At 44.4% G+C, this 285,869-nt stretch overlaps 6 protein-coding genes across 10 annotated transcripts; 3 read left to right on the top strand and 3 right to left on the bottom strand.

Annotated features, from left to right (window-relative positions):
- Positions 1 to 2,759: 2,759 nt before the first annotated feature.
- Positions 2,760 to 16,157, top strand: CCNI (cyclin I; the record flags this gene model as incomplete). 5 transcript variants are annotated; one of them, XM_079534607.1, is made up of 6 exons in its annotated part: positions 2,760 to 2,873; positions 10,620 to 10,754; positions 13,633 to 13,707; positions 13,880 to 14,020; positions 14,867 to 15,097; positions 15,699 to 16,157. In XM_079534607.1, the coding sequence occupies 6 exons, from the start codon at positions 2,760 to 2,762 to the stop codon at positions 16,155 to 16,157; spliced, it is 1,155 nt and encodes a 384-aa protein (XP_079390733.1). The 5 variants fall into 5 exon arrangements, with proteins under 5 accessions (XP_079390733.1, XP_079390735.1, XP_079390734.1 ...); XM_079534609.1 differs by having other exon boundaries at positions 13,880 to 13,897; XM_079534608.1 differs by lacking the exon at positions 10,620 to 10,754.
- A 12,951-nt stretch (positions 16,158 to 29,108) lies between these two features.
- SEPTIN11 (septin 11) lies at positions 29,109 to 71,262 on the bottom strand (the record flags this gene model as incomplete). Its single annotated transcript, XM_079534606.1, has 9 exons — positions 29,109 to 29,300; positions 29,852 to 29,984; positions 35,514 to 35,682; positions 37,538 to 37,634; positions 39,334 to 39,495; positions 41,594 to 41,780; positions 46,545 to 46,740; positions 50,001 to 50,115; positions 71,236 to 71,262. 9 exons carry the CDS (start codon positions 71,260 to 71,262, stop codon positions 29,109 to 29,111), a joined length of 1,278 nt encoding a protein of 425 aa, XP_079390732.1.
- Positions 71,263 to 75,354: 4,092 nt separating this feature from the next.
- Positions 75,355 to 77,196, top strand: SOWAHB (sosondowah ankyrin repeat domain family member B; the record flags this gene model as incomplete). The annotated part of the gene is made up of 1 exon (XM_079534096.1): positions 75,355 to 77,196. The coding sequence occupies one exon, from the start codon at positions 75,355 to 75,357 to the stop codon at positions 77,194 to 77,196; it is 1,842 nt and encodes a 613-aa protein (XP_079390222.1).
- Positions 77,197 to 90,662: 13,466 nt separating this feature from the next.
- LOC306945371 (16 kDa beta-galactoside-binding lectin) lies at positions 90,663 to 92,987 on the top strand (the record flags this gene model as incomplete). Its single annotated transcript, XM_079534097.1, has 4 exons — positions 90,663 to 90,671; positions 92,019 to 92,098; positions 92,204 to 92,375; positions 92,844 to 92,987. 4 exons carry the CDS (start codon positions 90,663 to 90,665, stop codon positions 92,985 to 92,987), a joined length of 405 nt encoding a protein of 134 aa, XP_079390223.1.
- A 9,970-nt stretch (positions 92,988 to 102,957) lies between these two features.
- SHROOM3 (shroom family member 3) lies at positions 102,958 to 237,849 on the bottom strand (the record flags this gene model as incomplete). Its single annotated transcript, XM_079534865.1, has 11 exons — positions 237,694 to 237,849; positions 196,556 to 196,710; positions 130,950 to 131,078; positions 123,196 to 123,327; positions 118,082 to 121,280; positions 115,460 to 115,536; positions 110,538 to 111,437; positions 108,979 to 109,494; positions 108,087 to 108,237; positions 103,944 to 104,216; positions 102,958 to 103,317 (listed from the first exon to the last, which is right to left on the bottom strand). Exons 4-11 carry the CDS (start codon positions 123,252 to 123,254, stop codon positions 102,958 to 102,960), a joined length of 5,535 nt encoding a protein of 1,844 aa, XP_079390991.1. The 5' UTR covers positions 123,255 to 123,327; positions 130,950 to 131,078; positions 196,556 to 196,710; positions 237,694 to 237,849.
- Positions 237,850 to 268,914: 31,065 nt separating this feature from the next.
- On the bottom strand, positions 268,915 to 270,241 carry STBD1 (starch binding domain 1; the record flags this gene model as incomplete). The annotated part of the gene is made up of 2 exons (XM_079534575.1): positions 268,915 to 269,895; positions 269,992 to 270,241. The coding sequence occupies 2 exons, from the start codon at positions 270,239 to 270,241 to the stop codon at positions 269,075 to 269,077; spliced, it is 1,071 nt and encodes a 356-aa protein (XP_079390701.1). The 3' UTR covers positions 268,915 to 269,074.
- Positions 270,242 to 285,869: the final 15,628 nt, after the last annotated feature.

The raw sequence follows: 285,869 nt of genomic DNA on the forward strand, positions 1-285,869 counted from the left end.
ACTGCTTTTGGAGCCTGTGCCCTGTGGCACTCAGCGGTGTCAGACTTCTCAAGGGAAACAGGAAGCGCTCTTCAAGTCAGCTATAAACCTGGATCAAAAAGGGATGTTTTTATGAGAAGGGTTACATTTTATGGGCTCAGCCAGAGTGTTTTTAGTGAATACCAAAAGTTTTGACTTGAATTTCAGAGCAAGATTCGGCCTGGAGCATGTGGCAGTGCTTACAGGAGACGTCCAAACAAAGCTGGTGCATTTACTTGGTTTAGTTCTGCTTTGCTAATTCTCCAGCTGTTCTTTGAGCAATATGAGTGCAGATGGTTGACCTTCCACTAAAGACGAAGCAACTAACAGCAGCTTGAACAGTGGTTTAAGACTCCTAAAGTGGCCCTCCCCCCCAAAAAAAACCCCACCCTAGAGCTCAAATTTCATTTTCAGTCAGGAAAACAGAGGCAGAAAGCAAGGATGAGTTACTTCATGGTGACCTAACTGGGCTCTGCCACAGTCATTCCAATGGGAATGCCCAGCGCTGTGTTTTGGAACCTGTTCCTCTCTGAGCAGTGCTCGTAGTGTTTCATGAAGTGCTGCATACACACAGAGCGTGCTGTCATGTCTTTAAATGTGCTGTGCATTTATCTGATGAAGAGCAATGTAAATTCAGATGCAAACAAGCTGCAGCCCTCCGGCTGCTTGGCAGCTTGCCTGCTCTGCTCTTGGTGCTGGAAAAGTCTGCACGCCATTTTTGCTCCAAGGAAAACTTTCAAGCGCGTCATTCTCCTTTTTTTTCTTTATAAAGGTTACTGAGCCTCAGCCCTTGCTCATTTTTCTCCCTGGTTCAGTAAGGAAAGGTTATTCTCCCTTCTCCCACCGCGGTCACTGGTCGATGGAAATGTTGCGTGCTCAGAGCCCTTGGGAACAGCACTGAGCTCCCAGCTGTGGCTGATGCAGAGCAGGGATGGGATCAGGGCGGCAGAAATGCTGTCTGGAAAGGCCTCTGGAGCCAACCTTGTGGCCCAGGCTCTGGGAAAAATGATGGGAGCAGGAGCAAGATGAGGCCCAGAGGGCTGTGAAACCCATTTTTGGTGTGATTGCGGTGGAAACGGTTATGTCAACAGCAAAAAGCCTCTGAGGATGCTGACTTTGGCCTGAAGTTTTTCATGTGTTTTCTCCAGTGATTTGAAGAGTGGTTAATTATTCTCTCTTTCCTACAAAACCAAGCAGAGCATCACTGTTTCATTCTGGGAGGTACAGCTGTTTTTCCATGAGCAGGCGGTGCAGAGCCAACCATTGCCCTGCTCTGGGGACATTTCTGGAGCTCACAGTGATAATTAACTAGGAATTCAGGGCTGATTAGAAGTGATTTCGAGACACATTGCAGAGCATTTCCAGCCTGCATAGGAATCCTGGTCCAAGGCATTCCCTCCAGCCAGAAAAATCTGTGTGTAGCCCTGCTCTGCTCACCTTGGGGTCGTTTCACTCGCTCAGGGCTATGCTGAGCTAGGACAGCCACGCTGATGTTCTCAAGGAAGCGTTTGTTTTATAGAAATTCAGTCCAGAGGGCTTTCTGTTCAGGATTGAAAGGCTGGAAGTTTATTTGCCACTTAAAGTCAGGGCAGCTCCAGGTGGGATGCTTCATGCGTGCTGCAGGTTCCGGGGGAATCATGCCCTCTAGAAACTTCTGTAAATTAATACAGAAAAATGTTCTGCAGTTTCCTTTAAAGCTGCGATAGCGCTTTGAATGTCCTTTTGTTCAGAGCTGTTGTTATTTACAGTAAATTATCTCTCATTGTTTTCACTGTGATCTTTGTTTATTTTCTCTTTTCAGCATGTTGCCTTGTTTCCTGTAAATACAGGAAATAACGTTGTATCAACAAGCTAGTCTTTATAAAATAGCTTGCTTAGGAGTTGGCCAATATCCACCTGTTTCAGATTTCATAGCAGCTCTCAGAAGGAATAGAAGGCTTCAATAACTTTCCCATGGATTTACCCTTCAGGGCAGAATTGTTTCACCAAGCAATTTAATACTGTTGAGAAATGAGCAGACAGAATAATGGTCGGAAGCATTAGCACAATTTGAGAAACCTTTTCAATCAGATCATCTTCTGTTTTTAAAACTATGCTGTGAAATCTATCTCTATTGTCTTAAAAAATATATATATATTATGTTTTACGTTTTAATTTCAAACGTAGAGGTACTGTCACATTCTTACTGTGGATAGAGGCTATACCATGGCCAGGAGAGTCCCTTATTATTTGTTTTGTGTACAGCAAGATGTTCTGCTTTAGTTTGTACGCTTTTTATGATTGCTTTTGGAATCGGGTGTTCCTGAACACTTAGGCCTTGCTGAAATATCCTCTGCCACCTACCCAGCATGCAGAGATTTTCACTGGGTTTGCCACTTTTTCCTCTGTCACTATGCATTTCCTATTTGATACTAGAGATGTGCTATCTGTTTTTTGGATCTTAAAACATTTTCAGAGAGGTTAGACCCAAGTGGAACCTTCCTGAACTTTCTAGTACATTTGTACAAGACTCTGCAGCCCACATAGTTGTTTCAGACCTGTGGATGGTTTTGGTCCAGCTCTGTGTGAGTTAGAGCTGGTTCTTTGGGTTCCCTTGGGAAGGTGTGCCGAGTGCCTGATAGATCTGTCATGGATGGCAGATGAGCCTCTTCCATTTCCTGCAACTTCAGTCACCTCTGTGCTTTCTTTGCCTTCGCAGGTAGCTGTATCCAGCTGGGTGGCAGGCAGATCCAAGGGTCACCATGAAGTTTACGGGACCCGTGGAGAGCCAGAGGTTGTCTCTCCTTCTGGAGATGGCAATCTCTAGGGAAGCTCAAATGTGGAAAGCCCATGTGCCGAAAATTCAGCCCAATCAGGTAACGTCCCTTTTTCACATCTTTCATCTTCCTAAAGGTGTGAGAGTATCCTCTGGTATATTTCTGTGTGAATAACTCAACCTGTTGGATGAGGGGTTGTCTTCTGCTTGAGACCCGGGAAATTAGCCTCTGAAATAAGTGGGTGCTGTTGTATTTGAGGAACAGACCCAGAAGCACGGTGCACAACACAATGTGCAACATTTGGAGCTCTGCTGCTGCTTGTGAAGCACGTACGTGTATTGGTTTAATTACACTCACTTCATAAACTGCTTGGATTAACAAACATACGTTTCTGCTCAAATTCTGTGGTCCTTAAGAGGAGCAAGCCGCTCACTACTTTATCCAGCCTGAGCTGTGTTTGTGCTCCTTCAGAGTCAGCACCTGTTTGGCACCTGCACTCAGAAACTCCATGATGTTTTGTTTAAAACAAACTGTGAAGTGAGAGGATGGCTGATTAGAAGTGTGAGTTAATTTCAGAGTTTTCTGGTACCTTGCTGTTGGAATGGATCAAAATAATCACCGAGACAGGCTCAGAGCCAGCCTTGCTCATATTGATTGATATAAAATGTTCACACAGGTTTGTCGGTCAGCTTGTCAAAGCTGATCTCTGACAAACAAGAAACTACTGCTGTTCTGAAGGAGCAAATGTGTTTTTAAAGGGCTCAGTATTATTTTTGTTAGTCCACACGTAATTTTCCAGACACAAGACCTGGTTGTCAGAGGTGCAGAGCTGCACTTTCTTCAGGCCATGCACAATTTAAGACCCTGGTTTATGATAAAAACCAAAATAGGCTGCTATTCCATGCTGGCAGTATTCCTGGGTTAGCAGTTATATTACAGGGAGATAAGATTATAGTACAACAAGATAGTTAGGGATGCAGAGTGCAGCCAAACCAGATTCTCATGCAGAGATTTCACAGGGAAATCTTTCTGCCTTGATGGAGTTGGTACTGGTGGCCCAGAGAGCACAGCTGCAGCAAGGGGCTGCATGATTGCCCACTGAAGATAGGTTCCAACCATGGCGTGCTTCGGTTGTCATTGAGGAGGGGGGAGTAACGTTGGTGCTGTGACATGGCTGTCCTGCTGCTGCAGCTATAGTATTACCAGGCCAAGGTTAGCAGCAGCTCACTGTGTGCTGTGAAGGGGAATGTGGCTGCTGCCTCTGCCTGGTATGGAGCTGTCAAGGTGGCTCTGCTGCCTGCTGTGGGATCAAGTGTGGAGGCAGCCTGACCTTTGTTATAACCTTTGTGCTCAGAAGACTCTCAGTTCTGACCTGAATGAATACCAGGCTTGTCCTTCTCGTGTGCAATTATGTCATGATGATGAAGGATCCCTCCCCTGCACTTGGACAGTATTTGTGAGATCCCTGCCCTGGACTGTTTCCTGGCTCCTGTGTCTGTCTCCCTAGGGCTTCCACTCCTGCAGTTTCACAGGACTTCCAGCTCCAAAGCTGTCTTCTTTGCAGCCTCTTTCTGTGCATTTTCCTTTGCGTCTGTTCAGGTGTTGAGTTAATCAGCTAGAATGCCACAGTATTAAATGTCTTTTAGCAGTAAATAATCATTACATTGGAATGAAATTCCTGTGTGCATATGTGTAAAATGTACAAAGGTCATTTTAAAAAGAGAACATAAACACAGCTGTCTGCTCTGGGGAGATCCTGGCTTGCCACACCAGTGGTTGAGAGCCTTGTCTGTGTAGTCACATAAAAAAATATTTCTTTCTGTTCCTCCAGCTCAGGACACAACTTTCCAAACTGTCACGTGTTCCTTCACTTCTGCAGTATGCATTTTGGCAATGCTGCCAAAAGTCCCAGAAGTTCAACATGAATTACCTTGTTTTCTGTAATATCTGAAAGGTCCCGTTCCCTAACATCTATTTCTCTTCTTCTGAAAACAGCTGCAGTAGCCTAAAACAAGTGAGGTATGAAACCAGTCAGGAAATCTGCGTCCCTCTGCGTATCAGATTTGGCAGCCTGCAGCACGTGTATCTTTCCGTTCCCTGCTGCTAAGGTTGGCTGACTCCAGACTTTTAATGAAGTCATCTGGTTTGCAAATGAGAAAGTATGAGTGCATGTAGGAAAAGCGGTGATGAGATTGGAGGTACACTGTTGCTAGTTTTCAGGAGTGAACTTTTTGTTTTGGCCATTCAGAAGACACTTTTGGTGCTAGTGTTTAAAAAGAAAAAATCGGTTTCTAAATATGTGTCAGCATTGAGATCTGTGAAAGAAGAAACTCAGAGAAAAACAGGAGGACACTTAGTTACACTTTTCTGGTACAGGATGCAGAATCCATTGTGGACTTCTGTTAATGTATGTGATTTTTTTTTTTTCTTTTAATTCCTGTCTGAAAGCTCTCATTCCCTGCTGCTATGTACATTTCTTTTAGCTTTCCTTCTTTTAGCTTTCCTCCTTTATATGTACATCACTGACCCTGGGTGTTTGCAGTGCATTAATGCCAAGTGTTTCAGGGGTTTTTCAGCCTCAGAAAGCATCTGGGCTGGGTCCGGAGCACTCTTAGTGCCTCTGAACATGTTTGGTCTTTTTTCCCTTATTTTTTTCTTTTGGTTACATGCAGATGGCATTCGGAAGTTTTCACGTGACTTGAGCAGTGAAGCAGTAAAGATTGGCCAAAGGTTGATTTTTGCATGTTACGAAGTAACTTTGCAGCAGAGAGGTCTGTAAGCCAAGGTTTTATTTTTATGCAGAAATACAGAGTTACTTCTATCATCCCTCTGTTGCTGCTTGTTCTGTTTCTTTCTTTCTGTCTCCTGATGTTCTCTGTACACCATGAGGAATCAGCAGACCTTGGTTTATTCCCAGTTTTTCCACCTCCTCACCGCATGACTTTGGGCAGGGCTTTTAACCTTCTGGTGCCTGTTTACCCTTTGGGGAATCACGGACTGACCGGTTTTGTGAAACAGCATGAGATGAATGCGCTCAGCTCTGCTGGGAGGCTGGGCACTAGTCTCTCCCCTTGGTGCTCAGGCAGTGCTGTGCACTGAGGGAGGCTGCACTGCTCGAGCTCCTTGCTGCCCTGCTGGGCCATAGGCAAACCCCACTGATCGCCCCTTCTGGAGACCCTCAAGAGAACCCTGCTCATTCCCAGCCGGTGCAAGCTGGAAGTGACCCGTATGCCTTGCCTGGAGGTCACTGATGTCAGATAAGCCCTCCTGAGACCTAAATAAGGACAGATTTGGTGGCGGTGTTTACCATTACCCTTCTCAGGAGCCTCTCAGTCCTGATAAAGGTCACCTTCCTGCTCCCAGATGAACCTACAGTAGAAACAGGCAGAACCAAATAGGGGAAAGAGCAAAACATCTCTGTCTGGAACAGCAGATAATAATAAAAAAAAAAGTTATCAGGTGAGGTGTTTTTCCTAGGTGAGGCAGCAATAAAATTGAGTCATGTTTGTGTTTTAAGAGAACGTATTTTTAGACTGCATTTTGCAGAAGTCCCACGGTATTCTGACAAGTGATTTGTGCTGTGCTAGCAGTGGAGCCCAAGTCACAAGCTCCTATCTTATAGCAACTAAGTATGCAGCAGGCCCTGCAGTCAGGGTAGTAGCAGGGAGATTTGGGTGTTGGTAAATGAGAAGCTTGTTTTGCACTGCTGAGGGCAGTGCTTCTCCCCATCAGCAGAGCCTCACCAGCACCATGCTGGTAGTGCTTGAGAAATGAGGCCGTGGGCAATGCTCTGGCAACAGACGAGTAAGGTACTATCTCTCACTAACACGGGCTCAGAGGTCTGTTGGTGTGTATCAGGTGCTGTATGCTCTCCCTTGAGCAGAGCTGCTGACCTCAGGGTTGCTCTTCGGATTGGTGGGATGAGAGCCATGGTGAGTGTGGTGCTGCCATTTTGATGTGCAGCAGTCGCCTACGTGCTGGTGTGCTGACAAGGCCTTGTCTCGTGGTGTTACATAAAGCACTTGCCTGGAATCTTCACAGAAGCGTGCTGGTCATTGGCAGAATTTAAAGGGGTGTTCATCAGGAGGGTAAGCAATCAAGCAAACCACTGCAGGAAACATTTCAATGTGATGTAGCCCTCCTTTACCTTAGGAACAGAAACTGAAAACCTATTTGTTTCCCCATTTGTGTCCAAAATGTGATCTGCTCTGTAGTTTCCGCAGGGTGGCTCGGTCCTGTTCGTGCTGACACAAACTGCTGCACTCAGAAAAGGTGGGAATTACCCTTACATCTATTACTTGGGAAAGAAAACAGAGGTTTGTCATAGATTTGAGGGAGCATCTGCCAGAGCTGTTAGGGATTGGTGTGTGCAGCATGCTGTCCTTTGCTCCTGCCAAACTTCTGATGACGGAGGTGCCAAGCAGGAGGGAGCCAGATGGAAGAAGGGAGCACTGTTAAAGAGTGCTGGTTAATCTTGGGTTTGGATTAATTTTCTCTAATTAAAATCTGTGCACTAGGCTGTTGTACGCTTCCACCCTGGAGTTAAGTTCTGCAATGGCAGACTTGAGGGGACAAAACAAGATGGCTACAGGTAGACAGCAGCAGAGGACAGCGTCTGTGGGAAAGCACCTCTAGAACTACGAGGGACTTTTGCTTCCTGGCCCAGTGGGACTTTTTTTTTATTTTCAGCTACAGCAGTGTCTTGGTTTTGCTTTGAATTTTGTATAACTCAAGGGACAGTGGCCAGACTGCTTAATTAATTTTACAAAGCTGTGTTTCTCACTTGTGATGCTAGGACAGCGCACGTACACCTCCAAGGGAGAGGGATAAAGACTGACTGTCACCCATTCCTTACAGTGGGCCCTAAGGAACTTCCCTGGTGCTGCTGGGAGGAAGCCGAGACTCGCCCATCCTTAGCAGGGGCTGTGTCCAGTTGCTTTCTTTATGTTGTGGCCTCTCTGCATAGAGCTAATGCCCTGGTCTGAGGTTTGACCTCTTGGCCCTGCGCTGCCTGCGAAGGGTGTGCATCCTTTCTGGCTGCTTATTGGAGGACTGGAGGCTGGGCAACAGCGCAGAAAGATGATCTGAGCCCTCCCACCCCATCTCAGGCAGATGCTGTTTTTAGGAGGAGGCCTGACCTTTTGCTTCGGCAGGCACGAGGAGAGCAGAGCTGAGCCGGGGCCAGCACAGTCCTGTCTCCCCAGCCAGGAGCGTAAGAGATGCCATTTTCACTCCCACCTCTGTAGCAGATGTTGTATAACATACACATAGATCTGTATAGATATTGTATAGTTTATTGTTGTATAGCAGATAGGGGAAACAGAGGCCTCTATCAGTGGAATACTGGTGGTGCATCTCTTCCCTCAGTGAAGAAGGGCCAAGCCCACTCTTGTTGGCTTTGCCAGTAAAGCTGCTGGCCGGAGCGGTGATTCAAGAGTCATACAGAGGGTTTTACAATCATGTTTATTTTGTTTGATGGGATTGGTTTGGGTTTTGGTTCGGCTTTCAGCTGATAGGCACACAGAGTTTACCTTCTGGGCTCAGCTAGATACTGCATTTCCAAAATAATCCTTTAAGCTGCTAGAAACCTTTGAAGTCTGCAATATTGTCCAAACCTGGCTATGACTGTAAGCCCTTTGTATGGCTTTGTTTACTTCCATTTAAAAATAGGTCCAGTAAATAAAGCAGCATGGATGTTCATCTCACCCACCACTCCTCCCTCTCCTGATAGTGTTTGGGGTTCAGCTGTGCAGCCTTGGCTTTGCTACATGTTAAATACTGTCTATAAGGACAGCTAGTATTTAACATACTTTTTTGCTTATTTTTCTCCCCAGGTAGGTTCTAGGTCCCTATCTCACTGTCCAAAAGAGGATGATGTTAGCAGACATTTAATAAATTCTCTACTGCTGCATGGTGCATTTCTTATATTCCCTGTATGCATACAGGGAATATAAGCATTTCTGGAGTGAGTGAAAGGCAGCAGGGGTTCTGCCCCACTGGGGCTCAGATTTCCCCTTCAGGCTGCAGTAATCGTCTTTAAAATAGTTATTTTTTGGAACAGAAGCAACTACTCTTCTCCCTTGAAAAGAGGTGGGTGCTGTTTTTAACAAGTCCCAGTACAGTCAGGTGGTACCCAGTGGTCCCAACTGAGATCAGAGGCCTGTTTGAATCAGAGGCTCAGTCCTGCTGATGCCATTGCTTTGCCAGCGCTTCGGAAGTGAAAACAGGGCAGGACTTTGTCCTCTGGGGCACCTGATATGGTACTGAAGGCATGCTATGCAAGCAGAGGTGATATGTCTTTAATCTTAGACCAGCTGGTACGGCTGGGAGGAACAGCTTTTGATTACACAACTCTGTGTCTTTAGCTTAGATCACTGTACAGTAGCACTGTTGTTATGTTATTTATTCTAAGGATGACCGCCTGTGGGTGGGACCCATGTCAGTGACCCACAGGATCCAGCCCCCACTTTTGAGCCTGCTGCCTTCCCCTCCTTCCCTGCCCCAAGCAGCGTGCAGGAGGCTCAGCACAGTCAGGAATCAAAGCACAGCATGAGGCTGTGCTGTAAATAATGTTTCTGCAAGGTGTGAAGCTGGTGTCGTGTCGGGAGGCCCTGGCAGAATTGTAGCTCTGCCTATAGCGCTCTGCTTGTACGGGTTTTCTGGGCTCCGAGGGTGCAGCGTCAGAAGGGCTGCGACAAAGCTCATGGCTGTCTGTGCCAGGCAGCATGTGGTCGGGAGCACAGCGATGGATGGAGCCTGCAGTTCCTATTTTGCCTCAGTGCTGGGTGTTTTTGCCTTGTAAAATCACGCCGTGTTCTGCCCCCCGTGATAGTGCTGGAGGCCAGCTACAGCCCAGCCCAGCAGTGATTGCTGTTTGTGCAAGCCCTTACCTTTTTCTTCCTATGGCAGCCTGGCACCCAGGCTTGCATTTAGGTTCATTCTTTTAAGCCATCTCAACAGTAGCCAAACTGCTGCGGAGCGTGAGGACCTTTTCATTGCAAAAGGAATTTGTTAGCCTTCACTTCTCACTTCTGGATACGTCCTCACCAGTCATCTCAAATTGTGCCCCCCAATTGAAGGGAAAACAAATGTTTGCTTGGTTGAACTGAAGGGCTTTGCTGAAGCTGGAAATATTTCAGGGTACAAGTCAGAGAGATTCTGTATCAATGACTTGTCTGTGTCAGCATTGGAATTCAGCTGTTGTTCAAGAAAATCCATGGTAGTGACTTAGGCAAACAGAAAATGAACTAACCTTTTTTTAGTTTAAATTGTACCTGCTTTGCCCCAGTTCACAGTTAACCGACTGCTGAGCTCTTCTGTGAACTCTGTTTAGAATTTTCTATGTTTAACGGTTAGTGAGTTAAAAATATGTCCACAGCTTGAAGGAAAATAAACCCTTCCTGTCCAAAACACCAATTCATTTCCCTCCCATCCTCTGTCTATCAGGAGCTGTGCACCCGCCTGGCTCCCATAGCACATCTGCTTTTGCTCATCCTGGGCTTTTCTGTGTATCTGAGCAATTCTAAGGAGGCTGAAAAGAAATATTTATCTTATGAACCAGAGGACATCCTCAGTACTCGAGAAACTACAAGGTATCCTTCCTTTTTCCCCTGTAGTAACAGTTCTGAGTGCTGGTTGAGGTTGCTGTGAGGAAGGTCGTTAGGGCAGATTTCTTGCAGTGGACTAACTGGGAGAACAAAGCGCTGATTCAGGCTGCCCCTGAGCATCACCTTTCCAAAAGCCTTTTGTTTCTCTGCTGAGTGATTCCTGCAGAAATACAAGTGTTTGGTCTTCTCTGACTTGCTCAGCCTGTGTTTAAGAATAGTTTGTTTTTCTCTCCAACAGGATGTAGCCATTTCTCCAAAGCAGAGGGATGAGGTCATTCAGTGGCTGGCCAAGCTCAAATACCAGTTCCACCTTTATCCAGAAACACTCGCCCTGGCCATCAGCCTTTTGGACAGGTTTTTAGCTGTGGTAAAGGTAAATATTTGCAAATACATAAACTGAAATAGATTTCTAATACCCACTCAGCAGTTTCTGTGTACAGTCCTGGTGGTGTGACCATATGGAAATGCGTGCTTCCCCTCTGCTCTCACACTTTTTTTTCCCTCTCACACCCTCATTGGACGTTGCCTGCACTGCCATAGGTGCTTGATGTTGTGTTATAGAACTGGCAGCACACAGTGAGGCACTTCTGGAGGCTGATTAACAAGAACACACAGTTCTTGGGGAAATGACCCAGCACTTTTATCTGCCAACACTATTTTCCTTCTCCTCTCTCCTCTGTTCTGCCCTTTCCTTCACGTCATGCAGATCATTAGTTTAAAGATTTGTTAACGTAAGAGAACACACACACCCTTCCTCTTCAACTACGTGCTCACTTCTAACTCTGTTTGAATGTTGAATTTGTCCTACTGCAGCACCTGCCTCCTAACTACAGCTAGCTAGTGCTGATTCAGAAGCAGTGTGAGGAAAGGTTTTGCCTTGGATTAAAAAAAAAGTCTCCACCTTAGACTAATTGACTCATTAAGCTAAAGGAAATGCCCACTAGCCCACAGCTAGAAATATGGGCCTAATGCCCTCGTGTACAGAAAGTCGGGGAAAGTTGCCGCTCACAACTCTTAATTTCTCTGGTGTCTGAACTGCATTTAGTTCACTGGTATCACATCAGACTGCTGTGACCACCTGCTAGCAGAAAACTGGTTGGAGGGAGCTTCCAAATGCTTGAGGGCAGGTTTGGGCCTGGCATGTGTGCTAGTGCAGGGAACTGAAAGCAGTGGGTGAAGGTGCAGGCAGATGTGAGCGCTTTTTGGGGGAGACGTTGCTCAGTACGAACATGCTCTGTAGCCAGCCTGACTGACAGACCTGGAGACTGGTGTCAAGTCGTGTGAGGAGGGATAAAGAAGAGGTGAGGTAACCAGGAGAGGGTGCCAGCCCTGGGAGTGACAGACTGCCCAGCCCCACTGCACAGAACAGAGAGCATGTAGACCTACCTGTTTGGTTTAAGACTGGTATGTCACAGAAGCTGTTCTGTGGAAAAGGTGGGGAAAAAAAACAAACAGCATTTAGGGACCTGCATCTAGGGGCTGTTGCCTTTCTGTCTGTCAGCCAGTCACACTGTCTGCTCTGGGGAGAGACAGGAAGCGCTGCACTTGGGTGGTGTTTCGCAGCTGCTCAAGTGACACCATCCAGTAACCTATTGTAGATACTATTAAATACTGATGATGGTCAAGTTACAATTCATGGAAGTTTTTGAGATCTTAAATTGGCTGACTTACTGAAATACGGAGGTGAAGAAAAGCATTTTAAATCCCTCAACAGCTAATGCCCGTGAGTACAGCTTTTCTTCCAGTAATTTGCAGCAGCCAAAGAGTCTGCTAAGAGAGTATGAGAATATGAGTAAATGAGTTCACTGCATGCTTCAGGCAGTGAGCAGGACTGCACAAAGTTGTTTGTCAGCTCATTCTATGTTCCTTCTGGGTGACCATTATTCAGACAGCTCAGGAGGCAGGTAGAAGCTCCTGTAGGAGACCAGGAGGGGAAATGAGTTTAAGGTACCACCTCCAAGTGTGGAGTCCCTGCAAGTATTTAAGCTAAAGTTAAATGGTAGTGGAAAGCCAGTGCTCCAGGCTTAGCAACATCCCTTTAAGTAGCTGTGGCTGAATGTTTCATTTTGGAAACAATCCTGTGTCTTTCTCTCGTTGCTTCCTGGAAACAGCCTGCTGGATTTCTTGACAGCATATTACATGAGTGTAACGTGCAGGATCTAGCATTTAAACTACCCCATAGCTCCATTCCATCTGCAAAAAATTTACCTGTTAAGAGTGGATCATGCAGCAGTTTAGGTTAGAAGTAGGTTATTGTATTCAGTGCAGGATTCTCACTTACCTTTCCTTTCAGCATCTCCTGATGTGGACAGAAGAGTATCAGGTACCAGCGGGCTGCTGGAGGTGGGGTAATGGCTGCAGCTGCCTGCTCACTCAGCTGCAGCAAAGTTTAGAAACAGTGCCTTGGCATTTCCTAGTCCCTTGCCACTAAGGAGCAGGGTAGCTTGTATGGGGGTGACAGAAGTGAAGTTCTTTGTCAGAATCAAATGGACAAAGGTCACTGCAGAACAAAAGCTCCAGCAGATGCATCACATTCTGAGCATTTGCTTACTCTGGTCCATCGCAGAGACTATATGAATATGTTACGTCCCGTGCGTGTGGCTGTTCTGCTTTTTATTCTGAATCAGGGCCTATAAAAAAAGCTTTTTTATGTATTAAAAATCACTTTTTCCCCTTCAAATCCAACATTACCTTGCCTACGACAACTCACCGTAAAAGCCTGGCTCTCTCTTAATAACCCTGGGGTCACAGTTTTGAGAACTGCGTAAGAGATAGAGTAGTGATGGTTTGTTTTTGTTTTGTTTTGTTTTGTTTTTAACAGATGCTTTAACAAAGACAGCATTTTAAAATACTTTATGATGTTTTTCTTCTTTTTATGTCTGACACCCAGCAGCAGTGCTGAAGGAGGTGGAATACAGTGGACTTATGCCAGATGATAATTTCTCCTTCTGGTTTTCTCCTTCCCATTTCTACCCCAGTTCCCAAAAATGAGCTTGTTTCACTCCACTGCTGCACATCAGTGGGTGCCAGTTACGGTCACGAGGCTGGCAGATTCCTGTCCTGTCTGAAGTCACGGAGCACATATCTGTGCTCGGCCCAGCTCACCAGTGCTGTGCTGTGATTAGAAGTCAGCCCACTGCTCTGCAACACGTTGCACAGGCAGCAGACCCTGGGGCTTAGGATGTTCATCCAGAAAAGACTGCGTGGTTCCTGCGTCACATTCACAGAAGGACTTCTGTTCTGTATTGTAGGCCCGTCCAAAATACTTGAACTGTATTGCAATCAGCTGCTTCTTCCTTGCTGCAAAGACCATTGAGGAAGACGAGGTAACCTTTTTGTTGTTGTTCTACCTTAGCATTGTCTGAATACGTGCTTTTCAAATCCTGCCTTTGCTTGCATGTGGCAGCTGACACTTGCCAGGACAGGAATGGAGCAGTTTTTATGATTTTTATAATAATAATTGGTTTTCTCTTTTCTTCTTTGTGTTGGCTTTTCTAGAGGATTCCAGTACTGAAGGTGTTGGCTCGGGATAGCTTTTGTGGTTGTTCTCCAGCTGAAATTCGCAGAATGGAGAAGATCATCCTGGATAAACTGAACTGGGATCTTCACATGGCGACGCCACTGGATTTCCTTCACATTGTAAATGAGGGGCTATTTACAACTCTCCGGTGTCTGTTGGTAAAAGTATTGTATCAATAGCTAACCTAGGCAAAAAGAACCTGGAGAGTAGTGCAAACCTCAGGGTGTGGTTGTAATTCCTCAGTGTAAGTAGTTTTTGAAATAAAAGTAATTATTAACAAAAAAAAAGGCCTTGCCAGAAAATTTTAGAGGAGATTTGTGCCACTTGATGGGCACTTTTTGAAATGCAAGCCTGCTGTCTGCAAATGGGGCCCTGTTTTGAGACATGGCAAGCCATGCATTATGGTTCACTGCTCCTGAAAACTTTGCCCTTGAATCTTAACTGCTAGGTTTTTTTCTCACAGCTAAATACCAGGCAGTTAGAAAACGTGAATGAAGCAAGGAGAACGAGCTGATGCTGGGCAGTGGTGCTTGGTGCAAGCTTGGTGCTTGCTGCAGAAAGACAGGGCCAGAGAACAAAATTCTTAGATGAAAGATAAAGGGAATGAAAGTGTCCTGAGTTTCCCTTTATTGAAGTTCATCCTCTCAGTTTGCTTATGGAAGAGTTTTTGTTCGGGACACCTGAACTCCCAAACCTGTGTTGTTGAGAGGAGAAGGGAGCCTTCTGCCAAGCCCCAGGCAGGGCGTGTGTGTGAGTGCAGGCGCTGCCAGAAAGGCTGCACAAAGCAGTCGGCGGGTTCAGCTCACCTGTGTTTTTCCATGATGCGAAAATTGTCTTGAGGGTTGATCTGGAGGATCCTGTGCATCAGAAACGTCAGTTGCTGTTCTTGAAGTCTGTCCTAACCTCAAGAACAGAGCTGCCTGTTGCCGATACCGCCAGCCTCACGTGCTTGTTTCCCCCCTCAGTTCCACGCAGTCGCGGTGTCCAACAGGCCTCAGCTCCTGTCCATCCTACCCAAGCTGAGCCCCTCTCAGCACGTGGCGGCGCTCACCAAGCAGCTGCTGCACTGCATGGCCTGTTACCAGCTGCTGCAGTTCAAGGGCTCCATGCTGGCGCTGGCTATCGTCAGCCTGGAGCTGGAGAAGCTGCTCCCCGACTGGCTGGCTCTCATCATCGAGCTGCTCCAGAAGGCACAGGTGAGGGGGTGCCGGCACCATGCTCTGCAGCAGGGCAGGAGTGGGCACACAGCCTAGCTGTGGCTTTCAGATTCATCGCTTGCTGATCTGTGCCTGCAGTCATGCTTCTCTGAGGATGGCTGAGCTTCAGGCTGTGGGGAGTTTGTGGGTCAGCTTTGCAAAGCGTTAGTCTTGACTGCCTCCAGTCGGTGACAGAGGGAGTAGCCTTGTGCCACTCTGCACTGGGAGGAACACGGTGAGGAGCAAATCCTGGTTAGCTGCTCTGCCATTCATGTTAGGCATGCTGTGTGGTCTTACCTGTACTGGAAAGACAAACAAGTCAAGCTGCTGGAAAACATGCAGCAAGGCCTCTTAAAATCTAACGGGTTTTCCTCCCCCGACTATTCGCAGGGGGCCGAAGAAGAAGCAGGGTCCCACATCTTGTGTTTTGGCTTTGTGTTTCTTCTTTATCCCTTCCTCCTGAATTCAGCATGCCATTGGCAAGCACGGCGTAGGGGTGGCCAGTACACTCAGAGCCGTAGCCCCGCCCTGCCAGGCTGCTTGTCCTCTCCATGATAGTGATCCTGCAGTGCTGATGTTTTTGCTTGTCTCTTCATTCCAGATGGACAGCGCGCAGCTGATCCACTGCCGGGAGCTCGCGGCACATCACCTTTCCACTCTGCAGTCTTCTCTGCTGCCCAATCCTGTATATGTCTACAGTCCCCTCCAGCACACCCTGGTGACCTGTAACAGAGGAGCGTTCAAATGCCAGCCCTCCTCTGTCCCAGGGCCAGGTTTCTCCAAGGACAACGGCAGGCCAGAAGTGCCGGTCACAGCTACAGCCGCGCTCTACCAGCGTCTGCCAGCTCCCAGCGGTTGCAAGCAAGCCTCTGCCAAGCGCAAAGTGGAAGAGATGGAAGTGGATGACTTCTACGACGGCATCAAGCGTCTCTACAATGAAGACACTGCTCCAGAGGTAGTGGCTCTTGAGAACATGGGCTCTGTTTGCGGCGCTGACGTCTCGAGGCAGGAGGGCAACGTTTCCCCTTGTCCGCCTTTACAGCCAGTGTCTGTCATGTAGCTGTGAGCACACACCACCTGCTGCGCCGCAGCTGCACGTGTGGAAAGCCACGCAGAACCTGGCGTGGGGGGAGAAGGGACCATACCTTGTCAGGCTGAACTGAAGGGAGCCAACAGAAATAATATCCCAGCCCTTTTTTGAATTTTTTTTTTCTTGTGCGGCTAATTCTAGTTCCACTATTTAAGCACTTAAAACACAAAAAAGTATAAAAATCTAAAAAAAGACCTGAAAAACCAAACAAAAAAAGTAGCGAAAATTTGTTTCTTTCTAGTGTTGTCAGCTCCACTGTTTTTCTGCTCCTGTGTATTGTAACCCATCCTCCATGTCCAAGAGCTCTCATCAGTTGTGTGGTTGTTTCAGGTTTCCCAGCCAATTAACACCTCCAGTCTGATTTCCATCTGCTCTTTGCTCTTTCTGCTTGCTCCTCTTTTAATTCTCAGCGAGTCTTGTGCATGACGTTCTGTACATTCATGACAGGTTTCTTTTTTCTTTCTAAAGAAAAAGGCCTTTTTGTTTTGTTAGCACTTTGGTGTTTCAATGTGATAATGTTTAAAAACTGGATTTAAATAAGAGGTTAGTCAGGAAAAACACACAGCAATGCTTGCAAAGTGCTCCGCACCGATGTAGCCACAGGAGTGTGAACGTACTGTAGAACACGGGGGCATCCAGCCACGGTGCTCTGTAGCTTAAAGTCCAAACTGTGCTGTCAAACACAAAAAGCAGTTAATGGATTTCCTATCGCTTGAACAAAAGCGGTATTTTTTCTTGCTTGCACCAGGAAACGTTGCACTCAGTGTGGATGTTCACCAGCACTTGACTCTAAACATCAAGTGCAAACCTTAATTTCTGCTGAATCTGTTTTTTTTTTCTGTGTGTCTATAAGCTTAGCATGTGACCAGCACTGCTTGGTGGAGTGCTGGGCAGCCTGAGGTTTGACAGGTTTGTAATTACCAGTCACAAAAAAAAAAAAAAAAACAAAAAAACCAAAAAAACAAAACAAAACAAACAAAAAAAAAAACCTAAAAACCAAACCAAAACAAAAAAAAAAACCCCAAAACCCCCTAAGAGCCCCTAACCTAACCCCAAGTTTTGTGTTCATGTAACTTCTAACCAAGAGTAAAACCTTTAAAAGCTTGTCTCTTTTAAATGTTACACCTCTGTTTCTCAGAATGACCCGTCCCAATTGTAAGCTCTCTCCACAGCCCTGAGGAAGGTATTGTATTTGGAGCCATTGTACTGATGAAAGCCTTCTGGTAGCAATAAAGAAAGTTGTCCTGGATTCCGAGTCCTGTTTCACGCTTCTTACCTGGGTTTGGGATCCATTTCACATGGAGGCCGTGAGGAAGCTGCTCTGTGCCACACCTGGGAGGCCAAGAACTGGGCAACCAGGGTGCCGTGGAAGGGTACCACCCGCTGGTGTTAAAGTTCATTACTTCAATCTCACTTCAGTGCACGCATCTTTCTCCCTTAAATTACGCAGTGTGACAGCCCAGAGCAAAACCAGACCCAAATTCCAGCAGTAGATTCATCACGAGTGCCAGGTAACCTGCAGGCTGCCCACCAGCAAAGCGCATTGTGTGTTTGAGCAAAGCGCTCCTGCCCATCCTGACAGAGCCGAGAGCCCTGGCTGTGGCTGTGGTGCAGCCAGAGGCAAGTGAAGGCTCTTGTGACTCCCAGCTCTGCAGACCTGCATGGTACAAACCTGGAGGGGGTGTTGTAGGACTGCAGCTTAGTTTAGTTTGCTTCCAACTGCATCAGGCACATCAAAGGGGAAGAGAAGATGAGGACAAAGGTGTCCTCTAGCAGCAATAACTCTAAGCCTCAACTTACACTGGCTTCCTCTATCTTCACATGCTTCTCTCCTTGTGGTTAAAAAAGAAGTCTTCCCCCACCCTATTTGGCAGCAGCAGTAGAATGCTCACGAGGCCCGAACCAATTTGCAGACCCACAAGGCAAGGAACGGATATGGCACAAGGAAAGAAAAGGAAAAGGGAAAAGGGAAAAGGAAAGGGAAGGGTGTTGGCTGTGCCAGCTGGCAGGGAATGGGCTGGAACAGAAGGCAGGGAAGCTCAGCATAAGGTAACACTGACTGCTGGAGCAGTTCTTTGCTTCTCCAGCAAGTGCTGTAGCCATGGCTGTGAGCCTCTGCACGGAGGCAGTTTCCATTCTTGGCATCTCTCCTCCTGGAAGGTGAGGGAATGAGAGCGGTGCCTGCCCTGTGTCACAGACATAGCACTTCCTGAACCCCAATTGTATTAACATATTTCAGAGGAAGACACCCTGCTCTGCTGGTGCTGAGCACAAAGCCACACCGATGGTCTTTCACTTGGATACAGACAGCCACTGATACAGCATGCAGTTTGGACAGATGATACCTGCCCTGGTCTGGCAGACCTACCTATGCAGTCCTGCTGGTGGGCTGGTAGAGCGCTGCCTGGCTGGCCTGCAGGCCCATGGCACTTCTGAAAATAAAACTCACACTCTGTGATTGCAAATGTATCCCTTGAACTTTTTTTACGCCAGAAATGTCTTGGTACAGACAGGAGCCTGACCAGCACTGCTAAGGAGAACCAACACAGCTACCAGAAGGATTAACTTTACAAAGCACCCATGACCCAAATGCATGTACCCAGCTCTGAAGGGACATGAGACGTAATTCCCTGATTCTGGTGAGCCCTGCTATGGTTCCCTCACAGTCTTCAGTCCATCACAGTATGTATACTGCCTAGCGTGCTTAGTACAAGGTCTGCCTGCTCCAGCAGGGCTCCAGAGCAGCTGAGGCAGAGAATATGGCTCAAGGGAATAGCCAGCAAGAAGGAAAAACTGTTGCAAACCACAGGCTGCCTGATCTCCCTCAACACCACTGGGATAAAAGCATTGCACTTCCCAGAACACAGAATCATAAAATCATGAAGGCTGGAAAAGACCCTTAAGAACATCCAGCCCATCCTCACCATGCCCACTGGCCACATCCCTCAGTGACACATCTCTGTGGTCCCTGAACACCTCCAGGGACGGTGACTGCACCCCCTCCCTGGGCAGCCCTTACCACTGCATCACCACTCTGAGAAGAAATGTTTCCTAATATCCAACCTAAAACACTCATGTCAGCACCCTAAGTGTACAACCACCACATCCCTGTGTCAGCAGAGCACTGCCAATTGTTCCAAGCACGATCTGTAGCATGTAAAGGAGAGCTGGCATTATTGCTGTGCAGCCACTACATGCAACACCTCATTCTCCCTTTGTGCCACAAAGTGTCTGCTCGGAAGACCTGAGAATGTCAGGCGCCTGCTGACTTTTGTGGGTGAGGCTGCTTTCCAGCTCCGCTGGGGACATTTGGTGACACCAATCGACAAATGAGCGCAGGGCTGTCCAGCAACACATTTCACCCTGCCATCCCCTCCCTGGGCTGACACCTACACCTCTACCTGTAACACCTGGGCGTGAGGGAGGAAGCAAAGCAAAGCCCGAAAGCTCCCAGCTCAGCTCCTGCCCCATGTCCACACACAAGGGACACAAACAGTATCCACCGGGTTAGGGATGGCAGTGGCTTTAATTTGTCCAATCCCTTAAGATTCCTTACAGCTCTGTTCTCTGTTAACACACTTCTTTTTTTAACCTCCTGCTGATACTATCTACATCCTTAAGCCTGGGCAACACCTGGAAGTTCATAGTTGCTCCCCAGGAAAATCAGTCACAATGATTAGAGCAGATTCCCTCCTCCTTCCCTGAGCACCCCCCTGCCTCTGGTCCTGTTGATTTGGTTACCAGCAGGTAGGAACTACCACCAGCCCCATTCAGTGGGCTTACACCGTAACTCAAACTCAAAGAAAAATTTAGGCTGGAAGGGACCTCTAGAGGACGTGTGCTGCAACCTCCAGCTCACCGCAAAGCCAATGCTCACTCTCATCTCAGCTTTTCCTTCTCCAAATAGCAGTCTCACAGAGCAGGCTGCCACTCCATCCCATTTAGCACTGCAGTGCCATTTGCTACCTCCACTGTGTCCTTCTGGAGACACGAGGGCCAGAGCTGCATGCAGGACTCAAGGCATCAGCACAGCACAACTCCAGGAACTGCAAAATAAAGGCACAGGTGAGCTGACACATGGCAGGGCTCAGAAAGACAACTCTGTGAGGCAGAGGACTGTGCAGAGGACTCTGTGAAGCAACGGACTCTATTTCAAGAGAAGGGCTGCAGCACTGCTCTGGGGTCTCACAGGCCAGACTGCTACCACCGGAGAAACCCTCACCACAAATTTAAAATAAGAGTTCCTACTGCATACACACAAGGCCAATATTTAATAATCTTTCAGATGGTAACTATGAAGTTACTGGGTTGTTTCCAGGATAAACAGTTTGTAGGGTTTTTTAGCCACTTGAGAAAAACAGGCACCCGTGTGGAAGGAGCTTCAGCCCCCATCGCTGAGCAGTGCTGGAAAACATTGTGCTTCTGGGAAACAGCCTTCAGCTAACCCCTGGCAGCTCGTGCTCCACACACTGATGGGAAGAGGCAAAACATTCAGCAGTACCCATCCACAGCAGAGTAAAGGGGGTTAATTCTTTGACTGAGGTGTGCAGATGAGAAGAAATCATCAGTATTTAGTTAAAGTGCATGACTCCATACAGGAAACACTGGAAGGGGCTCAGGCTGCCTCCTTCCACCCGCAGCAGAGCAGCTAGAGGTCACTGCACACCAGGCTTAGAGGCTTCTTTCTAACCTATGAACAACTCTTTGGCACTTTTTGAGCCTTTAGCTGAAGTAAACAAGTAACCCATGTTTATGGTTGGAAAAAAATAAATAAATCATTACTAACTAGGCTTCATAAGCACAAAACGAAGCCATTAATCCAAGCACAAGTCAGTGCGGCTCAATCGAGAAGCTCCCTACTTTGCTTGTACAGCCAGAAAATAACAAAGCCTTGAGTGTCCAGAACAGATCCATCAGTGCAGCAGTACACAACAGCAGCCACCTCTGCTTCTCACAGCTCCATATCAAAACCAAGGAGGCACGTGGGTCTGTGGGCACATTTTCATCACATCAGAGGAGCGTGGGACACACTTGTGATGAGGCTGTGGTGTCCCAGCTCCAGATCCAGAGGCAGCAAGGAGCCCTGTGGCTACACACACGCCACCAGCCAGTCCGCCAGTCTCTTCATTGCCAGCAGCACGGTATGGCAAAAGGGAAAAAAGAGGGGAGAGGGGAAGAGATTGCAGTGCAATATTGCATATCACGGCCAAGCTCTCCCCTCGTGTCGTTACCTCTGTCACATTTGGCAGCCTCGGTTGTGCAGACGGCCAGCACAGACACACAGCACCACGCGCCCTCAAGATGCACAGGAGGGAAACAAAAGGGAGGAGAGGAGGGTGGACGAGATGGAGGAATGAGATGGTTTCTCCCGGCGGGGGCCCACGGGCTCCTCCGGTGCCCGCTGTCTGCTGGGAGAGCACGGGGCTGTGGCAAATGGCGTTTACAGAAAGAAGAAGCTACAGAGAGAAAGAGAGAAAGAAACAGAAGTTCAGAATCGAAATGAAACACAAAAGGTGAGAGACAAAAGAAACGGAGGGACGGCATTTTAAAGTGTGAAGGAAGGGAGCATGCCGGGGAGCTGTCATCCAAACCAACGGCACCGCAGCGGCAGCAGAGGCCTGAGCACACACAGCGCTCAGGACGGCCACAGGCAGAGACTGACCGACACCAACACAAGTGTATGGAGACAGTGTGACAGCACGGCGCAGCCCGCCGGGCACCTGCACTGCCTCAGCCCCGGCACACCGCTACAGCAGCGGCAAAGCCAGCTCACAAAGGCAACTCCAAGACCAAAGCGTTTGGGTAAAAATATATTTCCTCTCCCCACTTCGAGTGCCGGCACTGCTTGTGCGCGCAGCCTAAAGCACATACAGGAAAGAACTGAGCTTATGCTACCAGGTTATTATTCAATTTGTAATTAAAAAAAAATACTTTAACATCAAATAAAGTGACAATATCTAACAGATGCGTACATATACTTTGCATTAACACTGTATGTAGGTTACACAATTATTTAGTAACAAACACGGGTTATTTTCAAATAGCAAGGTAATAAAGTTCTACATCTATAGTTTAAGGCAATCAGAATATTAAAAATGTATACAAATACAATATTTCTACCGCTGTTCACAGCTTTATTTTCCGTTAATTAAAAAACCCTTCATATCTGTATTGTCCCATGCTAACAAGAGTGATGTGGATCTGGCATGCAGCAAATGCAGCCAGGGCCCTTGCAGAGAGACAAGTGTGCATTGCTGACATCTCAGAGGGCGAGTGGTAGCTGGCTTCAGATGGACACGCCTGGTATGGCACGCACAAAAAGACATTTCCATCCACACTCGGATGCCTTAAGAGAAGCAGGATAAGAACCACCCACAGAAACACTGCTCACGTTAGGTAAGGGCATGCTTAGAGACAGACACCGAGATACAAATCTCCTTGATGGGATTTCAAGCTGTCAAAAGCACACACACACAGTGCAACGTGTACTGTGGTTTTTGGGCCACAGAGAAGTGTGGGGTGTGTTCCCTAGAAGGTAACCCCTGCCCTGCCAGGCACACGCATGCCCACCTCTGCAGAGCCATCACAACCCTCTCGGTGGCCTGCCTTGTGTTCCCTTCTCACCTCTGGGGTTCATTCCCTGCACAGGGAACACCACCATCCCAGAAATATACATGCCCCTACGCTTTCCTGCTCATCCATACTATTCCTGTGTTTATATCAGTGTCAGGGACGTGCAGCGTTAGCAGCTACTGATCATCATTGCTTCACCACACTGACATTCGCAATGCCTCATGAGCAACACAACCATGCCGCTGTCCCCACTGTCACCAGTAGACCCACAGAGCCATGCAGGGTAACTTCAGACATTCAATAGCAGCTGGATGTTATGTTCCCTATGGCTTTTTTTTTTCCTTCAAAATCTTAGCAAAAGCGAATTATTACAGAAAGTTTTTAATGGTTTTCAACAACGCCACTTGTAAGTAAGTGGACTTAAAGAAGCCCCCAGAAAAACACAACAGGTTTGCCCATATCAGCGGTGAACGGAAAGGTGAATCTCTTACTACTGTACTTACATGCAAGGTGAAAGCATATCCAGCTAGACTGAAAGCATCCCTTACTCCATGCAGAACCAGGGACTACTGTGAAAAAAGGCGTAAGTAAAGAAAAGAAAGAAGGGCAGCAATAACCAGCTAAACATGGCCTGGGGGACTGAGGAGAAAAAGACTTTAACATCTTTGGCAGAGAAAACAAAACAATACCTTTCACTTTAGCAAGTTTATGGTTTAAGCCCAGTTTCCCCAGAACAGCCTGCTTCTCACTGGAGGAAGAAACCCAGTCAAAAAGACATTGATGCATTTGGCCACAGCTTTCTATTAAAAAAAAACAACAAAAACCGCTAGACTCAGCTGACTTCTCCTGCCAACATCCCTTGGAAAGGCTGTCAAATGAAGCAGGACAAATAAATGGTAAAATTAAGTTTTCAACTTGGCACAAAGCGCTGGTAATTAAAGAGAGGGCATGCACAGAGACAGCTGAAGCAAAGCACACTGCCACAAGCATTCAGGCTTGAGACAAGAGCATGTGATGTGACTAAATAGCTCGTGCCAGCAAACAGATTTCCCCCTTGATAACTCAAGATTTTAAACTTGAGTTTGCCAGAAGCCAGAAAAATCATAGTTTTGCTTTTCAAAATAGCTCCCTAAGAATCGCATTTAACCTGATGGAAGCACATCCTGGTTGATAAGACCAGGAGGTGTGATCAAAAGAAAAGACGATGACTTTTATTGCAGCTTACTAATCTACAACTTTTGCTGCATGTTCACAAGGCTGCATTTGTATTTCCTCTTCCCAAAGCCATGTTTAAGTGGTAAGGGTTAAAAAAAAATAGATTAAAAAACAAACAAACAAATAAATAAAGTCAACTCCCAAACACATTTTGTCAGCCAACTCTCCAAAAAGTGTGATTCTGTCTTGTTTCAGAAAAAGGTGACAATTCTGACTTTTTTTGAACATTTAGAGAGGCAAGAAATACCATCCCAGAAGCAAGCAATGAACTGCAGTGTGTGAGACTCAGGTGGAGGGAATTATTTTAGGAGTGCTTTAAAGAAAGAAAGAGGAGACTACCTAGCTAGGAGCAAAGGAAATGTTGGCAGTACATCAGCAGAAGAGAAAGAAATCCAGCAGTCAAAGTGTAAGCATGGCTCGCCACTTCTTGGGTAGGAAGGGAAAGATTCTGTCCAAAAAGCAATGGCATAGAAAATAGACATTAAGCAGACTGATTTCACACCATGATGGCCACAGAGTGAGGCCTGGTTATGCTAGAGGTGTCTTGTTTGTATGTCACATCTCCCTGCTCGGCCGCTCTCCACCCCTGCAAGGATCTCGAGTCACTTGCAGGTAGTGACAAACCTCTGGCCCCTCCTCAAAAATGAATCTATCTGGAGAAAGCCCTTCTCTCAGGCTGACAGCTGTTGTGCAAAGCTCCCCGGGCTTGGAGGCATTAACTTTCTGATGTTTTTCAGGCAATGGGGCAGTCATCCATCAACGTTCAGGGATTGGCACATTTTCTGCTCTGGAGCGTGCAGCTCCAGAGATGGGGACCCTAATTCCCACCTTTCACATTAACCACCGTTTGGTTGGCAGAACAGCATTCTCTCAGCATGGAAACCTGGATCCTGCAACTACGGGATCTGCATTTATATGTACGCAGGAACACTCCCAAAGGCAGCAGGGGGATGTTGAAGGTACCCTCTTTTTTAGGCCTTCTGCCTGGGCATTTATTCCTTAGGGGCTGCTACGTCTTGCTAATAGTCTAAGAACCCAGCGCTCTTTGAAGTTGGGTTTTAATGGCAAGCAATGCATGGAAAGCATGAAAAGAGGTCCCTTTTCCAGGTACCTGCAACACCACTCAGCTCCCACCACTACATTCAGCAAGGAGCTACTGAGCTGACCTGAAAGGGTGGCTGTAAAAATATGCCAGCACATGACAGCAAACCCAGCCCAACTAATATTATCCAGTCAGACAACAGAAACAGCAGCTAATTAAAACAAACAAACAAAAAATCATGCAAATGTAATAGCATGCAAGGTCAGTTAAACTTTTGTTATCTACACACAGATACCCCCCTCCCCTTATCCCACCCCAACAGCAGGGCTTATTTTGCTCTAACACATTAGCTACTGAAGGGATACAGGTAGAATTAAACTCCAGCCCTGACTCAGTTCAGACCTGAGCCAAGAGTGATTTACCATTGCTGGTATGGACCAGAAAAACACGTGGTATCATTTGCTTCCCTCCCTTCCTCCCCCCTCAGTTTCCTGCTGCACAAAGTCCTGCACGCAACCCTTCTTCCTTCTTGTTCCCACTACGTTATTAGATGAGTTAATAGTTATTCAGGTTAAAAATGAGAAAGAAAAAAAAAAAGAAAAAACAGATGGCAGAAACATTACTGCAAAAGCAGATGAATGCAGGAACATCCTTGGCTTGACAGGCTTTATGTGAAGCTTGCACTGCAAGTTAAAAAAAAACAAAAACAAAAACAAAAACACAAAAACAAAAACAAAAAGTTAGCAATAACAGAATCCAAAATGAAAAAAAAAAAAAAAAAAAATCAAAACCACCAAAATCAAGAAAAGCTGGGGGAGCTGACACTGGGACACCAGCAACCCACTGTGGTGGGTGGGCATGCAGATGGATTATGGAATTAAAAAGAAATTAAATCTCAAGACTGAGCTCTACTCTAGCCTATGTGACAAGCACGAGTGAAAAACAAATCCAACAGGGAAGAACTACTGAACATTCAACCACCAAAGTTATCCAGGGTTACAGGTGTATGTATGCTGGTGCCTTTAAACTATGCATTTTCAGGAGATGTGTGGTGGCAGGACGTGACTGGAGATGTTCAGTTTGGGTTACTTGAACACGGGCACTCTTGTAGAAAGCTGTGCCAGCCTTTTCTGAAATGCAGATGTCTCAGAGCTGAGCACCCCGAGGTCCCCCAAAATTGGTTTTCAAGCCCAATTCAGATCCTTTAGACATCATTAAATCCTTTTAACAGAGTGCTGGGCCAGGCCATGACGTGTACACTATACTTAAGGGATTGCTCTGGGAATAAGCATGGACCATAACACCTAGAGAGTCAACACTGGACTGGAAATTATTATAGTGAAATGAAGCTGGAACTTAAGTTTTCCATCTGGATTTCAGAAGTATCTTGGCAGAAACAGAGCCCAAACAGATGGTCCTGGCTCCTAGGCAAGTTAAGGATGAGCAAGTAACCCAACGACACTGAGGCCTGCACATGGTGATCTACCAAACAGGAAGAACCAAAAGTCCATTTGCTGCTCTTGTTTTCAAAAGGTTTTGCCAAACCCATTGGCAGGAACCAGCTCCAGATTGTGTGGGTTTGAAGCACAATCCCATCCCAAAATTATGGCAGCATGCTCAATCTCAGATTTAAGAAAGTCTTGGAGTGTGCTACACTGTCTCAAGGGGTTGAGGCACATAGATGTGCTGTCCAGTGCAGCTGTGTCATCAGGACAGAACTGCAATAATTTAAGGTGAAAAAATCATAAATCTACAGGATTCTAAGAAGTGGAGTAGAAAAAAATCAGGTAGAAGACAGCTTGTTCCTGCAGAGATAGCCAAGGGGGCCAAGATGTCTACCTCATGGACTTGTGCCAGCAGCAGCCTTGGTGCTGAGCCTTCCCTTCAGCTTGTACAGCACAGTGGAAAGTCTCCGCTGTCCAAGCTGAAGAAAACAGACCCCACCTTGGGAAAGAAGTATTCCTGTGAATTCCTGGCTGGGAGGCTACAGGTATTGTGCATGGCACAGGTTTCCTCTGGCAGCCACACAAGCACCACCACAGCCCATGCCAGCACAGAAGGTTGAGAGCCTTACCTATACAACCCATGGCTTTTCATTGGAGTGCCAAGAGAAATTTAAAGCCTTTAGAAAAACCAGGATGCGCTACAAGGAAACACATCAGCATTTCCCTTTAGAGCCTACGTTAGTAATTCAGACATACAGAACTGCCGAAGCAGCTACTGCACCTTGTGTTTCAGCCTGCCCTGTTTGCAGGCATTCTCACGGAGTGGGATGTCAGCTGCCAGACATTTCTCGCTTCTACACTTCGGCATAGCACCAATCAGTCTGCAATGATTCCTTTAGCCAAGCAGAGCATGCAGCACACAGTTGCCCTCTGTATGTCAGTGGGTGCCAAAGGCCAAGTTCTCAGTTTGCGTAAAGCAGCACAGCTCCATAGGAGCTACAACAATTTATATCAGAAGAGGAACTAGCCCCAGATCCTCCCCACTTTCCTGTGGAAAGCCAGGGGCAGGAGTGATGGATGACAGCCACTGACCCAGCTGTAGAGATGGGATGTACAGTAAGCATCTGCATGATTTCCCAAAATATAAAAATACACCAGTATATATGCAATACCACAGACCCTCACAGCCCACGCTATAAGGCAGCTCAGAGCTGGCTGAAGTTAGCAAAGGAGACAGAAGAGTCTGTACCACATTCCTATAAGCATTTCAGTTCTTTTAACAGGGACAACTTAGTGTTAATAGAGTAGCTTACTCTGCCAGAGTCAACTTAAGAAATGCACTGCGTTGCATGGAACTGTCATTTTTGTGTGTGGATTGAAAGAAGCATTTCCCAGAGAGACTGGCTATTTTACCACCTTTGCAGCTTTCCTGATTGCAGTTATCAACTAATGTCATTATTGCAGATGACCCAGAAAGGACTCACATGAGCATCTTCTTACTGGGTACTGGAAAAAATGGATGGAAGTAACAACAGGAGGCTTCAATGTAGCCATTGTTACAGTAATCTGTTTCACTACACTACACAAATAAGCTGTGCACAGTCAGCTTCACCTCTGCAATGTCTGCCTGGCTTCACCATACACACAATATCTAAGTGGACCTTTCTGTTCTTGAAAGGATGGTGAAGTAGCCAGTAGCAAGTCATAACTACGAGTTTCTTGCACTACCAGCAAGCTAAACATAGCCAGCTCTAAGTGCAGGCTGCAAGAAGGAGATTAAACCTATTTGGATCAAACAAGAGGTTTTCAGAAGAGCTCTGCAAAGACTTAACCCTGAGCCCAGATCAATGGCAATGTTCTTCCAGTTTCAGTGGAAGCAGAGTTAGGTCCAAACTGAACACATCTTAAAAAACTGCTTCCCAAGTGACTGTCCACAGATATACTTGGTTACTACTGAAGTAGCAGAAATCTCAGAGCACTGGAGGGTAGAGAATCATATTCCTAGCATACAAATATAAAATAGTAGAAAACAGTGCTATTGTGTTTATTAAAACGTACGAGCGTTTTGCAGCTTATTATGTCAACTCAATACAAGTACAAATGCCATTTACCTGCAGTTATGGTACCATAGCAATTGCTAAGAAAAACTTGACTCTAAAGCAAGCTTCCAAATATTCGCTTTTGGCACTAAGATTTCCACATAAAAATAACATGGTGGTTTTGGTTTCTGATCTTACTTCTACTTACAACTATAACCTTAAAGAATGGGAACTGGGGACTACTGCTGGGTGAGAGGAAGAATGGGTAGAGACCCCTTTTTAATTTTGGCTCAGACAGATGAATCTGCACCCAGAACATCCCAGAGCTGTTCCAGCAGATGCTGGGCAGATCACAGGTCTCCACCATTTGATTGCTCTCCCATTCTGGTCAGATTTTGGCAAGATTTGAAGATATTCCTCCAGAGAAAAATTAAGATCGTATCCCTGGCCCACCCTTTAGAAAAAATATTTTATTTGACCACTCTGATAAAAGCCCAGTTTCCAGTCTGGTAGTGGGAAAAAGCAAATACAGACATGCAGCAAGAAATTAAAAAAACAACCCCCCCAAATTGTAATAAGCCCTACAAAGGATGTGGATCACATCCGCTTACTTTTTCTTGTCCTTGTCTTTCTTGGTTTGTTGAGAACCTGCCTGCTGAGCCTGTGACTGTAATAGCTGAGCTGCCGCCTTTTTCTTTTGAAAGTTGTTCAGCTCTTCCTCAAGCTCCTTCTTTTTATCTTCTACTTTTTTCTTCTCCTCTTGGTGAGTCCTCTTTAGATGATCAAACTTTTCATGAAGCTGCCAGGACAGAAACAATAAATTGGAAGAGAAAAGGAGAATGTTTAACTCAAGTTACAGGAAATGATGCCTAAAGTGGTTCCATCAGCACTGGGATCTCCCTGCGCTGATAACAAGTCACTGATCTGTCCTCCAAGCACATCAGCCCTTGTGAGAAAAGCTCTACAATTAACACAAGCACAGACAGCGAGACTTAAGTTTTTGCAGGAACTCCACAAGTACATTTCCAAACCTCATGTTCTGCTCCTCGCCGTTTTGTACCTACCAGACTCTCTCTTTGCTTGTGCAAAGCAAGAAAACACAGCCAGTCAAGGTGATAACCTTTTCTGGGGCTTTCTCTGCTCCTCCCTGAGGCAGATGTGTGATCGATGATGTGATGGGGTCACACCACAAGCCCGCGGCAGGGCTGAGTCCACATCTGTTCCCTGAAACTCTTTATGACGGGCAAGGTGCTTTTTAGGCTTGATGTTAGAATCAAGGTGCCTGAGTTCTTAGGAAAAAGCCCACTCAAACATCCTCACACAACATCCTTTGAGTTACAATATACTCACATCTTTCTCAGCTTCTTTCAATTCTGCTTCCTTTTCCTTCACTCTCATGACGAACATCTGCCTCATTTCATCCTCCTTCTTCTGGAGTTCACCCAGGAATTCATTCCTCTTTGCTTCATAAGTCTCTTGGAGACTGCGAAAACACAGAAAAAAAAACCAAAAAACACAACAACAACCCAGTCAGAACTGCATTTCATACAGAGTCATGAGTTTCATCATACTTTCACAAAACGTCACCAGAGGTCTCTGACTCGCAAGAATGAGTGAATGCCTCCACCAAAACTAGTCCTAGCTTCCTAGATGGCAGCATTGGTCAGGGGGTCAAACTAGCAAGCAAAAATGAGCACACTTCAGGATCCTGCAAGTCGCTTAACAGTCAGGATGTCCTTCAAAATAAGCAGTCACTGTGGAATCACCTACAGAATTCCCTGATGCTCACACGTCTTGATACATGCTTGATTCACGTGTCCTCACTTCTCACACTCTTTGTCCTGAATCTCATTGGAAGCGTAAGGTTTGTGGAGCAGAGGCAGGCCTACCACAGAGCAAAACCTGGCTTTATGTAGCTCATTAAGCAGGACACTGACACAAAGCAAAATTAATTTTCACTACTTTTTACTAATGGATTCAGACCAGGAGCTTTATTTAGATAAAGCCACGTTGGGGACCTCTCTATCTCCTCTAACTGTAAAGGAAGAACAAAGCTTTTGCAAATGAGAGGCATCGTTCCTACTGAATTACCACACCACTGGATTCTTTCATACCTTTATTCCTCCTCCACTTCCTTGTATTTCTTTATTTCCCCAGCACTGAGGTACCACAGCAAGTACTGGGACACCAAATATATTGTCCATGCACCTCTGAGATTTTCAGAGCCTTGTAGGAGCTCTAGATGCCAAATTCCTTTTCATTTTATTCCTTAAATGGGTTTGGATATTTCTGCCACCACTACAGTGTGGGAATGATAACTATTTCCCCAAGAAGCTTTTCTGAAATTCTCTTTTTTAAGTGAAAACTCCATTGCAATCAGAGACATTCGTTGCATGCATGAACCTAAAGAACACACTAACCACTGGGCCAGTGGGATGTCTTCATCCCATTAATGCCTAGGTTTTGTCTTTCCTAGCTTATGGCTGTAATTTTGTTATTTTTTTCTATGAATTGGGGAACAAAACTAGACACAAAGACAGAAGCCTTGGGCTTAGCACTGTTAACCAATGGGTGCTTTGATTCAGTCCTAAAAAAAAACAAACTTAGGAGAGACTGCCCAGAGCTTTCTTGCACAGCACTAGCCACCCTGGAGCGATCGCTCAATCCCAGCTGACCACAACAGCTTCTCACATCTTGAATGAAAACCACTTACTGTAATACCACAAAAATCTTCTCATGTGAGAGCAGCGCAGGAGGCACCTTTGGATTCTTGGCTGAATTAAGAGTCACTCCATTTGCAGCAGATAGAGATCTGGACATCTGAATTGAAGCCTCCCTGAAATTCATTCTTGGACTTAACCCTCTGACTGTCAACAATAAAACTTCAATTCATAAACCCTTCTGAAGGATCTAGCACAGAAAAACAGTAAAGATTGGTCTTTACTGTTCAGTGTGCAAAAATGGGATCAGCAATTAGTGACATGCTATCCCAGGGAGCAGCAGAGCCTTATGGACTGAACTGGAAAGCTCTCCACCCTACTAATTGTAATATCCTGCACTGCCAACAACTTTTTGCAAAGCTCATTTCCAAAAATCCAATGCCAGGTGATGTGCAAGCAGGGAAAAGCTTGCAAGGAGCCCAGGCTCAGTGCTCATCCCAGCTTTCTTCTTAAATACTTGCCATTAATCTCAGGCTAGAAAACCAAAATCCACATTGAAGCTACTTTGACTTCCAGAGAAGCCAAGTTCACAGGGAAACTGGCCCAACAACTCCAGCCTGCATTTGAGAAAACTCCCATAGTCCCAAGAGAATAACAGTTCAAATCAACTGGGAATCCTACAGCTTCTCACAGACAAAGATGACAAGGGAATTTGCTTTTTAAGTGCACAAACACATGTTCCAAGAGTATCTGGATTTCCCAACAAACACACCCCACACTAAAGGATGACCTTCTAAATGCTTTGCCAGCTTCCTTTTTGCAGCCACTCACTCATTGCCATCAGTTGGCTGGGTAACTGCCCAGATCCCCCTGAGGCTTATGAGGGGCTCTCCAGTGCAAACTGGCTGAAGAGCTGTTGTTCCCGCAGTTCCCAGCACCCAGGCACAGGGCAAAGGCATGCTTTTGATCACCAGTCTCAAGAAGAACAGAGAGAACCAAAGATGCTGTTTTCTTCATTTCAAATATACACTGGCCTCAGTCAAACAGCTTGAGTTCACGAGTTTTGTTTGTTTATTGGAAAGGGGGAGGAAGCCGCCAGAGTGAACTGCTCTGAACTAGCACGTACCAGATGGAGAAATTCTGTACATTTTCATTTCCTTGCTACTTACAGCTTGGTCAAAAGAGGCCTCATGTACAGGAAGTAATGGAAATTCCTTAGATTCCTGGAAGAGACGGGCTGAGCCCATTTTAAGCTATTACTCTCCAGAAAGGAAATCCAATAAAGCTTCACACTTGGGCTTCGTAACAGAACTGGGCTTGACTGATCTCAGTACAATTTCTCCACGACAGAGGAAACTCAGCTGCATAATCTCAGCAAGCCACAAATCAAAACCCTAACCAAAGCAAACTCAGTGCTGTGGCACTGAGTCACACTCTGCCACTTTCCAGTAACAGCATGGACCCAGCTTTTCCCCAGTGAACATCAGAGACAAATCACGTCTGTCTGTGGTGATCTGCATGGCTACCATCTCAGATACTGGCATGTCACCTCCTGATATGCATGTGCATTACAGAGACAAACTGATATCAATGCAAAGATGCATGTGTAATCCTAACTGCTCTCCCTTGGGGCAGAGGAGCGTGGGATGCTGCTAAGGCAGCGGGTGCAATTATTGGGAAAAAGGTGGGGAGGCACAGGAAACAGAGGAAGAAAATAAACATTTGCTCCCAAATTCCCACACAGCTGTCATCCCTGGATAATGACTAGGGTTTCCAACCAACAAAGCTGTCAGCGATGGTATAAACTGTATCTAACAATAAAACAAACCTAAAGCATCAGACCGTGGTACTGTCTTCACACAGCACCTTGGACTAGCTCCAGAGGGTCAACAAGAACATTTATCCCAGGATCTCTCCTTCAGTAATCAGTTCATATCTCAATGCACGAATCACATTCATCTCAGAAAGGATATAGCCAAAACGCAGCTACTGTACCTGGCCCTGACTCTTGGCCGAGTGAGCTGGCAGCTAGAAAGTTGTGTCTGCATTAGAGGAGGAAAGGGGCCATTAAAGTATCACCTGACCATCTCAAAACTTGCCCTTCTCCCAGGGAAAAAAGCATCAGGAGGAAATTTCCAAGCAACTAACAAGTGTTCGGTTCAAGAGACTCACCCAGCTCTCTGGGAAGCTGGAAGGATGTGTTGATGTGGTCTACCTAGACTTCAGCAAAGCCTTTGACACTGTCTCCCACAGCATTCTCCTGCAGAAGCTGGCAGCCCGAGGCTTGGATGGGTACACTCTTGGCTGGGTGAGGAGCTGGCTGGAGGGCCGGGCACAGAGAGTGGTGGTGAATGGAGTCAAATCCAGCTGGCGACCGGTCGCGAGTGGTGTTCCCCAGGGGTCGGTGCTGGGGCCTGTCCTCTTCAATATCTTTATTGATGACCTCGATGAGGGCATCGAGTGCACCCTCAGTAAATTCGCAGATGACACCAAATTGGCTGGAAGCGTGGATCTGCCTGGGGGTAGCAAGGCCCTACAGAGGGACCTAGACAGGCTGGAGAGCTGGGCTGAAGCCAATGGGATGAGTTTCAACAAGGCCAAATGCCGGGTCCTGCACTTCGGCTACAACAACCCCAGCGACGCTACAGGCTTGGGGCGGTGTGGCTGGAGGACTGCGTAGAGGAAACGGACCTGGGGGTATTGATTGATGCTCAGCTGAACATGAGCCGACAGTGTGCCCAGGTGGCCAAGAAGGCCAATGGCATCCTGGCTTGCATCAAAAACAGTGTTGCAAGCAGGAGCAGAGAGGTGATTGTTCCCCTATATTCAGCTCTGGTGAGGCCGCACCTCGAGTACTGTGTCCAGTTTTGGGCCCCTCACTGCAAGAAAGATATTGAGGCCCTGGAACGTGTTCAAAGGAGGGCAACAAAGCTGGTGAGGGGTCTGGAACACAGGCCATATGAGGAGAGGCTGAAGGAGCTGGGAATGTTCAGCCTGGAGAAGAGGAGGCTCAGGGGAGACCTCATTGCTCTCTATAACTTCCTGAAGGGAGGTTGTAGTGAGCTGGGGGTCGGCCTCTTCTCTCGTGTCATTAGTGATAGGACCAGAGGGAATGGCTTCAAGCTGCGGCAGGGGAGATTCAGGCTGGACGTTAGGAAGTATTACTTTTCAGAAAGGGTGGTCAGGCACTGGAATGGACTGCCCAGGGAGGTGGTGGAGTCACCGAGCCTGGGGGTGTTCAAGGAAAGGCTGGATGTTGTGTTGAGGGACATGGTTTAGTGGGAGCTATTGGGAATAGGTGAACGGTTGGACTGGATGATCTTTTAGGTCTTTTCCAACCTTGGTGATTCTATGATTCTATGATTCTATGATGCTGCCAGCAGGAAGATGAACGTAAGCATTACTGAAGACTGGACAGTACACAGGGTTTTAGGAAAGCAACAGCAAAACTGAGAAAGATCAGCTTTGCAATCTCCAAAAGAGCTTTTTCTAGCTTGAAAATGACAACTCACAAAGAATGTTAACTGATGTTAACTGTTCCTAGCCAGGTATGCCTACAAGCCCTGATTGCTGACCACCTCCAACTCTCTTACTGTGTCTTACAAAAACATGCCCACTTCCACATTGCTGAGAACACAATGAAATCAGGAAACAGAAACAATCCCCTTGGCAGGCTTTGCATCACAGCAGCCTCTCTGCCCTGCAGAGCAGCAGACAGTTTCAAACATCAGCTTATGAAGATCAGTGAGAAGCTGATTCCCACTTCTAAGAGGAGTGTTTAGAAATCATTTTTTTTCTAAACTTCTCAATACTGGCTGACCAACAGCAGGTAGGAGGTAGACTGAAAGGTCTTGCAAGTGATAGCCAGCAGCTTACATTTGATGCAGCTAAGCAAAGGGAGCTCAAAGAGTGCAAAGAAAGCTGGTACAACTTAAGCAACAGTGCAGATAGATCTGTGGGCATATACTCCTTCCTCTTAAATTCCTAGGATGCAACTTGATCTGAAATGAGTCATATCCTACTCTCAAAACGCATTGCCTTCAAGCATCCTGGTGACATCTTGTAGGCTCTAGAAGGCACGTATAGCCCTCCTATGTGGTTGCAGACATTTTCAAAATATTAAGGCAAGAACTGGCTTTGTCAACCATCCAACCTTTTCCTGTGTTTCTCCAGCACAAATCCTAGGCCATGAGAGCAGTACTGCACTGTGCGAAGTTCTACTCCCCAGTCGCACTTCAGATCTCAGCTGCTCCTCCTGACCATGGCTACTCCTCCCTGGTCAATGCAAACACTTGGAACCCCAAGACCTCCCAGCTCTCTGGCTGTACAAGACCCGATTTACACCTGCCTACCTGAAAGGTTTGCTGTCTGGATCTGTGTCCTTGAATCCCATTTCTTCTAGCTTGCAGCGCCTGTACAGCTCGTAGTGTCGGGTGTGTGTCTGCTCCCTCAAGTCCTCCATGTTCACTCGGATCAGCATCTCCCGCAGCTTCACAAAGTCACAGTGATTTTCATTTTCAACTGCAAAGACAGGCCATCCACAGGGAGAACATTAAATCCAGCAGCCAGGTTTCCTTGGAATCATAGAATTATTAAGGTTGGAAGAGACCTCTAAATTCATCTCATCCAACTGTTGAACATCCCCACCATGACGACTGAATCATGGCCCTCAGTACCACATCTCCGCATCTCTTCAGTACCTCCAGGGACAGTGCCTCCTCCCAGGGCAACCTGTACCAATGCATTACCCTCCTTCTGAGAAGAAATCCTTCCTAATATTCAACCCAAACATCCCCTGGTGCAACTTATAGCCACTACCTTTCATCTTTGTCCCTTCTCTGGTTCCACGTGCATTTCTTCACTAGCAAGGTGGTGATATGATCCCTTTGCACATGGGATTGTGCTCTCCACTCAAGCCCACTCTAACTGCAAGTCACCAACAGGGTCATGGCAGGCAGTCAGAAAGTCTCAACTTGTGGCTTTGGGAAAAGCAAGAATATGAGAATATCCCTCCAGAGATGCTTTTTCCATGGCAGCTGACCTTACAGAGGAGCCCTACACCTCTGGTTTTGGGGTTGAGAGCGTGGCAGCTCACAAGTACAGTAGAATGTGTGCTCTCATTACCATTTCTATGCTCAACAGGGTCTGGCATGCCCCACTCAGCTCCTGGCAAAGCAAGCAGCTCAGCCTCCAATGGAACTGCGACCAGAGAACTGCATGCTTCAGAGCAGAAAATAGTTTGAGTATTCTGAAAAACAAGGGATGGAAGTTCTCTTTTTAGGATCCAACAGCAAACAGCAAGCAGTTCTGCTGCTAGCTCTGCAGCATGCCCTTGGGGACCCAGCAGAGAACTCCAGCTGCTCCCCTTCAGAGATCAGAGCAGCTGTCTCACTGGAAAGGGGCAATTTAGGGCCAGATCTTCAAAGTCCCTCTGGTACCCAGATAAATCTCTTAGATTATCTGCTCTTAGTTCCTGGGAACAGCAAAAACCCAGCAGGATACATGTCAAGTAGAAGACTTACCAAACAGAGCTTCTTTCCTAACTGTCAGCTATTCCCAGAATTACCCTCTGGCGCACACAGCCATAGACAATAAATCCAAGGCTGCCTCAGCTTGTGTTACTGAAGAAAAAACGGGATGAGTTTTGCAGAATTGTTCTGTGGATGCTCCCCTGCAGCTCACTGGGCCGTTCTCCAGTTGGATATGCAGCTAAAACCACCAACAGACCAGCATGGTCTCAAGCCTCTAATTCCCAGCACCAGTTGGGAAAGCGAGGGCCAGCTCTATCTTAGGGAGCTTTGGGACAGTCTGGGCTTCAAACATCCTGAGCTAAACTCTGCTCTCAGTTGACTTTATGAGGGATTTCATACTTAAGCTGTGCATCCATGTGTTAGAATACCAGGGCAAGACACACCAAGCAGTCAGTATTGGATTGGTTCTGCTCCTGCTTGAAGGAAGCTGGTAGGGCACAGCACCTGCTCCCCTCCCTGGAACCCCTCCTCTCCCCTGCTATATGTATTTATTCTGACTTGCATACAAAGTCCTAACCATTCAGTTGCTCAGATCTTCCCCATCGCTCATGCTTCATTACTGGCAGAAAAGCACACAGAAGAGAGGACAATTTATGTCTTCATTTCAGAAGTCAGTTATTTAACATTTCCTAGTAGGGTTACCACCCTGTTCTTCCCTAAAGCAAGAGGCCAGGCTGAATCCCATCTATCTCCAGGTCACAAAGCCCTGTTTTTAAGGAGAAGCCTTAGAGTGGCAATCTCACTTTTCCCAAGACAGATTTTGATTACGGGCACTCAGAGATCAATGCACCTTTCCTTAGAATGAGACAAGATGACAAGGACTTATCTGTGCTTCTGGTACATACCCTGGACAACACCCCAGGGGTACTGCCTGGCTTTTGCCATCTTGTTGCCAATCTTCACTTCTTCAGTGCTACCAACTACAGCAAAAGGAAGGTGGACCTATGGAGGAAAGGGACAATAAGGTTAGGGATTTCCTTTGATGCACTGACCGGGATTGCTGGTTACTGTGGCAGCTGTGCTGGATTTAAGTTACTTAAGTCTCTCTGCGATTCAGCCAGTGTTTTAGAAAGAGCTACAGGACAGTCTGGATTAGAAACATGCTCAGACCTCAAGTCCCAAACTCTGAATTCCTAAAAATACAAGAAGTGCACATATTTTACATGTAATTACAATACACAACCATGTTCAGCACAGAAGAAGACAAACTTGAGTTGAATTTGAACTCTAAGAAAAAATAGTAAGAAAGAGAAAAAGGAAATAACATACATCCTCCCAAGCAAGGTAGGCTAAAAATTCAGCAAGGTTCTGTCGCTTGAAATAATTATTAATGCTTCCTCTTTGAAAGGACAAGACCGTGAGCAAGGGGAAGAGCCAGTGTGACCCAGCCCAGGGCTGACACGACTGAGTCACCAAGCACTGCTGCATCCCAGTCTCTCTGCGGGTGTGGCAGCACTTTGGGATCTGCTCCCAGAAGCACAGCTTGCCTCTCCCTCCAGCTCAGCCCGCAGCGCTCTCCTATCCAAAGCGGCTGGGCGTGAGCTCCAGGCGTGGTGCCTCAGCGGCCAGGTTGTGGTCATGGGCTGGGCAGGAAAGGGAAAAGCCAAGCTCCAGAGGATGTGGTTAACTGGCAAAGGAGTTTCCCTGCAGAAGAAAATAGCACACACACAATGCCTGGGCAGAAGCACGTCCCTTCTCTGTGCCAGCATCTTCCTGCTGCAAGCACAACGCTGGTGGGGAAAAAGGGGAGACAACGCAGAGATTTGGAGAGGGTCTGATATGCAGCTGCATGTGGAAATTGCTGTCTACAGGCAGCCGTGCAGGAAACTCCCACAAGTCTTTAAGTTACAAGGAAATGGCTTAATTATGACACCTCTACTCCCTCTGAAATGCTGATAGCAACTCAATCTTCTGTTCACTCACAGTCTTGCTCACATTAGATGCACTTACTTTGGAATCAGCACATCCCTTTGTGTGTTACTTGCCTTGCTAAAGACACCTAATGGCCTTATGAGCCCTGCAGTGAAGGCATGGCACTGCCAGAAACCTGGGACTCGCATTCTTCCCCTTGCACTTCAATCAGAACCATGGCAAACTGTCATTTCTCAGTGTAAAACCCACTAAATGCTCACTTTACCTCAGTCTTGTCTGCCCTCAGTTCCCATGCTACTGCTGCAGAAAAGGAAAGGAAATGAAAGCCAGAGCCCATGCCACTGATGGCTGCTGGCCCTGCCAAGAGTAGGAGCATCAATGGCAGCCCCACTCTCACTAGAAAACAAAACAAAGGCAGAAGTGATTCACCCCACCGAGCACCAAATGGTCACTCAGGACAGGAAACCCAAACCTCAGCCCTCTGCTTGACTGCTCCAGGCCTTGCCTCCCATCCTCTTCCTTCCCTGAGATAGGAACACTGTGAGAAGGGGAGGATGTGAAAAATGCTCAGAGGAGAATTGCTTGGCAGACAAAGAAATGCGTCAGGTTAAGCAGCCTACGTATCTCCAGTGCCAAAAGCCTTTTGGCCAGCCTGGTTTCTGTGCTCAGACCACAGTTCAAAAGCCAAAAGAAAGATAGTATAATATGCCCAGCCCTTGAGGATTGCCCCACAGAAAGCAGTGGGAGCAGAACTCAAAGAAAGACATACGCTCATTGTGGCATTGATCTCGGCGACTGTCTCTTCATCCGTTGGGAACTGGTAGATTTGGACACCGTTGCTGACCAGCTCACTCATGATTTTACTCTTGAACTTGTGCAACTCATTTTTTGCAATGGTGTCAGCCTTGGCAATGATGGGGATGATGTTCACCTGCAAGATAAGGACAGCACTGCACATGTTGCACCATGAGGAGAGTACAGGGCAGCGTGCGCATCCTGCAGCAATAGCCCCAGCACTGCCACCAGCTGACACCAACCCAACAGAAGACTTCCCCATGGCTGCTGCCATAGTCAGGATAGGCAGGCAGCAGCAATTATGACCTTAAAAAGAAGTCAAATGCAATTTGGCAACATGCTATTTCCTGTCTCTGTCATATTCCCCTCTTCATCCAAATTGGCTGCACAGGAAATGCTGTCATAGACTATTACAAGCTGTTCCAAAAAAAAAAAGGAAATTACCATATAGGCACTTCTCTGAGCCACAGCAGGCTGGGTGGCTGTGACAAACTCAGACAACAGCCTCCCACAGGAGCTTACTTAGGTGCTGCTATCGGGGACATGAGGGCACACCACAGGACTGCTGTCCCACCACAGCAGGATGGGAGCTAGCAGTAACAGAGGTCTGCTCCTCCACCCACATGCACACACTCTACTACACCACTGCACTACAAAGCGAGGATTGGTTTTGTCCCTTTACAGCTCTTGGACAATCAAAGATAACAGCATGATGTAGTTAACAGAAATTAAAGATAAGGGACTGACTTTCTTCCCCACCCAGTGTGCAACACTGGTAGTAAACAGCAAATGGCAGCATGTGAAAGCCCCAGAGAGATGGCAGAGTCTAGATGTAGCTGAACTGATCCACAAAAAGCAAGCTTCACACAAGTGTCTGCTGTGCTGAGAGAAGCTAGAGGCATGCAAGAAGAAGGAAAGAGGTGTTATTTCATTTCCACTCCTCCCAGACAGACCATTTTTCTGTCTTTGATCTTGCAGAACTTGCTTTTTCTTGCTCTCCTCCGACAATATTGCTGGCACAGAAGATGATAATATTGACCTATATGAAGGGATTTTATCTACAGTACTTGAAAATCCTCTTATATTACATCAGTTAATTCTGTTCAGAGGATGTCCTGGAGTTATTAAATCCTCCTTTTGCCAAAAGAATGGCAATGAATGGCAGCTAGCTTATTTTGGGTTAATCACCATAACCCTATTTTAAGCCAAATAGAGCAGGGATGTTTCTCCATCACTGTAATAAACCCCAATCAATGGGTCACTCTAGGAAATAAAGAAGCATCGTCATCATTTATCTTTTGCAGAATCAGAATCCACAGGATCAGGGTGGACAGATTTAAACTGCTTAATCATGATGTATAGAAACAGAGAAATCTCAATTGAATGTACATTTGTACATTGGTTATTTTCCCTGAAAGAAGAGACATCAAAACTTCTTACTGATTAGTAGTGAGGAACCATGCTTAAAACCAAGTTCGGTTCCTGTTTTTGCGACTTAAGGAGGGTAACTGAAAAAATGCATGTGGAATAACATTTATTCAGACTCTTGGTGTTTATCAGATCATGGTTAGAGTAACATTACATTGCCTTGAAGTACAAATCACTTTTGTGTCTAGCTGGATGTGCTCAGAGCATGCAGACACAGAATTCTGATTTGTATTTCTTTATAACGTGACCTTACGTGTTTGGATGTACTTCTCTCCCTCTAACATATACTTATATGAGGTTTTATACCAAAACTAGTCACTGGATAAAGTAAACTAGAGACGGCAAAAAAACTCAGTGCAGAACTAGTTGAGTTCAGCTTCAACCTCTCATTTTTGTTTATGGGTTGGAAGAAGAAAAAACACTTTTTTTCCCCCAGCAGCCAAGTAATCTTTCAGTTGTGAACAAACCTGTCACTGAACCTGGCAGTGTTAAACCACAGCTCTCCTGTTAATTTTACAGCGTAGCTGTGGAGCAAAGCAGTCTAGTTTCTTAACTGGGAATGGGACTGGAAAAGAATGAGAGTCTACGCTTCTATTAAATCTGTGCAAGGTATGAACCAGTAAATTATGACCCATCCCAGCAGCCAGCCTGAGGTAACAAAATTTTCACACCACATCTCTGCCATTCCCTGCTGCTAAATACAGACAGTATTTTTCTGTGCAGGTTTAGCTAGGTCTTTGGCAACGTCATAAAGCCCACAAAAACCAGCAGAGCTGTGCGGTGGGCATAACATGGGCAGCAAGTACCTTACTGTCGAGCTTCTTCATGGTGACCAAGTCTAGGGATTTCAGTGAGTGTCCAGTTGGTGCAATGAAATACAGGCAGGCATGAATTCTGGTGTCATGGTAATTGAACAGGGATCGTTTGATCTTCAGCTCTTCTTGCAAGTAGGCTTCAAACTGTGCATCAATGTACTCTACTATGGGCTTGTAGCTGAGGAGAGAGAAGAGAGAGCACTGAGCAAACATTTACTGCTGGGACAACACAAGTCACTGAACCACACTCAGGAAGATTCATGGGTGCTCTGCGCATTATGAAGAAAAGTGCTGCACTTGGTACCTACCTTCACCATCCAACCTACAGTCCCTTCCTACCAAGCGTGTGCTTTTGCCTGGTGCACAGGGAGTTTATTATGGACAAATTAGCAAGGAGATGTGGCAGAGACCCTGGACTTTAGGTGCACACAAAGCTGCTACCCTGAAGAAAAATCTGTTTTGGAGTATCTCCCATTGAGATCTGAACCACTGATCTGATAACACCATTGAAAATCACCAAAGACAAGAAAATGTAACCATGAAATCACCTCCCCCTATTTATTCCATAATTTTGTTTGTGATCTTAAAAGAGGAAAGAGAGATATACCCAGGAAAAAAAAAGAAAAAACGTTTTCAGGAATTGAAGCTTGTGAGCAAAACTCAAAAGTCACTGCACGTTTGAGACTGTATGGGCGGACTGTTTTGACTGAAAAAAAATGTTGACATGGTTTAATATGCTCTGATCTGACTGATCATACTTCTGGAAAAGAAACTTCTCTGTTTGCTGCTTTCTCCATCAGGGCAACTTCAGAACTTCTGGCCCAATTAAGACCTCTGAGGATGGCACTGACACCAGACAACACTGCCACTATCTCAAGTACTGGATTCGTAGTGGTGTTCATGCCCTCCCTGAGGAGTGGCTGTGAGGAAGCAAGCAATGGGGCGTTTTCAGGTTCTCCAGGAAACACAGCAGGCAGCCAACAAGTTTTTTGTCCTGACCCTGTGCTCCAGATGCCACTGCAGCTGTTCAAGCAGTTGCTCAAAACTGTGGCTTACGTAGAACAGAGTCTTGCTCAATTTACCAAGGAAGAGCTATAGCAGGAAATAGCGATTGCTGCACAATGGCCACTGACACTGGACACTCAGAAAATATCATTTGAGCACTGTTAGTTAATTTGCAGGCACAAGAAGCTAATAAAGCAGCAAGATTTTACACGCGGCAGACTAAAGTCCATACAAAAGCAGAGCTTTGCACTGGGACAGAGCAAAACGCAGGCTGTCTCTGGCCCTGCTCTCCAATTGGCTGCCAGGAAGTTAGAGGGGCTTCACTACCCATACCACTGGCATTTGTCTGCTGAATAAATCAAATGCAAAGTGACCCGGCAGTAACAAGCTGCAGAGCATCCCCACTCCGAGCACCTGCTCCTCTTCTGAGCAGCTTTTGTTCTAGCCTGAGAGCATATGGCAGTGTCTGATGTGCAGAGCTCCTTCCAACATGCATGCGTGCCTCTCTGCATCAGCTCCACAGCGTTGGCTAGGGAGCAGCAAAACAAGGACAACAGTTGCACTTCAGTGGCAGGTCAGGGAGCATGGAAGCATTCCAGAAACAAAGCATTATAAAAATAATGATATTTTTCAAAAATCAAAGTTTTCATTAGGGAATAAGAAACGGTGTCTGCTCAGTCTCCACACTAGCAGAATTGTCAGTGTAATCTTTCACTTTAAGCTTGCCTTGTCAAAGAGATGATGTTGTTTATCTACCTAGCACCCTTATGGCTTTTGCTCAGTGCACACATTGACAGCCAGCATCCCTCATTTATTTGGGTGCAGGGAACAGAGTTGCAAAGAAGACTGCAGAGGGAGATGGGACTGCTGTAATGAGGGAATGCATGGCTCCAAAATGTAGGAAATGCATTAATATTAGCTTATTAGCCATTATCACAAAATGACTGCTTTTAAACATAACAGCAAAAATCCATCTGGGCGTATATAAGGAATTGTGCAGGCTGCTCACAACACAGGCTGCCCAGAATATTTACTTCATACGTGCAACATGAAAATCTGTGCCTAGATTAAAACAAAACTCAGCTGGACTTGAGCAGTGCAAGATGTTGTGGACAGGAACTACAATCCGAGTTCCATTCACCTGAAGATGGAAAAACAATTGCAACATGAGAATGCATATTCAAGTATTTCTACATTTCAATTCAGGTAGATACTCAAACTAAGCTGCACATAGACAAAGGGGATCAACTCTGGTGCAAGTACGTTCAGCAGCAGAGAGGGGGATTTTGGTGTGCAAGGTGTGTCCTGAAATTGAGGAGGTAGCATCACGGAATCATAGAATCATTAAGGTTGGAAAAGACCTCTAAAGTCATCAAGTCCAACCATCATTCCCTTCCCACCATGCCCACTAATCATGCCCCTCAGTGCCACATCCACATGGCTCTTGAACACCTCCAGAGAGAGTGACTGCACCACCTCCCTGTGCAGCCTGTGCCACTGCATTATCAATCCTTCTGAGCATAAATTTTTTCAGATATCCAACCTGAACTTCCCCTGATGCAACTTATGGCCATAACCTCTCATCCTATCACTAGTTATCTGCAAGAAGATTTCACACCAGCTTGTGTCACAGGCTTGCTTTCAAACTTTGTACTGAACAGTGTATCCACCAACACTGACTTGCTGATGCCAGTTTCACTTGATGATTGCTGGCTGGAAATACATGCAATGAGCAAAAGCCATTAGGGTGCTAAGGAGATGACCACCATCAACTTTTTGACAAGGCAGGCAGTTGTGCAGAGGAGCAGGGCATTGCAGTGTGCAAGGGAGGGTCCTGAAATCAGGAAGACCCCAGGGCAAGTAGAGAGCTGCCTGGAGCTATTCCCAGCTCAAGAGGCCAGCTCACTTAGCAGTTATCACTAGGATATCAGGGAGTGTGAAAGGGAGATGAATGGGTGGAGGGAAACATTGCCATCCCTGCAAGAAAAGTACCAATAGGGACATTTGCAAGTAGCAGAGGGTCCCTTACCCTGTTGCCATCAGGGAGAAGGAGACCTAAGGGACAGGGAGGAATAGAAATAGATCTCTCCTTAGATCTTAGAATTAGATCTTCCTTAGTGGAAGGCAAACACCCTCCATGCTCACTTCACCCTTTCAGGTGCCCTTCCACTATAGAAATGAGGGTCTGGAACTTGAGGGACAGGCAAATGAGGATGTTGATGGGTCAGGATGGATTTTATCCACAGGTACTGAGGGAGCTGGCAGAAGTGCTCACCAAGCTTCTTTCCATCATTTATCAGCAGTCCTTGTCAAACAGGGAGGATCTAGGTGACAGGAGACTATGTCACTACTATGACACCCATTTACAAGAAGGGTCAGAGGGAAGATCCATAGAACTACTGGTCTGTCAGTTTGATCTCAGTATCAGGGAAGTTCACAGAGCAAATCATCTTGAGTGAATCACAGAGCATGTGTAGGACAAGCAGGGAATCAGGCCCAGACAGCATGGGGTTATGAAGGGCAGGTCCTGTTTGAGCAACCTGATCTCCTTCCATGACCAGGTGATCTTTCCCATTGAACAAGGGAAAGGCTGTGAAGGTAACCTACCTAGACTTTAGTAAAGCCTTTATCTCCCACAGCATTCTCCTGGAGAAGCTGGCAGCCCATGGCTTGAGCAGGTATACTCTTCTCTAAGTAAAATCTAAGCTGTGTGGCCAGGCCCAGAGAGTGGTGGTGAGTGCAGTTAAATCTAGTTGGAGATCAGTCATCAGTATTTTCCTCAGGAGTCAGTATTGTGGCCAGTCTGTTCAATATCTTTATTGATGATCTGAATGAGAGGAATGAGTGCATCCTCAGTAAGTCTGTAGAACACACCAAGTTGGGAGGAAGTGTTGATCTGCCTTAGGGTAGCAAGGCTCTAAAGAGGGATCTGGATAGGCTGGATAGATGGGCTGAGGCCAATTGCATGAGTTTCATAAAGACCAAGTGCATTTTGGCTACAAAAACTAACTCCGTGCATCACTACAGGCATATGGCAGTGCCTGGAAAGTTGAGTGGAAGAAAAGAATCTGGGGCTATTAGTCAACAACCAGTTGAACATGAGCCAGCAATATGCTCAGGTGGACAAGAAGCCAACAGCATCCTGGTTGGTGTCAGAAATAGTGTAGTCAGCAGGACTTGGAAAGTGATCACCCTTCTGTTCTTGGAGCTGATGGGGCCCACACGTTCAGTTTTGACCCCTCCACTACAAGAAAGATATTGAGGCCCTGGAGCGTGACTAGAGAAGGGGAATGAAGCTGCGAAGAACCTGAAACACAAGCCTTATGGAGAGTGGCTGAGGGAACTGTGGTTGTTCAGTCTAGAGAAGAGGCTCAGGGGAGACCTGAGCACTCTACAATAACATAAGAGGTTGAGGTAAGGCAGGGGTAAGTTTCTCCCAGGTTACAGTGACAGGATAAGACAGAATGGCCTTAAGTTTTGCCAGTGGTGATTCAGGTTGGATAATAGGAAAAACGTCATCTTAGAAAAAGTGGTAATGCATTGGAACAGTCTGCCCAGGGAGACAGTGGAGCCACCATCCCTGGAGGTGTTCATTAAATGTGTAGATGTGCCACTGAGGGACACGGTTTAGTGGACTTGCTGGTGATGGGTTGGACTGGATGATCTTAGAGGTCTTTTCCAACCTTAGTGATGCTACGATAAGGCCGGCACAAACGTAGTTCCAGCTCTGTAACCCTCTACTTGGTCCTTTTACTTCTTCAGTTTCTCGCCACTTCTACTCGCCTCTCAAGGTCAGCAGTGCCAGCTGTCACACTAGAATCACATAGTATCCCCAGAACAACAGGGGACCTACCCTGTTCCCCACAGAGGATTGAGACTTTCTGATCTCAGAGCATATCAGCACCAGGACTCCTTCTCCCAGTAGAAATAAATTTACCTGTCATCTTTGTTAATTTGATCTCCAAATCCAACCGTGTCAACAATGGTCAGCTTCAGACGGACATTACTCTCCTGGAGCTCATAACTCCTGGCTTTCAATCTCACACCAGGCTCATTGTGTGTAGCAGGCTCACTTTCAAACTTTGTATTGAACAGAGTGTCCATCAGTGTTGACTTGCCGATGCCAGTTTCACCTGAGCAGATAAAAACAGAGTCAGAATGGTGCCATCTCCTATCCCAGTCTCATCCGCAGGCACATTCACCAGGTTAAGGAGTTACCCTGCTTTTCCACTAGTGGAATTAGGCTATGTACATACAGCTAAGTAAAATAATCCCTGGAGGAACAGATGTCTTTTGAGACAGTCTCAGTCTCTACCAATACCCCTGGACTGAACAAGGGACTTTGTGGACATCATGAAGTGACAGCAGCTCTGGCTTCTGCAGGTCAGACTGGCCATGTCTGTGCAGCACATCCTGTAGACGTCTCTGATCAAAGCGCCATGCACCAGTGAATCCAAAACAAGCTCCTGTCAGGCAAAAGCTGCTGCTCTGACAGACATAAGATAAACCAAATGCCTTCTGAGCTAAAAACTATCACCTGCAGGTAGAGAGCCAGGCTGAGCTAGAAACAGCAAAAGGAAAAAAAGAGACCGTTTTAAGAACAGTTACTTAGACATTTGCTGAGCGAGGCCCTTGGCATAAAAAAGGAAAAGGACTCCTTCCAGCAAATGCCTGCTGCTACCAGAAGTCAGTTACTGGACTTGCTACACTGGCATGGCTGGTAAGGCAGATAGTCATTCCTTTCCCAAGGAAGCATTTGCTCTCAGTGGAGTTCAGCTGTTACTCATTGTTTTTACATTGTTATGACCTGACCAGAGCTTTAGGCGCACTCCTGCTTGACAGCACAAAGAACCCCATCCTGCACATCTTGCAAGGGACAGCATGAAGCATTCTTACTTGAGAAATACTTAATTCTCTTTGTAACACTGTTGGTCAAGTCCTCGTTCTGCTGGGTTTTTTTGTTTTTGTTTTTTACAGAAGCAAACTGTAACTTCTCTCAACTCTAAGCTTGATTCTCAAGGAGGCATTCAATTCTGTGTGGTTTTATGCCTTTTTTTTTTCCTCCCAAAATCAATTTCTATTTGTTTTTCAATAGAACTACAAAAAACAAAAATGCAATTTGGGTAATGAAGACTTGAGAGAAGTACATAAAATTTAAAAAATAAAAAATAGTAACATCTGAAATAGCATACTACATAAATACCAACTTTTAAAACTGCCTCGGTGCAATTAGTAACACTGATGAAAGCATTAGCCTAAACCCCATTTTTAAGTCAGAAGTGTTTGCTTAGTGTTACCCTCTCCAACTGCTACTGCTGCCCTTGCTGTGAGCAGGGGGTGGGCTGAGGAAGTATCTCAAGGTCATATCACAAACAAGCCAAGTTTTCAGTAAAATTTCCTCTCCACATATTTTTTAATAACAGAAGTGACAGAAATGCCAAGCTGCATCTCTTCTGAAGAAATCCAAACCACGTTCATTGTTGCACTACAGTTAGCATTTAGGCAAACTACTCGCTTGTGAACAAGATTCCCCACTGCCCTGAAAAATCTTAAATTGAAGTGATTGATTCACCAATGCAGAAAATAAAGGGGGAGAAGAGAGCCTGCATCTGGGATGGCCCCCAAGCATCTCTCTGGGCTGTCTGCACTTTTCGAGGATCTCTCACTCAAAATGTTCAGAAGCCCCACTTCGAAGACCTCAGCAAACCATGCGGTATTTGTGTCCACAGAAACAGTCAGCAGCTATGCATTATAGTGAGCTCCTAATATGAAAGCAGCACTGCTGAATGCTCTGCTCGATCAGCATTGCAGCATTTCAGTCATGCACACTGCAACTAAAAGCTTCACATTACTATGTCAAAGTCGATGGTGTCCTTTCTGAAAACACAATTTGAAAAGTTTTGTTTTAAGGAGAAAGTTTCTCCTCTTTGGACAACTGCAGGAACTTGTGTGAAATTTTAATCTGGAGCTAAAAATGGTTGATCAGCACGTTTTATAAGAAAAGAGTTGGAACAAATTGCTGCTAATGGAAATGTATCAAGTCATGCTAAGAGAGGAATATTTACTGCAAGAGAAAAAGGCAATTAATTTATGCCATTTTGATTAAAGAGCTGCCTGCTAATCTAGATATTCCCTGCTGAATTTTAAATGGTTTCATGCTGCTAGAAGAGCCATGTGATGGCTGATAGCCTGAGCACAAACAAGTATACTACTCTTATCTCATTCTTCACTGCACAAAGCTATGAAGAGGAAATGAGTTCATTTGCCAGATTTTTTCAGATGGTTTATCCTGCTCTGCAGACAAAGTCTCATCTTGCCACAGAACATCACAGAGGGCTGTGGTTTATTCCTAGTTAATTAACTTATTAGAAACACAGAATCATACAATGGCTTGAGTTAGAAGGGACCTCAATGATCATCACATTCCAAACACCTGCCCAGGCAGGGTTGCCAATTGCTAGATTAAGTATCAGGCTGCCCAGGGTCCCATCCAACCTGGCCTTGAAACCCTCCAGGGATGGGGCACCCACAGCCTCTCTGGGCAACATCCACAACCCCTCTGGATCCCCCCTATTAGAAGGGACAATATGCCCTCCTTAAGCCTTAAGTAAACAGTGGATGAAAAGATGTTGTCTGTGGACTGTTTTGTGAAGCTAACAGTAAAAGACAGCATTTTTAAGTATTCATAAACCTCAATCACAGGAGATATCCTGAAGGTGTCCACCGCTAGGTCAGTGATGTTTTAGCACACAGCTCCCTAGGGCTGAGCAATGGATTTCTCTCTGTATAATAGCTATAAAGTATAGAGACAGTCAGCATCTCTCCATATTCAAAAGAATCTGGTACCTCCCCATATTGCACTTCTGAAAAATTTGGGTAAAATTACACAGTAACTCAGGCTACAGAACCAACTCGCAGCACCCAGATTAAATGCAGCAGAGAATAGGTGACAGACTTTGTACTTGATACATCATTTGGAGTCTAAAAACAACATCGTTTCCAACTGGAAAAACTAAGAATATAACAAGCAAAGCCTGGAAGAAAAGAAATGCCATTCACTGAGCAGCAGCCTCTGTGCCTAAATTTAAATTACATTAACATTCTTCCAAATATTCATTCAATCCCCAAATCAACTTATTTTTCTTATGGCAGCCTTTGGGAAAAGCAGGACCCCAGGACCATCAACACCTTGAACACCTTTGAATTCAAAAATCTCAAATCAAGGGACAGCAAGGAAAAAGGAGAAGTGGAATACTAGTTCCTAGCCTAGAGCAGCTCTAGAAATAAGCTGTCACTTCCCTGCCACTAAAGTCAATAGTGGCTCAGATCTTACCCTTTGGATAAGATGCTAACTTGTGGACTTGCATGGAACCCATAATGTGAAACAACTTACCCACACAGAGGATGTTGAAGCAGAAGCCCTGTGACGTTGACTTGTTAACCAGCTGATCAGGGAGGCTGTCAAAGCCCACATGGCCAGACAGGGACAGGTTCCGAAGGTCATCATTCTGTAAGGGCAAGAAGAAAGACATGTAACAAGGAGGCTGAGCAGCAGGTCACATCCAACACACATCAGGGTGACTCAGAAGTTTTCAGGAGACAACAGTTTCATCTCAGGTTTGTCTAACCGTATGAGCTCTCTGCACTTGTACCCAGCTCACCACAGTAGGGTTCCAGAGCTAACTGTCCCCAACACTAAGGCATGCAAGCACTTTCAAGACTGCTTTTCCATGCCTGTGACTGATGAACTGGGTGTAGCCAACTACCAACACCCAAATACTGTTTCTGAGGCTTCAGCATCTTGTTACCAACATCATCTCTTTTACTGACCCACAACAGTGATTTTCTGGAAAAGCATGTTGATAGAAGGAGACCCTGGGATTTAGGCATGCTATGAATGGGTTAAATTAAACATTTGTAACACAAGTATTTTTAAAACACCAGTGGGCTTGGGTTTATGGTTAAGTGAAGGGAGTTTGGGGCAGATCCCAGAAAGCATTGGGTGCCCGTGACTCATAGGCTCTGCAGAAACTGGTGGGTGTGAAACATCCCTCTGCACAGTATTGGTATCTCTTTCCCTGATATATTTCGGGAAAGCAAGTACTGCCTCATCATCAGTTACTCAGCAGGAATGGGAGTTAGACTCATCTCCTGCATCTGTGTCAGTTATTTTTGCTACATGGTTTTTTGATTGCGTTTTTTTTTTTTTTCCTGCAAGCAGCAAACATCAACAAAACCAGTATCTGCATTTTCAATACTAGGTATTTTTTTCTACAAGCTGCGCCACATAACAGGAGGCAAAACTGTAGTCTGTTATCTGCCTGGAACAGCAAAACCCTCAGGAAAATGCCAGGAGCCCAAGGTGTGGGCAGAGATGAAAGAAGCCCACATCTCCATGTCCCTGCAGTGGTCTCCAAATAGCAGCACACTTCACTGAGTAGTAGGGATACAGAAAGGAGGATTTGTTCACTACAAGGAGAGCTCAGCAACTTGCAAGTGCTCAGGGGGACCCCAGCAGCCCACTGACACAGATGTAGCCCTGCTTAACACAATACCCCTATTACATGCTCCCATGGAACATGCTGGACAATTTGAGACTGCTGGGCTGAATTAATCTCTCTCCTCTCTCATGGCAGAGGCTAAACATTTTCACCTTTGTATCACAATTAGCACTTTTTATTGTTTGCAATTATCAGCATGAACCTTCCCATGGCCAAAACCACTTCTGCAATCACCTTTTTGCTTTTGTCACCACCAATTAGCCTGAACACACTGGGCTGAGCTCATACAGCTGCCCAGCAGCCCCCAGGCCTCTAGAGGTTCAGCAAGATCTGAAAGAAGTGGAAGCCCGAGCGGCACACGAGCTCAGAGGTACCAGTGTGGAAACAAACCTCTGCTGGAGAGCAAAAAGTATGGCAGCTCAGCATATAATTAGCAGAACAGGCAAGTGATTCATGCATTCAGTCTGGCAAGAAAGAATGTTTAAAAAACAACAAGACGTTAAATCAGATGGTCACCATGCTCAGGCTGTGAGTTGCTGTGACAGCCATCAAGGAGAGGCAGCAGGCTGCGTTCTCAAGTGAGTCACCCCGCTGCCAACTGGGTGCCTACAGTCAATAAGAAGAGGAAGGCTGCCATAAGCAAAGGATCTTTTGCCCAGAGTTGAGCCCAGGGCCCAAGATGTACACGTGAAGACAGGTGAGCAGTACTCTGGGGCCCAATGTACTCCACCTGCCACAGGAAGGCAGAGGGCATTCCACCCAGAGGAGAAAGGCACACCATCACTCTGCCCACCAAGGGAATTCCTCATTTTTCCCTTTGGAGATTCACATAACTCAGCACAAGACCTCTCTTTCCTCCACACTGCATCTAAACACACTCCTGGATCAAACCAACCCTTCCACTGCCCCTCAGCCCACAGCACAGTCCTGATGGTGCCTTAGTAATAATGCCCAGACACACCATTGAATGTGGAAGCACCGATCTCTTGCAAGCTCTACAAGAATAATCCCTCCCAGCCAGCAATCTCTGAAGACATGAACAGGATCAGCCTGGGGAAAACCACTGCTCTGCAGACCTCCACAGAGAGCACCACAGACATAGACAGACTTGGGTGAAAGTCTGGACAGTGTCAGAAGCCAGGAGACTTTAAGACATCCTAAAAGCAGTTTTTAGGTTGAAACTTTCTTAGGACAAAGTCCTGTTTCTACAGACTCCCACTTTACAGGGCAAAAAAATCTTCCCTCCCTCTTCATATACTATCTATGTGACCAGAAAGGAATTTTAGAACATCTAAAAGCATATGCCAGCCCTACAAAAGCTACAGCACAATAAATAAATGCTTGTTTATTGAGACAGATACTGAGCACTTTTCTCTGCAGCGTGACCTACAGCTCATTTAACAGTTAATATTTCTTGGATCAGTGATCATATTGCAGATGTTCTGAAGAGATGAATTGCCTGTACCCCATCTCCCAACACCCTTAGCTGTAAGGAAAAATAGACGTTCCTTGCAGAATGACAAGAAAGACTGTGGGCTCAGAGCCCTGCTAACTCTGCACTGGATCTGGTTTTCTTCACACATGGCTCCTGGTGGTAATGGCTTTATAGGTCAAGCAGTGCCGTAACGGATGCTCTGGGCTTGTCTGGATGTAATTCAGTGAAGCTCTGTAAAACAATTTGGCTGACGAGGCGTGTGCAAGGATAGAAGTGGCTCATTCCTTCTAAGCCGCTGTGGCTTGGCAGAGCTAACAGGAATAAAGGGAAATAAACCTATTTTTTCTCACTGGAGACAGCAACAGCATGCCTGCAGCTAGGGAGAAGGTGGGCTGCAGGATTAGAAGAGGGCCACTTCTGGAGGTGCAGTGCAAAGCAGAGTACTTCCTTATGCTTGAGAAGATGCCTGGTCAGCAAGCTGAGATGCAGAAAGAATTATCTCCCAGAGACTTGCAGAGCATGAGACCAGAAAGAAATCTGTAGTTACTGCCCTGGTCTCCTCACTCAGCCCCGAACCACAGCAGCTGTTCCCTCAGCCCCAACAGCCTTCTGGCTGAGCCCCTTCTGCTTTAATTTTGCCAGCAAAATATCCCCCTCATCCCCTCCTGTCCCACTGCTTCTGGCATCTGGGGGTCAGCTTCACATGGCCTCCCAAGAGTTAAAGAAAACAAAAATGAGCCTCCAATTCAAGAGGGGAAAAATTCTGGTATGCAAAACATGGAGCTAGACCACAAATATGAAGCGAGTGTTTAGTTATTGGAGGCCACACGACTTCAGAGGAACCTTTGAGAAATTCTGAAAGCTTTTATTGTTGTCAGCAGCACAGGCCAGCCACATTTTTGCCCTGTTACCAGGCACAGGTTCCGGCACTTTAAGTAATCTCAGTTGCATCCGAAGCCAGGGACCTCAACAGACGAGCTGAGCAAGCAGTAGTAGCACAGAAGCAAAGAGCACTAGGGACAAGGCAGATCTATCAGACCCTTTCCCCATGTTAAAGCCAATAGGATATGAAGCATTCCCAAGTCTGCACCAAAGTCAAGCTCACTGTTGGAGTTGCTTGTGACCTCCCCTTCTTTCCTTGCACGGGCTGAAGTGACGACTGAGCCCTTAATTCTTAGATGAGGAAACTCACACATAACACTGGGGAAAACAAAAGGAAACAACCCTCCCCCCGCCATAGCACATTCATGGTACAAGAACGCAGACCATGGAAATCAGTCCATTAATCACGAAAGGAAGGCCTGTTGTTGTTTTAGGCAGGATAACCATCAGTGTCACCAGCCTAAGAGGGGGAGTTCCTGTCTCCACGCCTGGCTGCCAGCTGGGGCAGATGCATGCAAGCTACTGGAGGCTGGGAGGTCTTTTTTCCTTGCATAAGGAGCAGACCACTGCAGAAGACATCCACTCGTTCTGTGGATTATTACGCCAAGTAAACCATGAAGATCCATCAGAGGGAGGCAAGCTGGATGGCCAGTGCTCACAGTGCTGCCATAGCTCCCTGACTTTTGCCCAGAAATAGCTCGATAACTAGAGAGGACATGGGGAACACCAAGGCTCACCCTGAACACGCTGTTACATCCTTTTAATCCTTGAAAATCAGGGTAGCAGAAGAGTCTGGCTTCCCCAGGCCCAGCACCAAGTGCCTGTGGCCAACAGAGCAGCTTCCATTGGCACAGCACAGCACGAGGATAGGTAAAAGGATACAGCCACATTCCTCTGGGAAGAGGAAAGTCAGCGAAATCCAACAATTCCAAAGTGGCTGCAGGGAGTAGGAAAGAACATTTATTTTCCAGGCAAAATGTTTGGCTAAAGGTCAGCACAGACTCAGAGCAGTAACGGCTGCATTTGAGCCAAGGGCTGACATAAAAGACATTTTCCTCCATACGTTTCCAAAAACCACTAACTCTTCTATTTGGAGTAAAAGTGACTAATGCCTCTAGCAGCCCCTGATGTCACAAATTGCTAACCAGGAGGGAAAAAAAGCTGGACTTTGGGGATGATAAGGACCATATGTGCATTCCAGCAAGACTTGTAAACTCACTGGAAGAAAAAAAAAAAAAAAAAAGGATTGAGGAAGGAAAGGAAGGAGGAAGGGAGGGGGAAGACAATGTCACAAACAAGAATGAAGACCAAGTAAAGGCAGTGCCCAATGAGAACCAGATGCTCTCAACTCCCCCAGCCCAGCACTCCTGACAGGAGGACAACATGCAGCTAACAGCCTTTCTCACTGTCTACATCAACCTGACAAATTAAATGTTACAGTCACTGCCATTCTCCTCAGGCTGAGACCCCACTCACTCATTCCCAAAACTGCTCCTAATTTATTCTCATTTCCCCACAGTTTGCCTTTTGAGGCAGCACATGCAGAGGAAAGATGCTATGTAGGTATTAGCTAAGTTTTCTTCCCCCCTCCCCCAACCTCCCCACACCTCTTTCACTACAGAATCCCACATCATGGCAGATGGAGTCCAGCAAGACAGCAGAGAGGAAGAAAATAACAGCCATTTCTTCCTGTATTCCACTGCCATGCTCTTAAAATAGCACTGAAACAGCTGCATCACAGGCTGTTGAATAAGTGGATGTAGCCTTTGCTAACAGCTAGAGGCACAGCACAATACGAGGCATGACACAGAGAAGTATGACCCACGATCCCAGCAGGACTCACACGGGGCCCACTAACAGGGAGTTTGTTGGGACACAATCCCAGGCACAGCAGAGCACAGAGGGTGTAAACCTGGCAGTGCAGCCTCGGAGCCCACTGCCATGTTTTCTTCCAAAATTCTCCAGGCTTCTCCAAACCCTGGCCTTGCTAGCTGCATGAACATCATTGGAGCAAAACACAGAGCCTTTCAGAAAGAAAGGCAGCCCATGGGGCTTTCTTATAAACCTGTAACAAAGCAGCACTGTTCCAATACCTGAATCAAATTAAAGGCCACTCCACACACAAAGCAGCAGTTCTCCTTCTCAGGTGGTGCAGGCTTGCTTACCACCCCTTAATCCCATGTTTTCTGCCCTGCAATACTGCAACTGCACATCTGGGGCATGTTTTATCAGCTCCCATTTAGCAGGCTCCAGAACTGAGAAGTGCCCCATATCATGCTCAGGATAATTAATGAGCTCTGGGATCTATCAGCAGGATTCGCATTAATGCTGTGCTTCACCAACTTGGTTGGAGGCAGAGGGACAGCACAGCACTGCCCTGTGTGTAGGCACCACAAAGCAGTGCTACAGCTCTCTGCTGAGACCCGATTACCAAGCACAGCCCACAGAGCAGAGTGTATCAAGGCTCCAGACTGCATATTTATTAGTTCTCTTAATCCTGGACTAAATAATTTAAATCTATCACAGTAATTCTCACACCAAAGTCCTAGGACACTGCTAACATACATGCATACCATATGATTTCTTCATAGCACAGGTACCCCAACACGAGTATGAATGGGTCTCAACTTCAAACTAAGTAATCATTCAGCTCCGTAAATTCACATTGGCGCATCAATAACTTGTACTGGGTTTGCAGTTACTGGAGGACCTAAGTGAAGCAGAGACTTTTTAAAAGGACTCATTTGCCTACCAGGACTGAATTGAAAGAGCTGGCTTTGACCAGCTCTTTTTAAGACCATATCCCACAGGCACAATGCCACTAAAGATACATAATTTAAAAAAAAAAAAAAAAAAAAAAAAGATAAAACACCTCAGCTTTGGATGACTTTGTATTTTTATACTCACTGGCTACGCGTGTACTTGAACATTACTGATCAAGTAATCAATATGACAACCAAGCAGCAAAACCAGATTTGAAGTTGTTCATTCAAACCAAGAGGAAGGCAACTTCGGGGTGTGAAGGCATGGCCTTTATACCTGCTTTAAAATAGCAAAATGAGAATATGCATTGCCCTTTATGGCCCAGGAAGCTATTAGAGGGCATCACATAAGTCTTTAAAAAGAATCACTAAAAAGAGGTCAGCAATCAGGGAATATAGAGGGTCACAGATAATGCTGTTCACCTTAGCATACAATTTGCTTTTTTCAGCAGAAAAAAAAATGAAGTTAAGTTGATCCGGATCTGCATGTAGAGGAATTGAACTATTTAGCTGACAGGTTTGAAACATTGCTCTTAAAGCTCTCAACAGAAACAATTTTTCCTGCTTGACTTCAGCATGTCTTCGCTTTCCTGTCTTTAAACAGGGAAAGAGTTTCATAAGTAGGACATGCTTCAAGGAGCAATTCCCCATTTTGGCTGAAGCACTTCCTTCCCTCTACCTCATTAATTCCAAATTTCCGTGGCTGCCTCAGAAGGCTGTGTTTTGTCTTCATCCAATTAACATCTTTTTAAAGATCTTCCAGAGGAAAGTAGATCTGGCCCAGGCCTGTGGCACAGCCATAACGCTAATATCACGAGGAGGAGGTGGGACTGCAAGGCCACTTTACACCAGGCCTTTTCTTCTCCTTGTGTCTGGCTGCACTGATAGACAGCCCCAGAATTTACATTTCTGGGCTTGCTGGGAAGCACAAGACAAAACATTTTTCTCACACATGGGTTGCAGACAGGAACATTCCCACAGTCATCTCCACATTCATCACTTGCAAAGAGGCAGGACCACAGAGGCATTTGATGACTGCTGCAATGCTGGGGATACTCCAAGTTATAAAGAATCCCTGGACAGGACACCGGCAATTGCCCAACATATACTCCAACTTTTTGAACTCCACAAATGCATTGTAAGAGAGCAGGCTAAACAAACACTCATAGCACCAGAGGAGAGGATTAACTCTCCAGTCACAAGGAATCCAAGGATGAGCTTCTCAAGCTCCAGTCCTGAGCTTGTGGTAGAGAGAAGCCTTCTATCCCAGAGAGCTGCACCAGTTCCTGTATACACAAAGAGCCCTGCTCTGGCCCATCTCTTTCATGCACCTTCTCCTTAGTCCCCAATAAAGAGGGGGAAAAAAGCTCTCTCTTTGCATTTTAGCTGATCATGACTTCAAACAGCAAGCCCCCACTGCAGCCCAGGCCTCACAAGCCTCCTACCAAGCACAGTTAACCTCTCTTCTGGAGTTGAGCATTTCTGCTGATCCCCTCTAAAGGGATTAGGAAAGTAGCAGCATTGTTTTTATAGAAATCTCACACCTTTCTCAGAGAAGACTAACAGCAGCTGTCTTCTCTCTTTTCCACACCACCCTGAAGTGCCCTGCAAAGGAGGATCAGGCAGACACCCTAAAGTCAGAATGGTGTTTTCTGCAGGAGACCAGCCTGAGAATATGGATCCTCCCCACTTACAGGCAATGATACCAGCATTAAGTTTGACACACAAGTTTCTTTTACAAGGACCTATTTTCCAAACACCTCTTTGACTGAGGCAGAATTAAATAAGTAGTTCAATTCATGCAACTGGGAATACATTATGAAAGCAATGAGGCCACACCACAGCTCTAAGATGCATCAAGCCCAGTGCCATGTGAGCACTTCTTCTCCAGCACTGGAGCTGGCAAGAAGCAGGGGGCTCAAGGCACGTTGCTGGCACAGCCCTGAGACTGCTGGACGCCCCTTCAGCAAGGGCATGCAGTATTTGCATTGCTCATACCTGTACCTGAGCTTGTAGCTTTCAGCAATTGCAGGACTGTGCAAGCTTTTCCATCAGGCCAAGCTCAGGTCATACCAGCAGCTTCAATTCCTGTAATCACCTCACCTTCTTATAAACAGCCCGTGATGATTTCCTTAATTACTTGACGGCAATTCCCTAATGCAGCTTATAAGTAAGCAAGATATTTCTCAGCAGGAAAAGCCATGTTTTAGGGCAGCCACAGAACTTCACTTCTGAAAGCTACAATCGCATAACATGGAGTGAAAACAACATCCTCCTCTTTGTACGAGATGTCTTGGAGGTAAAAAAAGATCCTGGAGAAAAGACCTGGAAAAGCAGATAACTTCACAGCATTCGGGATAAACAGCCACATGATTTGCCTTCATTTTCCTGTTCCTTTGCCAGTAGTCAGACAGGAACAACTACTGTGCAACTGAAATAATGAAGCCTACCTGAGACTGGAGGAAGTCCAGGCCATAACTTCTCAGAAAAATGCATGAGCTCAGACAAACCTATCATTTTAGAGCTGTGGCTACACACCCACCTGGCTTGATGCTGAAAACAGATCTGGCAATGACTAAAAGGTTTGGTTCCATTGACTAACACAAGTTAGGGCCTTGGCTAAAGCTCGTGACCTTTATCCTTCTCCCCTGCTCTCTCTCTCTCTCTCTCTCCTCTCCCCCTTCCTTGCCAGAGCTCAAACTTGCTGCCAGGCTTTCCACTAAGACATCACATTTTTAAGCAGCCAGGCTCAAAACAGAGCCCACATCACCCTCCACTTCAGCCTGCAGTCTCCAAGAATATACATACACAGGTTTGGATGCCAAAAAACTGTTGACAAGCTGATGCTTAAAAAAAAAAAAAAAAAAGAAAACAAAAAAAAAAAACAAAACAAAAAAAAAAACACACTAACAGCATACCTCTGAAGCACAAACAGATGAATGGGGTCCTTCAGTGGTGGTACTTCATTATGAAACCACTGTTCTCTTCTGCAACAGCATTCCTGTATCCAGGCTCCCTAGGGCTGGCTAGAGCAAGCAATTGCATACTCATACATAGACCAGGGGTATCTTCTTGGCAATACAGTGCTGACAAATAACAATTTCCCATAATCTACAACTTCAAGCACATTTATTAGCTTAATCCTAATAACACAAATAAAACCAGATGCAGAATTGGCATAAATCATTCCCTGTGAAAAATCTGCCCACATTTCCCACATGCATCTTTCGCAGTAAAACACCAGCCTGCAGAGTTAGCCTTTTCTTCCTTCCCCATTATCTGGAAATAGTGGCAGTTCAGAGCAACCAAGATGGATGCAGAAGGGGGACAAGGCTGGCACAGGGCCATTTCAATGGCTGGCTTCTCTCCCAGTGAAGATGTTCCTGCATTTGTACCTACCAGAACCAGGACAGAGTTCACACACAGGGATCAAACTCCAAGGGCTGCAGTCTCTCCCCTGAAATCTTGTCCTAGCAAGCTTTGGAGGTTCAGGTGTTGCACCAAATCACACTATTTCTCTTCTGAATTCTACTATTGGGCTCTGGCCCCAGACCACCACAGGTCAGGGACCTGCTCACAGAGCAGAAGCAAGGACAATGACCAGCATCAGCCGACAAATTCAAGGTTGCAGATGCAAGGAGAGAGCAAAGCCTCTCAGCCTGAGTAGCTACTTGCCCAAGGCCTCTCTCAGCTCCCTGGCAAGGCAGAGTCCTCAGGAGGCTCAGGTGCTGCAAGTACAAAGCATGACACCGTAGCATTGCTGCACCAGATCTGATAGGCATGAACAATCAGTGAGGTTGGGTTTGGCCTAGTAACCTCATATTTTACAGCCTGCAATGCACTCGCATGCATCTCAAGCTCAGCAGCACTGCTGAGTACCTACAGCAAGTTTTTAAGAAGCAGTCCAGATTTTAAGGGGAGGAAGTATTCATGCAAGTAGTTTCAGATGTTGTCTATCCCTGAATCTTCATTTTTCTTAACCTTTTTCTTGCCTTCTTTTATTTTAGGGCAACAGTTTTAACTTTTGCCCTCAAGGAAGCCACATATACACCCCAACACTCCAAATCAGCATCCTCGAATAAAAGAACCCATTGGGAATGGTGTATAAATGCCAAGCATGAGGAAATAAGCAAGAGAAAAATATTTTTCTTTTGTAACACTGGGTATTACTTTGAGCAACTGCATGTAAAGAACAAAAACTCCTAAAGGAAAATATTAACAGTATTTCTACAAACAAGCTTCCATTAATGTCTAAATCCAGACTCTAGTTAGATGCCCTGGATCCATAAAATCATGTTCCCGTTTATAATAATTCTAAGACCTTGATCCAAATTTTACTAGTAACTTTAAAGGGCTTGATGTCCCATCAAGTTTATTACATGAAGAAGAATATTAAAAAAAAAAAAAAAAAACATACAGCTGTGTTCTGAATGGTTTTCCAGGACTATTCTACCAATCCTGATAAAATGATGCACATCCCTAACTTGGCAGCAGGCTCATCAAGGCTAAAATCTGACAGAGTATGTCAGAGCTTTGGTGCCATTGCCCACTGATAAGTGAGATCACAAGTGAAAGCCCCAGAATGTCACTGTGTACTTCATCCTATCCACTAGGAAGTGGACCCCAGCCTGCAGGAATTCAGTTATCAGTGCTGTTCAGAAGCACAAGGAGACTGTGCATTAGGGCCGATGCTTATCTAATACATGACATTTTATGGGAACATGGAGTTTTTAACCAGAGGACAGTGCACTCAGGCCAGTCACTGACACCTGTGCAGGCACACAGAGCCCCGTAGCTCCCAAGGCAGGGCCAGCAGTCTGAGCTGCTCATTCCCCCGAAGGCAATAGCTGCAGGGTGAGTTGCAAGACTGCTGGGTGCCAGCTCTAGGTAACCTTTGATGAGTTTCTGCTTGGTAGATTCCCATATACAAGCACCGGATGAGCAGGGAACAAACAACAATTAGAGAGAGGCAGGTACTGCCCCTGCCCTGTGCCTTGCCAGAGGCTTCCCTGCCTGCGTACTGTAGCTCCCCATTGCCTCAGTGAGCTGGAGCTTTGGCCATCCCACCTTGCTGGCAGTGTCACAACAGTAATTAAAAACAGGAGGCCTAAGAGCTGCAGGCAAGCACTGGTGGTTTGTAGCTGCATCTTACATGGGGCTGAATGAAAGTTTCAGCACTTCAGCCCCCAAAAAGACAGCCAGCACCAAGCTCATGGCCAACAGCCCTGTAGAGGTGCCAGAATGCTTCAAGGCTTCGAGATAAAGTGCTGCAGCACTTACCCACACAGTCTAAGTACTTGCAATGATGCCATCATTGTCCTCCCAGTCAGCAGAGAGATAGCAAAGGCTGCTCGGGAAAACCCTGTAGCTAGAAGTCTCTTCCTGTGCTGCTTTCCCCATACCTTGCCTGATGCCTGAATAACACTCCCAATTAACACATGCCTACTTGCTGCTCTCCCTGCACAGCATCCTGCCTAGAGCCCAGAGCTGCTGCACAGAAGGGATGGGACAGTCCTTCGGAACTAAGTGCAACACTTCCAAGCATTGCTCTGCACTAATCTAGTGCTGTTTTTCCTGCAGCAGCCCCACAGCTCATAAGAGCATTGGCAGAGTTTTGAGAACTGCTGGCATTCACCCACGTGCTTGCTGAAATAACGTCATAAATTATTCCACACGCAGGCTTCAGCAATGGCCATCAACTGCCTGTGGATCTACAGTGACAGGTTAAACCAAGGCCAGCATCCACCTCTGCATATTACAGAATATCCTGAGTTGGAAGGGGACCCACAAGGATCATCAAATCCAACTCATCACAAATTAAGGCTGGACACCACATTCAGTTCAGACTCTCCATCTCTGTTATGTTTGTGCTTGAATAGAAAGCAAGTGGACAGACTTAGGCTTACTTTTAACTCTTGCCCTCCTGTCAGGACTTGTGCTGCAGCAATCCATGTCACTGCTTGCAACGAGCATTAGAATTAACCCATGCTTGTGATATTTTTCCTCGATATATCCCAAAGAAAACACCAGAAATTCTGTCCAGCTGCCCAGACCCTTTCCCAGACAGCCAAGCAAAACACATACCTGCCAGAATTCAGAGTCTTGTAACCCTACAAAATCAGATAAGTATTCTAATGCACCTTACTGAAATACATTGCTTAAGGAGAGCTTTTAGAAAAGAAAAATTTAGTATTTTGTAAGGCTGTTGCTCCAAATGTCAGTAATAAGGACTTGCCTTTCCCTTGCATCTCCTGTGGTAATTTTATGCTGTAGCTTTGCATACACACACAACTCAAATAGAGCTCAGCCTCTTTCATCTCAGAGTGGACATGCTGGTCCCAGGCTGCCCATTCGAGATTTGATTTCCATGCTGGATCTCAATTCCCTTTTTACACTGGCACAAGAAATAGGGCATGTCAGGTAAGCAAAGCAGTGAACTACTGAGCTTGGCCAACCGTGCCAGCACATACCAGAGAACAGCAGAGCATGACTGTGACAGATGAGCAGGGATGCAGCAGAGCAAGCCAGCTCCACCGCCCCATGCTTCATCTCCCTGATTTAAAGACCTGCCAGAGCAGGTAAATCCAGTCACAACCTCATGGAGCCAAACCTGAGGATTTGGGAAGACAAATGTAACCCAAGGCAAACACAGCTTGCTCCAGGAAAGTGAGCATTCCCCGTAGAGGACGTGGCAATCTTGGTTCACATGAAGGAGTGCCCTGCTCTGACACATTCTACAACTCCAAGTGCTGGAGACCTGCTTATTCCAAAACTGAGCCACAATTCTCATGCGTAGCACATACTTTTGCCCTTGCCTTGAGTTATTTAATGAGATACACCAAAGCAAGTGAACCACTGCAGTACACAGCTTGTAAATTCCACACAGGCTGGAGATACAGCAGCCTCCTCCACACCACTCACAGCATTAACACATGCAGCTACATCAAGCTTTATATGAGTTGCTCACACTTCAGGCTGCCCAACAGCCCCAAAAGGCATAAACTGGAGGCTAGGTCCCAAAAGCAGGCTTGTCTAGCCATCCTACTGGCTTGGAAGCCAGGAGCAGAGCATCCAACCCAACAGGGGGAAATGGTTTCAAACTAAAAGAGGGAAGATATAGACTGGATGGAAGAAAAAAGGTGAGTTGTTTTTAGTTGTGGGGGGAGGGGTTTCGCCTTTTTTATTTATTTATTTATTTTTCTTTTTACAGTGAAGATGCTGAAGTATTGGCACAGGTTGCTCAGAGATGTGGTGGATGCCCCACCCCTGGGGGCACTCATGGTCAGGCTGGACAGGGTGACCCGATGTAGCTGTAAGTCCCTGTTCATTGCAGGGGAGTTAGACCAGATGACTTTTAAGAGTTCTTTCCAACTCAATTGACTCGGATTCTAAACTCTGCCCCTTCTAGCCACCCAGCACCGCTGCACCTGGGACACTAAGCCATAGCTCTCCTGTATAAGGCACTGAAACCAAAGATAGGACGTTCCCCATCCTGAGCAGCTTTAAAAATCCAACATACTTCAGCACACAGTACATCATTCACCAAGGCTAACTTGGAACGAGACAGCACCCGCACACTCTCCTCTTGGGACTTTAAAGAGCACTTATAAACAGGAGAGAAACTGAGTAGCTGAGTACTGCCTGGTAGCAGTAGGACAAAGTGAAGCATTTTTAAACTGAAGGACAACAGATTTGGGTTAGATGTTAGGTGGAGATCGTTCACTTCTGTGACTTCTTCTGTGGACTGTGGTGAAGCACTGCACAACTGCCCAGAGAAGCTGCAGATGCCCCATCCCTAAAGGTGCTCAAAGCTGGGTTGGATGGGGCCCTGGGCAGCCTCACCAGTGGGGGGCAGCCCTGTGCACAGCAGGAAGTTGAAAGTGAAGGGGCTTTAAGGTCCCTTCCAACCCAAGCCATTCTGTGATTCCATGACTTCTTACTACATATTTTACATGAGAATAAACCAGCTATTTCGTTTTGGAAACAAACTGCTCTTTAGCCTGTGTGAACGCTATGCTTCCCTTCTTTGCATGTAAGCTCTATGACAGCTTGCACATCTGGATTTATACTTCCAGCTTTCTGGCTCATTTTACTTGAAGAAATCATCAGGTTGCCTGGTTAGGCTACAAAAGAAAAATATTGCTTTCCTTAGGTTACATCAAAACCAAGCACATCCCATGGAAAAATTGCTCTTCTGAGCAACATTCCTGGCAAGCCAAGACCCGGGGGAAACATGGCTGTGCTATTTAACAGACAGTAGTCACACACAAGGCTACAATTTCAAATAATAGTGTTGTTTAAGCAACAAAACCATAACACCTCTAGCTTTGATGTTTTAAATGTTTCTAGCCTGTACCAGAAAAACACGCCATGTTTTAGAAATGTTTTATGTAAAAATTGCCCTCAGCTGCATTTACATAAGCCCACAGAAATGAGGTCGGCAGAGTTACTCATGCTGCTCACTTTTAAACCCCTCTTCCTTACTGAAATTACTTGTTAAATCCCTGCAAAAACATCAACTTGCATATTGCTTATTTTAATGGTAGTTTTCTTGAAAGAGTTTTCAATTAAGGAAACATTTAGTCTGGAAATGCTTCCATGCCACAAGATCTCACTACATTTGGTGCTATCTTTATGAAGCTAACTATGGCTATGCTACTAATCCATTCATTACAGCTACATGCTTAAAAAAAAATGCAAGGAGAGGAATTATCATCTACCTTACACGTGGAAAAAACAAGGGCATAGCAAACTGAAGTTTCTTGCCCAAGTCTCAGCAAAACGGGGCCAAAACATTTGCAGCTCATCAGCCACATGCACTAATTCCCAGTGCTCCCAGTGGCTCTTGTAATCAAGAATCTAATAATGAATTACTGCATAACTCTAAAGGCAGAACAGCCAAAACAATTTCCAGCAGGATGGACACTCAGCTACCTGGAAACACAGGACCTGAGTTCCCCTTTCACCACTGCTTCTTGGCAATCACACAGTGGAAACAAACTGAGTTGTTTTTTTTTTGTCCCAGTGACTACCAGCTGCACAACCCAGAAAGCAGCATACTTCAGGAAGTTTAGTCCCAACTTTCAGTCTTATTTCCTTGCAGCTCAGAGCATCAGGAAGGGTTTATGGCTGCTTTGTTGAAGAGCTGGCCACTGGCCAAAGCTGAGATTTGTATGGAAGTTTTCCCAAGTGTAATTCAGTTCCCCAACACAGTGCCACTTGCCACCTCCAACGGATACTGAGAACTTGTGCCACAGTGACCAAACCCCCTTTTCACCAGAAAACCAAACCAGACTTGAATAGCTATTAAGCCTATGAGAAAAACAGCATCGCTCTGCAAGAGCTCATTCAAAGCCATGAAGGGTGGCTGCATCCAAACTGCCTTGCGTTTCATGTTATTGCTTCTAAAATGGGTCCACAGCAATGGATCCTTCTCATGATCCCAGCACACAAGCCTCAACACCCATTGGGAACACATCTCCCCATAAGCAAGATGACAGCTCAGATCCTCAAGACTAACCAACCTCTGAAAGCAGATTTGAGAGGGCAGGGAGCATAAAATAGGTCAAATGCTTCTAGAAAATGCCAACTACTTTATGTATAGCAGATCACATACAAGTGTCATTAAATCTCAGCTTGCTGTTGGCAGATATTAGCTGAAATTCCCCACATTGCCTCAACTGCCACATTAAAGTACCGTGTATTCAATATTAATGAGACAGATGAAACAGAATGAGATTAGGCTGGCATTTTCAGAGATAAAAGGTGTTTGGTGACAGAGAAGTATTCCTTTAAAGCACAGGGAGTTTTTCTTGGCTTGGATACTGCACACAATAGACAGCAAACAAAAGAAACCATTTTCAGAAGTATTGAAAGTCTTCATCTTGGACTCTATAAGCCAACAAAGTATTATCATAAGAAGCAATAGATACATATAACAACAGCAAGCAGACTTTCTTGGCCACAGCTATGAGAGTTTTAGAGAAAGAGTTGCTGACACGGGATCTAGAAGCCACCCTGTTTTAAGCACGTGCACCCTTTGCCTGCATGCATGCACACACGCGGATCTTAGAGCTCGGATCCATGGGACTGATCAGTGCACAATGAGACCTACCACTGCTTAACCTGGATTTGAAATAAGTCCAGAGGAAGAGAAAGAAGAAATCTATAGATGCAGTGGCTATGTGGTGTGATTTACCACTGTAACAGGCCTCCAGAGAATCTGGCAAAATCTTCAGTCCTTTTGGTGTATTGACATAAAGATTTGAGGACTGTGTGTCTGTTCAGTTTCAGGCAGCTATTTCAAGCCCCTGTCACCACTGGTGCTTACAACTTGCACTATACCTGCTCACAGCATGACCACCTCACCTTTTAGCCACAGAAGTTGGTAATAAAAACTGTTTCCAGTCACTTATCAGCAATTTCTGAAAAATTTGTCTTGACACCATTTCAAGTGAGGTTGTTTCTAAGTAAGCTCACTTCACAGATATGTCAGAGACCTGATTCTACTGATTAACACAAGAAGAGACAATGGAGAACAGAAAGCTCTAGTCATATGCAGAAGCAAGAGAAGAACAACCTAGGACACTTATACACAATTCTGAATATTTCCTCTGCTCTGAAGGACTGGGGGGTAATGCACATTATTACAGACACATGCCAAGAACAAACGTTAATGATAAGCAGACTGAATCAGCCTTGGGCTGATAGGTCTTCACCATAGTTGAGAGGAAGTGATTTGCATGCCTCAAAATGCAGAGATTTGACTGTTGGTAAACTCTACCTGAAAGCACAAAAGCAGATTTGTAGTTCTATCTCCAGTGCCACCTCTGCTCCTGTACCTTGCTGGGAATAATTCGCTGTGCACTCCAGCAAAAGGAAGAAATACAGCTTGCACTGTCACCGAGCAAGCCAAGCAAGCTGTTTGTCAACTCAACCTCCCCCATTTCACAACCACCAGCCTGCCATCAGCTTCATTCAAACCATGCACAAGTACTCAGGAAAAGCAACTAACACACTTGGTGCAGCTAATGTGCATCTGGCAGTGAGTGGCCTCCCTTGCTCACAAAGGGTAACCAGCTTCATGCTGCACTCAGATAACCTCCCAGCACACCGCCCACAGACTGCAGAACATCTTCAGATCCAAACAGGTGAGTCCTGAAGATCACTAACAGATTTCCCTCAGGAGTCAAAACATTGCTTCTCCTCTTCCACACCCATCATGTGGAAGAGGTTATGATAATTCCTGAGTGAAACCAATGAGATGTATGCAGATCTCCAGAAACAATCCTTTTTTTCAGCTACTGTTTTCATAGGAATCAGCTCTCAAGAGTCACTAGCAAACAAGGCAACATCTGTGGCAAAATCAAAACAACCTAACAAGCCTTTCCCTATCAGCTTTCACCTAGTATTCATGACCTGATCTGGAAAGAAATTACCTGCTGTCACAGAATTTCATTAAGCTATTTTAAACAGCTAGATACCATCCAAAAATAAACCCTGGTTGCAGGAGCAGTAACAGAAGATTCACTTTGATAATACAGAAGATCTAAAGAAGCTACAAGCAGAGAGAAATAAGTTTTATACATATAAACTTATACAAAAACTTAACAGCAGTCTGCTTTTTGCCATTGCCTTACATGGGACAACACTAAAGAACACAAAAACCTAAACCTACAAGGAAAAGATTCAGCTTCTCCAGAATTTCAGGAGCATTTGGTGCAGCTCCTAAGGTCACCCAGTCACTTCTCCAGAGTCAAGAGCACCCTCTGCTTTTAAATAAGACCCGAGCTATCTCTGGGACTCCTTATCAATCACAGAGTGCAGCACGACTGTGCTAGCGAAGCAGCAATAACAGTATTTACTGGGAAAAGGAAGGGACATTCTGAGCAATTTTTTTGTTAGCATTACTGCCCTTTGCTAAGACCCTGCATTTGGTTTCCTGTTTCTGATCAGGAGCACTCTTAACCAACGTTAGCACTGAATGCCAACAGCACTGTGGTGTTTGTCTGAGCCATTATCACGCATCGTTTCGTACAGCAGGCTGGAGAGCTGTTCAGAGAGCTGGAAACTGTACTAAAAAAAGCTTGAAGAACTGTTGCAGCATTTGTTTATTTTAAATCACCTGGTCATACCCAACGGCTCTGAGATGAAATTGCTTTGCTGTGTACTCCTGCAAGAGGTACTGCAGCTTACAGGGATGGGAGCTTGGAGCCAAACCAAGCCAGTGAGACCAGACAAGACAGAAACCAGGATAAGACCCTGTCCCCTTCTGCATCTCTCCTGCAAGGAGAGCCACCGGCTGCCACACAGCTTTGTGCATATGCTCAGTGCAACCTTCAGAGAAGAGGCAGTACACCGAAGGCACAGCCTCAAACAGCGTTGGAGTGGGCAGCCAGGACAGTCATTCATCTTTCCTGGAAGCTGGGAGTATGGGAAGGGGGCACAAAGCCTCAGTGATGAGTAAGTATTTCACTTGTCAGATGCATGCTGCTTAATCAATATGTATTATTTCAGAGCATTACTCAGACACTGAAACCAATTCCTCATGATCTCAGCAACACAGTCATAGAATCATTAAGGTTGGAAAAGGCCACCAAAATCATCTAGTCCAACCATTAATCCGTCACCATGCCCACTAAAGCATGTGCCCAAATGTCACATCCACCCAATTTTTGAACACCCCCAAGGACAATGACTCCACTGCTTCTCCAAGCAGCCTCTTCCAATGCCTTACCAAGAGAAGGTTCTTTCGTGATCTCCACCCACAGCCTATCTCATCCTCAGCATCTCTCAGACCCACCTTCATCAGCAAGGACCTTTAGACAAGCACAAAACATCCCTGAAGATGAAGATCACTGTTTTTGTTCCTCATTTCACCATCAAAAAACAGGGGGCCTGGTGGCTCTGCTCCATCCTGCAGCACACATAGAAATGGCTTTCTGAATACACTGCCCCACAGCAAAAGCCAAAATCCACCAATTCTTCAGCTTCATCAGCTCCCCTGTACCTTTTCCTTTTTCATTCCCCCCCCTCCATGGAAACTGGCAATCTCTCATTATAAAGAATTTTCAAAACAGATTGAGGAGTGCGCTGTGCTGTTCCTTTTCTCTTGGATAAAATCCTCCATGGCCCCTCCATAAAATTTGCATCCTAGCTTCATCTGCAATCACTTTGTTTGACTTGCAAGAGGTGGAGGTAACAGTACATGTATGTTTACGTTAGTGTTGCTCCTTCAGCCAGCCCAGGCTACAATTCTGTAAACGTTTAGAATAAACAAATAAAGAATAGGGGAGGGAAGCCAGAGCTGTCTTCCACACTTTGAACTGCTGAGATAGCATCCAGAACTGGTCAAGATGCTTAGAATTAGCCCAAGGAAAGGACGGTCCTCTATCTAAGGGGATACAAGTGGCTAACCTCCGACAGAGCCAGAGCAGATGATCATATGCACACTGCTACTCGGATGAATGTTCAAGCATATACATGGCTTTCATCAGCAGTAAGGTGCCAGGCAGCTCCTGGCACCAATCCTGCAGAAGTTCTGCTTATGCACACCTTTACATTCACATACTGAGATCAGCATCTAGTCAACGAAATTACAGGCAGTATGATATACATGTGCATTCACATCTGTGAGATTGGGGCCCTGAAATGAAAGCCACCCATCCCACCAAAACACACCCTATTTAGCTACAATTAAGCACAGACACTTCAGAGCAGCTCAAAGAAGTTATTTTTTATGCATGCCTTTACAATTAACATAATGTTGTACCCCATCAGAATGGGAAAGATTATGACTCAGGAATGTTATCTCAGTTTTAAGAAATCAAACCAAGTCACTTCTTGATCCATTCTTTTTCCTTTCATTCCCCCTTCTTTCAACCTTGTCCCCAGCAAAGGGTACTGCTCTGTGCTCTTGTAAATTACATTCTTTAAGAGCTTGAAAAGGCAAATGCCCATCAGCTTCACTACGTAATTATTTCCCCAGCCTCCCTACCACCTCCCTAACAACACAGCAGCATGCAAAGAGGCAACAGAACAGATTAGATAAGAAGAGATATGAGATAATCTTCCAGCACCTACCAAACATCAGCCCACCTTCCTTCATCTCCTGTTCCCCCAGGGAAAAACACCAACTCTGGAGAATAGAGGTGTTCAAGAAACATAGTACTGAGGGATGTGGTTAGTGGGCATAGTGGGGATGGGTTGATGGTTGGGCTGGATGATGTTAGAGGCCTTTTCTAACCTTAATGATTTTATTACGCATGGTCCACCCAGAAGCTGCTTGTGAAGAAGCTCTTCAGCCCCCTTGCCACACAGACACACACACACACACACACAAGACTCTCACGCTGACAGACACTTTCTGCAGCCAGGACACATGCAGTGAAACCACCATGCAGACTGCAGGGAATGCTGTTTTGGGTTGCCGGGGACCACGGCCCACCAAAAGCACAAGAGGGTGAGCAGAGATTGAACAGATGAAGGAGAAACGAACACAGTAAGAACACCAAGAACAGCAACAGTCTGGCAGGTCCAGAAACAAATCTGAAAGGAGACCTCCTCACCTCACCCCACCCCACTCGCATCCCACACGCGGCACGAGGGGCCGCATTCCAGCCCTCAACCCCATCTGCTCCACTCGCAGGCACTGAGAAAGTTGCAGGCGGGTGGGCCGAGCCCCCTCCTTCTCTCCCTCCGCCGGCCGGCAGCGCACAGGAGCGCATCTCTCCCTCCAGCGGGGCGCGGCGGAGCTCCACTCGCGCTTCTGCTAAGCGGAGCGCTTTTTTCTCCCACCAGACCGTATGAGTTTTTGTGCCGATTATTTTCCTCCCTTCACCCTACAAAAGCGAACCCTTTTGTCCCTCTGAGCACGGATAAAAATCAATAAAACGAACGAACGAACGAATGAACGAACGAACGAACGGCAGCCACCAACCCGCCGCCCGGCAATCCAGGAGCGTTCGGGCTGCGCAACGCGCCCCCCCGCACACCCGCGCAACGCAGCCCGCTCCCCCCACAGCTCCCGGCGCCCGCGCCCGCACCCACCGCCGCTCTGCCCACAGCCACAGCCATCGCCGCACTCCCCGCCGCCTGCCGCTGGGGCTGCAACATGGCCACCCGGCGGGGCGGGCCCGCTCCCGCCCCGCCTCGGCCCCTCCCCGCCCCGCCTCGGCCGGGGGGAGCCCTGGGGCTGGCGGCGAGGCGACGTCTGGGTGCTGCGTGCTTTCTGCACGAGGAAACGGGGCTTCGAGCATAGGGATCAAACCCCAGAATGTTCCACAGGCTGATTCCCTGCACACGTGAAGGGCGTTACAGCCCTTAATTGAGCCCAGGTGCCGTCACCGCTGGCAAAGATGCTGCGGCCAGGTTCCCTCCCCAGTGCCTGCTTACAGACCTCCCTGGGTATGGCAGCTCGCCCTGAAAGAGCAGGGAACAAAACCCGGCAGGACAAGGAAACACGCTGCACTCTGCCTAGATCTCAGCTACTGTAGTTCCCCACATTCCTCGTTCTTAAAAGAATGCGTTCCTCATTCTTAAAAGTTCACTGCTGTGAACAAATCTGTCCTCATGCAAAAGGAATTGTGATCTTTCATTCCAGAGACCCTACGGGGACCGTCTACATTTTTCCAAGCTCTCTTGCACCATTTTGAAGCGATAGCGTGTCAGTGCCTTCCCAACTGTGCATGCCAGCTGTGGCTAATTCGTTAAGATTGCAGGGGAATACACAGGTGAACACAGAGCAGAGGTTAACTTTCCTCCTGGTTGAAATCAACCACAGGTGTATGGCTCGCTAAAGAAAACGTCTTCTTTCACAATAGAAAGCTACAACACTGAATAGAGAGCTTGTTTTTTCTTTGTGCCCCCATTTTGTGACTGGTACTACTCATAGCTTACACCAACATCCCCTCAAGAACCAAAAGACCCACTCAGCTCAGAACCCTCAAAAAGGGTGATATGGAGGGGAAGATACTGAGGACCTAGAATGTGTCCAGAGCAGGGCAACAGAGCCATGAGGGGGACTGGAGCACAGGTCTCATGGGAGTAGCTGAAACTGAGGTTGTTCAGTCTGGAGAAGAAGAGGCTCGGGAGAGACCTTATGGCTCTCTGCAACTGCCTTGAAGGTTTGTGGTGAGATGGGAGTTGGCCTCTGTTCCCAGGTAGCAGTGATAGGACGAGAGGGAATGGCCTTCAGTTCCTCATGGGAGGTTCAGTTTGAGTGTTAGGAAAAATTTATTCTCCAGAAGAGTGATGATGCATTGTCACAGGCAGCCAGGGAGGTGGTGGTGTTACTGTTCCTCAAGGTGTTCAAGAGCCGTGGAGAGGTGGCACTGAGGGATGTGATCAGTGGGCGCAGTGAGGAAAGTCTGGTGGCTAGATGTGGTCTTAGAGGTCTTTTCCAATCTTCATGATCCTATGAAACTCAGCCATGCTGAAATCTCCCACCCACAATTGACATCTTACAGTGTTGGTCTTGGTCCTGCAGATACTTTAGCAGTCACTTAATGGTACCTGAGTGTATTCCACCAACTTCAAGCAAAAGTCTTAGAGGGCAAAGGTGGTGTTTCTCAGGAGGAAAGCCCTCCAGTCTTCATTGTAAGCAAGGTCACGCTTGGCAGTGTTGTTTAGATGAGAATATCATACCGGAGAAAGCTGTAGGACACCTCCTACTTACATTGCAGTTTATTAAACCAAACAACATTTTCATAGCAATGCTGTCATTTGCCGCTGTTATTTACTTAAACTTTTTATCTCCCTGATCTACCCTGTTTTCTTGTTTGAAATCACAATTATGTCATTATGCTCCACACGTTTCCTCTCCACTGCTGCTGCTGAGGGCATGCTGCTATCGCACACTGGGTGTGAGTGCAACCAAGGGCTTAGAAGGAGAAAGGTGCCTTGGAGGACTGTGCCAAAAGCAAGCGCAGAGCAATCAAATATTGACTTCTCAGATATCCCTTCTCCCAGCATCTGTTTCCTAGCCAGCTGAATGCTGCTGATGGGATGCAGCTACACTCTTGCACCATGCCACACCAAAAATCAAAAGCAGGATGCAGTACAGCATGGAAGCAACTTGCCATTGCCACTGAAACAACCTGCATTTAGGTGCGCTGCAAAACTTCCCTTACTTCACTGAAACTGTAACTTCTAACCTAAGAAGTTTCTTTCGGGGCTGTTCCCTATACTGCAGAGGCTACATTTTAGCAGTCCTGCAACATCACAGGGCAATTTATCAGGCAAACAAGCCTGTAGCAGAAACTAACACAACTTCGATTCAGCAATCCAGAAGCACAGACCTGCCAAGCTCAGTTACTCGAGAGCAGCACCATGCACGCATCCGTTCCTGCAATCACCAGTTACTTAGACATAGATGTGTGTATGAAGCAAAGGTGTGCCACTGAACTCCTCCATTCATCGATGTTTGATGAACATTGATGAGATCTACCAGTGGATGTCAGCAAGGTGAGTGATATGGGGCAGTGGGTGGTGCATTCAGCAGTGGCAACAGTGCAGTGAAAGACAAGCCGCACTCCAGGCAGGCATGCACCACTGCCACACCATGAAATGAACAGCATCTCAACCAGCTCATCCACACTAATTGGTGGATCGTGACCAGGGAACTGTGCACTGCACCGAATATTGGTTTCAGTGCATTGGAAATGATGGTGGCGATGTCAGAATACCACAAAGCTTGCTGCAGATGGGTCCCACAGATGCTCACACGGAGCAGAAAGAACACCGTATGCAGGTTTATCAGGACCAACTGAACCAACACGGGGCTGGAGGCGACAGTTCCCTCAATCACATCATTACCGGTGATGAGACATGGTGCCACCACTATGAGCTGGCATCAAAATGGCAGTCTGAGGAGTGGCAACCTTTGAATTCCCCATGGAAGAAAAAGTTCATGAAGCAGCCCTCAGCAGGTGAAGTGATGTGCACTGTCTGGTGGGACACACAGGGCCGGTCCTTCTGGCTTCCTCAAAGACCAGACAAATCATCAGCTATGATTGCTGCACTGCAGTGCTGACTAAGCTGAGGGCCAGGCAGGTCAGAGAAGAGGGCAACCTTTCTCTTGCAGCACGGTAACACCAGGCCTCATACCAGTTTCAAGACAGTGATAACCTTGACAGTGAAAGGTCCTCCCACACCCACTGTATAGTCTGGATTTGGCACCTTCTGACTTCCATCTGTTCAGGCCAATAAAAGATGGACCGAGCGGGCAACATTTTCCTAGAATGCCAACATAGGAGCTGTGAAACAGTGGGTGACTTCTGCTGGTACAGATTTTTGAGACGTGGCATGCAGGTTCTTGTTTATCACTGACAGTGGTGACTATCCCAGGGAGGTGGTGGAGTCACTGAACTCCACCTGCTGGAGTTTCGATGTTGTCGACATGCATTAGTGGGAAATATTGGTGATAGGTACACAGGTGGACTGAATGATCTCGGGGGTCTTTTCCAACCTTGGTGATTCTATGATTCTATTGAAAAACAGTGTTTTGTAGCTCAGAATTTACTCCACCAAATCGTTATATTGTACTCTTTGTATCTGTTAATGTTTCCTTGGAAATAAATCGGAGGCATTACTTTCAGAGCAACATACATCCTTATGGTCATCCAGGAGCCTGCAGGAGAGCGGACTTCTACTGACCTTCAGCAGCAAGAGTCTGGCGAGCTCAGCTCCTTTGTGCCCCCATTCCCTGAGTGAAAGACTGAAAACGCAGCACACCCTCTCCCACACTACTCATGCCACAAACTCCTTGCAGCTGTGTGGCTATCACTTGGTCGGTGCCCACCAAAGCACTGACCTTACCCACGCTTTTTAGCTAGCTGTGACATACATACATGTGGTCACCATCCCTGGAGGTGTTCAAGAAATGTGTAGGTAAGGCACTGAGGGACATGGTTAATGGTCACGGTGGGAATGGGTTGACAGCTGGACTCGACGATCTCAGAGGTCTTTTCCAACCTTTGTGACTCGATGACCGTATGATCATCGGTCGATCAGGTACATGATCGCCTCCGCGGCGCTGCGCCCATCCCCACTCCTTCGCCGTCGTCCCCGGCCGCCACCCGGGGCAAAGGCGCGGGAGGCGGAGAGGCGCAGAGGCCGGGCACGGCGGAGGCGGGTTCCCGGCGCGGCGTAACACCGAGCGACCGGAGCATGGCGCGGGAGCTGAGCCAGGAGGCTGTGCTGGACTTCCTCTGGGCAGCGGGGGGCCGAGCCCCCAACGCAGCGCTGCTCCGCCACTTCCAGGGCTTCCTCCGCGATCCGGCGCTGACGGACGTGGAGCGTGGGGAGCGCCGCGAGCGGTTCAAGCGCCTGGTCAATGCCGTGGCCACCGTGCAACCCGCGTCCGCCGGCACCTCCAAGGACATCGTGCTCCGCCGCAGGTACCGCGACCTCCTCGACGAGGAGCTGCCGCCGCAGGAAGAAGAGCCAGAGGAGAAGAAGGAAGCGGAGAAGGAGACTTTCCCACCGCCCCGCTGCGATCCCTGCCGGCGGCGCGACCTCCCGGGGAGGGGCCGGACGGGCGGGGGGCAGCACGGCGGAGCGGCCGCCGCCGCGGGCTGCACTGCCCGGGGCCGCGGTGGGCTCTGCCTCGAGTGCCGCCGGGCGCTCCGCGATGCCGCCGCCGCCACCCCGCCGCCCCCCTATCGGAACCTCCAGGGGCCGCCCCCGTACCGGGCGCCGCGGCCGCCCTACGCCGGACCGTCCGCGTCCCGGTGCCCGCAGCGGCCGCCGCCTCCCGTCGGGTCTGCCTCTGTCGGGTCCCTGCCACCGCCTGGCCCCAGAGGGCTACTCCCAGCCCGGTCCCCTCTGCTGTCAGCGGGCCCCAGGGTGCCGCCTCTCAGCGGGCCACCTCGAGCCCGGTCCCCACAGCCGTCCCTCCCGGAGCCATCCCCTGCCCAGTCCCTGCCGCTGCTCTCAGCCCCAGAGATGCCGCCCCTGTCGCAGTCCCGGTCCCTGCAGACACTCACTGCTGGACGCAACCCGTCCCCATCACTGCTTTTATCAGGCCCGGATGCGCTCCCCCTGCCCCTGTCCAGGTCCCTTCAGATGCTTTCCACCAGGCTTCCCCCATCTTCGCGAGAGGGGCCCAAGGTACGGACCCCCAACGGCCCAGTGCAGCCTCGAGCCACGCGGCTGCACGTCGCAGGGCCGCCCTCACCCCCAGCCCTGCCACAGCCAGCAGGCCCCGGAGGGCAGCCCCCCAGCTCCCAGCCCCTTCCTGCCAGTCCACTCCTGTCCCGGTCTGTGCTGCCAGCGTCAGACCCCCAGGGGCCACCAGCTAGCACCCCTCCAGCCCCAATACCTGTCTTCCGCAGCATCAGGTGCCAACTTGCTGTGCTGGAGATGTCTGATGACAGAGGGAGACCCCTCCGTGCAGTGCCCCAGAGGAGCTCATCCATACATGTCCAGAGCCGGGGGCCGATGGTGCCACTGGGTCGGCGGGCGCATGCTTGGCTGGTGGCAGTGTCAGCAGGGCGCTGGGCCAACGTGCGGGGACTTTTCCTGGAGGAGCCAGAGCTGGCCCTGCAGCGGGACTTCGTGTCGGGCTTCACAGTGCTGCACTGGCTGGCTAAGCATGGTGATGGGCCAGGCCTGCAGGAGCTGGCCAACGCAGCACACCAGGCTGGGCTGGCATTGGATGTGGACGCTCGATCTGGCTGTGGGTACACTCCATTGCACCTGGCTGCCATACATGGCCACACATTCGTCATCAAGGTGTTGGTACTGCAGCTGGGCTGCCAGGTACAGGTGCGGGATGGCAATGGGCGCCAGCCCTGGGAGTACCTGGGCAGCAGCACCTCCGGGGAGATCTGGCAGCTCCTGCAGGCACCCCGGGGCACGATTATGTTCCCCACGCAGCCCCTGGCCCGTAGTGTGTCCTCAGCCAGCAAGGCTCTGCCGCCTGCAGGCCGGGCACCGCTGGCTGCATGCCTTAAGCCACAGCGTGGCTGCCGGGCAGCATCCCACCAAGCTGGAAGTGAGAGCAACTGACAGACAGCAGCACGCACCCCCTGCACAGGAGACTGGATCCAAGAGGAAGGCAGATGGGCAGGAAAAGCTGCAAACTCAACTGAACTTCTTGAGGAATGTACTTTTAAATTATTGCAATGAAACATTGTCTGAGTCTCTTTGCTCTCCCTTCAATTTCTTGCTTTTCTGAGAGCAAAATGATGCAGCTCCTTGTTTGGAAGTGCGTCTGAACTCGGGGAATGACTCACAAAGTCATGGGCTTGGGGTCTCGAGCTGTGGTGTGACACATTTGCAGTGTGGCCACAGCCAGGGCAGTGCCAGCTTTCTCTCCCAGGGATGGGCTGCCATTGGTGCTGAGGTTTGCAAAACACCTGCTTACACCACCTACATTCCGGCGAGTAGCGTGAGCTCCTTGTCTAATCCCAGCAGATTAAGGGATGAGCCCCTTTCCTAAAAATGCAGTTGGTCCAGAGCTGGCCTTCCAGCAAGCGTCTTCAAAGAGGGACTGGCCCTGGCAGAGGGCAGCAGTGGGAGAGCTGCACGAAGGAGGCTGCTAACACACCCACCCCGCCTTGCAGCCCATGCAGACAGGAATGTGGGGCAGCACCGCAGCCCTGCTCCTCTCTGCAGCTGCCTGGCAGCACTCACCCTGCCCCATCTCTCTGGCCCCACGGTCCTTTTCCTCTCACTACAGCACTTGGAAGCAGTACCTGTGCTGTGGCTGCAGATGCCCATTCCCATGCCTTAGGGATGGAAAACATTGCCACAGGAATCCAGGCTGGGCAGACAGGAAGCTCACAGTGGGTACACGACCGGAGCTGTCTGTGCTTTCTCAGACACCCCAGCCCTGAATTTCCTTACAGGAGTTTGTGTGATGGGGATGAGTGGGACAGGGAGTCTGGGTGCAGAGAAGGGATGTGCAGTGTGGTGATTCCCAAGAGCTTCCAAACCACAAACTGCCTTTTGGAATCCCACTGGACTTAGGAAAAAATGTGTTCTGCTCACTGATTTAGTATAAATGAGCAGTCCAAAAATGCAGCAGGTGAACTGCACACCAGTGCTGCCTGGCTCTCCTGTAGATTTTGTATGAAGGCAGAGATGGAGCTAAGATCTACATGACGGGGGCACATTGCTGCCGCGCTGATGCTCCCACTGCTGGGCTACCTCAGGAGCAGCAGGTGTCAGAGCCTGTGAGTGCAGGACTGCCAGCTCTGGCACTTCCGGGCACAGCAGTGCAGAAGGTGGGACTGGTCCTGTATTTGAGGTATGTGCCTAAATGTCTGCAGTTTCAGGGAGGAACAGGAATCGGGGTGGCAGAACCTGACCCTTGCATAACATCCGTGCTGGGGAATGCCTCGAGCCCTTGCTCAAGCACTAATTGAGATCTCCACTTTGCTTGGGGTTTATTTGAAGGTGGAACTCTTTCCTCGCAGAAGAGAACCTTGTCTGTCTGTCTCTGTGGCCATCAAAGGCAGCGGCCTTTTTGCAGCCTGGCTTTCTCCTTTTGGCAATGGAAAGGGCTCTCTAAAGGCTTCCGTGAGCCTCAGCTCTTAAAAGCAACCTGATGATGGGGGTGCCAGTTATGCCACCAGAGCGTTGGTGTCAGAGAGCTTCGGGGAAGAAATCCAAAAAGAAAGAGGATTGTGAGGGGAGCAGAGCCAGGTGAGGGGATGGAACATGGGTATTTTGAGAACAGACATAAGGTTTCTTCCCTGAAGTGATCCTTTCCCCTCCTCTCTCTTATGGAAGCATACTTCTGCCCCACAGTCACCTGCAGCTTCTGCAGAATATGGTTTCCCCCTTTCATATCTCCAGTGTTACTGAGACAAAGACTGAGAAGCACAGCATTACCTTGGGATTCTCACTTTACAGCCTTTCCATGACCTTTCTCCATGACGCAAATCCAAGTAGTGCTTTTTGTCTTCCCTCTGCTGCCGACTTTGTCTGTCACTCTTTCCAGAGCAGCTGTCACTCTCTAGCAGCACTTCAGATCAGCAAGCTGACAAACCTGGGAAGTCACTGTAGGAACTTTATAGAGATGGCACAGTCCAGCTGCGTTCCCCAATTTTTAAGCTATAAAGTCACCCTTAGGAAGTGTTGGACTGCAAAGACCCTTTCCTACCAGATCCAGTGTGCCTTCACACTGCTTTGTCATCCTGGGATTGCTTAGGAGTTCTAGGACTGCTAAGACCAGAAATATTGCAACAGCTCTTGCACTGCACAGCTTTATATAGAAGTCAGTCACTGCTTGTGGGAATAACCACTTGCTTACTCTGCAGAGAGCTTCATTCTCCAGGTTTTCTGCTGGGGAAATAGGCACAGAAAAGGTGAAACTGATCTTTAGCACACCGAGAATGGGAGACAGAGTGATGCAGGCATCCTAGGTCCTGTTCCCCAGCAGCAGCCCACTGTGAACACATTCATATGCAGCCCAAGCACCTCTGCTTCAACATGCTGCTGCTCTCCTTGCTACCTTCTCAGCCTGCCTGGCCCCTTCCAGTTGGGTACACGTGGCTATTTCCTCATTGCAGGTCGATGTGGCTCCTGTGCTCACACCCAACCCAGGCATCTGATCTGCACCACCCTGAGACACAGAACTCTGCCCTCTCCTCACATCACTTTGGAAGCACGCCTCCCTCTTTACTATGATAAAGTCCACCCTGCTGCTCCCTGTGCTTAACTCTGACAAACCAAAGAGGTGCTTATTCCCTTTACAGACCTTATAAAGTTGGTGTAAAGCTGAAAGTGCTATACCTTCTCATCACCTCCCTGCTCCAGGGATGCGTGCTGCCACACCGGTTCAGCAGATTGCTAGAAGCAGGCAGCTCAGCAGAACTGGACATTCATCTGGTCCATGGAACTTCTGCTAAGGTCTCAATTATGCTCCCAAATTGCAGCTCTGATTAGACTCATGCTGCAGCCTCACTAACAGAAGTTGTGCAGGTGAGCTGGCAGACTGATGCGATTCCTCAGCCTTTAACTGTCTTTGTTAGTCACAGACTGTACTTTGCTCACAGGTCTTCATCGCTTCAGCTTGGTGGAATGGCTTCTTAAAACCCACACAGTGACAAGACCAGCACTTAAATCAGCAATCATTTATGCTGAGTGGTGTAAACCTCCGTCAGAGTCATATCTTACGACAGATTGAAGATAGGAAACTCCTCCCACCCAGGAAATGAAAGCTCTCCTTCTTGTGGAGCAACTTCCCACCTACAGACACACCAAATGAATGCTCAGCTTTCTAGTCAGCACACTGGTAATCTCAGCTCATACATCCCAAAAAACTTTCATGCAATTAAAAGTGTTCTTTGGCAAAGCAGACAAGCAGCACAGTAGAGCACTGTTAGTTTAAGCTAAGGCTATCCTCTGTACCACACCTTTGTTAATCTATGACAGGATGAGAAGGAATAGTCTTAAGTTGCACCAGGAGAGGTTCAGGTTGGATATTAGGATAAATCTGTGCTCAGAAGGAGTGGTCAAGTATTGGCCCGGGCTGCCCAGGGAGCTGGTGGTGTTACCATCCTGGAGGTGTTCAAAAAATGTGGAGATGTGGCTCTGGGGGACACGATGAGTGGGCATGGTGGGGTTGGGATGATGGTTGAACTAGGTGATCTTAAATGACTCTTCCCACCTTAATAGTTCTATGATCCTAAGCAACAAGATTAAAAATACGCCCATCCAAGAATCCATCACAAAACTTACTTTGTTCTACTATGACAAATGCCATTTGATTTAAATTATTTATACAGAACTCTGAAGTGGCTCTAAACAAGAAGACAAGCTCAGTTGCCGCTAGGTTTTGTTAAAGCTAGAATTTCTGATGCCAGGCACTGCAGGTAGAACCAGAGGGCATGTTAGCAGAAGGGGTTTTACGAGAAGAAACAATTAACTGCAACGTTCTTCCATTGTCCACACAATTGCAATAAGGGATATAACTCCACACCTGAACAAAGTAATGTACCTATTGCCTTACAGAGCCTGAGTGCTGGATGTAGCCTGCTTAGAAGGAGGCTGCAAAGGCTTCCTTCCTACCCCTTGTCGTGGTTTCTTTGTGAGGTCAATTCTTGTGAAGTAACTTACATAGTGAGCAGCAGTGGGATAAGGAGCTAACAAAAAAGAAATTTCCCTGATGCTATTTTGTAGTTCAGTTAGTACAGTTGCATCTTAGTTATATTAATTTTAAAGTAAAAAGAATTTTATCATTGTTAGGCAAAGCTTAAAAAGGGTATAGTTGAGGGGTAGGAGACTGCTACAACAGGGCATGTTATTGCTGAATACATGAAAAAAGATGTATAAAAGAAAGAAAATAACTGCTAGAGGGATAGAAAATGGAAATACATAAAAAATAGTTGAAAAAAATTGTTTTTTTTAAAGAGGAGCTGGGTAGAGAAAAATAATTTGGTACCTTGCATTACCTAAGGGCTGGTTTCACCAGTTCTACTGGATGAGGCAAAGTCTTATGTAGCTGAGCATCCGGGGGCACCAGGTGCTATGGGCAGGAGGTATGGTGTCGAGGCACCATGGTGATAACTGCCCGACCCTACACAGCAGTTCCCAATGCAACAGTCTGCCTGTAGGAATGGGACATCCTGCAAACCCTGTGCTCCCTTCACTGGAGCAGAGTCTGATCTGATAGAACAAACCTGGGGATGCATACTGATAACTGACAGCAGTTAGCAAAGGTGTTTTATAGGGTCTGACGCAGCTCTGAGTATTTCAGTGGAAGTGGAAACCACAAGAATCTGCAACAGTGTGTGTCTCATGCCTGGACTCCCCTAACTTTTTGGCAGTGGCCAAATAGCTTTGCGCAGCCAAGTGCAGAGTGATTGTTATCTTAGATTGTCCAAAGTCCGCCTGGGAGTTGCACGCCAATGGGTAAACAGAAAAGATTGCTTAGTGTGAAGGGGAAGGTCCTGTGCCTCACGTTCAGAAAGGGCAAGAAAGTCCCAGGCTTTAACTGGGAGTGCACTGTTGCTACAGGAATGTGGAGCTCAGCTTCCTCCACCAACAAGCACTTCGCCCTTCTTATCACCCTCGTGTTTCTCATGCTGTATTGTGAACCTATCTGCAGTGTGAGGATTTGGGCTGTTCATTTATCAGGGGTAAATGTGTGCATGGGGCTGCAGCCATTGCTGAGAGGGCTGACAGCAGTCTAGCTTGTTCTGGCATCCCGTCCTTGACTATCAGCAGCCAGCACTTGATCTTTTGGTTTGCATTCTCCTGGCCCACAGACACAATGGGGAGCTGATAAGCATGAGGGCAGGGATTTTCCTCAGAGCCAGGTGCCCTGCTAGTGGCCAAGATGTGGGGCTCAGAGCAAAATGTACTTAGTGAGCCTAAGGGCAAATGATGTTGCTACGTAGCCTGTAGGGCTCCAGCAGAGGCTGTGAAGAGACTGGGGCAGCAAATTTGCCCTCTTATGTACACCCCCCATCCTCTTGCAGCTTCAGGCAGTGTCACATTGACACTGAAGGTGAAGCTTGAGTCTTGAATTATCTTTTTTTCTGGCTGATGGTTCACATGCCACAAGCACATTGTCTTATATTTGCTCTTCCCAGCTCAGTTCTGCTCATTACAGCACATGAGTAAAGACAAGAAACGTGTCAGGTAGGAGATACTACGCAGCAAGAGGCTGACAAAACTATCAGAAATCCCTAAATATAAAGCCTCTTCCAGGAAGGAGGGATAAGCAACGTTGTTTCGTAACATATAGTATGTGTATGTCAAAACACATCTGTTTCCAGAAAAAGAGAAGGAACTGCACTGCACTGTACAAAGCTATCCATCTCTTTATCTCTTTGAGTAGACGTGGCTGAAGTGATTTTTGAAAAGAGGCAAATGAATGTTTCTCCCAAGGCAAGACAGCTCCTAGGCAAGTGGCTGTAATAAAGCCCATCCAGAGGAGGTCAGTAAGTCTGGCAGTGCTGCCTCCAAGGTAAAGACACAGATGGCATCATTAAGGGAACTTATGCATTTTTCTGTGCATAAACAATAGAGCTGGCTTAGTCATCAGCTGAATGGCATGCTCAAGGAGAACGTTCATCTTTTTGTTCAGGAGTTATTTGCATCTGACTTTGATTTTTTGTCTTCTTGCTTTATAAATAGTGAAAGGATGATTGAAGGAAACAGCTCACAACTCTCCCCTCTCCTTGGTTTCTGGTTCCTTCTTTACAGCAAGCCTACTCCTTCTGATAGTGTCACCTGCTGACTTCAGATTGGTTGGCTTTTTAGCTGCTGGGAGGACTGACAGTGGGGAGAATCCTGGGCTGCCAGTAGCAGCAGGTGGGATCTCTGAAAGCAGGGACTCTGGGTCCGAAGTGCTGACCTGCTTCATCTCCAGTGCTGCAATCTCACTGAGGCACTCTGGAGAAGCTGCTTCTTTTTGGAGAAATAAAATACCTTCAGATTTCCAGTGGTCTGGAGTAGTTGTGCCTTGTCAGGAATGTCAGCAACCAGGCATTGCTCATGTGGCATCTGCTCCTCATGCTGACAGGCTTGGCTGGGCCCCTCCTGACACGTGGGGGTGACAAAACACACACGGATACAGATGTAGCATCCATACAAGTCCTATTCCTCCTGACTGTGGCCAAGAGGAAGGGGACATACAGTGGTGCTTCCCCTGGATTCTGATGTCTTGCAGATTTCTGTAGGTGCGATGCCATGGACTGAGGCTTCCAAAGCCACTGTGGGATTCTGCCAGCCTCTCTCAGCCAGCCAGTTATCTCCTGTAGAGGTGAGCACAGAGTGCTGTACACCCACGAACCATGGCAGGGCTGTGTCTTAGTGTCTTGGCGGGGTCTGTCAGCTTTTGCTGATTAATGTGGTGGCCGCAGCATTCAGTCTCACATGGGACTTGGGGGCACAGCTCAACCCATGCCACAAGTCACCCTCACAATTTCCTGCTTCCTGTCAGTGTAAGAAACCCTGTCCACCTTCCTTTTTCCTTGCATCCTACAGTGCTCAGGGCTCTCTGCTGCTTCAATTCATTGTGCTGTGGCTAGAAATTCTTTGTGGATCCACCCAGGAGCTGCAAGCAAGATCACCACAGCCTTCAGGGGGTTTGGGAGTAGGGTTTTTGATCTGCCCACTGTGCTCAGTGTGATGCTCTTGCTTCCAAACAGAATTTGCTGGACTACCACGTGCAGGTATGCATCCTAAGATGTGTGTGTGTAGATACTCCCAACTGGCTTTCTTCTTCAGCTGTCACCTGAGATGTCCCTTTCTAGCCACCTCGGAAGTGGACTGTCATCAACCACAGCAGGCAGGCAACCAACCAGTTTGCCTTTGGTACTGATTTAAAGCCCAAGCCTGCTCTATGCCTTTACATAAGAAGGTCCAGCAGCTTCCTGGAACATGTACAACAAAAACCCAAACATGTACAGTGGCCTGTAAAGCCAGCTTGCACTGGCGCAATTCTCAGTGTCAGAATCCGCCACAACCACACTTGTGTTTACTGCTGCTGGAGCCAAACTGGTAGGGGCAACTGTTTAAAATTTACAAAGTAGTTAAAATTAATTTTAGCAGCATGTGAAGCTCAGACCTGTGATGTGCATAGCACACAATCCTGCGTACTTGGTGTGCTGAGCGGATGGCAGCAGTATGAGGTGGCTGAAGATGTGCACTGCATGCTAATGACCATCCAGCTTGGCAGTCTTGTGAGGAGGGGCTGGTAACATAGCTGCTGCTGTAATGTTACCATCATTGGAAGAAAACTGTGGAGGAGACATAGCTCTTTGAGATTGCTGCACATCAATAGCAGCAACACTTTCGGATTCCCCCCTGTGGTGTTCCTTAGCCTGAGCACTGAAGAAATTTCCCAAAGAAATCTACAAACTCTGGTGCTGATGCTCGTTGAATCATAGAATCACCGAGTCACAGAATCATTAAGGCTGGAAAAGACCTTTAAGATCATTCAGTCCAACTGCTGACCCATCCCCAGCATGCCCACTAACCATGTCCCTCAGTGCCACACCTCCAGGGATAGTAATTCCACCACTTCCCAGAGCAGCCTGTTCCAATACTTGACCACTCTTTCAGAGAATAAATTTTTCCTAATATCTAATCTGCAAGGAATACTGGCAGACCTTCCCATGAGCCCTGTGCAGAGAAGGTCAGTGTGCTGTCTTTTTCACTTTTCCTCTGCTCCTATTCCCAAGAGGCTCCTGGAACCTACTGTATCTCACCAGGTGCTGATGCTCCTCTGCTAGGAGGAGGTGGTGGAGAGAAGAAACCCACAGACAGCTCCCAAACGTGATGACTTCTTGCCAGAATCCCCAGATATTCCTGGCAGCTTTTTGTACATCTTGTTTCCTGTGGCAGCACCCTGTGCAACACTCCCCAGCAGACCTCTGTTCTCAGGCAGATGTAACATGGCTGCAGAGGTCTCACATTCCCAAACTGTAAGGCATTTTGTACGGGGATTAGCTGTTCTATTTTATAATGACAATAATAAGCTTTTATAGCTCTTCTTAGGACGCTTCCCTGCATTAATTTGATTTAACAATAATGAAAGCTTTGTACTAAAGGGATCCAATAATGTTGGTCTTAAACCTGAGTGTGTCTTTGTTTACTGCACTTTAACACAGAGAAGATTAGAGTTTGTGTTTGAAGCAAGGGAGCCCTCATGACACAAGACTCGATTCACGTAAAGCCTAAGTCTGCTTGAGAAAACACAGTGACTGAGAAGAGGGCAGGAAAGGGAAGAAGTTTCAACCCAAGGAGCAATATTTTGATTGCACTTCAGTATCTTGGGACTTTGAACCGTCAGTGTTAGTGGTTCTTTGAGGTCTGTTGCTGTTTTTTTTTTTAATCAGCTTGCTCTTTGCGAGGCATTCTTCAAATACTGATTGACAATTTTCTCCTGCCTAAAGCCTGAATTTGAAATATTTGTGCCAGCTTTAATACAATTCCTTTTCACTGTGTGGGTGGCTCAAAGGAGACCAGTTCTGGCGCACAAATGCCTTTGTGGGGATAGAACTCCAGATGGTTTCAGTTTCTAAACCATCCTGGCACGCTGTGCATGCTGCATGACAAGTCTAGAGGAGAGCTCTGTCACATTAGCCCAGTTTCAGATTGCTGAGATGATTTGGTAGACAGAGGGCTGGTACACAAGGCTGAATCCCGTCCTGTTCCAAGTCAATGTGAGGCATTTTTCTCCTACTGATTTGAGCAAATCCGCAAACGAAACTACTTCAGTGTCAGTACACTGCCTTGCAGGTTTTGCATAATTAGTTATGTAAAGAAAGCCAAGCCTTCAAAAACAGTAGAAAGGAGAAAACACAAAAAGGCCACCAGACATTGCTTTCCTCAGCTGCTGAGGGAAAACAAAGATGTAGCCTGTACCTTCTGCTGTATGGAAAAGGTGGGAAGGATGACTTCACTACTTCTTTTATTTTATCAGTGATGCAGGTCTTGCTTGCTCAGGTTTCCCTGCAGCTCTCAAGACAACCTGAGCTATGTGTAATGCGTGGGAAGTGCTGCTGTCTTCTGAGGTATCCCAGGGAAGAAGTGTTTTAGGGTGTAATCCCTATTGTAAAAGTTTGCAACGTGGCCATAGCTGACATAAGTGAAAAGGTAACACTATTATAAATAAATACCACAAATTGTCAGAGTTGACACCTCTAGAAAACACTTGCTTAGAGAATTGACTGGGTTTGTCCTGTGTAACGTGCATCTTGTACCCTGAAGTGGTAAGAAATGGGAAAAAGGCTGGCCCAGCAGGGGGAGGTGCAGCATAACAGTGCTGGATTCATAAGTGAGCTCAGGGTAGTAGGGACCTGAAATGAGCAAATGTGAGCAGCTCCTTAGAGCTGCAGAAATAAGTGCTGAGGAGGTGTTTGCCATTTGCATGTTTGTAAGGTATGGGGTATGCTAAAGTGAAATGAACCTCAAATAACAAAGCCGCAGTTCTAGGCGGAGAGCAACGCACTCCCATTGGATCTGCTCCACCTAGAGATGAACGTAGGGATGGTCAGCTGGAGTCAGTGGTAATGAGGGGAATAAATATGTTGGGGCTTACTTAAAGTCCCACTGAAGAGATCAGCAAAATCCTTTCATCGCTCGGTGAGAAAGTGCAAGATATTCTTTATAATTAACTTACTTTCTAATTAACTTAGAATAGAGGTGCTTCCCTTTTAATAGAGAGGAAGCTGAAATCCGGAAGCGACCTGGAATAAATTGCTGCAGTGGTATGTGGCCATGCAGCCCCAGCGAGCACCTTCAGTGGCCTGGGCCTTCAGCCCCTCCTCCTGCACAGCCTTTCCTCAGAAGAAATACCCAGGAAAGCTTTGTCTTTCGCAGAGCTGGATGAAGTTGGGTGCTCAGCCCCACCAAAATCAGTGTTTTCCTGTAGCATGCAATTTTTGATGATGTGAGTCATTAGCCAGAGAGAGGACTCGCCAAGGGCTAGGGTGTATTTTCTCTCGCAGAAGATTAAAAAGAGCAATAATCAGCATGCTGCATCTGTTTGGCATTTATCTTTTAAAACAAATCTGGGGGATTTTTGGAGACTGTTAGGAGAAAATCAGACTGGCCAGTTTTCTGCCTCCCGTCTGTATGAATGAAGTGAGAAACTAAGAGCTGGGGCTGGACACTGGGTGCTGGCAGGGCCTCCTGCTCTCAAGAGTGAGCCTCCAGGCCCGGCTGCTGGGAGGACACCCTTAATTAACTGTCCTGAGAAAACTCCTTCAGGTATCACCCTCTAAAAGAGCAGGAGATGACTGCCTCTCCCTGCCTCTGCCACAGCTGCTTGGCAGTGCACCTCCTCCCCAAAAATTAGCAGATAGCAGGAGCTCTAAGGGCCTGCATGCGTGGCGATCCCATGAGTTGCTCATGAGATGCCTCTTGAGTACCCCATGAGATGCCCATGAATTGGGCATCTCAGCACGGGTATCTCAGACTAAAGTTGGGCTGACTTTGCAAAGTGTAAAACTGTCAGTGCTCTAATTCATAAGGTTGGTGCTCTAATTCATTAAGGTTGGAGAGATATCTAAGACCATCCAGTCCAGCCCCCAACCCATCCCCACCATGTTCATTGACCGTCTTCCTCAGTGCCACATCTCCACATTTCTTGAACGTCTTCAGGGATGGTGACTGCCCCACCTCTCTGGGTAGCCTGTACCACTGCATCACCACTCCTTTAGAGAAGAAATGTTTCCCAATATCCAACCTGAACCTTCCCAGCACAACTTGAGGCCATTATGTTCTGTCCTATCACTGTTATCAGGGAGAAGAGGCAGACTCCCATCCAGCCACAGCCTCCTTCCTGGGGGTTGTATAGAGCCACAAGGTCTCCCCTGAACCTCTTCTCCAGACTAAACAATCCCAGTTCCCTCAGCCACTCTCTATAAGACTTGTGCTCCTGATTTTTCACTGCTTTGTTGCCCTTCTTTGTAGTGAGGGGCTGAAAACTGAGCACAACTGAGTACTCAAAGTGCAGCTCACCAGTTCTGTGTACACAGGGATGATCACCTCCCTGCTCTTGCTGATTGCACCATTTCTGATACAAGCCAGGATGTCATTGGCCTTCTTGGCCACCTGGGCACACTGCTGACTTATGTTCAGCTGGATTCAACTAACACCCCCAGATCTTTTTTCTCTGCACAGCTTTTCAGCCCAGCTCCCAGCCCTGCTCCCAGCCCTTAGTATTGCATGGGGCAAGGCCTAAGGATTTGCTGCTAACACAGCCTGGCTGCCAGTGCAGAGCGCTCAAGGAAAGCTGACAGTGCAGTTTCTGTATTATTAGACAGATACATCACTATCTGAACAAAAGGACTAGAGTAGGACACACCAGGCCAGAAAAGCAACTCACAAAACGTGCATTTCAGAAGGGGAATTGGAATGGACAACACTAAAGCCCCACTTGCCAGCAGCTCAGTCTCCAGAATAAACGCTGCAGCACTGAAAGGAGGAGAAATCTCCAGGGGTTTCGCAAAGCTGAATGGAACACAAACACAAAAACCCAACCGACCAAACAAAATTTGCTCAACCCCTCACACGTGGCAGCCAGCAGGGCAACAGCTGTACACAAGCGTGGAAAGGAGGCGACTAAAGCCTCTCTCCAACACGTGATTGATCCTGTTAACATCATGCTAGGAACTGGGGTAAGCTTAAGGTGGAATTTCTTCGGCTTGCTCCAGGCCGTCTGTGCTGGAGCCTGCTCCTAGTGCTGTTTGCTATAGGCTCCGGCTCTGTGCTTGCAGTTACCTCCTGGCTTCCGCGTGGCCCTTGCATAAATATGGGATAGCCAGAGAGTTATCTGGAGGCCAGAGGACGCATGGGATTTTTCCTCTGGTACCTTTAGTCAGCATTTTGCCCTCTTTTATACATTCCAGTTGCAGGGCTCCAATTCAGGCTTGTGACTTTCTAGCTGAAAATGCAGCTGAGCTTTGACTGGCCCAGAGTCATACAGGCTGTTGAAATGCCATGTGAATGTTCAGGAATGGGTGCGCAGATATTTGGGGCAGGGTAGTGTCAGGAGTTGGGGTGCAGTCGGTGTAACAGCAAGCACAGTCTGCTGAAGGTTCCACAGCCTCCTGCAGGGCAGCATGTCTCCTTTGCTATTCAGCCAGAAGCAGCCCTTCCTGGCACTATCCACAGATATGTATCTCACAGGCCAGCCAAGGCCCAACCAGGTAACATGCTGCCTCTATACAAAGCTCTGACTGCAGTTTTGCAAGCAGAGCTGTGAAGCTGCATGCCACTAACATCATGTCCTGCAGGAGGGAAACTGAGGCACAAAGGATCCGGCTGAGCAGGTAGTGGGGACCCACTAGAACAGCCTCGGTCCTGCCTCTCCATCTGCCAACAGAGTGTTTCTCTTTTTCCCTCTAGAGTCTGGAACGGAACCAGTGGGATCATGCTGCTTCTCAAACACTGCAGCCTGAGTTCTCGCACCAAACAGCACCCCACACATACAGCACTAACTTAGAGATACTTTCAACCACTGGCATTGCCACAAACAGTTAGGTTGCACTGAACTGCAGGCAGCGACGTTTCATACCCAGGAGCTCTCAACTGCCCTTTGCAAGCACAAGGCTGTGCCTGAGTGTGAGCACACACGTACTCTCAGAAGCTGGGAACAGTAACATGAGGACTCCAACCCAGATTTCAGGCAGGGATCACCTAACAAAAAGCAGCCACCTCACTGCAGGCACAGAGCCATGGGATGAGAGCCAACATACACTGCTGCCTAGCAGCTAAAAGGGCTTACAGGAAGGATTTCTAGGATCATGCAGAAGCAAACAATCACTGGCTTCAAAAATCACACACATCCTGCCCACAAAGAACAATATCAATCACAATCTCCTACTGCCTACTTTAAATGGCTGGAAAAGCTCCAGCTCCCAGACAGCTGAAACTGATCCCCTTCTTGTCCCCCCCCTCGCACCCCCCCCATCATGTGATGGTCCTGCCCAAGTGATTTAAGCTGCTGGAGCCGAGCGCTGAGTCACGTTGGCTGTGGAGCAGGGGCTTGGGGCATCTGCAGCATGGAGCAAGTGAGTGCCCCAGGCAAGATTTGGGGGTGGCTGCCTGTGGGTTCTGGGTCGGTGCCAGGGGGAGGAGGAGGCAAGGATTAGGCGAGAGGAAATGCTGGGCTGATACGAGGCTGTGGGAGGAACAGCTAGGGCCGACTGGCTGTGTTTCTTTTCTAGTGTGATATTTAAGTAGAGAAGCTGTTTTAATTCGTGTTTTATTTTAAAGTTTTGACATCATCTGCAGCTTACAGTTTGAATATCCTTTCTTTCTTTATTTTTTCCTTCTCGAAAAATGTATTTTGGGTCCAGGGCCATGCAAGTTTGTATAACGGCAGAAGGAAGGAGGGCTGTGTGTGCTGAACCTATATGCTGGCACCATGCCTATTCTTTCGACTGTACCACAAACAGAGCCGCAAGATAGTGCTGTAGTGATGAGCAGTTCAGTGGCTGTGGGGACCTGATCCCATTAGCCTCTTCCTCGGGCACGGCAGTGAGCAGGCATGAAGTCTCACACTGTTTTGGTTGAGTGACTGTCTCAAAGAGCTCTGGAGCAGCCCACAGCTACTGGCCACTGGTTGTGCAAGAAGAACCAGCCCACATGAGTAAAGTAACCAAATGCAAGTTCATTTCCCTATCTTATCTGCCATGTGGTTGGGCTCCGCAGTATTGCAGCTGGGCCTGGAAACACGGGCATTGAAGCATGGTTTGGGTTAAACCTAACCGCACCAACAACATCTTCTTCTTAGCTGAAGGAGGTGGGGATTCTACTTGCTATTTTGGGGGTGTGTGGCTGGAGAAGTGAATAATCTGGCTCCAGGGATGGCATCAATCCCTCTTCATCCCCGCAGGAGCTTTCCTAAGTGTGTGTGCTTGGCTCTGCTGGGCTGCAGTAAGAAGCAGGCTCTACTAACTCCTCTGTGCACATAGCTCTAGGTTAAACCAGCAGATATTTTGGGTGGCCCCTGTAGGGTGGAGATCTGCCTGGAGGGGGGGGACACAGTGTTACAAAAGCTAACTGCTATTAATTCTGTGCTGATGGCTGCTGCTAAGTGAAAGGTGCAAGCTTCATTGTGAAGCTGTCCTTTGTAGCAGCTGGTCGATCAGCAGCTCAGTCCACCCTTGTCCTCATTGCAGTGGTTAAAACTACTTCCCCATGAGTTTGTGCTGCTCAGTGGGGTGACAGCACAGGACTGGTGACTGTGACCTGGATTCTCCGGCAAGTGGCTGAGGCAGCATGGCTGGTGCAACCCTGGCTCTAGCACTGAATGACAAAGGCCTTTGGGTCTGTGGGATCTGGTTCATGCCTCACACCAGGCAGGGCTGGTGGGCTGCCATTGGGATGCTGAGCCCTGTGGTTTGGTCCTACAGGGATTGGTTGTTACCCAGCTGGATGTACAGCCTGGAGAGTGTGTCAAGGTCAAAGGGAAGATCCCATCTGATGCCAAAGGGTGAGTGAAGAGATGGTCTGGAGGCTGACAGAGCTCCTACTGGGTTCAGCCTGTTGGCACTTGGTAGCTGGGCATTTCCTCACCACTGCCTTTCCATCTCCCCAGGTTTTCTGTGAATGTAGGGAAGGACAGCAGCACCCTCATGCTTCATTTCAACCCTCGCTTTGACTGCCACGGGGATGTCAACACTGTTGTGTGCAACTCGAAGGAGGATGGCATGTGGGGTGAGGAGGACAGGAAGGCTGACTTCCCCTTTCAGCATGGCGACAAGGTTGAGGTGAGGTGCCAGAGGCCTCTGTGCAAGGCCCTGATACAATGTACTGGTGGGCTGAGGGCAACTTTTCTAATGCTACCAGGTGGAGAAGGGGCAGGTATGGAAAGGGAGCTAGGCAAGGGAAGAGTCCTGCAGCTGAGCAACTGCCTGGATTGGTCTGAGTCAATGCCCAACAGCTCAGCTGTGTTCAGTGCCCCACTCTGGCCTTGCTCTGTAAGGTGTGCAAGTAAGAGCAATTAAAACACTGACCTGTGATTCAGATGGATCTACCTTATCCCTTAGTTGCAGAAGCTTAGGACTGAGCTTAGGCAGAGCAAACCAGTTTCATCCTTTCACTTCTGCACTGAGCTAGCAGGCATTGCCTTCACCACCTGTGGACATCTCAACTGTCCTGCACCCACTGTGCAGGAAGAGGGGAGCCTGCCTTGTGACCTGTGATGTGCTAGCCTTCCTTTTTGTGGTTCCTTACAGATCTGTATCTCCTTCGATGCAGCAGAGGTCAAGGTGAAGGTGCCTGAAGTGGAGTTTGAGTTTCCCAATCGGCTGGGCATGGAGAAAATTCAATATCTGGCTGTGGAGGGTGACTTTAAAGTGAAAGCTATTAAGTTCAGCTAACTGCTACAGCTTGTTTTTGTTTTCTTTTCCCCTGCATAGTGAAATAAACCCAAACTTGCCATGGCCGCTTTCTCTGCTGTTTCCTGCTCTAATCTGCTTGCTTGTGTGTGCTATGGGGGTGGGCAGTGGGAAAGGATATGTGTCCACCTATATACTCATCTACACTGCTGCCTTGCAGCTGCTGTTGAGCTGGTCCACACAGCTGGCAAAGTATAACCTACTGTGACCTAAGCTCCTGTAGCAATAGGTTCTCCTTTAACCCTGTTTGCTGCAGTGAGTGGTCTCTGGTTGTTTGCTTCCCAGATTCTGGAGTTAGTCCCAGGCTGCTGTGACAGAGAAGCTCTAACAAGTATGTTTTAGGCATGCCTTGTGTCATCCCTGTCCAGGCAGTGCTACTCCATTCTCCTTGCTGGAGAGATACAGGGCATGGCTTATGCTTTTGCAGAAAGCTCTGCTCTCTAAGAAAATGGTTTGACATGCTGCAGGCTGGCGCTAAAGAACAGGCAAATTCAGTGAACTGCATGTGGTGGGGAAGAGACAGGAGTGAAGGGCAAGACCTGAGGTGTCTCTGCCACTTCACAAGCTGTGGTCTTGATGCTGTCAGAGACCCAGTGATGCAGTCAGTGGCTTAGTTATGTGGCAGGTAGGGATACTGGAAGTATTGGATCCTGAATGCACTAAGCACAACTAGTGAATTGTCTCTTCCTCTTGAAACCTCTTGCTCTGCTCCTGCAATGCCTTGGAGTGTGCCTGCTACAGTTATTCCCAAGCTGCCTGCTAGCTATGTCCAGACAGGGCTTGCCATAGTGTTTGAGAACCTAATGAGAGAGAATGGATCCCTGCCCACTGAGTGTGAGAAGCCTAGGTGTGGGGCTGGCTCTGTGGCTGTCACAGCTGTGCTGGTGTGAGGTGCTGCATTGGCCAAATACTGCTGAAGTGGTGAAATTTGATCCCTGTTGGCTAAACTCTGACAACAGGGCTGTTATGGTCCAGGCTGTATTTGCTGTTATTTGGAACAGCTGAGTAGCCAGGCCAGCTGCTGGGGAAAGGGAGTAAGCCTCTGCAGAGTATGTGAGCCATTTGAATGCCTTTTATGGGGAGGCTGGCCTCGCTGCACTGTGGCAGCTGCCCCAGAACTGTGGAATCTGTGAGGTGACTTGCTTTACTGATAGCCTTTTCTCTCTGTTTCCTGGAAACTCAATCATGAAGGCCGGAAGGATATGGGCCATAGCTATTTGTGGGCATAGATATGGTGATACAGCTCTCCTATTTAGCCTTCAGATCTGATGTAGCTCATGACTGTGAGGGACTGGCAGTGTGCAAATGAGCAGGATGCTTTATGGGCACTTGTCTCTTCCAGGGCAGTATGTGTCTGGAGAACGCCCACCAGAAGGCTCTGCTGCACTGACCAAGTTCAGCAAAAATTTCTACTCTGCATATGGTGGGAAGGTGTAGAAGGGGCTGCTGCAGCCACTGTCCTTTGTGGAAGCAGGGTACAGGTAGCACATGTCTCTCTGCACTGCAGAAGCCTGGTTATGCTGTGGGGCTACCTCTTCTGAACTGGACAGAGGCACAGATAATGGTACTTAGAATTTTGGTCCTGCATATACTGCATTACACAGAACCATAGAAAGGCTCATGCTTTGCCCTATCAAGTAAATCTTGAGGTTTGGTGGGTTTTCTGTTTGTTTGTTTTAAGGTTACTGATAATTTTTGGTGGGAGAGTGAGGAAAAAATGGCTTTTGTTTTGTTTCCCTTATTTCCTGTCATTTAATGTCTGAAGATTTAGTAAGTCATAAGGTATTCAAACTATCAGAAGTACAAAGCCCTTACTTCACAGAGGGATGCGGGCCTTAAAGCTGGTCCCCCTGCCTGCTGGCTACTCCAGTTAGGGGAGGTATGTGTCTGTCAGCATGGACAAGAGTAAAGGTGATCTCACTTTTTGCCTGTTAAGTTCTCATTTCTAGGTAGGCTCAAAATACAAATGGGAGCTGTCCCCCTCCTATACTTTCCTCAGCAGCTAGTTAGGCTTATGCTGCTTTCTAACTGAAGAGACCACAGGAGAAAAAGGAGGAAGAAAGTCTTTACCAGTACTTCCTTTTGTTCTCCCGCATCCCAGATCTATAAATGCTCCTGGTCCTACAAGTGATGCTGGTAAAAAGGCAGAATAAACATGAAGTGTCAAGTCCTAAAGTTACAAGATTATTTCACCTCTGTTAGAAAGACCAGGAAAACAAGTATGACATGCTGTGCTGCAGATAGAAGATACTGGTGAATGTAAAATGTCTTGTTCCTGCTAAGTATGCCTTCCTTGAAATGCATGGTGCACTTGGCTTTTCCAGTATCCTTGGGAACCTGAGCCCTGCTTGCTCCGGGGAGGAGCAGAAAAGCACAGCCAGCATGGCCTAAGAGTGTGCCTTTTTTATTTAAATCCTGCCAAGCCTGTTGCCAGTCTTTCAGTCCAGCAACACTTCCCAGGGGAACCAAGAGCCTACAGTTGTCCAGGCACTGAGATCAGGAGGTGGAGGAAAACCCTGACTCCTGCTTCTGCTGAATCCTTTAAATTTGCTCTGTTCAAGTCAGCTTCCATTCCTGTATTTTCACCAGGAATCAAATCTGTAGCACTTTCTTGCCTTACAGCATCATGGAGAGGGATAAAGGGACCTTGAAGACACTGGAGAACAGTTGTGAAACTGCTCTATGAACACAGAATAAGTGATGTACATAATCACCTCACTTAAAGAGAAAAGAACAAATGCTCAACGTTCTGTGCAGGGCCTGAAAGAGTAGTGATGGGAAAGACAGACCATCAGCCAGTTTTGTCTTCTCAAAAATGACTTTCCTGAGTTGTTCACACTAACATTGCTTGACAGAAATAGGCCACCCAACTGACTTTGTAGCTACGCAAGCATGCATGTAACCCTCTCCAACACAGCCTCAGAAGACAGCTGCAGGTCACTGCACCTAGAAATGGGGAATGGTGTATGTGCAGTGTCTGCAGGGCGAAAGCTGAGGAAGCCAATGGGCAGTCCAGGTTGTGGTAGGGCATGAGGAGACAGTTGGGTTCTCTTTTAGCTTATGTCTTTACAGCAAAAATAGGTGGAATTTGTTTCTTTCCAACAACAGATTTATAAGAATGCAACTGGCATGTGTTCAGCAAAATGAGAAAGTGATCTCCAGTCAGTTCTTGGAAAAGTACTGGGTATACTGACAGCTATGTTTGTTCTTTAACTGCCCATCTCCTGTTTCCATGGCCCTGCTCCTGATCTTTACAAGGCAGTGAGAAATTCTACCACTCATTTACTTTTAGAAATTCAGTCTCAAACTGTAAGCTGCATTGCCTGATAACTGCTCCCCTTTCTGAGGCTGAGCACTGGAGACCTTTGCTACACAATTCCCCTTTTTTGTACCATGATGGTTGTCTAAGCATTTCTCAAGGGATATGGCAAGCACCTGGCTGCCACCTCTGTACCAGCACACTGTGTTGACAGCCCTGGACATGGGCACAACCATGTTCCCCACACGTGAAGACACTCCCTTGTGGAAACCAAACCCCTGTTCTCTGCCAAGCTGCAACATATTTCCTTCCCTTCAACTCCTTTCTAGTTGTTCCACAGTGGATGCAAGCAGACAGGTGCAGGCTGCAAACAAAGCCTTCCTCCGTGGTGAGAAATAAAAATATGTACACACTCACATTTTTCAGCAGGCTCCAGAGCGATGTGAACGTCTCCCAGCAGTGCACTGCCTGCAGGCTGCTGGCCAGACACCCTGAGACACACCATCCTCAGTTACCTCACGGGCGCTAGTGGTAAAAAAACACCGGAGGGGTGGGCAGCAAGCCCCTCTATTGCTTTTTGAGATTTTGGCACAGCTGGGTGCTCCATCCCTCCATTTTGCAGAATGATGTAGTGACAGAGTGCCTGTTAGGGCAGCTGTGCCTGGGGGCACCATGAGGTAAAATGGCGCCTTCCCGCCTTCTGCCCACAGTCAGCGCCTCACCACACTGAACTGGCCTGGGCAAGGAATGGATGCCCACAGAAAGCTGTTGCTTCCTTCAAAATCTCCCACCATACTTTTTTCTTTTAAAAAATATTATGCTTTTAATTACTTTTTTAAACTAATGTTCTTATTTCAGCTAAACTTAATGCCTGTGCCACAGTGACTTGCATTAGAAATCTTGGGCAACCCTGACAGGAAAACATGGTCTCCAGTTGCAAGTCACAGAGAAAAAAGCTAGTGGGCTCCAGTGTACAACTTCTCTTTGGAGCATGAAGAAAAAATGTGGGTTTTTTTCCTAATGCCTAAAGAAACTCAGGCAGATGTGCTGAGAGCAGTCAGCCATTCTTCACAAATGGAGACCAACATTTTTCACAGGGACAAGGGGGAATGGTTTTAATTGAAAAGGGGACAGATACAGGTTTGATGTTAGGAGGAAATTTACTCAGAGGGCAGCGAGGCACTGCACAGCTGCCCAGAGAGGCTGTGGGTGCCCCATCCCTGGAAGCATTCAAGGCCGGGTTAGATGGGGCTCTGGGCAGCCTGAGCTGGCAGCCCTGTGCATGGCAGGTTTTCTTCAGTTTGTACTGCAGAGTGACAGCAGAGCCTGGCTGAATGGGTAGAAGGGACCATCTGCTCAGAGACCACTCTGGCCACAAAAAACATCTTCAGTCACGTAACATGTTTGTTCAATAATGTATTGTTAGAAAAGCCTTGTAGTTTGTAGGTAGCATACATCGCTGCATTTACATGAACTGAAGGCTGCAGAGACGAGCTACAGTCCTATAGGAATGCAGCCAACCCATAATGCCACCCACAGTCAAGATGAGTGAACATAAGGGAAGAACCAGCTCTTATGTGAATTTAACCTGGCCAAACCCAGGGATGACATCTCCAGATATGCCCCTAGTCTCCTCTTACTGATCTGAAACACAGACTCTCCAATGAAAAACTCTCACATTTTCCATTTTGCAAGCAAGTCAGTGTGCTAATCTTCAAGAATTACATGGAGTTTCTATGATGAAATGCTATCTGAGTTGGTTTGCTTGCTTCTTTCTCTTCACCACTCTAAACAAGCATGTCAGAGACTGAGCTGTATGATGGATCAGGCCTGACATGTGGACTGTTCTAGCACTCTGTGATAGGTTTTATAATAGGCAACCATCACAAAAGATCTTGTGTGTAAACTTACAACCAACAGACCCTAGTGCGTAAACACTGCTTATTAGATTTAGTCTCGAGGAAAGCATTTGACATGAATTCCTTGTGACCATTGATGTCCCAAGGGCTCTGTTAAAAAGGAAAAAAAAGCAAATTGTAATTCGGATGAGTAGATCTTCACAGGGTATTACATCACATGGAACTGCACAGCCAAGCAGACTGCAGGAGCATCACGTTGCTGAAAGCATGTGAGGACATACTAAGAGCTGCTTCAGCATCCCTCACTGCACAGACAGCATCGCAGTGCATGTCTCCATCTTCTTCCTTTTTCTTATGCTAGGCCTGGGTGCAATGACAGCAATGAAGTCTGATTACTTTCAAAGGCCAGAAAAAATTCTGTGAGGCAACACTGATTTACACCTGCTTTTTCTTTTTTCTTCCTTTTTCTAACAGGTTTCTCATACATTGGCTGGAAATTGAAGATAACAGTTTCAGGAACACTAACTCAGGAAAAATTATGCCCCACTCTCTTCCCTGTGACTTTTCTGATAGGTCTCAAAGGTGAAAGCCAGTTAGCACTAGGTAAACAGGAATTTTCCCCCATAAGTGAGATTCTGACTGAGAGTGAGGATAAAGAATATGGGGAAGGCAGATGCAGCGGAACTGCCAGGTCACAGCCTGATCCAATGGTTGAGCTCCAGGCGAGAAGGTGTAGCTAATCCACTGCTTGCACCTGAGTGAACGGAAGAGGAAAAAGCTTGGATCCACCCCTCCTCACCCTCATTCATGGGCTAGCGGCTGAGGGAACAGTATCTCTCTGGATTGTACTCTTCTTGAGCTGTCCCTGGTTGCTGGAAGGAGTGAGCTAATTTTTCTTTCTTTGTTACCTGCTATTGCTCTATAGTGCCCATTAGAAGGCATAGAAGGCATTGTCATTGCCTTCTTTTGCCATACAGCACATCACACAGTAGCATCCCTGAGAGGCAAATATGTGTACTCTCAACTGGAAAGACAGAGGAAAGAAATAAGCAGAAGTAGAGATCTACATTCCCAGTAAGACAGCACTAGGTAAAATGCTGTCTTCCTAACTGTAATGTGTAAATGTAACACTGCCAGCAATGAGGTGTCCTATAGTTTTTATACAACTAGCTTTAACACTGGACTAGCAGCTTATGTCAGAAATGCTGCTGCTTTGTCCTTACTAGGATTTGCCTCAAACTAGAGAAGTAAGGCTGTTCACCCTGTGTCAGGCATTGGCTACTGCCAGCTGAACAAACTAGGTAGCTACTGCAGGATTCTTCCAGTTTGTGGTCTGAAGAGACTTCTCCAGAATTTGGAGAAGGTGTCTGACCCAAGTACTCTGGGCTGAGTTTCTTCCACTCTTGTTCTACAGAGGGCAGGCTGGCAAAACCATGCACCCACAGTACAGCATTCCATTTCAGTATCGCAAATAAAAATAATGCTCATTTCTAGCCCAGATGCTCTTCCACTGAGAACCACTGTTTGTTGCAAGATTTCCCTGGAGACTTTCAAGGTGAGGCTGGATAAAACCCTGGGCAACATGATGTGGTGCCCCTGTTCATTGCAGGGGAGTTGGACTAGATGGCCCTCAGAGTTCCCTTTGAACTCTAAAGATTCTATGATTTTTGGATCATTTGAGTGCTCTAAAGCTCAGCCCCTGCTGTAACTGCAAGGAGAAATACTCCAGTTCTTATATACACAAGGCATTAAGGCACTACATTGTAGGGAAGAGACAGCAATGCACATCATGCTTCCTGTATCTAGCTTGCTGGGTTTTTTTTTGTTACTGAAGCCAAGTAGCTATAGGTTCAGATCTGAAAATCTCATATAGTCCAATTCAAAACTCAGGTTTGTTTCAGTGAATGTAAAAGGACTAGACAAAGCTGTAAAATTCTGCTTGCTCTACTACTGTTCCATGAAATTACGGCACCGTTCTGTGAACTAAGCTTCTGTTATACTCCAGTTCTAGGAATATGAGAGAAAAGCAAGGTGGGATAAGGAGTAATGAACTTTTTGCTGAAGGCACCAAGAAGTAGATCTACTGGCTTGGCCAATGCTTGGTTACCTTCAAATATACATCAAGATGTGCTTCTGCCAAGCTCTCAAACCCAGCAGTTAAGGGAGCAATTTTCGAACAAAGTTATGCAAAGATTGTTTCTCTAACGATAAAGAAATATGAACTTTAATTCATTCTTCATCTGAAGATCTTAGCTGTTACAAAAATGTAAAATAACTACCACCTGCCTCATTTGCTGATGCTTGTGTGCACAGCGGGAACACATGTAGAACTTAGCAGACCACAAAGCCATGCCAAATAGCTAAGTTTCTTGCAAACCCATGAACCCTGTTAAGGTTCAAACTTTTTAGCTGGAAACTCTACAAAAGAAATAGTTCTTCACACTATTTAGTAAAGTCTTATATAGCACCACAAGGCTGGCCGATGGCCCACTGCTCAGAAATACTTGACTTGCAAGCATAACACCAGCATACTGAGAAAGCCTTGTTGCTGCCCACAGCACTTGTGGGCAAAGGTAGCTTTGCTGCTTGCAGTGCAGCATGCTGCCCCTGAAATGGGGACTGGTTCCTGCAGCACACAGGCAGACCCTGCTTAGCTGGGAGGCTCTTCCTGACCGGAGGGAAAGCTGCAGGGCTTTCTTTCTCAGTAAAGAACATGCCACGTAGAAAAGGCCCTGTTGCTGATCCCAGACTGTTCACAAAAGCCTGTCAGATTTGCCAGTCATTTTGACTGATTTTGGTAAGTGCAGGATGAAAGGATGGCTTTAAAAAAATTAAATGAACACAATTTTCAAATACACTAAATTAAAGGTATTGTGAAGGTTTCTATTTTTTATTTTTTATTTTTTAAGAAAAAATTAAATGATTGCATTGGCTGGAAACAGCTCCCCCTACTGTTTTCCTGAAATCCTCCCAAACAAAGAATCATTCTTGAGTACCTCCAAAATACTTTTAATTTTTTGATTCAGCTATAAATGTATAAAAAATCAGTTCCCCTGCTTGGGGTTCTTATAAAACACAGTATAAGCCTGAGCAGCATGTAAGCTCATTAGTAAAAAGGATATGTTTGCTGTCATTGCAGGTATCTGGCTTACTTCTTCACAAAGCATTAAAATACCCGGTAGATTTTATTTTGGGTATTGGAGAATTGATGCTTTATACGACAGGAAGGCACTGGTAAATTTTTCAGCCTGCCAAGCTGCCTGTGGTAGAGCTACACGAGCTATTCAAAAATACAAATGGAGCTTTAAAACTGGCTTTCAAAGCAATGAATGCTGTAATTTTCAGACATGTGCTGGAGCTGGCATTCATAATGAATGGACTTAAAGCTACACAACTAAAATTTCTGCTCTGCTCCTGGTGACAAGATGAATAGTGCAATCTCCTGGAGAAAAAAGATGCTTGAATCCCTACTACAGCTGGAAATCTCTGCAAGCTTAGGAAAGAGACAACCTGAGTCTGATTTATCAGTTGCAGTGGTGAACTTTTCAGGCAGCTTGTGGCCACATCATTTAAATGGCAACACAGCTCATTAGAGAGGATAGAAATATACAGAAAAACGGAGTCTGCCCCAGTCTGCTTTGCTGAATGCCAACTGGCAGCAATCCTTCAGCACTTGGTAAAATGATAAAGTATAGTCGGGCAAATTTAGTTATTCCAGTCTGGACCGATTAGGAAATAATCCAATAGTCCTTACAGTAGGATTTCAAGTTAATGCTTCTTGTAGCTTGTAAGTTAGTTTCTAATGAAATGGATTCAGACAAATGAGATACTATGTGTGAAAATAATCCTAGAGTACATCTCCCCTTCAGAAATACAGTTCTATAAATAATGTCATTAGAGATCCCTCTCACATGTTGCAGAAATGCATTCAAGCTGCAACAGTAACACAGATGATGAGTTGGATTAGTTAGAACAAAGACAGACTCCACCTCAAACTTCCACACTGAGTACAGAGCAGGATTAATTACTTTACACTAACTCCTGAGATGCAAGCTCTCAAAAAAGCATATTTAAACTTGAGAATCACTGGATCACAAGGTACTGAGGTGGAAGGATTGTGCTTTTCTGGCCAAGATGTCCCTCATATGGACGCTGACTAGTTATCTTCAGTGCGTGTTGAAACAGGTTGAAACTTCTTCTGGTAGCCTTTTATTATATTAAAAAAAAAACCAAACAATAACAACAACAAAACCACAAAGAGATGTTCCAGGCTAATGCATCACTATCTTTGGGGTTCCCTCTTTTTGTTAAAGTTTTCACAAAATACAAAATTAAATGTCTTTTCTACATACAGAACAAAGTAGAATCAAGTAACTGATTAGAGTATGTACAAAAACTTACACATCACCTTGTTCTTTAAAAAATATAAATATCAATAATGTTCAGTAGAATGGGTTGGTTTTATTTTTAAGGCTTCATTCTTTTAGATCCTTCATTATTTAATGAGATGCCAGGTAGGCAGGAAAAGCAGGAAAGAGAGGACGTGATTTTCTTTTATTAAAAGTAACATGTTTAATTCTCATGGGAGTCTTCCTCATCTCTGTTAGGAGGAGACACAATTGAGTTTTGTTCCCCCCAGAGTGATTTAAGTTTGCAGGAAGCAGTGGTGGAAGGAAAGAAAAATAAAACCCTTATTATTGCTATTTGTTTCCTTCACCGAAATCTGGTTTTAAACCTGTCTCTGTTCACTGTCACTGTAGAGAGCCATCTGCACAGTACTTGGATTAAATAGACTCAAGCAGGAAGACTTTGCCCCAGGTCCACATGGGAAAGGTTAAAGTGAGGATGAGACTGCTGGAAGTGTTTTACCATTGACTCCAGCAGAGGTAGCAAGTGCTGCAGCTAGGGCAGCTGCTGCTGTTGCATCCCTGGGCGTGAAGTCTGTAGGGAGGCTTTCCATCAGGCACTTGAGCTGCTCCTGACCCAGTTTGATTTTATCATCTAGCTCTCGTTGCTCTATGAGGAGTGCAGACTTCATCTTTACAAAGTGCTGGTAGTCCTGGAGCTGTTCCTCAGAGAGGTAGTTGCCCAGGATCTCCAAAACCACCCGTTCTCGACGGTCGAGGTTTTCCTTCAATTCCCGGGCATCTTCATGCTGGCCAGCCAGCAGTTTCCTCTTCTCATTCAGAGAGCTCTGTACACACCAGAGAGAGCACTTCAGTATTAGCAGCACTATCACTGATACTCACTGATCCCCCCTCTTCTGCCCCTGACACCAAATTTGCCACCTCTTGGTGAGGCAAGTTGGCTGCTAAGTTCCCAGACGCGCAGCCAGGAGCCTGCGGAAGGAGGATGAATTACTCATTGTGGGCCAAATGTGAATCCCACTAAATGTGAATATGAATGCTCTGATCAATGTGGGGTAGAAAGGACCCCAAGAAAATCAGTAAAACTTACTCAAAAGCAGCGACTGCCAGGAAAATCTGGCTCTGTCTCTTACAACCACCCAAAAAATGCTAAAACATGTCTTCAACTGAAGTAAAAGGCAGTTGTTGCTTCACAATATAGAATACCATGCAGCCTTTCTTCCACATGCTGGTCACAGACATGCTGTGCCAAACACAGACATTGTTTGGAGATAAAAGCCACAGGATCTGAGACACTTGTACGAACATGAACCAAGATTCCTAGGGACAGAACCATGTTTGCTCTGGCTCATACAGAATCAGTGAGGCACCTGTCTTTGAGCTTATAGAAGCAGGATCTTTTGACTGTTACAGTGGAGAAAGGCCAAGAGGCTACAGTTGTACAGATACGTACCCGCTCTTCACTGTTGGCATTTTCCCCTAGGCTACTGAGAACATTCTCTACCCGGGCCAGGCGTCCTGAGAGAGAAAGCAAGAGGTTCACCACCTTATCCAAATCGCCGATGAACATCTTGTATTTGTCAAACTCGTTTGGTTTGCATAGCTCGCTGATCAACAGCTCCACCTCCTCTCCGAGAGCATTGTTCATTTTGATGTCTGCAAGTAAGCCTTCCTTTGCTTCCTTCAGGATTTCCAGTTTGTGGGTCAAGCTCCCGATGAGCTCAGCCTGTCAGAAGGGAAACACATTGCCACGCTGGTCATTACCATGATCACAGAGTTCATTTGGATGATGACAACAAGAGGATATGGTTACAGTTCATGAGGAGCAAGATCAAGTCAGTAGCAGCTGACAAAGACGACAGCCAGAAGGGAACAGAGAACACTCTGAATTTCCACATTCAGGTGATAATCTGAATCTGATAACCTGGTAAGATTACATGAAGATATATTTGTTCTATCATCATGAACATCTTCAAAAGAGACATCCAATTTGGTGTGCCATATTCTCATGTCCAGCTACACGTATCTGAAATTGTATGTACCTTCCTTCAAAAAATTCTTTTAAAACTCTGGATGAAAAGAACACCGACCACATATGCTGCATCTTATAGCTCCCTGCCCCAGCCTGAAGTTTCTTGTGATGTTACATGTTGTATGACCCAGAATTGCACAAAACAACCGATAGAAAAATGAATTTAAGCAGTATTATTAATGACATGACAGGAAACTGAACTGGCATGTGTGGTTACATACTTAGTAAGAAAGAAGGACACTTCCCCCTCTTGCAGTACCCTGAAAGTGCTGACTGCTCCTTATTTGGCTGCCTCAGTGTTTAGATGCAAGCCTCAAATTCAGCCCTGACCAAGGGGACATCATCAGCATGATGATATCTCTGCACTGGCTGTGCAGACCCTGCCTTATACTGAGACGCACCAGAAAAGCATCTGTACGGAAGATGCTCTAAATGTACTTAGTGTCAGATCCATGAAATACAAAGCACATGCATTTTGTAACAGTAAAGGCAACTGTTTCACTGCTGAAGAAAAGGAGGTCTCCAGGGTTCAGCTACTCCAGAAGCAGCAGTGCTGCAGGTGTACTGGAGATAGAAACTTCAGTTAGGATTTAGGAGAAAGACGTATGCAAAAGCAGAAGTCTGTGGCCTGAGGCTTGCAGTTCTTGCCTCTATTCAGTTGGAAGTGACAGTGTAGTGCAGGAAAAGCTCTTGATATAAGGGATGGGTTATGCTTAGTTTCTTCAATTTATGCACTGACAAAGCACCATTCTATGTATGCTAATCTACTCAGCATAATAACATTGCAGGACAAAATAGAAGCAAATCACAACATTGTTTGAAAGTATTTTCTCAAAGTTTACTAACACAGCCTTCTTTCCATCAAAACTGCTGGTAATTTCAAACAGAAAAGTGTTGGTTTTTTTCAGAAGAAAGAGTATCTTTAAATCCAGGTCAGGCTTGGGGTGCTTTTGAAGCAAATGGTAATGTTGAGGCAGGCACCACTAGATGGTACACTCTGTGCATCTTCTGGAGCCTGTGCTTTTCTGGCCACATTACAGTCCACTAGCAGCTTCCTCATATATGCCAAAGCTTAATAACATGCGAGCATATTCTCTAGAACAAATGTTGGGTTGCAGGTCTATGGTGGATTGACTGGTAACTCATGCCATTTCTTAATGAAGCATTCAGTGGGAGAGATCCCACCTGCTAGGATAAGGGATAGCTGCAATTCCTTTGTATGGATTCTCTCCTTACTACGACAGGTAGGATCCAGGGAGGACCAGCACTTGCCCTCCCCTTTGCCTAAGATGCCAGTGTCATTCCCAGAAGAAAGATTTGAGATCCTTATCAATTGACTTCTAGATTAAGAGCTCCTGAGGAGCAGAGGAATGGAGCCAATCTCAACAACTACAGTGGCAGGGAAGAAAACCCTGTCTCAGGATTCTGTATAGTGGACACAAAGTCTGGCATTAACCTCAGCAGGTTTTCAGGAGGCCTGAATTGCTGAGAGCTGGCAGTCACTCCTCCCTGCTGCAGAAGCTCTGCAGAACATGCAGGCCAGCTCTCCTGCCCTTGCTAGCAGGAGGCCACAGGTCTGTCGGGAGTGATGTACCTTTTTTCTGAAGGTCTGGGAGCTGGATGTGGACTACTTTGTGTTCATTAATCAGGGACTCTCCTACAATCCCAAACACCAACCCAGTCCCTTTACATGTTTACAATGGAAATGAGTTTAGTTTATCAGAATCACCTCTCAGATTAGCTGCCTTCCCAGATAACACCTATGCAAATGAAATTTCATACATGATATTTCATACAGAACATGAACAAACATGCTGGATGGGCCTGGTCACTCCTATCTATTTCTATTTTTCCATGCAAATGCCATCTTTGAGACTTGTCTTCCAGAGGTAGGCACACATCTCCTTGTAAGCCTGTGAGATGCTTTCAGAGTCCCCTTGGAGAAGCACTCTTCTTGTGTTCGCTACTTCTTACCTTTCAGGTTGGTATGAGCAGGCAGCTGGGCTTGAAGTCAATTGAGTTGATTGTGTACTATAAGCATGGCAGGCTATGGCCTTTGTCAGGTGCTTTTGACTGGTGACATATGCACCATCATGCACTAAATATCTGTGAAATCACACGTATTTGTACTGGCAAGCACAGCAAGTGTATCTTAGACCACAGTTCCCTAAAGGCTCAATGAGGTCCTGCCTGCATCCCAAACACTCCACCAACTAAGGCTGATCTACTCACTCACTGCTCTTGTGTTAGATGGAGTTCTCATTCTGGGTATCACTGTATTAAAGCCTGGAAGGAAGCAACTTTTGCTTAGCAAAAAAGTGTAAGAAAAGAAATGGTAAAGCAATGCTAAGAAGAGAGGTAACCTCTCCATGTCAGAGCTGTGGGATAAACTGCATACTCCCAAACTACACAGTCTCACATCTTCTGCACTTTTACACTTGGCGTAGGAGTGGGGATCTAGAGAGAAAATGTGAAGCTGTCCTAGAGACACATGAACTTCCCATGCTCTGAGAGACGAGGTTTGGGACCCTTTCTTTAAATCTGTGCCTGATTTCAGTGCAGGAAAAATAAAGAACTATGTTTACAGCATGAGACTTGCATAAATATTTTCATCCTTCAGTTTGTTTAAATCTCTGCTCTTTGTACAAACAGCATGAACTATGAGCTGTGTCACTTTGTCCACAGCAACATCTAATGTTTTATGTTTACAGGCAGGTCTGGGTGCTTTTGACCTGAAGATAGGAGTTGTGTAAAGAGAGACACAGACATGCAAGTACCTGCGTGCGGCTCCTTGGAATTTGTGAGCTTCACAACATATCTGTAATTAGCAAGTAACTGATAGGAGACACTACAGGGGCAAATTAGGGAGCCCTGCAAAAGCCCTGGAAGATGGAGTATCCAAACTTAAAGCAAGAAGCTCAGGGGACAGTGAAACATAGCTGCAGCACAAGAGCAAAATGTATCCTGCTTCCCTGCCCTGCTCTCCCACTCCCTACCCAAGTCATCACATCAAGGTTGTGCTGACTGAATTGCCAAGGAGTGCAGTTTCCTGAACATTAGTGAAACAAAAAGGTGTGCTGAAAAGGAGTAACCAACGTTTTTCTGGAAGCGGCGTGTGCAGACAACAGGTGAAATGGGTAAGCTGCCAGGAGGAAAACCACAGGGTGAAACTTTATCCAGAAAGACGGTGCAGTAACTAGCAGGACTACATTCCTATTTCTAAGCCAACATGTCCTTACTGAGGTCACTCCACTTCTGCCTTTTTCTGTCTTGCTGTGAGGCAGTGACTGCCTCTTACAACCTATATACTCAGCCTTTGGCACAATGCAGGCCATCTTCATAGTTGTGCATGATTTGTACTCAAACGTGCAGTCAGATTAGCCCGCTTTGCTCTCTGGATCATTGTAACAAAGCTTCTCAAGTAGCCTAAATGCATCCAGCTTCCATGCACCTTGGGGCTGTATCAGCCAAATGCTGAATTCAAATAGAAATGCACTTTACTCTAGGGTTTGTAATTATTTCATGAATGTAACTAGGAAGTGGTGATGTGTGCTTTGAATTTACCTTCTTCTCGTTGATGTCCAACAAGTCCTCCTCCTCCTCCCCTACTTCTGGCAAATCTTTGATTTTATTCAGTAGTTCTGCTTTGGGTGCTGAAACATTATAATAAGCAGGGCAGGTGACCATAGTTACAGGAGCTTCCTTTTCTTCTTTCCTACATCACAGTGAAGAAAAAGGAGTTCAGTATGAGCCTTTTTGCCACGCCTAGATCCACGGTCTTCTAGCACTCCCTCTTCAGTACCCCCTTGGTATTAACCACAAAGGAAATAGCGGATTCTCAGCAGCAGAGGGTGCACGTCAGCTGCTTTCGTCTTTCCTGTGCACAACTACTTTGTTTAAATACTGACTGGCTAAGAGCTCTAAATAGGGCCAGATCTTTGCTGTAGATAAATCAGCACAGCTCAGCTGGTGATGATTAGACTGGCATCAAGCATTACAACTTATTTCTGTGCAGTTCTGCAGCTAGTTCTCCAGCTGGGAGTCTGTTTCTTTGAGTAGTCACACTGCAGGACGTGGACTGATCTTTGCATCTGGTTGCAATCAGGCACACCCACCTCTCCTTCCCAAACTAGGCCCCTCATTATCTTTTTCCCACCACTGTTATAGTCCTGATTTTACTCTCACACTTGACATGGCTCATTTCCTGCCCCACTATCAAGTTCAGCATTGTTTTCTAATGCATCCTGGAGAAATGAGCTCATCTACAGAAGAACTGATGAGAAAAGTCATTCAAAAATGCCCTGCCAGTCCTCGCTCCTGGGACTAGAGAAACTCACCTTCTGCCACTATCTATCTACAATGATTAGGACATATTCTGCACAAGCTCATCCCTTAAAGCAAGGAAGCAGCGAATTCTGCTGCAAAGTTAACCACAATCACAATGAACAGTGCTTACGTGTTATCTTCTGCTACTGTCCTGCTAGCTTTCTTCTGCGTCATCTTCCTTTTCATGTTGTTCTCCTTCAGCAAGCTGGTTCCACTGGGGAAAAGCCCCTCCATTAAGTCCATGGTTGTCTTCATTTTGGAGTCAGGATCCAGGATATCAGCCAGAGACTTGTCTTTATGGACAATCTCTTTTGCTAAAGCCTCTGACTTAATATCCTCTGGGCTTTTTTTCTTTGTCTTCATTGGAGGACATGTGTTGAGTGTCCCAGAGTCTGCACCACTGTTTTCTGACTCTGTGGTGATAACTGCTGGTTCTCTCTGGTTGCCCTCAGGTTGAGTTGTGGGTTCTCCATTAGAGCTTTGAGGCCCTTCAGAAGTAGCTGATTGGTGCTGCTTATCCACAGCAGGTGAAGAATTAGTCCTCTTTGATAAAGATGGTGAGAAGGACCAATTATTTTCACTGATATTCGTGCCCAACCCTGTTATCTCCCTCCTGGCCAGGGCTTTGGAAAAGCTTTTGAAGCTGCTATGGACAGAAAAATTCTGTGAGATGATGATAAACTTACCACACAGGATGTTTGTGAACACATGATGAAAGCCTAAGACAAGTAGGTTTTCCTTCTCACACATTCATTTCTGTCTCTTACTTTGCCCACACTGTGAAGCTACTGGCACCAGAAGCATTCCATTCCCTCAATCTGGATGCTGCCATTTTGTCATTCCACCGTAGAAAGCACCAGTGAGTGTCAGTTTGTTTTGTGCTCATGGGAGACATTGAGTCTCACCACTTGGGAATGCCAGCCTGAGCAGTCCACACTTGATACAGCCTTTTCATGTTAAGAAAGCCCTAGCCAGATTCTTCCCTGGAGGAAGAATCCCTCTTTCCTCCTTGATAGTAAGGGAAGTTGTGCCGAGTTAAATCGCTGGGCACCTAGCCCCTACCCCAGTCCTTCAGGACAAATGCACTATACAGTGTTACTGTGACATATTAGTGCTGTTGCTTTTTGGCACGTGGTTGCTGTTTCGTAACAGGAGTGTTTTGTGCCAGATATAAAGTGTATTCTGGGAATTCTAACAGTTTGGAAGAACGTGAATTTTCATACTTTTCTCTCAGAAAACAGTAACTGGAAAGAGTAAGCAACTATTCTTACTCTTCATGCTGGTGTGTGAGAAGAAACCCCACTGAAATCCATACAGTAATTGCAGGGAGCATGCAGGGTATTTTCTCACTTATAACCCTCTTTGCCTTGCCCACTACACACCTGTCAGTGTATCTGCTGATGGACACAAAGCTTTTAGCCTTCATTCTTTGTGACCTGTCCTGTCCATATCATTTAACAATGCTCTTGGCAGCTAGCAAAATCCTGGGGCAGTGAGTCTGTCTGTCTGTCCCTCTCCCCTTATAATCTGTGCAATCCCCTGCAAAGCTTCACACTCGGCTAGCAGCTGTGGGTGGATTGTTGCAGAATACCAAGCTGTGGAGGTCAGTCACATTTGGCTAGAGCCCCACATATCTTACTGTATATGGCCCTACAGTGCCCGAGATGCTGTGTGATAGCTCTCCCTTACCTCACTTTGTCCTCTGTGAGCCTGGTGGACGTGTCTCCAGCTGCCCCGTATTCCTCAAGTGCAGTTGGTGGGGAAGGAGGTGGGAATTCCTCCGTGCCATTCGCAGAAGTGCAAGAGCTCAACTCAGGAAGAGAATGGGGTGGCAGTGGGGGTGAGAAGGCCGGAGCAGTGACAGCAGGCTGGGAAGGCATGATGAACACCTCATCGTCTTCATCATCCTGCAGCAGCGGTGGAGGCGTGAGCTGTAGGCACGACTCTGAGATCCGGAGGTGAGTTGTTGTCTGGGGAGAAGGAGTCTCTGGGTCAGAGGAAGTGCTGCTCTGTGTTGGAAGGGACTGCCACCTGTGGGAGAACTTTGGCCCATCTGCTGGAGGAGGCACCACAGCATGTGGCAAGCTGTTGTCTTTGACTGAGTGAGCCCACATCACTCTGTGTGGGAGGGATCTTTGCAGCAGCCCTGCTTTCCTTCTGCATACAATCTCCTCTTCAGGAGCCTCGACGGACCTATCCTGAACAGCATCCGAAGACGGTGCCTGAGCAGTACTGCTGCCCCCAAAAGGAAAAGCATCTTGTTCGGCATGGTGCTGTCTCAGAGCCTGGCCATCACCTGTGGCCTGCAAGTCGGGGGCAGGTGTACTAGGGGAGGACTGGCTAGATGCAGAAGGAATGAGGAACGTGGATTTAAAGCCTTGCTTTTGCTCAGGATAGTGACTCCTTGCCTCTGTTGGAGACGGAACAAATGCAGAACTCCTGCCATCTTGTCTGGAAAGTTCTGAGACCTTATGGTTCTCGGTCAGTGCGGAAGACCCAGTGCCAATCTCACTGATGTGGTGTGGATGGGGATAATAACTTGTAAATGTCATTTTTTCTGAGTGGCTTCTTTCTTTCTTGCTGAAAGACCTACAAAAACAAGAGATAGACCACTTAAGGTTTAACAATCAATCAAGGATCAGGAAAAGCTACTGTACACCTGCTTAGAGATCAAATTAGGCAACCATTCTGGAGGCCTGAGTCAGTGCCTGCTAATCCACATGAGGTTCAGTCATGATTTTGAAATGCAGAGGTAAATGCAGTCTACTAGCTCTAGGGACACTAAGCCAGATCCACTCCCACTCACCATCTCCTACAATTTTCAGTGTGAGCCAGACCACACAGATCTGTGCACACACACAGTGAGCATCACAGCAAAAACTCAGTAGAAAAAAATCTTGGAAAAATCTGATTGCCTTGCTTCCCTTCAGTCTCATTTGGATTCTGTTTATTACAGATAAAGGGGAGAGGCACAGGTAGTGAATGCAGTAAGGAAAATTATTTGACATAGTCTACCATCAGACAATGGACATATATATGACACAGTCTACCATCAGACTACATCAATTGCTGTAAAGTTTGACAATTAGTCTGGAGTACTGTGTCCAGGCCTGGCGACCCCAGCACAAGAAAGATGCAGAGCTCTTGGAACAGGGAGGACCACTAAGATGATCAGAGGGCTGGAGCACCTCTCCTGTGAACAAAAGTTGAGGGAACTGGGCTTGTTTAGGTTGGAGAAGAGAAGGCTCTGGGGAGACCTCATTGTGGCCTTCCAATATTTGAAGGGAGCATATAAACAGGAAGGGGCATGACTGTTTACATGGGTTGATAGCGACAGGAGAAGGGGAGATGGTTTTAAACTGAGACAGGGGAGGTTTAGGTTAGATATTAGGAGGAAGTTCTTCACACAGAGGGTGGTGACACACTGGAACAGGTTGCCCAAGGAGATTGTGGATACCCCATCCCTGGAGGCATTCGAGGCCAGGCTGGATGTGGCTCTGGGCAGCCTGGTCTGGTGGTTAATGGCCCTGCACATAGCAGGGGGTTGAAACCAGATGATTTTTGAAGTCCTTTTCAACCCAGGCCATTCTATGACTCCATGATTCTATGAATTTCCACCTTATGGACCAAAAAAATCCCATCACGTTATTTGCTCCCTTTGGGAAGTACTATTGTAAAGATTGCGCTCTTTTTATTAAAAAAAAAAGTGAAGTAAAAATGCGCTACTTTGACTTCATAGAAAAATTTTAAAAGCTCTTACAAATGTTGGGATTCCATTAGGTAAAAGAGTTCCACTTATGCTTGCAGTTGTTACAAAAAAAATCACAACATTCTTCAAGCACACGTTACAGTTGCAAACAAAGAAGATTATATTATTCTTTCCTTATTTTTAACAGATAATCATGTAAGCCTAAGAAACAGGGTCTGGCCTCTGAAGCAAAGATCCTGCTCAGAATATGTAGTCAAACCTACTTGCTTGTATGGTTATTTAGTTGGAAAACAAAATGAGTTGTAATAATAGCACTAGAAGATGCAAGAGAAGATGGCCTAAAAACATGAGGCCAGACCATAAAACAATAAAACACAATAAAGCTGTACTGCCAATGCATTTTCTGTTCTCGAGACACATTGTTCAAGCAGTCTTACGCTTACTTCCAGCCCATCATGTTTGAGACTTGGGGCCCAAATTTGTTCCCAGGCACGCTGGTACAAATTAAAAACAACTCTGACAAAGACATGGGTCGTTCTGGCTTTATTCTGGTGTAACTGGGAACAGAATTTGGCAGCCTTTGCCTGAGGGCAACTTCCCAGACAGAATACTCTTGGTATTGTCTGTGGTTCCTGGACAGTAGCAATGTGTATTCTTTTAAGATGCTCAGTATTTGTCAGAAACACCAGATGGTGATTCTCTAATTTAAAGATCTCTCCTACTGTGGAGGCAACTGTGGGTTCTAAAACTGGCGGAGCAACAATCATTCCTAGCAGTGCTTATGAGCCAGCTATTGTGTGACACCTGCAGAGTAGATCAGTAGCATAGAGCATAAGTTATGCAGCATGTGTGACAAGACCAAATGCTCATTTGTGTAAGCTGACCATCTGATAATTTTCCTCCTTGATCAAGAGAGATGGTACAGATGGTCCCATCTCCTCTTCATCACATTAAATGGTTGTGTTCCAAGGGAACCTAGAAGTGCCTGGTACTGACTCTCCAGAAGGGCATGTGAATGCAGTATGATGCAAGCAAAGATAGGATGGTGATGGTTATACATGAGAGGACTGGCTAAAAAATAGCTGACAATCACAGGACAGACAAGGATTTGCATCTTTTAAGAGATGGATTAAGATGTTGCAGTAATCCTGTTTTACCCAGACTGTGATATACTCACACCAGAGTAGGAGAAGGTTCAATGTTATCCTGATAGCAGAATTCCTCCTGAATATGGCTAAGGATCTAGTTTACATGTCCTTATAACTTTGCAGAGGATTCATATCTTGTTCCCACTGAGACTTAACTGCAAAACTTATTCTAGCCTCAGGAACACAGTATCAGAACACTTTTGCTTTCAAAAATCCTGCCCACTCTTACTTAGTCCACTCCAAGCTCAGCAATACGTATATTAAAAAAAACATTCAACAGCAAAGGCTTAATGGGGAGTGCTTTGAAGCCTTTGTGGTGGGAACCTGCATCCTCAGAGACAAGGGCTTTTTCTTGTCTTCTCTCATCCAATTCTGATCTAGAGGGGAAAGCAACCTCACATCTCCCAGAAGAAATGTGCTTGCAGAAAATGCAAGACACCAACAGAGCAGAAACTTTATAAGAATGTTGGGTTAATACCAACAACATTTGTATAATTAAGCATGAAAATGAGAATCCTACCCTTTGTGCCACAATAAACTTTTTTTTTCAGTCTGGATGATCCGTTTCATTATATGGAAAATAGTTTGGATTTAAAAAAAAACCAGAAACCAGTTTTTGGGAAGAATGATGAAATGCCAGCTCTAGAACATATGGGAGGGAGGCACGATGAACTAAAAGAGCTGTGATGTACTCTCAAGGAAACAGAAAAAAGGAAAAAATTATTCTGAATTTAAGAGAAAGGGTGCATTTTAAGCAGTCATAAAAGGACAAGCCTGAAAGCAGAACGAGCCCTTTAAAACAACATTTATGTTTTCTTAGGAAGAAAAAATTTGCCAGCCACAGACGAAGTAAAATCCAGCTAGACTAGATGCTTTCCCCTACTTGCAGCTGTAACTCCCTTCCCAGAGCTGCAGAGTGAAACTTCGGAGACAGCAGTGTTAATCCCAGTGTGACAACAGACTGGGACAACATTTACTGCAAGTTTGTAAAAGAAACAGAGCTCATTTGTGAGTAATTATTTTGGTCTCTCTTGATGGCTTTTACTGTAAGCTAACGGTTAGCTGTTTGGGCGCTCAGAGCTTAGGGCAAGCATCTATTTATTATTTAAATGTAAATATGGCAAGATCAACTTCAGTCCTAGTTAGCTTCAAAACAACCTATTGCTAAAAGAATAGTTACGAAAGTCCCAATATTATGCGTTTTATTATTACACTCTTCTATTTTTAAAAACATTTGTCTCCGTCCTGTTGCTGAGCAAGATGTCCTGCCTACACAAAATAAAGCAGCCTAGATGCAAAGCTTTCAGATAAATGAGATCTCCCTGTTTTAGCTCACACAGATGTTCATTCGCTTCTGGGGAGGCAGCATCCAGGACTGGAGAAAGCCAGACAAAGAGAGATATCATGGTATATTTTCCTTTGGAGTCCTTCAGTTCTGATAATTTCTAACAGTAGATGAAACACATTTGGAAGGTACATGATCTGTCTGTTGCTGCAGAAACACACACCAAAACAACATGACTGTGGAGAAAGAACTTAGAGTGAGTTAATGTCTGCAGTGGGAAAAACAGCTCATGACAACTTACTCCTTCTAACTCCACTGGGCAGAGCATGCTCCTATCTGCATCCACACAGACTTCTCTAGTTTGTCCCTAGCCACCCACTGACACAGACAGCACACCACAACTGCTGCTAGCAGCCAGGTAATAAGAGCTGATCCTGAAGTGATAAAGGAGACAATAACATGTACCCACCTGGCTCCTGCACTGATCACATAGAAAGGATCTCTCCCCATGGCACCAAACTCACTGCTTTCTCTTCTCAGCAGGTCCTGGAGTGCAAAGACAGCATTATCAGAAACAAATGAAAGAAAGCAACAAAACACTGATGCTCCCTACTAAGAAGCCACAGCACGTACCACACAATACTCATAGTTAGGCCCTGCCTTCTCTAAAAACATGCCCAAATGTATCAGTGGAGCTGGGTGCTCACTGATGTTTAAATATGCAAGCAAGAAGCTGAGGTATCATTACAACAGCCTTAACCAGAGAAGTTGGATGGTGAACAAACTGTGCCCAAACCCAGCACCAAAACAAGAGGAAAATGCTGCAGAGAGATGCTGAGTAGCACAGAGGTCGGGAGCTCCAGTCACAAGCAGATGTGCTGAAAAACATCACCAAGTTTTGCATTCATTTTTCAAAAACTGAAGTGCTGAACCAACTCCTCTTTGGGCATCTGATCTAAAACCAGAGAAATTTCAGAGCTGAAATAGCTTTGTGAATCTGACTCTTTATGCCGTGAGATACCAGACTACTATGAGACATGAAAGCAAATGCTATGCCTGCTTTTGAAGAGGTTGGTATTTTCTCCCAGATGACCTTTTCAGCACAGCGCAACCCATTGCCCCCTTTCCCACACCCTTCCTTGTTTGTTTTTTTGGCCAGTGTTGCTACAGGGTAAGGGTAAGAGCAGGTCTTAATTTAGGAGTTGGAGAGCTGGAAGATATGCAGGCTGAGACAGATTTAAAAAGCAGAAGGGAAAGAAGGCTGAGAATCTGCTCTGAAGATCGAGCGCTAATAATTCCACATGGCTATCTATTTCCTTATATCTCTAAACAAATTCCTACAGTGACATTGCAATGTGATTTATATGTAGCACAAAAGGAATATAATACACTGTACACAAGGCCCTGCAAAATATACAGTGAGGCAGAGAAGTCTGCTGCTAAACTGGAAATAAACATTTCCCACAAAAAAATCACCAGAGGTCCCAGAAAACCCCAACCACCCGGTTGCTCTGACTTTGTCCCTCACTTTTCTTTTACTGTTGTATTGGAGATGGTTCAGAAACAAACTGAGTTAAGAGAGCACTCAAATATGCTTTCAAACAGACACTTAAATGTTGCCGTATGTTTGAAGTCAAACGTGCTTTCCTGAATTAGGAATTAAGAACAGGATTTTCACTGCCTCTGTGATAAATACTCACTCCAGAAGTGGATACAGCCAAAGCTCTCTGGAAAAGAGCAGCAAGGTCTCTACCCTCTTTCTGAATTTGAAAGAAGACACTGGAAGATGCTGTGAGCAGCTCTGCACCACTGTTTACCATGTCTCTTGAGCTAGCTTCCACCAGGCAGCACTCTGATTTGGCTGATGAACGTACACAAGACTAAAAATGAGCCAGCAAGGGAAACATTAAGGATTTCAAGAACTTCCCTGTGTGTGTCCTGCATGAGACAGCAGGCCTGTTAAATGTGAACTGTTAACTGGCCACTGGGATCTGAGATCTGTGGAGAGAGGGTATGCAGAATGTAACACCAAGCGGTCTGGGCGGATGACTCCTTCACCTGCCCAGAGCACTCTCCCCATATTCCTTTCTGCATTACTCGATTCAGTATCCCTTCACTGGGATATTCCTTCCCTTCATAATCCTTCTGGGCAGCAGTAAATGTTTGAATAGCAGGAAGGGTCCTGGGTCTCAGATGCCCTTTAAATATGCAGGCCTGCCCAAACACTCAGACTATTTGCAACAAGAAGCTTGCTCACACATTCATGCCGCTTCCTCCCTCTCTCTGCAATGAACAGAGCCTGGTGTGAAGACAGGGACAGGGGAGCAGGCTCACCATTGCTGTAGATCACAGTGGCTTGAGCAGCTGCAGTTACCTAAACAGGTCTGTACAGATTTCAGCTTGAGCAGTTGTTCTTTAAGAAGTAAGCCCATTTCCACTATTTACTGTCAGTGGAGTCAGTCAAATTCCCTGTTCATGACACATCAGTGCTATGTTCCCAACCACCAAGCAGGGGACATGGAGAGAGCGGACTGGGTCTCCACTAAATTTTCTCCACGTTTCCCTCCAGCGCTGGAGGCAAAACTTAGCGGTTACTTGGCAGTGCCTGTTCTGAGCATTTCCCAGCACTGTCAGACACAGCACGGGCAGGGACAATTTCAAGTAGCCTTTAAAATCCTCTGCTTTGCACTAGGGAAGTGGGCTAAGGAAAAACAACAGCGGCAGCATGGAGTACACCCCACCACAAACATCCCAGTGCTTTCCCATTGATGCTGGCAGATAAGCACATGACACTTCAGATGGTCTGCCAGGGACAGGAAGCACACAAGCATGTTATCAGCAGATGCACTGAAATCCCTGCATCTGTGAAATCCCTGAAGGAGCCCCAGCAGTAAGAAAGCAGAACAGAAGCAATAACTCAGCAGCAAGCAATTAAACAGCATCCTAATGTAAAAGAAATAAATGGTCTTATCTCAGCATGCATTCAACCTTTCAGTACCAATGAAGTTATTGCCAAGACTGAGCATCAGTCTGTTGCCTGACATACCCCGTTTCCCTGCTTTCTTGAACAGATAATCCAATTTCCACATACCTGGTGTTTTTTATCTGCTATGGGTGATGATCTGGAACGTGTGTGCACAGGGACACATGCATTCCTTTGCTGATTGTCACATCTATCAAGCAAGTCTTCCACAGACACTGATTTCCCAGATTTCCTGGGTGCTTCAAAGCTCTGCTCCTTCTTCCCATAGCAAGGCTGGCCCTGCGGGCGCAGAGGGTCTGTCTGCGTGCCTTTGGTGAGCTCCATTTGGGCTCTGTAATCCCGACACCTGTCTGTTTTCGATCTGCTCATGATCGAGCTGTCCCAGCGTCCTTTCTTCTGCTCATCCCCACTCCCATCAAAGCAGCCCGTCAGCCCAGGAGGAAGGGTGGAAGACACCCGCCCTGTCCTGGCTATCCGCTCAACAGACTCCCTCCGGCGGAAGAGGTTCTGATCCTGGAGAGAATTCATGCTGGAGGCAGAGGAAAGGCTCTGGCTGTCCTGGCCACCTGCTTGCAGGTAGGAGCTGTGGGATCGCTCCCTGAGCAGCCCGCCGTCCTGTGAGGATGGTCGTTTGCCCGTTTTGCGCTCAATGTAGTCGGCGAGGGCATTCTGCTGGAGTTGCTTGAGCTCTGGCTTAGAGAGGCTGACAGCGGAAGAAGCTTTGCCATCCCTTTCAAAGATCTTACGCCTATCAGCCACCGTGTTCTCTGGGAAGACAAAATGGAGGCCCTTCTTCTGGAAGGAGAAAGGTGATGGCTCCCCATCAGAGATGCCCACCTCGTTCATCTTCTCTGGCTCCGAGTATGACCGCTTCTTCTGTTCTGCTGTCAGCCGCTTCCGGCCCCCGATACGCGAGATGTGAGGTGTCCTGGAGTAGTCCAGGGCAGAGAGGCTGCCTTCCGTTGGCGTGACGCTGTGTCTCTCCTTTGGGGTGTGGGGAGACGCCGCCATGCTCCTCATGCCCACATGAGCTGAGGCAGGCCTCTGGATCACCCTCTTGGGCATATTCGCAAATGGGGGGCTGATGCGCCGGAAGGAGGTGGCCCTCAGCACTCGGGACTGTGCGTCTTTAATGCTGTTCCTGTATGCCCTGTTGAACGGTGTGTCCAGCTGTGACCCGTGGGCATCCTGGATGTTGTCCTTCCAGAGGACTTCTTTCTCAGGCTCCCCTCCCAGCTGGAATGTGCTTTTGCTCCTTGGCAGCTGGGCCACCCTTATTTGCACTTCATTTTCAGGACAAGTGTCATAGTACTCACTGCATCTTGCCTGCTTTGCTGAAGCTGCCATCTGCAGCTCCACACAGCGCCAATCAGCCTCTTCCAACTTCCCGTTCCTGACAGAGGGGCTGGAGACCCTGCTCATCTCACTGGACAGCTGGGTGCCAAGTTTGCTCCGCATATCCTCTGGGCTGTTTGGAGAGCTCTTGGTGCTGGAGGTCTGGCTCACCCTGCTGAGCCCATAATGCTGGCCAAAGCTGGGAACACCAGCACTCTGGGGCCGGTGAGTGCTTTGCTCTCGCTGCTCAAACTTGCTGACCTTCTCTAGCACAGAGCAGCGGGACTTGCTGGGATCTGGTTTGCCATGAAGAACAGCTTGGGTGCTGCTAGAGCTGAGCCGGCTCCTCCCAAGATCAGAGGTCTTTGGGTGCTGCAAAGGAATCTCCTCATATTTTGGCTCTACAGCATGGAATGGGGCCATGCTCTTGCCCTCGTCCTGCCTCGTAAAGGCCTGCGGGTCTGCATCACTCCGTTGTCCTCTGTGATCCCTCTCCTCTTTGGTGCTGTTGTTCAAGTAGGACAGCTTGGCACTGGAATAATTTTCACATGGCTCAGAGCTACTTTGCCTCCTGGAGCTCTCAGGGATGTTCTGCAAAGAAGAGAAGCTATACTGCCTGGATTTGTTGTGACCCCACTGGAGGTGCGTGGCAGCATCTCTCTCATTTATCTGTATGTTGCCATTTTTGTCAGCCTGGCATTCAGCCTCCCGGTTCTCTCTGGACTGGTAGGGGTTTTTTCTCTCACCGGCATCTCTTGGCTGGATCTGCAGGGCTTGAAAGCTGTGTTTAGAGGCCTGTGCAGGACTCACAGCATCTCGGTTGCAGTGTGCTGCCTTGTAAGAGGGTAACAACTCCTCCTTCCTTGACATGCTTAAGTAGACTTCTGTGTTATGAAGTTTTTGCTGGACAAGCTGTGCTGTGGCATCATGCTTTCTCTCAGCATCTGGGGGCTCGTAAAAAACAGCCGATCTGTTTGTAGTACTTTGGTTTCCATTCTCATCAAAGCCCAGGGTGCTGCTGGCTGCACCTTTGTCATACGAGACTGGAAAAGATGAAGAGTAGCCACTTTCTTTGGCGAGAGCTGGAAAAAGAGTCCCATTATTGCTTGCAGAAGGCTGGGGCACCTGGGCATAGTGTGGCTCTGGAGAAGGTACTGGGTAAACGCCGGTAGGCAGCAGGGGCTGCCCTGGGTGGGAATAGCTCTGCTTGGGCTTCACTGTGGGACTACTCTCCGGGCTCTTCTCCACCACTGTGTGCAGCTGCCCTTCCCCAAAGTGGGTCTTCAGCAGAGGTCCCTGGGAGAGGGGGCTGACAAGAGGAGACCAGGGCCCTTTCAGTTGGCTTCGGCTAGGCTTGTTCAGATCAAGGCCAGAATATGAGCTGGGTCTCTCGTGATGCCTGATGGCTGCGTAGCTGTCACTGCGAGTGGGAGGCAAGGGAGGTCCCTTGTGGGGCTTGCTTTCGCTGTCCTGGCCTGGCTGCACCCAGGAGGGAGCTGTGCTGTTCCGGCTGAAGTTGTGGAGCCTGCCATGGCCGCGGCCATTCTGCAAGATCCGGGCCTCACTGCTTGGAAGCAAAGCAGAGGACTTCACCTCGTACTCCTCAGAAATCCTTCGCTGGGAATCGTAGACTGTCTTGACATACCTGATGTCAGCTTGCTTCATGCCCTCTGGTAGGCTGCTGCGGGAGTGCATGCTGTCTGTGGAGCAGGAGTGCTCCTTGCTGAATGGCGAAGCGGCGTACTCGGGAATGCTGGAGTTGGTGGAGAAGGAGCTGTAGGCTGAATCTCTCTTGCTGTGCAGGTGGGAGAGCTGGTCGATGCTGTTGGTGGATTTGGCTGGGGACAGGTGACAAGGATGGTAGCCAGGGGAGGAGTGGTCCAAGCTTTCCATGCTGCCCTGGGAACTGTACTGGTCAGGGCTTCTCCTCAGATAGCCATGCTCATAGCCAGAGAGATCGCTGGTTGAGGAGCTGGGGAAGAGTGAGAGAAGAGCAAGAACCCACTGTTAGCAGAGAAGAGGCACAACTTTTAAGTGAGCTCAGAAGAAAGATGTTTAGCTTTGAGACGTGCAGATGAAAACCCATATTTGGGCCTTGCTCCATCCCCTGTTTGCAGTCATCTCAGTTCACTAAAAGGAACTACTTGACATTGCAACACATGGCTCTTATTTACCACCAAGGGGTGGGAGGAGAGAAATGCAGACAGAGAGACAGAGCATCTGTGGAGCCAAGGAGGATCAACTCCACCCATCAAACCTATCCAAAGCACTTGAAAAGCTGAATGAGTGCCGACGCCACCAAGGAGGAGGAGATGAGCATATGAGGCGTTCTGGGGAGAATCTAATCTCTTCCTTTTTTCCCATTTCATTCCTTTTTATGGAGATGAAGGCTATGCTCTGGCACGCTTCCTGGAAATTCAGCTGTCCCAAGGATAGTTTGTTTGCTGCGAAAGAAAACTAAGCTGACAAGACAGAGAAGAGATGCACGTGTCTGTGCATGGAGGCAAGTTGGGGGTGCAATTATATTAAGTTTTAGAACAGCCCAGGAAGCCTTCAAAGGCTCCTCACATGTAGTTCTACATGTCTGAGTTCACCGTCCAAAACATACGAGTTGGCAGAAGACTCATGGCCTCCAAAGATGTGTTTAAATGAAGATATTCAGAGAGCTTCCTATCAGCTGGAAGTGGCCTTCTTGTGCTGGCCATACTTCCTCTGCACCTCACATGGGAATATCACAAATATGTTTAGAGATCCCCCTGGTTAGAATAAAGTGCAGCAGCTCTGCAGAGATGCAAAAGAACACACAGACAGGCAGAAATAGATCTTGCAAAACTCAGGATAAAGCTGGTTTACTTATTTAAATGTACAGTCAAGAAAAAAAAAATTTCCCTGGCAGTGCTCTGTGCAACCATGGCCAGCTGGCCACTAGATGTTCCCCATACTCCTCTCCAAGCTCCCAGGAGACACAGCCATGCTGCCAAAGGCTCTGCGGGAGCTGCAGCTGGGAAGCAAAGCACCCAGGTGGGAAGTGAACATGCTACAGGATGATCTGTGCTTCAGGCCAGGGAGGAACATACATTTTTTTCTGTAACAATGCCCTCACTTTTTTTAATGTGAAGTTTTCCCTTCCCACCCCTCTGCCAAGACTTGATTATATCTGTAAAAGATATGATGTTTAGATCCCAGTGGCTATAAGGAGAACTTCCTGCTCCTGAAAACCTCCTGCTTTGCCAGGGAAAAATGTTCCTTTTCCTTACTGGTTAATTTTATTTTTTTATTTCTTTTCTTCTTCTGGGGAAACAACTGTGCTGACTTTCTCCATGGGGGCAAGCCATGGGATACAGAGCAGGACTCCAACTCCTGTATCTGGACTCAGAGGTAGCCACCTTAATGTACTGGCAGTAGGCTTTCTTTGCGTTGAGAAGGAGAATTTTTTAAGCAATTAGTGGCATAGATGTTAATCACTTCAGAGAGCACTTCATCACGAAATACATAGCCACTTTGTCTGGGTAACCAAAGATGAAGCAAAGCCCTCCTGACTCCAAACCTAACCCTGGCTGTTTGTAATCCCACCAGCTGTATGAAGGCAACTTTATTTTGCCATCAAATTTCTTTTCCCTTCCTTCATTCATGTGCTCTAGATTTAGACTCCGATCTTGCAGTCAGCACCATCAAGGCAGACTCTTGGGCATGAGGCAGAGCCTCCCTGAAGCCAGTGCGCCACTGGAAACAGTGACACAGTATTTGGGGTTTAGAAGCACGCTAGTTTGGAATCCCAATTTCCATGCCTATGGATGGTATGAAAAAACATGAAATCAAAAATAAAAATGCTGGTGACTCTGTGCCTCTGCCTACGCAGCACATAACCACAGCTGTGTAGTGCTTACCTGGAGTGGTAGGACTGAAGCCAAGGGGTGCCAAGCATACCCTGAGATATTTGCATCATGCTGGGATCGGGTTGGTTCTCCGAAAGTTTGGTTGAATGCCAGGAGTGAGGTCGGCCCGGAGTTTCACTCCGCCTAGGTAAAAGCAGAAGGATTTTGCACGTCAATCTCAGACCAGCTCTTTCAAGGATGATAAACATGAAGAAACTGACAGAAACGTTTGAAACACACTCACTTCTAACTCATCAATGATCAAGAATTCCCAAACATGTCACACACACTGTCCTTTGCCTCAGCCTTTGGGTCCAGGGCCAGTACAGGAGCTGCATATCATTGAAGACAGGTTGCAGGACAACCTCACCTACACCTACATAGCATGAACCCATGAGGAGGATATGACACATCTTCAAAGCCTCTGTCTCACTGAAATTTTCATGGTGCAGCATGTCCTGAATAAATTAGTAAACAGATTAAAATGTCCTCTGTAGATATTAAACAGACACCAAATGAGGACTCCTAGCACTGAAAAGATACAGAAAAATGGCCAAGGTAAAAACTGGTTGTTGGGGTCAGACTGTACTGGCAGAAATTAATTTGCAATGGATAATGCTCTGCTCCATAGAAAAATGTTAACAGAAACTGAGATGCAGAACCACTTCAGCAAGACATTTTCCATGCAGATTTCAGAAGAACAAATTACTCTCTCATGATCATTTAAAAGAAGAACAAAACAAGAGACATTGTTTTCCTTTTGACATTTGTTGTGACAGGACTATCTTAAGGAGAGTGCAGTGGAGGTTTATACAGGGCAAACTGAACCAAGCACCATTTTACCGTTTCATGTGTAGATGTGTTTAAAACAGAGCTCTCTTGTTATGCTCCTTGCCCACAGAAATGCTTGAGGATGGAAAGCTGACAAAACAGTCTATTACTAATAACTGTAATATTTGTTTGTTCTTGCCTTCTCCATTGCAGAGATTTAAAGACTCTCTTTGTACTCTGAAGCAGTACGAGCCCCCAGCATTAATCTGTTTCTTGGGAAAGCACACTGGATGATCACAAGCAAAGCACATTAGCCCTTGATTTGATCAGTAAAAAGCTGCAAGAAGCTGCACAGCCAATCCTCTGAGGCACAAGTATTTTAAACCCTTTGGGCCAATATCCTTGTAACAATACAACACGTGGAGAGAGAAGCTGTGAATGTAAGTCCGAAGACATGCCGTACCAGCTCAGCACAGGATAACCTTGCATTGTTTCCACACCTACCTGATCCTGGAAACGTGGATTAAGGGTAACCAAATCCTAACCAAGCTTAAGCCAAGAGGGGAAGTGCGGCAGTACACATGATCTCCGTCTCATGTTGCAGGCACACAGGTGAACCCTTTGCAGAAGGCAGGATGGAGACATGGAGGGTCTGCATGCGCACATACACCAGGCAGCAGAGACTGAGGGCTCAGACCAGTCCCCCCTGAATCAATCGAGAGACTCCTGAAGCAGAGTGCAGAAGATGGAAAGGAAGGCACAGCCTCTCCTGTATGCGGGAACACCAGAAAGACCCTGCCTGCAGCCTGCTGTAACATCTGAAAATAGCACTTTGTTTCACTGTATATCGTTAAGCTTAAGTTTGTATTACTGCCCAAAGAGGGAAAAGGACTGCAGTTGGAGTGTGATACAACTGCATCTGCAAAACAGCCACCTCCCATTACAGAGCTGCGGAGAGTTGGGTCTGGTTTATCTGCTGATTTTGCAACAGCTTCTGGTTACACTCGCACTACTACGGAGCACAACTGTCAGGAAACAATTAAGAGCAGTGCAAGATTAAACTCTTTAAGGCAAGTGGGACAGAACCGCCTTTAGGAAGTGTCAGATCCTGATTCAACCCAGGCAAACTGACTGAGTCACAAACCTTGCAAATGCAGCAGCTAATTCCTGAGTTTAGATAAATTAATAGACCTTTCATTGGTACAAATTTAGTATAGCTCAGTGGTCTACAACAAAATCAGGAGGCTGCAGGACTTCAAAATGTAACAATAATACTAAACCATCCCCCCTCCTTACCCTTTATCTTAGTTCCTCAAGGTCTGTAACTGTACCATACCTGTAGAAGCATATGAACAGTCTTATTACTAAGAAGTTCTCTTGTTCAGATAATGCAACGAGGGCCTCCTGGACACCTCCCATGATTTAGTAAGTGGTCAGCCAGCTCAGGCTGTCAGAGCAATGGTACCCAGAGAAGTCAGCAGACCCCAATACAACGCTGCAGCTCTAACACTGATTACATATCAGGCACTGCCAAATTCACACTGTAAACTGGGAAACTGAAGGGAAATAAAGTCTTTAATTATGCCCAGCTATTGTTATCTGGGTGCTCCTTCTTGCTATACTCATCACAGCAATTTCAGACATTACCAGTCTTCTGGAAGACAGTCTGCTCAATGCAATCTGGGCTGCAAGGCTTACAGTGATATTTCCGAGGCTATATACTATGAACTGGCCTGTAGCTCTCCTTTATTAGGAAGAACTGACTGTGTTCTCCCCTGTAATCTCTGTAGAAAATTATTGTTATGCTTTGTATGCAAAATAATAGTGAAACGGCAAACTTCATAAAGATTCCTTGGCACTAACTACAAATTAATCAGCACTTAACCATCAGAAGCTTTCTCCACAGTGCAACAGAAAGATCGGCTTATCTTTTTCTCACAGCTACAAACTGAGCCCACACAAAACAATGTACTGCCTAATTTCCATTCTTTATGTACTGTTCCTTATTGATGCCACAGTACACACAACTCAAGCGTGTTGCTTCAACTACCCACCAGCCTCGTGTCCTCTGAGAGCTTCCACTTTTATGTAGAAATGCCCGACTCGACTAAAGCAAGCAATTTAGCTTCTTCAAATTGCCATTCTCCTGTTTACTATGCTTGTTCAGAGAGTTTCCTATTTCCCTAAGCCTCCAAAAGGAGCAGTGAGGAGCCATGCAGCAATATCAACTGCTGCTGCCGTGCCAGCAAGAACTGCATGTGGATGACTATGTGAAGAGATCTTGATCGTAGTAGTTTCTGTATAGTCTCTCAGAGCGACAAACACAAAGTAAAACAACGGTCTGATTTTTCACTGCCGTGCCCATGCTTCCAAGATGGTCGTACCCAGGAGCGCTAGTGTAACAAGGATACCATCTCCAGGTATCCTACCATGCTGCAGTCCCTATGCCCAGCTATTAGGCAGGAGATGAAGGAAAAAATAAAGCACCAGAAGCCTATTAGGATTTCAACGGAGCAGGACCACAATCTACTCAAAGCAATGTCGCTCTTAATTAAGGTTCAGTCATGGTTCTAAAAATAAGCATAACAGATGAGGCCAATTAGAAAGAAGTTGGACCATAATGGCATCAGCCTGTTGTGTCTCTCACTGAATTTGTCTTTTGGGGCTCAGAGCCCTTCTGGTGAATTTAGGGGCAGAGTGAATCTGAAACGTGCTCTGTCCCTTCCTCATTTTCACTAAAAATGAGGACTCCTTAGAAAGATGTGAAGTCTATGAAATGATATTTCATGTCATAGATCTTGGGTGTAGTATCTCCCCACCTACAGGGAGAGTTGCAAGCCACGCCTCTCTTTATGCTCTGATTAAAACTTTCCAGAAGCAAAAGAAAAAAACAGGCACTGAAAGAAAACTCTCTTCAGGACACTCAGGTCAAATGAATGAATACTCTCAAACCAGAAAACAACCTTCTGTTTTGCAGTACATCCTTCCCTGTAGTTCCTAGAGCACAACTCCACAACCAGTGAATCCCTTCACAGCATATCACAGTTTTTAGCAGTTTCAGACTTTAACACACACAAAAAAACCAGCAACTTGAGTAACATCAACCAGCCGAGTTCAGCACTCTACCCAACTCAGTTTGGTTTCATTTCTCTCTCAGATCCCTTTCCAGTGTCACAGGCAGGTGTCATGTCTGCTTGTTGTTTCAGCCCACATCTAGTGCTTATTTGGCTATTTTTTTCCCCTTTGATGAGCATCACTTGGGATGCATGAATTGCATCAGATCAGGCCTTGAGTATCATGTCTGAGCTGGCAGACAGGTACTGAAGCTCTCTGAAGTCTCTTAGGGAAGGGAATCAGGGAATCAGAGCCTTTTGCACAAGTCTCTTACCAGTACCTTCACCAACATTTTGGGAAGATCGCCCTTACCAGATCACTGTGAAGAAAGGCTCTGGGTGAAAGCAGAGATGACAGTCACACATGTAGAGGTACATACAGATTTTTTCTACTGTGTTTTTCTGCAACTTCATGTGCAGGAAGCAGCTTGTCTCTTTTCCTTGTCTTCTCTCTCTAGCACCAAAAGCAGGCAAAGGAAATTCATGTGGAACTATTTCTTGGTGGAAAGGAACAAACAAGCAATGCTCATCATACTGATTCTGGTGAGGGCCAACGTGCAGATGACTACAGATACATGACAGCATCATGTGCTGCAGCAGAAACTGCAGGAGACAAAAGATGCTTTTTCTGGAAAACAGTGCTCTCCCTCGGGCTGCAGAAAAAAAGTTCTGAGATCACTCAGAGGCGATGGCAGCTGTGAGCAACAATCGTTCCTTGGTTGAACTCATGAACAGTCAAACATTGTAATTAATGATTATTGGACTCATACATCACACCTCTGTGTTATCGCATTTCTTTGGTAAACCCTGGGCTGTCTTATCCAAAAAAGGCCCATTTATCCCCTTTTCCAGAAAAGGAAACAAAGGCCTCAAGAGGTGAAGTGACTTACACAGAATCACCCAACAGCTCTACCGCAGAGTGCACTGCTAGGAACTGCACCAAGCGCTACTGCACCATTTTCCCTTCATCCAAGCATATGTCTGACAGGCAATATTTAGATTGAGGACTTTGCCCTACACAATGAAAGCGTCCCACTGACATTCCTGACACTAACCAGACAGCAGGCTTGAATAGGAACAGTGGGGCTTTGGTTATTAGTGTGAGAGGTGATGTATACAGCCTTCATTTTTGTTGATTACTGGATTTAAGGACTTTGTCCTGTTGGGATCTTCTGACAGCTTTCTTTTTTTACATAAAGCATTACCAAGCAACATGGTAAGTATGGCTTAAATTGCAGAACAAGAAGTATTTCAGATCTCTATCTTGAGAAACTATTTTCCAGGATAGTGTATCTGCGCTGCTCACACAGGTCTGTGGCTTAGACATGTGGAAGTCCCCTGCCTGCTAACTGAGGTACATAAAGGCTAGAACAAGGAGCTGGTCAGTGCTGGGTTAACAACCCCCTGTAATTTCATTCTTTTTGCCATAATTTTACTGTTTCTCTCGTTAGGAAAAAAAAGAAAAAGAGGAAGAAAGGTCTGGAAAAGAGACAGCTGCCACTTGTAGAGTTTTTGCTTTGGCCTTTGTCCTTGAGAAGAACTCTGCTACATCCTGCCTTCTCCAGACATTTACATCTGCTCTCTGAGCACAGGTAGAGAATCTCAGCAGTCAGACAGTAATGTGTTTTAACTTGCCTGTGGCTTTGCAGAACTCACAGAGCTGCGCTGATTTATCCTCCCTGATGAACTGGCCCAATGGGCTTAATTCAAATATTTTTTCTCATTCTTTCCCAGTCAGTAAATTAGTTAAAAAGACAGAAAAACAAGCATAGTTTAGATTCTTCTGCACCCTGATATCAAACACACAGCAACCTGCAAGAGAAGAAACTTAGGAACAATGGAAGGAATGTGTTTTCCTATTCTTGTTCAGAAGAACTGGGTGGCTGGCAGCAGGAACACTGACTATCCATGCCTACAGAGGACAGTTAACCATGGCAGGTAACCGGGGGCATTCATACAGTGAGCACCTCAGATGGAGCTCCTCTGAGTTTGAGCTACAAATCACAAGCAGCTCCAATAACCTCAGCATCAAAATGCTGGTGTAGAAATGATCAGCGGGAGAATTCAGCTACATGCTGAATGCACAGATGTGTCCACATAAACTGGTTCATGTGGATGGATGGGATTTTTACACAAACGAACAGGCAAAACCACACAAATCATAGAGCCACTAACAGACCTCTCCTCTCCCTCAGAAACTTTTAATCACTTCAGTAGTAATCACTGGCACAGCCAAAGTAGAGGTCGGCAAGTCTGAAATACCCTCCCACATTCAAATTCTTGTACATTAAAGCAACTTCCTGCTTGTAACCAAAGCTTCAATGAGAGTTAAGCCACTGAGATATGCAGACACAGCCTCCGACACTGCCGGAAAAATGAAGGAAAACATTGGCTCTGCATCCAAAGACAAATTAATCCAAGTGAAATGCTAAACTCTGGAGCTTCTGCAGATATCTGCAATTAAATCAACAGGCAAGCAGGATTTACAGCAAGCATAGCCTGAATAACTCACTGTTATAGAAAGGTGGTGTTTGCATTGCAACTTCTTTCCAAAATTTGCTACGGGTCTGATACCTCAGGAACGTCAGAGTCCCAAACCCAAACCACAGATAAGTTTGTCCCTGATAAAATTTTTCTCAAGGAGATATTTCAGCCTCAAAAATCTGCTCCATTTGGGAGACATATCATTCATGGTGCAAACTCCCAGCTGGAGGAAAACAAAACAAGCAAACTAAGCCCTTCTTTCCTCCTTTTGCAGCCGCTGAGGCTGCACAGTGTCAGGATCTACAACTGACTGCAGTGCCTAAAAGCTAGGACAACTCCACCAAGGTCAGTAAGTTTGTTCCAGATGTGCATCCTTGTTTCTAAGAGCAGAGTGAGACTTCACGAGTCACATTCCCTCCTCAGCTGCTCAGTAATAGGCAGCTGCTCAGTAACAACATCTCCTCCAGCTATGGGAAATCAGTGAAGCTTCTTGACTTCAAATAGGTCAAGATCTGCTCTGAATTCAATGCTGCCAATAAAAGTTGCTACTTAGACTTCATGGTGTAAATCTCAGAAGATGGAGACACAAAAATCTGAGGTCATCCAGAATACCATCTAACTGATGCAAAAGGCTTTTTTGCTGCCAGAAGAAGCTTTGCGTTAACAAACAGAAAAATCTGGCCCTAACCTGCATGCACAAAGGAAGGAAATGAGGCTGTGCCACAACACTGGTGGCTCTACAGCAATTCAGGAGACTGACTTCTAAAGACTTTTTTTACTTTTTTTAGAAATGCAGATAGGCTCTCAGCAGGCTTGTCACAAATGCCAAACTCCCACTAAAACTCTGAGATTTGGAATAAACCTTAGCTTTGGAAAGCCAGGCACCTAAATCTGGGAAGATGCTGCAAGCTTACTGTCAGTGCTATGGAGATATTTTGATCTCCCACCTCCAGTGAACTTAACCATAACTGACAAAGTTTTCGACAAGAAAGGACATTCTTCCAGAATCCTTTCCCAGTGAGTCATCCTCAGGCATATCAGCAGCCAAAGCAATAACATTTTTACACTTACAAAGCAGTACCATTTTTACACCCAGCCCTATGTAAGTGTTACTGAAATCAAGAAACGTTGATGCTTTATTCAAGGCAAAAAAGGTCAGTTCCTTTCACTTCCCTCACAACGTGCTACAGGCAAGGAAACTTCAGGAACAGGTGGGCATGAGGTCAAGAAACTGTCCTGGACCTCTTCCACCATCTAGTTCTATGGATGCTGGGAATTCATGATATCCTATTCCAGCATTCCCACTGGCTGGGAAGAAGAAGTCCGCCAGACACTCTCCAAGGACAGCAGCCATCAAACACACCCAGCAGACAGGGATGCAGATGTGTACACTCTCACCTGCTTTTCAGCCTTAACTTAACTCCTCCTGGCCACGTAGGTTTGCCGGGCTGAAAGTCAGTGGTCACGCGGTCTGGACCGAGCAGGCGGGGACACGGGTCGGTGCATCCCTTCGCAGCATGTGTGTCCCTGCCAAAAGGAAACCAAGGCCGTGTAAACAGCAGCACACAAAATACTTGTACTCAACATTTAATAATTGTTTTAAGAAAGAAGACAACACACAGACCCAAGGGGAAAGGTAGAGGCATCAGTCTAGTTTTTTGAAAGTGAAAAGATGTCCCAGAAAGCCACTTGTAGTCCTTTTCTTCTCTCTGTCACTGCCCAGTCAGGCTGCAAGAGAGAGATTTTGCTCTCCTTCCCACCCAGGCAGTGTTCAGCCTTTGGGAATGCCCCCACAGAACTCAGCACACGGAAGGGAGATCAGCTGCAGCATCCACAGCACAGAACTCATCAGCCTGCATCTGTACTCTGAGACTACAATCCCTGTCTGCAGAGCTCCGCAGCTCCCCTGCAGGACATAACCACCTGACAAAGGCTTTGAACACAGAAAAGCTGAGAGAAAAGTCCACACGCAACAAAAAGAAAGAGAAGTCTATTCCCTCCCCCTTTAATGGTATCTGCAAAAATTCAGCAAACAAATATTTACCCCTCTTTGTCACATGCATGCAGACGCCACACAAACACTGTGCACCCATCACTTCAGCTCCTTTCTTCCTGCAGGCACAGCGTTCCCATTGGCTCCCATTTCTAGCTCCAAGATGTAGGACAGCCTTGAAATTTCCTGCAGCTCACAGCAGCCAAATAAAAGCGAGGCTGGAGAGACCCCTCCCTGGGCCCGCAGCGCGAGGTGCGTGGAATGGCCTCTCACCGTTCGCTTAGCAGGCTGCAGCCTGAGCGCACAGGCCGGCAGCTGGGGCTTTGGATGGCTGAGATGGCTTGGATGCCATTCCGCTGAGAGGCTGGCCGTCTTTGTGTCCAGCTCGGTTCTCCCCCCTCCCCCCCACCCTCCCACCCCCCTGCTCCCTCCCTAGCCCCCACGTGCCAGGCAGGAATGTTAAGCCTCATGCTGCGGATGAGATAGCATGGGGAGCATACAGCGGCACTTTCACCCAGATTAGGGAAAGCGACTGGTCTGTAGCGGCCTTTTTGCTCACCCTGCTTCTCTTTGTCCAAATTTTACCACAAATCCTGCCTTAGGTGCCTTTTCCCCTCCATGAGTTAAATCTTATTTGGCTTCCTCTGCCACCTGCACTGCTCTCTGCACAGACCTGGACTTGCTGTATTTATAACACAAATGCAACAAGTTGGGGTTTGGAGAGCAACCCCACACAAACTTATCACCCGCATGGGCAAAATTATGTCAGGCTCCCATCTGTACAGCAGGTGTGCAGCCTCCCTTACTGCTCCCCAGTGCAGTGCCAGGCCCACCAACTGCTCCCTTGTGACAAAAACAAACTCATTTTTAAAGATTGACTGCAGCACAAAGGACAGGAGAGCTGCAACAGACAGATAACAAAATATTTTGCATATGTATACAGTAGGTACACATACATAGTAGATTGTTCTGAAAGCAATGTCTCCTACCCATTTCCATGGAAACCATAGCAAAGAGCACAATAATACTACTTGACAGAGCTAATGCTCAGTAGAGGTTCAGCCTTTACTGCCGTATCATTGTGGGCCAGCATAATAAAATAGGAGGTGTTATTTTCAGAGCAGCCCTCGTACAGCAAAACAACTTCACTGCTGCAGTGTTTAAACAACAAAGCCCTATTTCAAGCTTTCTATGAAAATGCAGCAGAGATGGACACAAAGAATGGCACTCATGCAGCAGGATCACATCAGAGAGGGCAGGATCTCAGCAGAGACAGTTGTCTCAGGACAAATCCTGGCCTCATTTCATCTATGGGGAATGACCGTTTTTCTGGTTTGCTGATGGAGGTCACAAAGAGGAGATGCAGGTTACCTGAGGACTTTGCACAGCCAGGATCATGCTGGGGTGACACAACTTTTGTCAGAGGTAACCATGCTACCTTCTTGATTTGGGTCACCCTTGCATAAGCTGGCCCTGCAGTCCTACATGTGAAGTGCCAGTGCCTGCAACTCCTGTTGTCTTTGAGGCACAGTGGGTGCTGAGCCCTTTGGGAAAAGCCTTCTGGATGTCCCATTGTTGCCTATAGCCCTCATCACGACACAGGTACCTGTTCATTACTGAGTCGTACTCTCCCTGTTCTGCTTCTGAACAGGTCCTCTGGACCTCCCAGAATCATGGAATCATGGAACATCCCAAGTTGAAGGGACCAATAAGGATCATGGAGTCCAACTCCTGGCTCCACACAGGACCACCCAAAAATCAGACCTTGTGTTTGAGAGCAGTGTCCAAATGCTTCTTGAACTCTGGCAGCTTGGGACTACACCTGCTGCCTTGGGCAGTCTGTTCCATGCCCACCACCCTCTGGTGCAGAACTTTTCCCTAACCCCCCTGACTCTCCTCCCCCTGACAGCTCCATGCTGTTCCTTCAGGTCCTGTCGCTGCCACAGAGAGCAGAGCTCAGCACTGCTCCTCCACTCCCTGTGAGGAGCTGTAGCTGCCATGAGGTCTCCCTTAACTTCTCTGCTCTGGGCTGACAAACCCACAGACCTCAACCGCTCCTCATATATCTTCCACTCCACCAGACCCTGCACTGTCACTAGGCTACACTGGAGCTGCACTCCTGCAGACGGATGCTGCTCCTGCCTTCTCTTCACTCCACTAGCACAGAAATAGCTTGTAACAATATGCAGGACTGGGAAATTGTCCAAAATGTGGAAGAAAAAAAAAAAAAGAATAACCAGCAGCCAGATGAACTGATGCAGAGGAGCATATGCCCACAGTTTCCCCATCACCACAGCCTAGTGATCTTCCAGCACTTAGAACTTTTTTCATTTTTTTTCAACAGCTTTCTAAACACATGAAGAAAGCAAGAGGCAGCACAGACTCCTGGCTTCACTGTGGGAAGAACTTCCCCTGTGTGCCCCTTCCAGGTGTTCCCCTATGGATCCACTCAGATCTGAACCACAAGCAGCAGGGGTGAGCAGCCTGGGTGTTCCCCCTCACAGGGAGAAAACCCTGCCTGGCAGCATGCAGAACTGTGAGATTGACCCCAGAAAGACAAAGAGTCGTTAATTAGTACCTGCATGGGCTCTGGAGCTGTTGGTTGGAAGTAAGGAGGAAATGCAGGGGAGTTTTTCCCAAGCCTCTTAAAAAACTCTAATTACTGGGCTCCATGTGGAACAACAGGCTCACTAAGACACTGAAAACTAATCAGGTAGTCTATAAATAACGCCGTTAATCAAGCCCAGTGGGGAACCTGATAAATGGGGATCCTTCCATCAGACAAGCACACACACAGGGATGGAGATCTCCTTGAAATAGTGCCCACAACCTAGCCTTTTCCCTATGTTCTCAGCTTTCTGTCCCATACTCAATGACACAACCTGGCTGCTTATTCCAGATTTTCTGAGGCATTCCTACACCACCAGGAGGGCACTCATCTCTTAAACAGCAACACGCCAACAGCCACTTCTCTGCAAAGATGCCCAGAGCCTACCTCGTGTCTTGGCCATTGCAACTTCTCCTTCAAGCAACCCTTCTCCAAAAGCTCGAGCCAGTGGCTGGACGGCACAGTGTGCCAGCCCCTACAAGAGCACCCGGCCCACTTGGATGGTCCTTAAGGCTGGAGCTGCATTTTATTTCGGGATGTTGCAAAGTGCCCCACAAGTGCATAGTTGAAAAGCATCCCCAGCAAGGAGTGGCCCACAGTTGTTCTTTACGTTATCACGTTGTAGTGAAGCTCATACACAGGAGACAGGAAACCTAGCACAGCCTATTTAAATCTCCATCTCCCACCTGAGGCTGGCAGCTGTCTCTCAAATCTTTTCTTTTCTGAGAAGTTCTGGTTTAGTTATGAAATGTTATTTATACTCTTCCAAAGTGCCTTTGGTATTTAATACCACACATGTCAATGACTAGCTGTACAAAAGCACTCTGCTTAACTTCTCTCTCATCTAAAAATATGGCCTGTCACAATCCTTGAAGAGCTCATTTGATGGTTTAGGGAGATCTCTTGCTTTTGACCATAACCCTCTGTGACCTCCTCTGGCCTTCTTATCTGCCTCCTGCACTGACCTCCCATTACATGCATAGTTGAAATATTTCATACCATTTATCTTCACCTTCCAAGCTTTGGCTCTTCTCTCTCACCTTTTTTTGCACTTCCTTATCGCTTCCAAATTGATGCCCAGTCACCAGGTGTGGATGCATGCCTCTGCCCAGCAGATCCCCCAGTGACAGTGTCTGAACCTGCAGACCTGTTTCAACCGTGCTTTGCAGAGGTATCAGCCTCAGAGAGCTAAGCACTCATAAAAGAGTAATGGGAGTAGTACAAATTGCGTCTGTCACTGAGAAAATACTGCAGTGAGTGCTTAGCTCCCTGGCAATGGTTCACATAGGGGAGAGGTCATACAAGAAAGTCACAGAAAACCAAGCTTCTGAAGTTTTGCTGCTGATGGCATATTTTCCAGCACACTTCTATCTGCACTAGCATCCTGTATGCTGCTTTTCTGCTTAGCTCTCAGTGGTTCCAGGTATGAGTCTAGGGCAGGGCTGAGATCATCCATAAACAGCACCAGGAATAATTTAAAGATCACTTATGCTTTTATGCTTATCTTTTCATAATAACTAGTTCTCCAATGGTTCCACCTCTTGGAATAATAGTCATTTATTTTGAACTAATGCCAGGTTTTCTGCCACGGCAATAGAAGATCCAGGTCCTAGAGATTCTCATCTATAAATCTTAATAGGTTTAGTAATTTGTAGTGTCTCATTATTTCTAAGCCAAGTGATGCTTCTAGAAGAGAGGACAGAACTTTAATTCTGTTTTATAAATCATTTGAATCTCCCAGGATTGTTTACAGCCAGTATCAGAATTAAAAGCTTTCCTAGAAAAGCAGTTCACATGGTGATGATGCTGAAATCGAAGTTAAAGCAATAACTCCTATTCCAAGTTTCCTACCGTGATTTTTAGTCATTACTTAATAGACTTTCCCTTTGTCTAAAACCAGAATGCAAGAGACAATCCTGCTCCACTACACAAGCAGCTAACAGCACAGCACAAGCACAGAAATAAAGAGAAGCCAGCAACAAAGCAGCACTCAGCACCGTCAAACCCACAAAGAGGGAGATGAAGGGGTTAAGACTGCAGGGTCATCCCAATAGCGTTGTGTTATGTCACAGGGTGTCCTGAGTTCCCCAGCTCTGCCCAGTGAGGTGAGGGCAGTTTGGTGGCTTCACCTCCGGCTATCCTCATCTTGCAGGGTGAGGGTGAGCTCTCAGCGCCTGATGGGCTGGAATCACATCTCCTTGGGAATGAGAACGCCACCTCCACAACGGGTCCTCTTCTCTTAGCAAACAGAAAGCCCTTCTGCCTCCTTCTTGTTGATAAAGAGAAGGTTCCCCCAGGTAGGGAGGGAGACTGCGCTCACCTCGGGCACCAGCCTTTCCCTGTCCAGTGGGCATGCTGCTTTGCAGATCTTCCTGCTCTGCTTGAAGCCAGAAGACCGGCTTGCTTACGTATTTCTTATTTGGTTATCTCCTGTGGCTGCTCCAGAAATAGCCCATAATCCACATATCCATCACGCTTACAGAATCTCCTTTGGCTGAAGTGGAAGCAGCTCTGTCTGTCAGAGCACGAAGACTCAGGTCCTCCCCTGGCCACCTGTGGCACTCAGCTGGCAGTGGCAACAGGTTTGTGAGTCTGTGCCCAACATAACCTAGAACCAGCTAGGAAATAAGCAGACAAGGTGTTTTTTTCCATTACAAGAAAAAAAAAAAAAAAACCCAGCTTTCACAAGGAAAAGTTTTCAGGTCCTGTATGAAATCTCTAACATGCAATTTATGGTGCTCACCTGAGATAGAGGACTTCGCAAACTCAGCTACAAGTTCGGAGCCTAACAAGGCAGACAAGGAATTCAAAACTGTTTCATGGGCACCTCAAAATGCAACATGTTCTGCCCATAGAAAACCATGGAAGGACTTTGCTTCATCTTAATGCAAATTAAGGCATGTTTGAAATCTCACATGAAATCCCACATTAATCTTGAGATTGACCAAGGTATTTTTCCCACAGAGTTCAGCAATGGTATCCACATCTCAACCAGAAACAATGATGTCCAACTCGTGCATTAAGATGGGTCTGTAAAGCTCCAGGGAAAAAATTTACAACTTCAAACTGGAGTGCTGCTGGCTGCTGCTTCCAAGATGCAAATACAAACAGAAATATTTTTCATATATATCACAAGCACATCTGTGCTGGTATCTGTTAAGATGAGATTAGTAGAGCTGATCTGCATGCTATAAGCCAATCAACAAAAGGAAAAAGAAGAAATTTTCCAGGAACAATGCAGTGTAGAGACAGCTTGCGTAGGAAATTTTAGACAAATACATCTCACATTTGAAAACCTACAATTTCAGTCTAATAGCTCCTATCCAGTCCTGCTGAGTACACGGTAAGAAGTCACTTGTAATGAAATCAGGCTCCTACCTTTCCTTCTAGGAGGGCTCATCACTTAATTCCAACTTTAAAAATTGCAAATTAAGGGCAGAAGATGAGCACTAATGTTCTGTTACAGAGTTGAAAAATCTGCAGAATGGAGACTGGATTTTCACTGTGCAATACCATCTAGTCCTACTTGCCCAATGCTTTTCTGGCTTTCTCTTTGAGATTGGATGGGTTTTATTTGACGTGACCTCAATCCCACAATCTGTCCACGTTGTGTTTGCACAGTCCCACACAAACACACATAAATAAGCTGCTTCTGCACTGTACCTGTTTGCAAGCAGAGATCTGAAAGGAGTATTCGCATTCATTTGGGTTCCACACTTAATTTGGAATTGGCCAAGGCATCTTTGAGAAAATGAACTCCCTCTTTGTCTTCAAGAGAGACCTAATCCTCGTTTTGCCCTGGAGGATTACTGAATACTTAGAAAGGCACTCACATGCACATTTTTAGTTTGTGCCAGCTGAGTTTGGGTCCACAATATGCAGCATTTTCACTTTGGTCTTTAGGTTTGCTAATAGCATTCCTCTGCACCCAGACCTCGACCCCAGCGACTGCCACCCTTTTAAGGACACCCTAAACCAAGCCTTTCTGAAACACAAGCCTTCCCTTGCTTTGCATGATCAGCTCTCCTTCAGACAGCGGTGTGAATTCAGGCAGGGAGCTGGGCACACTGCCTGTGCTGTGAACAGGCGGTCACAGTGCACAGTTCTCTGCATGGTCCTGCCAACCTGAGCCCTAGCTGCAAGGAATAACCTAGAGAGCTGAAAAAATGAGTTGTTATACCCACTCAGTCCCTGGCTTTTTATAATAGAAGCTCATGGTTATGAATTGTAGCTTGCCACCCAACAGAGCATGTCAAGGCAATGCCTAGGTTGTACATACACATGGATAACAAAAGTCAACTCCTCCTTACCTTTAGCTTGCAGATAGACAGACAGACCAGCCTAAACCTTTCAGTGCTCAGATTCACATTTCCAGGCTCTAATTTCCATGCACTTTGATTCTAACAGCTCTCATTCTCTATCTGAATCTAACAAATGCTAGGAGAGTATCATGGCACTCAAAAGTAAACTGAGGCACGAAACCACATCCATATGACTGTCCTCTGGCACAGCAGTGGCAGAGGGTTGGCAAAGTATGGCTCCAAGCTACTACCTGGCACCAGCACATGCCTTGTGCAGAGATGGGCTTCTGCTACTCTGCTCTGCTGTGCACAACATAGGTCTGTCTCTGGCCCTGATTTCACTCCACTTGAGAGCGCTCTGCCTTCACATCCCGCTGGAGTTCCTGTATGGAAAAAGTGCTCTCTGTGCAGTTCTGACACAAATCTTTCTAGGATTGTGGCTTAATACTGTAGTGTTTCAGGATGTAGTTCAATGGAAGAAGAGGATTCTCATCTTCACTGGTATAAACCAGCACTGTCCTGAGCCACACTTTTCTGACCTTTTCATTCAGTTCTATCTCCAGGACTCTCAGAAGCATCACAAGAGATTTTTGTAGACAGCAAGCCATACTAGTCTTTGAGGAAGCCGGGTGATTTGGCTGGGGAAGCAGAGCTTTACCGTTCTTCCTGAACTGCTGAGAACAACGAGGTGATTAGGAACGGCCTTTCAGACCTGTCCATAATAGAGCGGGGTGCAGAAGTGCTCAGAAGTGTCTAAAGTGAGAATGATGTGTTGCAGAGCTCACCTGGGGAAAGGGATCAGTAACACACTCATCCCTTTAAGGATAAGTGCGCTCAAGTAACACAATAACATTATCTGCACATGACCTGGGATATCCCAGTGGTGAATCATGCTGATCACAAGTCATTTAATCTAAATTACAACTTCTAACTTCTCTTACACAATATGAAGAAAAGCACAAGCTGACTGTAAAGAACAACCATAAAGGAATAAACTGCAGCTCCTATAAAGAAAAGCAGCCACAAGAAGTAAGCAAGAGTTGTACTCATAAACTATAAGAACCCATTTCCATTTTAGGATTATCAAAGTCAACACATTCCATGGAAAAACAACAACAACAACATAAACAACCAAAAACAAAAAACAAGCACTGCATGCTGAAGAAGTTCTGTTCATATTGAGAAATTCACTAACCGGAAAAATCTTTTCCAGAATTACTTTTTTTTGTACTCAAACTGCTGGTGCCATGATTTGCAGGGTTTCCTAATATGCCGAAGGCAAAGCAAACTAGGTCAGTCCAGACCAGCAATTAAAATGGTTTAAAGCTGAAGATTAAGGAAATGCTTTATACAAACTGTTCCAGTGGCAGATGGCACTGATGAGCAAGAGAGGGCATTAATCTTCCATCTGCACAGCTGGATCTCTCTCTTCCTGGCTTGCATACGCACTGCACTTCGAGGAATCTGGCATAACTTTTACCCTAGCAGCTCTCCTTTGAAAATACAAGTGAATTACCAAATGCTAGAACAGTAGCTGAAACGTTTTCTGAAAAAAATTTTGGTGACAATCTGGGCATCTGTTCTGACAGGGCAGAAGAAAGCCCGTATTCGTGTTTGTCACAGATGTGGTGGACATCCAGCATCAGGCACCAACTCTGGTCTGCTGCTGGATTTTTCTCTCTGCTCTGTAACCTTACTGCTTCACAGTGTTTTCTGCTACGCCAGATTTTAATTGCAATAACATGAGGGGTGGAGTGCATTTTACAGAGCTAAATCGCATTCATGGGTGTAGCAATATCTAATCTCCATAATAAGAACTACTTCCTACGAACAACTTCTCCATCCCACTCAACCAAGTCTTCCCGAACAAATTACCAAATCCCTTGCTCAACAAGACATGCATTCACTTCCGCAGGATTCTAGCAGATTTGCTTGAGTGATAAATGAGCAGGGATTGAGTAAGGAGATGAGGATTCAGCCAGCTGCTTTACAAAATGCAGAATCTTGCAGGACCTGCAGCTTCACTTTGCACAGAATTCAGAGGGCTGTAGCTCTGAGGGAATTGCAGTACAGAAATGCAAACAAACAAACAAAACAAAGAAACAGATATTACACAACCCAGCTATGCTGGTTATTTATCCAGCCATCCGAGACAAGAAATATTGTTGGTTCATCACATCTTCTCCGCACCAAATTAAATGGACAGATCCAGTGGAAAACCAATGGCCAGGGGAGGGCACAAAATCAGCCTGGTAGCAGCAAAAAAGACTTGAGTTTTTCAGGTACATACAGAGCCTACAGAGTAAGCACCAAGAGAACAAAATCATGCTGAATACAGCTGACTTGCCGTCTGGCTGATCATCTCCCTGCATTTTTATTTTTAATGAGTACAGTGAGTTTACTGTGATTACTGTCCTCCTGCAGCAGTGATACCACAGCTTTTTAATAACTTCATCTATAAACACAGCTGCAAACTAATGCAGGCAGCCTATGTGCTGTGAAACTTATGGAAGAGAAGCCATTTGAGTTACCTTTGATTTGGTGATGTTCTAGCTTTCTTTTTTGTTTGTTTCTGTTATTTTTAAGAGTGCTTAAGGTGAGAAACAGAAATACTGTCTGCTAAGCTAATAAGTAAATATTAGTTTCTCACTGAAATTATGTTTAGCATCCACCTGTCCTTTAAAGGCCTAGAGAAGGACAAGGACTGCAACCAGCACAAGACACATTGCATGAGAGAAACTTCCGGGCTCTCTCGCACACCACTGTGCCCCAGTGCATCCCTCTCTGCTTGCACAAGCCACCCCAAAAGAGGAACCAGCACCTGTGGCTTCTGGAACAGAGGTGAGGGCAGGTCACGTGCCCTGTCCCCTAAATCCAGCCTGGAGCTGGGGTGCAGGGAAGGCCACCATACTGCACGTTCTTGCTCTGGCAGCGAGGGGCTTGCTGTGGAGATGCGCACAAAGCAACTGGTTTTATAAAGGAGAGTGACAGGGAGGTAAAAAATAGAAGGGCCTGTAAGCAAACATGAAGCAATTATTCCTGTTTCAGTGGGCTGGGGAAGTGTAACAGCGGGAAAGGCAAGTGGGCTCCAGGCTGATAGCACTGAACAGAGTGGGATGAGAAACCAACCTAGACGAGCTCAGTCTTCCCCAGAGATCCTGTCCAATGGAGCAAATGACCTGCAGGAGCACTTGGAAAAATGATATTACAGATCACCATAAGGCTGTGTTTTCCAGAAAGATAGTAAGCCCTGCCAGGCTTCCAGGAACCAAAGTCCCTAGTTAAAGCCACTACTCTGTAGATCAACTTTTCACAGTCCCGGAAACTCCACTTAATTTAGATGGCTATGGGATGTTAATGGGACCTTCCTCACAAGTCCCTTAAGGCACATTTTAAAAAACCCACCCACAACTACTGTGTTTAAAACAGTATGAAATGCTTTTCCTTAAAGCAACTCCAAATGCATTAACAAAGTATTGGGGAGGATGGCCACCCACTCAGCACCAACTGGCAGGCTGATCTGAGGTCTTCAGGCCACCAACAGCCATCAGATGCACTGCTCTACAGCTAAATAGAAGAAGGCCATTTACAAGTCCTATTCAACAACACACATTCAAATTGTTATTTCCAGTGTGAACATCAGCACCCTCTCAAAGGAAGCCACATCTTTGCTGGAGGCATAGGGTGAGCTGTAGTCTCAGTCTGGACATCATTGCTTTGCATGTCATTAGGAAAAAGGAGAGTAATGCACATATCTCATCTCATCCTCCCCTCATACACAGGATATGCTGTGACCATCCTCATTTAAGAAAAAATAAATCCTTCCAAAATTAAGTCTGGGTGGATCCAGTCTGAAATGGAGTGTCACTTGAGTTAGAAGTGCCAAACTCTTTCACAGAGTGAAAAGCAAAACCAAATCCTATTAAGTAGCCATCAGTGTCAATATTTATTCCTCACAAGTCAGGGACAAGTAGCCTAATAAATGGTGTCAGACAGAGCCTGGTGAAATGGAAGAGGAAGGGGATAGGCTTGGGGAAAGGGCATGACACATTAATCAGCATCACCCCTGCAAAACCCTTGACAGAAACAAGGTAGTAAACTCATTAGCCACTTAGAAACTAAGCTCCTTTTGTATTTCGTGTAATGATAGCCCTCAGGTCCCAGCCTGAAGATTTGCCACCCTTCACAACAAAGCTACCAGGCCCCATAAAATGTTTGTTTTTCAATCTACCTCTCAACACACACCTCTCTGATCCAAAGACACTTTGCTGGCTTTACTGCTCTCTCCTCCTTTGCCAGATCTGGACTCCAGAACATCAAGCAAACTGAGTCAAAATTATCTTCCAGGGAAAACACAGAAATAAAAAAACAAACTAGAAGACAAACCTCTCACCTGCAAGAGCCACTTCATGTATTGCAGTTTCTAATCCCCATGGATGACTCCAGCCCATGGATGGTATACCATCATGTCTATGTTAGCAGCACCACATGTGCAGCCACAAACCAGAGAAGGAAACTACATGTCTGTGTGATGCCTGTATCAGAGCCTAAAAGCAGACCCAGCCTTCCTCTGCTTCGCTCTCACAAAAAGGAGCTCACATTGTGCAAAACACAATGCAGTGCCAGATCTTTTGAGTGCTGTAGCTCAGTGAAGCAAACCAAATTCATTCTTGCCCTTCACTTGAGAAATGACACAGGCAAGACTGGTTTTGTAAATATGCTGTTTCCTAGGTATTTTCTTGCTTTTCTTTAATGCTTGCTACCATACCTCTCATCCTCTGTATGTGGGATTTGGTAACTTGCCTGGAACAGCCAGGAACAACATACCCATAACATACTTCAGCACAAAACATTGGGAAATCCACTTACGAAGATGTTGTGAGCTGGATGGTTTCTTTCTCCCTGCCTCACTGGGACAACACTATGAAGATAGATGCACTTCAGGCTGGATCTTTCCATAAGGGCTATAGCATATCTTTTAGCATGATGCCTTACAGCACAGATTTGATTCCATCTTTTCAGGGAAATGTAAGCTGTCACAGCACAACTGGGATGCAGCCACATTGCACAGTGGCCCTCTCCCCATTATAACTCTGCTGTGCACTGGCCATCGGTTATCATCACGTACTTTACTTGAATTAGCCTGAAATGGAGTCTGTCTCCAGTCTGGAGCCTGTTTGTAACTGCAAAGGAATCTGCGCCCTCCGTAGCACACGAGACAGGATCAGGTCACTGCTGGAGAGCACTTGGCCCAGCTATTTTTATTGTCTGTCTGAATACTTTTCTTTGACGCCTGCTTCGAGTTGCTGAAAGAATAGTAAAGATAGATTTTTTTTTTAAAAGGGATACACTGATAATCCATAGGAACCGCATCCTTTTAACTTCTGGACATTTCTCAAATCTTTGCCCCTGTTGCCAGGTTGCTGAATGCATTCTGAAGTCACAACATGGTGAAATCTAATCAGGGTGAAGTAGGCTGGTTTCATTTGCATCAGATTCCTCTTTCAAAGGCACACATTTGCCCTTCTGATCCTCCTCCTTACCACTAGAACAGAGCTAATGCAGCAGCTCCTGCTACATCAAAACCCCCCACAACCCGCTTCTCATCAAGAACAACTGATGATTGAAATTCTTTGTGTTTCTCTCAACCCAAAGGACAGTGTTGCTAATTCAAGCACTGGTCCAGTGAGAATATAAAGGATGAGAGAAGTGGCTCTCATTTGAATACAGGCAAGCATGCATCACATCACTGTTAGCCAAGCTTTTCACTTGAGTTAAACTTGGTAACAATCCCCTAAATCACGGCTTTCAAACAGGCACAATATCTTCTCATGTGTCTCTTCTTTCTGCTTGTGTATCACCCGGCTTTAGATATTTATATTCTCCTGCCACTTTGGGTTCTTTGGACAGAATTGCCTATTTTCAATACAGCACTTGCCAAGAGAAAGGAAATGACTGCAAAGCCAGGCATGCAAATAATTCATTTGCATCCCTCTAGATCTCCTTTACATCCCTATCACATCCACAAGAGAGGAGAGATGGGGGTAAAAGGGGAATATTAGGTAACCGAGGAAGGGGCAGACCAGTGGCGATTGCCACTGTCAAAAGGAAGGGATGGTGCTATCCTGGAGGTGAGGCTGTCAAATAGGAAGGCTGAGATAGTGGGAGTCTGTGACATCCTGCTTTTGGAGCAGTGTGAGGCCTGATCTAAGGCTGGTACAAGAACTACGAAACACTGTCATTGTGTCTGGCCTGGTTTACAGGAGTTTGGCTGAGCTCCAGGTTATTATTTATTTGCAGCAATATGCTTTAACCCGGCTGTGCAGTGTGCTTGTACGCCTGCTCATATAAAGGTAGGCTTTGTGTGGGGAGGCTCAAGATGCCTAACTGCACTCTTACAGGAATCTGGAGCACAAATAAGCTTCCCTTGGAGACTTTCATGAATAAGCATTTGTAATGGACAATTAGCGCTTAATTTCAAATGTCTGACCTGTCATAGATTTGGGGCTAGGTCTGTAGCCAGCAAAAATTGTCTTCATTCCATTTCCATGTTGCTAACACGTTTCCTTCCCAGTGTCTCGAGTACTGATAGCAGAGGGAGTGCCACAACTCACTCCACCACTTGCTGGGCAGAAGAAGGCAAAACACAACTGAGGGTTGGAGCTACAATACTCATGGCTGAGCGGGTGCTGTTGGTGTCACTGCGTGGGCAGGGTGAGCTGAGTGGACAGGAAAAAGGAGGCTGGGTGTAGGCAGGGGAACATGCAGACAGCACTCTTAAAAAGGAATTACTACAGCAGGGAATGAGAAAGAGGGACCTTTTGATCTCTGGGCAGGAGAAACAGAGGAGAAAATTGGAGTGAAGGCAAATGGGCAGAGGAGGTCTGTGGGTCACATTCCTCCCAAGTGCAGAAAGAAAGATGTTTGCTGGTAATGTTACCCATTTTAAAGATCACTCCAAGCAAGAGATTAAACATCTCTGTCTCTCATTGCAAGGCATCCACCAGCCGAGCTAATTCCAAGAGCACTACTTACAGAAACATGCAACAGCTGCACATAGTATGCAAGCAGGAAATCTGCTGCTAGGATGCCTCACCATTTTCTCTGGAGAAAGTGATGAATGGGACCCTGCAGCCCCACGGAGACAGCCAAGTGCCATGGTTCTAGCAGTGTGCACACAACTGAAGAAAAATGCAAGTAGAGAGCAAAGCCCAGCAAGGCACACTCTGACCCTACAACCCGTCCCTTGCACCAAAAAGGCTCCACAAATCCCACATGAGCAGCTCATGTGTGAAGCAGACAGTCCTTTGTCAGCCCCAGACCTTTCAGTCCCCCTGCAGCCCAGCCCTGCACTCACACTGCTCTTAGCCACCACTGGCTCTACTGGCTTCAGCTCGATTACACAGCCCAGGGGCTGCACTCAGAGTCTTCACAAGCCACACTAAGCTGGGTGAGAGAGAAATGCACTGGTCGATCCCAAGCAGGTGGCTGCCATTGCATTGCGACATATCCAGCACCTACCAGACCATTTTTCCAGGAATGCCCATGAGTTCTTCACAGGTACCCCAGATTTTTTAGAGGCAGAAATCTGTATTTTGCAGAGGGAAGACATGAGATGTGCCCTTCACTTGAATATGCCAGAACAGGGAAAGGATTCCATTCTCTAAGCACTTTTCATAAAAGAGAGGTACTGGTTTCACCTCACCTCCCATTAAGTGATCATAAAATGCCACACACATAGCCTTATTTCAGTTCATAAGTAACTTATTTTGTCCTAGCTTAAAATGATTCCTTCCATCTGTAAAAATTATTTCCCCTAGAAAACCTGGCATGATGTTGCCTACCTGGGCACAGCCTCCATCTGTGATGACTTGGAGCAGGAGACATCAAAAAACACTTTTTTCCAGAAGGAGGCACGACTAGTTGCTACCACCTCTCCAACACAGTTTTTCTCTATGTGTGTCACCTGTTTAGCCTATGCGGTGCATGTTACCTATTCAGGTTCACTTCATTAGGCGCCAGATGGGCTCACAATAATTTCCTTCATAAAATGATTCCAAACGGTTTTATTGAGATTTGAAAGAGTTTAAGTGTACTTTGCATCCTGGCCAACAACTCTGAGAGATACCAAGTGGTAAACAGCTTCCCAGAAGTTACCAGATAAATGAAGCAAAGTCCTTTTCGGGGATGTAATCATAAAAGCAAAAAAACAAAACAAAACAAAACCACCAATAGCATAAGCATTATGTGCTTATGATAGCACCAGCTACTCACCCTGAGTCAGATGACAGGCAGCCAGGCCAAGTGGGAATTAACTACAGGTGATCACAGCAAGTTCATAGTGCTGACAAAAGGAAACTTTCAATACAACTTCCAGCGATATCGCCCTGGAACAATGATCACTTGTAGCTTTCCTTCCAGATAAAATGGGTGCGGGTCAAGCCTACATCCACGCTGGTGAGCAGAGCTCTGAGTGATGACAGCCCCATCCAGGAGGTGCCCAGTGCCCAGAGCTCACCTTGTGTCTCTCCAGTATCAGTGATGCTATTTCAATTTTGTGTTATATGACAATTCTTTCTAAAACGCATGGACCATACTCTTGCCAACCTGTACACAATCCTCCATTATCTCTGGATAATGCACCGCAGAGCAGTGGTGGTGTCCTAGCTAGGATTCCTCATTAGCCTTACAAGGCAGAAGCCATTCTGTTTATATAAAGCCACGTTCACACCTTTTTGGATGATATTTGGTCTTTCTTCCAAGCATCAGCTTGGAAAACTGTACTTTTGCTTTTGTGTAATTCATCAGAAAAGTGACTTTCCACCACTCATTTGGAGCAGCCCTGGGTGACACGCTATCCTGTGCATGCTCAACCTCTGTGTTGCAGAGCAGTCTGTTATGGACCAGTGTGACAACTACCTTGCACAGCGAGCAGGGCCGCACTTCTGACAGAGCTAGGCTGAAACTCAACTACTTCTGTACCTTCATTCAGCAGGAACCAGGCTGAATGCGAGCCCTCCAGTGCTTATTCTGAAAAAATATCTTTCCATACAAATGAGAAAATAGGGTATAGAAAAGTGTTATTTCCTTATCAGATGATTCTGGTGCCACTAGTATCAAATGATGCATTTTGCAAAGTGAAAGAGTCAGGGGGAAGACTCAAATGGTTGTTCTCAACATTTTTTGCACAGTTCTGGTTTCCTGTTTGTTGTCTTCTTCTGAAGTCAGTTTAATCCTATTTAAGCACATGTGTGAAGGTTATGAAAGCTCCCTCTCAACAAACTGTAATCACTGGTATAGTGGATTTTCCCCTGTCCCATTTATGTTTTCACAACCTTTGGTAAGTTCTGTGCTTTGGTTTAAAGGAAAAAAAATGAAATTACAGCTGGACCCTCCAGCTCTCTGAGCTATTTCAAGGTGAATTAGAAGCTAAGCGAAATACAGCGGAGACACATAAAAGTAACAACAATCACAGGGAAGACCTCGCCCGCCTCCATGCCTCTTCTCACCCAGTAACAGTGCGAATCAGATCAGAAGCTGGCAGGCAATTTTGCTTCAGCTCTCACATCACAGCCAACAGCCAATGCATACACTGCTGTCTTCAGCCCTGGAACCTGTCAGCTGGGTCTGGAGCAGCGATGGATAACCTAAGAAAAAATATGCGTACCACCTTGACATGCATTTGCTGTGTTTGTCTTTGGCAGTAGATGAAGACACCCAGAGGCTGCATTTGCACCATTCTTGCAAATAATTGTTGGGAACCAGTTGCAAGGGGCAGTGCAACCGAAGCTCTGGCTGGTAAGGGGAGAGTCAAACTATGACCACGATGATTTAAGATTCAGGTTCAGAAACCCACTTCACATGCCATCAACTCCTTCACTGTCACCAACCGCTCTGAAGTAAAATCTAGCATTTTGGCCAGCTGACCACACAACATTAGCTGTGTAACTTGTCAAATACAGACATGGAGCTTTTCTGAGGGTTGTGGAAGCTTTCAAGCCACTAGCTGCTTCAGTTCATGTTCCTGATGGATCTTGGTAACAGAGATGGAAGAATAAACATAGCAAGTTCCCTCATGCTCAGGCCAGAGTGTATTAGCAGGACCAATGCGTATACGAGATAAGTGGGTACAAGAGCCCCACGTCCACCAAGCATTCAAGCACATTTTTCAAAATAATGCCATGAATAACCCCAAGTATCACCTTCCCCTTTGCTATATATTTCACCAGAGATGACAGAAATAACTGCTCTGGGGAGACAAAGGACTCAGCCATTTGTTTGTTTTTTTTTTTCTCTTGCATTCTTCTTGTCACCACTAAAAAAAGAAGCCCTTCAAACCCCCAGATGAACAGCAAAAAAAAAAAAAAAAAAAGAGAAACTAGTATTAAGAGATTTAAGAGGTTTAAAGTTTAATAACAAATTGAAAAAAACATGCTACCTTAAGAAACCCCAGGTGTCACAGAAGATGTGAAATCCTACCGCGTTTGTAGGATGCTGAATTCACCCTGCTGTTCCTGGGCCCTGTAACTCAGCAAGATCCAGCAACAGGAGGCAGGGCTGCCCGGTGCCAGGTACTGTTATGTGCTCCAAGGGAGATGAGAAAACTTCCTTCTTCCCGTTGCAATAAAACAGAAATGTCTCCTGTGAGGCAGGTGATAATACTGGGAGTGCAGTGGCATCGCAATGGCCATAAGCTCTGGAGCCTTGTGCTCCCCCTCTTCCCATGTTCCCTGTCTGCCTGTCCTCATGTTTCTGGCAACACAAGCTGCTGGATGAAGAGCTGGGCTCCAGCTGCTTCATAGAAATGGGAAAAAAAGTCCGTATTTACAGGAAGAAAGGACAATGCCCCCAAAAAGAAACAGTCTCATGCTTGCAATTTATGTCACTGACTTTCTAGGCAGTGCAGATGCCAGGCTACAGTAAATGAGGATCAGTCTGTGCATTTGCTCGGGCTGCTAGTGTGAAACACAAAACCTGTGTCACATTTGCTGGTGGAGGAAGGGAAAGCGTGGGATGGGTAGAGGTAATTAGTTTCTGAAATAAGGCATGGATTGCATTTAAAAGAGAGTTTCCTTTAAGGAGCTGTTCTCAGCATTGACCTATCCACACACCATGAAGAGCAAGAGCCAGCAGGGGCTGCCGCCAGGGGCAGTGATCAGAAAACAGCAAAAGAAGCTCTTCGAGAGAGTTTCAGGTTTTGCAAAAGAATCACCTTTGGACTCTGCAAACCTGATCCAAAAGCCATTCAATGCCAGGATCGTTTGAAGCTGAGTCCATAAAGTGTGGGGAATTTTAGAGAAACATCACAGCATGGCTCAAATCCAATTCAAATGAACTCCTGCAAGGTGAGGAGGAGTTTAGATAAATCTCAGAAATTATTCTCTGTTGGTCAGTGCCATTTTCTCCTGTGTACAAAAGCCATTTTCCTGGAATTTATCCTAGCACTGCATATCTCAGAGTGCATTTAAGATAGCTGAGAAAGTAACTAAGGAAGTGAAGAAGTACAAACTCTGCAGCACTGAAAAAAATCCTTATTGAATTTTTTTACGGACACTGCTCTCAAATAAAAACAGTGAAAAATTAGTTCAAGACTGAAATTAATTGACTGCAAGAGGTTTGTACGGAAGTTTGCTGTTATCTGAAGAGGAATTTAGGAAGAAATTGTATTTTCATACATACTGGCTCAGGAAAGATAATTCTTAATGTTCTGATCCACCATCCTGTCCTCAGCACCAGAGCTTTCTAGATTTCATCCTCAACCTTTTAGTTTTTTAGATCGTAGTGCAGCAGTGACTACGAGCACTACTCTGCGTGAGAGGAGATACTACTGAGACATAAACAACGACAAATATGATAGCATAAAGAAGAAATAGAGGAAAGCTTCCTAAACATATCCAGGAAAGGAAAAGTGGAGAAACAGATGTGTAGCTAACTTTTTCTCAAGCTTCATGGAGAGGTGAAAGGAAGGCAGCCAGGATGGTAGCTTTCTCTTGCTGTGAAAATCTCTCCTTTGGAGTTACTGACAAGCAGATTTAGGGAAAAGAAGAGGCAAAAAGGACGTTTGTATGCCAAAGAATAAAAAGAGGCTGCTTTTAAAGACCTAATTAACAGACTCTGTCCTAAGTTGCTTCAGCTTAGGCTGCAACACAAAAGTCTGACAGAGATCTATGACTTTCTAGGCAATGCAGGGACCACAGCAACCTGCCTAAGAGAGGAAGGCCCCACAAAGAAAAGGCATCCCTCCAAGAGTCCACCCTTCCAAATGCATGGGGCTGGGAAGGGGAGGACACTGCAGCTGAAGCCTGTTTTCCTGCTCACTAATAAATTTAGTTTACAGAACCTTTTGTGGGTCCCTATTAAGGTTGTTTGTTGATTAAAGAAGCAAACAGCAAACTTAGCCTTAATTTATGCTTCTTTTAACATTTCGAGTGTGGGGAGGATGCTTTTTGTAGGAGTTAATGAGGCAGAATAGGTTCTTTATGGGGAAGATATTTTCTCACCAAATTAAAACCTGTATTGAAAATAAAATAATGGGATGAAGGTGGCTTTTCTTTCAGAAGTAAATAAAATCTCAGACTAGGAAACTTCTCACGCACTTGGAACTGTCCTTATCGGAGAGATCTGAGAACAGCAGGTTCACAAGAATGTTCTCTCTCTCTTTTAATTTTGCCTTCCTCCTTTCAGCAAGACAGTAATAAAGCACTGTTTGCTGAAAACATGCAAACAGCTCTAGTGGGGGGGGAGGGGGAACAGAGCGCTGGAAGCTGAGCAAATGGGAAAACGTCTACTTTCCTTTTGCTACAGCAGAGCCGTGAATGCCCATGAAAATCCCCATTGTAACCATTGGGGTACCCAGGCAGGCAGAGAAACGGGCCACACCGCACACCTGTGCAAATCTTACAGCAGCTCCTAGGAGAATCTCGCGTACGAGATCATTTTCTACATTAAAGTCTCCCTGCTGCCTCAAGTCTGTGGCATTCTGCCTGTTTGCTGTAGTAGGAAAGCAAAACAAAGTATCTGCATGTATGGTACAGAAAGTGAACGTATGACAACAGCAGTCAGCACAGGTTGTTACGAATTAGGTATGAACAGAACAATGTCCTTATGGAATGGGACAGGATAGCATCAAACCCTAGTTCCTCTCAGCACTAGGAAAGAAAGCCTTCCTTTTATTCCAGGCTACAAGTGCACTTGAGAGTGATAACCTTGTTTGTCTTCACCGGAAAGGTTGCATAAATGCAGGTCTCACAGACATAAAAACTTGCTGGTGCACTCCGTGCTGTGTATGGTGCTATACACACAATTGCTCTCTTCAGCTATTCTGCTCTTCAATGAAATGACAATATGCTTTCTACAAAGAAAACCAGCTTCTGGCTCATTTATTTCCAGAAGCCACTTGTATTATTTTTTTTTTCTTTCCTGGGCCATCTTTACAGGTAAGAAAGCACGTAAGTCTGCTCTGGAGAACAGAGACAGTTATTTTCCCATCCAGCCTTGTATTATCTGCAGAAGGGACAGCCCTAAGCAGCCTACAGTTTCCTTGGGATTGCAGGAGCTTTGCAGCAATGGCAAGAATCCTTAACCTCTCACTCCTGCAGATAAGGCTGGTGCACCTGTAGCTTGCAGAGAGCTGTGGAAACGCCTGACGCAATCAAGCAACAACCCACCTCAAATTTCAAAGCCGTTGTAGCCACCCAGCCCTGTTCAGGAGGGTATGAATGGGGCTGTTTTCATATCTCCCATGCAAATGTCTGTTAGCACAACAATGTTATCCGTTGTTATCCGCAAACAGTAGGATTTTATCTGGAGCTCAGTCTTGGTTCCTGACCACGGAAAATGTATACAAAGTATAGCTGGAGAAACTTGAGCCAATAGACTGCCACTCCCCATGAAACCACATACTGCAGGAATGAGAAAAAGAACTCCACAGGCATCAAGAAGTCAACAGCCAGGGAAATTCCACCATTTGGAAATGGCTGAGGAAGATCAGCTCCTGCAAATCCAAACGCTGTACACTGCTGACCTGCAGAGCAAGGGAGTGACAGGGAGAGGAATCAGCCAGAGAAATGAGTAACAGAGCTGAAATAAATAAACAAGTCACTAACAAAACAGCTGCCTGGAATGAGCTATGTGAGATGACAGCATCTCAAACACCCAGCAGAAAGATTTGCAAGCCGTGCAAATATGGAAAGTGGCAATGTGAGAGACATGCTGGTGAAGGAAAGATACTCTAAGGGCTGATGTCACATAAGCTGGCTGGATGACTACATTTCCAACAGGTCGCAGTTTGGAGGGGCAGGAGATTAAGCTTCTCCATCTGATCTCCTCTTGCTCACTGTACACACAAACACAAAGTGAAGTCTGTAGTTCTCCAGTACACTGAGAATCACCTGGACACGTTTCCAGGGCTGTCTTTCTGGAAATGATCATCTAAGTCAAGATCTCTCAGGGGCACTAGATACAAGAACTAATCCAAAGCTGCTGAAATGAATGAAAGATGTTATACTCGTATATATAGTTCCCCTCAGTTATGTTCCAAGACAGATCAACAGCATGGGATCCTTCAATGGGATCTCCCATGGATCTCCTCCCACTGACTACAGCACTTACAGCTTCCTTGCTAATTAAAAGATATGAAGTAGACTCAAAATCATACTGCGTGCACCAGGATACGCTCATTTCTGCTCTCTCTCTGGTGAGGCTGGAAGGGGAAAATCCTGTGCTGACCTTGCTGGCTAAAGTTCCAGCTGTCACGAGGCAGAGGACTGTGGCACATCATCACCGCAGACACAAACTGCAACAATCGTACTTTGCCATGGGGCAGTGAATGGTGGGACCGCAGGCTTGTAAATCCATTTCTGCTTGTCAGACACAGGTTGTTTGACCTTGACATGGCAATGCAACTGGTGAAAAATTTACAACAGATACTGGTTGTCTGTTGTGGGTTTTTTTGTTTTTGTTTTTTGTTTTTTTTTTTTTCCAATGAAACGTCTGCAGGAAACATCTACTGACTTACTTGAAAGATTAAAGATAAATGGAATAGGTTTTGGTTTTCTTTGGAATTAGATCAGAACCCTCCAGATCTCCCTAAGCTGAATATTTTTGTTTGTGTACTGAATTCTCTAATTATTTAACTCCTCCATTCACTTATTTTAAACAACCCTCCTGCGGCCAGTTCCTCCACTGCAAGTCCTGCTCTCTTCCATTTCTCTCTTCTGTGGTGCTTCTAACCTCTTGTCTTCAAGAAAGGATATAGCAGTTAAAAGCAACTGGATTTTTAATTTTTGGAATTGAAATGTAACATACTGTAATCAGTGCACAAGCTGAAGTAGCATTAACTCTTTCCTAACTGGGTTAGTTCTTCAAAGAAATCAGAATTTACTAATCCCTGACATGCAAAAGACACACAGAAAGGTGACTGCACCAGCTCCGAGTTGCCACACTTCTGCTTCTAAGATAGCTGCAGTTTAACTTCTACCTACACGTCCTCCTGTCTCTCGTGAAATGACCATACCAGTTTTAAACTACATCTTAAAAAGCACCCTCAGCACCGGCAAGGAGAACGTAAACATACTGCTGCAGAAGGAGAGAGGCTGTTGTTTTGGACAGCAAGCAGCTGCTATTTACATGAGAAACTGTTGTGCTGGAGGCCTCCAGTCCCGCACTCCACCTTCAGTAAATACACGGTGTTTGTACAGTGCTTCTGATAAACTTAATAGGCCAATGGATGTCACTGTTGCTCTGCATAAAACCAAAATGGGAAAGCAAAAAAGATAATTAAAATAAAAGGGCTTACAAGAGAAAGTTACGGTTAAAACCCTCTAACCTGGTGTGCTGGTTAGGCTTAGCAGCTTCTTCAGGAGCTTCAGAAGGACACATCTAACGTATGATATTGTTAACTGCAGAGATAAGATCAGGCTAATAGCTGTGTGTAAAAAAGGAAGGCTAACAAAGATGCAGAATGGAAATCAGATACATCCGTGTGCGGACAGATAGGGCTTGCACAGCAGGCAGGCTGTAATTTCTGCTATAGTCCACATGCTTCCATTCTTGAGAACTGCAGCTAAGTGAGTGGAAACACTGAGAAATCGTCCCAAAGGCTGAAAATCAGGTTAGCTTATTTATTCATATTCTGTATTTTGAAAGCTACAATACATACTCCCTTGTAATATTTGTATGGTTGGAAAAGCAAACTTCACAATAGCTTTAGGATTAAATACCAGATATACGGTCACACTTCCCTAAACACCAGCAACTCAGGCGGTCGCAATCGTAAGGGGTCCTGCATGCTTTCAGCTGCACGAAATCTGGGACTTGGTCATCTGGGCACCAAGCAGCTGTTCAGTTGCTTTGAAAAATTTCACTCACAGCTGAATGACTCTTGTCTTCAAGGCTTATCTAAAGCTGGATTTTTCCAAGCAGTCACTAGCATCATGGTTCCTCCCAATTCCTCCCATTTTAGCTCTTCATTTGTAGCTTCTCAAAAAACCTCAGCAGCAGGAAGCATTATTGATTAGTTTACTGGGGAGGGAGGCTTCACACTTGTGCAGTGTGATGCTAGGAGAAACTAGGTCACCGAGAGGCTATTTTGGTGATTGCCAGAAATGCAGCTGCCCCATTTCTAGGTCAGTGGTCACTTTTACTTTATCAGCTTGATGAAGGTTTAAGGAACAACTGGGAGTTCTTGCTTGCATTCCCACATGCAAGTCAGTAGCCTAACACTTAATGAGGCAGCTCTCAGTTGATTCTCACTGCTTAAATGTGGGGTAATCTACACTGAATTACTGGCAAAACTCAGAGAAAGCTGTGGAGAAGGGCAGAGCCACCTGAGCACAGAATAAAACATGCCCCATCCTCATGCATTTGCTACTGTAATATCTTCAGGAGAAAGCAGCCTCTTGGGACCACCCCTCTGAGTCCTGTGCCTGGCCAAATTTCTGAAGCTTTAACCTATCTAATACAGCTGTGAGTGCTCTCCCCACAGCTCTGTGTTGTTTTTTGTTGTTGTTGTTGTTTTGTTTTTTGAGAGAAATTGTAGCATTTCTGAATTGCATCATAACCACTCTGGGCTCAGCTTTCTGTTTATTAAACACACCACGTCATGCCTACAAGAACATGTTCCAGATTTAACATGTCCTCTTGGTTTGTTCTGTCCAAGAGTTGTTCTACTTTATGTGTTCGTGCTGCTGCCCTCACTCACTCCCTTCCCACTGAACACACTGAGAGGCACCTAACTTAAGACCAAGAGAGGAGCGCTGACTTATCACTTTGTAATCTGCAGTTAAGCACAGCTTGCACAACTCTGAGGTAAGCATGTGATGATGAGCACCCCACTGCTCCTGTAGCACTTGGCTGGATCCCAGTTCCCTGACCACCAGGCACACGGTTGCCATGAAGTCACCCCAAAATAGATAGAAATTGTGAACAGTGTCTGTGAAAATGAAGAAAAAAGCACTGAAAGATATCCCAAGTGTAGTTTCAGACTTAGATCCAAACCTGCCAAAATGTGGGGGCTGAATGCTCAGCTGCCCTTTTTGTACACGGACCCTGCCCATGTTGACAGGGGCTCAAGCCAACTGGAATTTGTTGAAGGAAAAACAGTATTTAAACAACAGTGAAGATGAGTGCCTGGGGCTTGCCTGAATTTAATAGGTCTGTGTGCCAAAAGGTACTTGCTAGCCCTCAAAAGTCTTTGAGAGACTGTGTGGTAGGAAGAGCAATCCATTTTCTCTCACGCAGTTTCACAAGCAACCACAGTGCAATTCAATCAAACAGCAAAGGGAACCTCATCTAAAAATAATTTAGCATTGGGAATGCAGCGTAGCTACTAACCACAGGTGAAAACCTCTAACCTAGCAACAGTAGATTCAGATCAGCATATTATCATTACCAGGTCTGCAGGCCAAGTATGCTCTTAAAATAGATCTGACGTGCCACTGACCAACAGTTCAGAAGCAGTGAATCACATATGCTGGTCTGCTCTCCAGCGATGAACCAGTCTAAGACATTTCCAAGATGCTGATGAAATTTATTTGTCTGTTATCCTATGAGATTCCCTAGGAACGTCTTCTTGCTCTCTCTCAGAACAGGATGAACTCTTTTAACTCTCCCATGAATAGTAATCCTGTGGGTTGCCTATTTATAATAAACAGGAACAAGTCATTGGTAATGTCTACTGTGCACTGCTGCAAGCTATTGTTTATGCACACTCTGAGGACACAGAGCCATTCTACAGAATGATGACTGCCTTCTCCACCCTATTGTTAGTCCTCTGTGAGGCATCTCACCAATTACTTCTTAAAACAAGAACTACATGTAAACTATTTATCATACATGTAAAGATACACTTAAATTAACTATATATTTTTTTTTTATATTCAAAAACTGCAGACTTAAATTTTACATCTCTACTTTTCCTTTTACAATTTAAGAAAGTTTTGCTTCTCCTCTATGAGCCATACAAGTTAATAGGTCTAAAAAGCTTCCCCTGGTGCTTATGAATGCAATGCCATGTATGTATTTCCTCATGATTACACACTGGAACATCATGGACTTCATTACTGCTGAAATTATGGAGAGCAGCATTTGCTCAGCTGTCTCCACACCAATGGATCCCCTCCTGTGACAAGTGCCAGCTGCAACATGTGTATTATAAGGATTTATTCCTGCTCCTAGTTAGGTCAGCATTACTTTGTGAAGTCTGCTTTAGAGTCATAGAATCATAAAATGACTTGGGGTGGAAGGGATCTCAAAGATCATCCAGTTCCAACTCCCATGCTTTGGGTAGGGCTGCCAACCACTAGATCAGGTGCTACTTCAGGCTACCCAGGGCCCCATCCAGCATGGCCTTGAACACCTGCAGGGATGAGGTATTCACAACCTCTCTGGGCAGCCTATGCCAGCAGAAGGAGACTTTAGAGACTTTCTTCCCACCAGTGCTGACCCAGATGGTGCAACAAGGTCTGGGTGCAAACAATTTCCTTCTGTTGCTTACAGGCATCCTTTGGAAGAGCTAGTTCCATGCTTCATGCAGGTGTGAACTATCATAGAATCATAAAATGGCACGGGTTGAAAAGGACCTCAAAGAGCGCCTACTTTCAACCCCCAACCATGGGCACGGCCATGAACCACTAGACCAGGCTGCCCAGAGCCACATCCAGCCTGGCCTTGAATGCCTCCAGGGATGGGGCATTCACAACCTCTCTGGACAGGCTGCTGCAGTGCATCACCACGCTCTGACTAAAAAACTTCTGCCTAATATCTAACCTAAATCTCCCCTGTCTCAGTTTAAAACCATTCCCCCTTGCCCTATCACTATCAACCCATGTAAACAGTCATACCCCCTACTGTTTATACATTCCCTTCAAGTACTGGAAGGCCACAATGAAGTCTCCCCGAGCCTTCTCCAAGCTAAACAAGCCCAGTTTCCTCAACCTTTCTTCATAGGAGAGGTGCTCCAGCTCTCTGATCATCTTAGTGGCCCTCCTCTGGACCTGTTCCAAGAGCTCTGCATCTTTCTTGTGATGGGGGCCCCAGGCCTGGATGCAGTAATCCTGATGGAACCTCACAAAAGCTGAGTAGAGGGGGACAATTACCTCCCTCCCCCTACTGGCCAGCCCTTTTTTAATGCAGCCCAGAACACAGTTGGCCTTCTGGGCTGCAAGTGCACACTGCTGGCTCATGTCCAGCTTCTTGTCCCCCAAGTCCTTCTCTGCAGGGCTTCTCTCAAGAAATTCTTCCCCTGCTCTATATAAATACCTGGGATTGCCCCGGCCCAAATGCAACACCATGCACTTGGCCTTGTTGAACCTCATTATGTTCACATGGGCCCACTTCTCCAGCCTGTCTAGGTCAAGTGGTATTGCATGGTTTACAGTGAGCACTTAACATTTCTGGGCCATTTTGTCTGCAGGTGTACCGGGATCTATGAGCTTGCCAAAGAAAACTGCCCAAGAAAAAAAACAAAGATGTAGCTAACACCCCACAAAAAGAGAAAATAAAGAAAAAAAAAATGGCTAAGGCTCAGTTCAATGGAGAGAAAAAGTTTCCTTAAGCATCAGCCTGTCAGGAGCATATGCAGGTCTTGCCACCTTGTGCTGATTTTCTCAGATGTTTTGCAACTAGACATTCAGAATCCCCGTCCGCTCCCTCCCCCCAATCTGTTGTTCAGTCCCATTGTCTGACAGCTCTGATAGAGGTAAAGCCCTCTGTTACGGCTGCCCTGGGAGCAACTCAGCATCACAACACCACACTGTGATGCCAGGATCTCAGATGCCCTGTGCTATCATGCAATTCAACTCTCATTTGCTTCCATCACTAAAAGAAATCGTGGTTTGTTTGCACTGGAACAGGCCAAGCAGAGGAATTCACGCTTAACACATAAAGTAAATAAAAATGAAATACTTGAATTTCTAAGTGGAAGAGAATGTCTCAATCTAGAGTTGGGAAAAACACCAAAAATCCTAGACTTCTAAATGAAAATACCTGCATCTCACTATGCCTAAGCTGCAGTTCATGATGAATTCCTCAGGACTACCACAGACACTACGTACATCTGGAAATTTGCCACTTGTATTTTAAAGCTCAAACACTTGAATCTCAAGAAAAGTAATGTACTTGAACAGGGTTGTCTAAACAGTTGAATGCCTTCCGGAATCACACAGCAATTCAAGACTATATGACAATACAGCACTGAAAGTGTGTCCATTTAATATCAGCCATCAAAAATGAGCCCGTGCTGTGAATCGACTCTCAAGAAGGAAAGCGCCCACCCTGAAAAATACCACATTGCAATCTGCAGTAAGAGGCTGACTAGCACGCAGCCCCAGCAGAAAAGGAAGGTGCCTTGTCATTTTATAAGGTCAAGAGTGAATTACAAGCTACGTTGTTGCTATAAAGCAAGGCTGCTCTACACCTGGTATCACTACGTCCTAACTCCTGGCTGGAAACACTCCGCACCATCACATTCAATGCTGAATCTAGGAAAATGCTAAGCAGATAATTTCTAACACTGAATCCAGAAGACTGCAAAGATGACCTAGTCCTGCTCAGTCTTGAAAACAGACCTCCACAGTTTCTAGAATCTCAATAAACTACTGAACTACATACCCCTGAATAAACACACCACCAGAAAGAGAGCAAATATTGCACACTTCATATGACTGACCAAACACTCCAAACAAGTGAACACAGAACTTGTCTGAAAGACACATTGCCAGCCTGCAATTAACTCCCAATGTACTATGGTGCTACTCTGACCAACTTGTCACCATCTGTAATAATGTATTCAATATCATAACAGTGAGATTGCATATAGTCTTTGCAGGGACTGCACACACCGTAAATGAAGAAGGCAAACTAGCAGTCGGCAGGGCCATTTACAGGTTGCTCTTAGTGAACTGTGGTAGGTGAGGACTGCATCACAGGAAAATGCCATTTCCTATGCACAGCCAGGTGTCTCAGAGTAACAGCTTTAGATGTGCTTATCTATATAGGAACAAGGAAACAATAAAAAGAGATAAGAGGCAACTGTAAAAATCAGTGTCCCATCTCACCGTGTCCAGTCCCTCCCAAAATAAAAGACATAGAGACAAAAGTAGCAGAGCTGAAATACCTGCAATGGACACCAAAGGGAGCAAAAGTGATCAAGGAAGCTGAAGCACAGGGCCTGTCAGCAAGCGCTCTGCTAAAGAACTGGTGTGCCCGAGCTCGGCACAAAGCTCCAAGTCAACTGTACAAGTTCAAGAGATCATCAAGCCTGCAGAGCTGGGGTACGCACCGTCGCGATGTAGTCCAGAAGGCCAGGATCTTCTTAAGAGCCTGCAGACTGGAGTGCATCATGAGGCTGCTCACAGTGAGGAGGGTGAAATCTCCTCACCATCAGCACTGGAGGTTGTGATGACGAAGGCAAAGCTGCGCACAGGGAGGCAGACAAGGGGCAGGAAAGGGGAAGGAGCCAGTCTTGCTCACCCTTTTAACAGCCAGTCACTAATGACAGAGCTCCAGTTGCTAGAAGCCAGACAGCCATAGCCTGCTGTATGCTTACACTGCAGTAATTGCCGGTGCTGCAGGCATCAAGATGACGAGACAAGAGTAAAAGAGAGCAAGGTGACTACAACAGGGAAGGAAAAGCAGAAGGGATGTAAGAGTGAGAAGTTCACTTGTTCATTACCCCTTAAAAAAGCACTGCTGTCCACAAGGCAGCAGTTCTCACATCTTTTCTAGTCAACCTGTGTGATCTCTGATACTCACAAGAGAGACTGGAAATGAAATTCACTGCTAGTTTCACAACCACACCTACAGATGCTCTCAACCCAGCCCTTCTATCAGGAACTAAAGGGTGTGATTGAGTAATAGCTTGGTCTTTTTTGGCTCTGATGTTGCCTTCTCAGATGCTGCTTTTTCTCCTCCGAGAAACAAGCCTTCAAAAATCCTTTCCTGTCCTGCATGGAGCAGAGCAGTGTCAATGACTGGGGAAAAGCTGCTGTAACTCAAGACCCTGTTCCCCTTTTCTGTTGCTGCTTCTCATCTAACTCAAAGGAAAGAGAAGCTATAAGAGGCAGGGAGAGGGTATGATGAAATTAAGGGAAGTTCCCCATTCACAGCCCCCTCTCCCTCCCTTCCTCCCCCCCCACCCCCTCCCCACCCCCCCCCCCCCAAAAAAAAAAAAAAAAAAAAAAAAAAACCAACCAAAACAAAACAGAAACCACAAAGAATAAATCCAGAGAAAGGCAGGCAGGGAAATCCTTATGAGAAAGGTCACTTTCCTGAATAATGTATGATAACCTTTCTATGCATATTTTGTACCATTCTATAAAACTAATCTTCTCATCAGGAATACTGGGAAACATTTATGAAAAAGATTTCATTCCTTATTACATTCTGAAGGGTGCTGGTTCAGTTAGGGCCATCATATACCCATCCATAAAGAAAATGTTCCTACAAGATGGTATTTTCACCCACTGCTCCTGTTCCACAGTGTGAAGAAAGCAAGAATTATCATACAGATGGGCAAGCAGAAACACTGTGAAATTTACAGATACAACTTTGAAAAGCAGGTGCCTGTATTCATGACCTGAGTTTCAAAAGTGCACATCAGTCTGCTGAACCCACTGATTTCAAGGAGTCCTGCTCAGGCATTCAAGACTTCTTAAAAAGAAGGAAAAGAAATATTGGAAGCTTGGCCTGTAGGCCTGGGCTGAGCAAGGAAATAGGGCTGAGCAAAAGGAAGGTGCAAGCACACTACAGACTTTGCACAGGAGTTAGCTGCAATCTACCAATCTGTTGTGCTTGCTCCAGAGGGAGCATGCTCTACAGTGTTAGCAAGCTGATGTTCCCCAGTGAGCTGTGCCCTGCACTCTTGCTCTCATGCTATGCTGGGCATTTGCTGAATTTATGGCTATTTTCCCCTCCCTGTGCAAAGGTTATATAGTTATATCTTCTCACTGTATCAGTAACAGATCTGTCCACTCTGAGTCTAATTAATGATGTGCTGAAATCCAAAATGGTTTCTTTAAAAAGTGCACAAACAGCATGGCAGTGCACTCCTTTGATCTTCAGCTCATTCACGGAGCTTCCTGCCCTGCTCCCTCCCCATCACTTCTGACAGTGAACTCTTCTGGGCATCCAGTGAACAGGCCACCATAAAACAGGAGGATCAGAAGCAAGGAGGTACCAATAATCCCACTCCACAGACAATATATCCACTCAACATCTCTAATTACAGACAGCATGGCAGATTTGCAAGCCTAGTGCCGGAGACAGGAATGTTTTTAATTACATTTGGTCACTAAGCTGTCAAGTAGGCAGTTGCTGTGTCAAATTATCCAGATATGGTTCCTCCCCTTCATCAAATGTATCTCTGATGCTGCTAAAGCTGAATGCTGCTACACCCTGGATTAAAGACCATTGTGGATGCCGGCCATGACCTTGCTAATACTGCACAACAAGATGGTTCACTGGGGAATAAAATAGGAATAAACCATGCTCTCATTCTTGCTCCATGGTCAGAATTTGCAGACTCCCATAAAACATGGGTGGAGAAGTAGGATCTGTGTCTGTCACTGGCTTCAGTTCAGGCTAAATGGGCAGGGTGATGCCAACACGGGGCATCAGTGCAACCCAGAAGTTGTGTTTATCTTCTCAAACCTCAATTCTTCTACAGACACAAGCAGGCTCTGATTCAAACACTTCTCACAGTAAGAAGAACCCATGATCTATCACAAATGCTGCAATATCTCCTTTTTTAAAGTGTCTCCTATCCAGGCAAATTAATCGGTGAACACTGTTATCATTATTTTTCACCTGGCTGAAACTGTCCTATTGTTAATGGATAAAGTACAAAATATTACAAGTAACAACAGCATTCACGTTATGTGATCAAACAGAAGAGACAAATTGTCTAGAAACTGTGGCCAGCTATGAAATTACAGCTGCATCAGTTAAAGCACTTCCAACCACCCCCCTTTACTTTAATCCTAAAGCAAAAGCATTCTCAATACAGATTGAGCCAGCTGGGATCTTAGGTCCTTAGCTTCTTCCAGATGGGCCTTAAGTCCCTCAGAAATGCTTTTCATCTTGATGACCGTGTTTTAACATTCACAGCAGCTCCTGCAGAAACAGCTCATCTTGGAGCACCAAAGATACCGCCTCCATGGCTTGATAACCAGATTTAGAAGGAAACTCAAATTACACGACATGAAATTTGATAACCTTCATATTTCTTTAAAAAACAGTATGTCTTGACTTTACCTCTATATGACATACCTCTAACACAACTTCTCCTTCACTTATCCTACCAGCAAAGTAATTTACTCTCATGCCAGTACTTAGAAAGATTGTGTTTGTATTTTGGGGCAGTACAGAACAGGAACATTCTCTTTCTCACCAACTTTCTACATGTTTTTAGCCTGACCATAGAAAAGGCTATCAGCCTCAGCTTTCAATTCCAATTCAGGAATGTGCTTAGAGCCAGACATGTCTCTGAGTTCTGTGCACATGCTTCATTCGCAGCACGGTCTGAAGTCCACAATCATAAGACACACGCAGGCTCCAAGTAACAGAGGCTTACGTGCTTTCCTGAACGTGGATGGATGAGGTGCCGGTCTGATGAGAGGCTGAACTGTCTTTGTACATGAATCTGCTCAGCAAATGGAGTTCTGCAGCCTCACAAACCACAACTGGATTGAAAATCATCTTTTCTCTTCTAAAAGGAAATCAAATGTTTGCCGAGGGAGCGCAACAGTTCCCATCTAACAACCCACCATGGCACAGTGACATCTGATTTATTTGGAGGCAAAATTATTTCCAAAAGGTGGGCATCTCAGGATCAAGCATCTTATTACTTTCAGTGATCAAAATCAGAATTTTCTTTGCTCATTAGACCTCATCTAAATCTTTCTCCTGCAGAAGTATGGCACATTTTGTTAAAAACAGCAATAGTGATAGATTTCCACAAGCTCTTTCCCCTCTTGGAGCGGTTTGGCAATGAAATGTCAGGCTTCACAATCACATCAAAGTTCATAGGCTACTGCAGTGTAAGACCCTGCTCAGCTTTCTTTAGTGGCTTTCTTCAGTCTGCTTATTACTATTTTGATTACCTGTCAGGGGCATTCTTTCTAATTTTTAAAACAAATCTTGGAGAAATGAAGGCAACATGGCATTCATCACTTCTAAGACAACCGAAGAAAGCACTTGTCCTCATGCTTATTCTGAACTGCATGCCTACGAGCTTTGCTCAAAACAGGACTGTGATTCCTTCTGCAACTATTCATACATAACTGAGGTAGTATTAAAACCCTGTCTGTTAATTTGGCATAACACTAGCTGTGAGCTGTTTTCTGATGGCAAAGATGCTTCAGAATGACCTTTGACCATGCTGGCAGGAGCTAGTAATGTTCACAAAATACAAAGTCAATGTGTACAATTAGGGCCAGGCTGCTCAGTGATCCTGGTACAAAGTTTTCACACATTTCTAGGAGGAAATGAAGTTTCTAGCTAAAAAGGAATGTTTTGTATTGAGCAGAAAATTATTTTCATGAAGAAAGCCAGTGCCATCCAAAATTTATACTGAGATTGGAAAATGGCAGCACACTGTCCTGTGAGGATTCTTATGTACTTACTGACAATATTCAGGTTCCTGGAGGAGCTGGCAAGTTTGGTTGGACAATTTATCTCCGGGCAAATAAACTGTGGTGAATGTGTGATGTAACACTCCAACACAAAATCCATCATTCAAAAGCCAGCAGGACAGTAAGCTACTAAAAATGGAAGTAGTTTGGCTTTTATTCTTCAGAATTCTTTTTCTATTTTTTTCCTTCCAAAAGGGTCAAGAGGACAGTTTCACTTGGTCGGTCAGAGATCCAGACATGGTTCGACACGGTCTCATATTTTGTTGCTGAGTTCTGGACTGCCAGCCAGATCCATCAATGCCAATACTGATTCATTCTTGGTTATAGGAATATAATGTTTACAAGAGCACAAATACATGAAAATGCAAGTTATCAGAGCCTCATCAGAAAAACAGCTCAACTCTAAGTCTGAGGATTTTCAGAACCAGGGGTTTGTTTCAGTTCCCATATTATAAGAAAGCCATTAAAGGAATGTGTGGGGTTTTTGAGAAGTTTGGACATCGCAGAGTATTTCTGAAGTTCAAAACATCAGTGATCATGATCTGAAGCTCTTACATTTTTACTGGAAGTGATTCTTGTCTTATGAGCTGGGGTTATGAACAGAAATGTAGCAAGTTATCACTGAAGCCATCAGATCAGTGCTAGCAGATCTTTCTGCACAAGAAACATGATTAAAAACTATTTTAAAAAATGTCAGGAAAGTATCTGGAGTGGCCTGGATCACTGGAATGCAGATCAAGGCCACACATCCAAAGTCTTATAATTCCACAGTGCTTACAATAGTAAGGGAAATACACATACTCTGCATACAGTTACTTCTCATTTACTTCATCATAAGTGAGAACAGAATCAGACTCCAAAGTAATTGCTTGAGAACTGTTAGTAAATTTCCTCGGCGAGACTCTGTAAGACCTGAGCTACCCATCATGCATGCAGTATTTATTTTAATGGGATAAATAATAAAGGGCAAAGGAAAAAAAAAAAATCCCACACATTCAGTTCACAACATTCCAGAGTTATTTACCACTGGCTTTTTTTTTTCTCTGACATTTTATGTTTGTTTTTTTTTTAATAGTTTTAAATACTGCTGGATTTATTAGTTTAGTCTCCAGCAAATAACCAAAGGTTTCTAGATGTGCAGCAAACACTCCATTACTATACCATATGCAGTTTGATAGCTGCTATGTATCCAAGACGTATGTAATCCAAGACCAGCGGCTGTATCTTTTTCCCTCTTCTTCATTCTTTTTCTTTTTTTTTTTTTTTCCTTTTTTTTTTTCTCCCCATCTGGTCATAGCTGGGGGAAGACAGGACAGCCAATCTCACAGCGTGCTGATTTGTTCTGCTGGTGTCTCAGCCTGAGTGTTAGACGAATCATTCAGCATACACTAAAAAACGAATCAAATCAATTCTACAGTGCAAAAGGTACAGGCAGCAACTTTCTGACACTTTTCAAGAATTGCCATTGCAGGAGAATTCTCATGCCCCATCACCCACCCTGAGTAACCTTCATAACAAAACAGGGTTGAATGCCTTCAGAAACGATTCAGGTCAGAGCAAATGTTGCACATGTTTTATCACCCGGGAAACTCAGAAACTTTCTAAGAATGAAGTTATGGGAGCAGGGTGAGCCAGGGAGCTGCAGCGTGCTGTCTCTTGCAGACAACAAGGCCTCAGTGTCAAAGCAACAAGACCAAGGGCAGAGAGAGCGGAGAAGAAAGCAGCCCTGAGAACCTGCAGGACACTAGTTACAAACAGGTGGCTTGAATACTAAAGAAAGAGACATGGAGAGAACAAGCAGCAAGACACAGGCATGAATGGAATATATTTCACAGGCTAGTATGAGGAATTTAAAGAATTAAGAAGGTTCTTTCTTGTTTCCCAGCCTAGCAGAAATGTTCAGGCTTTAATTATCACTCGTCTCATTTGTGGAACGTAAGTCCTCAAGAATTCCCTTCTGGGACACTCTGCAGTTTGACTTACCTGACACTTGGAAAGAATTTGATTTTGTACCCGGTGCCGCTACCAGCAAATAAGAGAAACTGCTGTCAGAGGTTTTAGCCTCCTTTGTTGATTTCGGTTTGCACAATTTGAGGACGTCAGGCAGATTGGAGTTAAACAAAAAACTCAAGAGTGCTTTTGCCCTAAATACCAGGGTGCTATGCTGTGACAGGAATGCTTGCAGTCACCTCTGTCCCTTCCTCCAGCACATGGCCTCCCTCTCCAAGGGCTTGATCCTGCCAGGCTATGAGCGCTGTTCCCCTGCCAGCAGTGGGTAATCCAGATCATTGCAATGGAACGACTTGCATTCTCAAAGCTGATCATGATCTTAAAAGCTTTGCTGGATCAAACCAGAATATTTGCCTGTGCACGGGACTGAGCCACTGGGGAACCATTTATTTCAGCGAACCTTCCTATCAGCTCCGTCGATCACCTTGAAGGGTGCAGTGCATGCAAAAGCATTGCTGAAGTGATCTGCCTGTACTTTGCACTGCATTATAAACTCCAGATTGCAGGCAACATGCTCTTTCTGCTTGGGCAGCCCAACAAAAATCCCCAGTAAACAACACGTGGGGGAGATTACAAGTGGAATAACTTCCAGACTCTAAAACAGGTCAGAGCCAGACTGAAGTGTAAACCATGCATCTTCAGCCTATCTTTAACCATGTTGGTACTTATGGGTAGGGAAAACCTCCTAACTTCCAGGCAGGGGGCAGCTCACACTGAACTTAGAGGGAATTCCCATGAAAGGAATTTTGCAGGTCTGAGCCCAAGGTGAGAATTAACATCTTCAAGACTCTTTAGCTCAGGCTTCAAGGAAAATCTCCCTCTGACTCTCAATTACTTTTAGAGCCCAAATGGATTTAAAGACAATGTTGACTAAAAAATCTGCAGGGAGTTAAGAGTCCCTCTCCTGAGCAGTGCAGAATGTGTTTTGGTCTTTGCTCAGGTCCTCTAGCAATTCTAACCAAATTACCTGAGCTGTATTCTGTTCCATTTGCTCTGCCTGTTTCCTGCATCAAGACCACAGGAATATGACTGAGAATAAATCTATCAGCTAGAAAGAAATCTTTTTTTTACATCTCTAATGCAACTTCTGCATAGGATTTAAAGCAAGTCACCCTGTTGTTCCTGTGCCCTCTGGCAATCCCCATTCAATGCAGGAGCAGAGCTTTATAGCATAAAGTAGGTTACCAAATAATTGAGCTGACAAACTGGTTGGAAAGGTTGTGCTTCCAATCCAGTGAATAGGCAAGCTGGTCCCTTAACATTAGGAACAAATCCCGCCCTGATTTCAGGGAATAGACATCATCACCAAATGCTCTGTTCCTATCAGCATGCCAGGTGATAAAGGTGGATGGCCAGTATGTATGGCTTTTAGAGATTAGGCCCTGAGACATCAACTATCCTGCTTGGCTCAAAACACACAGGCTAGCAGTCAAGCAATTGCTTTTTTCTTTTGAGGCATGGGAGTGAGTTGTAGTGACAACTCCCATGGGTGTTCTTTCCAGCCTCTACCCCATTCCTCTTTATTTCTCCAGAACAAGAGCTAACAAGACACTGGGTATTTGCCCAAAGGAGAAATGGAATCACTAAAGCCTTCACCATGGCCACGCAGCATCACAGTGAAATCTCCCTAAGGTAACCAATGAATGAATTACCCAGAACACTTTCATAAACTTTACTCATTCCTGCTGTACAGAAACAAAATGAGGTAGCATCTCCCTTCACCATGAGTTACCTTTGCTTTCTTCAGCCAGCAAGCAGTCACAATAGCTACTACACTGCACTCTTCATTTCCCTAGAGGAAGGCTGAAATGGCGGTGTGCTGAAAAACAAAGATCTTCTCATTGAGCAGTTTTCTTTTCTTGGTGAATCAATCTTTGAATACCAGCCGCTGAGAGTAAATGTGTGTAAAGAACCTGAAATGTGACAGCAGGAACTCAGGGCTAGCAGAAGGCTTACAGTGGAGTCGCTTTCATTAAAGAGATAAGATCCTTCAGAATTCTTAGGCAGCTTATGTTAACGACCAACCCATAATTCATTCTTAAAAAAAGCAGTTTGTTAGAAAATCTCATAAGCAGACACACAGAAGGGCAAATCAGATGAAAGATGTCTGCCTGTTAAGTTCTGTGACAGGAGATATTTTAATGACCCTGAAATTGAAGTGAGATCCTCTTACATACACTTTTAATGATGAAAAACTAATGCTTAGCTCTTGTACTGATCTTTTCTTTAGGAAAAAGCAAAGCACACATCCAGTGCCATGCAGGAAGTGTATGGCAGAGCTGGGAATAGAATGGGGTCTCACATGCCTGAATCTAAGGAAATGTGTGTAACCACAGCACAGCAGAGGAAAGCAGCAAAGATCATTTGTAGCACTGCAGCTACTGATGTTTGTCACCAAACAACACGTATCACAAAATTTCAAGTTGCAGAAGTGTTCTCAGTAATAACTAGAACATTTAATGTCCTGATGCTGGGAACAGTTTCTCTCTGAAGAAACTACTTTTTTCTCAAAGGCAAATACTTTTTCCATAACACCAACCTGTTGATGCAGATGAGATTAAGAGAAAACACAGCTCAGTGCATGAATGCACAAGAAAGCACATGACTTTCTGCTATTGAGTGTTACTTTGAGAACTACCCTCACATACCTAATAGGCACAAGTGCATCACCTTCAAAAGGAGCTGCATTCCTACTTAATGAGACTGTTACAATGGCATGTTTATTTATTTGTGAATTACTTCTGTGGAAATGACAAAGAAAGTGTGATGGGCATAAAAACATTCGAACATCACATCTGCGTCTTGCTACAAAAGATAAATAGGAAGAATCTTACAGAGGACGGGAATCACTCAGCAGAGCCTTCAATTTCAGAAGACAAATCTCTTGAGCTGTTCACAACTGCAGTGACTTCTTTCAAAGCAGCTCTCCGCTCACCAAAGCTGCTATGCAACACAGTGCTTCTCAAATTCCAAACACAAATACTTCACACCAAATGTCACTGACAAAATGAATGCAATTGGGCCAAGTAACTGCACCCTGGAATTTCACAGGCAATACGCTTCTAGCACAAATAAACACGACCTGCTCAATCCACCCCAAAGGCTGCAGGGCTGCAATGATGACCACAATGCCCTTCGGGCTGATGAGGACTGCCTGATACCATAGGGCATACCTGGAGACTTTTGCAGCCCCAGGGGGCCCGGCTCTGCCTTCTGCTCTGCTTTTACGGCAGCAAGAACTGTTGGTTCTTAACTCATGAGCAGGGCTCACTGCAGGGACAAAAATGCAGATAACAACAATAATTACAAGCCAGTGTCCTGATTCCAAGGCCAGTGCTGTATCTAGCACACTTTACTGCCTCCAGATCACATGGAGAGGTTTGTTAGGTTATTAAAAAAAAAAAGTGTTGTCTTAGTTCCTTCATTTCAGCTACCTGTTTTCAACAAAGTGTTGCAGGACTAGATCTGAGCAAGCATCCACTGGACAGGAATTGGACTGTGAAGCCGCTGAGAGATTTTTGAAAGAAAAAAAAATGGTATAGGATACTGCAAAGGAACCATCCCATCTTACTGTCTACTAAAATAGAAAATGATGATGACAATTAAAACCAAATAAAGCTGACACTGCTAGACCTTTCTCCATTATTTGGACAGCATGTCATCTCCTCAGACTGTCCATTCTTCAGAGGCTCAGACAAAACTGGGACAGGGAACAAAGCACCTTTCACCCCACAGTACGATGCAGGTCAGAAGGTCAGAAGACAGCTCAAATTAACCTCGTGACTGCTGCTAAAAAGCTCAAGGCCCTGGAAAATATTCCTTTGCCCATATCCCAGGCTGGGAGATGGGGAGATGGCTTTCACATGGCTTGAAGAACAAATGTGAGTATGAATGTCTCTGAGCAGTTCAGGCCTGCAAGTTTTACTCACATGAGTAATCCTTACTGTGTGATTAGTCCCACTGCAGTCATGAGGGGAGGGAGAGCCCGTTTAACCTGCAGAAGGAGGAGAAGAGGCCTTAGGAATGGAAACTGTGCTGAGATATACGTGGCAGTAGTTTTGCAGCCCCTTCTTTCATTGTGCCTACTCCACTTTTCCCAGTCTATCCCTTTGTTTGTCCTCTTTTCCTTTAACATTTCTCCCTGCAGCAAGGCAAAATCCATTTCAAAAAACTGCTGGCAGTCTACTGGGGGCCCACACGCACTTCAGGCTGGATGTCCTGCCTGGCAATGTCACCAAGTGGCACAGTGTCAGTAAGTGCATGGAAGGTACATAAGGAGATAGAGACATCCTTAGAAGATGCTGGGAGAAATATATCACAGGAAAACCTATCTCCATGAGATGCTCCAACTGGGTATTCCAGACCCATCAACCACTCAGGCTACTCAGTCCTCTTCAGTCTGTACAGTGTTCTGAGGGTCGGTCCAGCTGTTACTGCTGCCTCCTTAAACAGCATGTATAGTAGAAGCAGCTCTGGCTTCCCTACTTCCATCGAAGGACAAGCTTTATCTGCAATCTGCTTTAAGTGACCAGCTGCTCTTTCGCATGTAAAGCATGTAACATACAAAAGCATTCAGCAAACGTAAGAGATATTTGAACACTGTTGCAGAGCAAAAGCAAACTATCTGTTCCTTGTGTTTCTTACCCAGCAGTCTTCTTAAACAAGTGCACAAAATAAACAAGGCTGTCTTCTGGTTTACTCTGAAGCAACAATACATGCATGCACACCCACACACACCCATTTTCATACCACAAGCTGTAAAATGACTTCCAGCCCCATGGCTTATGATTTATCTCCAACTTCAAACAAGAAGAGACACGCATATAAAAGATGGCACAAAGTTGTGTTTCCCTAAGATCTCCTCTATTGCAGAACTGTCACAGCCACATGTACCACAGCCACGTGTACCACAGTCCAGATGTAACTGCATACAGGGAACAAGGGAGCCTTCAGAGGTTTTGTGGCTTTCTTTGAGCTACATCAGGTTTGGGAGAAATCTTGCCTTCTCTTTCAAGACAGAAAGGAGAACAAAGCTCTCCCTTTCTCACACACCATCTGATGAACTCCCTTATACCTGGCTATCTCCTGCTCTTGGGCACATGCGACTGAATTGACCTGGGGCTCCTACAGACTTAGTGAGAGGCAGAAGGATGGAGCATCTGTCGCTGGTTTTAGCTTCAAAAGACTCATTCCTGGTCACTGAGTCTGAGGAAGACAGTGTCTTGTTTTTGCCAAGAAGCAGTTCTTCTCACCACCTACTTCATAGGAAAATCTTCTGGGCTGTGGTTACAACCAGGTCAAAGAACAAAGACATTCCTCTGAAAATTAGAGAGAAAGACTATTTTTTCCCCCCTCTTAATTATTATTTCGTACCTTCGGCAGCACAGTGTATTTTGCAAAGTGCTCTGCACATGGCAATTAAGCTTCGTAACATCCCTCACCTGTAGGTAGGACAGTCGCACACACTACAGAGCTGGAGAAATGCAAGCCCACAGACGTAAACATCCTGCCTCTCATCTCAGTGGCTGCGGCACAGCCAGAAATGAAACCCAGGCATCATGACCCCCAACACTTTAACACATCTACCCCCAGCACCTTCGAAAAAAGGAGACAACCCTTTTTTGCTCAGCAGTCACAATGTGGTTCCTATCCTACTGCTGCTGACTGTGAGCAATGGGAACTTTTACAGATCTCCCTGAGGAGCAGCTCAGTGGCATATCTTTGCATTGCTAAACTGGATTGTCTCTTTGCTTCTAGCCAATGTGTACACAAAACAAAACACCAAGTTGCATAAAATTGCTCATAGAGGAAAGTTACCTATCATTACAGCAATCCTACAAGAGTCTGAAACGGTACACCCAATAATCAGACTTTATCTAATGTAACTACAGGCTTTTATTTTAATATTTTATATTGGGAAAGAGGCATGCTGCTGACTTTTTAAAAGTAGATGTTGGCTAATTATTCTTTCCTTAAGCTTCCAAGGAGATTAGATCTGTGTAAACAGCAAGGAATAACACTAGCTGTCTTACTTTCAAACTGAAATAATGTTAAGTGATGACGGTTCTTATTTTCCTTCTCCCCTACACATTCATGCAGTGTCCCTTTGTAAAGCACCAAATGCAACATGGAGAGAGTACACATTTCCTGACATCTTCATACGTGCCCTGCTAGTAATACAGGAAGTAAAACAGGACAAAGTCCCAGTCCCCACGTCTCTCCACGTCTGCTAACTCAGAAGCAGCAGCACCCAGAGATCTAAGAGACCACATCCTACCCCACAACTAAAGCTATGCTCCTGGAAGGCTGAGCAGACTGGCAGAGAGCCTCACTCATGCACACATCTAGGTACTCTCAATGCACACTGCTAACTCCCTTCTTGTTCCTGGTGAAGTGCTAGTCTGAAAAAGGTGAGATCAGACACCAGTCAAGATCTCTTAAAAGAGATAATTTTATGGAATATCAACATCTGCTTTCATTTTCTTAAACTGAGGGAGGAAAGGTGGCATTCACTGAATACATTTGTTTATTCACTTAATCAGCTCTATGAGGTTTGATTCCTACAATATGATCTTCTTAAATCAATTCAGAAAATTCCACCTCTTCTACACAGCCATGTCCGTCCTTCCTTCCTGATAAACTGGTACCTCACTTCAGTTTGTTCATGAAAAATAAATATCCAGAGCTGAAGTTGCTGGTATTTGTTCTTAAAGTGGGAAGGTTACTCACTGCCTCAGCTCCAGGCCTGGAGCAATATTACTTGCTCTTGTATTTAATGATAGCAAGAAGCTTGCGCCCTTAAAACATCTCTTAGCAGCAGCAGAAAAGAAGAAATGCCTAAGAGGTTCCAAAAAAAGTGTGTTGAAGGCTTAATGGGTTGATTTACGACTCTGGGTCTCTCCCACTGAAGCTCAAAGTAAATGTTCATTTATGAATTTGTCAAAGGCTAGCTGATCATTCCCTGCTTCGTCAGCTTTGCAAAAAGGAGCAGCCTCTGTTCCTCTTCCAGAAGCACAACCTCTCTGATAAGAATAAATGAAGAAACAGGAAGAGTTCAAACTCCACTAGCACTAATTCATTATTAAACCCAAACTCCTTTTTGTTAGATCATGGAAAAAGGTCTGTGCCAGGCAAGGCCAATAAAGTGAAACAGCACAGAGCAAAAATATTTGGATCTTGAATTAAATATGAAAAGTGCCGTGCATGTGTTCAGTCAGGTAAAAAGTCAGTTCTTACCCGACACCAGCAGCCTATCTGGCAGCCTCTGGTAAGGACATTGGCAGGAGAACTTCCCAGGTACATTAGCAGCTGAGGACAAACCTCAGAGCTTGCAACCAAAGAATGCCTTTGTTCTCTCTATAATTTTCTCAGTGATGTTAACTGCTCTATTTCCATGCTGCTATTTTCAGAGAGGTCTATTTCCATGACCATGAATAAAATCTTTCCTGCTCTCAGATCACTGTTGGACACAGTACATGGGAGGCATATCCTGGGATGGGACATTCATAAAAAGCCAAATGACAAGTGGGCCACAAATTGTAAATGGTTCGAGAAAGGTGTGGGAAATATCATAAGGACTGATGCATCTGGTGCAAGATTTTCTACCATGAATGCTGTTTTTAGATGTCCCTGAGGACATCAATTATCCACCAATTCACTGATATCATCCAAGAGGCACTCAGACTGCACACTTAAACCCGGTTCCCAGCAAGTAACACCTGAGCAGGAACTGACTTTGTCAGCTCTGATAAGAATAGACACCGGTTACACGTAGGTGTTCTGTGGTCCCTCAGATGGCATGTAATGAACAACAACAACAAAAAGCTTTAAATGGTTTAAGGACCTTCTGCACTAGATAGCAGAACTGAGGAGGATAATCTGACCTAAAGAAATCCTAACCTACCGTAATCCAAGGAGTTTTGGCTTGGATACGCTAGATGGACATACAGGTGTGAGGGGGAGACCTGACAGCATTTAAGAATTCCTGCTAGTCAGTACAGAAACACTGTTGGAGATGGGTCATGTGTAGTACTCCTCAAACAGAAATGACCAAATCAATATGTAGCCTCTAAAAACAGGAGAGAAATTAACCAAGTACTCTTTTATGAGTCAGAGACAAAAACATATGCCAACCAAATCAAGAATAAAAATCACAGCTGAAGCGGCACTGACAGAGTATTTTTATTTTTTGTACAATAAGAATAAGAAAGGAGAAATGAGTGGGGAAAAAAGAGATGTGACAAAGGTATATGAGAAGGCACAGAGCAGGCTGGTATAGTTACTGTTAAAACTTTCAAAGACGATCACTGTAAGTAAAAATAAATAAATAAGTTAAAAAGCTCTCTTTCCTTTGATTTCAAAGTACACAAAAGACAGAACTTGCTGCTGCAGGATAATATTGAGAAAAATAAAATTAAAAATGTAAGACTGAAGTAAGACTCAACAAACCATTCTACAGGGTGCACTGTTTGCTAGGTACGTTATCAAAATGAGCCAGTGCTTCCTGCTCTGAAGCTCTTTTTGTTATAAGTGACATCAGAGACAAAATACTAGATTAAAAGGAACACTGATTTTTTCAGAAAGAGTCACTCATTCATATGTTGCTAAAAATACTACCAGCCTTCAAAATGGTTTGTGTTTTAGATGCTCTCTGTTATGCAAATCCAGTGAAGGGGTTTTTCAGAAGCCAAGTCCAGCCCTAGGTTGTTTAAGATTAACCAGCTGCTATGTCAGGAAGAAACCAAGGCTGTAAGGAAATTGAGAAAGCAGGTACTAAGTGTTATCTGACAGTGTCACATAATAACATCCAAAGTATCACAAAACATGTTATTCATCTTCTGGCTTGGTGTGATGGTGTAAACTGAATCCCTGGGCTCTCCTATAGGGACAGAAGCTCGCTGCAAATGGAGAGGATGATGCCACTGCCTGCAGCGACCACACCGAGGGGACACCTGTCACAAGCTGAGTGTGGTCCTGGAGAGCTGGAGTCACATACTGCATGGTTTCAGTGGCAAAGCTTGTATTGTTCCAGGTGGTTGAAGTTATTAAAGTAAAAAACATCACTAATGAATGTCACTGTGTTCCCACCTACAGCTGCTGCAGTTCTCCAGTTCCCTCCCAGACAAAGAAGAGAAGGCACATAGGATTGCAATTTTTTTTGCTAAATAACATGCCACAGACCATGTAATTTTCCAAAGCTAGGCTCAACATGATAATGAAATAACTCCACAACCTTGTCCCCAGGTAAGAAATGGGACCATTTACTTTCAGCCTACACCATGATTCCTTGGAGTCATGACAGTATCGTCCTCTGCTAATATCTTCCTCAGAGCATTGGAAAGATAAGGTGTCCAGAGCATCACTGAGAACAATCTTAAGGCTTGTGCTCTCCTCCAGCCTTGCTCTTGCTTGTATGTTGGCACATACGCACCATATTATTTTTTTCTCTCTCTGACCCTAACACACAACCTCTGCAGGAGACACACTGCTAGGATCTTACTTTTTTTACCCTCATATTCCTACTGACTCTTATGGAAAAAAACCACACGGAGTGCAACAACACTACAAAGGATGTTTATAAGATGCTATTGGGGAAACCACATGGCTACGAGATTTGAATGGATATTTCTGCAAGCAAGTTTTGTCAGCCAAAACTGCTCATTCAGTCTACAGAAATATATATAGTAATATGATCAAAATGTCTTTGCCCCATAGAAGAATCTGGACTGCCAGAACTACCCTATTAAGGAAATACCATTAAAAGAGAAGGTGAATGTGCCTGGGCAGCCTCTTTTCATGCCATCATGCCTGCATTTAAGTGAGAGACAAAGGGGCAATCTGCAAGCCCACAATACAAGGATTAGACCCTTTCTTTGTGATCTTCAGGGATGGTTTTCTCTGGAAGCAGAAAAAACAGGTGGGGAGATGCACTGAGTGCTCAGAGCTGTACCCCAGCCATGTGCTGTGAAGGGAGACTGCAGCACTGAACAGAAAAGGCAGGTGGAGAGGGGAGGAAAACCTACCACTTACTGCCTACAAGCTGGCCTGCTTCCTAATGATAACTATAAACAAAATACATCCCTCTGCAAAACAGCTTAAAAAATGAGATTTCTGCTGAAACACATGTATTTTTTCACAAGGACCACGACTACTTCTATGGCACATTTTCTCTGAACGTTTTCTGCTCCCATGGCATGTGGGTGACCGAAAGTATAACACCGTGCTGCTAACATGCCTTTGGACAACGGCACTTACTTACCAACACGCTGCCTGGTTCTGCCCAGTGGATGCCCTTGCAGGTGGATAAAAACTCAGGAGATTGCTAAACACCATGGAGCCTCTGGCACGTGTGGAGAGGGATAGCTGTGCCTACACTAGGCTTTTTCAGAAAGGTGCAAGATGAGTCCAGGCTAACATATGTCACAGTGATGGCTGAAAGCCCGCAGCAACTCACCGTGCTGTTTCTTATGCTCTCCAAGGACAGCCGAGCCAAAACACCAAAGGGAAGTGAGACAGAGTGAGCTAATAGGTTTGGAGACTACAGTTCACTTGGAGCTCACAGCAGTTCTCTAATATTTTTAGCATCCCTGCCACCCCCCTGAATCTCAGAACATCCATCACTCTTTGAAAAAGCCAAGTTCTCACTTGGGCTCCACTGGCTGCAACTCAAAGGGCCGTGTCACACCGCTCTGCTCAAGGTGCTCCAGGGGAACTGGAAAAGCAGCAAAGAAACGGCAACATGAAATCAAAAGATGAGAATTATTCACACTACATCATCTCCCTTCAGTTGTCACCCCCAACCTCCTGCTCCAGCAAAGCAGAGTCAAATACTGCACTGGAAAGAAAGCCTTCCTTTTGTTCCCTATAGACTAGAAGTCTTTTTATATTTAAATGAAAATCTGTCAAACTAATTAAGTGAAGATGTAACGGTCTCATTTTGTACTCATTAGAGAACATCGTAATGGCCATAAATTCCTCTGACGGAGTGTGTATGTGTGAACATGAATGTCTGGAAACGTCTCATAAACTTCAGGCTGGGCTATGGCCTTTTGTATTTATGTTAGACCTTGTAAGACAAACAAAAGCCCCAGTATTGCTTAAATTAGATGCAAAGTGCTATGTTACAGCAATATTATAAGCATGATTTTTGTGCACACAAACAAACCAGGGGACTCGAGTAATGGTTCCCACCGTGACTGCAATGTGGCCCTTGTGTAGGCCTGTAGTGTGATGCATTGTTCAAGATAGTGTACAATTTTCTGCTTGGAGATATATGGGCAATACAGCTGTTGATGTGGTTTTCTCTGAATATACTGCTACTGTATCTTCAATAGGATGAAGCATTCTTGGCATTTTTTTGCTTTTTGATACCCACAAACAAAGGAAAGAAAAAGAAAGGAAGAAATACAGACAACTAGCATGCTGAAATAAATGTGTACATATTTTATCTCATGTGTAACTTACATTCTTTTCACATTCTTTTTCACTTCTTTGTCTTCAACAAAGGTTTTTTCCTTGTGAACTAAGGATGGGTAACTTTTGAAATAGAACTGGGCTGGAATTAGAACAGATCCCAGCCTGCATCAAACAAACACAGGAAAAAATAGCATTGAAAACCATCTAAAGTTGCATGTTGGGGTTGAGGCAGAAAATACTCAGGAACAGTAAGTATTCTGGAGACCTGCTGAGATGCAGCTAAATTTCATGGAGAGACACAGATCCCCAGATAACATGAGACAGAGGACACAGACTCTATAGGCTCACTGCTTGCATTTAAATACAGATGGGGAGCAAATTCTTGGACAGGACCAGGTTGCTAGAGGAAGACTAATGTAGACCTGGTTGTCACTGTCTCCAGCATCCTCAGCTGCATCAGTGAGGAAGGACTCAGAAGCGTGGGCCAGCAGTTCTGCTGCCCTGGATCCAGCCTCCACATGGAGCCATGATGACACTGCCTGTCACAAGTATTCTTTCCAAGCAGATGCTGTAAGAGGCTGTTTGCAGAGCCACCTGTACTGGCCATTGGGAGAACTAACATCTGAAATTGAGTGAATTATTGAGACAGATCAGTCCTACAAGACACCCTGTGATTTTCCAATCAGGAAACATTTCTGGAGAGGGCAGACACAAGGAAGAGGCAGCTTTTGTATGAGTCTGCTCCCTGAACTACAAAGATGGGAGATTTCAATTTTTCTTATGACAGCCTTTGTGGCCAGCTCCTGAACACTCATGGACAGGGAGGGAGAACTCCCCCTTCATTACACAGGTTATTCTTCAGCAGCCATTTCTCCCCTCCTCTCCTGAAACTTCGATGCTTTTCAGGGATGGAAGAATGTAATGAAATGATGCCAAAGGAAATGATTCATTTTTTATCTCCCCTCATCACCAGAGAAGTTATTACAGTGAATGATAAATGATGCAGTTCTATTGCAAAAAGACAGATTTCTGCTGGAGCAATCACTGTGAGATGAATAGATGTTCTCTTTACGCCACCAGATGGAGAAGCGATGGGAGCAAATGATCTTTACAAAGAGGAGAATCCTGAGTATCACAAAAAGTCTCTGTCCCTTGCATTACATTGAGGTATTACGCTCTGTATAAAAGCTTGAACAAGACTCTAAAACCACGAGCAGAATGAAAGTCATCTACTTCTCACAATTGGTATCTGCAGAGTTCTGATTTGTCTTCTAGGCTGTGAATTATGATAGGAAGAAAACCTAAAAAGCAAAGAATTTCAAGAGCAGGGTCTTTAAAGAAAGTACCGAACGCCACATAAACTGGCAATAGCACTCTCGGTAAAGCACATTCAGTGAAGATGGAAGAAATAGCAGAACCTAAAAAATATCTGCTGGCTCGCTGAAGAAATAGGTATGACTAAAACACCAGGAGCTTGATGTTAAGTGCTGTTTCTTTCTGTGCCTTACTCCTCTAGATCTTCTGGCGGTCGCTTACTGGAAAGGCTGCAAGAGCACAGTTACGACTGAGTAAGCTCCTGATTAAAGCTAAAGCTTAAATCTCTCGTTGCAGACACACTGCCGTTTCCACTGAATAAGATCAAAAAGTGAAAGAAAAAACATATGAGGAGGTGAAAGGCTAATGGCTCCTGAAGATAGCTCTGTGGTGATAGGGCTGGGATTGTTTCTTCAAACAAGGTTTCTCTCATTAAATGCAGGTAGGTATCAGATTTTAATGACTTGTTTTTTCCCATCGCAGTAGGTTCAGAAAGACTTTACTTTCCTGTTCCCCATAGCCATATTGCAGAAGAAATGCTTTACCTGCCTTCTTATCACAGTTAAATGATACTGCACTTGAAAGCAGGATTTCTACCCTTCTCTATAAGCTCAGGCAAATCCGCCCAGTTCTCAGTGAGCAGACAGGAAGGCCGATCGCCTACTGCAAACTGACAGCTGTCAAGTGATAACAAATACCTGTAATAGGGAGTGTTTCATCCCCCTCCATGCACCTATCAGTTTTCACTGAAATTATATTCTCTGTGATCAAACCACTATAGCTGTGTGACGGGCATCAAACACAGCCTTCAACACTGAGAACAGGGGAGTCTACTATTTTTCATTCCCTCATCTCAGATCTTTCCAAATGGCCTGAAATGTCTGAGAGATTTCTTTCAGTCTACCAGCTCCCTGATTTAGCCCCATTTTGTCTATGGGGATTTCTCTGCAAGTTTCTTTATTTGTAGGCAGATAAGCACAGAATATAAGACTAGGAAACACTAAAGAAAACAATGTGCTGCTTGGAAAAGTTAACTTAGCCCTTATTTCTTTATGTCTCACCTCAAACCTTCTGAAAACCTCATGTAAAATTACAACTTAGAATTCCTTGTCTTAAAGGAATTACAACACTTAGATAAAAACAACTAACTTTGCTGAGTCATGACAAGAGGTTGAACAATTGGCAGGAATGAGGCCACAGTTACCTGTAGGTAGAAGAAAAGTTAAGGTGTGGGAAGAAAAGAAGTCTGTGTTTCAGAAGAGAATTTTCTGGGATACAGAAGTTGGAAAACTGCTCTTTGGAGAAACGCACCCAATTCCTACCCCTGCTGCTTGAATAAAGGCTGTTTCAGCATTAACCCTTCTTGGCAGCTTCAGAAAGCTGCTGCTGTTAGGAGACGGAGTTCTTCCACAGTAAAACCTTTCCTGGTGTAAAAATCTACCACTCTCAGAAAGAGCAAAGATGCTGAGTTATCCACAACTTCCAAGATTCTGACCTCATCACCTGACTTTGCAGCAAAGCCCTTTAGGTAGAATACAGCCGCTGTCAGGTCTCAGGAAAATGATGAGGACAGCAAGTCAGTGAGTTGGGTTTATTTATGCCAGTTGTAGCCTTGGCATTTAATAATAATACAGAAGAGATCTCTGTTTTACCAAGAAGGATAAATGGATGGCTATAAATCCAGAGACTGTACCAAGAAAACTTCTCAGTATATACAGACCTGCTATTGATTTGAACAAAGTGAGATCTGGCAATTAACAATAAATTACAGACATTGGCTCACGCTCATGGAACATCACAGCTCCAAGAAGAACACCTCCCCAGCCTGAATACAAGCAGAGCTCTGTAAGCCCCTTTTCTCCTTTAACACGCATCACTCTGTAGCAGGAATCCCAACCCCGTTCCCGCTTATTCATGCGTCTGTGTATGCAGGAGCAAGGAAGAGGGCAAGGAAGAATTTCTTTATGGTATAAAAAAAAAAAAAAAAAAAAAAAAAACCAGCCCCATTCCTGAGACGTGGTTGCCAAGGGCCTGCGGGGCTCACAACAGATGGCAGTGAGAGCCATCCCTGCGCCTCGCTCTGAAGCTGTCCACTCAAGCATGCCATTCGCATTCCCCACATTCCTCCGGGCCCCACAGCCTGGCTCAGGGCAGCCCCTCGACACCCTGCCAGACTCTCCTCGGGGTACCGTGGGGCCAGGATGTGAGCAGAGGGCCTACATCCAGTCCTTCCATCTCCTCTGCCTTTCACTGTCTCTGTCCTGATTTCAACAGTTATCATTTAAAGGTTTGAAGCACTGGGAGAAAGCGATTTGTTAACTGGAGGTTCAGTCCTGGAGGCTGTCTTGTCTCTTGCTTGTCTCTTTACACCAGTCTGGATCAGGGCAAAGAAGAGATGAGCCCCTCAGGGCCTGATCCCAAGTAGGTCTATGGCTCCTTCCCGCATCCCTGGACAGGGCAGCAGCCTTTAGGATATGTGCTCAAGATGGGGAGGCTACAGCCAGGCACAGAGATCAGATGTCCTTTGCTATGGAGGACATGATAACAGCCAAATTGCTTTAGGGGAGAGCAGTTCAGAGCCAAGGTCACTGCCAGAAGTTTCACTGCCTAATAGATGTCAGTAACTAAAATATGTGATCAAGAGAGGGAAAATAATCTAGAGATGAAGCAAAAGAAGTACCAGGTGAGGAAAAGATGGTTTAAGCAGCACAGACATCCAGGTGTACAGAACAGAGACACGAGAAGCAGCAGCAATGAACTCCAGAATCCATCCCTGCTGCTTCATCCACACTCACATAGGGCAACATTATCAGCAGGAACACTCAAACACACAAGGAGCAGTCGAGGAATCCACTGCCAACCCTGCTGCTGGGGGGAAAGCTCGTGGTCTCAGCCTAACTCTCCGCATCCTGCAAAGCCTGAGAGCGAAAACATGCCTCCAGCCACAGAGCAAAGCTGCAGCCAGGCCAACAGGCAGCTGACCCGCCATCATTTCCCACACATTCAACACTTCATCCTACCGTTCTGGTCTCCTAAACCTAAACAACAGATGTGTTGGCTCTACAGTAAGGAATTTGAATGTGATTTTCCTGCCATTTGCTGATCACACATAAGAAGGCACTTCTGGGCCTATTTGCATTTGGCCGCTGGAGTCACTTGTTTCCTTCTTCTTTTTCTTTTTTTCTGGGGTTTCCACGAGGAGAGAGACAAAGCAGCAGATGCTGCAGACTAAGGATGAAGTGCGGCGCTGGCCATGTGCAGCTGGCCATGGCTTTGTGCTGAGCGGCAGGGCTGCTCCAGGCAGCCTGGGAAATGTGCTCTCCACTCGGCGGCAGATTCAGCCAAAATCCTCTGCTCTTCTTTATGGCTGGGACTCGCCCGACCCTCCTCACTGTTGCCATTCCAAAGCACTGCGGGATGAAGTTATTTTCTGGTTCAGACTTTTTTTTTCTGATGCAGACAAGGAGCAAGTGTTAAGTTTGAGAATAGAGCCTGACTTTTGCTAAAAGTCAGTCTATGTGGCTGCATGTGCAGTCTTTTCTGTGCAGGCATGCAGGAAATATTCCCTCCCTCTCGCACACACAATGGTTTAGATTTGGTAGTTATGAGCTTAAGTTAGAAATAAAGAGGGAATGAAGTTTCCAGGTGGCTCTTTCTTTCTTTAATCTTTCCTACATTTCTCGCCCTCTTTTCTATCAGTCTTTAATCAAATTCCTGCTGTTACTTTTATTGAACAAAGGAGATGCTGGCACAGCCCTTAAGTGCCTATGCACATGGGTTGCCCTATAACAACCAAGTTGCTACCATTTATTGTTAAATGGTCCCCGCAGGCCCTAGTATCTAAAAAGTAGAAAGAAATATCCAGGCTTTGGCAACTGAAGTAAATGTTAATATCTGGTGTTTCCTCAGCCACTTGGGTTTCCAGGAGGTATTGCTTTAACCCTTTGAAGGCTTCAAAAAGGCTTCTATGTAAGACTACGTAACACACCAGATAAAACAGACTGTTTTTTCCAATTTGTTGGAAGGAAGTGTCCACCAAATCTCTGCAAAGAAGGCAACTTGGGCATCTCTTCACATCTCAGAAGGAACACACCCCACCCTTCTTCACTTTACAGGGTATGCAGCACTGAACCACTCTGCTTACAGAACTCCCAGAGAAGAAATACATGCCTGGCTCACCTACAACCTGGTATGAAGACCATGGGAGATGTCAAATCACTCAAGCGGGCAATGGATTAAGACCCAAACTAATCCCATACTCACACAAGACTGTCCACACTAATTTAGACCTAAACGTTTGGCTGGCAGTGCTGCCTGGCGCTCCCCTTCGGAGAGAGTCACAACACGTGGGAGATGCAAGTGAAGAAGAGATGGCAACCCTCCTTGCAGAATTCCCCACAGCCTTGTGGTGTACGGGTCCCCCAGTGAAGGACAAGAGATTCCTCATCTCACTGCACCTTGGGAAACATGCACATCTGTATAGGCATCATCAAGATGAGCACCTCAAAGTCAGTGCATTCGCTGCTCACACAACTTCCTCAAGTTGGACAGGCAGCGCGCAAGTGGGCAGTGGGGTCTGAAAACTGACAGCACGTGATCAGCCTTTCCCCAGCCAGATGTGTACTTGAATTTGCTTTTATTGTGCTGGATCATGGTTTAGTAGCTTGTGGCACTGATAGGAATGGGAGGGTGGTTGGACTGGATGATCTTGCAGGTCGTTTCCAACCTTGTGATTCTGTGATTCTGTGATCACATGCAAGGCAGAAAGAGAGAACTGGGAGCAATCTGGAGTGATTGGGAATTTGCTGTGGTCACCAGTTCTAGATTTAACGACAAAATTTCCACTCTTTAAATACTGATGTAATGAGTGCATATGAGGCAAAACAGCATGCTGTACTCAAAAGTCACTGCTGCTTCTGTGGCTTCAGAACAGACTGTTTCAAGTCATTTTTCTTAGGCAGAAAAACTACGGCAAAAAAAAAATACCTCCTGTATATACCTCCTATAAAAAGCAGGAACACAGACTCTAACACTCCACCAGAATCACTCCAACTTGCTTTCACCTGCACTGCCAGCCATCACTGGATGGGCTGGATCATTGCATTGCAGATAAAACAACAGTTACCACCAGTTTCAGCAGAAGTATGCAGCTAAATGGTTGGTTAGGTTCACCAAAAGCAAACAAAACTTTAAAGATATACAAGTAACAATGACACAAGCAATGAGTTTCAAGATTAATGGGTTTACTAAAACAGCTAATGTATCCAGAAACAATCAGAAACAAAGTTCAATGTACTCAGTTTTATGATTCACAGTCAGCCTAAAAAGAGTGTATAGCTGTGTACAATGCAGTACAGCTCTTCAACCAACGTAAAGTGGTGTAGGCCCAAACAGGAGCTACACTGATTGCCTTTTCTTAACAATCATTCTCTTTCACATTCATTCTGCTATCTGCAATGTTACTGTATGGATCAGACAAGAAGAATGCACCCCAGACTGTATGACTCATCTGCCTATATCAAACACTGTTGGAAATACTGGCCTTTAAACAACTCTACTTCCTGGAGCAGAGTCTTCCAGACTATAAATTGGAAAATACACCCAACACATCAAGGTGATGTGAGTCAGAGCCTCTGCTCTTAAGATTCAGCGTCCTTAGATCTTCTTGTTATTTGTACCCATTGACACCAAGGAGAGGTAATGGCCTTAAACATCCCAAACAACTTAGGAGGCTGACACAAGTTCATATCCGCTGCCAACACGTGGCACTCTTTTAGCCTCAAGCCCTACAGATTTGCTTACACCACAGCACACCATAACCGGTGACAGGAGTTAAGCAGTTACTCGGCACTAGCTGCCCATTTGCTGCGAGCTTGCTCGCAACAGCAGCTGAATAATCCCCCGCAGCACTTCTCCGACGCCCACTTGCTCTGAAGGTTATGATGCTGGGTCCAACAGGGCCCTTAAGACTCCCGCCCTCCCCCTCCCATAGCCCCGCCGCGAGCTCCGATCGCCTCCGCAGGGACAAAGCCGAGCCCGGCTTGATTTCCTTTAGCTGTCGAGAGGCTGCTTACCTTGTGAGACATCAGCCCAAGTCTCAGGTATTCCCATCCCTGCTGCAAAGGCAGCCTGCTGCTTGATGAACGCGGTCCTCAGCGGAGGGCACGGCACTGCTGCCTCGAGAAAAGGAGCGACGGGAGCAGAGCGATTAAGATAACGAGTCGCGGATACAGGTGCTGTGCGCAGAGGCACCTCAGCACTAATCCCGCAGTAAAATGCAAGAGGTTTGCTCAGCAGAGGCAGCTCAGATTACTGCCCTCCTACCAAGCAGTCGTCAGCAGTCCTGACAGACAGGAGCAGAGACCGTGAGGAAAGGGAAAATTTGCTGAGTGAAAGTGCCAGGCAGCTCTGCCCTGAATGCCACGTTTTCCTGCTCCAGCAGATCTGGAGCCAGACCTCTCTCGTAGTTCCCATTTAGGGGAGAGAGGAGAAAAGATTAATAAGTGTTTTCAGCTACTCAAGAATTATTTACTATTTCTTTTGAAATTCACCACCCAAATTTCGTCTGTAAAAAGTAACTGAATAATTGTGAGTGAGGGCTGAAGATAAAACCCTCAGCGGAGGTTATTCGTTTGTCCACATGTTAGGACACAGTGCAGCGTGAGCAGAGAAGAGCAACAAATCTGGCAAAGAGACCAGACAGTGAGAGCTATGAGGAGCAGCTGAAAGAATTGGGGCTGTTTAGTCTGCACAAAAGGAGGTTGAGAGAGACCTCTGCTCTCTGCAGATACCTGACAGGAGGTTGTAGCAAGGAGGCGCTGGTCTCTTTTCTCAGGTGGTAAGTGACAGGATGCGAGGAAATGGTCTGAGGTTGCACCAGAGGACATTTACATTGGACTTTGGGAAGAACTTAATGGCGAGGGCGGCCAAGCATTGGAACAGGCTGTCCAGAGAAGTGGTAGAGTTGCCATCTCTGGAGGTATCCAAAAAATGTGTGGGTATGGCACTAAAGGACATGGTTAAACGGCAGGACTCAGTAGGTCACGATGATGGTTGGGCTTGGTGATGTTCAAGGTCTTTTCTAGATGATTCTATAAATTAAATTAACATTCTTTGCCTACAGAGAACAAAATGTTGCATTCCAGGCCAAACAGAACATACTATCTCACTTCCACTTCACTCTAAACATTTCTTTCTCCAGTTCAGCCATCACATGAAAACATACACTATTCACAATCTTGCTCATAATCTTCACTATCCTTTTTCTACTTCAGTGTTCCCTTTTAGCCCTGTATCTTCCTCGTCAGTGCAGTTAAGTACCTGACATCCGGTCAGAAGAGCTGTATCGCTCCTTATAAAAAAGAGGTGAGTAGGGAATAGTGCCACATAAAATTACCTATCAGCAGGAGGAACTGCACCCAGTTCCCCAGGCCAAACAGCATATTGGCAGTGTTTCCTGTATCCACAACAGAAAGAGGATGGCACTTACTGCCTCCGTTCTCCTCTTGCAATTCCACCTCAGTAATTTTTAAAAGCCTGCTAAGCAGCAGACGAAGAAGTGACACCGAGAAGAGTTAACTAGTTATGGTGTATTTATGCAGCTATTGCCTCCCTGAGACTGCTTTAGATTAGCGTTCTGAAGACTGATGCTGTCTCCCCTTTAAGGCCAAAGCCAAAGCAAGCAGAAAGCTAGAAAAAAAAGGCATTTTGAAAGGAATTGTTCTCAATTTCAGAGCTACTAACGTAGCCAATGTTTTGGCCAGGCGCGTACACGTGACTACTCTTTGTCCAACTGCATTTGTGGAAGTGAGGCTGCCTTTCGCTACAAACAGGAAGAGCTGTGCATATAAAAGACCAATCGATACTGCCTGTGCAGTCTCTGTTCTTTATTATTCCTCCGACTGAGATACTCCATTCATCTGGCCACAGGGGAGAAACAATACCATAGGATTCGGATGACCCATACAAGTCTGTTCATTAAAACACATGAAGTAGTTACAGTGACCACTTCACCCAAAGTCTGTTTTACAGCAGTAAATCCAGGGAAACTCAATTTGTATCAGTAGGATTACGTTGGATTTCATTAACCTTTCCTGACCCCATCTCTCTTCCAAAGAAAACCTTACATCAAGCAGTAAAAGCATGGAAAAGGTATTGAAATTTTTTTTTATAGTCCAGGGTAATTAGTATATCTGAGCAAAGTAAATATTTAACCCAGCTAAGGATATGTATGCATCAGCATATGTCAGTGCCACGCAACTCACAAATCCCTTACAAACCAATCAGATTTGTAGTCAGTTCTTGAAATGAATGCCATGAAACTGGAGCTTGTTACAATAAAGATGATGATGTTTGGTTGCTTTCACAGCTTCTCCTGCAGCTGCGCTGTGAGGCTGTATCCTGTGCACCAGTCCTGTGCACCTGGGCAGGTAACCAAAGCCTCATGCAAGTCCAGGTATTTGCCCTATCAACTAAAGGTCAGCCTAGACACAATCCCAGATACAGAAGCAAGGCACAGATCAGTCAGAGAACACATGCTTGCTTGTTTGGGTTTTCATACTACCGTGATCTGATCCACCTCCAACTTAATCCACAGGAAATTCCAAAAGGAGGAGATTCACACCCTAAAAAGCACTTTGTCCAGCAGTGGCAGAGATTTTCCAGTGTCATTTTCTGACAGATTAAACTGCAGCCTGATTACTGCTTGAAGAAGGCAAACTAATCCAAGTGCACTTGGTGAAAGAAGCAGCTAATGCAGAGTGGCAGTGGCTAGCAATTGTTGTTTCTAATACAGTCTCAGGTGAGGGGTCAGCCTTTAATGTCCTATACAGATTAACACATTATGGTGGCTGGCATCTTGTACTTCAAGGCATTTTTCCACTGTCCCCAACAGTAGCCATAATTCTTTCTTAAAAGTCATACTTAGATCCTCTCCATATTCACTATTCATGGTGGGAAGTTTACTAAAAGCCTGGCAGCCATAAGGTGTACCTAATTAAATCCTAGACAGTGAGCCTGCTGCCAGTGATTTCAAAATTACATTCTATTCACCTTTTAGCTGTCTCCTCTGTGCTTCTCATTGACCTTTTCTAATGAGATAGGATCTGCAAATATTTTGATGAATGTGCAGAAAATAATGTTGCTTGAGATAGTTAAAAACTTGGAAGTTCCAGCCAAAACACAGAAGAATTTTGAAGACTTTATTTACCTGAGAGCCTACTATACAGACCATAGAGATACTGTACAAACACTGCACAAACAGCAGGTCAGGGCTTGGACAGTTGGCACCTATTTGCATCAGCTGAGGTCCTATCTCACCATGTTAGACTCGCAATGCAAGCTCATTTTTATGCGTGCTTAAGATACCCTTTAACAGAACCTCTCCCCAAAGATCTCAGATAACAAAGCATCAGCAACACCTGGCAGGTGAGGAGCTGAGAGACCAGGAGACATGCCCAGGGGCACAGTGGAATGCATGGAGGAGTTCACAACTGAACATTCAGCACAAGACCACCCTGCTAACCCTTAACCAGTGCTAATGTCAGCTTTGGCCTCTCAAGCTGTCAGTCTCACAGCTTCCACATGCACGAAACCTTCTTTTTTGCTGTTCCTCCAGCCATCATCACTGAGCAAAAACTAAGCAGTCTGCAAGGCAGCTCTCTGGAAACACACTCCTGCATTGCTGAAGAGTGGGGCGGGAGCCAACGCCTATTCTAATTAATTTCATTCACAAAACTTGGATTTATTTGACACAATTTTTTGGCACGCTGTCAAATACGACACAAAATTACATTAGTGTCATAAGAGGAAAGGATTAGTCCAAAGAGTTCTTTGAAGAATTGTGCTGGCACTTGGCTTTTTGTAAAAATGCCAGCAGCTTCCCCTCTCTCTAGGAATAACCCATTTTCTCTTGGTCAGTGAGGGAAATCGCTGCTCAGTGAGGATCTGAGCCAAAGCCTTTTGGAGTTTGTGGGAATCTTTCCACCAATTTCCACGGGCTCGAATCAGCCCTGAGCCTCAGATGTCAGCCATGCTGACATCTTCCTCCCACACTTCAGTTCTTCCATGTGGTCCTTTACCAGGTAGAGTGACTTTTTTCCCTTCAAAACAAAAACAAAAAACAAAAAACTGAGAGCAATTGGCTGCTGAAAGGAAAACAATTTTGTAGCTATGGAATGGGCATAAGTATTCTAAGAAGTATGAGTTTAATTCCTGATCTTGCCAGAGGTCTTTAAATGAGTTGATAAGAACCAGATTTGTCTGAGACCACAACACTGGCCATGCTGCAGCAGAACACAGGCTTGCATATCCCAACACCTTCTCCCTCACAGTACCTGAAAGCAGACACATCAGAGACAGAAGCAGAACAAACATACCTACAAGTCCAATGTCCTTCCTGCCCCAGGAGTTTGCAGCACTGTGGCTGCATAAGCAGCATTGCACTAAGGCAGCCCCTGGCACAGGACTGGTGTTCCCAAGGAGTTTCTCCTGGGTGATCTCACAGCCCACTCAGCACATGACTTCACCATCTTCCTCTGCTGTCCCTGGTCTCAGTGCTGCAGCGTAATTTCTCTTCCCACGTCTCATCGTTCAAACAAGGGGCACTAAGACAGGGCTGTGCCAAGAGGGTAAGCCAAATAACCCAAACCCTGGGGGGAATCTGTAGGGAAGTATGAAAATGAACACGCAGATTACAGTTATAGCCATGGATAAGCTTAATCCTCTCTTTCTGTACAGTTTTTAGCACAATAGGAGAATGAGGATAATGTTTTCTATCCCCATTCCTCTTTTATTTGACTTGCATATTTACCCTGAAGGCTCTCTGAGAAGAGAACTGATTTCGGGCGCTACTGAGTTTGGGGCTGACACAAACTAGCAGCTATTTGCACTGAAAATAGAACATCAACTCTCTTGAATACTGATCTTTGCTATGTTTTTATCTCTGTGTTTACTTACAGCTCACCATAAAGCTGCCCAAGAAAGTGAGAAATACAGCCAAATGTCTTTCACTCTACATAAAACACAATCAGAACCAGGAAAGCACACATCTCTGGGACTGGCAAAGCTGGTGTCAGAAGCAGTGGCAGCCATATTCTTAAATTTCAGTAGCTACCTCAGTGCTGTTGCCAGCACCAAGCCCACAGCACCACATCTCCATTCAAGCTATGGCTGATTTGCACGAGCAGAGGGTTTACTCATGGGCTGCTATGAAGAAGAGCAAGGCTTGTGGATGGCTTTTACTGCAGCAGTCTCGGAAGTGCTATACTCACATGCCACTGCATCTCCCACATGAAGCCTCAGGAGTGCAACACGATGTTATGGCAACTACATACTTCAGGAACAGAATGGACTTCATTTATGATACAGTATTGTATATATTACCTAAACAATACTTGAACAGACTTTCTATAGTAGTTTGTATCTGTGTGTGACAGGACACATGCTAAGAACACACATTTCACATCATGGAGATGCGCAGTAGGTTTTGATGAAGACCACAGATATTTGAGATTTATGCTCTACACAAACTCACTAACTCCACTGATGCAAGTATCATCAGAACTCCTCACATGCCAGGTCAGAGCCTATGTGCTGGCCTAAACCCTAAGAACAACAACCCAAAAGAGCTCTATAAGACTCCTGCATGTCAGCATGTACAGAGTACAGGCCTACATTAGCAATTCTCTGCAGAGAAATTTACTTGCTGTTCCACTAGCAAATTTTAATAGAGCTTTGCATTCATTAACCAAGCCTGACGCTAAATCCAAGAGTTTAAAGAATCTCAGGGCTAAATTCTGACCTGAAGTAACTCATCTGTACGCCATTTGAGGCAATGGAGCTGGGTTACATCCACCAAGAACGCAGACCAAACTGCCCAACTCAAGTCACAACACACTGATGTCAACAAGAATGACTTAACATTTTCAGCCCTCTCATTCCTGCACCAGGCAACAGTGAATGCCACAGCAACTCGAAGGAATGGCTTGTAGGAGGCCCTGGTTCAAACAGCGTTTGTGTTAGAAAGGGTGGCTGAGAGTTGCTGTCCCTGTGACTGTGGTTGCCTTCAGCATTTTCGCAGAGCTGCTACATTTGCCATCATGCCTGGCTGATCTAATCGCTGCTGTTATGAACATGTTGAATGTAAAACTATGTAAACAGTGTGACGCTCTAACAGCCATTCTTGCTTACTGACCTGTGGAAAAGTCTATTTTGGGCAACTGCTGTAGGCTGCTGTGGCCGTTGTAAAGCAGACAAGGCAGTGCACACAGACTTGGAACCTTACCTTCAACTGATACAAGAATGCACAATTAGATTGAACTGATAAGACTGAAAAGGTCTGGGACTTTTTAAAATTTCATCCAACTCTGCTTAGACACTGAAGATGGAGAGCAAGCAACAGAAGAAACCGATCTGCAAACAAGTAGAAGTCTTCATTAACTAAACAAGTGAGTCCTATTTCTGTGGCTCGTAGCTTTAGCTTTCGAACACGCTGTCTCCTCCAACTAGTTAAAAATCAACTGAGCATCAAAAACTACCTAAGGTAGTTTACGGATGACAGTACACAAGATTCCTCCAACAAAATTAAACAAGGCAGTCTCTGGTTTCTCACAGTGATTCACACTGATCATTGCCAATCTTGCAAACCATGAGCAAAAAGATCTCCCCAGCATCAGCCTGTGGATTCTTCGGGCTTGAGAGGGCTGGTTCTGCTCAGATCCGCAGTCAGAGGCACTTGTCACCAGCAGTGATATCCATACACTGAAGACAACCGAGAGAAAATTGTGGGGAGCCCTCTTCTGTGCTCCTACCCTGTTGGCATGTTCCTGTAGTCTGTGACCAGTGAAGCAACACTTGTTCCTTCTTCCCTGTAGAACACTGTTACCTTGCCTCTTTGACCACTGCTAATTTAAAAGGCTGTTTGCTTTAAAGGAAACAAAAAAATAAAGCTTTGTACTTCTCTGACGTGCAGAGCAACTCTCACTCTGGCTTATTCACGCTTCAGCACTAAGAAGTGTGAACCAACAGCAAAGTTTCCCTATGGCACACCAGCTGCAGAACTGAGGCTACAAATATTCACAAACACACGTATTGTGTTGTTCTGGAAATGAGCAAGCAAAGTGAGAACAAGGAGAATGAGGAATGGGAATAAAGAAACTTCAGGGCATTAGGAACAGTCTCTTAAATTAGTCTAAATCCCTCCTCTTTTTCTTTGAAACCATTTTCCTTGACCCTACTAAAGAGACTGCCCCTTTCTCTCTTATGGCACACCTTCAGATACTGAATGGACAGATCCCCTTTAGAAACTGGAAGGATCATCTTGGGGATCAGGCACAGTATTTACCTAGGGTTCACCTTCTGCCTCTGCAGAGACCTGTGTCACATAGAGCAAATCTTTCCCTGCCTCAGCTTTGCATCTGCAATGGACCAATTATATTTCCTCTGGCTTCTAAGGGTTGTTAATGTTGGAAAAGAGGAGCTGCCATGTAGTAGGAGCTGCCCAAGAGACAGCACCAAAGGCTGCTTTCCAGCTGCTGAGGTGATTCACACATGAAATGCAATTACTCTTTTGCTACGCTTTCAGACTCTTCCAGCATGTGGTGGCTCTCAATAAGCCAATGCACACCCAGCCAGTCTGTTATCTTTACATTGCAACACCACATGCTAACAACTTAGCCATATTTACAAAGGATATAATGGGTAGCCTAATCAATGGGGCTTTGCCCCAGCTAAATCCCCTAACTGCACCGCAATTGGCTTTGGTACCATTCCCACAGGAAAGAAATGCAAACAGGGTATAGGCTTATTTTCTAATGTTGTGAATGGTGTGTTTCAGTCACCCTTTCCACTGCCATTTTTTTCAGTCACTTGTTGATACATTTACACTACTCCTTTCACTGCTAACCAGTTAACTTTCAGCCCAGAAATAATCATCACATCTTCCAACAGCGCAGGCTTACCGTGGCCCTGTCTGCTCTGGGTTTCCAGACATTCACAAAGATCACACTGATAGAGAAGCTACAGAAGCAACCACTCTGTAAAGGACAGTTTGTTTATCTGCAAGACTGTTCAATTCTGACGATTCATCTCACACTAGAGAAGCAGCAGGAGACACTAACTTCAGGAAAAAGGCGAAGCCGCCTCTTTGAATTTGAACCAACCAACTGGATGCTTCTTTCAGAATCAGATCTAGGGCCCACAAACTGCTTGTAATAAGTTGCCACTTCTTTTGAATTATTTTTCTCACGTTTGAATTAAAAGGATGTTAACAAAATAAAACTTGCTAAAAGATATTGCGTTCCAAGTCTATATTAAGCTCACAAGCAAGGAAATAGAATGCAGATATATTCACAGCTTCATATGTCTCTCCTATTGCAAGTTCCTCCCAGACGTCAGCAGGATGTTTGCACAGAAGTGCAAGTCACACTATGGTCCTACGTACAGTGTACTAACTATTCCGGTACTGCCTATTTACTCATAGCCATTCATTTATAGTAAGTATCATTGTGAGATGAGTCATTTCTCTCATCTCTGTTTGTGTTCCTCTTGCCTCTCATATTGAATTTTCTCTGATTTTCCCTTCACATTTCTGTCATTCTAACTATTTGCATTCTTCTCTTTTGTTAAAGTAACCAATAATAGAATGACTACAGACGCTGAGGCATCAGTACTGAACGTTGCAGTTGACATTCCAAGAAAAATTACTCATCACTGCATCAAACTGTAATAACCAATTTTTGCTTAGTAACACATGTGTATGTTTACTCAGCTGCAATAGGAACTAAAAGCTCAACTTTGTTCTGAAATAAAAACGGAGATTACGTCACAACCTGCTGTGCAAGCTACACAGATATCTGGAGTGAGTCAAATGTGCTCTGTATGTCATCTATTTGGTGTTCTTACTACACAACTTCTGAACAAAAATTCCAAGCTTTCTGTATGATGTGACATCTCATGTCATCATCTCACTGCAACAGACAACTCCCGAATTTTTTAATACAAAAAACTCTCTAAAAATATGCTTCAAATATAAGATATGCTTCAATATTATTTCTGAAATAATTTTCAAAAATATGCTGACCTTGAATATGCTTTGGAAAGAACCAAAAAGACAGACATCAAGCAGACTTTGCTATTGTTTGCATATGACTTTGAAGGGGTAAAGTCCACACCACTATGAGTTTGTGTCTCCCCAAGCAAAAGTTCTTATTAATACTGGAATCACAAATGACCATTCAGAGAGTTTTAGGACTGCTGGTATTGCAGCAAAGAAACCTGCACTTGAGATTAATGGTTATAAATAATTTACAATAACCTCCCAAATTATTTTTAGACAGTGTAGCACTGCAAGACATTTTCTTCTCCACGTACAAAAAAAACCCCTAGATGGGAAGCACACTGTCACTTCCTTTACTTAATAGCTAAACTCATTAGGTCTGGGGTGAAGATATCCTGCACACCTTTGGTGCTGTAGCTTCTGACCCACTACCCACAAAGCACTCAACATCCCCTTTTTTTTCTTCTGTCATTGCTTTCTCAGCTGGGACTACGTCAAACTGTCTGAATAGAAGCTGACACCTAAGAAGGGCTCTTAGCATTTGATTGTAATTTTTTTCAGTTTTGAGCTTATAGATTTACTGAGCTTTAAATGTGCAATAAGGGCTTAAAGTATCTTGGTAAGAGGATATTATGTGAATGTAACACCTCTTATAGTTAGTGTGCTTGATCTTACTTCTACTGGTGATTAATTGAAACCATGAAAGACTCTGAACCAAAGTTTCTTCAAGTTCACAACAGTATTCCAATCATGGAAAGCAACAAATACTGCTGCACACACATTAGAAAGAAAAAGAGAAGTTGAAAAGGTCTTAGGAACTTAAAAATAATTGAGAGATAAACTATCATTACACTATGAGGTATAATTTTGAATTATAAAACACTGCTGGCTGATTCTTAATCTTTTCAGAAGTGATCAACTGCATTTAAAATTATCCTTCCACCAGCTACACAAGCAAGGTACCACTTCAGTATATGGAATTTTTCATAAGGCCATTTTCAGTACCTGAAGACACTTATGTAAACAGCACAATATAGCCAGCAGAGATGAATACTTTTACTCCAGAAAACAGAAGGGTGTCTGAGCTGTTCATGCCTGTCCCATTCAGACATCACCCCCTGGGATGTTAGCCAGTTGCTCCAACTTAGTGACTCAAACTGACACCTTTTGTTTGACTAATGACAGCTCCTCAGCTATGCTGATCTTGACCCAGATTCCTCTCTGTCTGAGCATGGAAATTCAGGGCAGAGCACTCCATAAAATGATACCAGCTATCAACTAACTGGCACAGAAGAAAAGAACTGTTGAACATGCCCACAGTGAAAAACAGGCAGGAAGCATCTCTGTTAAGGTCTTAATTAACACCAGAAAAAAATTAAATCCAAACAATTATGATTCAAAATGGGCATCAGGTTCTGTGACCTGACAGTAAGATATTCTGCCTGTCACCAAGGGGTACTGGCATTATCTGTGCAGGTACTGGCACAGTTTGTGCAGCTGAGTGAACACCATCAGACCCACCATGCAAGCATTGCTACTCATTACCATTTATAAGGCTTCTGACAGCCAGGGAAATGGCAGGACTGAACGGGTGAAGCGAGATCACTGTGATGGTACAGGGGCTGTTGATCAAAAGACACAGGTAAAGTGGCTGATCTTCCTGCTAGGTCCCACCCTGAGTACAATGCAGATAAGATTACTCTCTGTCAGCATGGCCTCTTTATCACTCATCTGCAGAACATGAAATAGCTTCAAATTCTGTTCAGGCCAGTGGAAATATTTCTGCTGTCACAACAACAGTGACCAAACAGAGAAAACAAGACAAGAGTTATGTACAGAATTACCACCTTCTCACAGAAGCCCCAGGCACTTGACAGGACAATGGTGATGGGGACTGCCTGGAAATCACTGAACAAGGTTCCTGGATTGTCACATGGCAGGTTTGAAGTGGAAGATTTGGATAAGTAGTTCACATACTTGGATGTATCAGGGACAAAGGAGTCATAGAAATGTTTGCTGAAAAGAACAAACGTTTTCCCTTGAGCTCATGCCTGTGTGCGTAAAAGAAGCCTATTGCCAAGATCAGGCCAAGCCATTGATTTTCAGTTGGAGATGTGAAGGGGATGGTAGTGACACCCTATGGGCAGGAGAGAGGGAGGGAGTGTTGTATCTTGCCTACCTGCGAACAACTAGCTTGAGTTTCTTGTAGGACCCTTTAACAAGGGAAATGGCCTCTCTCCTGGAGCTGCTCAGTTGCACCTCATTGATGTTCACCACCTCGTCACCAGCCTGCAGCTTAGAAGGCAGGGAGTCTGCTTTGCCTCCCTCTTCAACCTGCAAAGGAAAGAGAAAGAAATGGTACATCAATTCTCCTTCAGTGTGCCAGCAGCAATGCACCAAGTCTGCACACATGTGAGTGACAAGGCAGAGGAAAAGAAAATTGGACTAGGATTTCTGACTTGTGTACTAGTGCACTACTGCTCTTCAAAGGCAGACTAGCGTAGCAATACTGAATATTAGCAGAGGGCAAGATTGTATACAGCTTAACTCACTCTGAATCCTGAGCTTCTGGAGAATAAAGTGCAACCAAAATAGCTTTTCTTACAAAATTTGCCACCATAAAATCTGATAAGCAAAGCACCTGGCAGTCCATGTTTTATCAGAAGGTGCAGCCTGTGTCAGCTGCTGTCACAGGACCCATATACTTAGGTATGACATCTGATGGCACCCAAGAAGTATTCTCTCTTCCTTCAGTCCTTCACCTTCCCAGAAATCACATCAAAACAAAAGATGCTTCTGAAACAGATTTAGACCCTGATTCCACTAGCAGAAGGACTGGTGTTTGCAGAGAGAAGTGAAATTGCATACACACTTATTTCAAGTCATATCAGGTAAAATGTAATTGAGTCAGGAGTCAAACACATAGCACATGTAGACACATTACCCTGGTACATTAGCTTCAGTGTAAATGGCAGTTTCTCACAGGTAAAGCCATTCTGTCATGAACAATGGAATTCCAGCTCATGCATTTTATAACACTTAAAAGCTGACTTTCACAAACATTAGCTAATCAATTCTCCTAACTCTCTACACAGGTAGGTAAAAAATATTGTCATTCATGCTACCAGGAAGTCATTCCACTGATGAATGAGCTTTTTCTTTTCTTCATAAGAATAGATAAAACCACAGGAATGAGACTTCACATAAAGATCCTTGTATCACAATTACCAGGAAGGGTGAGAGATGAAACATTAGACCTCACTGCCAGCATAAATAAATAACAAGCTAAAAATGCAGTATGGCCCCAGTTTGTTGTAAAGAAAAACAAGTGGGTAGCATTTAAACTAAATTCAGTAGGGTGGGATACTGTGGGTTAGATTAATCTGCAACACAGTCCACAGAAGAGATTTCTTTTTTTGCTGGTTATTGTTTTGTTATGTTAGGTCATACATGGGGAAAAAGCATTTTTGGACCAGTACGTCCTTGTAACAAATATCAGCTACTTCAAAGGCTAAAATACTCACCAGAAGCATTTGTATTAATGTCTGCCAGATGAATCTTGTCCTTAAAAACCACCAGTTGTAACCCAAAATCATTATCTGTGCTTTATAATGGAGTTATAGATTCAAAAAGTCGGAAGGGACTCTAAAACACCATCTTGTTCAACTCTCTCCTCATTTATTATTGTTTTGGAATTCCACAGGGTCACTGTTTCAGAGTTCTCTTTGCAACTATGGGGGACCAGACATTTATTTTTCTGCTTTGTTTTTGTTGGTTTTTTTTCTTAGTGAAAATGGGAATTCAGATTGTTCCATGATTACCATTATAAATAATCTGAAATTCAAGACTTAAGGAAACACTAAAACCCACAATACTCCTGATAGGATTGTTAACATTATGAACAGCTCTAAAATAAATCTGCCTTCAAACAATGCTGTGTCCCTACTGTCAGTCAAGTTAAAAATAATTTTTGTGCAGGTCTTTGAATGGGGATGCTTACTTACAGCAAATACTTTCTTTTACCTAGGTCAGGATGACCATATTTGAAGCTGCTAAATTGATCACGTAGAGAAACTCACTAAACTTGTTTTTGAAGACAGGAGCATCTTGAAACAACATGTTGTTAATTAGCATAATGAGCATAGCCTGCAGAAGGGGATATCAGCTCTGTCTGTAAGTGACAAATTGGAGGCCAGAGGCTGTATCGGGATGGTGGTCAAGTGATAAGATTATGTATTAAAAAATGTCCTGAAAATCTGGGGTGTGCTAGCTTTGTGGGATGCCACCTCGTATCCAAGTATGTGCAACTTTGCAATAAATCAGTATTTCAACTCTGTGTCTGAGACTGGCTTACTGCACACCAGGCAACAAATCTGCCTTTCAGACAACATTCCACTTTATGCCTATGCCAGTGGCTCTTAAACTGCAGTTTGCAAGGCTGTGTAGCCAGCCACAGCAGTACATTAAAGAATGTCTTTAAGGAGAGTATGCTAGCCTGCACAGCGTACAGAGTCATCTCCAAGAAATGACAGAGGTTGAAAATGATCTTATTTGCTCCTGTGCACTTAAACTATACACAAACAAGACCTAAAACAAGATTATGATTAAAAGCTTTTGATAGCAGCATTAAAGTTGAATTACCCATGTATCTAGAGATAAATGGAGGTATGGTTGATTTGTTTAATTTACAAAGTTATCTCATCTATTAATAATGTGTTAGCCTTCCCTCTTGCTTAGGCACAGTTATCTCATCTAAGCAGCTGGAGTTCCCTGGATGAAATCCCTGGATTTCCTGGAGGAAACCATTCACAACAGCCCTGGGACCTGGCAATACCACCAAAAGAGTCAAGAGTCAAGAAGACTCATGTGTTTCCTCCGAAAGTCCAGAAATTAGACACTGTCTCCTAAAGTAAATTTCAGATGCTCCACGTTCTAACAAGGTCATTTCCTCACTGAATGCCTCTGAAAATATTTGTGTATAAGGAGCGGTCATATTTCAAGGAAAAGACTGAATAACGCAAACAAAACAACCTGCACTATAAACACAAAGCTCTATCTCTACTGAGTATAACAATTATCAACCAAAGCAAACAAGCCTCAGCATACATGGAACCTATTTAAATGAACACTTGCTTCACTGAACAAGTCATGGATGGGACTCTGCTGGTTCTGTGCTGCACTGAGCAGTCAAGGACCACAGGACTGAAGATACTTGCAAGGCTCTGCATGCCAAAACAGGCAGATAAATACATAGGTAGGTCGCTTCTGCATGTGGCTACCCTCTCTGAACATATTCTGCAGACCAGGCTACAAGCAAGAGGAAAAGAAAGATAAGTCTTGAACCATTTCCTAAGCCTCAAGTGGCTCAAGTGATGTCAGTTGGCAAGGGCAGAGTTAACATTACAGTCTATTATTTTAAGTGTGGAGATTGTGTTGAAGTGGTTTGAAAAGCCATGGTATTGTCAAAATCACCTTCAACAGTCACTCGCTCCAAAAATATAATCAGTGTGAGTTACGTGACCTAGTGTAAGAGGTCAATCAATAAGCAGTAAGACCTCTTATGGTTTAAGCTGAGAAAAACAAGGTGGTTTGACACCAGCAAACTTTCTGGGTGTAGGACTGTTTCTCAATCCATCAAGAGCAGGAGGAGTCAGCAGGAGCTTGCTGGGGATGGATGGTTTCCGAATGGATTAAGCAAAACACTCAACCGTGCAGGAGAATGAATATCTAAGACACAAGTTGGCCAGATTCACATCTCACTGCAGATGCTGTGAATACAGCCTGCTGCCCAGGCTGCTCTGCCAGGGAGCAGAATCCCCCTCCTTGAAGTCAGTAGGAGCATCTGTACAGCAAAACATTCATAAATAGTAGCATAAATAGTCTTGGTTTCTGGGTCTTAGTTTTCTAGCTGTAAAATGGACACAATCATTGTAACCTTTGTCAGTTCTGCCCATTCAGTGTATGATCTCTCTGTGCATGATGATGATTAAATCCTGACTCTCATTCCAGGGGCTGTCTCTCTGAATCTCTAGTTCACAGGCTCTGACCTGGTGGGAGTCTTTGCCACTTGAACCATGCAGCAGGAAATTATCCCCTTTCAGAGGATGGCCCTACTTCCTGTGAAATCCTATCTAACTTCTCCATAAAGGCTGTGATTTCAGCCTCTCCCACACACTTCATTCTTTCTTCTGTTGTCCACAAACACATCTAGCCAATGCTTTCAGGTTCTTTACAAGGAGAAAACAAGATTTTCCCTGCCAAGCTGGCCCCCTCAGCAGCTTCAGAAAGTCTCAGTAGTCTCCTCAGGCTGACCCAGACTAAATCCGCTCAGTTGTCTTTGCTGTAGTGAAGCCTACTGCCCTTTGCTGAAAATCCCAGAGGCCTCCCCTGATCCTGCTTTGCATTAACACTCCAGTCCATTTTCTTCTGTTTGAGGAGGCTTCTCGTCATTCAGTGGATCATACTTTGAACTCATCCGTTCTCCCTTTTTTTGGCTTACTGTAAAAGCAAGAAGTTGCTTAAGCAGATCACCAAGGATACATAAGACTTATTACTACTGTCTTTTGTTTGGTTTGCTATGGTTACTGTAAGTTCAGGGAATGCTCTCTGAGATCTTTTCTCGATTATTTTAAAGAGGTTTTCATTATTTCTTCCTCCTTTCCCTTTCTTTGAGGAGCTTTTGTAACAACACATTCTCTGTAGCTTTTAAGATGTATCATTCCGTCTTTGTGTTCTTTGTATTAAGAATGGTGCGTGTGATTCCTGAACGGCAAACTTACTTGCTGAAGTTTCTTATTACAAAAGAAGCAGCAAATACATATGCACACAGTTTGCAGTTAGTAGCCTCACCGCAGGCGAGAACAACCGCTGAGTGGCGCTGAAAGACACTCTGGAAAAAAACAGCAGCCCACCTTAGCTGGTGTTGACAGAAGCTGCAGCAATGACAGTGACACTACTGTGTCACACACTGTAACAATAGGAAGCATCACAAATGAACTGCTGGAGACGGCTGTCCAGAATTACTGAGCTGAAAATTTTTTATAGGAAGGAATGTGGTAAGAGAGGAAGAAATCTTGGTCCATTAGGAACTTGGGAGAGGTGTCTTTCTCTGCTGCAAGTTTCCCATGACTTACCCAGGAGGAGCATTACAGAAAAGTTCTCTGCTTCAGACCCCTTGATCATCCTCCTTCTCAGCCCTATTATCAGACCATTTTCATCTCCACATCTCCTCTGATAAAGCATTTGTAATGATTTCAAGCATTCCACTACAACTATCTTTAGTTTTGCAATTGGAATGATGCATTTCCAGTGAATCTAGGTGCCTGGTCCCACATTAGGTTACCAGCACTGGTACTGGTACAGAGACCCAGTGGGCCAAGTCTGGATTACTCAGTAAACTTGTAGCTGACTGATTTAGTTTTCATGTTGGAGATGAGTTTTTTTTAAGCCCCTCTTGATTTCAGAAAGGCTTCTCAAACCTTAAAACAGAGTTGCAGAGCTGCCCAATGCCTCCAGAGAATATGCTGCTCCCATCATTCAGACTGAATTCCATGTCAAAACTTGGGGGCAGTGAGAGTTTCCCATGCAGCAGAGAGAAATTCTTCCTTATTGTTCCCAACCTCTGTGTCAGCATGACAAAGCAGTTAACATGATTCAATTAAAAAACAGTTAAGTCAAAGGTCTCCCCCTGGAGCCATATCTCTGCTGGATATCTCCATCTTCAATGCAGACATGCATGGAGGAAGAATTTAGCTATTGACATTTACTTCAAGCCAAATAATGTGTTTCCAAAGTTGTTATTGTTGTATTCTGCAGGGGAGCAAGCAAGGTTGTTTTTTTTTTTTTTTCTGATAGTGCTTCAGATTGTTCAGCAGTAAAATTACTGCTCACTAGTGAAAGTACAGTAATGGAAATATGAATTTATTCCAGATAGCTGTACAAGTTTTGTGCAGAATGAATTCATCTCGAGAGCCTGAATTTTATTTATTCAGGAAGAACAAGTTAAACCACATGGCTTTGAAAGGTTAATAGTGCTAAGAAATCTTTCCGGAATTACCAAAAAGGATCTGCAACTTAGCACAGGCAGAACAAGATATTTTCACTCAGTCTAAAACATGTTAATGAATATATTTACTTGCCTTGCAGCAAGACTCCTCAAAGGAAAACTCCAACCTTTGTCATTCACAACTGCAACATTTCTGGTATCTTCAGGCTTATTTTCCAGATGGTGCATCAGAGAGGCACCCCCATAAACTTAAAGAAACATCTTCTTACTACGCTGGCAGTGACAAGTCACCTGCTCTGATTTTAGCACCGCAACTGTGATCAACATCAGAGAAACTCAGAAGTATTTGATCCCATACAGAGAACTGTAATAGACAGTTCACAAATTCTTTGCAGTGTCTGTATGCCTATGTATGTGTGTGAAAGGATATAGAGACTCACTTTATCTATCTGTCAGGACCAAAGGCAGAATCTGTCCCTCCACTGAATTCATCAGCTTACTAAGTATGTGCGTAACATTCCACTTTGACTCCCAGAAGTGAAAAAATCCAGTGTCAAGGCTGTGGCAGAGAGCTCTACCCTCCCCAGGCAGTTCAGCAGACCAAGACAGCAGGAGCTTGTGTTCTTGTTCAGTTCTTTCATCAGCATTGGGTGCACTTGGCCTCAGAGGGACACAGTGGTGCAGCCAGCCTGAAGGGTAGTGGGACACTGGAGAGTACAGCCCTTTGCTTCTCCCCTTTCCACTTCTGGAGAGCACTTGTGCTCTCAAAGCTGCTTTCCTTCCTCACTGCCAGATGGCCAAAGGTCATCTGCTCAGAGAGTAAGGCTATCCATCCCTCAGTGGAGTAGAGGAGCTTGCCTCAAGGCAATGCCCCCAGAGAAATCACTCCTTGTGTCTTTACTACTCTCCCACTCTTCTGCTCTGTTGCAATCCTTATTTTGCCTGTGTCCACAACTGGCCCTTATAAAAACTGAAATGATCAGCAGCCAGTCACCCATTTTTATTTTTATTTTCTTTTTCAGAAGAGAGATTTCAGGAAAGCATTTTGTATTCACAACTGGAGATCAGGACTGTAGACAAAACACTGGAGCACTCCCACACCAGTGCAAACAGAGGGTCTCTGAAGGACCAAAACCTTTTCCAGCCGTATAGAGGATAAATTGACTGTGGGTACCAAAGCAATGATCCAGCTGCAGAAATGCCGCCCTGTTCCATGCAGTCTGAACACAAGTTACTGACAAGTGGCCAAGATTCAAGGTCATTCCTCAGGCTACTCTGCAGACTCCAACACTTCCACACCTTCCCATTTCTTGTGTGATTGTTTCCTGTCCTGGGAACAAGGTTAATCTCAGCAGTCAGCCCCTCAGCAGAAAGTGGCAAGAAGTGGATGGAAAACAGATTGCTGACTTCAGCTACAAGAGATAAGAAGACATGCTTGGATGAGTTTGCGTCTGACTCCACTTGGTGACTCTAAATTCCTAAACCAGCAGAGGAAAGAAGGCTCAGCTCTTAAGATAATTTTCTACCTTCTTAAGCATAGAGCTGTTGGGATTCCACAGATATTTCTGCATTAAAAATCGGAAGGACAGGGACAATCAAGTCTCCTTTCAGCTAATGCACAAAGAGAGATGAAACTACATGACAGCTTTGACTTCAGACCTTCAAGAAGCCTCCAGGGTTTTTTTATTTTTTATTTATTTAAATTTTTTTTGGTAGCAGGAGGCAAAGCTAACAGTAAATTTTCTCCACCTGCCTTCATATATACAAGACAAGGAACTAATCTGTGTTTGCTCTACAGTTACGCCTAGAGCCCTATCAGGTCCCTCTGTTAGAGGTGTGGTGCAGGCACATTATCACCAGCAGTTCCTGCCCAAAGCTTACAGTGCAAATGGACAGGTTAGACAAGCAGAGGGACAGGAAAGAGAGATGTGGAAAAGCTACGAGCAAATGCAAAGACAGCAGCAAAGCTTGCTCGCAGATACGGTGTGACATCTTCAACATATGAACTGAACCTGGAGTCTAGGAAAAGCAAGAACACCTTTGGAAGAGAGGAAAAATCAGCTGGCCTTTTCAGCCAACTTAAAGCCACCTACGACCTGTCTACAGCATTACATTCTTACATGTTCTACAGTGGCAGCAAACAGCACATCTCCTGCTGCATCACCCAGGTGGCCAGAGGACAGGAGATGGCTCCTCTCCTGGATCTCACACCATTTGGCTGCTCCATGTCTCGGTGTCTGGAGAGCCAGTTCCTCAAGCCTCTTTCCTATCTTTCTCTCATTTTGCTGAAAGCATGAAGTGAAAGGAAGTACCGATTTTTACCTGAGTGACAGACAGAGCCACTTGAGCAAGACATTCCCGGGCAAGTACAGAGCAATGTTCTCTCCATTACAGTCTTAAAACTCAAGGGATTGCTTTCTCCTGTTTATTCTCTGCTTCCTGCATGAACTCAGCTTTTATCCCAGGAGGGTCTTGCCTGCAGAGCACACCCTGCCAATGCACATGGTAATCAAAGAGAGCTTTACTCCTTTGTTCCCTGCTTGATTTTTGCAAACAATCCATTCCATGCATTCCACAGAGGGTACATAAGCAGGTGATACAAAAACTGGGGCCTGGTGCATGCTAACTTGATCCTGTTTGGTCGGCAGTGGTTATCAGGATGGTATCAACTAAAGGGGCTATGAGAACTCACTCCTGCTATTTTGTTGTAGCTGACATGGCTCGCCCCTCTCCTAAGCACACAGAGCCAGTGACTGCACATATCTGAGAGTTAATATTTGCTCCACAATGTGAGAGTTAAAAATAGCCATCTGTTAAATAATCTGCTGGAAAGGTCTTCTGCTGTGCCCCTAAACACACTCAAGGTTTCCACAGACAGGACTCATGATCCTGTGTTACCATCCTGCCCCCAATTTTACAGCCATAACTCACATGTCCTGCCACCCAGCCATGTCTCAATCATCAAAACCCCATCTCCTGTGGTATTCTGACAGTGAGTCCATTGGGGTTCAGATGGGGATGCCAACAAACATAGAGCCACCCAAAAAGAGGAGCTGTTTTTATGATATTTGCAAATATCTCTGGGTTTGCATAGTCTCTTCTCAGAGCATCACTTTACATACCCTCACTCCTCTTGTCCTTGCTATCTGGGAAAATAAACCAGTCAGAGATGTGTCTGCACACATTTTTGTGTCCTTCTAATACAGGACAACTTTTCAATCTCAGGAAAGGCCAAACTTAGCATCATGGGAACTGCCATAGTAGGAAATCTAGTTATTGCTCAAATCTCATCATATGTGTTCTGAAAACAAGGAACAAATGACACTGTTTGGAACTTGCCTTTCAGTACCTTTTGCACAGCATTGCCTTGTACACATTTTCACAGGATGCTTTTGTGTCTTGCCAGACTCTTCCATCATCTTCCTATACTTGCTGTTACAACTCATACTGTGATAATCCCTAGAAGTTGAGTTGTGACAGAGCGACCAACAGCCACGAGATTTCCTTTGGCTTGTGTCTTTTGGGGGTAACTGGAAAATATTTCCAAGTGAGAAAAGATGTCTAAAATGTACACACCTGTGATTGGTCCAGAGTAGAAAGAAATCATCAACAGGCTCTAAAAATACAGTGAATGAATTTGTGTTTCATTCCATGATTAGATAGGGCCCTGGCATCATGCGAATTCAAAGCAGAAGCTCCATGAAAATCTGCCTTGTAATTTGTTGTCCCAGAAATCACATAAACCTAAAGATACAGGATTTTTGAGCTACTGGAACACGTGGTCTCTCCTGGAGACAGGTCTGTGGGCCCAGTATGGTCAATTACTGCTTTGGATGCTTCTCACTTCTCTTTCCCTTTTTATCCATTCCCTATTATATTAATATTTAACATTTTCATTACACACACTACTACAAATAGGAAATACCAACAATAATGACAACAGTAATGATGATCCTCAAGGACCTTCTTCCATTATGATATTTGACATTTTGATTGCACGGGAAGACAGCAGGAAGTATTGTTTCTAAATTACAGAGAAATGAAAACAGAAGCAATGTTTATGTAACTTTTCCAGGGTCACAGAAAGAATCACACATTAGTGCTGGAGTTGCACTCCGTGTTGACTGCCAGGTCACGCTGCACTGAGGCCATATGAGACTCCCCACCTTCATATGTCTACCCTGTCACCAACATTAAGCCATCTTTCCTCACAACAACTTTCCTTTCTGCAACCAAGAGGAACTGCTCTTGGATATCCTCTCTTCTAGTTCTTCTCTTGTCTCCTTAGTACTCATTCTTCATTCACTGTGTTCATACTCTCACTGTGTTACCATTTTCCTCTCTTTCTTTTGCCCTATATTCCCTTTATCATGTTCATCCTTTCTCCCTAAGCCTAATAATGCAAACTAATAAACACTAAATGATCTATATCTGAGAGAAAAAAAAAGATGCAGCAGAGCCATGCCAGAAGAACTGAGCTGAGCTCTTCCAATGCATTCAATCACTGCCTAAGAGATTCAGGTATTCAGTTCTTACTTAAGGATCAGACATCCAAATTTTTAGGAACACTTTGAGTACTGAAGCTTAGAGGTGCCAGCAGCAACTAAAACACAGCTTGACATGGAGAGATGTGTCCTTTAGGGCAACAAAGCAGTGCTGACATCCCTAGGTAATGAGAAGGAAATGCTAACAGAATGTCTGAAAGTAGCTAGGACAGCTCATCCCAGCACAGCGACTCAGTTCTTTCTGTCCAAACACCAGGTCACATGCTCCACAATAACACAGCAAGAACTCCCCTTGGACCAGATGATGGCAACCGCACTTGGCTTGGAGTGACAGTGCCAGTACAACAGAGGAGTTTTACAGTCCAAGCCATTGTCATCACATCATACTTGCCAAATCCTTTCTTTATTCCCTCAGACTCCTATAATTATTAAAAAGTCTTCTCAAGTGAACTCAGTGCCCATGAAAAATGCCAGGTTCACAGCCCTGGAGATTCATTTTCTTTGCTTACAGATCAAATTCCTGGAAATGATGGAAAGCATGGACAGGCAGGCTGCGTGTTGGAGAACTTGTTCCCTACAAACCAGTGTGAAAGTGGGCAGTCTTAGCTGTGCATGTTTTCCTAAACACGGTCCTAATGGGCTAACCACATGGAAAAGAGCACAGGAAGCTCAGAATTGAAAAGCCTGTCCTTGCTTAGGTCTTGTGGGTCTTGCAAGGCTTTGCGAACTTATTGAGAGCAGCATGGAGACAGAGGACAAAACTGCAGGGGAGACAGCTCCACAACTTCGGTTGGTTGGTTGGTTCACAACCTTCACTCTGCAACCACTGTTCTTGTCCCCTACTGCCACCATGTGGCAGTTCGAAATTCAAAGGATAACTGCTCTTCTTCACGCTTCTCTCTCGTTCGCAGCTGGTGGGACTCACCCTCACAAGGCAGAGGGATGCTTTGCTAACGACGGTTTAAACCCGGATCTCATACAATGCTAGTGAGAAGATGAACAAGCAGAACTGTGGATAGTTCTGTTTTCAGTAACATGAGTTACACAGTAGCTTTAAGATAATCTGAAAGGCCATTTGATTACTCCTGGTGTTGTAGAAATAGTGCAATTGTTGCACTTCAGCCAGAGTGAATATCTCAAAGATTCAAAGGCAGGTGCATGAATGAAACTTATGGTGTGGAAAAGCAAGACAAAGCTATGAAACAGTGGCATTTGGGATTACTTCTTAATTTAGATCTAGAAAAAGCAGTCAGACTCACCAGTGAATGTTGCAGTCCTCTGTTTAATTACGAACTGAGACAGAAGGGGTACTGACCACTGTACTGATATCTTCCAATCCAAGCCACTTCTCAAGCCGCAGTCTCTGTTTTCTTTGCTCTACAGCTCTGTAATGTTTTTGCTAACTGCCCTTTTTTCGTTAGTACACAGCTCATTCCTCATCAATTTACCCTGCAAGCATGTTAGGCTGCTCAATTTCTTTTTAACAGTTATGTTTATAAGCACTGAATACATTTTTTTGGGGCTCTATGTCAATTCTTTAAGCACAGTCCAATAGGTCAAGTTCATCACTAAATCCTCTACCCATGTGTAAACCTACATATCTTCAGCCTTACATGGAGAGCATCTTGCCAGCACAAGAAAATTTTGGAGTAATTTTGAAAGCAAGACAATAAAGAGGCTTAGCTGGTGATTAGCAAGACTGCCTTTAAACGTAGCAATCTGAGACCCTACTTGCTTATTTTATACTCTAGATGTGGACTCTAAAATGATCCAAAATTGCTAATGTAATGCAAGGAAGCACATTTGCTATGTTCTACCTTAAAAAAAATCCTCTCAGACACAGGTGGCTGGGAAAACTACTCCCTAAAGCCACCCTCTCAATAGACAGACACTAGTTCCTGCTCTCAGCATTTCTTTTACAGGTATCCTGACACATAGGAAAATCTCCTAGTCCTTATGAAGTACAAGGTATGTTTTCCTAAGGGAGACCTTTCTCTGGACACAGCCTTCATTCTCCCAAGAGGGTGGCAGTTTTCACTGCTGCATAACAGTTATCTCAATATCAACAAGATTCCCAAACCACTCCAATTCATATACATGTATAAGGGTGACTTTTGAGACCATGAGCAGCAGAGCTGAGCATGAAGCTCACATATTAGCATACACTCCAAAGGCAGAGGAGGGCTCTGCTCTATTTTGTCCTATTCCAGAAACACTGAGGTTCATCAAGTTACGTGCACAGCACCTACTCCTCTCCCTGCTTGAATCCTCTGAAGTAGCAACATCTTTCTGGAACTGCAGTATGAAGCCCTTCTAGGGGAGATGATATACAGCTGAGTTTCTGAGTTTACCTGTTTATCAAGCCAAGCACTTTTGGGGAGCATTATTTTTAGCTGAAGCAGACATGCAAATGAATTTAACTGGAGTTCAGGTTGAGGCAGGTCCAAGCTTTTAGTGCCAGTGATGCCGTCGTGGAGATGGACAAGGTAAACATACCTGCACAAACACCAGGCACATTGCCCACTGTCCTCCTCCTTCCTGCATGCTGAAGAGCTCTTAAGCATCTCTTCTGAAAGTTTTCTGCGTGAGATAAACCTCAATATACACGTCAGATGGCTGCCAACTTTGCAGAAGCATGTATCTACACTTTGCCCAGCACCTAGCCCACAAGTATGACGTACAAATGCCTTTCTAGAAGGATTTCAAATCCTTGTTTTGCCATCACAACTGTCTCAAAAATACAAACCAGAAGCCTGCATCCTCCTTATGTCTTTTCAGTCACTTAGCATGATTTCCTGGTTTATCACAGTTCTCTTTCCTTTTTTTTCTTTTTCTTTTTTTTAAATCTTTTTTTTTTTTTGCTGCTTCTTTCAAAAAAATGTCCTTGAAAATAAAGTGATAGGGCAAACAAATATGAGATTCCCATTAACAAGGACAACATGAAATGACTTCAGTCAGAAGGCCCTTGATCTCTGGAAAGAATTGGATTACAAAGGCATGCCTTCCATGAGTACTTTCAGGCTTAATCACATTTAATAACTGAATTAGGACAGTACACAGAAAGTCACCAAATCCCTATACCATGAGAAGGACACTGTGACTTGTCAGCCTCTTTCCTTCTCACATGCACACCTCAAAGGCATCAGCATTTGAAGACACAAGTTGACAAATGAATACACATGAGCTTAGCTGGCCTGTGCACTGTATTACTTTATAACTCAACACTGCACAACCTTTTCCATTTTTCTTGCTTCAGTCCTAAGCATCAAAAAACAGTATTTCTGCTAAATGCACAACAGGATCAGTCAAGAGCATCCATGGGGCCCTTGTGCACTGGCAGAAGGCAAGTCAGTCTAACAGCCAGGATAGGCCTTCTCAGACAAGATTCCTCTCTGAGATCCACTCAGTGGATTCTACAGTGCACGCTTCTATGAGCATGCAGCTATGTGAAGATGGGCTGTACATCCAGAATGCTACCTGAATGGGCACAGTGGCTCATTGCCCATATAGTTTATGCAGTGTACTGGAAACTTTACTCTTTTTCTGGGGGGATGGGGAGCAGAAAAAAACTAGAACAGAAGGGAACGTGCTGCTAAAGCCAGCTGTTACACATTGGCTAAATTGCATTTCTTTAATTGCCATAGCTCCAGGGGCTAAGGCAGCACGCACATGTTTTTTTAAGCTGAATCACACATTAATGAAAATCCCAGGACATTCCTGTAAGAGCAGAGGCATTAGTGGTAGCTGGGATGCTGGCCAAATTCCAGTGAAGGTAACTCCATTCTATTTCCCTAGGTCTCCTTGCCATTTCAATGAATACAGTCAATTGTTTCAGTTCCAAGTCGTTCTGCAGCGTTCCTGAGATCAGCTGCCATACCCACAGCATCCTGTATGGTTCTCTGGGATATTATTCTCACTTAAGCAATCTTTGAGGAGCTTAAAAATAGATCCCTGTGAGTGATGAAAATGTCCCTTCTGAGAAACAAATTTGAAACAACAGTTGGGTCAAATGAGCTGCAGAAAACTTCAAGATTGCATAAAAGTTCTAAGAGGAGAAAATAAAATGTACACTCAAAACCTCAAGACAGAAATACTTGGCAGATACTGCTTAGGCTGTTTGAAATTGGAATAACTAGTATCCTTGTGGAGACTAGTGTTTGGAGGAGACCTACACAGAAATATTTTTCACAGAAAACCTCTTGCCACTGTAAGAAAGCAATAACTATGCCCTGAAAAGGCCTGAAGTAGATAATTTTTCTGTGCTATGAAAAAGTCAGCCCTTCCTCAAGGATTCTAAATCCAATGCAGGCCCACGTTTTGAACCCTGAAATTTGCAACCCCCCCATCCATTAACAGCCTGATCTACTGTCTCAGAAAACAACCCCAAAGCAGTGAACAGGGTTTCACAAGACATTGACATTCATTGACATTAGCTGTGCCACTGACCCTGAACAGTACAGGATGTAAGCAGTGATGAATTTTAGGCAGGACTTTTCTCAGCTTTCTTCAAGCTGAGCACCACTACAGCACACTTCAGCAGATTTTTCACCAGTACCATCTAGATAGCAAGGTACTGCACAGTGACAGCAGCAAGCCCTGTGACATGACTTTGGATGCAACAGGTTGACAATGCAGTGTCTCAAAGAAGAGACCATTTTAAAAAATACCCCTTCTAGCAAAGGGGGAGTCTTCAAACCTTGTATGTTAAAAGCAGGTCACATCTAGACTGCATCAAAGCAGGCTGAATTGAGCAAGTAAGAAGATTGGATGAGCTTAAGGAATTCAGATCATATCCAAAAGCCTGGCAGGAGAAGAATAAAACCAGTTGGAAATGGGAAAATATTAGGAAAAATTTCTTCTTCGAAAGAGTGCTGAGGCATTGTCATAGGCTGCCCAGGGAGGTGGTGGTATCACAGTCCCTGGAGGTGTTCAAGAAACACGGAGATGTGGCTGAGGGACATAGTGGGCACGGTGGATAGATTGACAGCTGAACTCAATTTTAGTGGTCTCTTCTTAATGATGAGACGATTCAGTGATTCTACAAACCTTAGTACTGCAAGTCTGACTTTCCAGCTGTCCCAGCAGAATCTTTTGTGAACATTAGTATTGAACCACTGCTGTTTTCTGTTGCATTTGCCAACATAATAACTAAAAATCCTTTGAGAAGCCATTGAAAAGCTGCAGGAAGTGACAGTTACAGTAGAAATCACAGCATCTGTTCCTCAATCTGAATTAGCACTGCAGCCATATAAGCCTCTTTTTGTTGAATCTCTCTTTTGCTGGTATGACAGGCCCCGAGACTTAAACAGAGGCTTAATAGTTTGATTCTGTTCTACATTATGGCCTTCACTGGGGCAAGGATTAATAACTAAATTGCAAGGATAGCCAAAATTTGTTTTTTCACTCTAGTCTATGAAAACAGCTCAGTGGTGATTGGCAACTACTGCTGACACAAAAATGAAGTCCAGAGATCCCTACCAAAAGTACAGATATAATGGTATGTTTGTATACAAATGCCTTCCTGAAGCACCTGCAAACCGTACAAAAAGATAAAGTGCTATGCTTTCCATTTCACAGCTGGAAGTGTGGCCAGGGATTTGCTGGATGCATAAACAGCTTGCAATTGACCACAAAAGCAAACCAAGGCTCTGTCCCAGCCCAACATTTAGCTTCCAGGCAGCCCTTTTGCACATCTTTACTTTGCCCTAAAAATTCAAACACAAAGCCCTCACTTGCTCAATCAGAAGTTTGATATGATAAAGCTGCCTCGCTCTCTTCCTTGCTTACTAGCTTTCCTCACCAGATCAGTCATTACTTTTTGGCAGTAAGTACAGTTGTGAACAACTGCTTTCAAGGATGAAGCACAGGAAGAGTAATATTTCATCAAAAATCTCTGATGACCACCTTGAGAACTCACTAAGAATTGCAACAACTAGTTTCAGAAAAACAAGGTCAAATATCTCACTAGTTCTATGTTTTTCTAGCTGTTTTTGTTTACATTTTAATAAATATACCTATATAATTTCTTTTAGCTTTTTTTTCATAAACAGAGTAACTGCATTATCTATTTCATATGCAGCACAAGACAATTCCTCTTCATCCAATGCGGCCCAGGTAAGCCAAAAGGCTGGGCACCCATGGGATAGCTGGTGCAGCAACATTTATCTGAATGCCACACAGAGGCATGTGACAATATGCTTCTTGTTTGGCTTTGCATTATTTACATACATATTGAGGTAAGCTACATTTATGCATGCTTTTGTTGCACCCAGATGGATCAATTCTGTTTCCATTTACTTTTTGGGGGAAAACTTCATTTTATTTTTATTCCTTTCACAGGATTTTTTAAAATAACAACATGCCAGCACCAACTGTACTGCCATCAGCCCCACCTTTTATAAACCAACAAGACAAGCCTCATTTCATAGGACTTCTGCTGTCTGCAGAGTTCTTGCAAAACTGGTCTACTATATTTTCCACTTTATTGTCACCATTTGCCATGAGAACTGCCCTTGCTCTGAACGTCCATCTATTGGGAAGATGGTTTCAATTCCAGATAAAAACACGCAGATACAAACCACAGCCCACATGTGGCTTTCAGAGGAACCCTGTTGATTCTGGCCAGGAAGATGTGCTCTTCTAACAGCCATCCATCTGAAATGTGTATCATCACTTAGTGTCCTTACTGATTAACTAAGAAAGGGCAGAAGGAACAGCATTAGTATTTAGCTAATCACACTCTCCAACATTTTTTGTTCTGCTACCACTGGATTGATTCTTTCAGTCCCTAAACAGCTTCATGGGCTGCGTGCTGGGCAGAATACATGCTTTTGTCATACCTACAAAAATGTTTTAAGTTCACTCCTTCTCCCCCTGCTCCGAATAGCAGTAAAGGTATCCTTGGTACAAGTTAGCTACATCCTGGCTGATCAGCATCTGACAGCTTTCTCGGATGCGACTGCAAATGTACTCCTCTTCCCACATGAACTTACTCCTGCAAGGTTGTGGGAGTTTATACACTTCACAGCATCCAGTGTCCACTCTGTTGGTCTAAGATACATATTGCCAACTCCACCTTAACAGCCATAGTGCATTTAAGGCCTGAAAGCTCCTGCTAGGACTCAGATAGATTCTGGCAGCTGTACTGCATTAAAAGCAATCATAGCTATTTCTATTGGTCCTCAAAAAGTCAATAATTTTTAGGTTTCTGCAAACAAATAGTGCCATCCAGCTGTAAAACTTTCAGCAGAAAATTTTTTGAAGTATTGCTTTTCTAGGATTATAAGAATTGTGACTGTGAAAAAGCAGATAGGTTATTCCAGTTTGCTTTGTAAGTTTGCAGCAACTTCTGGTAGAATGTAAAGATTCCTACGCTTTTCCTGCAGCTTATGACTCATGTTTGTAAACCCCAAAAACTCCAGGAGAGACATTTCTAGATTATGCTTCCAGAGAAAGTGGTTGTGACTATTTAGCATAATAACACAGGTTAATTAATGCCTGCATAAATAGATCTAAAATATGCATGTTCTTAAAAAATGCCATCCAATGGTAATGGAACTATTGCAATGTAGCTCAACACATCATTTCATTGATAAATGCCCCTTCACAACTAAAATGCTCCCCCATGATCCCAATCACATCCTTTAGCATCAGCATCCAACCAGTGCTGATGTATTTTTTGTAGGTAAGCTGAGAGCACCTGGTAGGCAATTCATAACACAAAGTACCAGGACTGGCCCTGATCCACCGAATTTCCCCATGTAATGCCTCCTACTCAGCTAGTCTAATAATTTCTGCACGTAATGACCATTTTCTCAGCATTGTCTGGAGTCATTAAACCTGGCATATCCTCCTGAAGTACAAGTAGTAAAATGCTGATGTTAGGACCAACCTATGATCTCACCATGTTCTGCTCTATGAGCCCATTCTCCAGAGCCAGTTATTTTTCATCTGTCTGAGTTTCAGATGTGAATTAAAGTGATTAATAACTAAAAAGGCTCTTATCATCCATCCCTGTACCACATTCCCTAAACTGTTTTGCCCTTTCACTTACCACTGCAGTTGTAATAGCTCATAATATGTTACATCACTTACTGAGCTTCCTGCTCAAAACTTGCAATAAAATCCATTCCTTTTTTTTTCATGCAACAGGCACAGGGAAGAAAAGAACACCTTGGGACTAACAAGCAACTACTAACCTATCGTTAGCAGAAAATAAAGGCACACTGCAGTTTTGTAGCTGTTTACATTCCATGTCAGGTTTGCTCTGAGTTGGTTCAAGTGCCAGCTCGGTGTGTCTGAAACGCTAATTGTCTTATTTCCATTTCACACATCATCACGACATTTCTGGAACTGGACGACTAATGTCAGTTTGAGTGATGAGGCAGACTGAAATACAGCCAACTCACCTGCAGCTTCACTACAACTTCAAATACAGTTTTTCCCTGGACCGCTTAAAATCCTTATGGATCTTAAGGTACTGTAAGAACAGAACACAGCTCTAAGATGAGAATTTGACTATCTGATTCACAAGAAAGAAATAAATGCATCCAGATCACTCAGTATAGTAGTGCATTAAATCCAGCAAAAGCAACATGTTACTCTAAAAAGATTACCCATACTATAAAATCTAGTGGTTCTTGCTTTGTCTGGCTTCATTACCTCAACAGAAAGTTTAGAAGTTGGCCATAAGATTCACTATGCTCAGCAGGGTTCAGACAAGTAAGACAAACAGCACAGACTCAAGCTCCCCAGGCTATATAAAAGTCACTGAAGTTACTCCGATTCCTTCAGGCTGTAAATGTGACCATGGTATGTGACCACCCTGTTCCTTCTCTTGGTATATTTCAACATCACACATAAAAAGAAATCAGGAGTTTTTTCAACAGATTAGACATTTACCATAGCCACAGACACCCAAGATTATAGCAGAACACAAATGTCACAACACAAAATGTCACATTTTATGTTCTTGATGGCTTGCAGCCTGCAAAGAAATCCAACAGCAGCCAAATTGCTATGAAACTAAAAAAAACAAAAGAGCCAAAAGAGAACTTGCCAGTTTCAGTGATCTTGGTTACCCAGCAAACCATGTCCTTCCATGAGAAAGCATGAGTTCCTGCCGGCTTCTTTCTCCCACTGTTATTTTCTGAGCAACATGAGATCATGACACGCAATTACCTTTTGTGGAGCTCATATTCTGCTTCCCCCAAATGATATTTACTCAGTAGCTTTTGCAAATGCTCAAGCACAAAGAGGAGGTGCTAAGGAACATCCTGCAACTACCGTTTCACTGCCACACTCACTCATCCTTGACTATTCCCTTTCTGCACATCTCCCCACCAAGTATTCAAGTATTTAAAGGCCTCAGGAGAAGGCTGATGCATTTGGGAATTCCACGCTTTTGTCCGACTAAGATATATGGTAGATATGATAAATGGCAACATACCTGACACTGAAGAGAAAAAGATAGAGGAATACTGCCCATTAATAAAGCTGACCATGGCAATTATTACAGCACGGGTTCAAACATTCAGTTAAACATTTTGTAAGATTGCATATACAGAAACTCTGAGAGGAGTGATTTAAATACAGAAGCTTACAGTATGTGAGACTTACATGGTAAAACTGCTCATTGTTATGCAAATATTAGTTGTAAACAGAAGCAAGAGAATAAGAGTCCCTATAAATTATCTCAGGCATACAGAATCAATACAGCAGAAAAGAGGACAGAGTTGAAATATATTATCTATTTTCTTCTTTCAGTGTTAAGAATGAAGAGTGAATGAAACAGCAATAGCTGACAAGCATGAGCACAGACTTTTGTTTAACTGCTATTTTTTTATATACACCAGAATCTCATCCCCATCCATAGCACTGGATCTTACAAAACATTTTTGCCGTACAGCAGCTTCTTGTAAAGTGTAGACATCCCACTCACAGGAGTCTTAAAACTTTCCATTTTGGAACTACTTTTCCAGCCATGCAAATATCCGTGCATTTGTTCAACCAACTCCTTTTGTGATCCCCCTCTGATCTCATAAGCAAGCATGGAAGTGGTTGATCTCTAAGTAAATGTCAGCCAACAGATAGTTCTTCTCTCTCACTTGGGATAACAGTAAGAACTGCTCCTTGCCAAACTTGCCTTTTTGAAAGAGAGGCACCTCTCGGAACAAAACTTGTGTGACTCTTTACTTGGGCAGCAAAAGACTCACTCAGCTGATTGACTAGATGCATTTAAAGTATCTGCAAATTCTTTCCTTCCGCCTCTTCCTTTTTGAAACGTCAGTTCAGAGGTTGAATGCACCGCTGAGGCAGTATGTGAAATACTGTTGTAAGATGGCATCACTTCTGACTTTGCTTCCCTCCTGCTGAATATCTATCTCCATAAGCCAGCTTCCTGAGAACAAACATATCAGGGTACCCCACCTCAGTCTTGCTGCCAATCTTCCTCAGTGTGCAGAGCAAGGCAGGAAACCCACATTGCAACTATGAAAGAGAATTTTTCCAAAGGATCTAGTTTGAAAAGTCAGCTAGAAAATCATTCTCTCCCAAAATTTCTACTCAACATTATTCCTGAGCTTCATATCTAGTGCTGCCTAGCAGGATTCCGATGTCTTTCCTTTGTGAGAGAGCAATATGCCTGAAATAATTGCTTTTGTACATTAGGGACATATTATTCGCTCCAGATAAATAAAGGTTGAAAGAAAAACACAGGCCTATTTCTTAGCTGAAAACCTGGTGTCATTACAGTAGAATCAATGTGTTGATTTACATCAGCTAAAGCTCTGGCCTTTGGAAACCATTTCTACATGGACCGTATTTGATTAATTTGATTAATCAGGAAGCCTTCATGGGGATTATGAAGGAGGCAAAAAATGACCCAGGTTCTAAGAAAAAAGGTCACATGGTTACTCAGCATAAAACGTGTTTCTCTTGTGAACACAAAGTAAAGACCATCATATTTTATCTCTGTAAGCAATAATTAATTCCACTTTACCCATACAATTCCTCTTTTTTAAAATCTTTTTCCACAGAAATAATGGTCCAGTGAGACTTTCACTGCCTGTGAAGCAACCTGTCATAGATGACAGTGGTACTCCGTCATCTTCCTCGGTTCCAACCCTAACTGCTTTGCTCCAGTTCTCATCCACCCTTTCAAGGCAGAGACTGTTCATCGTGGGAAAGAATGATCTCAGAGTGCTGAATAAGTTCAAACTGCTGCTGTTTAACCTAAAGAAGGAGTAAGGTATTTTAAATCCCATCCCAAAGTGACACAGACTTTTTCCCAAGGTCTGGCGTCTGCATCCTGTGAAAGTTCCCCTCTTCATAGCTTCCACTACTCTTTCTCTCATCACCAGCTAATTCAAAATATTAGGATTCAAAATATTTGGGAATAGCCCCAAAAAAGACAGGGGAGGCATGAAACAAAGGTGTATCAGTCAGGGAAAAGGTCATTCCCCTGTTGCTGGGAGAGAAACAGCTCATATGAAAAAATGTTGTCTCTTTTTGCCATAGCACAGATTTGGGATATTGGCCAGTTCCAAAAGGCTGTCCTCAGATTACTTTGCCATCTCCCAGTTTCTCTAAGCAGATTATAATGCTCATCCATCACACTCAGATAGCAAGAACCGAATTCCATTTCAGTTACATCAGTGAGCAGCAGAAGAAATACTACTGCTATTTCAGAGTCTTTCCAGAACGATTCCATGAGCAGAATTCCAGCACTCTGATGGTTCATAATGTCCCTCATAGATGCACTCAACAGACCTTTAAAAGCCCGTGTTGTGCAAGGAGCAGCAATAGGCAGCAAATACCTTGAAAGACCTAGAAAGGAATTAAGAGCTGAGGACAACAGGGTTAGGTTATCTGTAATTCCACTCTACAGCAAAACCTGGTATTCTGTATGTAATGATGGTGGTTGGGTTAAAGACTTTAAACACAGCCAGAATTAAGTAAGCATTTTGTTTATGTCTTGAACTGTAAAGACATATGCTGATAATATGAATTCTCAGCCTGAAAACTGCATGCTGTCCCATAGGAGGTTGCTCTGGTGTTCAGCAGTATTTTGCATCACAAAAATAATACCGTATAAACATGAAGTTATTGGAAAACCCAACTCAGTAATTTACACACCTTACCGCTTGCAGTCACTGTATATAGTCACTGTTAAAGATAGAAAGGCTGTCGTGGCAGACCTTGACCCTCAACAGCCTGGAGTTTCTGCCTGCCCCAAATCAAAAGTGAGAGATGGAGTGAGAGGCAGCAAGAAGTGGATCCAGATTTTGAGGACAAGCTCCACAGGGCTCCTCCTCTTAAGCCATACCACTTCCCTCACTGCACAGGAATTAAACTGCATGGAAAATATAGTGAAAAAGGGATCAGCTCTGTAATCTGATTTCACTTTTATTATTTGTTCATCTCCGTTCAGTTTCCATGCAGTTTTTGAAGTATCAATGACCATGTAGGAGAAGTTTGAAAAGAACAATGATTCCATGGTTAGTGAGTTTCAGTAACTCTGTCCATCTCACTTAAGTCTTTGGGGTGAGAAAGTTAAGTGCTACCATACAAGCTCAAGTGATTTCTCACAATTTCCTTAATATTTCATCTCTTTGTATTTTACAGTTTGCTTTCTCCTGAGCTAATGTTTATTTTTCCAGAGAGAGGTTATTGTGGTAAACTGATATAGTACTGCAAGTGTGGGAAATTAGATTTCACTGCATTCATCTCCTGTACTTAACACTTCATTCAGGAAGGCAATGAGGACAAAGCGGACAAAAAAGAGTCAATAGCAGAGCTGTTTTCTGCTTCAAGGATGGCATCTTGTTCCTGACACTATGAGGACAACCTCCCCATAATCAGAAGGCTACTTCAAGCCCAGCAGCACTTCCACAACTAAGTAACAAACTAAGGAATGAGCAGTTATGAGAGGCAATGTGAACCGAAGGATGGTGTTAAGAGGCAAGAAGTGGTGACCAGCAACCTACGTGAAGGCGACGTCAATGAAGCAATGCTGATTTACACCAGCTCAGGCCTGGCCAGCCTGTTCAACTCAGTCAAGTGAATAATTCTGTTGCCTTCGTTATGTGAATTATAGCCAAAGTAAATGAAAAATCATCCAATGAAAAGGAAGTCTGAGCAGTTTTGCTTCCTGAGTTCTTTTCCCCCTTTTTAGCATTATCCTGATAACCATTCTCTTTTCACTCCCAGACACCATTTCTTTTCATTGCCCCTTCTTGATGCTGTTGAGCCTCTCTCACCAATGATCTTCTACAGAAGAACTGATGTTGCTCCCAGCACATTTTCTCCAGTTGAAAAGCAGCCAGATTTCCCTCTCATTTCAGCATGAGCAGCCTTTGGGCACCTCATTATCCTCTGCTGCTGTTTGGGGTGCTCAAGATATCTAAGAATATGATTCTTTTCTGTTTGCTCATCTTATCTCTACCCCTAAACACACTTTTCTCACCCACATGAGTAATGTTATAAAGATAATGAGATTTCTGAGATGAGAATAGACTGGATCTCAGTTGTGTGTTCATAGAACTCTACTATCCAAAACTGTGAGAGAAAAATCTGTTTTTGCTTTTGCAGTTGTGAAGAGCAGTTGATTCTCGATGGTTAATATAACTCTCTAAGGACATTTTATTTTCTTTCAGACTAATTTTTCTTCTTCTAAACTTTTTGTCTTGTTTTAGGAATGTGTGATATTGTCTTAAAAAAGCCAAGAAATGGTTCAGGTTCCAGCTGGGAAGAAATGTGAATTCTCCTTTGGACAAGCTCTTCTCAAATGTGCTTGTTTCCCCAGTGTCAAATTCCATGGATTTTAGAAGCTGAAGGGGAAACAAAATTTGACATGGTCAGAAACGTGTGCTTATAAAAACTTGTTATTGTTGAATAGTTGGTGCATTCTTGGTGCACTCATGTGTAAAGTGCACTTTGAGATAGCTGGCTGGCATCACCTCTGGGCCTCATTAGCACACACACGCACAGCTCTCATAGATCTGGCTGCACTCCCATCCTCCTCTCAAATATCCCTCAAACTGTTCCCATGTTCCACATGGGGAAGAGATGCAAGAGGCTACAGAGGAGCGCGCCAGCATCCTGTATACAGCAGCTGTCCTCAGTTAACCTTAGCACTGGCTAAGTTGGTTAAATGCAATGACTCCTCAATCAAGGCAAGCCCTGGGGAGGTAGGCAGCTAGCCCTTGAGGGTACTGTTCACGTGCTGATAATTACAGCCAGCTCAGTAATTGAGATTAAGGTTCAGCAGCAACTCCATTTCTCTTCACATTCCACTTCTGTGGGCTGCTAGAGGAACTTGCTGAATGCCAGCATGCAGGTAGCTCCCAGTCCTGTAACAATGCTTTGTCAGCATGGCAAAAGCCAGCAATGCTTACCAGCTGCCCAGTATGAAGAGTCAATATGGGTCCTCAGCTGTCTAATCTGCTATCTCAGCTGTGGAAAAATCTTTCAGAAAAACTGTTTCATTTTCACAAGCTGCTCAGACAAGGCCTAACACTAATAAAACCTCTTTCCCTGGATTAGTGCTACCCTTAGATTTAGAGACATCTAAATCGCAGCAGTTATTTGGAATGCTATTTGAAATAGTTGAAATAACAAGGTTTTTGGCAGTCAGGGCTGGGGGGTGAAGAGCTTAGGCACAGTGCACAAGGTCTCTTTCTTGGCCTTCTGTTTAGAGCTAAATCTTTCATTATCTTTAAAACAAAAAGTTTCATTTCTTCAGCTTAAATTCAAATTTTATTATTTGCTTTGATTTAGAAGATGCTGAAGTCATTTCTGTGAATCAATAAAGATGCTATTGAAATGAGGCATCTGGATCAACTGCAAGTGGTTCTTTTTAACATCTGATGACCCGAAAATCCTTTTTTTTCACTTAGCTTCAGTTATCAATAATAATTAGGAAAGAGAAATATCTTCCTCTTCTATTTTCCTGTAGATTTTTGGCAGTGTAACTTACTGGCAGTGCAGTATAGGGTTAGGATATGATTGGCAATGCAGTGTAGGAATACGATAGGTATTCCTGCAGCTGGCCAGCGCTTCAGAAATTGCCATGAAGCCCCTCTGATGACTGCATTACACATGAAATGGAGTGAAAGCACAGTAGTTCTACAGTCTTGCACAACTGTTCCCAAGCATTCCTCAACAATGCCACACTGTTTACAGCATATAAATAGAATAATAAAAATATTCCAAATAACTCGGTGAAAGAAAAATAGTTATCTCCTGTGCAATTGCTGAGTCTCCGAACAGGAGCATGGTGCATGGATGTCGGCCAGCAGGCGTTTCATTGCAAACATGCCCGAGGATTAGAGGAGGTGACACTGACTCTTGACATGAAATGAGTCATTTCCAGTCCCGGCCTTGCAATGTGTACATCAAACAGAGAGGATAATGCTTACCAGTGCAGAATGTTTTTTTCTAAGCAGCTTAAAGGTACACATCCAAAATGTTAATCTGTAAACATTTATCCTGTGAATATTTTTATTTATCAGTAACATCTGTTCATGAGGCAACTACTCATGTGGAGACACCTTTTCAAATAAGAAACCACTTGGAAGATCCCTTTTAGAATCACTGGTAAATTAGATATATTAAAAGTTATTTTCTCCTTAAATATCAGCAATGCCTCACAAACGTAACTTCACAAGTGCAAAAATATCAAAGGATTCATTCACCTGTATCTCTGACCTGCTGACTAACCTATTTGATTCACATTACTGCACAGTCTACAGTGGATAAAGGAGCTCATAAAACATTTTTTGTTATCCACTGCAAAGCTGTGTCAGTAGCCAAGGATGAAATCAATCAGTATTTCTTGCAAGCAGAAAAATGACACTCTTAGAAAAAAACAGTTCTTTGTATGAAACCAGGAAGCAGTAACCTGCAATCCTGAATGCCTTTGTGTTTTAAGGTTCTTCTCCTGACACCTCTCACACTGTAATAATGCTAGCAATGTTGCATAACAAAACCAAGTCTACATTTGTCATCCAGTATTGATTTTCTGACTGCCACTCCCTTAATTTAATACAGTCTTTGGCAACAGGGTATGTGTCTTATCAGTAGCCAATGCCTCATTGCTCATTGCCCTCACAGTGATGCTTGTGCTTGGAGGAGACGTGGCAAGCTGTAAGAGGAGCAGAAAGCAGGCATGAGCACAAAATGCACTGTGCCAGCTCTTGATGCGTTCAAGAGCATGCTGATCTGAGACACACTTCCTCTAGTTCACGTCCCAGTAAGCACTATTGTCAGCTCGATCTATACTGCACAGGTTGATTTCCCAGCCATCACTGTTGCTGCTATAGTCCACACAGGTTTTTTGTTATTTTTTTTAGAGTAAGCACACAGACTTGTGGATATCATTACATTCCTGGATAAAAGATATATTTCAAGCATCACAACTGCAATAGCAATTTAAAACGTGCTGGAATAATATCCAGGAATACGGCCACATTCACTCCTTCCTGGCAATTCTTCTTGCTACCTACATTTTCCCAGAAGCTTAATAGGTGCCTTGCACTTCTAAATGGGTCATGAATGAGGACCACTGCAAGTTCCTGCTCATTTTCACTAAAAGCCAAAATATCAAAAAAAGCCACCAAGACAGGCTGTATAAAGTGCAAATTCACCCACATTCAATCAGAGCTTTAGTTTGAAAGTCGCATTATAACAAGAGCAGGGCATCGTATTTAGCAAGTACTAACACTGCCGTAATGCGAATCTGAGTGACAAGAACAAGGCTGCTTCCATATTCAGGTTAAATGCAATAAATTGTGCTCATCTCCGAAGGCAGGGCTGAAAGGTTACTTTGAGAGGGTGGAAACATTTAACTTTGACATTTTTATAGCAGAATATTTCACTTTTGTTTTCAGTTGTTATTTTCATGTCAGAGTTCACCTTCATTTGTTTTAAAAGGTCAGGCAAAACTTTTCAGTTCAAACACTGATTTTTTTTCTTTGCTTTTTGTTTTCCCATAATTTTGGTTCAGGACACATAAGAACTAGTCTTTTTGTAAGGGTCACCTTATAAAACCAAGATTTCACAGTTCTCTGTTCTTTAGGTTTTACATGTAATACAGAATATTTTTCACCCTACGGTTAACACCCTATGGTTTGACCCTAAATAAAAACAGTAAATCCATAATATCACCTTCTTCAAATATATCTCCTCCTACACTCTCCTTTAACCAAGCAACACACAAAATAAAAAAGGAATTTCAAAGACCAGCAGAATTTCTCCTCTGGTCCCTTCCTGACCAGGCTCTTTGAGTTTCCAGCATTTTTCTTTCTGGCTGCTGTTGGTTTTGGCAAAAGCAGTAATACCACTAAGAACTTAGACCCTCTGGTCCATTTCAAAACCAATTTAGCTAACTTAAACCAGCAAAAAAAACATTTAGCTCTTTGTCAGCTGGAATTTCCACTAATGCCTAAGGGATAGAGGAAATCAGAGAGCACACTACAACCCAGCAGGAAGTACTTCTGACCATGATTAATCCATCTTTTAACAGTCCAACAGAATTTCTGCAGACCTTTGGAAGAGCTCCATTATTACACTCCAGGCCATATTTTGCTTTGAAGACCTTATTACATAACAGAAGCTTTAATGAATTCAGAGGAAAATAAGAAAAGATGTATTACCCTAAAGATTCGGAGAACGGGGAGAAAAAACTTAAGAAAGGCACATGGCCTTCCTTTCAATCCATGTGATTATGTTGTGATAATGCCCTCTACAGACCTGTCCATCACTTGTGGGCTCAGGTCAGAGAAGCTCTCTGACCCGACCAGCTGGGTGACACAGGCCAAACAATGATGAATGCAGCTTCAGTTGATCTTGCCAGAAGGATCTCAGAGTTGCCTGTTGAGCAGCTATGAGACAACCACACTTTCCTTTTGTCCATCTTCTCTTTTTTTTTCTTTTTCTTTTCTTTTTTTTTTTGGATGGGGAGTTTGTGGGAATACATGCAGAGATTAGGAAGGCATAGACCCATGTGCGCAGAGGTGTCTTTCTAACTTGAGCCTCTTGGGCCTCCACACCTGTCTCCCTGATTATCACCTTTTAGAATGGATATTCATTCCCACCTTGAATTACTTTTAACATCTATCCTGGTACAATAAACTTGCCTTGCAAATTTCTAGGCACTGCTGCTGAGGATGCTCAGTGATAGCCCACGTTTGTAGGGAGCCTTGCTGCACTGGCACTCAGATCCAACTGCCATTGGGCTCACTTGTGTGCTTCAGGCCATGTGTGAATGCCGCAGCCACAAACATAAGGGAAGATTAGGGTTTTATTAGACAGGGCAAGCTAGTGCTACCATTTTCAACTTACCCTAACTAAAAGCAGACACTTACTCTCGAGTACTGAAGACCCAGCAACTATCTAAAGACATTTGGCTGAACATTCAGCCTGGTCTATGAAAAGTCACAAAAAGCACAAGGGTAGACTACAAGCCCCTGGGAATTATAAAGATGACTTAAAATTGAGATGACTGTTGCATGGGATAGCCCACTCAACTAGCTCCACTCACATTCTCTCACCATTAAAATGTTTGAAGCATTAAACAAGCATTAAGCAAGCAAGGAATTTTTTATTTAGTCCTTTCCTCTAACTCTCACATCTCAATTTTTTGCACTAGCTTGCCCTCTCACTAATAAATTCTGATTTAAGAGAAGAATGTAACTGTTCTGCAGAGATACCCTCCAAATCCAGTTATGCATTACCTTTCAGTTTTATAGAATCATAGAATCATTAAAGTCAGAAAAGATCTGTAAGATCACCTAAATCCAACCGCCCACCTACCACAATATTGCCCACTAAAACACATCAAAACAACAAGAGAGCTATTTTACGAGGTATATTCTGACCAAGCTCCAAAGCTGCATTGTTTTGCACCCTGGCACTAAGTGATTACAAACTATCAGCAAACAGGCACACACACACAGATTTATACACAGAAATAAATACAGGCATTTCACCGAGCGCTGCCATCTGCAACCAAAACTTCTCACAACAGCCATTCACCACCTTACCTGCTCTAGAGGAAGGAAGAACAAGAGGATGGCACTGCAGTCGGTATGCGAGTTATTCTAACTAGAATTTGGTTCGTGGGATTACAACTTTGTTCTAGTAAAACCTGACACTGACATTCTGCTATACTTCATTGCCAAAAGCCAGAGTGTCTCACAGAGCAGTGTTATCACACCCTCTCTGTCCCAGACTCTGATGGGTCAGTGGGGGGAACAGGAATACGCGCTGAACCACTTTGTGTCATTTCTTGTTGCTTTTCAAAGTCTCCCATCCAAGGACTGACACAGTCCAGCCCGTTAGGCTAATGAGAGCTGACAAGATCACAGCTCAAGAACAATAAGAGATATAGAACAATAGATGCTCACCCTGGTTCTCTTCAGCTCCAGCCAGTAGAGGAACCTTTTGTTTAAGCAGCCGATGAGATGCACAAGAAGATGTAGTGATGCAGAGCTACTCAAGCGCACTTACTTTTGTTTCTGCTTACTCCTTTCTCCTGAGTCCCAACTCCATTGTTGTGCTCATGGCTCACTCTCTACCAATCTCTATTAAACATCAATATAAGCTACAAAAAGATAATGTAATTGGTGAGCAGGGAAACCTAAGCACAGTTCATTATTAGCATTTGATGATGGATTAAATAAAAAGTAGTATTCAGGAAAACCCATGTTAAAATTTTTATTTTTTTTTGTATACTGTTAGTCTTTTCTTCTTAGGAAGCACACACAAGTTTCTCAGCTCATACAGGAGCACAGTCTCCACACATTCTTGCTGCTTTTCAAAACCAGCCACTGGGACACAGAGACTGAAGCATTTCCAGGCTTTTTGTTTATAGTGTGCTACCCCAAAGGACTAGGCTGCATCTAACCCTTTATCTTTATGTAGGTCAGGAAAGGAAGTCAGATTGCAGGTGACTCCAGCTTTGATGATAACTCTGTAGAAAAAACAAAGCTATGATATGGTTTTATGTGGGGGAAGGGCAATTTCTAGGGCTACTCCATACTGAATAAATGGGGACATAGGTGTTGTTTTGATAGACTACATTAGAGAATTAGAGTCAGACTTGGGAAGAAGTGCAATAACTCCTTTTCCTAAAACAGAAGAAAATGTCAGTAAATTGCAAGTATGAAGTTGCCAGACAAGCAGTACTGTCTGGGAGGTGTACTACTCTTAGTGTCCCTTGCACAACTGCACACAGTTTGCCCCGGGTCCCTTGGCCAAACTCAACTGCCACTGACAGATAGGCCAAATTCAATTGCAGCAGAAAAAAAAAAAAAAAAGCTGCTCTGTACTTCTGGAGAGGACTAGGCAAGGATACCCTGTGTCTGTGGCTGACTTTCTGGGCTGACAATAAGGGTGAGTTACCCCTGATGAAGCTGTGATGGAAACTTAATCCCCTGCAACAATAGCCCAGTACTAGGAAGCATCCCCAGGTCCAGGCATAAGGGAAAGAGGGAACTCTTTCCAAGGGCATTACCTTCTACATCAGTCTTTTCCCTCTCACCCACCTCCTTCCCAGCTTAGCTAATTTCGCATTAGTTTGCATGGGCTGTTTGCAGAGGCATAACAACAGAAGTCTACTTGGAAAGCCTGCAGAAACCTCTTAGCTTGACATCAGAAATGTGCAGAGTCCCAGAAGAACAACGATGTTTGAACTTGCCTCCCCAAAAGTGCTGTATTCATTGACTTGCAAGCAGGGGGAACAGTAGTAGTAATTTAACCTAGGGAAGAGTGCCAACAACTTATTTAATTGCAAAGTTTGTGCCAACAACACCACAATACAACTATTAATACAAGTCTATTGTACAAGACTAATTCTTCTAACCTTTTGCTGTTGCCTTATAGTCAGGTCAGTGGCTGCATCCCTTCTGTGCTGACACTATTCAGTCAACATTGGCAACTGCTTTTAGGCTAACACGAAGTGAAGCAGGGCAGGAGGGAGAATGAGGGAGCATTGATAAAATGAAGATCTCTCCCCACGACCCCATCCTCTGTGTCCAAATATTTCCCACTTCTTTCTCTGTTACAACTCTCTCTTGAAACTTGAAATGCGTTCTGCCATATATCTGCTCCTGGAAAACAGCCAGACCTTTTGGTCTGAACTCCATCCGCTCATTCCCCAGTTTCTATGAGACTGAGATCTGAGAAATGTGGCTCTCTCAGTCCACTGACAAGTTAGGTCATTGAACAACAAATGAAAATCTGAGGCCTGGCATAAGGGAAAAATCCACTTTTCTAAATTCAAATAATGCTTACTTTAAAAACAACAAACAAACAAACACACACATAGTAAGAATGCTTCCAGCACCAGCACAATTTTTCAAGGACGTGAATATTCTGACAATTATGTGCCATTGTAAACATCTCTAAATTGAACATAAAATGACACAGACTCCAAGCAAAATAATTATTAAAGTTGCAAACTCACTGATGCTTTTGCAGACTCACTAACCCCTGCTTCACTTTCACTCACTGCTGCATTTATATTCTTTTATACTGCATCTAGGCTAGCACAACTATACATTTGGAACTCCCTGCAATAGATTTTTTTTTTTTAATACGCTCATAAACAGCACAAAGTGACTCTAGTTTTCAGCTGTCATCTGCTGACATTGTCATGGTAGAAAAGCTGATTATAACCTGAGTAGAAAATCAAGAAAAAAACTTCTCTATGACTACAGTTAATGTTCCTTATCATGAACTCAGTATTACTCTACAGGCGTTAGAAAATTTTCTGCAACGCGCAGTGGACTGGATGCTTTTTCAGTTCTTCCAAAAAAAACATTTCTTACCACAACATCATCTACATCATCTTCATCTACATCATCTTCAGGGATCCTGGAGACCTTTCTGGCCTCTTTCTGCTCCATGAAACTGTTTCCATTTTGCACTTTGAAATGAATCCGTTTACCATTTCTTAAGTATTTCAGTTTTACTTTTATCTAGGAATTAATATTTTGCATTTATCTATGCCTCTAAAAGCAAAACAAGTCACAAAAACTCTTATAAATAATTGCAAATGTGAAGATTTGACATATTTTCAAAAAGTTGCCTTCACCAGAAAGGCAAAAACCCTTTAACTGCCAATAAAATACAACCCCACCAACAATACAAAAAAAGTCTGAAAACTTCAATATCCTAAATTGCACATTTACAATTCATGTCACATTCAGAAAATAAGGCAGTGTTGATAATGGCTATCGAATAGCAGCACCTCTTTTATCTCTGTTGCCTGGTATTTAAAACATTTTAACTGCTGAGATGGACAGGACAAAACTGCTTACTGCATCATTGTAGAATGTGTGACTGAAACCCTGTAGAACATGGAGCTATGACATTTGTCAGCTAAACTCCTCATTCAGCCATACATTGGAAAATCCCCATTCTTGAGTGAGAATAGAGAGTGGCTTTCAGGCTGGCAGATTATCTTGGAGGGGTCTGTGGGAACTGCAAAACATTGCACCTGCCTGAAAAATGGCACCAACTCAGCACAAGATGTTTCCAAAGGAGAAAGTTAGTATATGGGAGGAATGCACATAAATCCTGTTATTTCTTAATGGGATTTGGGAGCTTATTTCTCACCCTGTGCTTTGAAATGTATCCCACTGCCTATTCTATTAATGAATTTAAGCACAGTGATTTTCTTATCAGCAGGAATCATTCATCACTGAGGTTTGAGGGCTTTTTTTGATGGGATTTTTTAATGCAAGTGTGAAAAATTAGTATTATGCTCGAATACCAGCTAGGATGTTAACAAGCTGTGTCCTGGATAAGCTGGCCTTGTCTGTTCCTGTTGTCCTTCTCCTGATTTCAATTGACCAAGAACACTAGCACCATTTATTTATTTATTTTAAGTTCATGGCAAAGTAGCAAGACTTGTGGAAACAGATTTAGGCAGCGCCCAAATATGGAACTCTATTTCCAGCTCAGCCACACGAATGAGCCCTATGCCAGCCTTTCATTACATGAAACAAATGTACATTAGGAAGGTGTTTTTCTCACTGTAACTCTGGGAGCATGATACACAGTCACAGACCATATTGAACAACTTCTGTGTCTCTTTAAGGAGCTGGGGTTCTGGCAAATCCATCTGAACTACATAGTCCAGATCTCCTTAAAAACAAGGATGTGGTTAAATGAATTAAGGGTTTTAAGTGGACCAACAAAGGATACAGGAACCGTTTGGATGAGACAGATATGGTAGCTGGTAGCCTGTGTGTAAAGCAGATATTCCCTGTTCTACACATAATGGCAGGTGTGGGTCAGACAAGAAAAGAAAGCTTCCCCTAGGCAGCACCAGAAACACAGCCCAAAGCCTCTAGAGTGCTGGAAGAACACCAGTCAGCTCTTGTTCATTCTCAAATCCAAAGTCTTCAGTCTCAAGTGAGGAAGAGAGATTTACCTCCTGGGTTGATGTATATCAACACGTCTTAGGGTTTTCTGACACTGGTCCTGGATATTTTTCACTGACATCAGCTGGAAATCCCCTCAAGGCTTCGTATCCACGCAATTAAGTGGCAAAGATTTTGTGGTTCAGTGATGTATTTTCAAAGGCCTCAGCACATTTTTTCTCTGACCCCCAATGCTTGTTTGCAAGCAAGTTACAATTCATCTCATTTTCTCTTTCAAAGATCTCTCCCTAAGTCTGAGCACTTTCTGCACAGTAGATCCATGCTGGATTTATGCTTCACAGTTTTGAGCTCTACCGAAAGATCCTGAAAAGCAAACACTGATGAAATTTGAGATGAGATTAGCTCAGCTATTATTGGTGATGGTTTTTCCTCCTATGTCTTGAGCTTCCAAGAAGTAAGAGAAAGGCTGAGTTTAGTGGAGTCTTCCACAAGCAAGCAGTTCTTCTGCACAATCTGCAGAAGTGATTTAAAGAGCGCATTCTCTGCTTCTCATTCTAGGATCAGTGTAAACCTTTACTATGATTACACCTGCTACAGCCAAGTGAACAGGGACACATGGCATTTTTTCTAATTAATCTCTTTCACATAAGCTAAAGCCACTGCAGGATTTATGAAGGCTCTGTTTACTGACCCAAAGGATTACATGCTGTTTTTAATCACACATCATTCCTCTCTGACCAGGAACCTGAGAATAAAATATTTTGTCTATTAAATCTTTCTGTTACTTTGAAGGATGCCATTGTGCCAGGGGAAGTTCAGGTTGGATATCAGGAACAAATTCTTCTCAGAGAGTGGCAGTGAACTGGAACAGGATGCCCAGGGAGGTGGTGGAATCACCATCATGGAATCACAGAATTGCTGAGGTTAGAAGGAACCTCGAGAAATCATCAAATCCAACCCTTCAGCTAAAGCAGATACCCTACAGTAAGTCACACAGATAGGCATCCAGGCAGGTCTTGAATATCTCTATAGAAGGAGACTTCACAACCTCTATGGGCAGCTGTTCCAGTGCTCCATCACCCGTACCATAAAGAAGTTAATCCACATGTTTATATAGAATAACTCCTTCTCCTATTGCTACACACCATTGAGAGACCAGGTATGTGGTCTCTCAAAGACCTGTCCAAGATCATAATACCCAAAACCTCGATCCTGACATGCTATGCCCTCAGCTGGTAATTTACCTGACCTATTTTCCTTCTTTCTGGGTCCCAGCCAACCATGTGGCACTGAGGGATATAGTCAGTGGGCATGGTGGCGATGGGACAACAGCACGACAAGATGATCTCAGTGGTCTTTTCCAATCTTAATGATTCTGTGATTCTATGATTACACTACACATGGTTTTCTGCAATTCATATTGTTGCAGTGCAATGATGCAAACCTGATCTTTCAGGCAATGTATCTCCATGGATTAAGACTGAAATTTTGCTGTTTGGGTTGATCCCTGGTAAGGAACTAACTATAAAGCATGACAGGCCAGGTCATGACAGACATCCATCAGTCTTCTTCTTCTTAGCATGGAGGTATGACTCTTTTCAAGGGCAATTTTCTTCCACATGCATGTTCACAAAAGCCATGTGACTGACTTGTCTGTGAATCTCAGAATTCACCTTTGCTGATCTTTGTTAATAAGGACAAGCAAGGTATTCCCAAAAGATGGGGTCATCATGGTGAATAAGAGACCAGCTGACACTACTCCTGTCTTCAATCTGAAAAGCTCCTACTGCCTTTACTGGGGCAGCACCAGCGCTAAGCAAGGTACCACTTACATCAGTCAGCCAGTTTGTCTGTAGTTGCTAATTCAGTGCTGTGGAAGTGAACAGAAGTCTTTTTGTGCAAGAGAACGATTGGCAGCCTAATGGAGGGAGCTAACAATAGAAGCCTTTTCATCAAGCAATTCCCTAGCTTTAAGAAGAGGTAGGCAATCCTGTCCCATGTGCTGGCATCAACAGCCTTTTGTGAGGCCCTAGTCTCAGCTCTGAAAAACAAGAAAGAGTAGTGAAGAACTGCCCTTCTACTTTCTCAAACAATTACAGCATCAGTCCCCTTCTGCTCTGAAAGTGGAGGTCCACTGCCACCACATCTCTGTGTCACCTGGGATCAGGCACCTGCCTCATCTATTACCAGTCTAACAACAAATGTCAGACATGCTGGTGGATGATGTTGCACAGTGAACCCCTCTGCTCATCATCAGGCAAGAACACCTTTCTCCAATGCAAAATATAAAGGCTGATCTGGGGGAGGGTGGGGAGAGGGGAAATCAGAAAGAAATTGCTTGTGTTGTCCAAACTGATTTAGTCCTTAAGCTTTTTACTACAACTCTGTTAGGACATCAGTCATTGCAGGCCCAGGTGCTTTTTGCTCAGAGGGTCACCCTTCTGCCCGCCTCTGGACTGAGACCAAGCACGAGCAACTATTTCATGATTTAGCCCTAGATAAATGACAGCCCACTTATTGCTTTCCCTTGGGAAAATGAGAAGGAACAACAAGCACATCACTCTGCCATGCTCTATCAACTGATGCAGTTAAATACCAAAAGATCAGCACGCAGGTGATTCTTACATAACAATCTTGTTCTGTTCTTATACGCAAAAAACTTGACTAAGGACTTGACATATTATACATGACATCCATACCTGTGGCTCTAAATGCATGAACAGAGCTGAAAGCATGAGTGTAACAAGGTGTTCATGGCTTTGAAAGGAATCCATTCATCAACACACTTATAGTATATAGAAAGACAAAAAGCAATAAAGAGCATTTTTCAATATTAACAACACAGAGGGCCTAAGCTATTCTAGGGGATTAATAAGAAAAATGAAGTCTGTCTATCCAAACAAGAATGAGTATGAAAACTTTCAAACAAACAAACAAGCAAATAAAACCACAGAGGAACTCACAGCACCTCTGGCTCCAACTCACATCCTTGTGCCTATCTCAAATCTGCCAATTTCAAATAAGTCCCATTAATGTGAGCATCAACTATCCATCTCCTTGGTGCTTGCAGCCCTACAGAAAGGCTAACAACTTCTAAACTGCCAATTGTTACACAGAGGGATGGGGAACGGGTGAAAAGGAACTGCCTGTCAGTTTGTGAGACTATTTCATTTTGCCTGTAGGGGCTCTGGGCATTTGCATGGGGCTCACAGGACTACCGTAATGGGAAAGTGCTACAGAGTTTGGAGTCAGACCAGAAGCAGAGACAGGGATAAGTGTCCATCCCTGGGCCAGATAAAATCCAGAATGGTCTTTTGGATTTTGTCTTGTCAAGATTGGTGGGATGATTCTCGTTAGTTGTCGCTAAATGCTCTACGAGTTCACTGAAGAAAGCAATGTGAACAAGGCATCACAATCAAAACTACTACGGGATATGCACTCAGGTGGCAGCATGGTGGAGGACAGCCTGATCCAGCTGCAACAAGCACTGATTGCTGGAAGGCAGTAACTGGCAGAAGACCAGAGCGCACCGTAAGTTGTGCCAGGCTTTCAACAAGGTCTGATAACAAGGAATTAAGGACTCTTTCTCAAGCCCTGTTCCAAGTTATTCCTATCGTTATTAAACTTTTATTTCTTCCTATATCCCTACTGAGAGATAAACCTGAGTTTGTGTCATACTTCCAGCCTGAGTCCCTGTAAATGACCTATCCTTTTGAGTTCAGGGAACTGATGAACTACAGCACAGTGAAAAGCATTCCCAGATAGCTGCTATTTGTGAGAGAATGCCTTAGGTGCTTCATAGGAAGAGAAATAACTCTTTTGTTCAATCATCAATATGGAGCTCAAAGTGAAAGTGCATTTCGGAGTCCTCTAACAGCCAAAGCTATTCCAAAGGCTTGTGCATAATAGTAAGAAAGTGACTGCAGAAATAGATTGTTTGGCTCCAGAATGGTTAATACTGAATAATGTTTCTTACCTGAAAAACCCTCAGAGCAAACAGAGAGGGAATAAACATTTTGTTTCCAGTTCGCCTTTGCTGCCTGGAACAATCAGTGCTTTCGTATTTGTAACATTGCTTTCACAGCTAAAAATGAACCAAAACAGTAATATACAAATGGAAATCTGGGTATGCATATGGTTTAAATCCCACAAAGCTTATTTCTGAGGATCCGTCCACAGAAATGTGTGCTTAGATGGCACATCAGGAACACTACACATAATCCTAAATTCCTGTGGTCTAACCAGCAGCTCCAGAAGACAAAAGAAACTTCCTTAGGCTCCCAAGAAACTAAGTGCTGTTCTAGGCCAGTCAACACCCTGAATTTCCATTTTGCTGACATAGTGTTAGCATTTCCAAATTTCTTTTTCTGAAGATGAGTATGCTCTTTTAAATGTCCTATACAGCCAGAATCATAAAATAATACCTTTAAGCAGCTTTCATGTGAAGAACTGTATATGGTTAGTTGAGAAACAAGATAGAAAAAAGTAGACTAGTGGGAACGTCAAGGTGTTTTCCTAAATGGAGAGAAGAAATGTGGGTCAGATAGAAAAAGAAAAAAATTGTTTATGGTCCATCCTCCACCTAAAACAAAACAGAGTGTGAAAAGACCTGTGCTGAAGACTTTGAATTGGCCATCGTCAAACTGCTTCAGTATAGTCTTATGCTTCCATAGGCAAAAAAGAATTAGTATATAAAGGTCATCTGTTTTAACTACCTAAATTTATGTTAGCTGCACAACCATCAACTGACTAGTTGATTTAGACTTGGTTCCATGATGCACTGAGCACCGTGCCTGATTCAGCAAAGCATTTCCTAGCGTGTTTGACTCTGTGTGCTGTCTGTGCACTCAACCACGTACAGTCAGGCTGTCTTCTTGCACAGGAGCACTGCAGTCCATCTATACAGCAAGACATCTTTTGCTGAGAAGTTGTAACAACCTTGCAATTGGTGCAAGGAACTGCCAAAATGATGGTAGACAGATCTCAAAAACACCACCTTCAACCAGCTCAAAATATAGGTCAGAGTTTTGCTATATTTGTGGGTCCCAAAGAACACCAGTTCCTGATGACTACAAATAATTATCATATTTGAACAGACTTGCTGTCTTGTCCCATAGTCTGTAATGCTGATGTTGCACTGATTTAAATCGAGCTACAAGCTTTCATAGGTACCAATTTCAGTATTTACTGAAATCTACTTTTTTATTTACACTGAAGCCATTTAACACTACTCTGTCAATGCAAACAGACCTTGAAACGGATGTAAATATGATTTATTTGCCAGAACAGACTGGAAAGTTGAAAGAAAAAAATCCCTACCTTAATTTTGAATGATCAGGAATGAAAATCTGATATCCATACTTTTTATATTTACAGATAACATTGCTTAGAAACATTGTACCTGCATGAGCAGTGCTAGTGCTCTTGTGTAAGCACAGGAGGGTTTGGCCTGTAACATGGTTCAACTGATTATTTTCCACAGTACAATTAGGATAATACTGAATCAGCTACATTACTAATACAATTCATTCTAAAGAGTGCACAGTGAATTCCCACAGAAGAATTCAAACACAAGAAGAAATGAGTTTCTCAGATGAAACTGGAAACCTGAAAGCAGCTGTAGGTGCTGCACAGATTCCAGAAAGCACAGCTTTGTCATGCAAACTGTTCTCCAGCTCAGTGTCACTAACACATAAGCAGAGCAAAATGCTCACACTGACAGCACAAACTTAGCAGAAACTCCAAGTTTTTTTTTAAAAAATGCACGTTTTTGCAGTGCTATTTCACAGTATGCAAGCATAAGTCATACAGCTCCCAGTGGCGCTATACACGCTCCAGGCATGTTTGACATTAAGGGGCCTCGTTGTTGTGGAAACCAAATCCCATAGATTAATTAATGTTCAGCATCCAGAGCCATCCCTCTTCCTGTCTGCCTCCCTGCCCCCAATTAAAAAAAAAAAACAAAAAAACACCCAAAACCAAAACAAACAAACAAAACCAGCACAGGGGGTAGAGCTTTTTATGTCACAGAAGAATGTCAAACCAAAAAGAAACTCTCAGTTTACTCACAAATGTCGATCACAACCAATATGTAAAGAATAAATGTGAAGTGTTAGTCCCTCAATGTTTATAAAATGAAAAATATAAGACCATTTCAACGAGACTAATTTTGCATTCTGTAGCAGTGCCAAACTATACCCAATAAAGTAATGCAAGAAAGAGAGTTCAGTGAAATCTCTAAAATCTCTTTATAATTAAATAACGTTCATCGAAGCCTTCCTTTTCACTTTCAACGTGCAGATGTACAAACTGCTAGCATTTTCTTTCAGGTGAACTATTCAAGTGACTGGCATTTTCATTTCAATGAAAATTGTGCAATTCATCTGCACAGTGAATTGCAGAATTTGAACAAAACTGATTTAGCATTTAGTTTTCTTTCAGTTGACATCAGTTCTGATCATTTGCATCCCTTGCATGCATCCCAGTTTACATGAAGAAATGAGATTAGGTGACAATACACACGCACGTAGTGGCTCACTACATAAACACCACTATAAAAAAAGCAGATTGTGCCAGACAGAGAGGGGACATAAAGGAGAAAAATGACTAGAGCCATTACAGGTAACATTTTGGAATTACCTAAATCACATTTCCAAAACTGTTTTAGGGCCACAGGTAAAAAAGTACTTCAAATATTCACAGATTCAATTGATGCTTTTGAAAATCCACTGTCGTGAGGATCCGCTTCTGCAGGGATCCAGGTTCTTATAAAAGCCTGGTTATGGTGACTTTGAGGAACTCTTTCTCTCATTTGTTTCTCAAAATATTTTTGTCAGCTAGAACACAAATCTAGAAGGTGTACAATACTGAGAAGATCTTTAACAAGCAGAGAGTACATAGTGTGAGTGAACTGCTAACATAACATATATGTAAACCAAATAGGTATAAGCATTTATTATTCTTTTTTTTTTCCCCACACAAATTTCTAATTAGCAGGTGCTGCATCACGTGATATAAAGCACTTTTTCACACTTCACAAGAGACTGTTATGGATTACTGAACATGCCCAGATATGCTGCTTTCATGATACAAGACAACTGAGTCATCTCACAAAAAAAGAGAGCTCTTTCTCCAATTCATAAAGAGACTTCAATGAAATAGAGATAATTTCTAAAAGTAAACATATTTCCTGTGGGACAAAAAACGTACTTTGATAGTTAAACAGTGGTGAGAGCTCTCACATGTTGCTCAGCTACTGAGCAAACCTGGTGACTTCAATAAGTTCTCTACAGTTTCCAAAATCAAGCCAAAAATACAGTGCCAAATGTAGCATTTCAGTGTTAGTTTACAACTCTTGCCCTTTAAATCTGGCACAACTCCGAATTTGTTTGCACTGCATTTAAAATAGAAAAAATACCTTTGAGATGATTAATGGCTCCCCGTTCTCCAGTCCGCCCTTCAGTGTGAATCCCCATGGAGCGCCTCCTTGCAGCAGCGCCTCCAGGTAGACGTATCTTCCTCTATGGGTTATGCTGCTCTCTGAAGATGATAGGCTGGTGTTAATATTGTCCAACATCCTCAGCTATTCTATCACATACTCAGACAAAAAACCGACTCTGACAATCACAGAATAATAAAGCAGCAAATTAAACTTCCCGGAAGGCCACGAGCCATCCCCAAACACGTGAAACAAGAAACGTCTGTGATGGAAAATCTTTCTTCAGAGCTGGAGTCCAAGGTGATGGGTTAAAAAATGTTTCCCACCAGCACTTCTGAATGCTGTTTCTCCTTTGGAACTGTCACTTTTTACTGCTGTTGCAGCACTGTGCTTTGCCCATTTCCAGGTATTCTGAACATGACGGCTTTGTAAAGATTTCTCTTCCTGTCCTCGGTCTATCAATTTAAGTTTTTCAGTATGTGGGCAACAAAAGAAAAATCAAGCTTATACATTTAAAAGCCATTGGCCAGCAAATTGCCAAAATCCAAACGAATGCTTCATTTGTGATTGATTATCAGTCTTTTCTTCCTTTCTGCGTGCCATTTACCATTACAATGGCCTTTTTGCCTCAGCCCACTGCACTAAAAGAATGAAAGCGTCTTCCTCCTCTCGCGCTCTGTTACATTGTCCGCTTACTACACAATTCTTTGACTTGTCAAAAAAAAAAAAAAAAAAAAAAAAGCTTGGGAAACATAAGAGAAAAAGTCCATTCCAAAAACTATTTTGAGGGATTTCAAATGTGAAATAACCCCACATTTATTGGAATAAGACGATGCAAAAAAGTCTGTCAGCAAAACAGGAGAAGTAGGTGAAATTAATCCTTTGGGAAATATGTTAAGACGATAGCTGAGCTCTTTTCATTCTCTGTGCTCTCTCCGATGATCTGCCAAAGCTACTGCAGCAACTGCTGCTGTGAGAGAGGGCGAGGAAGCGAGGGAGAGAGAGAGAGAGATGGATTAAGGCAAGAAAAGCAGTGCTGCCCAATCGTGCACATCAAGCACGCAACACTAAAATGCAGTGTGCAAAAGCTGAGGCTCACCCTTCTATTATGCCTCCAAAACCCACATCCTTCTGTTGTATTTGTGAAGGAATTGTAACAATGCAAACTGCCAGCTGCTGAAAACACAACAGACCTGTTCCAAATCAGCACAGCAGAGCAGTACTAAAAATTTCACTCTCTAAGTGTGTCTTCCACATGGTACCCACTGACTTCACTAAACATGTCATTTCCTCCAAACACTGCACTGTCACTGAGTGAACACAAGAAATCTGTGCTTTCCCCATATGTTGAAAAAAGAATCAGCAGTGAAAACTTTGGATATTTTTATGAATGCAGGCAGTCACCGCTGACTATGCAGAGTTTAAGATTTTGAGCGCATCTAATATTTTATCTATGCATGTAGGCTCTCTGGCATTTATCTCATTGCTTTAGCAGACGTTGACTTTACTCCTAAAATATATCACTAGAGGTGTTCACAAAAACTTCCATTTTATATCTGTACTTGAACAGGATGATGAAGAGGGCAGCCCACAGACCACCCCCTTTCCTGCTTGTGTAGCTGAATAAACAGATACCAGCCTGTGCCTGTAAGGTGCCTGCACTTTTGATCTCACAGCACCTGGGATGTGCATCATTTCTCCTCCCAGCTTTGAAAGCAGTGAAGAGTTTGTGTTAATAAACCTGTAATGAACTCTACTGCGCTCAGACCCTGGAAAGCTTAGAGCTGCAAATCTCAAACAAGAAATCTATTTACATTTGTTCATGCCCTTCATGCTGCTGCATTCCCATTCCCTTTAAGATGTCACAGTTGCCCAACAGCCTTTTATTTGCCCTATTTATCCCAGCTCTCATCCCTGATAATCAAGAGGAGGAATATAGAAAAGACACCCTTCTCTTTCTTTTTTAGCCCCTGCTTGTACTGAGCCCTGTACTCTCCAATTCCCTCCCATGGCCTGATTTTTCATTTGCTTCACATCATGGTCAGTCTTACAGCTTCTTTTTATCCAGAAATCATCCCTCAGTTCGCTTCAAATCAGATTTCAAGTACTCCTAGTGTTTCACTGTAAAAAACAAGTCACCACAAAGAGCAATTCATTTTGGTTCCTCTGCAGGCCTTGCTAAGGCTCCAGGAGCCATCTCTTGGGGCCATACATCCTCCTATCCATAACCATCAGAACTATTTAAGACTGCAAGAACATGCCAGTGTATTAACAAGACAAAGAACTCTGAATTATATTCACTTCCAAGAAAAAATATTGGTCATTGTATCTAATACCTGCTGGCACCTCATATTCAGTAAGAGCTGTTTTTCTCATGGTGCTGGCAATGGCTGATGAGTAACTTACAATCACCTTTTCTGAGGTACTTTTTCTTCTACTCCACAACTACAGTTCCTTTTGGGTGCTGAATACAACACACTACATATAAAATCATTTTTGTCAATAACACCATCAAGTTCATCACCATTTCAAGTGCAGAGTTTTCTCCCCCTTGTGACAGATATGCTCGACTCCTGCAGTTGACATATGCCTTGCTCAGTCTTATGAGCCACAGTAGGCCTTGATGTGACTGTTCCTTGAAATACACAGTGCTTGAATAGTAGAATGCCTGGTGGATGCTCACGGCTATGACCATAATCAAAGAGGATTGAGCCCTAAAGCAGATGACCCACTGAAATCTCCCATGAAGACATAAAGAATAATTGAGGAGTCAAAACCAACATGATAAGATTTTAAGTTTGACTATGAGACACTTTTTGCTACAAAGACATCAGTCAGAGAAAGCCCAGTTTGAGCTATCTGTGCTGAAGCAGCAGGCTGTGCAGCAGTGATTTCCTTCTGAACTGGGATGCCTCTCAAGATTCCCCCATTGAGTTTGAGAGATCCTTACTAATTATGCTTGTTGATGAGTGAAACTTTAACCTTTAATGTATTTGATTTCTGTTAAGATTTAGCAAATTAAATATGCAGTAGCCTTATAGCTGTGATTCTTGTCACAATAACAGATTAGTGATATTAGTCCACTTACTGTAATAAACCAAATGGCTGCTGTATGACTAGAGCTGTGTGTTTAGTATCTCCTGCAACACCCCCTTGCCTCTGCATTTGTTAATGCTTTCAGTCATCTCTATCATACCAGTTCAGCTCTAAAAAATATTAACATACACGTACTTGCATACATCAGAAACCCATGACAAGCTAAAGAAAATGGTCTGATCAACAGCCCCCAAAGCATTGGCAGATACTGTTCTGCTTCCTCAGCAGTATCTCATTCATGTGAGAGTTAAAAATCTGTCAGTTACTCATAGATCTCAATTTCCATCTTGTCAAGAAAACTGCTATTTTCAAATCTAACCTCCCCATTGATGCCCACAGAAACCCACAGATTTTTTTAAATCCAGAGATTATAGCAAATCTAGGCCCACCCCTCTAAAATGTAGCCTTCTGCCAGATTCAGCACAAACAAACCCAGTGCACAATAACTTAAAAACACACAGCCACTATTGATAAAGAAAGCAGAATTAACAAAATACAGACGAGCACTTCTGGGCACGAGGCTAGAGCTAATTCTTCTCATAAATAGATTTCAGTGTTGAACACAATCCAATATTCATCGGTCACCTACATACAACCATTTTGAAATCTTAAACATAAACCCTTATTCCCCCCACCTTGCTTCTGGCTAGAACCTCACATAACACAAGTACAGATGCACTTTTTTGCCAAAAGAAAGGAATTCTCTGATGAGCTCCTCTCAGAACAGAGCTGAGAGCTCTATTGTTGGGACCCAGAAGAGACCTGGGTTCAATAAAGTACTGCTCCCCCCTCCCCCTCCCACACACACACAAAGCTTGAATAAACTCCTGCCAAAGCAGGAGAAATCGTCATCATTTTCACTTTTTAGAGTTCAAGAACATACCCTATATTTATCATCAACAAAAGCATTGTCTCCTCTCTGATGGCTGCCCTGACAATTACTGAACTCCTTCTTTTATTCCAAGTTTGTTTTGCAAATGAAGAAGTTCGCTGGAGCAATACTGCCCCCATCTGCTGTGCTCTGGGTAACACAGATTTTTAACAGAGTCGTCAGTTTAAATGGTTTCTATTAACTTAAATGCAAACATTTCACAGATTAATTAACAAGCATTTGCTTTTCAGAAAGGAGGCAAAAATTCTGATAAGTATTCAGAAAGAAGTTATTAATTCTGAGTCCCTGAGCTGGCGAGTCATCAGCTTAATTCTAGAAATCAAAGAGAGAAAATTCAGCTTCTACATTTTGTACATATGCTACTGCATTTTTAGCTGCTAAATTAAACACATTTTGTTCAAATAAATATTCCTCCTATTTAGCTCAGAGGAAGGAGGAAGAAAATTCATGACTTACCTCTCAAGTCTTATTTTCTGTGATTATGTGATTTATATTTAAAAAAAAAATGCAGCCCTCATCTGTACCAAAGAGACTTCTGAGGAGGAATAACACACCAAAACAGCTCAGAATTGGACATCTGAAGAGCAGAAGTGTAAATGATTTGTCAGAAAATCATCCATACAAGCATGCTGACAATGAGTTCAGGATGAGCTGCTTCTTTCTTGCCATGTTCTTGTTTTGCTCCAGCATAACTCTCTTGGCCTTGGAGGAGTGATTCTGTAAAGGATAAAGGGCCCACTCTTTTATTTTTTCAAGCATAAACCATATTTATTTTTATTATTAATTCCACCCTTTTAGTGCAAAGAAGTGAACAAATAGCTAGGTTTTATAAAGGTATGCAGCCAGATATGTCATCAGAAACAGGATATCTGTGAAAGCGTTACGGAAAAGAGAAAAGCTATGCATGTGCATATATATATATGTGCATTTATATATATATATAATGTGCATTTTATATATATTTTTATATATATACACATATACATATATTATACATATATATATGTACATATATATATATATATATACATGTATATGCCAATCGGCCCTTGAGGACAACTGACAAAAGTCTTTTTAACAAATTCAGGAGCACAAACTTTAACAGTAGTACATCTAGGTTCTGGACCACTAATGGAGTAATTCTGATAGCAAAGAATCAAGATTACCAATGTAAATGGAACAAAACGTGTGCCAAATTGCCAAAGCCAATTTCTGACTCCTGGATGAAATGCATGCCAACCCCTCGCTTCACAGTTACAAATTGTTACGAAAAATACTTCGGGTTTCTATATTTCAAATGCATGACCTCAGTACCCAGTCCTTTGGTTCATAGGTTCCAACCACCATAGAAAGAGAAAGGCTGCATTTTGCACACTCTCTTATAAAGGAGGGGCCATTTATTGAAGCCTGTGTGTTCACCCCTGAAGCCAAGTCCAGGGCAGAGCACTCAGCCAACCCACGTCCTTTACTGAGGTGATCCACTGGTGACTCTGTGCCTGCTCTCCCACCTGGAGCTGAAAATACCAGTCAGATATATCACATATGTCACCTTCAAGAACAGAGAACCATTTTTATCTCTGAAGAGACTGATGCAAAAGTCAGCAGGCTTTGATTTTATTAGTGAACTGTTTCTGGCAGGAGGCTTTTGGTGCTCTGAGCCTTCCCTCGGATGGGAGGAAGGTTCGTCACCACTTCTCTCTTCAAAGCAATTCTCTAACGGAACGCAGTCAAAAATCCAAGCCCTTCCCTACCCCCTCCTCACTTGAGAGGATTTTTACCTCCAGGCTCGAGCTCGAAGCCATTAACCTACCTGCACTTCCCACAGAGGGGAGGGACCCACCGCTTGGAGTCGCTCTCGAGCGGCCATTTTGTATCTGAAGCACGAGGCGCGGGCGCCCTCCGGCGGCGCTGAGGAGAGGCGGGCGGAAGCGGGAACGGGGAGGAGGCGGGAAAAGAGGTTCTCCTCACAGCGAAGGAGGGGCTTTTCTGAAAGGCAGGTAGCTGGCGCCTGGGCCGACAAAGTTAAGAAAATAAACAACAAAACACCTGGGAGGAGACACGTGGAGGGCTTAGAGAGGCTGAGGGGGATCAGGATAGCCTCGTGCAGGTGTGTGAGAGTTTTTGAACTTTGAGGGGCTGTTGCGTGGGGTTGGAGGCGTTGTTTAAACAATAAGGTGGCATTTCTGGTACTTGGGATGGGGTTCTGAATAAAGGCTTTAGTTTTTGTCCATGACGTGCCCTCAAGATGTGTTGGAGGTGTTATTTTTTCTCAAGTTCCATTATGTTAAATGTGTCTGATTATATTGCTGCTGCAGCTCTCTCTGGCCTGCTCAGTCTGCCACAGTACCTAAGAAAATGCAAATTAGGCCAATTAAGCCCCCAAACTCTCTAAGCAATCATTTTTTTCTCCCTCACCTTCCCTTGAGGAATAAGATGTTTAAAGAAGTGTGTATCTGCAAATGTAAAAGGGTAACAGCCACCTAATTGTTGGTTAAAAACTTAACAGACAATACTACCAAGTATTTATAAAATCTGCGTTCATCCAGTCAAAACAAAGAATAAGACTTTATAAAGGGGAGGAACCAACTGCCTCAGTCTCCCTGAATTCCTTCTAATCTAAGTTAGAGGAACAAAGTTCATTTTTATGGCATAAAGTTATTTCTTAATATGCCAGAAAATAATACAGTAATAAATGTAAGGACAGTTCTTTTTCTTTACAGTTTGGTGTAAGAAGGAGCAAGAATATCCAGGAATTAAGATAGCATATATATATTTTTTTCTTAGTAGAGAAGTTCTGTACCTGGTATCTGTTATTATATGAAACATCATGTTTACAGAAAATGAATAATAGAATGGCCTGGGTTGAAAAGGACCACAATGATCATCTAGTTCCAACCCCCCCTGCTATGTGCAGGGTTGCCAACTACCAGACCAGGCTGCCCAGAGCCACATCCAGCCTGGCTTTGAATGCCTCAAGGGATGGGGCATCCACAAAATGGAATGAAACAGATTCCGAAGGGATAAATTGCACTAATCACTGCAGACTGTGTGCTTTGTGTCCAAAGTGGAATAAGTTCTTCCATATGGCAACAGGGTTTCTGCACAAGTACCGGGATATAGTAAGGCCTTATGATAATGAACCTGCGGGAGCGGAACCATTCGGTATTGGAGAAGTCATGTTTGTGAAATTCAATGATTTAACTGTTCTGGTATAGGATTGTTTGTTTGTTTCCTTTAAGATGGTGGTTGGTTTCAATGCTTTTTATACATAGTTCTGTACCTAGTATTTCAAAGCTTCTCTCAAAGAAGGATCATTAATGAGCTTCAGAGGTAATGATAAACTGAGATGAATGGGGATGATTATTTTTCTTTTCTGAAGCCTTGATTTGCTCTGATGAATCAAATGAGTGTCATCTAGTTAATTCTGTCTGTATCTGGTGACAGACGCATAGAAGAATGGTCAGGCTAAACGTACTAGGTTCTGTATCCCAACTCCACATTTTTACACTAACTTTGCTGTTTTGATCTTTTTTTTTTTTTTTTTCACATCAATCTAGTATATTTAATTTTCTGTTATTAAATTTATATATATATTCCAAGCAGTACACTTTTTATCAAAAAAGGAAAGCAGTAGAGAAATCTCCTTGACTGTCCAACTGAAGACAACAAAGGAAACACTCTGTAAAGTCAAAGCTCTGAGAAGCAAATAGGCTGATTTGGAGACTGCTGAGAGAGCCATGTCAAATCTTAGAGCATGTCTGAAGGACAAGGAGGGAGCCCTTGAGGTTACCAGTATTTGTGCTGTGTGCAGCTGGAGTGTGAAACAGCTACAGGTGGTTGAGAAGAAAAGGATTATTCAGGTCTTCCAAAAGCAACGTAAGTCAAATTGTTGGAGTGGCTCAAATGGAGAAAATACAGCTTTCCAAAGAAATCAGTGACTGGAAACTTAAAATAGAAGAACTTAAGGTCTCTAAATGTTACTGTATTTGTCTGTCAGACTGTTAATATTTCCTTCTTTAAAATTTGCATCTTAGTGTGCTAGCAGCGTCTGGTTATAAAGTAAATTTGAGAATATACCTTGAATCCCAGCAATACCAGATTAATTTGTGGCTAGAAAAGAGTAATATTGCCATATTTCCATCAAAAATGAGTATTTTGTGGGTTTAAAGCAGTTACCAAAAGGCTTGTGAAAGCTGGGCTGTAGCAAGCTTCCCTCAGTGTTAGTATGGTCCACATGAGTAGCAAAACAGGAAAAGCAAAGTGTTACTGAGAAGCAGCAGGCAGCCAGCATTCAGAATTCCAAACTGATGGCACTATTTATAACTGATAATTTCTCAAACAAAAATTACTTAATGTGGTAGCCTTGGGTCAGCAGCTTCTGAACAACTCTGCTCCACGTAGGGAATTTCACACACTTCTGTGTAGCTGAATATTAGGAGTGCACATGGAGGTAGCACTACAAAAGGATGGAAATCATTTTGATGTCATACACCTGGTAAGGTTAAACATGCTTGTAAGGCCATCAGTTCAGACTCTGAAGCACCGTTTTTGCCTGGATTAGCCATTTTCATATAATTAAAATAATGTAATGTGATTTTCTACTCTGTGTTTCTTTCATGCTCCAAATTGTTTTCTGACAAATAAGATTTAAGGTAATAATGATGTTTGCACATCTTTGTGGTCAATTTATATATATATTGTTTTTTATTTTTATATTAGTACATTGCAAAGCAGGAGAAAGAATTGAGAATACATCAAATGGAGGTCACACTGAGCAAGTTAGAATTGGATGAAGTTAAGCTGATAAACATGCCCTGAGAGATTCCATGCATTTTATGATATGAAACTGGAAAAAGACCAGTTAATGAATGAGCTGAAAGCCAGTTGAAGTATGCTAGCTGTCCTTGCAGGTTGTAGCCCCAGCTTGGCTCATCTCAGATAGTTGCTAAATTGAGCTAGTGTTAAAAATAAAATGCAGCTTGCTTGATGACTCCAAATATGGCTGCTGGTACAGCAGAAGATTCCCTTCCAGTAGGGGATGGTCAGATTGCTTCAGGGGAGCCATGGTTTGGTTTTCTGGCACAGAACAATGAAGACAGAATCCTTATTGCAGCCTCTCATTACCCTTGGCAACAATACTTGACTCTAGAAACCAAAGAAGCAGATTTAGTGAAACACAGGATAGGGATGTGACCAGTTTTTTCCGTGTGTTATTTACCAGTGTTAGTGGCTCCTGTTAGCCATCTGAGGTCAAATTGCAGTGGAACTTGCATGATAGTGTTATAGTGTTGTTTAAAAGCTTATATCCTAACTCCGTGCACTGTTTTCACAGCTAATGTATGGGAAAGCAGATCAGGGTTCCACTGGATCCAAGCATGTGCACACACAGTTGTCCATGCTCAGCACTTTCTGGGGTCTGAGTCAGCCAGCTCTGAGTTTCTCAGGATGAGGGAAATTTTACATTTGCCTTTTTTTGGTTGAGCAACGTGTTGCTGGCCATATCTGCCTCCTATATTTTGATCTGACTGGCATGTAAATCCTAGGACCCTACAGATGAACTGCTGTTCTTCCAGGAGGAAGAATAACTTCCTACTGCTCAGTGTTTTGGCACTTTAGGGTGCAAATTCTGCATGTAATCTTTCTCATTGTTAACGTTTCAGAGTTAAATCTATCTCTTGTATCTGTGCATCCACAGCACCGTGGTAAGCATACCTTTGCCTCGGGGTCAGTTGTAAATAAGCACGGGAATGGTGCCAGGTTTTATTTTAAAACTGAAGACAGAAATCTGCTAGAGAGATAAAAGCAATCTGACAAAGATTTTTATTTTGGCTTAGAGCTAATTTTCCTATTGAGTGCCCAACAAAAATTAGTTACTAAATCTTCCCATGCCTTTTCGGAGTACGCTATTTAAAGAAGGAAGAGTAACTATTGTAACTATTTAACATTAACTATGTAACTATTTAAAAGACAGGTTAACATTGTTACCGACCGTCCATTTTACAGCCTTCAGCGTAGTTCAGTTCAGTTTTGCCTCATTAGCACAGTTGAATTGTCAAATCCCAAAGATATTCAATAGGTCTAGAGCTGTCCCTGACAGGATTAGCTCCCTTCTGTGGTGTTATGGTGTGCATATTATGGCCAGCGGGATCACATAACCAGTTGGTTGCCGCTTTAATCTTATCATGAGAGGCGTTTAGATATCTTGCATTTCAGTATTTCTATTTCTTGCTAATAATATACAAATAATGGATCTGTATATACACATTGTTGCTTCTTATTAAAAAGAAAACACTGTTGTATACACTTCAGTCACTAGCAGGCTTATGTCTCAACACATAATAAGTACTCTGAAGTGTTATGAGAATTGAGTGCTGCATCTTGTGAGAACTGACTACAAGAGAGGGGTTGTTGCAGAGGGCTTACTGTCTGGCACCTGCTTTTTTTTGTTTGATACGATTAACATTCTTCCATAAGAGCTGCAGGGCGCAGGATGCTCGGCAGCTTCTGCTTCAGGCAAACGGCAGCACATAGAGCCTCTTCCCTGCCTGTACTCCGCTGCCCTGCCACCTTCCCAGAACTTGGCCAGCTGTACTCCTCACGTGAGCACCTGACTCACGGTGTGAATGGGATGTTCCAAACATTAACAATGGCATGAAATTTCTGAATGGGAAAGTGCCTGGTGGCAGTGTCCAAGAGCAGTGTGTTAGCACTGAAGATTAAGTCATGTTCTGTCACTTACACATTGCGGGCTTTCAGGTCTTTTTCTTTGTTAGTTACATTTATAAAAGAGAAAAAAAAACGTAGATTGTAATAGCAATTTATTATTTCTATTACCAATAACATTATAAACTAAAACAATTGAAGGGACTGATTTGTAAGCACTTTATTTTTTACTTTTTTGTTTTATTGCTTTTCTTGTTGTCAGTCGCTTGTGTTTGGCGGTGTTTTCACTACTTATAGTTCCCAATAAATCTGCAATCTTATCTGCAAGATACGCAGATAATTTTTAGTTTTTTTTCTGATACATCCTTTCTAATGTGATACAAACATTTGTATCAAAAATTAAAAGACAGTTAATTCCGTGAAATTCCTTCAACATCAGGTGCTCTCATTTTGTTTGCTGAGAGTTAATCAATCAATTTATGCTTTAGATGACAGTGCAGGAAGAAGGACTGAAATGAGTGTGAGTGGGTGTGTAATACTGTGGTACAGCACTGACAGGTTGTGAGAGAATTTGATTCAGGGTCTGCTTAAATCTCCTTGGTTCCTACATAAATTAGTCATTCTTCAAAAAATTAACTGGCCCGAATGCTTTTGAAAGACCATACCTTAGTTGTAGTTTGGTTTCTTAGCAGGAATGTGGAAAAGACAGATCTGATCTGACTCAGAATCGCAATGATCTGTTTTGAAACTGATGATCCGTTCTCAATATAAGCTTTGCTTAAATTGTTATGCTGCCACTGTAAGTAATTTGTTTTAGCAAAAATGTTTCAGCAAATGTTTTAGCAAAAGGTGCCAGTTCTGTGCACAGGTGAAACTTAAGTTAGTGGGAGCAACGCTTTGAGAGTGTAAAATGTAAAAATCTGGAAAATGCAGAGTAACTTCATAAAAAGAATGCTTTTAAGCATGCCTTTGCCTTAAGTCCTGATTAGTAAAACAAAATGATGTTGCATTTTGTCCCAGATGTACTCTGAGATGATCAAGTGGTTTGTGTTTGCAGATAGCTCAGCTGTTGTAGGAAAAATTGCCTAGAAGACACTCTGAGATACTGGCATTTTTGTCTTTAAAGCTGTGTTTGCCCATTATAGATTGAGTAACACGTGAGCTCTCAGGTTAAAAAGGAGATGGCAGAGTTGTCTTATGAAAGTAAACTGTCAGTTCTGAGTGCTGGAAAAGCTAGTGGCTGTATGGGAAAAAAATGCTCTCATAATTAAAACCTTACTATGTTTTTGTCTTTGCAACAATAGTAATCTTTTTACAATGTTTATTTAAAACACTGCTGTTAGCCATATTCTCCTTTAGTCCTATCTAGAGTTTTTATGTATTGCTGTCCTTCTAGAGGAGTGTGATCAGATTTAGACAGTATTTTGACAGTCTTAATGTTGACATGATTTCTTCTCCCTCACTTATTAATTAAAGCTACCAAAACCAACCAGGAAGCATAAGATGCTATGTTACAAGAAAACTGACCTTAAAGTTGAGCTAGAAGCTGTGGAAGCTTGCAGCTATTGTTTGCCTAGTGCCTGATATACTTTTTTGTGTTTTTATTTTCACTTAGAACTGCTTCTGTTTATGTAAACATCCTTTCTCTCATTGTGAAAGCAGGCAACTTTTTATTAACAAAGAAATTATAATGGCACACTGAGTTGAAAACCCAATGCAGCACAAATTCTAGTGTTTGTAATGCAGTACAAATAAAGTAGTAAATTTACTATTACTTCCTACTTTGACTATGGCTGTCATAGATAAGAAATCCCATGGAAGCATGACAATTGGTAGTGTCATTTGTCAGCCTGTACTAATTGCTTATTGCCTACATTCTCTGTAGTGTCAATGGGAGAAACTGTTCTTTTCTACATACAGTTGCAAACTTATATGGCTCAGACTGGAAAAAATGTGTTTAGGAGAATTTTTCTCTCTTACTGCAGTGTTCTGTTTCAGAACTGACAAGAAAATTCTACACTAAATCACGCTACTTAAATTACAAGGCTTTCTGTCAAAGTGAGGCAGTCATAGTCCTGTTGGTAGTGCTAGCTGTTATATTCTTCCTACATCTTTCTACGCAGAGATGGTGTAAATATACAACTGCAGTGCAAAATGCTTCTGAGTAAGGTTTGCTGATCCTGAAGAAAGCACGCAGAGGCAAGCTAATATTCGTCAGTTTAATAGAGAGGAACACACGTTATTTTGTCACTTAAATGGAGGGCTTCTACCAACACAAATGGTGAATGAAGTGCTGGCACAGCACTTGTTGGCTTTGGAAGAGATGAGATTTTGTTGATTATCTCTGATGAAAGCTGTGATTAAGCTGTCTTTATTTGTTACTATTTATTTACATTTTTTCTCTTGTATTCCAAGACTTTAGTTGGGAGTTGTACTGTATTGAAGCTGTATGTTAGAATATGATGCCAAATGGCAAGTGTTTGTGATGAAGAAAGATTGCACTTTGTTTCAAGCAGGCTTAGCAGGGAGTATTTGACGCAGATACAGATGGAATAGCAGAGTTGCCTATGAAAACTGAGCATTTCTACTAAAGGTCAACACTAAGTCCAGTGGAATTTTATTCTCTGGAAACTTCCAAGTGCCTGCCAGTGCTGTACTTAGAATCAGTTTGTCTGTTATTTGGAAATAAATCAATGATCCATTTCTGTTCTCTCATCACTGTACTCTAAGAATTTACAGTGCCTGAGAAAATACATAGAGCTAAACCTGGAACAGAGAAGTATGTACATTTGTGGTAGTCATCTGATGTCATTAGATGGAATATGGGTTAGAAATCACATTCCTGATAACTTGAAATTGACCTGAAGAAGCTGGATGTAAGCTCTGTTTTGTCAGTAAGGAAAACTGCAGTAGCGTTAGCTGTCAAAATTAGAAGTTTATGAAGTATTTTTCCTTCTTCGTGACTGCAGATTATTTGTACAGAATTCTGTCCTTAATTTTCCGGATATGCCTTATTTCAGTGATCTAAATTCACTGAAATTCTATTAAGACTTTTGTTAATGAAATTGTATCAAAATTTTACTGGTTTTTTTTTTTTTTTTTTTTTTTTTCCCTTGAGTATTAGGGTATGGCTGCATACCAGTCATTTTCCTCTACTTAAAAAAGCAGTTTATCTTCAAAAAGAATGTAGCAATCCTAATAGCAAGGCTTTTGCTGTGACACTGGCAGCCACATGTCCTTCCCCGCAGGGAGACTGTGGCTAGAAACTCTGCTATTGAAAGCAGTGTGGAACAGGATTCTTCTGGTCGGTGAGAAGTGATCTCACTTAGATGAGCTTCCTGCTTCTCAAAATACTCATTTGAAATTCAATTTCTAAAGCTTTCTTAAAATTGCATCAGTCATGAACTCATTTATTTTATTCATAATGCTAAAAGCTTGCTGGGAAGTAAAGAACAGAGCTGTAATGTTTATTTCATCCTTTCAAGTAAGAATTCTGGAACTTGATTACATTTTTTTGCCCAAACAATTACATTTTCATTTACATATATAAAATCTAGAGATTATATGAGAGCTTTACATTCTCAGTGTGGAAACTAGTTAGCCTTACCAAAACTTAGCATAATTTTTCCAGAACGCAAGTTTTGCCATCATCTTGCTTGCAGGGATCTTTTGTGCTCACACACTGCATACCTTCAGTCCCAAGATACGATCTTGCCCTTCACATCCTCTATTAAAGTTTCCACTGGCCGCATGTAAGGTGAGTTCACCATTAGGTAACATTATTCTGTTGCAAACGAGGTCCAAGGAGGCTGATACCAGCAAGCTTAAATGGGCATCTTCTGTGATGGTCATTTGTGAGTAGTGATAATCTTGTGTAATTAGCATGCAGAATACTGCCAGTTGGGGTGGCTACATTTTCTGTGATTCTGTTAGTATTAAATGGGGAGGTTGGTGGCCCTGCGTGTGGCAGGGGGGTTGGAGCTTCATGATCCTTGAGGTCCCTTCCAACCCAGGCCATTCTGTGATTCTGTGATTCTAAGTTGCCCATATCCTGTATTTAAGTATCTAAATACTGATGAGCTTTTGAGAGGAATCTGGTAATCACGGATTCTTCTAATTTTATTGAAAGCGCTGGGTAGTCAGCCACTTTTAAGAAGTGGTGATGTTAATTTAGTAACCTAAATAGAAATGTTAAGGGAATAGCTTTGAAAATCAAGATTTGAAGATACTGTCTTAACTTTCTTCACCTATGTTGCTCATAGATTTTTCATTCCATGAAGGTTCTGTGAAATTGCTTGCAGATGCTGATAAATTGTTATCCTGTAGTATTTAAGCCACTGTTTTTCAGAGATAAGTTAGATCTCTTCTGTTTCTCCTGAGTTACTGCTGTGTACCTTTTAAAACTTTTAAATAATTAAGTACATACTGTTAGCATTCCAGCAAACCTTCTACAACATCCAGGGATTTTCCTGGCTTCCAAACTAGCTGTAAGCATCGTTTTTTCATAGAAGACTCAAGAAGTAATTATACAAAGAAAATTTGTTAGAAAGACCCAGAATTCTGTTCAAGATGTCCCAGGAAGGATGGTAGGAGTAAGAAAACAGACTGTGAGAATAAACAGAGGAGATTCACAGTAAATCTTCCCCTTGATTTTGCATTCAACCTTTCTTTATGTAAGCAGTGCTTACCAAAGACATGAAAATATGTTGCATAATCTGTTGATCGCATGTTTGTATGCATAGCTTGCCTTTTTTCCTATGACTCTGCCAGAAATGCAAAGTGTAGCAATGAGTTAATGTAAAGGAAGAAAAAGGCAGACCTGTGCATCTTTTCTATTTCTTATACCTAAGTAATGAGATCCAAGTCAGCAGAAACATAAAGGAGAATTAAACTGTTATGAGCTACAATATTCCCATCAGCCTTGGTTGGAAGTGGACACTGAGTAGCCAACAGAAATATGCAGGCACTACTTACTGTGAGGAAAGCACACTGGCCATTTTGCATAACAGTCAATTTAACCAAAGCAATTGCTTTGCAAAAAGGCTGTAGTCTTTTTCTAACTTGGCTACTGATGGAAGGGATCTAAGAATGCAGTAAAGGGAAACCCAACCCTCCTACTGTTATAGAGACAGTGTAAACATTTGAAACAGAGTGTATGTTCAGGAATGTTCCTGCTGCTCTTTGCTTGACCATCTCCTAAGAGGTGCCATCTTCTCAGCAGCTTCTCATTACATATCTTCCCCTACAAAGTGTCTCCAGCAGAGAGATGGAGAGAAGAATCTCCAATTCACTTGCTATTAATTACACCACCTGATAGCCTTGCCACTAGCCCCAGCACCTTTGGCTCCTGCGACTGCCTGTGAGGAAGGTGGCTCTCCAGAGACTGCGGTCGCAGCTTTTATCTCTGGAAAACACAGGCTGTCACTGATGTGTTCAAGTAGATATTTTTCCTGTAATGAATGAATTATGAATAAAATACAGAAACTAGTTAATATGCTACACAAAGGGAAGGGAACATAAATGCTCTGCAGTGTGGAAGTTTAGAACTGGTAAATTTCCTTATTCAAGTAAATGTATAGGATTTAGGGTTGCTTAGTATCAGTATTTCAATAGTAGGCAATAGAGCTGTTTAGTACCAATATTTTTGATAGCTGATAAGGTTTCTATAACAAATCCAAAAATGTCCCAGAGTTTGCTGAAAATACAGATGTAAGGCTGTGTCTTTATAGCCCTTAAGCATTACTTTTTCCTGCACTACAAAATATATAAGGATGATGAGCATTTTCCAGGTAGACTATTAATTTCTTGTCATTGAGCCAGGCTGTCAGCTCTACTGTATTACTTCAGTTTACAGAAAGACTTCAGTGAAGGTACAGAAGGAAAAGCAGGTAGGCTGCTGACTTTTCACATACTTAATTACCAAATGCCATTTGAAAAATGTTATTTCCTTCTTTCTTCAAGTCTGAAAACAGTAGTTTCTCTTAGTGTGCACATAAGCACTTGCAGGTAGCAGAGTAAGAGAGATACAGAATCATAGAACCATAGAATGGCTTGGGTTGGAAGAGCCACTAAAGCCACTGAAGTTCCAACCCCCATCACCATGAGCCGGTTGCTGTCCACTGGATCAGGCTGCCCAAGGCCTCATCCAGCCCGGCCTTGAGCACCTCCAGGGATGGGGCATCTACAGCTTCTCTGGGCAGCTGTGCCAGCACCTTACCACCCTCTGAGTAAAGTGTTTCCTACTAGCATCTAACCTGTATCTCCCCTCTTTTAGTTTAAAACCTTTCTCCCTTGTCCTATCACTACCAGATGGTATAAAAAGCCAGTCTTCCTCCTGCTTATAAGCTTCCTTTGGAAAGCTGCCAATGGAAGGCTGCTATGATGTCTCCTCGAAGCCTTCTCCAGTCTGAACAAGCTTAGATCCCTCAGTCTCTCCACAGGAGAGGTGCTGCAGCCCTCTGAGTGTCTTCATGACCTTCTTTTGGATCCATACACCTGGCTCTAAGCTAGTACTGGTGCAGCCAGAAATCTGACATAAAAAAGACTAATTTTTCCTGCTTCTCAGCTGGGTTTGTTGTTGTTGTATTTTTAACTGAACTTTAGCATGTTTGCATTGTGCTGCTATCACATAAATGCAAGCTTTGCAGTCACTTCATCCTTTTGTGTTTTAGAAACACTGGGATCTTCTTTCTAACTGAAGAGATAATTCTAAAGCAGCTGGGCTGAACAGTCATCCTGACTAGATTATGAGTATTTTTGCTCATTGGCCTTTCCTGCTTCTGGCTGGTTGGCTATGCAAAGATAAGGTACATAGCTGTTAGCTAGCCTGTATTATTAATGCATGTCTAACTATTAAGAAATGCCTGTTCATTCAAGGCTACAAAACCAGGTGAAAACCTTACAGATGAACAGCCAGGGTGTGAGAGTTTACCAAATATAGTCATATTATATATGAAACACCTGTATTCCTTAGAAACTGTTTTTGTTACCTGCCAAAGCACTACCTGCATTCTTACATGATGTAATTTTAGATGTACTTACTTTACTAGGATCCACTTGTACATTATTCTACTCACTGGAGAGTAATTAGATTAACTACATGATGCATTGTTGCTTAGCCCCTGAACACTAATAAGCTTCAAGATCCTTAACATTCCAAACACGGCATCTGGTCAGGGTGCCATCGTGTGTTGTCATGTCCAATTATATGAAATTTTAAAGGAGGTGATGACTCTTACAGAAACTGAAAGGCAATGACAGCAATGGACTCCAAAACATTGTTTCCCACTGTGCCCTTAGAAGCATATCCTTTCCTCAACTTTGTTTTTTAAATCTGATTTGACCACAGTGACTGTGGAGAACTTTTCAGGTTCTGTTCTTGCTCCCTTTGAGCTCACTTGTAAAACCGCCGTGTATCCTGGCTATGATGGCAGAACGCCAGGTGAAATGCAATTTCTTTTCTCTGTGTTTTTTCTAGCTTCACATTCCAATCATTCCCACTTTTCCCTTTCAAGTCTCCTTGCGTGCTTTTGGGAAATGGTTGTTTTCCTACATCATGCAGTTCACATATGTCAGGGATCTGAATTACGTAAAAGTATTCAATTTATTTCCGTGAAGTATAAGGTAAAGGTTCTCAATTTTATTCTTCACCAGTGCTAACATCCTTAGGTAGCCTGTTTTCTGTATCCTACTTTACAAATGTATATACAAATCTATAATGAGATTAGTTTTTAAAAAGCTTCTTATGTGCACAATGAGCAATCCTTTGTCGTGAGCATTGAGCCAAATGTATTGGCATTGTCCTGTAAGAGAGATTTTAAAACATATAAGATTTTGCCATTACTCCACCATTTGGCACTTGGGCTCCAGAAAGCAGATTATTTGCTGTCTGTCCATAACTGGGCTCATCTTTCCTGCATCTGAAGAAGTGCAAACCCAAGCTGTATTTGTAAGATCTTGATAAATACAGAGTGTAAAGGGTGGAAGGGTATTAGAAAGCTCCAGGAGTCTGCTTCTGAGGTCTCAATCGTTTAAACATAAGCTGGTGTTCAGCTAATCTGTTCTTTCTTCTATTTTAAGCTTTGGCATCAATGATCAAAATTCAGGAAATGAAGATTGAGAAAGCAAATGAAAAGGAGAATAAAGCTATTAAGTGATTAAAATGAAGATTTGTATACATTGATGACTACTTTCATGTATAATTGCAGTGGGTTTTATTCTGTATCTGAATCTGGGTTTCTAGAAGATGCTCAAACTAGCTTGCGTGGCTTAGGAGCCAGGGACGGTTTATGCTTGGAATGTAGCATAGATTGTATCTAAGCAACGGTGCTTGGTGAATAGATTTATGGAATGCTCGCTTTTGTTCCTTCAACATGCTTGTCTAAACACTGTACCCTAGGTATGTGATTTATGGAGTTGTTTATAACCATGGTTTCAGGTTCTGTATCTATATAAGGTCTGCTGTGTTTACAATAAACGAAGCTGTTCACTCATATTGAGTTGGTGTGCTTCCCCAGGTTTATCAGCAGGTTTCCCTGGCCAAGTGGGTTATTCCCGACATTTGGCGCCCGAACAGGGACCTGACTGATGTACCTGGCGTTGCGAGTCTTGCGCGGTTGACAACCGGAGCAGATTCGGAGGGCAACCTGTGTGAATAGCTGGCCAGCTGAGCGTGACCGTGGGAGGCGGATTGCGGATCTCCATCAGACGGAATGGAGCGGGAGGTAGCCCAACAATTGCTTTTACGTTTTTTAGAAAAACGCGGGGTGGATACAGGAGTTTTAAAGTCGGTACCGAACGTTTTAGATTTTGGGCGATCGGCGGGGGTGTTCTTGCATGCAGGAACTTTATTTAATGTTGATGAGTGGCGTACGTGTGGTGATATACTTTGGGATCAGGTGATTGATGATAAAAAGGAGGCTAAGAAATTGATGAAGCCTTGGAGAGAGATTATTAACTGTATTAAGAGACACAAGGTGGAGCAGGATATGGCCGGTCAGGCAGCTCAGCAATTGGGGGTTGGGACGGCTACGGGGAGAATCCAGGATCCCCCTCATCCATCTATGGGCATCCCTGTCCCCGTTAAGTTGGATAATTACGTTTTGCCCAGCGCTCCTCGAAAGGAAGAGTCGGATTCTGAGCTCGACTTATTCCCTGAGGAGGAAGGTAATGGGGATTTGCCCCCCCCCCCCCCTCCACTCGCCTCTGCACCTGTGCCGGCGGGGGCTTCGCCAAGGAGAAATGAACAAAAGGGCTGTGACAATGTTACTCAAATAGGGAAAAATAGACGGGTTACAAGACTTAATTGGTCTAAGATTGCGGAACAAGCCGCACATCAGGGGGAAATGGATATAGTGGAGGTTGTGAGTCAAGCTTTTCCAATTCGTTACGATACAGGACCAGATGGTGAGGTTCACGGGGTACATGTGCCAATCGGTTGGAAAATGTTATTTCAGTTGCGGGCTACAGTGGCCGAGCATGGGTTACATAGTGAACCGGCTCGACAGCTGTTGACGTATATGTGGGCTAGTAGCATTTTGGTTCCGGAGGACATAAAAACTATAATGCGCATGATTATGAAGCCTTCTGAGCAGATGTTGTGGCAAGCACATTGGCGGCGGCTGTGTGAGCTGTCTGCACAGACCCCGCGGGATATGCACCACCCGTTGTTTCAGGTTACGGTTGATCAGTTGACAGGCAGCAATATGTTTTCTCACCCTGACATTCAGGTCCAGATGGGACCTGATGTTTGTATGGAGAGTATGAACTTGGCGTGGGATGCATATAACATGGTAAAGACGTCAAAGCCGACACCATCATATTTATCAGTTAAGCAGGGCAGAGAGGAAACTTTTGCTAGCTTCGTTGATAAATTGACTGAGGCATTGTCGCATGCCGATGTGCCAGACTGGATGCGTGCTTCTCTGTTACGTCAGTGCGTTCTTGAAAATAGTAATTCCGTTACGAAATCTGTCTTAGCTACATTGCTTCTGAATGCTACTCTAGAGGAGATGTTAGAGCGCATGAACCGTGTACCTACGGCGGCTCAGGCAATGTTAGTGGAGGCTGTGCGAGCGATGGGAGAGACTATAAGTGAACGCCTGGCTACTACTCATAATCAGGCATTTGCGGCATTCGCTCCGTTGTTGCAGAGCAATAACAAAAAGCAGAGTGAATCAGCTAAAGGGAAGCAGCGATGTTTCCGATGCGGTAAACCTGGGCACTTTAGACGAGATTGTAAATCTAAGGTATGGTGCGATAACTGTCAATCTGGCACCCATGGTACGGCGGTATGGCGGTCGGGAAACGGCAAGCAGAGCGCGAGTCGCCGCGCAACGACAACAGTAGCGACCTCGGCAAACAATGCATTGCCGACTCTGACCGCTCCGGCTCCGCCGTCCTCTCCCCAGCCACCCCCGGCAGCCTCGGCTTGGACCTGGCAACCGCAGTAGATGTCACGTTAATCGACACTAGACCACAGAAGATTGCCTCGGAAGTAAAGGCACCGATTTTAATTAATGGACAGCCTGTTGGAGCTTTGCTCATTGGTCGCTCCTCTACTGGGTTAGCAGGCTTATTGATATTGCCTGGATTAATTGATAAGGACTATACAGGAGTCATTCAAATTGTAATGCACACATGGCATCCACCTGTTCATGTCCCCGCTCATTCGCGTGTTGCACAACTGATTCCCTTACCGCATTTAACTGCAGCTGTGTCCCCGCGCTCTCCTGAAAGCAGGGGAGATAAGAGTTTTGGATCCACAGGGGGCCTCGCACTTTTGACTGTGCCTCTGCATACGAGACCAGTGGTTCTGATTGCATTGACTCATCAGCAACGCACTATTACTATCCGAGCGTTGTTAGATACTGGCGCAGATATTACTATTGTAGCAACGAGCGCCTGGCCCCGACAGTGGCCGACGGAGTCGGTCGGAAAGGGGGTGGAAGGAGTTGGTGGAACTGTTCCGGTGTCTCGCAGTTTGGATCCAATTACGGTGACATTAGAAAACCGCTCTGCGCAATGCAAAATTACAGTAAAGCCCCTCCCGGTGGGTGTTTCGGCGCTAGTTGGCCGAGACGTACTGGACCAGCTGGGTGTTATCCTCACCAATTCAGAGTCTTCGGGTTTTCCCTAACGGCCACTGCATGGGCTTTCCCGATCCGATTGCGATGGATTTCTGATCATCCCATTTGGATTGATCAGTGGCCGTTGAAACAGGAAAGCCTGCAGCATGCCAGTCAGTTGGTACAACAGCAATTGCAGCAAGGGCATATCGTGCCTTCTACCAGCCCTTGGAATACTCCTATTTTTGTGATTAAGAAAAAATCGGGGAAATATCGGCTGCTACATGATCTGCGTGCTATTAATAATCAAATGCAAGCAATGGGGGCATTGCAACCAGGATTGCCAAACCCATCGATGGTCCTGGAGTCATGGCATCTGTTAATAATTGATCTGAAGGATTGCTTTTTTACAATCAAAATTCACCCCGATGATTCAGAACGCTTTGCTTTTACATTGCCAGCAATCAATAAGAGCATGCCAGCGGCGCGCTATCAATGGGTCGTGCTTCCGCAGGGGATGAAAAATAGCCCTACCTTATGCCAGTTGTTTGTTGATTACGCGTTAGCACCGGTCAGAAAAGCTTGGTCTCATGCTATCATTTATCATTACATGGATGATATCTTGTTTGCTCAATCTGAACCTTTTACTATGCAACAAGAAGTCTTCCTACAGGAGCAATTACAGAAAAACGGCTTGCAGATAGCACAAGAGAAGATACAACGGGAAGCGCCTTGGAAATACCTGGGATGGATAATTACAGAAGGGACTGTCCGCCCACAGAAGCTTAACGTCAACTGTGAGTTACGAACCTTGAATGATGTCCAACAATTTTTTGGTGACCTCCAATGGTTGCAGCAGGTAATCGGCTTTAGCTCGAAGGACCTTAATGAGTTACGGCCGCTATTGAAAGGCACAGACCCGGCAGCCAAGGTGTCTTTGACAGTCCGACAGGCACAAATTATGCAACAGCTATTACAACAGATAGCAACAAGGTCAGTATCTCGCCGGTTACCTGATGTTCCATTGTCTTTAGCCATTTATCTTACAGATTCACAGATATTGGGAGCGATCGTACAGGAAAGCCAAATACTGGAGTGGCTCTTTCCGCCTCTGCAACCCCGTAAGACAGTACAAATGAAAGTTGAAACTATCGCTGATCTGGTAAGAAAAGGTAGACTTAGAATTCGAGCTATCGCTGGTTCTGAACCTGCTTGTATCTACTTGCCTATACGAAAGGATACTCTGGACTGGTATCTCTTGAATTCATCGACTCTCGCGGATAGCCTGCTTTCCTCTACTTCCCTTGTTGTCTCCTCGTTAAAGCCATCTCTGCTAACACATTTTAAGCAGGTCGAGTGGATGCCACAGCCAAAGTACTCTGAAACTCCGTTGATGTATGCGGTGACTGTTTTCACGGATGCAGGGCGAAAATCACGTAAGGCTTCTGTGGTATGGAAGGAAGCAGAACAGTGGCGATCACACATACTTGATGCTGTAGCAGAGGACTCATTACAAACATTAGAACTGTTGGCAGTAGTATGGGCCATGTCGCACTGGATGCATCAATCAATTAACTTGGTATCTGATTCATTGTACATGGTAGGAATTGTCCAACGGATAGAGGGAGCTCAAATACGTGAGGTTAGAAATCAACGATTGTTTACGCTGCTATGCATGCTACATCGAGCTGTGACTATGCGCACTGCGCAATATTGTATGATTCACGTACGAAGTCATCAAACATCTCTTGGTCTAGCAGAAGGTAATGATAGGGCAGACCATCTCGTTTCGGTGGCTCTCCCAGAAGACATGTTTCACAAAGCACAGCATGCACACTCACTGTATCATCAGAACGCCCGAGGACTAAAAAGACAATTTGGTCTTCCTTTAGCAGATGCACGAGCTATCGTATGAGCCTGTCATCAGTGTGCCCATCATGGTCCAGGTCTAGGTTTAGGGGTAAATCCTCGAGGTTTAAAGCCTTCACAAATATGGCAAATGGATGTAACCCATGAACGCAGTTTTGGGCGACGTCGGTATCTTCATGTTACTATTGATATCTTCAGTAGGTTCATTTGGGCCACAGCTCAAACGGGGGAGCGAGCCCTTCATGTCATTAGGCACCTAACTGTTTGTTTCGCAGTGATGGGAGTGCCGGAAATTATAAAAACAGATAACGGTCCAGCCTATACTAGTGCCCGTGTGCGCCATTTTTGTCAATGATGGGGAGTCAGGCATCAGTTTGGTATTCCCCATTCTCCCACGGGACAAGCGATTGTTGAACGCGCTCATCAGATTGTTAAAAGATATCTGAATAAGTTTGACATAATAGATCTTGATCAAAATTTGGGGCATACACTGTTTACGCTAAACCATTTATGTATATTCGGGGAAGTTGATGTACCACCTGTGGTTCGGCATCAAGCCTATCTACAAGAAAATCAGTCTATAAATTCTATAAATTCTGCAGATAAGAAAATGGAAGTGATGTATAGAGATATGAAAACTGGTAAATGGATGGAACCTGCCCCAGTCCTTTATTTAGGGCGTGGTTACATGTGTGTACTTACTTCAGCAGGTCCGGTTTGGGTTCCAGCTCGTTGGACTCGGCCTAAGATACCTTCTCCTTCTATGGATGACATTGATCAAGTCGAGCCAACCGAGGGAACCGCTGTTGTCTTCAGAAGCTAATGTATGGGTAACTTGGGCTAATAGAACAAATCATCCAGATTTCTGTCTTAGCTTGAAATCAGCCGGAGAGCCTTTTCGCACTTGTTTAATTGGTTGGCCTGATTATGATTTGTCCGCTTTTCAACATTTTGTATATAGCGTTAAGAAGTGTAATTATAGTGAAACGGCTACCCGTAGTGCGTGCTTGATTGGTCAACTGAATAACACCCTTCCGTGGGATCCTCAGGAGTTGGATTTATTAGGATCTCGAACAGCAAGTAATGCCTCAGGAGACATTAAATGTCTCTTGTTTGGTCCAGGAAGTACTTATGATAAATTTGCTATGCGCCTCACTAGGCCACAAAATCCCTTAAGTCCTTATTACGGCAAACCATGGACTTCTGTATTTCCTCAGAACGTAGGAGCTTTCGCCTTTAATAACTATTGTGGTGGAAACTTTAGCGTAGGCAATGCGTATGGTCTTAGGTACACCCGTATTTCTGGGAGGTTACAGCTGGAGACCCTAGTCAATATGAATACAGCAAAAGCCCTTCCCCCCGGTATATTTCTAATTTGTGGGGATAGGGCATGAGCCGGGGTACCTAAGGATATAGTAGGAGGACCCTGCTATTTAGGAAAGCTAACCTTGTTTGCACCACGGCGAGCAGAATGGATGAACATCAATAGGATGCTATCTGGAGATGACCGCCTGAGGGATCAATGCTCGGCAATGATTCTGGCTGAAGATTGTCGTGACGAGGTACAGCTATGGACGGTCACTGCGAACATCTTTGCGTCTATCCTAGCACCAGGTCTGGCGGCTGCACAAGCCTTGAAGCAGATTGAGCGATTGGCATGTTGGACAGTCAAACAAAGCAATATTACGTCCCAGATTCTTGAGGAAATGCTGGAGGACATGGACAGTTTACAGCACGCGGTGTTGCAAAATAGAGCAGCTATAGACTTTTTACTGTTAGCGCAGGGACGCGGGTGTACTGATTTGAGGGAATGTGTTGTTTTAATTTGTCTGATCATAGTGATTCCATACATAAGCAGATTCGCTGGCTCCTGAATCACACGCAATCTGTGAGTAAAGATCATAATCCCATAGACGATTGGCTTCGTTCTACTTTTCCAGGCCTTTCCTCATGGGCATACGGCCTGATAAAAGTCAAGATTGGCTTAAGGAGCAAGGAGGTCATAGCTCCTTGGAATATCTTGAGATGCGCCCATAAAATAAAAAGGGGGGAATTGCAGTGGGTTTTATTCTGTATCTGAATCTGGGTTTCTAGAAGATGCTCAAACTAGCTTGCGTGGCTTAGGAGCCAGGGACGGTTTATGCTTGGAATGTAGCATAGATTGTATCTAAGCAACGGTGCTTGGTGAATAGATTTATGGAATGCTCGCTTTTGTTCCTTCAACATGCTTGTCTAAACACTGTACCCTAGGTATGTGATTTATGGAGTTGTTTATAACCATGGTTTCAGGTTCTGTATCTATATAAGGTCTGCTGTGTTTACAATAAACGAAGCTGTTCACTCATATTGAGTTGGTGTGCTTCCCCAGGTTTATCAGCAGGTTTCCCTGGCCAAGTGGGTTATTCCCGACATATGTTGTGTTTAAAATACACTTTATTTTTAAAGATGGATAATGAAGGTTCTTGTAGTTTTGCAATCCTTACCAGGACACTCTTTACAGTTGTTACTTTTAAGTGAGCGGGAAGTACAGAAGAGTAAATATACATTTAAATACAGGCATTTCCACTGGCATACACTGCCAGTAGCCATGTGCTGTGGGTGACACTGGTCACAAGGCACTGCCAGCTGATTCATGTTCAAGCAGGAGTTTTCTTCCATGTATTCTGGATCTTGCACACTATTTCAGGTTCTCAAAGTTATTTTTGAACTGGTTTGTTGGGCATGTATTTGGCATTCTAAATTAAATCCTTTCCCCTTCACCTCTATAATTAATGTTACTAGTTCCATAAATTCCACTCAATCTGGATGTCCCAGAGCTACCAAGTGTTCCCAATTTAAGCAGGAAACTCAGCCATGGCTCCTGTTAACTTTGTAGTAAATACAGTGTTTTGAACAACATGCCTATAATTGCAAGACTGCACAGATTTCATCGTATACCACGATTCCTTCCAGCAACATGATGACTCACAAAATGATATTTTTGGTGTAATTTTCACTACCTGTTATTGTATTTGCTTTGATTTTTAGTACAAATGGAGACGGATTAATAATGCTTCCCCTTCAGAGTCTACAAAAGGTTCTCTGAAATGTCAGTTGTGGAGGCTGTTGCCTTATTAGCAAAGGACCTCTTTCCATAAGCACTAGAAAGGGCAGGATGTCCCCTTGCAATAATTGGTGTGCAAACACAGAAGAGGGGCTGAATGGTGTACCTGGGTCAGCAGGAGGTGGCACTGATGCAAGATTCCTAGCTTTAGCATTTTTCTTTAGTCTGTTTTGAAAAGCAATGATTGCCTTAGGTTTGTGGCAGCATAGAATACTGTGCTTAAATTTGAAGGGTTTACAGTCAATCTGGTGATTTTGTCCAAACCGTCACATCAGTAGTCCTGCAAAAGTAACTTCATTAGCACAAGCCCATCCAGATACAATCTAGGTTTTGTTGCCTTTAAAGCTGTGCAACTTATACCCAGAATATCAAACCTCTGAGCTTGAATTTAAGGTCTCTTTGTGAAGGAAGAAGAGATCAGTGAGTTGTTCTGAAGCTGTCTTTAGTTGTTGTCAGCAGTATTTTGATTGAATTCAAGTAATTCTTGGTGTTTCTCAGTCACTTTTTTTCCCCTGGCTTTATTTTTTCTTCCAACAGCATTGCTTTAGTTAAAACATTAAAAAGGCACCCTCACTTTCCTACGAATGGGTTGCATTGAAAGGATCATTTATTTTAGATGACATGTGTATCAGAGTTCGTGCACGTATTTGACAGACCTACAAAGTTTTACATAGAAAAGGTGAGGTGTAGAGACTGAGACCAGCAAGTTGTAAAAGGTCAATGAAAAGTGCATTCTTGGTTGAGTTCAAGGAGTCAGTCCAAAAGTAGTTTCAAATGGCTGCAGTCTTGTGAGAATAGAAGGGAACAGGTGGAAAGATACAAATTGCCAGAGAAGGGAGATCTGCCAAGCAAAAAGCTTAACATCCTCGTGCTGGAATCTGACAGAGTTGGGAACAGGTCTGGGCTTCCAGCAGAGGGACTGGGAAGGCCTAGGGGGAGATAAGGAGCCACACACACAAAGGTCCAATGTATACATCCTGGATTTTACAACACAAATAGCGCCTTGTTATTCCATGTTGTACAGGTGGATGACAAGAGGAGAGTAAGGCAAATGTTGACCGCAGCAGGACACCACAGATGGCAACCGACATACTGCAGATAAAATCTAGCACCAGCCTAGTATATTTGAATGCATCATGTAAAGCATCTCCACAAGGTAAGTTTAACTCCCAAAGAAAATGTGTGTTGGGTATGGTTTTTGCAAAGGCAACTGCAAAATAAATAGGAATCAGACAAGATTCAATGCAAGTTTCTGTACAAGATTTAAAACTTGTTAGTGTTCAGTAAGAGCCCTGTCCTCATCCAAGCTGCTGCTGTCTGCTCTGTTTACCCTCCAGGGATACTATTTAGCATTTGTATACCAAACTACTTCACAAATAAGACTAGGTTGTATTTCACCTAAAAGTAATCACATTGTCTAATAGTTTGTTTTCAACAGCCTGAGCTGGTCACTGTAAGCTGTAGAACTTGGGTTGTAGTTTCTTTGCCAAGCTGTGAGTGAGGCAGTTTATCACCTGTTTATAGAAATTCTGAGCTACTGATTGCTAGATCCACATAATAATAATCTTTTTTTCATATATAGCTTCATTAGTTTCACAGCTGGGACACTGTTATACAGGTACCGAGCCATTCTAGCATAACCATTTTCATGCAGCATTGTCTTTGTTCAAATCTATGTTGTTGTGGTTCAAACAGGCAGACAGCTAAACCGTGCAGACATTTGTTCACATCCCCTCCACATGCATCCTGCAGTGGGCTGGAGAAGAAAAACAGAAAGTGCAAGAGCTCACAGGTTGAGATAAGGACAGTTTAGTAAAGAAGAGAGAAGAAAGGAAAAGTAACAACTATTCCATTGCTAGTGTGAGTCAGTTGTCCTGGTTCTGTCCCTTTCTAGCTCCTTGCTGGCACGGTGGTATGAGAAGCTGAAAAGTCCTTGACAGACGTCATGCAAGCACAGCTCAGCAACCAAAATGTCAGTGTGTTATCAACCTTGTTCTCATCCTAACTCCAAAACACAGCACTATACGAGCTAATAGGAAGAAAATTATCCTAGCCATAACCAAGACACGTTTTCAGATTTGAATGAATAGATTGTGATAATCTTATTATCTTTAATATCTTGTGATAATCTTGTAATGATAGACAATAGATTGTCCAGTAATGAGGAATTGACTCTCTGAGGAGTTAATAATCAACTGCAGTATCAACAATGCAGAAATCCAAATTTCCTTTTTTCCACCATACAAATGACATTTTACTTATGTAGCATATGTCCTGCAGGGCAAGCAGTGATGTGAGTAGGATGATAATTTAGATTTCACAGTAAAAACACATTGCACGTCTCTGTAGAACCCAGTTTTCAATCATTGAGCAAGATGATGAAACCATGAGGACTGTATGTGCCGCCTGTTGGATCAAAGTGCATGGCATTTAACTAAAATATTGCCCTCAGTTTGAGAGACTTCTCAGGGTTAGCCTGTTTGTAACACGTTCATTATTGCATTAAGGAATCTATTCTAGTGTAGGTCAAGTGGCTTTCTGGTGAATACCTTAATCTAATACCACCATTAATCTTCTCAGATAAGCCTACAACATATTGGGTATGTTATTCTCTTTATTAGGTAAGAGCAAAAAATGCAGGTAAGGTTCAAGGCAACTCATTTCTGCATAGTTCTTATTCAACTGAAGCCATACATTACCGACTGAAGCCTGCACAAGTGTTTTATATTCACTGGCAGTGCACGTGGACAGAACTTAGCTTTCTGCTAGCACATGGTAAGCATAGTCATAATTAAAGAGGATAAATAGTTGTTACAAATAAGCAGTAGCCCCTTTGATGAAATAAGTCTCATGCTAATACTTTTTAAACCTAAGTTATGCTAAATAGGTCCTAAGCCTTTTAAATTCATGTAGTAAATGATTAAGTCCCACTTTAGTTGTCGGTTGAGAGTTCAGGAGCAGTGTGTATGCTTCTACCTATTTAAGATCACTGAAGTAGCAGCAATCAGCTCCTGAACTGTCAGCTCATTCCTCCCCCTTAGTGCCCAGTCACTAGTGACCCCACATACCTTCCAGACCCTACAACACTTCTCACACTGAAGGAGGTGCTTTTCATCCTAGGCAAGCAGTAAGCAAAAAAAAAAAAAAACGTCTTGAATTCAACTCTCACCCCCATTTCCTACCTTATTCTCAGGTAGCAAAGGTCTCTTGAGGAAGGAAAGCAAACTTCCTCGCCTGAATCTTCAGGTTGTTCAAGACAACCAGCAAGCAAAGATAATGTCGTTATCTGAAGTAACTAACTTGCAGAACAAGTTGCTCTCATATATATATATGTATATATGACCATTGGGAGGGGCTTGGTTTACCTGAGAACACAAACTAGCTCAGAAAAAGTCTAGTTCACCTACTCAGACGGCTCCACCATGTAAAACAGGAAAACATAAGCAGAGACAAGAGCTTTGCAATGGGTTTTTAAAGTGTATGTTCCAAACCTCCGATGAAACTATGCTCTCCAGAGCAGGTTTGTTGTAGTGAAGGGATATTTGCAAACTAGGTTCCTCATTTTTGGGAAGAGCTTGCTGCAAGAAGCATTGTATTTGGAACTAACAATATGAGAAGCAGCCACTGGGGCAGATCTCTTATTTTTACAAAACAGAAGCAACAAGCTTTGATGCTGGAAGTGTTCTGCGTGCTCTGGCTTACTTAGAAGGCTACTTAAGCTTTCACACAATAAAGACTAGTCTTGAAACAAGCATTCCAAGTATTTGTTAGCCACAATTTAATGTTTTCACAAGCAACATATGCCCTGGAAGCATATACTATTTCAGGAAAAATCCTATCCCCTGATTATTACAACAGCTTTAGTTCTGTTTGTTTTTTTAAAGCCTGTTCCCACTCTGACAAAGTAATTTATTAAGCCCAGTTGTTTCTGACCTTCACTCTCTATCTCACTGTGATGATAGAAGTGAAAATAAATAAATGCATCTGCCAAGCCTTCATTTGAGCTGGGGTGCTTCCTAGAGAGCAGGGAGTAAGAAACAAAGTACTTAAACCATTGTCACTCTAAAGAGTGCCTGCTACTTTTCAGGAGTCATTTAGCACTAATATTTCCAGTCAAGGAACCCAACTCTATTCTATGCAATTTATAGACAGTCAGTTCACAGGTTGTGTTATAAAGGACCATCAGTCTGAAAGTGTTTATTGCTTACTTGATACATTACATAAGTTAAAACATTTAAGTTCATCTTACAGTGTAGGTAACCATGCTTCTTAGTATGCTTTTATAGCCCTAAGCCATCAGCACAAAGATGCATCCCACAGCCCCACTCAAAGCAGCACAAACTGTCAAGGGTCAACTCAAGTCCAGGGTCCAGAGTTAGAGACAGGCAGCAGCTCAGAATGCTGCTCATGCCTTCATATCCTACTTGGCACATCTTCAGAAGATGGCCAACATTGGTTTTTCAGGTTGCCAAGTGACTTTCAAATTTGGGGGGGGGGGGGGGGAGGGGGAAGGGGAGCAACCAAGATCTACTGCTCACACAGTTTAATCAGATTTGATATGGGACTTACGGAGCGGCGCAGTCACAAAGGTATCCTACTGAAGAGGGGAGAAAGTTTAGGGGCTCTGTGATTAATCTAAGCAGGTTTAGATAAGCAGTGTCCAAAATCCAGTCAGTGGTATCCCCACCACTGATGAGCGATTTGATCTTCGTGTTCGGTCACTAGAGTCCTATTACTGCATTCCTCCCAACGTGTGACCTTCCCATTCTCCACCAAGATAAATTTCCACTCTACTTTGGTGTCCACCGGCAAGGTGACAGACTCAGACCAGAAGCCATCCTTGTCATACTTGAGGGGAACATAACTGTGCCACTGCCCGAGACACTCATGGTCACCGGTAACACCAATCAGCTGAGCAGCAGAGTGTGTGATGTAGTGCACACGGAAAGTCACTTGGATGTTTTGAAACATTGGGGGCACCGCTGCAACTCTCTTTGCTTTCAAGTCCCCATCAGAGCAGTCTCCTTGTTCCCATTCTTTGCTGTCTGAGTCTTCCATGCTGCCATTCTGACCAGCCTCCCCCCAGTCCAGGTGCTCAGAAACAACTTCCCAATCTTCATGGTCCAAGTCACGGCTCTCGGCTGGCTGGCACAGCTTCTCCTCACTTCTGTCCTTACAAACCTCACCAGAGGCTCCTGCCAAGTTCATCACGCACCATCCCTCACCCGCCTGCCCCACCTGTGGTCTCGATTCTCCGTGGCCATCACGTTCATCAGCCAGACGCTGCCCAGCGTCAGTCTCCGAGGAGGTGACACACTGCTTTGGCAGCAGTTGCTCGGTCTCTGGAGATTTAGAGGAAGCTGTACCGCTCGGGGTATGGTTGAGTTCACTCCCTGGTGCCGCCGTCAAATCCTCTCCTGGTTTCTGAAGGCTGGACAGAGCAGCAGCCTTTGCCTGCCGCAGCACTTCCTCACTGCTCACCAGAAGGTCCTCTAAGAACAGAATTAAAGCAAGCACAGTTTAAGCAAGACATTTAGCTCAAGCCGCCGCGGGTGGGCACGGGCAGCCCGCAGTCCCCAGCCCGCTACCTGCAGCCTCCGCCTCTCCCCTCGCCTGCTGGACCGCCGGGGCCGCCTCGCCGCTCTCCTCTCCCCTTCCGTCGTTGCCGCCGTACCAGAACCAGGCGACCAGGGCGGCCAGGAGCCCCACCACCAGCGCCGGCCACAGCCCCGCTCCCAGCCAGCCCCAGCCGCGGGCCTCGGCCGGCAGAGCGGCTGCGGGCAGGCGCGGGGAAGCCGGGGACTGCCACAGCACGGGCGGGCCGCGGTCGCGGGCCATGGCCGGACGCTGGCAGTGGGGCTTCTTCCTTCCCTGTCCCGACCGCGGCTTTAAGGCGAGCTACGGGCCCGGGAGGAGCCGCCCCTGGGGCGGGCCGCGGCTTCCCACAGCACCATTGGGCCGCCCTTGGAGCGGGCGGCTGCGAGAGAGGTAGTGAGCTAAGGAACAGCTGAAAGGTTTACGTTGTGGGCAGAATGCGTGATGATCTTTGTTTTTGAAAGAAAGCGTTCGCGACTGGTGAACCTTGAGCTGTAATAACCGCAGAAGTTTGTGCAGTTGAATGGTGCTGGTGGTGGAAAGCCAGACTTCCTCTGGTGTCCCTGAAGAACTCAGTTAAACTCACTGCTAATTTTGTAACCTGTGCGTTGTGCTCTAATGCCTACAATTGGATTTTGCGGCATTGTCCTGCTCTTCCATCATCCTCATTACTAAGCTTAGGAAGCTTTTTTGGACTACCAGGGCTTCAAATTCTATTAGTACAGAAAATAACTGACAATTATTTAACTTCATATTCCTACCCAGTTCTGTTCCTCTTGGAGTAATGATGTCAAATCTTAATTCAAAGTGAAACGATTACACAAGCAAATCTAACATTAGCTAATCATAAAGTCTAGTAGATGCAGTTCCTGATTTTGTAGTTCAGATTAATAATCCCAGAGTGACAAAAGTGTAAAAAAGTTTATCAGTCCAGCAGGGGCTGGGCTATTAGCACCAATGATTTAACGCTAGAGAAGGAGTTACAGAGGCAGTTCCAGACAGTTTTACCACTGTTTGTTTGTTTAATATCCTTTCTTTTTATGTGAACAGAGCTGTTGATTTCTAAAGGCCACTGATGAGATTTGATCATCAGAAAAGAGAACAGCAAACCTCTGAATAACTATTTGCAGTGTGTAAACTTCTTAATCTTCCTGTGTCGTTAAGAGCAGTGCTACCTCAGCTTAACAGGACAGTAAATGTCACTCAGATTTATAGAAGCACAAGTGTGCAGTCTTCACAGTTAAGTTTCCTGGCTTATGTGCTATATGGGGGCCTGTGTGAATATGCAGAATTCATTGTTCAGTCTCTCCTCTCCTCTCCTCTCCTCTCCTCTCCTCTCCTCTCCTCTCCTCTCCTCTCCTCTCCTCTCCTCTCCTCTCCTCTCCTCTCCTCTCCTCTCCTCTCCTCTCCTCTCCTCTCCTCTCCTCTCCTCTCCTCTCCTCTCCTCTCCTCTCCTCTCCTCTCCTCTCCTCTCCTCTCCTCTCCTCTCCTCTCCTCTCCTCTCCTCTCCTCTCCTCTCCTCTCCTCTCCTCTCCTCTCCTCTCCTCTCCTCTCTACTTCACTTGTTGTTAAACACAGTAAGCCTTCCCTAAAGCCCTGCTCTAAAAAGGGCTGAGCTTGTGCTTAAGTATAGACATCTACTTTGTTGTGTGAGATGTGTTCAAACATGTTAAACATGTACTGCTCAGATCTTCTGACCAACAATACAGGGAAAGGGAAGAGCTAAGAAGCTGGGACCTGCCTGGGCACTTCCTCGGTGGATCTGGTTCTGGGTGCAGTCTCCTTTACAACTGTTGATGTTTCAAGGGTCTGTTTACCTTCAGTTTAGCCTTGGTACTTAAAATAGGCACAGTAGATTTTATTTTCATAGTTTACTTACGTATTCCTTTTTTCTAGCCTTCATAGCAGAGGCAGTTCCAGCTCTGTATTTATACACCACCTAGCACAGCTGAGATCCTCAGTTAGGGCACCTGGGTACTGCTGTTTGTTAGACAGTAAGTGTGCACTGCAGTTTAAAATTCCTGAGCATCTCACTGAAACAGAACAGACTGAAATCCCTATTCTGTCATTTCAATAGAACAGCATCCTTATGCCAACCACCAGCGCAGAAGTAGTATTTGGAGCTGCTAATCTCAGCATTTCTTAAATTAGCTGGTAAAGTGGCTTTGAAAGGAAGACATCAAAGTAATGCAGCTTACAAGTGGCTATTACAGAAATCCTTAAGGAACAGTTAATTTTGAAGGCACAGAAATGCAAGTGATGAAAAGCAGTGACAAAGTAAAAGCAGGTTGCTTCTTAATAAGCAAGAGAAGGGCAAAATTATCCTCCAATACTAAACATTTTCCATGTTTATACAAGTCTCCTCTGCTTCTCAGTCTCCTTTTCACCCAGTATCTGCAGAAGAAACTAAACCAGGGAGCTCCCAAGGAATAATTGTTTAATGTCATGCATTTGGATGACTATAAAAAGAGTCACAAAGAACCAAAGGGCTAACAGGGACAAACTTCCTTTTCTCCCAGGCGGAGAAGGACAATTCTGAAACCCGGATTCCTGGGGAAGACCCTAGAAGGCATCTGCTATTTTCCCCATTTGCTGCCAAGTGTCATCAGCATCAGCTGTTGCAAATGCACTTTGAGTGCTGTTGTCTCCTAGTCCTTGGCCTTTCTATAATCCATTGTGGAATGGCCACTTCTAATGAACTGGCCACATTTTAGATGTGAGGAATGTTTTGTTGAGCAAGAGGTTCAGTGGAAAGACAGTTTTATCAATGATTACATGCTTGTGATATATGCAGCGTGTAGCATAACTGGAAGAGGCTTCATAGTTTGGAAAATGCCCAGTAGAATTATACTTCAGCGTAATCAAACACTGTTGCAGAAAACGATTATCTGACCCTTTGGTTCCCCTCAGCCAAAGTCCTTACTGTTTTGTGCAGTCTCTGCTTTCATGTAGCCACCAAAATAGGTCAGATGAGCTAACCGATACTAAGTGAAAAATTAGTATTAAAAAAAAAAAAAAAAAAAAAAAAAAAAAAAAAAGTCCCAAAGTCCTTTTCATCTGCACAAAGACAGAGGGGAGAAAACAAGAATGAGTGGCTAAAGGAAAGGCAGATCTTTCTTCAGACGCTGTGTGGATTTATGTTGGATACAAGTAGTCTTAGGCAGCTCAGTCATGATTGTAACAATTGTACCCTGTGCAGGTAACAGAATTTGTGCTTTGGAACTCCTTTTTAGCTGTCTATTTATTTTGTATGTCTTCATAAAAACAAGGCTCTTGGCAAATGCTAAGGCTGAAATTCCTGAATCACCGAGCATTTAACAAGAGTTAAAAGAAGAAATGTTCAACAGAAGTGAGAAGAGTCATGGCCCAAGAGCTCCCCAGATGCTAAAGAAGAAGATTCCTGCTCTGAAACAAACACGGATCATCACCGTCAGTAACTTGCCCTGGGTTTTGTTACCTTGTCTCTCTCAGAATTTCTGAAATGCTTGCATCCTGTAGAATCTGGAGACATCTGCCTCCTAGGAGAATTTTGAAGACAGAACAATGTGTTCCAAAATGCATTTTGTGTTTTTTAAAGCTTGTGCTGGAACCAAACAAAACAGTGCTACAGTGAATGGGCAAGGAGGCAGTTTCTCAGATTCTCAGGGACATAACCGATTCTATTTCTAATTTATTATTTTATTTGGTTCATGAAATCATTTCTGATGTGGCATTAATTTAGAAGCATGTGCTCTGTGAACACTGAGGCTTCATTGCACCTTTGTTTACTCAGTCAGTGCGGTAGCAGTTGCTGAAATATTTTGAAAAGCTGCATGTGACTTTGCAGAATACCAGCCAGCTGAGTGGGATAAGAACAGGAGCCTCAAACTGCCCGCCACTTCATATTGCAGAACCAGTGCAGTAGGGTGAATACTTATTATTGCAATTCTATAAACAACTGTACAGCCATGCCTGTTGTTAACGAGCCCTAGCCCATATGTGCTTACACAAACGACCTTTCTGAATTTTATATTGTAAGCTGTGCCCTCTAGTGTGGTGACAAGGAATCTCAGCTTTAGCTTCAGAGTGTTTGAGAAAAGCCCTGTTGAAATCAGACCGGTGGCACATCTAGCCCGCTATTCTGGCTCTGGCAGTGGCAGTGTGGGATGCTATTTAGGGAGCGCTTATGAGCCTGCCTGTGTTTCACTGTCTGATCTCCTGGTGTACAGTTGCTATTTTAAGGACAGTGGAGAGTACTGGTCTGTGTGGTGGTTCTTCCAGTTTTATAGTAGAACAAAATGGAAACATGAACAAGAAGAGAAGAAATAAAAATTAAGGAGCCCTGTTACACCCTTTGGCTGTACTACTGGGGCATCTGTTCCATGGACAACTCAAAAATTAAAGATTGACAGGCGAGCTTTCTAGAGCTTTTCAGGGATCTCTTTCTGACCTTAACAGCAACAAGAGTAAACACTTTTGGTAGTTTCACAAAGCGTGTTGAGAGGGAAAAGAAGAACAGGCTTTAAGCGAGCTTAGAGACAAGGAGCAGATTTCTGATAACGAATAGGAGTTTTCAGTGTTTCACATTGCTGGGTCTTACACTGCAGCTTCTTACTGTCACAGAATTAAAAAGCAAACAGTCACTGTCAAGTGAATAGGAAGAGACATGCCTCTTATTATCACTGCACAGGAAAAGGAATAACATCTCTTAAATATCTTAATAAGAGCTCACAAAGCTTAGTGTATTGTATTTTTCAGTAGAAGCCAGATCAAAATCTCAAGTCAAGACTCAAGACACACTGGGAGTTAGCCTTTTTGCTGCCACAGGGGTCTTCTTGGCAGTTGTTAAAATCTTTTTGCATTGGGTCCTTACCCAACAAAGCAGAAAAATGAGGAGGTTGAAGCGTCAGTATACTTTAGACATGCATCACGCTCCTGGACGAAACCATAAACCCGACTGTGTTTCTGTCCCGCCTCTTCCTCATATCAATTGCGTGTCGGCTTTGCACGCTTGACTCTTCTCTGTGCAGCATTTCGCATAGCCAGCAGATGGCATGGGAGGAGAGAGTGTGTGACGGTGAAAGCTCTCGCCTGCCGTACAGAGACAGGTTCTTAGGTAGGTATTTTACGGCTTTATGGTATTTTACATAGCTTCTGTCCCAAAGACGTGTGGGCAGTAAAGTATTTCCAGTTTCTTTGAATCTCCCTTCTTCTTAATTAGAGCTTCTTAATCAAGTCCTCTGTTACTGCTTATCCATATGCATAACTCATTTTGTTCTGTCTTTGCATGTTGGTTATAGATGCGTAATTATTCCTGTAACTCTTTTTGCTTTCTTAAAGAACAGTGACCAAACTTGGGCAAACCTCCGAGGTCATCTTACCCAGGCTGAGAAGAACAGAGGGTTATCTCATGTTCATCTTTGCTCTCATTATAGGATGCTTCCTTTTTTTTTTTCTTCATGACTGGGTGTTGCAGACATTCACAGTCTTCTACAAATCCCTGTATTCTCAAGTGAACTTTAGCCTAGCCAGTTGTTCCTTGTTCAGTATTTGCACATCTGAGAAGTTCTTCTTGGCAGAAGTAATTTAGCCCCTTTTTTTTTTTTTGTACTCCTTTTTTTTCCAGGTGTTGTCTGACATGTCAGGATCATTGTAAATCCAGCTGAAGCCCTTCAGAGTCCTTGAGGTGTTTTCTAGTTGGGTGCCACTGCAACTTGTATGGATTCTTTGCAAAAACACCTGTTTTCCATAAATTTGCAAGGAAACAGCTAATGACCGTCTTCTATCATTTTTTCCCATAGTAGAATGCATTTCATCCTCACTTAGCTGACTCAAGGCAATTCACAGATATAATTGCTATGCAACCTATCCCATCCCTGTTGCATCCTGAGACCTTTGTCCTTTCTCACTAGTGTTAATTATCTTAGCTGTCTGACTATGGCTGAGCTTTCCAGTAGCATGAGGCAGAGAAGGTACTGAAGTTTTGACTAATGTTAATTTCATTCTCCACAGGAAAAAAAAAAAATCTCCTGTGATGTTTTGTTCATCAGAAATGTTAATAAGGAGTGACTCCTTGGTATCTAATATCACTTGCTAGCTGCATCTCACTGTGCTCACTTTCCTTACTTTTCCTGGATATTTGTGCTGCTCTTAATTTCCTTTAGTAGTCTGTCTTAGCATTTCTTCTTGGGTTTGAGGGAGAGCTTAACATTTGTCCAGGCCAGTCTCCTGATTCATTTCCTATGCTTCCTCTAAACGCGTGTGCTGTGCCCGTAATATCAAGGAAGGATAGCTTTCCTGAAATCACTTTTCCATGTAGATTTTTTCCCATGCCAGTTTCCTCAGTTTGTTAGTCATTCACTTTGAAAGTCAGGCTTTCTATTTTGATGTTCTCCATTCTCCTTTTTCCCTGCTAGTACAACAGCATTTCATATGCTATTTCATTTTTGGTTCTTGATGCTTTTTACCTACCCTTCTAGAGATTTTACCTACCTTCTAGAGATTTGAAAGAGGAGGGGGGGAGATAAGAGACACCAAAACAAAGAAGACAGCACACTGAAGAAGTGTGAAAATCTATTGGAGCCCAATAAGATCAAACTAATCAATGTTGGGGATCAAAGTTGAAGATTTATAGATTTTGCTCAATTTAGTCTTTCCCTGTATACAGTATTTTAATCTCTATGCTTGCTAGAGACATACTGAGAAATGCCAACGAAATGCCTTTGTTCTTCAGTGGAATTTCTACATGCAGCAGCGTGGCAGGGTCGCTCTACAGCACAGCAATAGTTGAAGTATAATAAGACATAATTTTGTTCTGTTACCTTATTTTGCCAGTGATGAGCCATCCAAACCCCTAAAGCATAAAATATAGTTGAATGTATTTGGCTGAGTTCTATGAAATGTTAAGCATGTCAAGGACACCCCAACATTCACTGAAGCTGTGGTGTTCCATAGCTCATATAAATTAAATAATAATTGAAATGTTCCAGCAAGTTCATGCTCATAGACCTGGGTGGTCATCTAATTTCCCATAGACATCATGCTTTGACTTTTGTCTCAACTTTTTACCCTGTTGGGCCTACAGAAAAAGGCAACATAAAAGACATCCAAATATTTATTTTCAAACAACTTTTAACAGAAATTTATCAAAGTTCAAAGTCTGAAAGGCACTGAGAAAATAAACACAGGTTTCAGTGATAGAAAAGAATATATGCGTATGTGTTTGTAGGTTGTAATATAATCTTGTATTATTTTTCAGACAGGAAAAGTTGATTTTGAGAATATACCAGAAATGTGGGTTTTTTTGCTCCTGGAAAAGGGCAGCTCCTGTGAGGAGACTCAACAGGACACTGGTGCAGATTGTGATATCATTTTACACTCTTTTACAGCACATGTTGACAAGCATTACAAGCAAACATCATTTTCATCCTAGGTGCATTCTCTTAACCTAGATATGATGTTAATTACTGTGAAATGAAGCTGTGTGTTGTAACTGAAGGATGCTTTAGAGCCATGTCACTGCTGTCTTCACCTGGCTCATAAAAATGTGTTCTTTACACCATCTCAGGTATTCCCTCGGATTCTTAAGGTGCCAGGCAAAATTTAATCTGCCTTTCTGAGGAAAGACTTTGTTGAGCTTTGTCTGCAGTTGGTCGTAATGAAGTATCACATGAGCCAAGGACTTGCAGAGGAGAGGAACAGAAACAAGTCATAGGGGTCCTAAGTGAGCTTTCTTTTGACAAGTACTTTTCTCACCTCAGCTTGCCTATCTGTTCTTTCACACTTTTTCATACATCACCGAGTGCGAGTATTTCATTTGTAGGAGGTTAAGATACTCTTAATTTTCAGGAGATGATTTATGCCAAATCTATAAATTTCTGACTATGATTGTTTGTGCTCCCTGTGAGAAGATAACAATTCCCTGAATTCTAAATGAAACTCTCAGTTCCCTGACTGCCTTTCTTCCTGGGTAGCCTCATTTATCACCCTTTGAGAACCCTTTACAATTCATCTCCAAAAGGATTCTCCTAAATATTCTATAAATTCTGGTGGTAAAGTGCTTATTTCCTCACCTAAACATGCCATATTACAGATCTGGTACCACCCAGTTGCATGGGGTTATCTTTGTTGCTGTTACTTATTTCTCTTACCTGAAATAAGAAACCAGGGATATAAATAAGGCAGCCGTAGGAATCTTTCACGTCTTGAAATACTGCTGACATCAAATCTGCATGCCCTAGTCTGAAACTGTTCTTGCAATTTCCTCTTTCTTGAGTGTAACCATTGCAAGAGGATGTCAGTGGTCACTTAGTCATGTGCTGCTTTGGTCTGATGGCAGGAGAAAGCATAGAGTCCTTTCTCACCCAGTTACATTAGAGGAAATTGTGAGATGTGACCAGCAATTGGTGTCTAACATGCCGTGCAGTGACTCCATCCTAAGACTCAGGTCATGTGGCTAAGGGTGTGATTTTTTTCTTTACTGAACTATTCCCTATTTCACCCTTGCTGCAGTGTCAAAGGATACAGCTAACCTATGCAAGGTATTCCTGTCTGCACTAAAGTTCTAGCTTAATGGTTCTCATATTAGTGACCAGCACTGCTTGCAGATGATGTTAAAAGATCAAAGAAGATGTAACAAGAAGTTAAATTCTCAAACCTGAGTTTAGCAGGCACAATAGAGTACAACATTGAACTGGGTCCCAGGGGTTGACAGGGAGCTAGATTCTGCAAGATGCACAGGCCTAGGAACAGCGCAAGAGTGCCATGCTGCTTGTGCTGCTTGCCTTCTGAGGAAGGTGGAGATGGACAGGTACTGCAGTAGATTCTTAGGCACCATTCTCTTCCCCCCACCCCCAGTATTTTTTTTCAGCACCACTTTTGTTTTGAAAAAAAAAAAGCTGCAAATAATTGAACACAGTGTTGCCATGAGCAGCTGTGACCAGCTGTACACAGAGGCAAGCTGGAGACCTGCCCACCCGAACAGCTGATGAACTTTGTTTATTGCACTACAGTAAAATCCTGCTAAGTGTGTGTGCTCATCCCGCCATGGTGCCAAAGCTTTCAGCAGGACTAAGAGAAGGTGAAGCTGAGCTGCTGAGCTACTCATCTGCAGCCTGTGTGTGTGTCTCTTCTTCTCCAGCACTGTCCTCTTAAGACCTCTGTCATCAGGCACGTTTTCAGGGAAGCGAGTGTCTTTTGTGCCTTTGGCTTGCGTTGCCCTGCCCAGAGACAGGAGCTGGAGGGCTGTGACACAAACAACCTCATTGTATAAGCTGATAGACACAAACTATTTGTGTCAAGGCTGACATATAAAACATTTGTTTGCTAATGGCTGCCATGGACTAGCTGGGAGTAGGGGTAGGAGCTATGACACATTCTGGCCTGTTTCTGGGCCTGCCAAGTTTGCATTTAGGTGTAGCAGACATTGGGAATCGGGAAGAGACTCCCAGTGAGAGCCATTTTTTTGTCATTTTTTGTCTCTTTCCTCATTTATGGTAATAAGGTCTGCTCACTTAAGGACTGGGACAGCAGAATTTGTACATGCTAAGACTCCAGAGAACTCAGCTATTCTGCTCTCACTGCTATTGCCTGCTAAAAGATACTTACATTTCAGAATTGTGTTAGTCAGATGATTGCCTGAATAAACAGTAATGTAAAACAGGTTTGCAAAATAATCTAACTGCAGCCTTCAGTACCAGTGTGTGTTTTAGAAACAAGAGATCAACTTTTGACATAAGACAGACAGACTCAAAGCAAACATTCATTGAAGGTCTGCAGTTTCACACAAATGCACAGCCATAGTAAACTCCAGTTAGCAGAGACTGTAAAAATCCTTTGCTTGCTATGCAAGACATCTACTTTAGTCAAGAAGACAGTATGTGGAGATAGAATGTATCCAGGTTTTGATGCAGCTGCGGAAATTTTTAGCTGCAGAATTGGTTTGTGAATACTTTTCAAGCCACTAACAACTTGCATGTAGGGCTAATGAAATTAAAGGAAACAGATTCCTAAAGCATTGCAGTGGGATTTTAAGAATCACTGAATCACTTGTTCCCATAGAAATACATAGAAATTTTATCTTTGACTTCAAAAGAAGAATAAGGTGAAACCATAAGCATGAGTATAGCTACAACTTATTTCAAATCTGCTTCACCAGAGTCTGTCCTATGGTATCCCAGCGTAAGCTTGGTAAGGTCAAAGTGGCATTCCTGTGGAACATGACTCACAGGTCAGGAAAACATGTGCCACTGGCTTGCTGATTTTAAGTGTGCACTCTGTAGGTTACAGTTCACTCAGAATTGAGTATGGACTACTTGAACTGTACTCAGTCAGATTGAATCCAAAATGAGGCATATACGCATAAGAAGTCTCTCTGTCCCCTCCGTTCATGCCGAGTGAATACTGAAGTCAATAGATGCACCTGGCAGCATTACACAATAAACTGGCTTGTGATTTTCTCTGCACTTTGGTATTCTCTGTATACAAAGAGAGTGAAATCAGAGAATTTGTGTCAGAGGCCAGGGTTTTCATCTGCTCCAGTGGGATTTGAGCCCTGAATTTTAACTGAGAGTTGCAGACTTTAATCTGAACTTTTTAGGTAGTACATGCTTCATAATACAGGGGGAAAAAAGAAAAAAAGTATGTGGTCACCTTTTATATTATCTTATTATTTTATTTTATTTTATTTTATTTTATTTTATTTTATTTTATTTTTATCGGATTCTTTATTATTCCTGGCACACTTCAGAGATGTTTGCAAGTCTGCCTCTTCTCTCCAGTGTCCTACAGGAGTGGTTTAGTAACTGAACCGTGTGACTAATCAGCATAGCAGCAAGGCATCCCAGACAGTTGACAGTTTCTTACGGCTGTTCCTATAATAAGATCAGAGATACTTTTGGACTCTGTTGGCTTCCTGTTTGTAACAGATAATGAGGGAGGAGACTTTTTAAGGCAAGAGGGAACACAATCCTGGACTGTTTTTGTGTTTCAGGTACTGGACAGGTGTTTACTGTAAGAGAATGGCAGCAACTTTACCTTTGGAAAGACACGGTCTTTCAAATGAGAGTGCAGTAACTGAGGGCAGTGGCTTAGGTGATGATTAGTGTCCTTTGTGAACTCCCTCCTGGCTTCCATCTCTGACTTGAGCTTGCATGTGGGTTTAACAGATATTTTCCGTGCCTTTTGTTGAACCAGGTGGGATCTGCTCTGTAGAATGATGGGGGAAAGCCCTTTTCTGCCTCGGATGATGATGTTATCAGATGAAGGAGGGTAGCCGCTTCTGAAATCATCCAGGCCACTTTTTAAGAACCTCCAGCGCTGGCTGTTAAGTGAATCGGAGAATCTATGTTTGTTGCTGTTTGCTGGCAAGAGTCTTGATGACAGCTTTTCCATGTACCTGAAAGCAAAAACCTCTAGTTAGTGCAGGAAATACTGGTTTTGTAAGGAGGTATGGTAAGACTCAGCTTGCTTCTGTCAAGAAAGCATGCATAGATGGCTAACCACATCTAGCCTGTGCTGTGGTAGTTCAGCTCTGCTGTTTGCCCTGTGCGAAAGTGAGGTATCTCAGCTGAATACCAAACATGTAGGGCCACTCAGGCTGTGAGTGCTCAGGCATGAGAGGAGCTGTGCTAGGTGCTGTCATTCAGAAGCCAGAGGAGATGCTAAGTTACACACCAGAGGCTGAGGAAAGTAATGTGCTTGTTTTCTGTTTTCCCAGTAAAGTTTCACAGTGGAAAAAACTCTTGTGCAAACTTCACTAATTCCAAGTAGCACAGCTGGAGCTTCTGGAGGGAGTAGCAAACACGCTAGAAGGAGACGCAGGCTAATGAAGGACCTCAGGCTCCTCACCAGACCCCCCTGGCTCCTATTCACCATGGAACTGTGCTCATCCCAGCAACTCCACACCACTAGGCCCTGGCTGCTGGGCACAGAATGTTGGAGCATGGAGGTTCTTAGTTGCTAGGAAATTGTATCCAGTGGCATCTCCTGGTCACTTAACTCATCCCCAGGCTTGTCCTAACTTCTTTGCCCTGTCCTTGGGACACACATCCCACATGCCCCTTTTCCTAGTCCCCATGCTTGCCAGTTCTGCCAGGAGCCCTGCCAGGTGACACAGTGCCTTCTCAGCTGTTGCAGATAAGAAAGTTGAACTGTGTTATGGCTTTCTGCGTTGGCAGAGTAGACTCTCTTTGCTCTGCAGATATGAAAAGCACGGCGTATTTCATCTGTGCTCTCAGTTCAGTTCCTCCCTAGGTGCTGCTGCACTTGTGCTTGTCCCTTGGCATGAGAAGGTCTTCCTAAGCAGCTTGAGTCTTTTTGCAGGACTCATCAGCAACAGAGACAACAGAAAGCTGTGGACTTGAGGAAGTTCTGTCAGCCTTCCTGGACTCTAAATATAGTGGCTCCTCCTATTACCTGAGAAACCCTCCGGGAAGAACAGAGATGGAGTTTAGGATTTAATGCATGAGAGTGTAAGATCAAGCACTTGGAAAGCTTTGATGATAGCGTGCATGACTGTTGCAATCTGCATTGGAGGAACATGCAGTCTAGCAGCTATAACTTGATTTAAGGTAGTGAAGCTTTGACAGCAGGAGATTTACAGATTAGATTGGCTTGGCACTGAAAGCCAGGTCCTCAGAAAACTTTTTACTCTGTTAGGTTATCCCAACAGTACAAAAAGCCAGTCTTTTAAACTCCCAGTGCGTGTCCTGCAGCTTCCTCTCCTTCATTTCCTAACAAGATCTGTTTCACCAAGTCATACACCATCATACACAGCCACTAGCAGCACTCTCCAGTCCTACAAAGTGTTCCCTCCATACTCCATCCTCTAGCATGTTTTTTTTGGCTGTGTTCAGCTTGAGAGTGCACCAGTTCAGCAGTGAGTTCTCTAGCATTGCTCTGTGGCAGCAGTTAAAACCAGATGTGCAACTGAGCAAAGAGGACATGGTGTGGGCAGGTGGTCCTCATAGGGAGAAGAGGATGAAGGTTGATTATATTCAAGGTCTGGAAGGGAGTGGAGTTGAGCAGGGAGAGAAATCTGGATGTAGACAATGGTAAGGAAAATGTGATGTGGAACAGTGCTCTGTCCTCCCACACAGACAGCCTAGTTTGCCATCTCCCAGTCTTTGGTGTCACACGCAGAAGCAGCAGACCAAGCCAGAGGTAGCTAATGAGAGGGTCTGAGTAGCTGCATTTGCTAATTTTGGTATAATTCAGATTATGAGGAATATGGCTGTGTGTATTTTTTTTTTAAAGTTACTACATGCCCTATATCCCAAGTATCATGTGCATATGAAAGTATGTGTTTTTCTGGCTTACAGTTCATGGGATCTGTGTCTTTTTAGCTGCACTGTAAAAAGCTAGAGTCAACAAGGACTTTGTTGCTGTTCTCGTAACAGCTAATGTAAATTTCCTCAGAGGAAAAGCGCTATAGTTAAATATCTTATCTTTTAAAAATACATGGTCCCATATCTAGAAGTCAGTGCTGAACACATCCCCCAGCCTGGCCTTTCTGATACATTTACTTCTTGTGTATCCACGTCCAGCTAAACCAAGAGCAAAGTTACTGCCCACAAAAAGCAACTTTGTTCACAGAGCTTTCCAAGGTCACTGTTGAACATCATGATTGCAGAGTAGTTCTGTCCTACAGTGAACTGCTTTTCTGTCAGCAGTTAATTTTTAGTGTGTGGGAGTCATGAATTAAAGCTTCAGTACAGTGAAATCTGATTGCTCAGAAGGCTTCCAGAAACGTCTCAATTCTGAGCTGAAATCAGTACCTTATAATTGCATTATTGTTTTACTAATTATGTGTAGTACTAGAAACATACATAATATGTGTGAATTCATTGATGACAAGCATGCGTACTGGCTGTGCATGAAAGACAGAAGAGCAAAGACTGACAGCATTTTCCTTGTATGATACTGATGCAGTTGGGTGTTTTCCAAAAGAGGTTCCTCGTAGACTTGGGAGTATATTGCATATAAACCTTCTACAGATCTTCCTGGCCCATGCTGTGAGACATCCAGCCAGCAAATGCTCTTTGTAGTGAGCTGACATGAAACTTGAAATGCTAAGGACCTGTAAGTTACTTGTAATATGTTTTACGTTTTGTTGATGAGCTGGGATGAGTTAAAGAGCAGCTAGGGGTTAAATTCCTGACAGTATGCAAAACAGGAGAATATTCCACCATCACAAAAGCACTGTTTTTGAAAAGCAGATCTCAGTCCTTGTAATATTTACTTCTGTTGAATGTCCCAGAGGAAAGTAGAGGTAGGGTACAGAAACACAGCAGTGGAGATGGAAGTAAATAGAGCACCACAGACACGCAAATGAAAGAGCACCACAGATACACAAGCCGAAAACATTATCCAGCAGAAGTTGAGTGGAGAAGTTTACCAGAGGTTTAGATTGGACAGAATCTCGTAGAGTATTTATTGAGTTGAACACTTTTCTAGTTACATTCACATTTGCACTGCTGAGATGAAACAACACTTGGTTCAGAAAAGCCTGTTTTAACACTGCCTCCAGGTCACGGCTGGATCCAGTTGGACCTGGTGTGAACAAGTTTATCAACAGTAATGGATGATTACAGCACCTAATTCTGAAATAAGGACAAGCATGATTCCTATCTTGGGTGAAAAAGAACAGAAATCCATGAAGCGACATGGATGGAGACAGAGAAAATCAAGTTAAACTCCTCCTACCTGCTGTTTCCACCCTCTGTTGTGGCTAACATAAAACATTCACTAAAGAATGGTTTAACAGTTATTAAAGGACAAGAGTTGGAGTAAGGATTTCTGGGATCTATTTGGCTGATACCAAATATATCAGCCTATATGATTCTTTACATCCTTCTTTGACAGGTTCTTTCCTTCCTTTTATAGATGCCTAGGAGCCAAATAACTGCTGCTGCACAGAGCTGAAGAAGCCACAATGATTACCTAAGTAAGTAGTATCTTGTTGGTCTTAAAGATTCTCTCAGTGCACTGAACAGGAATCTTCCATTCATGATTAATTTCAAAACAAGGTTTCTCAGATTATTTTATCACATGGAAATCAACAGGAGAAGCCCTGAACCAGCCTTCTGAGAGCATGAAGCTTGCCTTTTTCATCATGAGAAAATCTTAGGGAGCCTGGCAATAAATGTGGGTGATGGAGGCAGAACAAGAGGTATCAACTTTTTAAAGCTGACTCCATGATTGCTTGCTTAGGTTTGTCCATCTGTGGTTCTCCAGACCCTGACAACTCACTTCTTCCTGATTAACCTCCCCTCCATACCCCTTGTGGACTGATATTTCCAAAGAGATTCTGCTGGCAACATTTTGATGTGCTTCCCTTCTGCAGATCCCAATGTCGTTTGTTCAGACCTGTTTTGTCTGCCATTGGGAGTGAGGAGTGGAACTTCACATAGAAGGACATCTTCTCTGGTTACCAATTTGCCTTTTATTTTTACCTAAGTGACTGTCAGTGAGGCCTCAACATGTGAAGTGGCACCTGCTATATTTTTCAGAACAGGTCTGCCTGTCATTTTACCCTTATTTATACGGTTAGTGCCAGAGGCATACCAGAGCTGGAATCCTGGTTGTAGTAAGTTCTATACAAGAACAGAAAAAGCAAAAATTTATCACAAGAGTTTTCAGTGCAGGTAAGAGAACGGTGGAGCACATAAGCAGAGTATTAGATTGAGCTTCTGTAATCACTGTCATTTTAAGTGGGAAAGATTCTTGAGAATGGCAGATTAAATAGTAAAAAAAAATATGAAAGGAGTGAGGAGATAGAGGAATAATAGAATGTGTAAGAGGAAAAAGAATAAGGACATGACAATTTTGTGGGGTAAGAATGTTTAAAAACATTTCCAAATGTGGGCCTTATCTGCCCTTTCTTCTTCCCATT

The sequence above is a fragment of the Tetrao urogallus genome (genome assembly GCF_951394365.1).
Source record: "Tetrao urogallus genome assembly, chromosome: 4".
Classification (NCBI taxonomy): Eukaryota; Metazoa; Chordata; class Aves; order Galliformes; family Phasianidae; genus Tetrao; species Tetrao urogallus.